The 259759-nt window shown below is 48.0% G+C and overlaps 1 protein-coding gene and 2 long non-coding RNA genes across 4 annotated transcripts; 2 read left to right on the top strand and 1 right to left on the bottom strand.

Annotated features, from left to right (window-relative positions):
* Positions 1–110779: 110779 nt before the first annotated feature.
* On the top strand, positions 110780–134736 carry LOC139254228 (uncharacterized). The gene is made up of 3 exons (XR_011592002.1): positions 110780–110858; positions 123662–123736; positions 134626–134736. It is a non-coding gene; the product is annotated as an uncharacterized lncRNA (long non-coding RNA).
* Positions 124525–150255, bottom strand: LOC139254229 (uncharacterized). Of its 2 annotated transcripts, XR_011592003.1 has the most exons (4): positions 150190–150255; positions 147431–147476; positions 126245–126403; positions 124525–124645 (listed from the first exon to the last, which is right to left on the bottom strand). It is a non-coding gene; the product is annotated as an uncharacterized lncRNA (long non-coding RNA). The 2 variants fall into 2 exon arrangements; XR_011592004.1 differs by lacking the exons at positions 147431–147476; positions 150190–150255 and adding an exon at positions 134416–134707.
* Positions 150256–165809: 15554 nt separating this feature from the next.
* Positions 165810–241295, top strand: LOC139254226 (uncharacterized). Its single transcript, XM_070873655.1, has 6 exons — positions 165810–165981; positions 194262–194615; positions 222617–222961; positions 229962–230309; positions 232110–232254; positions 241079–241295. Exons 1-6 carry the CDS (start codon positions 165930–165932, stop codon positions 241293–241295), a joined length of 1461 nt encoding a protein of 486 aa, XP_070729756.1. The 5' UTR covers positions 165810–165929.
* Positions 241296–259759: the final 18464 nt, after the last annotated feature.

The following is a 259759-nucleotide window of genomic DNA, read 5'->3' on the forward strand; positions in this document are numbered from 1 at the left end:
AAATGACCACCAATGCATCCACTATTTCTAGGGTCACTTCTTAAGTACTCTCGCATGCAGACTATCAGGCCCTAGGGATTTATCAGCCTTCAATCCCATCAATTTCCGTAACACAATTTCCTGACTAATAAAGATTTCCTTCAGTTCCTCCATCTCGCAAGACCCTCGGTCCCCCAGTATTTCCGGAAGGTTATTTGTATCTTCCTTAGTGAAGACAGAACCAAAGTATTTGTTCAATTGGTCTGCCATTTCTTTGTTCCCCATTATAAATTCACCTGATTCTGACTGCAAGGGATCTACATTTGTCTTCACTAATCTTTTTTTCTTCACCTATCTATAGAAGCGTTTGCTGTTATGTCTTGAATTAAGAGTCAGACTAGATACTGCAAACTCAAAGTAAGGTGTGACCATAGTCCTTTATTACAGATCTCAGAGTGCCTCTCCAGCCTGGGAGGTCTCCTTATATTGTGGGTTCCCTTGGAACTCCAGGGGATAAGCCCTCTGGTGGTTAGACATGGTATTTACAGTTTACATACATAGCAACACTCCCCCCCCCCCCCCGCCAAAGTCAATAGTGTAACTATTTACAATGTGAGTTGATCTGGGGCCCTCCTTTCCCTGGTTGATTGTTTTGGTGCAAATGCTGGTGTTGGTAGGTCATTTGCTGGGCCATCGCTGGGCTGTTGCACAGCTGGTCTTGCTGGGCCACTGGGGATGGTGAGTCCTGCTGGGCTACTGCGGGTGATGGGTTCTGGTTCGTGGTCAACCGCTGGGTTGGTTGCCACTTGTGTGTTGGAGAGGCGAAAAAAGTAGAGTCTATTGTGTGTTGTTCCGAATAGTCCGTAAATCTGAGTTTGGTTTGGTCCAAGTGTTTTCTGCAGGTGATTGCATTTGCGAGTTTGACCACAAACACCCTACTCCCCTCTTTAGCCAAAACAATGCCAGCAAGCCACTTGCGACCTTGTCCATAGTTCAACTCAAATACAGGATCATTTATTTCAATTTTGCGTGACACATTTGCGCGATCATGATATGTATTCTGTTGAAGCCGCCTGCTCTCTACCTGTTTCTGCAGATCAGGGTGGACTAATGAGAGTCTTGTCTTAAGTGCCCTTTTCATGAGCAGTTCAGCGGGAGGAACCCCAGTGAGCAAATTGGGTCTTGTGCGGTAACTAAGCAGGACTCGGTCTGCAGTGAGCCTTCAGTTACCCTTTTCAAGCTCTGCTTGATTGTTTAAACTGCTCGTTCTGCCTGACCGTAGGACGCTGGTTTAAAGGGGAAGATGTGACATGTTTGATCCCATTGTGGGTCATGAACTCCTTGAATTCGGCACTGGTAAAGCATGGCCCATTGTCACACACAAGGACGTCAGGCAGGCCGGGCGTGGCAAACATGGCCCGTAGACTTTCAATGCTGGCAGCGGACGTGCTTGCCGACATTATCACACATTCAATCCATTTGGAGTATGCATCTGCAACCACTAAAAACATTCTCCCAAGGATGGGTCTCCCTAGCCGACATGGACCCTAGATCCTTGGAGGGCCAGGATCATAAACTTAGTGACGCCTCCCTGGATGCATTGCTTAACTGGGAACATGTATTACATTTGTGCACACAGGACTTTAAGTCTGCATCGATCCTGGGCCACCACACGTGGGATCTGGCTATCGCTTTCATCATTACGATGCCTGGGTGGGTGCTGTGGAGATCACTAATGAAAGTGTCCCTGCCCTTTTTTGGCACCATTACCCGATTACCCCATCGGAGGCAGTCTGCCTGTATATACATTTCATCTTTACACCGCTGGTACGGCTTTATTTCTTCCTGCATCTCTAACGGGACACTAGACCAACTCCCGTGGAGCACACAGTTTTTTACTAAGGACAGTAAGGGGTCCTGGCTCATCCAGGTTCTAATCTGTTGGGCGGTAACAGGTGATTGCTCACTCTCGAATGCTTCCATTACCATAACTAAATCTGCGGGCTGTGCCATCTCCATCCCTGTGGTGGGCAAAGGCAGCCTACTGAGAGCATCGGCACAGTTTTCTGTGCTTGGCCTGTGGTGGATGGCGTAGTTGTATGCGGACAACCTGTGAGTGCCCATCTCTGGATGCGGGCCGATGCATTCGTATTCATCCCTTTACTTTCAGAAAAGAGGGATATAAGCAGCTTATGCTCGTTTTCCATTTCGAATTTCAGCCCGAACAGATATTGATGCATTTTCTTTACCCCGTAAACACATGCTAACGCTTCTTTTTCGATCATACTGTAGGTCTCTCAGCCTTAGACAGACTTCAGGATGCATAAGCAACTGGTTGCAATTTCCCAAATTCATTAGCTTGTTGCAATACACACCCTACCCCGTACGACAACGCATCACATGCTAGTACAAACATGGATCGTACAACACAAGCAATTTGTTTGAACATAACAGCTTCCGAGCTTTCTCAAAGGCATTTTCTTGACTGTTACCCCATATCCATTCATCTCCTTTACGCAGTAACGAGTGCAGGGGTTCTAACAATGTGCTAAGGCCCGGTAAGAAGCTGCCAAATTAGTTCAGGAGTCCCGAAAACAACTGCAGCTCCGTCACGTTCTGTGGTCTTGTTGCGTTCTTGATTGCCTCCGTCTTCGAATCGGTGGGCCTGATGCCATCCGCCGCGATTCTTCTCTCCAGGAACTTCACTTCAGGCGCCAGGAAAACTCACTTTGAGCGTTTTAGCCTGAGTCCCACACAATTAAGCCAATTAACAACCTCCTCCAGGTTCTGCAGGTGCTCGACGGTGTCCCGACCTGTAACCAAGATGTCATCCTGGAAGACCACGGTGCATGGGACCGACTTCAGCAAGCTTTCCATGTTCCTCTGCAATATCGCTGCAGCTGATCGAATCCCAAACGGGCAACTGTTGTAAATAAGGAGACCTTTGTGGGTGTTGATACAGGTGAGGCCTTTCGATGATTCCTCCAGCTCCTGCATCATGTAGGCCGAGGTCAAGTCCAGCTTCATGAACGTTTTCCCACCCGCCAGCGTCGCAAATAGGTCGTCTGCCTTTGGTAGCGGGTATTGATCCTGCAGGGAGAAACAATTGATCGTTACTTTGTAATCACCACAGATTCTGACGGTGCTGTCTCCCTTGAGGACTGGAACAATCGGACTGGCCCACTCATTGAATTCGATCGGCGAAATGATGCCCTCTTGTTGCAGCCTGTCCAACTCGATCTCCACCTGCTCTCTCATCATGTAAGGTATCGCTCTCACCTTGTGATGGATGGGTCACGCCCCTGGAATCAAATGGATCTGCACTTTTGCTCCTTGGAACTTCCCGATGCCCGGTTCGAGCAGCGAGGGGAACTTGTTTAGGACCTGGGCACATGCGATGTCGTCGACGGACGAAAGTGCTTGGACGTCATCCCAGCGTATCTTACCCAGCCAGCTCCTGCCAAACAGCGTGGGGCCATCGCCCGGTACCACCCAGAGTGGTAACTCATGCACCGCTCCTTCATAGGAAACCTTTACGGTAGCACTGCCAATTACGGGAATCAGTTCCTTTGTGTACGTTCTCAGTTTAGTACGAATCAGGACTGGCCTTGAGGCCTTGCTGCACCACAATATATTGAAAGTCTTTTTGCTCATTATGGACTGGCTCGCGCCCGTGTCCAGCTCCATGGACACCGGGAGTCCATTTAATTCAACCTTCAGCATTATCGGGGGACACTTTGTGGTAAATGTGTGCACCCCATATACCTCTGCCTCCTCGGTCTGAGGCTCTGATTCGTCGTGATCCACCGTGGATCCGTCCTCCTCTGCTACATGGAGGTTTGCAGGATTAGCAGGGTTTGCAGCTCGCCTGCACATGCGTTGGAGGTGTCCCATTGTTCCACAGTCCTTGCAAACGTACCCTTTCAAGCGGCATGAATGGAAACGATGATCACTCCCGCAGCGCCAACAAGGTGTTAATAGCCTTGTATTCACCACCCTTGATGGTGGACTCTGAGTCATCTGTGGACGTGCAGTTGCAGGCGTGTAAGTCCTGCCCTGTACATTTCAATTGGAAAACAACGCTACTTTGTTCACATTACTTGCAGCAGCACTCGTGTGCTGAGAAATTTGTTTAGTATTGTCACTGGTGGCAATAAATGCCTGGGCTATCGCTATGGCTTTCTTCAAGCATGGCGTCTCTACAGTCAAAAATTTGCGAAGTATTACCTCATGGCCAATGCCAAATACAAAGAAGTCCCTGAGCATGTGCTCCCAGTGTCCTTCAAATTCGCAATGTCCTGCAAGACGTCTTAGCTCGACAACATAGCTCGCCACTTCCTGGCCTTCAGACCTCTTGTACGTGTAGAACCGATACCTGGGTTTAGATGCTCCCGGACCAGTGTGCACAACTCATCGTACGACTTGTCTGTGGGTTTCGCTGTAGCGAGCAGGTTTTTCATGAGGCCATACATTGATGCTCCCCAAACGGTGAGGAGGATCGTCCTTCTGTTTGGCAGCGTTCGCTTCTCCATCCAGCTCATTGCCACAAATTATTGGTCGAGTCGCTCCACGAAGGTTTCCCAATCATCTCCCTCCGAAAATTTCTCCAGGATGCCCACAGTTCTCTGCATTGTTGCAGTGGGGTTCGTCATCTGTATCTCGTCGCCAGTTGTTATGTGTTGAATAAAGAATCAGACTAGATACTGCAAGCTCAATGTAAGGTATGACCATAGTCCTTTATTACAGATCTCAAAGTGCCTCTCCAGACTGGGAGGCCTCCTTATATACAGCTGCTCCCAAGGGATTGTGGGATCCCTTGGAACTCCAGGGGATAACCCCTCTGGTGGTTAGACATGGTATTTACATTCATAACATTTGCAGTCAGTTTTTATGTTCCCTGCAAGTTTACTCTCATACTCTATTTTCCCCCTCCGAATTAAGCCCTTTGTCCTCCTCTGCTGAATTCTAAGTTTCTCCCAGTCCTCAGGTTTGCTGCTTTTTCTGGCCAATTTATATGCCTCTTCATTGGATTTAACACTATCCCTAATTTCCCTTGTTAGCCACGGTTGAGCTACCTTCCCCGTTTTATTTTTACCCCAGACAGAGATGTACAGTTGCTGAAGTTCATCAATGTGATCTTTAAATGTCTGCCATTGCCTATCCACCATCAACCCTTTAAGTATTATTTACCAGTCTGTCCTCGCTAATTTACGTCTCACACCATCAAAGTTACCTTTCTTTCATTTCAGGACCCTAGTCTCTGAATTAACTGTGTCACTCTCCACCTTAATGAAAAAATTGACCATATTATGGTCACTCTTCCCCAAGGGGCCTTGCACATCCCCAAGATGCCTTGCATCTAACAGTCACAGTTGCATGTAATGGACCCACACTTGCACTCATTGCTGAGGCCTCTGGAAACTTACCGACCCTTCGTTGCTTTACAGGCCAAGGTGGTGCACAACCGTGCCGCCCAACAAGCCACTGGTGGGGGCGACTCGTAAAATGTGCAGCTCACAGATCCTGAGCAGAGGGTGCAGGGGCTAGTGGGTGCCTGGGTTTAAAGCAAAAGCTGCTGTACGGTATTGGACACCACCTTCCCGGTCCGTCTTCATACCGTTGGGCACTTGTGGTGACACAATATGTCCCACCGCCTACATATGCTGCCTGTGGAGGCATGTGGTTAGGGGCCATTACCTCCATTGTGCAATTGATGGGCTCTGCCCCAGCAGTGCTGAACCCACATTGTGGCCTTGCAAAAGCGTTCAAGTGCTGGGGGCACAGGATTACCTGTGTTCCCCTGCTCCGACAACCCGAGAGGTCTGTACCTGTCACAGTGTGCTCCCACATTGTGACATAAGGTGGGACCTCTTGGAATCGAACATGCACCCCTCCACGAATGACTCCCACATTCTCCACTCGGTACAGGGGTGCTGGTCGTGGGGACGCCCCCATCACGGGCATCCTGACCACCACACCCATGGTGGTATGGTTTGACTTTCCACAGTCCACCGGTACCGGGTAGGCTTCCGACGCTACACGAAGTTGGCAGGGACTCAAAACATTATCATAAGGGTGCAGTGCTGCTAAGTGCTGGTTGCTGATCCAGGAGGGGACCTGTCCCTGCCTCAGATCCTCGAGGTTACTCCGTCCCTCTCCCAGCAACCAGGCCCCATAGAGCACGCACACCTCATTTTGGGCGGCTTGATCGGAGGCGTTTCTATCCTCCCGAATCAAGGCGTTTACAGCCCTGGCCTGTGCCTCCAATTGAGAGATAATCTCCTTTAAGTGAACTGTCATTGCCACCTCTTCGTGGAGCGCGGATCCCACTACGGTATTCTCGTCCCCCAGGACTTTGCGTAGCTGATTCTTTAACCCATTTGTCTGGAGGGCCAGCTGCATGTTATCCAAACTGTTTATGGCGGACGCCCCGGTGTTAAACCCCGTGAAAATGTCATTTAAAGTGCTACACCTCTGTCTGCCCGGTTCGGCCCTATCCCACTGTTTATACAAGTCTGTCACTTTGACATCCCCGAAGTCCAGTTCATAGAACTTCCGGAACATCTCCCGCAGCAGAGCCTGGTATAACAGCTCGGTTTCCCGGGGGCACCACATAGGTAGACGGACTTCTGTCAGATTTAGCACCACTGATGCCACCGCGTAGTGTACCCCCTGATAAAGTAGTTTCTCGGTAGGGACCAACACTAAACCATTCCCCGGCCCCCTGGTTGTTGTCGGGCACCCGTATTATCATTATCCAGACGTTCCCAGTCCGAGTGTCGGTCTCCCACGTCCCTCTTGAGCTTTCTGAGCCACCACCACCGTCCCAGAGGTATGTCCCCTTGGCAAGTTAGGCATACCTTCCTGCCTTCTGTCACACTCACTCTGGAAGTGGCCACAGTGATCTCCGGGCAGGGGACGGAGGCCTCTCCGTAGGTAAAGTCCTTATGGTTGGAGTACTTGGTGGAGTTCGATCCCAACCACCCAGGCCATTTCCCCTCGTGGGAGTAGGTGACCCGGCCATCCGCCACCTGAGTCCCTTCTCCTGTGGTCACTGTCGGCGCTCTGCCCCCGGAGCATCCGAAAACCAGGGAGTCCTCGGTGTCCCCTCGGTGCCCGGTGCAGATCCTTAGCGATACCAGCATCACTAACGTCCAGTAGGGAGGTGTTGACATCTGAAAGGCAAGAAGAACATGGCCTTGCCTTGAGAGACCTCTCCAGGCTCGGCCCACTTAACATGTTCCAAACACAAAAATGCTGTACCCAACCGTCACTGCCTTACCTAAACACATATACTCACAACACAAAGTAACAAAACAGGAAGGGAAAATATACACACCGCCACCCGTCCCCGGGTGGCCAGGCTACATCCTGTCACTGTACAGGCGTCGTCGACCACTCGGCTGACCGTACCCTGGGGACCAGGATGTTCTCCGCTGAGGGGCTCGTATACTCCCCCTTAATGAGTCTTGTGCTGCCCTCCAAGGCCCTCCCGAGCCCCGGATAATCGGTGGGAGACCCTTGCAACAGAGCACCCTCCCTGTTGTCTTTCACCTTCTCGGTCTGGGGCGGGGAGCTAAGTAAACAGGGGACCATGGTGCCCTGGGCTGTGGCACTCTGTCACTCCTCCTTACTGTCGGTGCAGAGTCCCATGTTATGGGCTGCAATGCCATCTCCTCCACCTCTTGGGCTAGCCCCAGCTGATCCACCATGGGAGGTTCAGCTTCCCCTCTGACCTTGCTAATCGTAGAGCCTTTCTCCCTACTTCTGTTAGTGGGCTGGGAACCTCTACCCAGTGGTGGGATAGCCTTACAGGAGCAGTGAACCAGCCCCGGCTGTAGAGCTTCGGGGCCCGCTGCCTCCTCCGGAGCCTCCAAATCCACCGGGGCCTGTTCTTCCCCCAGTGCCTGATTCCCTTCCCTTGCTCGTCCCCTCTGTTTTTTACCTCTTTTGGGGTCAAACAATTGACACTGATTAATGTGATACCACTTCACCCGGCGAGGCAGTCGAACCACATAGACCACAGGGCTGGCCTTGTCGACGATGCTGTATGGTCCCATATACAGTGGTTCAAATACCCCGACCCGGGCGAAGCTGCTCACCATCACCTGGTCGCCCACCTCCCAATCATGGTGACTGCGGGGTTCCAGCAGCAGCCGATTGGCACGGTGCTGTTTACCCATGTTGTTGGCCGCCTGCCAGTGAATCTGGTGAAGCTGTTCGAACAGATTCCTGACGAAGCGGTCCCGGTTCACCTCTCGGAGCTGCCCTTCGGTGAGAACCGGCGCCAACACATGCACTGGGGTTCTCATGATCCGGCCCATCATCAGCTCATGGGGTGAGGACCCTGTGCTCTTTGACTGACTGGCCCGGATTCCCATGAGGACCAACGGTAAGACCTCCCCCCACTTGTTCGGTGAGTCTCCCGTCTCCTTGCACAGCCTTTCCTTTAGGGTCCGGTTCAGGCGTTCTACGGGGCCTGAGGACTGAGGGATGTAGGCGACATGCCATTTGGCTCTTATCCCCAGCACCTTTAGGGTGGCCTGCATCACCTGGCCGGTGAAGTGGCTTCCTCGGTCGGACTCCACGATTTGAGGTAGACCCCACCGAGAGAACACCTCCCTCACCAGGATTTTCGCAGTCCCCACCGCGGTAGCTGTTCGGCAAGGGAAGGCTTCCACCCACTTGGAAAACACATCCACCAGGATGAGGCAGTATTTATAACCTCCCTGGGCGGCCGGTAGGGGTCCGATATAGTCGATCTGGATCGACTGCCATGGTCCCTCTACCTGCCTGACGTGTCCCATAGACACCTTCCTTTTCTGGGGGTCCGGGTTGTTTGCAGCACAAACCAGACAGCCCGCACAGAAGTCACGGACGTCTTCCCGGAGGTCTGGCCACCACCCTGCCTTTTCTACCCGTTGCCAGGTAGATTCCGGCCCAGGGTATCCCGCACCTGGACCCTCATGGGCCAGCTGAAGGAATTCCCTCCGGTGTTGTGGCGGCACTACCCATTTGTCCCCTTTAAACAACAATCCTTCCCGCACAGCAATAACTACAGCACTGTATGGGCCCTCAGCCTTTTCCCCCTTTCTGATAGCAGCCAAGGCAGCCTTCAGGACCGGATCCTGCATCTGGACTACTTTAAGGTCCGGGGCCGCAGCCGCCCCTACGCCCCCTTGTGTCCCTGGCTTGCTTCTTGCTGCTGCTATCCTGCCTGCCTCGTATGGGTCCCATGGGCGACCTGTGCGAGTACCTTCCCTTGCCAGCAGGTCTGCCTGCTGGTTACCTTCCCCCCGTGGCTCAGTTTTGGAGTGGGCCTTTACCTTATGGATATATACATCCCCGGTTTCTCCCACTGCAGCCACGATCTTTTCCAGCAGGGGTTTGGTCACAAGGGGCTTCCCAGCCACAGAGGTGTATCCCCGGCGTGACCAAATCGCCAGATACTCTGTACACGAATTGCAAGTGAACATGCTGTCCGAGCAAATCATGTATGGGGTAGGGAATTCCTCGGGGTGTGTGACCACATACATCACCGCCGAGAGTTCCGCCTGCTGGGCGCTCAGGGTGCATGGGAGTTTAAGAGCCAAGGCAATCCCTGCCTTGGGATCCCAAACTCCGCAGCCCGTGAGTCTTGTACCCGCGGACACTGAACTGGAGCCATAAACGTAGATCTCGCGGCCTGTGGGGTGTATCCCTGCCCGAAATCCAAAGTTAATGTCCCATACTCCCTCCACAGAGCATCTATGCGGCTGCCCTGGATAGATTAAATTTGCTGCGAGCCTGGGCTCGCAGAGGCCCTTGACCTTTGAAGTCATTTGGGAGAGGAGGAGGGTCCAGCGAGTGATTCTAGCACTGCTCACTGTCCCGTCCTTAATCCTCCCGTCCAACAGCATCTGCGTCGGGGTATGATGGGTGAGGAGTGTAATGGGGGATACTCCGGTAAAGATCTGAGCTCTCTTTACTGCCCAGTGGGTGGCAAGCAAGTGCCTCTCACAATTGGAGTATCCCTTTTCTACCTCCGTGAGGACCCTGGAGGAGTACACCACTGGTCTCAGCTGACCGTTTCACTCCTGGAGCAACACTGCACTTAAGCTGTCGCCACTGACTGCCACCTCCAGGAAGAATTCCTCCCCCCCATCAATTGCCCCGAGGGCTGGTGCTACCTGCAGGTCTCTCTTAAGACGGACAAATGCTGCCTCACAGCCTTTGTCCCATTCCCACTCGACCCCCTTGTGTAGGAGTCTGAGCAGAGGGGCGGCAGTGGCTGCATAGTCCTCGATGAAGTCCCGACAGTAGCCAGTGATTCCCAGGAAAGACCTTACCCCCGACACATCCCTAGGGACAGGGAGTTCCTGCACTGCCTTTCTTCTAGCCTCATCAATGGCCCTTTCTCCTGCCCTTATCGTCAGGCCCAGGAATTTTACTTCTCCTAGACCTATCTGGGCTTTCTTGGGGTTAACTTTAAAACCCCCTTCCTTCAGTAAGACCAGCAGTTCGGCCAGCAGTGGACCGTGTTCCTCACTGCTGTCTGTGAACAACAACAGGTCGTCCACATACTGGACCAGCTGGTGTGGTTGGCTGAAGCCTTTTAAGCAGTTCGCCATGCATTGGTGAAAGATGCTGGGACTATTATGAAAGCCCTGTAGGAGGCAGCTCCATGTATACTGCTGTTCCCGGAAGGTGAAGGCAAACTTGTACTGGTCTTCCCTCCGTACAGGGATAGACCAGAACCCGTTGGATATGTCCAACACTGTGAACATGGTTGTGGATGCAGGGATTTCCCCGATCAGATCCCTTTTCCCACCTGCTCCCAGTTCATCAGGACGCACTTCCATTGTGTTTGGAGTGCTCCTAAATGAACTGCGAGCGGGTTTGAGAAAAACCCAGCCTTCTCATTACCTGTGAACCCAACTTGTTGATACCGCACCCCGTTTGATAGAGGTGAGGTTGCGGGGTCCTCCGAATGGACTATCGTGCTGGAAGTACCAGTGTCCAAAAGGTAAGTACCTAATACACCCTCAACCTCCATCTTGACCCAGGGTCGTCCCCAGGGGTCGTATTCTAGTGGGCACAGGTATACAGGCTGGGTCTGGGCTAGTCACGGCCTCTGTACTGGCAGAGTTGCTGGTGCTTCCCTGCCTGTTGCCGTGGCTACCTTCCCAGTCCCCTCCAGCGCTGTCCTCACTGCCGCTACTATCTGGTCAAGGGATGGTGAGGAGCTCGCTCCACTTCCCCCACTCTGGGCGGCTCCTGAAGGACTTCTCCCCCCATATCTCTTTACTGGGCTCCTGCAATCCCTTTTAAAATGCCCAGCTTTCCCGCACCCGTAGCACACTCCCTCCGTATCAGACGAGCGGCCACCCTCCTGGTCCCATTCCCTTTTGGGAATCGAGTTGGGTTTTACTTCATTTACCCGACCTTTGGAGGTTTTCTCCTCCTCCCCTCCTCCATTCCGTTGGACCAGTGCCAGTTGCCTGACCACTGCTTCCTCGGTGAGGTTGGGGTCCCGGGAATCGAACCACAGTTCTGCCCTGGCCTTGAGCCGGGGCAAGCAGTTTGCCACCAACATCCTCAGCCAGCGGCCAGTCTGTACCGCGGAAAGATTCGCCCGGTCAAGGAGCTCCCCACAGGCTGCGTGGTATACCACCCACAGCCTGTCCGCAAACGCCTGCGGGGTTTCCCCTGCGAGCTGCCTTGTCCTTTCGACCCGTTCGAAAGGACTGCCGTCATCGAAGCCCATAGCCTCAAGGACGGCCCTCTGGACCTCAGTAAATGTACGCTGTCCCCTCCGGCATTCTGCCGGTAGGGCCTGGTACAATTTGCTGTCCAGAGAGAAGAGCAGCAGCTTGGCTGTCTCTTCCTCGTCACACCCATTAATTTCCCCTGCCTGCATCACCTCCATGAAGTGGATAGACGGGTCCCCGCTGCGAGTGAGTTTGGCCAAATGGGCCACCATGGCCCTGAGTGATTGAACTCCATGGGGAATAATAAAGTCGCTCTCCAGCGCTCCCTGACCTTGGCCACCTGCCTGTGGAGGACCGTATTTGCGCTGCCTGACCGGGCACATCTGCCCTGGTTCATGATCTTTCTGCGCTGGTCCCTCTACCTCCGGCTGTCCCACCAAACCCGGTGCAGCAGACAGTGCCTGGTCACCTGATCCAGCCCTTAACTGACCCTCGGCTGGAGCCTCACATCCCCGCTGCCGAGCGGGACTCATTGGTCCTGCCCCCAGCCCTGGGTATGCTACTACCTGCGTGCCCTGCCCCTCCTGGTACCCCACCGGACAAACCACCGGTGCCTCAGGAGGTGGTCGGGCGTCTCTTGCCTTTGGATTCTCCCCTACCCCCCAATACTCTCCTTTGTCCCCTGTGGACCCTCCGGGTCCGATCAGGGCGACCATCCCCTTTGCCTGGGATAGAGCGTGAGTGAGAGTTTTAATCCTCTCCTGGCAGGGACCGTGATCTGCCTTTTGAAACTCACTGCTACTGGCCACTTTATAAGCTGCCTGTACATCTTTTAATTTATTCTCTAGTTCCCAAATTTTCTGGGCGTACCGAGAGTTCTGTTCCCGGAGGGACCCCTCACTACCCTTGGCCTCAGTGACCTGACACTGAAGATAGTCCCGTTATTTCGGAAGGTCTCCTCCAACTGCCTCTTCCTTTACTGCTCCTCAGCTAATTCGGCCAGCAGGTTGTCCCCAACCACAGCCCGGATAGCAGATAGCTCCTCTGATTTCTGAAGACTCTGTTCCAAGTCCTTCACCCGCTGGTCGAGCTTTCGGACTTGGCGGGTGAAGCAGATAAGCCAGATGGCCTTTTCCACCCTGTGGTTGTGGTCCTTCCCTGCTGTCCACTGGGCAGCAGCATCCACTGGACGCTCTGCCCGAGTGAGGGCTTGTACCCAAGGTTTGGTGAGGTTCACCTTGCCAAAAATGTATGAGGAAATTCTCTCCTCCATTTTAGTTTCCTCTCTTATCACCTCATCTGTTATATTAACATCTCCTGTTTGCTTATGTCCTGCCACGGTCACCATGTTCTGTAAGGGGTTCTCGGGGAGTGTTGTTGTGCCTTGGGTGTCTCTCTCTGGGCTTCTGTCCTCACAGCTTATGCCTGGCCTGTGAGGTACCCTGGGTGCTGCAAGAGCACCCCTGGAGAGACTGTGTCCACAGCTTATGAAGGGGGTTTTGAGACTCGAGCGTCCCCACAGCTTATGACTAGCCTGTGAGGCACCTGTGAGTGTCAAACACTCCTAACCCCTTTCTTCCCTAGCCTGTGGCACAGAGTTGAGTGTTTTCGAGGCGCTCCTGTCTACCCTTACACTGTTCTGACACAAGACTCACGATCAGGAGATGTAATACAACAGAACTGAGACGAGGCGATTCCAAGAGGAACTTTAAGTTTCCAATTTATTTGACAAGGTGTATCTCAACAAACAGCAATACACCAACAAAACAATCCCCCTAATTCCCACTAAACAGACACAACGGAAATTTTTACACGAGTTTAACAGCAGTGCAATGCCCAACCTCCCACCTTCCTGACCTAACTGAGTTGGGAGTTCTGGGGACCAGAGATTATACTCACCACAGCCTTTACAGTCTTTCCAGGTCAAAACGCGGTTTCGGGGTTCTCTTTTTGCTATCTTCAGGAGCTTGAAGTTACTTTTTCGGTTGTGATTTTCTTGGAAACTTGGTTGTTGTTGCGTCTTGTTGTTGCTGTGGATCTACCTGAGACCAGCTCTCAGGGGAAAATCCTTGTGGAAAAGAAAAGGTTCGGTCTCCAGTCGTGAAAGGAGGCTGAACTGATGCCGTCTCGGGATGGTGGTTTGCTTCTTCTGTCTTCAGTGTCTTCAGACACTGGTCTTCCTTCTGTGTCGAAAGGCTGACTGCTTGCTGGAACACGAGAACGGAACAACTTGTCAGGGCAGAAACCCCTTCTTATGTCCAGACTTTCGTGCTGAAATAAATCCTTCCCATTGGTGGGCTTGTGATTTTTGAAAAATGCAGCAGTGTTGGATTTCTCGGGGGTTTTCCACTGGCCATCCCTGATGTTAACCTAATCAAGGGTTGAATAGGTGTTAATTGGGTTGGCAGGGTGTGGGCCTCCTGTAGCCATTGTGTCGGCCCTCGGTTTGTTTTGGGTTCCCTAGTGTTCTTAAGGCCTGCATAATATCCCTCCATAGTGTAAACGTGGGGGAGACAATAGCCCGGTATCGGTGATGAGTCAGTCCCGAGTTTTTGAGCAAGGGCACTCCCATTGGCTTGGAGTCCCTTGCTTCGGGCTGACTCTGTCCCACCATTGGCCCTCCAGTGTCCTCCCCCGTCCAATCACTGCCCTGTCAAGGCCAAACCGTATCGGTTTCAATCCACATCTGGTTCTGGGTTCCCTGTTCCTTCCAGGACACTGGCCTGCTGCAGCACAGACAGATCCCACAGCCCTTTTCCTTCTGGGTAAAATGAGGGGTTTTCATCCTCCCCTACAGTGTTAGGTATTGGGAGGTGGGAGGTGTATTATTCACTGTAACCCCTTTGAATGTGTGATGTACTGTTCTTTATTAGAGTAATTATAAGTTTGACATTGTATTTTCTTGTCTTTAATAAAATCAAAGTTATTTTGCACCAAGCCAGTTGTCTCTTGCACTTTATCACATTCCCCAAATAAATCCAGAATCGAGAATCCAAGGGAGTGGGAGCGATTCGAAGCGCTCAGAAGGTCAGAGGTGAACCTGGCCCCCGAGACCAGCCCTTACAGTAATGAGTAGGGTGGATAAGGGGGAATCAGTGGATGTGGTGTATTTGGATTTCCAGAAGGCATTCGGTAAAGTGCCACATAAAAGGTTACTGCACAAGATAAAAGTTCACGGGGTTGGGGGTAATATATTAGCATGGATAGATGAATGGCTAACTAACAGAAAACAAAGAGTCGCGATAAATGGGTCATTCTCTGGTTGGCAAACAGTGACTAGTGGGGTGCCACAGGGATCGGTGCTGGGTCCTCAACTATTTACAATCTATATTAACGACTTGGATGAAGGGACCGAGTGTAATGTAGACAAGTTTGCTGATGATACAAAGATGAGTGGGAAAGCAAAGTGTGAGGAGGACACAAAAAATCTGCAAAGGAATATAGACAGGCTAAGTGAGTGGACAAACATTTGGTAGATGGAGTATAATGTGAGAAACTGTGAGGTTATCCACTTTGGCAAAAAAAATAGAAAAGCAAATTATAATTTAAATGGAGAAGCATTGCAAAGTGCTGTAGTACAGAGGGACCTGGGGGTCCTTGTGCATGAAACACAAAAAGTTAGTATGTAGGTACAGCAAGTAATCAGGAAGGCAAATGGAATGTTGGCCTTTATTGCAAGAGGGATAGAGTATAAAAGCAGAGAAGTCCTGCTACAACTGTACAGGGTATTAGAGAGGCCACACCTGGAGTACTGCGTGCAGTTTTGGTCTCCGTATTTAAGGAAGGATATACTTGCATTGGAGGCTGTTCAGAGAAGTTTCACGAGGTTGATTCCGGAGATGAAGGGGATTGACTTATGAGGCTAGGTTGAGTAGGTTGAGCCTATACACATTGGAGTTCAGAAGAATGAGAGGTGATCTTATTGAAACTTATAAGATAATGAGGGGGTTTGACAAGGTGGATGCAGAGAGGATATTTACACTGATGGGGGAAACTAAAACTAGGCGACATAATCTCAGAATTAGGGGCCGCCCATTTAAAACTGAAATGAGGAGTAATTTCTTCTCTCAGAGGGTTGTAAATCTGTGGAAATCTCTGCCACAGATTTTTGAGCGAATAAAGGTTTATGTGGAGGGGGCAGGGAAGTGGAACTGATTCCATGATCATATCAGCATGATCTTATTAAATGGCGGAGCAGGCTCGAGGGTCCAGGTGGCCTACTCCTGCTCCGATTTATTATGTTCTTACATCACTGACAAGGTGTGCCAGTGCAGCCTCCTTTAGTTACCTGAGGAAGAGAGTGTTTGAAGACCATGACCTCAAACCCGGCACCAAGCGTATGGTCTACAGGGCAGTGGTGATACCCGCCCTCCTGTAGGGCTCAGAGACATGGACTATGTGCAGTAGGCACCTCAAAACACTGGAGAAGTACCACCAACGCTGCCTCCGCAAGATTCTGCAAATCCATTGGCAGGATAGACGCACCAATGTCAGTGTTCTCGCTCAGGCCAACATCCCAAGCATCGAAGCACTGACCACGCTCGATCAGCCTCATTGGGCAGGCCACATGGTCCGCATGCCCGACACGAGACTCCCAAATCAAGCGCTCTATGCGGAGCTTCGACACGGCAAGCGAGCCCCAGGTGGGCAAAGGAAATACTTCAAGGACACCCTCAAAGCCTCCTTGATAAAGTGTAACATCCCCACCAACACCTGGGAATCCTTGGCCCAAGACTGCCCAAAGTGGAGGAAGAGCATCCGGGAAGGCACTCAGCACTTCGAATCTCTTCGCCGATATTATGTATGGATGTAAACCTTGTCAAAATGTAAGACTTGCCACTAGGGGGCACACCTGTGGGAGACCTAAGGATCACCTGTGCACCTGGGGCAAGCGGGTATAAAAGGTGACTCACCATGCTGCTTCCTCACTCTGGAGTCTGAATAAAGAGACCAAGGTCACAACAGTTTGTGCTTGCGATATAGTCCTGTGAATTTATTCTGAACATAACAAATTGGCGACGACTAACGGATCACGAACTTTCACGCGGTAATGACAGAAGTTAGGTGTCCCACCACCACACCAGGCCCAGGGAATGGTTTAATTTTAGTCCTGACCAGAAAGGTTTTATTCCAGGGGCTGCATTACACAGTGGCATCGGTCATGTTAAACCTAACCGCGGTACATCTGCCTGAGTGGTGTCTAAAAGAAACTGAGCAGCTGTATGAGGCGCTCATTGGAGAAATGTTCCGCCAGTTCTTTGAACTCAGTTACGGGGATGTGAGTCGGGATAGATTGTACGCTATGGGAGTGAGGGATAACGTTAGTCCGGGGAGGCAGAGGCGAGGGGTGCTCAATGAGGTCACTGCAGCGTTTAGCGCGGGTACATCTCTGGTCAACAGCATGGACACCGTGCAGCTGCAGATCAGTGGTTTCAAGGACCAGCTGTGGAAAATCCTGGGGAAGGGAACGCGGTGGGAGGGTCAGAGTTAGAGGAGGACCAGGCAATGACTGTCCATTTAAAGGTTATCGCAGAGCTGGAGACACATGCAAAGACTGTAAATGTATTAATACTGGAGGACAGGAATACCTCGGTGCAGGCAGCACGAAACGAAGTGTGCATGTTGTACGGTGCCTGGTTGCTGAGCGAGGGGTGCAGTAATTTAGAGGACCTCCAGCAAGGTCACGTCCCGCCATGGATCAGCAACCAGCACCTCGCAGCACTCAGCCCGTACAGTAATTCGATGAGCCCGTGTCAGCTGTGTCTAGCCTCTGAAGCCTATCAGTCCCAGTGGATTGTGGTCAGTCTAACCACTCAATCATGGGGATAGTGTTGTGTACGCCGGTAATGGGTGGGACATCACAACCAGCGCCGGTATACAGGGTGGAGAACATTGGGGGCGTACGGGATGGGGTGCACATGCGGTATCATGCGGTCCCACCATTTGTTATAAAGTGGGAGCACGCCATGACCGGCACTGACCACAAGGGGTGCCAGAGCAGGGGTGCACACGTCATATTGTGTCCCCAGCATTTGAACGCATTCGATCGGCCAGAGTGTGGGTTTGAATCCAAGAGGCACGAGCTCATCAATTGCCCCATGGAGGTGAGGCCCTAGAGCCACGTCCCACCTCAGGTAGCACATGTGGGCGACGGGACATACTGTGTAACCACGAGTGTGGACCGGTATCGAATGCACCGGGACACTTGGTGTCCGGCAATGACAGCACTTTCTGCTTCAAACCCCACGCCGAAGTTCAAGTGGCACAGGAAGGTATTATTCCGATCCCAGAACCATCCACGGTACACATTACGGTAAACAACACGATCCCGAACCTGCAACAGTACATTACCCAGTTCAGGTATCAGATTCCTTTTGAGCCGGGACACCTAACAACGTTATTAAAGGTCATCGAGCTAACCCCAAAAACATTATTTCACGCTGGAACAGACGAACCGGGACACAGGGGAAAGAATTAAAGGGATAAATTCCCCGTCCTGGTGGGACCTTGGTATAAGTGTGGAGGTTCCTCCGTGGATCCAGATATGCTCACATGCTCGCGTCATTGTACAGTGTTTGATTGTGATATACATGTTGTGTATTTCTTGTAAAAAGACAAGTCAGATGCTCCGGAGTCGATGGGAGGCTGCAGTTAACAAACCTTGAATGTAACGTTCTGTATCTCCATGGTAACAGTGCGATGCACGGTTGTATTTCAGGGATGTATATTCGGGGTGTTTTAAAAGTAAAAAGGGATAGGATTGGTTGGGAACCACGAGGCTTGCTCACCAGCGGACGTTGATATGTTCTCGAAGACTCTTGAAATATCATAGGGGAGACTGTAAGGACTGTAAGCAACGAATCCCCAAGGATCTGGACATTGCGTTTTAATCCCCAAGGATTTGCGTTTTAATGTTTTTCTCACCGCAGAAAAAGCTGGAAGGGGCCCAGGTGCGGCTATGATGGACTTAGAATGATGGGCAGGGGTTCTGGGAAGACAATGGCCACGCTAAGGCAATTTATTGCAGATGATGAGCAAATGGACTGTGTTTTCTTAAGCAATGTGAACTGGTGAAGTGAACTGATCAGTGATGGAGACATTACCTGGATGAGATACCAGAACAATAGAAAGCCATTAAGCCCCACACTGCTCAGAAGCAAAACCCATCACTGGAAAAACAGGAAACCTCGAAACAAAGGGAGAAACTTTATTGAGCTAAAAGCAGAAGACACACCCACAGGAAGTCTTGCCTCGAAACAAACTTTATTCAGCCTGAAAGGACAGACAGTACTGGGATATAAAAGAGGCCGTGTGGCCACTTTCTCTCTCTCTTGCATCGCTGTTTCGCCTCGACAAGAATCCAACCCTCCATGTGGGATGGAGAGAAGAAACCAGAAGAGACACCTTTTCATCGGAAGAAGCAGTGAGTAAGCCAGCGAATCGGTGAGCATCATTTCTGCACACACATCTTTTAAGATCACAGTCACGGTGTGAGGGGGTATCGTGCGTTCTCCCAACCAATATCTTAGGGATTTTCAGGGGAGGTGTTTTAGACGTGGGTACTTCGCAGTAGGTTTAGACAGGCCAGACTGTGTGTTGTACTGCGTTTGTTTTTATTACACTACCAGGGTGTGTTTGTACTGGGTGCAAGTGTGTGTTTTAACTTTAATAAAAGCATTGCCAGTACTCGGACCAAGGTACCCATCCCTGACTCATCCATCTGTTCGGTACAGTAATAATTCCCAGCGTTAGAACTATTGTAAAGTGGGGATGCTTCGAAAACACCGAAGGGAAACCACTTCCAGCTGAGAGGGCAGGGGGTGTGGGAGCCACTTACAGGGCTGTGGGAAGGGAACAAGGAGAGAATTAGATGTGTGCTGGGAGGGCAGCGGGTGGTTAGGAGCCATTTGTGGGACTGTGGGGAGGGAGCAGGGGAATGGGACTTTTGTGTGGCTCGTGCAAAGGTCCAGCATAGACATAATGGGCTGAATGGCCTCCTTCCGTGCTGTATGAGTCCATGGCTTGTCACAGAGTCATCACCCTCTGGAGCAAACGTGTGCAACATGTGGTGAGTAACAGAGGGCGAGTGTTGGGGCACTACACTCATTTATTTTGCAGGGGAAGTTGAAAAGTTTCTGAGCGGACATTGGCAGTTACGGGGAGTGAGAGGCCACTTTAGATTGTGATGTTCCTGGAGCAGCAATGCTCTCCCTGGAGCCTCAGGGAGTTGTAGAGCAATTTCCCAGAGGTTTCTTTCCTGAATTGGCCACATTCCTTTGTTTGTTCCAAGAGATAGCGTTACTGGAGGTGGGACAGGAGCAGGCGAGGTTATGCTGTCTGAGAGTCTTTATCTACTGATGGTCCTTTTGTAGGTTTGTATGTGCAGACTGAGGATTGTCTCTGGGCCCTGCCTGGTGTGTGGCTCAGAGAGTTCACCCAGTCAGTAGCTCAGCCCAAGGACAATCCACAGTCTGCAAAAACTCCCCATCGAAGAACTCAACCCTCCCCCTTTGTTCCTTGCTATGATCTGTGCACAAAGGTGTAAAGAAAGGAAAGATAGATTACGAAAGTAAACTTGCGCAAAACATAAAAACAGATAGTAAAAGCTTTTACCGATATATAAAACGGAAAAGAGTGACTAAAGTAAATGTTGGTGCCTTAGAAGATGAGAAGGGGGATTTAATAATGGGAAATGTGGAAATGGCTGAGACCTTAAACAATTATTTTGCTTCGGTCTTCACAGTGGAAGACACAAAAACCATGCCAAAAATTGCTGGTCATGGGAATGTGGGAAGGGAGCACCTCGAGACAATCACTAACACTAGGGGTTAGTGCTGGACAGGCTAATGGGACTCAAGGTAGACAAGTCCCCATGTCCTGATGAAATGCATCTCAGTGTATTAAAAGAGATGGCGGAAGTTATAGCAGATGCATTCGTTATAATCTCCCAAAATTCTCTGGACTCTGGGGAGGTACCAGCGGATTGGAAAGCAGCTAATGTAACGCCTCTTATTAAAAAAGGGGGCAGACAAAAGGCAGGTAACTATAGGCCAGTTAGTTTAACATCTGTAGTGGGGAAAATGCTTGTAGCTATCATTAAGAAAGAAATAGCGGGAAATCTAGATAGGAATAGTGCAATCAAGCAGACGCAGCATGGATTCATGAAGGGGAAATCATGTTTAACTAATTTACTGGAATTCTTTGAGGATATAACGAGCATGGTGGATAAAGGTGTACCGATGGATGTGGTGTATTTAGATTTCCAAAAGGCATTTGATAAGTTGCCACACAAAAGCTTACTGCAGAAGATAAAGGTACGCGGAGTCAGAGGAAATGTATTAGCATGGAGAGAGAATTGGCTGGTTAACAGAAAGCAGAGAATCGGGATAATGGGTCCTTTTTGGGTTGGAAATCGGTGGTTAGTGGTGTGCCACAGGGATCGGTGCTGGGACCACAACTGTTTACAATATACATAGATGACCTGGAAGAGGGGACAGAGTGCAGTGTAACAAAATTTGCAGATGACACAAAGATTAGTGGGAAAGCGAGTTGTGTAGAGGACACAGAGAGGCTGCATCGAGATTTAGATAGGTTAAGCGAATGGGCTAAGGTTTGGCAGATGGAATACAATGTAGGAAAGTGTGAGGTCATCCACCTTGGAAAAAATTATTTGAATGGGGAGAAATTGCAACATGCTGCAGTGCAGAGGGACCTGGGGGTCCTTGTGCATGAATCACAAAAAGTTAGTTTGCAGGTGCAGCAGGTAATCAGGAAGGCGAATGGAATGTTGGCCTTCATTGCAAGAGGGATGGAGTACAAAAGCAGGGAGGTCCTGCTGCAACTGTACAGGGTATTGGTGAGGCCGCACCTGGAGTAATGTGTGCAGTTTTGGTCATCTTACTTAAGGAAGGATATACTAGCTTTGGAGCGGGGTACAGAGACGATTCACTAGGCTGATTCCGGAGATGAGGGGGTTACCTTATGAAGATAGATTGAGTAGACTGGGTCTTTACTCATTGGAGTTCAGAAGGACGAGGGGTGATCTTATGGAAACATTTAAAATAATGAAAGGGATAGATAAGATAGAGGCAGAGAGGTTGTTTCCACTGGTCGGGGAGACTAGAACTAGGGGGCACAGCCTCAAAATATGGGGGAGCCAATTTAAAACCGATTTGAGAGGGAATTTCTTCTCCCAGAGGGTTGTGAATCTTGGAATTCTCTGCCCAAGGAAGCAGTTGAGGCTAGCTCATTGAATGTATTCAAATCACAGAGAGATAGATTTTTAACCAATAAGGGAATTAAGGGTTACGGGGAGCGGGCGGGTAAGTGGAGCTGAGTCCACGGCCAGATCAGCCATGATCTTGTTGAATGGCGGAGCAGGCTCGAGGGGCTAGATGGCCTACTCCTGTTCCTAATTCTTATGTTCTTATGTTCTTATGTAAATCAGGAAACACAGAGTAAGTTCGTTAATCTTCATTGCACCTTTATTTCCAGATGTTAAACTTCTCACATTTTAGTTGTTGAAATAACGTGACTTGAAACATAAATGAGGACAGGAAACGACCCGCTGCTCCATCCAGCCTGTCCCACACAACTGAGATGCTCTGTACCAGCAGACAACATTCGATGATGACTTGAAACCCGTCAGCGGCTTGTCCCGAGTTTTCACTTTGATGTCATTCCGGCTTGCACAAACACTGTCGCCAATCTGTTTTTGAAAGCGCTAACTGTGACACCTTTCATTTGCCATTCCTTTGGGCCCTGCGATGCTCAGTGGATTGGAATTGAGTTACAGAGCCAGCAGCAATGAATGGATGAAACATCAGCTCCTAAACATTAATGGGCCAAATGGGAGGGTTCAAGGGGGGTGAGGCGGTTGGGGATGGGGACCTAATTATCGGGGTGCATCGGCACAATTTACGCGGCTCCCATGCTGTGTTAACTTTTAGCACACTCCAGAACTCAGTTTGTTGACACCCAAAGACAACCCAGAATGAGGAGAATCCATTCACTTCCCTCCCCAAAAGACACAAGAGACAACCAGGTAGCTTGAAAATGCCGTCACTTGAAGAATGAAGAGGAGCTTACAAGGGAACAGCTTACAAAGGAGCTGATCTTCATTTGGGCATTCTCCACGCACTGCTGGCAACCATCCAAGTAGACGAGGAGGATGAGAAAGGAGGCTTAAGTGACCAGACAGACGTGATAAAGTGATTATTACCCATGGGTACACCCTACTCTGATGGGCATGCCATCTCAACAGCCAGGCTACCAATCAGAAGCTGGCAAGATCCAAATCCAGATCCTGCTGATGCAGTTTGCTGTTTCGATCTGGCACTGGTGTCCGTGAATAACACTGACTTTGATCAATTTGTCCTGGGAGTTGGAGAGTCTGTTCCCTTACAGGGCCCACCCTTCTCACCCTGATTACCAGTTGGTCAGTGTCCAACAGTATGTGGAGCATGTTGGAATGAAAAATAACGATTCCCTAAAAAAAAGTAGGCTTGTCTTTAATCTGGAAATGACTCCTGTGAGCTTCTGAAGTCAGGCCGGCAATATTCAACACGCGGGTGTATGAGAAACACGGTTTGTGAGGCAAGGAAAGGGTTAACCAGAATCACCATCTGCTGCAATTTTCTGTAGCATCCTGGAGATCAGGCAACCCATGAGCAACAGAATCTAGAAACTAAAGAACGAAAGACTGTCCAGCCTCCGCCTGACTGCCTGAGGTCCTCGAGCAGATTGGCGATTGTCCGGTGATACGAGCAAGTCCATCGATCTGGTAAGCCTCAAAGTGCTGAAGATATTCTGGACTATCTCAGTGTGGATCATCCACTTGTCAGGGTGAACCACAGAGCGGCTGACTGTGCTGACTGTAGTATTGTCCACCCCGACAGAAGGGACTCCAGGGCCGGAACTACCCAAAACTACTGCTCAATACAGCTTGCACTCGGGTCCCCAGTGGCATCCAGGCCTCTCCCCGGTGACGTCTGGGCCTCTCCCGGCGGAGTCCGGGCATTCGGGCCCCCTTTGGGGACGACTGGGCCGCTACTTCCCCGCAGTACTCCGGGTGTGGTCTGCCCAGGGCTTTGTGCAGCTGCAGAGGGCTGGCAGTGCCCATGGAGCAGTGCCAAGGGAGTAACCTACTACTGACTTACATCTTAAACTTTTAAGAAGCTTTTAATAAACTTTTAAACTTTTAATCAACTTGAGAAACTTTTAAAACAATTTGGGAAAACTTTTAAACTTTTAAACAACTTGGAGAAATTAGTTTAAAACCTCTGGAGAAAGTTTTACATAATTTTGGAAAACTTATTTTTTAAACTTTGGAAGAAACTTTTTAAAACATCCCTCGGAACTCCAGCGGACAACTGACCTTCCTAATGCCTGCCCCCAACCAAGCCTCGGGACACCTACAATCAAGGGCGCTACTCAGTGCCGAGCTTGCCGCCAACATCTCGCTGTAGGCAATTCGGCTCATACAGCAGTGCCTGGTCTCCAGTCGTCTTGGACCCCTTTGCCACTGGACCAAGACCTTGCTCAGCTAAGTCCGTGTGCAACGACCACCCCACATTAAAAGAACTCACACACAGGCATCTTTCACTTTGTTAACATGAAGTTCGGGACCTGAAACGTCAGGACCCTCATGGAGAACTCCAACAGCGACAGGCCAGAACGCCTCACCGCCATAGTCGCCCGGGAACTTAGGCGCTTTGACATCGACATAGCCATCCTAAGCGAGACCTGGCGGGCAGGGGAAGCCCAGCTCAAGGAACAAGGTGGAGGTTACACCTTTTTCTGGAATGGAAAACCAGAGGAAGAACGCTGCCTTCACAGAGTCGGTTTCGCCATCAAAAGTGAGCTGGTCGGCCACCTCAAAGACTCCCCCTGTGGGGTTAATGAACGCCTCATGACTCTTCGACTCACCCTATCCTGGAACCGATGCACCATGGTCATCATTGCGTAGGCCCCTACACTCGATGCAACGGATGAGACCAAAGAGGGTTTTTATTCCAACCTCGAAATATTCCTGTCCCGTGTCCCCATGGGCGACAAACTGATCCTCCGAGGTGACTTCACGTCAGGGTCAGCAAAGACACAGCCCTCTGGGATTGGCAGCGAGGGGATAGAGAAAGCCAGCGGTACCCTACTCCTGACAAAATGTCCAGAACATGAACTTCTCATCACCAACATCCTGTTCCGCCAGAGGGACAAATACAAGGTATCGTGGCAACACCCTCGCTCCAAACACTGGCACCTGCTCGACTGTCATCATCCGAGCCAGGGATTGCAAGTATGTGCACATCACCCGCGCCATGACAGGAGCTGACGACTGCTGGATGGACCAGCGCCTAATCCGATCCATCATCGACATTTAAAAGCCCCAAAGCGAAGGGGACAGCAGAAGCAGTGCCACAAAAAAGTCAATGCAGGGGCACTTAAAGACCCAGCAAAGATGGACCTATACAGCCAGCACCTCACAGCTAACCTGGCATGCCTTGATAACCCTGAGATACTGAATGCCCACAGCACTTGGTCTGCCCTCCAGGCCTCCATAACCAGTGCCTGTGAAGAGACACTTGGTCACTCAACTAGAAAACACCAGGACTGGTTTGATGAGAATGATCAGGTGATCCAAGAACTAATAGATCACAAGAGCAGAGCATTTCTGAGCCTCAAACAACAACCCAACATGGGAGCAGCAAAGTAACATTACAGACGGCTCAAGGCTGAGGTCCAACAAAAAATCCGGGACCTAATAAAAAGGTGGTGGATGGAGAAAGCACAGGAGATACAGCAGCTGGCCGATAGTCACGATATGCGAGGATTCTTCATCGCAGTCAAGACCAACTACGGTCCAAACTTCCAAGGCCCCATAATCATCATCACAGGTAGTCCCTCGGAATCGAGGAAGACTTGCTTCCACTACTAAAGTGAGTTCTTTAGTGGCTGAACAGTCCAACACGAGAACCACAGACCCTGTCACAGGTGGGACAGACATTCGTTGAGGGAAGGGGGGTGGCACTGATTTACCACACGTTCCTTCCGCTGCCTGCACCTGACCTCTTCACACTCGCAGCGTTGAAATTCGAAGAACTCAACACCCTCCCGAATGCACTTTCTCCACCTAAGGTGGCCTTCAACCAGGATCTCCCAGGTGTCAGTGGTGATGTCACACTTCACCAGGGAGGCTTTGAGGGTGTCTTTGTAACGTTTCCACTGCCCACCTTTGGCTCATTTACCATGAAGGAGCGCCGCATAGAGCGCTTGCTTTGGGAGTCTCGTGTCTGCCATGCAAACTAAGTGGCCTGCCCAGCGAAGCTGATCGAGTGTGGTCAGTGCTTCAATGCTGGGGATGTTGGCCTGGGCAAGGACACTGATGTTGGTGCGTCTGTCCTCCCACGGGATATGAAGGATCTTGCGGAGACATTGTTGGTGATATATCTCCAGCGACTTGAGGTGTCTTCTGTACATCGTCCATGCCCCTGACCCATACAGGAGGGCGGGTATTACTACAGCCATGTAGACCATGAGCTTAGTGGTAGATTTCAGGGCCTGGACTTCGAACACTCTTTTCCTCAGGTGGCCGAAGGCTGCACTGGCGCACTGGAGGCGGTGTTGAATCTCCGCATCAACATCTGCTTTTGTTGATAAGAGGCTCCTGAGGTAAGGGAAATGGTCCAGGTTGTCGGGGGCCACGCCATGGAACTTGATGACTGGGGGACAGTGCTTTGCGGCAAGGACAGGCTGGTGGAGGACCTTTATCTACCACCAAGCTCATGCTCTATAGGGCTGTAGTAATACCCTCCTGTATGGCTCAGGGGCATGGACGATGTACAGAAGGCACTTCAATTCGCTGGAAATGTAGCACCAACGATGTCTTCGCAAGATCCTACTAATCCCCTCGGAGGACAGGCGCACCAACATTAGCGACCACGCCCAGGCTATCATTCCCAGCACTGAAGCACTGACCACACTCGGTCAGCTTCGCTGGGCAGGCCACATAGTTCGTATGTCAGACACGAGATTCCTTCAGCAAGTGAACTATGCGGAGCTCCTTCACGGCAAATGAGCCAAAGGTGAGCAGCGGAAACGGTGCAATGACACCCTCAAAGCCTCCCTGATAGAGTGCGACACCATCACTGACACCGAGAGTCCCTGGCCAAAGACCACCCTAAGTGAAGAAAGTGCATCGGGAGAGTGATGAGCACCTCGAGTCTCAACGCCAAGAGCGTGCGGAAATCAAGCGCAGACAGCGGAAAGAGCATGTGGCAAACCAGTCCCACCCAGCCTTCCCCTCAACGACTATCTGTCCCACCTGTGCCAGAGTCAGTGGCTCTCTTATTGGACTACTCAGCCACAAAAGTACTCATTTCAGGAGTGGAAGCAAGTCTTCCTCTATTCCGAGGGACTGCCTATGATGATGATGTCAACCCTGGCCAAATGTGGCAGCAAGAGTGTCACCCCGTTGTTCAAGCACCAATGGGAAGTAACACGTCAACTTGACAGAGGGACCCAGGAGGGGGTCCCAGACTGTAGAAATACCGGACCACAATCATACAGTCTGTCTGTAGACATGCTGACTTGCCCGGCACTGAGACTGAAAGTGTACACTGTCCTATTGGACCATTCACATCCTGAGGCTGCTGATCACTGTTTGGGGACGTGGAGCTGGAACGGGTTTCGAAGATTACTGCCCTGCATTCCAGGTCCTAATCGGGAATGATGGACTAGATGGTACAAAGGACATTACGGTCTGGATAAAGCATTGTAAAGTCTTATGGAGGTGAATGATTACATCGATTACAGCACAGAAACAGGCCATTCGGCTCAACCAGTCCATGCTAGCGTTTATGGTCCACTCGAGCCTCCCCCCTGTCTCCCCTCATTTAACTATCAGGATAACTCTCTGTTCACTTCTCCCTGAAATGCTTATCTCAATCAATCATCAGAGGCAGTCTCTCGGAATCGAGGAAGACTTGCTTCCACTACTAAAGTGAGTTCTTTAGTGGCTGAACAGTCCAACATGAGAACCACAGACCCTGTCACAGGTGGGACAGACATTCATCGTGGAAAGGGTGGGGTGGCACTGATTTACCACACGCCCCTTCCGCTGCCTGCACTTGACCTCTTCACACTCGCAGCGTTGAGATTCGAAGAACTCAACACCCTCCCGAATGCACTTTCTCCACCTAAGGCGGTCTTCGGCCAGGGTCTCCCAGGTGTCGGTGGTGATGTCACACTTCACCAGGGAGGCTTTGAGGGTGTCCTTGTAACGTCTCCACTGCCCACCTTTGGCTCGTTTGCCATGAAGGTGTGCTGCATAGAGCGCTTGCTTTGGGAGCATCGTGTCTGGCATGCGAACTAAGTGACCTGCCCAAGCTGGGGATGTTAGCCTAGGCAAGGACACTGATGTTGGTGCATCTATCCTTCCACGGGATGTGAAGAATCTTGCGGAGACATCATTGATGATATATCTCCAGTGACTTGAGGTCTCTTCTGTACATCGTCCATGCCCCTGACCCATACAGGAGGGCGGGTATTACTACAGCCCTGTAGACCATGAGCTTAGTGGTAGATTTCAGGGCCTGGACTTCGAACACTCTTTTCCTCAGGTGGCCGAAGGCTGCACTGGCGCACTGGAGGCGGTGTTGAATCTCCGCATCAACATCTGCTTTTGTTGATAAGAGGCTCCTGAGGTAAGGGAAATGGTCCAGGTTGTCGGGGGCCACGCCATGGAACTTGATGACTGGGGGACAGTGCTTTGCGGCAAGGACAGGCTGGTGGAGGACCTTTATCTACCACCAAGCTCATGCTCTATAGGGCTGTAGTAATACCCTCCTGTATGGCTCAGGGGCATGGACGATGTACAGAAGACACCTCAATTCGCTGGAGATATAGCACCAACGATGTCTTCGCAAGATCCTACTCATCCCCTCGGAGGACAGGCGCACCAACATTAGCGACCACGTCCAGGCTATCATTTCCAGCACTGAAGCACTGACCACACTCGGTCAGCTTCGCTGGGCAGGCCACATAGTTCGCATGTCAGACACGAGATTCCTTCAGCAAGTGAACTATGCAGAGCTCCTTCACGACAAATGAGCCAAAGGTGAGCAGCGGAAACAGTGCAATGACACCCTCAAAGCCTCCTTGATAGAGTGCGACATCATCACTGACACCGAGAGTCCCTGGCCAAAGACCGCCCTAAGTGAAGAAAGTGCATCGGGAGGGTGATGAGAACCTCGAGTCTCAACGCCAAGAGCGTGCGGAAATCAAGCGCAGACAGCGGAAAGAGCATGTGGCAAACCAGTCCCACCCAGCCTTCCCCTCAACGACTATCTGTCCCACCTGTGACAGAGGCAGTGGCTCTCTTATTGGACGACTCAGCCACAAAAGTACTCATTTCAGGAGTGGAAGCAAGTCTTCCTCTATTCCGAGGGACTGCCTATGATGATGATGTCCACCCCGGCCAAATATGGCAGCAAGAGTGTCACCCCGTCGTTCAAGCACCAATGGGAAATAACACGTCAACTTGACAGAGGGACCCAGGAGGAGGTCCCAGACTGTAGAAATACCAGACCACTGTCATACAGTCTGTCTGCAGACATGCTGACTTGCCCGGCACTGAGACTGAAAGTCTACACTGTCCTATTGGACCATTCACATCCCGAGGCTGCTGATCACTGTTTGGGGACGTGGAGCTGGAACGGGTTTCGAAGGTTACTGCCCTGCATTCCAGGTCCTAATCGGGAATGATGGACTAGATGGTACAAAGGACATTACTGTCTGGATAAAGCATTGTAAAGTCTTATGGAGGTGAATGATTACATCGATTACAGCACAGAAACAGGCCATTCGGCTCAACCAGTCCATGCTAGCGTTTATGCTCCACTCGAGCCTCCCCACTCTCTCCCCTCATCTAACTATCAGGATAACCCTCTATTTACTTCTCCCTGAAATGCTTATCTCAATCAATCATCAGAGGCAGTCTCTCGGAATCGAGGAAGACTTGCTTCCACTACTAAAGTGAGTTCTTTAGTGGCTGAACAGTCCAACACGAGAACCACAGACCCTGTCACAGGTGGGACAGACATTCATCGTGGAAAGGGTGGGGTGGCACTGATTTACCACACGCCCCTTCCGCTGCCTGCACCTGACCTCTTCACACTCGCAGCGTTGAGATTCGAAGAACTCAACACCCTCCTGAATGCACTTTCGCCACCTAAGGCGGTCTTCGGCCAGGGTCTCCCAGGTGTCGGTGGTGATGTCACACTTCACCAGGGAGGCTTTGAGGGTGTCCTTGTAACGTCTCCACTGCCCACCTTTGGCTCGTTTGCCATGAAGGTGCGCCGCATAGAGCGCTTGCTTTGGGAGCATCGTGTCTGGCATGCGAACTAAGTGACCTGCCCAAGCTGGGGATGTTAGCCTAGGCAAGGACACTGATGTTGGTGCGTCTGTCCTCCCACGGGATATGAAGGATCTTGCGGAGACATCATTGATGATATATCTCCAGCGACTTGAGGTGTCTTCTGTACATCGTCCATGCCCCTGACCCATACAGGAGGGCGGGTATTACTACAGCCATGTAGACCATGAGCTTAGTGGTAGATTTCAGGGCCTGGACTTCGAACACTCTTTTCCTCAGGTGGCCGAAGGCTGCACTGGCGCACTGGAGGCGGTGTTGAATCTCCGCATCAACATCTGCTTTTGTTGATAAGAGGCTCCTGAGGTAAGGGAAATGGTCCAGGTTGTCGGGGGCCACGCCATGGAACTTGATGACTGGGGGACAGTGCTTTGCGGCAAGGACAGGCTGGTGGAGGACCTTTATCTACCACCAAGCTCATGCTCTATAGGGCTGTAGTAATACCCTCCTGTATGGCTCAGGGGCATGGACGATGTACAGAAGGCACTTCAATTCGCTGGAAATATAGCACCAACGATGTCTTCGCAAGATCCTACTAATCCCCTCGGAGGACAGGCGCACCAACATTAGCGACCACGTCCAGGCTATCATTCCCAGCACTGAAGCACTGACCACACTCGGTCAGCTTCGCTGGGCAGGCTACATAGTTCGCATGTCAGACACGAGATTCCTTCAGCAAGTGAACTATGCGGAGCTCCTTCACGGCAAATGAGCCAAAGGTGAGCAGCGGAAACGGTGCAATGACACCCTCAAAGCCTCCCTGATAGAGTGCGACACCATCACTGACACCGAGAGTCCCTGGCCAAAGACCGCCCTAAGTGAAGAAAGTGCATCGGGAGGGTGATGAGCACCTCGAGTCTCAACGCCAAGAGCGTGCGGAAATCAAGCGCAGACAGCGGAAAGAGCATGTGGCAAACCAGTCCCACCCAGCCTTCCCCTCAACGACTATCTGTCCCACCTGTGCCAGAGTCAGTGGCTCTCTTATTGGACTACTCAGCCAGCAAAGTACTCACTTCAGGAGTGGACGAACGTCTTCCTCTATTCCGAGGGACTGCCTATGATGATGATGTCCACCCTGGCCAAATGTGGCAGCAAGAGTGTCACCCCGTTGTTCAAGCACCAATGGGAAGTAAGACGTCAACTTGACAGAGGGACCCAGAAGGGAGTCCCAGACTGTAGAAATACCAGACTATTGTCATACAGTCTGTCTGCAGACATGCTGACTTGCCCGGCACTGAGACTGAAAGTCTACACTGTCCTATTGGACCATTCACATCCCGAGGCTGCTGATCACTGTTTGGGGACGTGGAGCTGGAACGGGTTTCGAAGGTTACTGCCCTGCATTCCAGGTCCTAATCGGGAATGATGGACTAGATGGTACAAAGGACATTACGGTCTGGATAAAGCATTGTAAAGTCTTATGGAGGTGAATGATTACATCGATTACAGCACAGAAACAGGCCATTCGGCTCAACCAGTCCATGCTAGCGTTTATGCTCCACTCGAGCCTCCCCGCTGTCTCCCCTCATTTAACTATCAGGATAACTCTCTGAGATAAGCATTTCAGGGAAAAGTGACCAATCAATCATCAGAGGCAGTCTCTCGGAATTGAGGAAGACTTGCTTCCACTACTAAAGTGAGTTCTTTAGTGGCTGAACAGTCCAACACGAGAACCACAGACCCTGTCACAGGTGGGACAGACATTCGTCGTGGAAAGGGTGGGGTGGCACTGATTTACCACATGTTCCTTCCGCTGCCTGCACCTGACCTCTTCACACTCGCAGCGTTGAGATTCGAAGAACTCAACACCCTCCCGAATGCACTTTCACCACCTAAGGCGGTCTTCGGCCAGGGTCTCCCAGGTGTCGGTGGTGATGTCACACTTCACCAGGGAGGCTTTGAGGGTGTCCTTGTAACGTCTCCACTGCCCACCTTTGGCTCGTTTGCCATGAAGGTGTGCTGCATAGAGCGCTTGCTTTGGGAGCATCGTGTCTGGCATGCGAACTAAGTGACCTGCCCAAGCTGGGGATGTTAGCATAGGCAAGGACACTGATGTTGGTGCATCTGTCCTTCCACGGGATGTGAAGAATCTTGCGGAGACATCATTGATGATATATCTCCAGTGACTTGAGGTATTTTCTGTACATCGTCCATGCCCCGGAGCCATACAGGAGGGCGGGTATTACGACAGCCCTGTAGACCATGAGCTTAGTGGTAGATTTCAGGGCCTGGACTTCGAACACTCTTTTCCTCAAGTGGCCGAAGGCTGCACTGGCGCACTGGAGGCGGTGTTGAATCTCCGCATCAACATCTGCTTTTGTTGATAAGAGGCTCCTGAGGTAAAGGAAATGATCCAGGTTGTCAGGGGCCACGCCATGGAACTTGATGACTGGCGGACGGTGCTTTGCGACAAGGACAGGCTGGTGGAGGACCTTTTTCTACCACCAAGCTCATGCTCTATAGGGCTGTAGTAATACCCTCCTGTATGGCTCAGGCGCATGGACGATGTACAGAAGACACCTCAATTCGCTGGAGATATAGCACCAACGATGTCTTTGTAAGATCCTACTAATCCCCTCGGAGGACAGACGCACCAACATTAGCGTCCACGTCCAGGCTATCATTTCCAGCACTGAAGCACTGACCACACTCGGTCAGCTTCGCTGGGCAGGCCACATAGTTCGCATGTCAGACACGAGATTCCTACAGCAAGTGAACTATGCAGAGCTCCTTCACGACAAATGAGCCAAAGGTGAGCAGCGGAAACGGTGCAATGACACCCTCAAAGCCTCCCTGATAGAGTGCGACACCATCACTGACACCGAGAGTCCCTGGCCAAAGACCGCCCTAAGTGAAGAAAGTGCATCGTGAGAGTTATGAGCACCTCGAGTCTCAACGCCAAGAGCGTGCGGAAATCAAGCGCAGACAGCGGAAAGAGCATGTGGCAAACCAGTCCCACACAGCCTTCCCCTCAACGACTATCTGTCCCACCTGTGACAGAGGCAGTGGCTCTCTTATTGGACTACTCAGCCACCAAAGTACTCATTTCAGGAGTGGACGAACGTCTTCCTCTACTCCGAGGGACTGCCTATGATGATGATGTCCACCCTGGCCAAATATGGCAGCAAGAATGTCACCCCGTCGTTCAAGCAGCAAGGGGAAATAACACGTCAACTTGACAGAGGGACCCAGGAGGGGGTCCCAGACTGTAGAAATATCGGACCACTGTCATACAGTCTGTCTGTAGACATGCTGACTTGCCCGGCACTGAGACTGAAAGTCTACACTGTCCTATTGGACCATTCACATCCCGAGGCTGCTGATCACTGTTTGGGGACGTGGAGCTGGAACGGGTTTCGAAGGTTACTGCCCTGCATTCCAGGTCCTAATCGGGAATGATGGACTAGATGGTACAAAGGACATTATGGTCTGGATAAAGCATTGTAAAGTCTTATGGAGGTGAATGATTACATCGATTACAGCACAGAAACAGGCCATTCGGCTCAACCAGTCCATGCTAGCGTTTATGGTCCACTCGAGCCTCCCCAATGTCTCCCCTCATTTAACGATCAGGATAACTCTCTGTTCACTTCTCCCTGAAATGCTTATCTCAATCAGTCATCAGAGGCAGTCTCTCGGAATCGAGGAAGACTTGCTTCCACTACTAAAGTGAGTTCTTTAGTGGCTGAACAGTCCAACACGAGAACCACAGACCCTGTCACAGGTGGGACAGACATTCGTCGTGGAAAGGGTGGGGTGGCACTGATTTACCACACGCCCCTTCCGCTGCCTGCACCTGACCTCTTCACACTCGCAGCATTGAGATTCGAAGAACTCAACACCCTCCCGAATGCACTTTCGCCACCTAGGACGGTCTTCGGACAGGGTCTCCCAGGTGTCAGTGGTGATGTCTCACTTCACCAGGGAGGCTTTGAGGGTGTCCTTGTAACCTCTGCACTGCCCACCTTTGGCTCGTTGCCATGAAGGTGCGCCACATAGAGCGCTTGCTTTGGGAGCATCGTGTCTGGTATGCGAACTAAGTGACCTGCCCAAGCTGGGGATGTTAACCTAGGCAAGGACACTGATGTTGGTGCGTGTGTCCTCCCACGGGATATGAAGGATCTTGCGGAGACATTGTTGATGATATATCTCCAGCGACTTGAGGTGTCTTCTGTACATCGTCCATGCCCCTGAGCCATACAGGAGGGCGGGTATTACTACAGCCCTGTAGACCATGAGCTTACTGATAGATTTGAGGGCCTGGTCTTCAAACACTCTTTTCCTCAGGTGGCCGAAGGCTGCACTGGCGCACTGGAGGCGGTGTTGAATCTCCGCATCACTGTCTGCTTTTGTTGATAAGAGGTTCCTGAGGTAAGGGAAATGGTCCACGTTGTTGAGGGCCGCGCCGTGGATCTTGATGACTCGGGGCAGTGCTTTGTGGCAAGGACAGGCTGGTGGAGGACCTTTGTCTTATGGATATTTAGCGTAGGGCCCATGCTTTCGTATGCCTCAGTAAATACGTCGACTGTAACCTGAAGTTCAGCCTCAGAATGTGTGCAGATGCAGGCGGCATCCGCGTACTGTAGCTCAACGACAGAGGTTGGGGTGATCTTGGTCCTGGCCTGGAGGCAGCGTGGGTTAAACAGCTTCCCACTGGTCTGTAGTTTAGTTCCACTCCAGCGGGGAGCTTGTTGACTGTGAGGTGGAGCCTGGCCTCCTGTGTCTGCGCACATTCTGAGGCTGAACTCCAGAATAGAGTCGACGTATTTACTGAGGCATACGAAAGCATGGGCCTTACGCTAAACATCCGTAAGATAAAGTTCCTCCATCAGCCTGTCCTCACCGCACAGCACTGCCCCCCAGTCATCAAGATCCACGGCCCTCAACAACGTGCATCATTTCCCATACCTCGAGAGCCTCTTGTCAACAAAAGCAGACAGTGATGCAGAGATACAACACTCCCTCCAGTGAGCCAGTGCAACCCTCGGCTGCCTGAGAAAAAAACTGTTCAAAGACCAGGCCCTCAAATCTAGCACCAAGCTCAAGGTCTACAGGGCTGTAGTAATACCCAACCTCCTGTATGGCTTAGGGGCATGGACGATGTACAGACGACACCTCAATTCGCTGGAGATATATCACCAACGATGTCTCCGCAAGATCCTACAAATCCCCTCGGAGGACAGGCACACCAACTTTAGCGTCCTCATCCAGGCTAACATCCCCAGCATTGAAGCACTGACCAAACTCGGTCAGCTTGGCTGGGCAGGCCACAAAGTTCGCATGTCAGACACAAGACTCCCAAGGCAAGTGATCGATGCTGAGCTCCTTCACGGCAAATGAGCCAAAGGTGGGCAGCGGAACCATTGCAAGGACACCCTCATAGCCTCACTGATAAAGTGCGACATCATCACTGACACCTCGGAGTCCCTGGCCAAAGTCCGTCCTAAGTGGAGAAAGTGCATCGGGAGGGTGTTGAACACTTCGAGTCTCAACGCCGAGAGCGTGCGGAAATCAAGCACAGACGGCGGAAAGAGCATGCGGCAAACCAGTCCCACCCTCCCTTACCCTCAACGACTATCTGTCCCACCTGTGACAGAGTCTGTGGCTCTCGTATTGGACTATTCAGCCACCAAATAACTCACTTGAGGAGTGGAAGCAAGTCTTCCTCTATTCCGAGGGACTGCCTATGATGATGACCTCCACCTAGGACAAATGTGGCAGCAAGAGTGTCACCCCGTCATTCAAGCACCAATGGGAAGCAACACGTCAACTTGACAGAGGGACCCAGGAGTGGGTCCGAGACTGTAGAAATACCGGACTACTGTCATACAGTCTGAGTGTAGACATGCTGACTTGCCCGGCACTGAGACTGAAAGTCTACAATGTCCTATTGTACCATTCACACCCGAGGCTGCTGATCACTGCTTGGGGAGGTGGAGCTGGAACGGGTATCGAAGGTTACCTCCCTGCATTCCAGGTCCGAATCTGGAATGATAGGCGATCATGGTGCAAAGGACATTGCGGTCCGGATAAAGCCTTGTAAAGGCTAATGGAGGTGAATGATTACATAGGAATACAGCACAGAAACAGGCCATTCGGCTAAACCAGTCCATGCTGGCGTTTATACTCCACTCGAGCCTCCCCCTGTCTCCACTCATCTAACTATCAGGATAACCCTCGATTCACTTCTCCCTTCTATACTTCTCAATCAATCATCATAGGCAGTCCCTCGAAATGAGGATGACTTGCTTCCACGCCAAAAAAGGATGAGTTCACAGGTGTTTCAATGAAGACCCCGAACTACATCCTCAAGGTTGGAAGATGCCTGTGCTTGGATGTTTTTAAAATCTGGTGGCCGTTGCACACCAGCCACCACATGGGCTTGACAGAGCGAGGTCTTGGTCCAATGGCAAGGGTTGACCAAGACGATTAGAAACCAGCTCTGCTGCACGGACCTAGTGTGTACACATATCTCATCTAGCCTCCCCTTAAATACATCGATACTATTTGCCTCAACTACTCCACATCTCACCATTCTCTGGGTAAAGAAGTTTCTTCTGAATTCCTAATTGATTTGTGGGTGACTATCTTATATTGATGTCCTCGAGTGAAAACATTCTCTCTGTAACTACTCGATCAAAACCTTTCCTCATTTTAAAGATCTCTATTGGTTACCCCTCAGCCTTCTTTTATCAAGCAAAAAGAGACCCAGCCTGTTCATCACTTTCTGATAGGTTTACCCTCGCATTTCAATATCATCCTTGTAAGTCTTCTCTGCACCCGCTCCAGTGCCTCTATATCCTATCTGTAATATGGTGACCAGAATTGTACGCAGTGCTCCAAGTGTGGTCTAACCAAGGTTTGATACAAGTTTAGCATAGCTTCGCTACTTTTCAATTCTGTCCCTCTAGAAATAAACCCCAGTGCCTGGTTTGCTTATTTTATGGCCTTGTTAGTCTGTGTCACAACTTTCATCAATTGGTGTATTTGTACTCCGAGATCCCTTTGTTCCTCGACCCCACCCAGACTCGCACGATCCAAACAATAAGTGACCTCCTTATTCTTCCCACCAAAATGTAATACCTCACATTTTTCTGTTTGAAATTAATTTGCCAAGTAGATGCCCATTCTGCAAGTTTATTAATGTCCTCCTTTATAATTTGTTGCGGTCCTCCTCAGTATTGACTACCCTCCAATTTAGTGTCATCGGCAAATTTAGAAATTGTGTCTTTGATTCCAAAGTCTAAATCATGAATATAAATTGTGAACAACATTGGTCCCAGCACTGATCCTTGTAGAACACCACTCCCCACATTCTGCCACTGTCAATAGCTACCCTTTACCCCTCCTCTCTGCTTTCTGTCATGAGGCCAGCTAGCTATCCATTCTGTTACTTGTCTCCTGACTCCACCTTCTCTGACCTTATATTTTAGTCTATTTTGTGGTACCTTATTGAAGGCTTTTTGAAAATCTAGATAAATGACATCTACTGCATTGCCCTTATCTACTCTCTCTGTTACCTTTTCAATGAGGCTGGTCAAGCAAGACATTTCCTTTTGAAATCCAGGCTGCTATCCATTATTATATTTTTGGTTTCTAGATGTGCTTTTATTTTCTCCTTTAGTAGGGATTGCATTATTTTTCCTACGACTAATGTTAAGCTGACTGATCTATAGTTCACTGGACATGTTTCATCTCCCTCCTTAAATATAAGAAAGGATTGGTGATGGTGAGTGGAAGGGGCCTATAGATGGGGTGGGCTACAACATCGAGAGGAGGAAGGTTTAGAAACAAGTATCTTTACATTTCCCGGGCTTACGTCACCCACATTCTGGCGGCTTCCATACAGCTGGAGCCATGCTCGGAGCACCACCTGGTGTGGGCAGAGCTCGCTCCGCTCCGTGAATGGGTGTGGGGTCTGCGCATTGGCATTTTTAAAACCTGCTGCTTGAGGGTGAGCGGTTTTGGGATTCGTTCCATCAATTCTGCGATTCATGCCATCAATTCTGGGAACGATGAAGGTTCTGCTACAGCAGTCCACCCGAAGTGCCCTGGAAATTGGTCGGATGAATACAGCAACAGCCTGAGTAAACCCCAAGTAAAGACACAAACCCCCAAGTGAAGGGACTTCTGGAACCCACAGTTTCAGATTCGTCACCCTTGTGTTAAATACATGAAAAAGCCCAAAAGACTGGAGGTGCTGGTCCGACTCAGGCTCCCAGCTTGGCATCCGAAGGTGGGATGGCTCTGGGAAGCTGCCTCGGGCTGAAGAGACAGGGAAGGTTGATAGTGAGGCTCTGGGAACAGAGATGAGGGCCTCACGATCAGCCTTCCTGCCGGTTCAGCCCGAGGAAGCTACCTGGAGGCTTCCTGCCTTCGGAAGCAATTAGTTACAGGCTCATGAATACAAAGGCCGATTGAGTTAGACCCTGCAGACATGAGCCCCCGCCTCGTGGGGGAGGTACCACTGAGGCACACATATCCTCCCTTGGAGTGAGAGCCCTTGGAACCTCGATGCCCCATAGGAATTGGGAGAGATCCTGGTACCAGCAGTCACGGACTCCTCCGAGCCAGCTGGTGCCAGGGGAGGGCTCCCTCTGAATTCTGGGAAGTCTCGGGGCAACAACCAGAGCGTCCATGCTTGAGACTTTCCTGTTAAGTCCCGAGGTGGAACCCTGGATGGCACTGGTTGGAGATGATGGCACAGACTGGGCTTTACCCAGTGCCAGTGCAGTTCACCCCAAGCATTGCCGAACTGAGCCTGGAGTTGGAGCAGGGTTGGTGCTTGTTGCCGGTGCAGGGACATGAGGACTAGATGGGTCTCTGGGGAAGGGGGGATACTGGCCGTTAAATGAAACACAAATTGAAAGGTGTGGAGTTGGTACTGAGAAATGGATGGGACACAGAGGGAGGGCATCGGGATAATTTCAGTTACACCGCCCGCTCCTGTGGTTTCTCTGCTGGCATTGATTTGATTTCTGTCACGATGTGCTCTCTCTTGTGTGTCTGATCCACTTGTCTTTGTGGTTTTGTTACTCACAACTTTAGTCTGGAGGTACTTTGATGAAACCGCCCATTTTCTCTCTCTCATCCTGACGCCAACCGTGTACCTCTAGCAGAAGAACAAATGACAGATTTGTTTTTAAATCACTGGATCACAACAAGACAACGACAGGTACTTTAGAATGAGCATTGTACAGTAAACCATTGAAGCTGTAAATGTTTAATGCAGATTCTGGGGGCAAAACTATCAACGTGTTTCTTTCCATGTAATGTCACTGGCCACAGATTCTGCTGCCACCTGAGTATTAAAGGTTGTGGAGTTGGGGAATTTACACCTTCTTCAGAATCCGAGAGATGGTCCAGAATGGCGGCAATGCCATCAGGTGAACCAGGATCATTGGGACAAGGAACTTCTCTGACAATCGGAGGGCTATTGGTGGCAGTACCTGAGCCAGCTGACCTGGGAGCAGGTCCTTGACAAGGACCCAGGGATTGACAAGGTCAGAGGGCACCAGTAACAGCTGGGACAAGAGTTTCCCATCGACTCCTTGTCACACAGATTATCCCAGTTGATCAGAACAACGAGCGAGTACTGATCTGGTTTCAGTTCCCAGGGTTTGAACATTGATGTCTGCATGGTCACTGCAGTGGGTTATACTGTTACACACTCTGACTTTCACAGGGAATTATACAAGCTGGATTAAACAAACCTTCTACAGCAACACCCTTCTGACTGTCAGCTGGTTAGTGATGATTCCATTGTTCACGCTCCCTTCACCAGGTCTTCTAGCCGGCCACATTCACTCCTAGAGAGATCAGCCAGTTAGTCACAGTCAGTACAGCTCCCTTTCCTTCACTGAAACTGCTTGTGCAGCCTCTCTGCCTCATGTTGCCCCTGTTTACAAATCTATCGTGATGTCAGTGATCACGTGATGCACAAGGTAGGGTCAGGCTTGCCCTGTGATGTCACAGTTTGACCCGTCCAGTGAAAGGTCTTCACCTTGATGTAACTGCGTTTGGCCAAAAAACCCTGGGCTTTAGATTACAAGGTCTAGATGCACTAGAATGCGAAAATAGCTTTACACTTGGTTATGACCCAGAGATGTGGGTGCTCGGGCGATGGACAATGATAAACTTGTTTGCCTTCTCCATGCCCACATCTCTGGGTGGAGGATGACTCTAGCACTCCAATGTCCTTCTGAAACAGCGTTTGTGTTTCTTGGGTTTGGAGTGCTGGACGCTCAGATCAATGGTGGTGCAGCAGTCATAAGAACATAAGAACATAAGAAATAGGAGCAGGAGCAGGCCATTCGGCCCCTCGAGCCTGCTCCACCATTTAATACGATCATGGACTCAGGTCCATTTCCCTGCCCGCTCCCCATAACCCCTTAACCCCTTATCAGTTAAGAAACAGTCGATCTCTGTCTTAAATCCATTCAATGGCCCAGCATCCAAAGCACTCTGAGTCTGTGAATTCTACAGGTTTACAACCCTCTGAGAGAAGTAATTCCTCCTCATCTCAGTTTTAAATGGGCGGCCCCTTATTCTAAGATTATGCCTCCTAGTTCGAGCTGGAATAAACAAACCTTCCATAGCAACACCCTTCCGACTGTCAGCTGGTTAGTGATGATTCCATTGTTCACATTCCCTTCACCAGATCTTCTAGCCGGCCACATTCACTCCTAGAGAGATCAGCCAGTTAGTCACAGCCAGTACAGCTCCCTTTCCTTCACTGAAACTGCTTGTGCAACCTCTTCTGCCTCATGTTGCCCCTGTTTACAAACCTATCGTGATGTCAGTGATCACGTGATGCACAGGGTAGGGTCAGGCTTGCCCTGTGATGTCACAGTTTGACCCGTCCAGTGAAAGGGCCTCACTTTGATACAACGGTGTTTGGCCAAAAAGCCTTGGGCCTTAGGTTGGATGTGCTGGAATACAATAACCGCTTTGCACTTGGTTATGACCCAGAGAGTCGGGTGTGCGGGCAATGGGCAGTGATGGGATTGTTTGCCTTCTCCGTGCCCCCTTCTCTCAGTGGGGCCCAGTTACATGTGTGACTGTTGCTCACCCTGCAGACTGTCCCGAGCAATGCCCCGGGAGGTCTACCAATGATAAGTAGTTGTCTACATTTACAGAACATGGAGTGAGCACCAAACGCAAGGGCTGGGAGAGTCTGGTTAGTGAGGGAGCTGAGAGTGGGACTCAGTAACCATCTGTGAGCAGGCAACAGGCTCCAGACTAACTATTAACAACCCCAAAGAAGATCAAATAACAACAAAATGTACTGTTCTAACAAGCTATTGTGCACCAGTATTACTGTATCTATTAAACTCGTTATGTTGCTCATTCTGACTTTCACAAATGATGATACAAGATCAATAGGTTAATCCCAACCTTTCAAAGCTCACAACCTTCTCTCTAATCTGCTGGTTGATGATGTTTTCATAGTGTTCTCTTCAAAAAGCAAAAATGGTGAGATATTGTATCCGGCCACATTCACTGCTAGAGAGATCAGCCAGTTAGTCTCAGTCAGTGCTTTCCTTCACTGAAACTGCTTGTGTCTCAGGTAGCCCCAGGTTACAAACCTATTGTGATGCCTGATCTCACTGTGATGCACAGGGTAGGGTCAGGCTTGCCCTGTGATGTCACGGTTTGACCCGTCCAGTTACCTTGATGTAACTGTGTTGGTCAAAAACCCCTGGGCTTGAGATTAAAATGACTAGATGCACTAGAATACAATAACAGCTTTACACTTGGTTATAACCCAGCATCCAAATGTATTGTATGGAATTGCTGACCGCATCCAAATGTACTGCTCGGGCGATGGACAATGATAAACTTGTTTGCCTTCTCCATGCCCACATTTCTGGGTGGAGGATGACTCTAGCACTCCAATGTCCTTCTGAGACAGCTTTTGTGTTTCTTGGGTTTGGAGTGCTGGACGCTCAGAGCAACGGTGGTGCAGCAGTCATAAGAACATAAGAACATAAGAAATAGGAGCAGGAGTAGGCCATAAGGCCCCTCGAGTTGCTCCGCTATTTAATACGATCATGGCTGATCGGATCATGGACTCAGATCCACTTCCCTGCCCACTCCCCATAACCCCTTAACCCCTTATCAGTTAAAAACTGTCTCTTTCTGTCAAATCCATTAAATGATCCAGCATCCAAAAGCAGACTGAGGCAGTGAATTCCAAAGATTTACAACCCTCTGAGAGAAGAAATTCCTCCTCATCTCATTTTTAAATGGGCGGCCCCTTATTCTAAGATCATGCCCCCTAGTTCTAGTCTCCCCCATCAGCAGAAACATCCTCTCTGCATCCACCTTGTCAAGCCCCCTCATAATCTTAAACGCTTCGATAAGATCCCCTCTCATTCTTCTGAATTCCAATGAATAGAGGCCTAACCTCCTCAGCCTTTCCTCATAAGTCAGCCCCCTCATCTCCGGAATCAACCTAGTGATCCTTCTCTGAACTGCCTCCAAAGCAAGTACATCCTTTCGTAAATATGGAAAGCAAAACTGCACGCAGTATTCCAGGTGTGGCCTCACCAATACCCTGTATAACTGTAGCAAGACTTCCCTGCTTTTATACTCTATCCCCTTTGCAATAAAGGCCAAGATTCCATTGACCTTCCTGATCACTTGCTGTACCTGCATACTATCCTTTTGTATTTCATGCACCAGGACCCCCAGGTCTCACTGTACTGCGGCACTTTGCAATCTTTCTCCATTTAAATAATAACTTGCTCTTTGATTTTTTTTCTGCCAAAGTGCATGACCTCACACTTTCCAACATTATACTCCATCTGCCAAATGTTTGCCCACTCACTTAGCCTGTCTATGTCCTTTTGCAGATTTTTTTTTTCCTCCTCACTCATTGCTTTTCCTCCAATCTTTGTTTCGCCCGCAAACTTGGCTCCGTTACACTCGGTCCCTTCTTCCAAGTCATTAATATAGATTGTAAATAGGTGGGGTCCCAGCACTGATCCCTGCAGCACCCCACTAGTTACTGATTGCCAACCAGAGAATGAACCATTTATTCCGACTCTCTGTTTTCTGTTCGTTAGCCAATCCTCTATCCATGCTAATATATCACCCCCAACCCCGTTAACTTTTATCTTGTGCAGTAACCTTTTATGTGGCACCTTGTCAAATGTCTTCTGGAAATCCAAATACACCACATCCACAGGTTCCCCTTTATCCACCCTGTTCATTAGATCCTCAAAGAATTCCAGCAAATTTGTCAAACATGACCTCTCCTTCATAAATCCATGCTGACTCTGCCTGACTGCATTATGTTTTTCCAAATGTCCTGCTACTGATTCTTTAACAACATTTTCCCAACCCTTTAAACAATCCTCAATCCATGCTAGTATATTACCCCTAATCCCATCAACCCTCCTTTGTTTAATAATCTCTGGTGTGGCACCTTATCGAATGCCTTCTGAATATCCAAACTAGACCACATTCACTGATTCCCCCGATCTATTCTGCTAGTTACCACCTCAAAAAACTCAAAACAGATTTGTCAAACACGTTTTCCCTTTCATAAATCGATGTTGACTCTGCCCAATCCTATTATTATTTTCTCAGTGCCCTTAATAATAGATTCGAGCATTTTCCCTACTACTGATGTCAGGCTAACTGGTCTGTAGTTCCCCGTTTTCTCTCTCCTTCCTTTCGTAAATAGTGGCGTAACATTAGCAACATTCCAGTCCATGGGAACCGTTCTAGAATCGATGGGACTAGACTTTCGGCACATCATCGCCCAATTTATCCCCCATTTATCGCCCACTTATAGCCCATTGATCGCCCATTGATCGCCCATTTAATGCTGAGATACAGGCTATTGCCCATTTTTGCCAGAAAGTAGAAACAAGCACCCGATTATCGCCCATTTATCGCTGGCCAAACTTTTGGCACACATGAATGTGCTGCATTGCCCGGCTTAAGTTTAAAAAATATATGACGTCATCTGCGTGCCAGGCCGAGAATAGTGCTGAAACTGGAAACTTGTGCCCGATTATCGCCCATTTATCGCCACCGCAACTTCCGGCATTTCGCCCACACTTCGCCGAAATGGTCGCTGGTCGAAAAGTCGCTGAAAAAAAGCTGCACTCACCTGACCTTAAGTCGGTGCTACTCGGCAGTACTCGGCAATACTCGGCAATACTCGGCAGCACTTGGAAATACTCGGCAGTACTCGGAAATACTCGGCAGTACTCGACAGTACTCGGCAGTACTCGGCAGTACTCGGAAATACTCGGCAGTATTCGGCAGTACTCGGCAGTACTCGGCAATACTCGGCAATACTCGGCAGTACTTGGAAATACTCGGCAGTACTCGGAAATACTCGGCAGTACTCGGCAATACTCGGCAGTATTCGGCAGTACTCGGCAGTACTTGGAAATACTCGGCAGTACTCGGCAATACACGGCAGTACTCGGCAATACTCGGCAGTACTCGGAAATACTCGGCAGTATTCGGCAGTACTCGGCAGTACTCGGCAATACTCGGCAATACTCGGCAGTACTCAGAAATACTCGGCAGTACTCGGCAGTACTCGGCAATACTCGGCAGTAGTCGGCAGTACTCGGCAATACTCGGCAGTACTCGGCAATACTCGGCAGTACTCGGCATTACTCGGCAATACTCGGCAGTACTTGGCAATACTCGGCAGTACTCGGCAATACTCGGCAATACTCGGAAATACTCGGCAGTATTCGGCAGTATTCGGCAGTACTCGGCAATACTCGGCAATACTCGGCAGTACTCAGAAATACTCGGCAGTACTCGGCAGTACTCGGCAATACTCGGCAGTACTCGGCAGTACTCGGAAATACTCGGCAATACTCGGCAATACTCGGCAGTAGTCGGCAGTACTCGGCAATAATCGGCAGTACTCGGCAGTACTCGGCAATACTCGGCAGTATTTGGCAGTACACGGCAATACTCGGCAGTACTCGGCAGTACTCGGCAGTACTTGGCAATACTCGGCAGTACTCGGCAGGACTCGGCAGTACTTGGCAGTACTCTGCAATACTCAGGAGTACTCGGCAATACTCGGCAGTACTCGGCAGTACTCGGCAATACTCGGCAGTACTCGGCAATACTCGGCAGTACTCTGCAATACTCGGCAGTACTCGGCAATACTCGGCAATACTCGGCAGTACTCGGCAGTACTCGGCAATACTCGGCAGTACTCGGCAGTACTCGGCAATACTTGGCAATAGTCGGCAGTACTCGGCAGTACTCGGCAATACTTGGCAATACTCGGCAGTACTCTGCAATACTCGGCAGTACTCTGCAGTACTCGGCAATACACTGCAGTACTCTGCAATACTCGGCAGTACTCTGAAATACTCGGCAGTACTCGGCAATACTCGGCAGTACTCGGCAATACTCGGCAGTACTCTGCAGTACTCGGCAGTACTCTGCAATATTCAGCAGTACTCTGCAGTACTCGGCAGTACTCGGCAATATCGGCAGTATTCGGCAGTACACGACAATACTCGGCAGTACTCGGCAGTACTCGGCAGTACTTGGCAATACTCGGCAGTACTCGGCAGGACTCAGCAGTACTCGGCAGTACTCTGCAATACTCGGCAGTACTCGGCAATACTCGGCAGTACTCGGCAGTACTCGGCAATACTCGGCAGTATTCGGCAGTACTCGGCAGTACTCGGCAATACTCGGCAATACTCGGCAGTACTTGGAAATACTCGGCAGTACTTGGAAATACTCGGCAGTACTCGGCAATACTCGGCAGTATTCGGCAGTACTCGGCAGTACTTGGAAATACTCGGCAGTACTCGGCAATACTCGGCAGTACTCGGCAATACTCGGCAGTACTCGGAAATACTCGGCAGTATTCGGCAGTACTCGGCAGTACTCGGCAATACTCGGCAATACTCGGCAGTACTCAGAAATACTCGGCAGTACTCGGCAGTACTCGGCAATACTCGGCAGTAGTCGGCAGTACTCGGCAATACTCGGCAGTACTCGGCAATACTCGGCAGTACTCGGCAATACTCGGCAGTACTCGGCATTACTCGGCAATACTCGGCAGTATTCGGCAGTATTCGGCAGTACTCGGCAATACTCGGCAATACTCGGCAGTACTCAGAAATACTCGGCAGTACTCGGCAGTACTCGGCAATACTCGGCAGTACTCGGCAGTACTCGGAAATACTCGGCAATACTCGGCAATACTCGGCAGTAGTCGGCAGTACTCGGCAATAATCGGCAGTACTCGGCAGTACTCGGCAATACTCGGCAGTATTCGGCAGTACACGGCAATACTCGGCAGTACTCGGCAGTACTCGGCAGTACTTGGCAATACTCGGCAGTACTCGGCAGGACTCGGCAGTACTCGGCAGTACTCTGCAATACTCAGGAGTACTCGGCAATACTCGGCAGTACTCGGCAGTACTCGGCAATACTCGGCAGTACTCGGCAATACTCGGCAGTACTCTGCAATACTCGGCAGTACTCGGCAGTACTCGGCAATACTCGGCAGTACTCGGCAGTACTCGGCAATACTCGGCAGTACTCGGCAGTACTCGGCAGTACTCGGCAATACTTGGCAATAGTCGGCAGTACTCGGCAGTACTCGGCAATACTTGGCAATACTCGGCAGTACTCTGCAATACTCGGCAGTACTCTGCAGTACTCGGCAATACACTGCAGTACTCTGCAATACTCGGCAGTACTCTGAAATACTCGGCAGTACTCGGCAATACTCGGCAGTACTCGGCAATACTCGGCAGTACTCTGCAGTACTCGGCAGTACTCTGCAATATTCAGCAGTACTCTGCAGTACTCGGCAGTACTCGGCAATATCGGCAGTATTCGGCAGTACACGACAATACTCGGCAGTACTCGGCAGTACTCGGCAGTACTTGGCAATACTCGGCAGTACTCGGCAGGACTCAGCAGTACTCGGCAGTACTCTGCAATACTCGGCAGTACTCGGCAATACTCGGCAGTACTCGGCAGTACTCGGCAATACTCGGCAGTACTCGGCAATACTCGCCAGTACTCTGCAATACTCGGCAGTACTCTGCAATACTCGGCAGTACTCGGCAGTACTCAGCAGTACTCGGCAGTACTCGGCAATACTCGGTAGTACTCGGCAATACTCGGCAATACTCGGCAGTACTCGGCAGTACTCGGCAGTACTCGGCAATACTCGGCAGTACTCGGCAATACTCGGCAGTACTCGGCAGTACTCGGCAATACTCGGCAATACTCGGCAGTACTCGGCAGTACTCGGCAATACTTGGCAGTACTCGGCAGTACTCGGCAATACTTGGCAATACTCGGCAGTACTCTGCAATACTCGGCAGTACTCTGCAATACACGGCAGTACTCTGAAATACTCGGCAGTACTTGGCAATACTCGGTAGTACTCGGCAATACTCGGCAATACTCGGCAGTACTCGGCAATACTTGGCAATACTCGGCAGTACTCTGCAATACTCGGCAGTACTCTGCAGTAGTCGGCAATACTCTGCAGTACTCTGCAATACTCGGCAGTACTCTGAAATACTCGGCAGTACTTGGCAATACTCGGCAGTACTCGGCAATACTCAGCAATACTCGGCAGTACTCGGCAATACTTGGCAATACTCGGCAGTACTCGGCAATACTCGGCAGTACTCGGCAATACTTGGCAATACTCGGCAGTACTCGGCAATACTCGGCAATACTCGGCAGTACTCTGCAATTCTCGGCAGTACTCTGCAGTACTCGGCAATACTCGGCAGTACTCGGCAATACTCAGCAATACTCGGCAGTACTCGGAAATACTCGGCAGTACTCGGCAATACTCGGCAGTACTCGGCAGTACTCTGCACTACTCGGCAATACTCGGCAGTACTCGGCAATACTCGGCAGTACTCGGCAATACTCGGCAGTACTCGGCAATACTCGGCAGTACTCGGAAATACTCGGCAGTACTCGGCAATACTCTGCAGTACTCTGCAATACTCGGCAGTACTCTGCAGTACTCGGCAATACTCGACAATACTCTGCAATACTCTGCAATACTCGGCAATACTCGGCAGTACTCGGCAATACTCGGCAGTACCCGGCAATACTCTGCAATACTTGGCAATACTCGGCAGTACTCGGCAATACTCGGCAGTACTCTGCAGTACTCGGCAATACTCGGCAATACTCGGCAGTACTCTGCAGTACTCGGCAATACTCGGCAGTACTCGGCAATACTCGGCAGTACTCGGCAATACTCGGCAGTACTCGGCAATACTCGGCAGTACTCGGCAATACTCGGCAGTACCCGGCAATACTCTGCAATACTTGGCAATACTCGGCAGTACTCGGCAATACTCGGCAGTACTCTGCAGTACTCGGCAATACTCGGCAATACTCGGCAGTACTCTGCAGTACTCGGCAATACTCGGCAGTACTCGGCAATACTCTGCAGTACTCGGCAATACTCGGCAGTACTCGGCAATACTCGGCAATATGTGTCCAATCAAAGAGTTGGCAGACTGGGGCCGAGGAGGAGACCTTACACCCAACGCATTTACAGGGAAAAGTGATCATAGCTGAACTTGTCCGATTACATGTGCGTTAGGAGGCTGCGATTCCGAAAGGAGGACATCAGTGAGATATGCCAGCTCATCAAGGGAGATCTGCAGTCTACCAGCACCATCAGGACTGCACTGCCTGTTGAGGTTAAGGTTACTGCGGCACTTTCCTTCTACGCATCGGGCTCCTTTCAAACCTCAGCTGGCGACATTTGCGGAAGCTATCAGCACGCCCGACACACACTGCTCCATTCGACAGGTGACTGAAGCCCTTTACGCACTCAGGATGGACTTTATAAACTTCCCTATGGCCAGGAAGGCACAGATTGAGAGGGCTTTGGGTTTCTCGCAAATAGCAAACTTCCTCAAGGTGCAGGGAGCAATAGACTGTACACACATCGCCCTGCGAGCACCTTTTCAGGATGTAGAGGTACTTTGGAAGCGAAAAGGATTCCACTCCCTGAACGTGCAGCTCGTTGTCAACCACAAGCAAATAATCCTGGCAATAAATGTAATTATCCCGGCAGCATCCATGATGCACACATCTTGCATGGGAGCACTGTCTCTGACCTGTTTAAGAGTCAGCCACAAGGTCACGGTTGGATGCTGGGGGATAAAGGATATGACCTTGCCAGCTGGCTCATGACCCCCCTGCGTAAGGCCCAGACGGAAGCCAAGAAGTGCTACAATGAAAGCCATATAGCGACATGCAATGTCGTTAGAAAGTCAATTGGAGTGCTTAAACAGCGCTTCAGATTCCTGGACCACTCAGGAGGTAACCTACAATACCATCCTGAGCAGGTCGCGGAGCTTAATGTGGTGTGCTGCATGTTGTAGAACCTAGCTATCAGGAGAGGACAACAATTGCAGATGGGACCACCAAAACTATCCGCTCCATGCCCTCCGATATTCATGTGGACATTGCGGCAGTGTTTCTGGTCAACCCACCAATCGCCTGGAGGAGCTGTCGACCGATATCGACACTGTCCCAGGACAGTGTCACCAGGTCCTCAGTAGGATCTGCCTGTCGCAGTGCATGCCTATCTCGCCGAATCAACCTCCGTGGGGTCAGCGTGGGCACTGTACACCTTGGAGTGGCCTGCTGCAAGCCGCTTGGCCCCGCTACTTCATCCACCCATGAAGATGTGGCCGCAGGTACAACAGATGACAATTGGTCATCTTCCTCCTCCTCAGTAGTCTCCTCTGGACCCGTGGTGATGACCACCTGCAATGGCACAGGCGTCCATGGAGGGGCCTCCCTTCGCACCTCGGGAGTCTCGGGACCTGCAAATCATCATTGAGGTTATTAGAACAGAAGGGTAGACAGGAGAATGCTTGCGCTGTACTGGCATATGTACAAGGAGCAACATTACTGCAATAAATGTGAACGAGAGACGTTACATATGATTACATCATTATGGTTGTACATCTATGCCCCAGAGAGCTGTGGAGGCTGGGTCATTGAATATATTTAAGGCAGAGATAGACAGACTTTTGAGCGATAAGGGAGTAAAGGGTTATGGGGAGCGAGAAGGGAAGTGGAGCTGAGTCCATGATCAGATCAGCCATGATCGTATTGAATGGCAGAGCAGGCTCGAGGGGCCGTATGGCCCACTCCTGCTCCTATTTCTTATGTTCTTATGTTCTTTAACTAAGAGTACTACAGAAGCTGCATGCATAACATGGCATTATTATTATATTATAATGAAATGCCATTAAATGACTTTAAATGACTCTGGTTTACCACTGCTTTACACATTAGTCACGCTGTACAACAACGGGACCTGCACCACCGCGGGTGGCAGAGCGACTGTGACTGCCCACTAGTGCTGCAGCACATTCTGCCAAGTCAGTCAGGGTCTGTATATCAGCAGGACCTCCTCCGGTGTTCCTCTGGTCCGCCTGATTCGTGGATATCTTCCTCTGCATGGCATAAACCAATAGACTAGGTACTATTACGGAAAGACAACAAATTCTAAAGTTACATGCTAATACGGTTTGTATCCACAATGGATGCATGGTTATAACATCTACGTTCAGAGAAAATATTTGGACTTGCAAAAGGCTTTTGACAAGGTCCCACACAAGAGATTGGTGTACAAAATTAAAGCACGTGGTATTGGGGGTAATGTATTGACGTGGATAGAGAACTGGTTGGCAGACAGGAAGCAGAGAGTCGGGATAAACGGGTCCTTTTTAGAATGGCAGGCAGTGACCAGTGGGGTGAAAGGTCAAAATTCACTGGAAACCGCCCCCCCCCTCCCCCGCCCCACCACCCCCCCCTCCCCCGCCCCCCACTCCCCCCAATGCCCCCCCACCCCCCGACCAGTGTTTGGGCTCATTGGAAAGGAAATTTAATTTGGGACTATCTACTGGAAAGTTGAAATCCTAAAGTGCTTATGGAAGAAACCACGAACTTTAATCGAATTTTGGACTTTTACAAGACAAATTCAAGTCTGTGGGCAGGCCTCAAAGAACTGAAGGAGCCAACTTGATTATTGGAACTGTCTGGGTGTTGGGGCTAACGTAAAGTGTCTGGAGAAATAGATATTCGAAAACCCTTCTCCAGAAGAGAGATTAATATTACAACACTAACTCAGAGATGGCCAGCAATCCAACCGAATTGAGAAAAGCCATCTTCGGCACGCATAAAAACAAAAGGGCCCACTACAGCCTGTATGCAAAAACCAAGCACAAAAGGACATTTCGATTACCAAGCCAATATTTTCCATCAGGAAACAGATTTCGAAGAGCAACCCACCCAAGACATGCAAACTTTTAATGAGCCCGCCAAAATATTACAAAGTAATGTCAAGCCTGCCAAATTTAAACACAGAATTCTGGACTTATTTGGCATGAAGATTAGGACAGCTCAAACCATATAACTGGCCCCTGTTTTAACAGAGGCTAGGTTGCTACTACCTCAGGAGACACTGAGTATGCTATGCGTGTATACCATACTACGACTGTGCCATCAAGAAGGGAGAGAGAGCAACGCAACAGTTGAAAACGAACTTCTCCAGCCTCGAAGTCCTGAAGTCCAAAAGGGAAGGAAGAAGATCACCATCGTGGCAGCAACTGACCGCAGCCAACGTGGTACCAATAAAAGCCACCGAGATCGACCAAACTCGAAACAAAACTCCAACGGAAAGAAACCGAAGAATCGAAAGTTTCCACTCTACAAGCTGTTCCTGTGCTACCAATGGATAAAACATTACCTAAAGTACTGTAAAAACCTACTTCTAATGATAGAAAATGGGTACTTACCCCACAAATCCAAAACGTGCCTTTCCACATCAGCGGACTCAGCCCAACTGAAGATTGTGCAGTCAGAAGTCCTCTCCGATGTTCGGGGTACGGCAAGCAGAACCTACAGAACTCAACGAACACAAAATCGCGAACTACCGCTAACTGACCAGAAAGGATTGGTAAGCATAGTCCCTGCCTGCCCTGGAGTCTAACCTAGCTAGGCTTAGGTACTGGGAGGTGGGAGGTGTAATTTTTACTGTAACCACCTTTGAATGGACATTCTGAAATGGGAGGGAGAACAGCCAGTTGTCGTGGTGCACATTGGTACCAACGACATAGGTAAAAAAAAGGGATGAGGTCCTACGAAATGAATTTAAGGAGCTAGGAGCTAAATTAAAAAGTAGGACCTCAAAAGTAGTAATCTCGGGATTGCTACCAGTGCCACGTGCCAGTCAGAGTAGGAATCGCAGGATAGCGCAGATGAATATGTGGCTTGAGCAGTGGTGCAGAAGGGAGGGATTCAAATTCCTGGGGCATTGGAACCGGTTCTGGGGGAGGTGGGAACAGTACAAACCGGACGGTCTGCACCTGGGCAGGACCGGAACCAATGTCCTAGGGGGAGTGTTTGCTAGTGCTGTTGGGGAGGAGTTAAACTAATATGGCAGGGGGATGGGAACCAATGCAGGGAGACAGAGGGAGACAAAAGGAGGCAAAAGCAAAAGACAGAAAGATGAGGAAAAGTGGAGGGCAGAGAAACCTAAGGCAAAGAACAAAAAGGGCCACTGTACAGCAAAATTCTAAAAGGACAAAGGATGTTAAAAAAAACAAGCCTGAAGGCTTTGTGTCTTAATGCAAGGAGTATCCGCAATAAGTTGGATGAATTAATTGTGCAAATAGATGTTAACAAATATGATGTGATTGGGATTACGGAGACGTGGCTCCAGGATGATCAGGGCTGGGAACTCAACATCCAGGGGTATTCAACATTCAGGAAGGATAGAATAAAAGGAAAAGGAGGTGGGGTAGCATTGCTGGTTAAAGAGGAGATTAATGCAATAGTTAGGAAAGACATTAGCTTGGATGATGTGGAATCTATATGGGTAGAGCTGCAGAACACCAAAGGGCAAAAAACGTTAGTGGGAGTTGTGTACAGACCTCCAAACAGTAGTAGTGATGTTGGGGAGGGCATCAAACAGGAAATTAGGGGTGCATGCAATAAAGGTGTAGCAGTTATAATGGGTGACTTTAATATGCACATAGATTGGGCTAGCCAAACTGGAAGCAATACGGTGGAGGAGGATTTCCTGGAGTGCATAAGGGATGGTTTTCTAGACCAATATGTCGAGGAACCAACTAGGGGGGAGGCCATCTTAGACTGGGTGTTGTGTAATGAGAGAGGATTAATTAGCAATCTCATTGTGCGAGGCCCCTTGGGGAAGAGTGACCATAATATGGTGGAATTCTGCATTAGGCTGGAGAATGAAACAGTTAATTCAGAGACCATGGTCCAGAACTTAAAGAAGGGTAACTTTGAAGGTATGAGGCGTGAATTGGCTAGGATAGATTGGCGAATGATACTTAAGGGGTTGACTGTGGATGGGCAATGGCAGACATTTAGAGACCGCATGGATGAATTAAACAATTGTACATTCCTGTCTGGCGTAAAAATAAAAAAGGGAAGGTGGCTCAACCGTGGCTATCTAGGGAAATCAGGGATAGTATTAAAGCCAAGGAAGTGGCATACAAATTGGCCAGAAATAGTAGCGAACCCGAGGACTGGGAGAAATTTAGAACTCAGCAGAGGAGGACAAAGGGTTTGATTAGGGCAGGGAAAATGGAGTACGAGAAGAAGCTTGCAGGGAACATTAAGGCGGATTGCAAAAGTTTCTATCGGTATGTAAAGAGAAAAAGGTTAGTAAAGACAAACGTAGGTCCCCTGCAGTCAGAATCAAGGGAAGTCATAACGGGGAACAAAGAAATGGCGGACCAATTGAACAAGTACTTTGGTTCGGTATTCACTAAGGAGGACACAAACAACCTTCCGGATATAAAAGGGGTCAGAGGGTCTAGTAAGGAGGAGGAACTGAGGGAAATCTTTATTAGTCGGGAAATTGTGTTGGGGAAATTGATGGGATTGAAGGCCGATAAATCCCCAGGGCCTGATGGACTGCATCCCAGAGTACTTAAGGAGGTGGCCTTGGAAATAGCGGATGCATTGACAGTCATTTTCCAACATTCCATTGACTCTGGATCAGTTCCTATCGAGTGGAGGGTAGCCAATGTAACCCCACTTTTTAAAAAAGGAGGGAGAGAGAAAACAGGGAATTATAGACCGGTCAGCCTGACCTCAGTAGTGGGTAAAATGGTGGAATCAATTATTAAGGATGTCATAGCAGCGCATTTGGAAAATGGTGACATGATAGGTCCAAGTCAGCATGGATTTGTGAAAGGGAAATCATGCTTGATAAATCTTCTGGAATTTTTTGAGGATGTTTCCAGTAAAGTGGACAAAGGAGAACCAGTTGATGTGGTATATTTGGACTTTCAGAAGGCTTTCGACAAGGTCCCACACAAGAGATTAATGTGCAAAGTTAAAGCACATGGGATTGGGGGTAGTGTGCTGACGTGGATTGAGAACTGGTTGTCAGACAGGAAGCAAAGAGTAGGAGTAAATGGGTACTTTTCAGAATGGCAGGCAGTGACTAGTGGAGTACCGCAAGGTTCTGTGCTGGGGCCCCAGCTGTTTACATTGTACATTAATGATTCAGACGAGGGGATTAAATGTAGTATCTCCAAATTTGTGGATGACACTAAGTTGGGTGGCAGTGTGAGCTGCGAGGAGGATGCTATGAGGCTGCAGAGTGACTTGGATAGGTTAGGTGAGTGGGCAAATGAATGGCAGATGAAGTATAATGTGGATAAATGTGAGGTTATCCACTTTGGTGGTAAAAACAGAGAGACAGACTATTATCTGAATGGTGACAGATTTGGAAAAGGGAAGGTGCAACGAGACCTGGGTGTCATGGTACATCAGTCATTGAAGGTTGGCATGCAGGTACAGCAGGTGGTTAAGAAAGCAAATGGCATGTTGGCCTTCATAGCGAGGGGATTTGAGTACAGGGGCAGGGAGGTGTTGCTGCAGTTGTACAGGGCCTTGGTGAGGCCACACCTGGAGTATTGTGTACAGTTTTGGTCTCCTAACTTGAGGAAGGACATTCTTGCTATTGAGGGAGTGCAGCGAAGATTCACCAGACTGATTCCCGGGATGGTGGGACTGACCTATCAAGAAAGACTGGATCAACTGGGCTTGTATTCACTGGAGTTCAGAAGAATGAGCGGGGACCTCATAGAAACGTTTAAAATTCTGACGGGTTTAGACAGGTTAGATGCAGGAAGAATGTTTCCAATGTTGGGGAAGTCCAGAACCAGGGGTCACAGTCTGAGGATAAGGGGTAAGCCATTTAGGATCGAGATGAGGAGAAACTTCTTCACCCAGAGAGTGGTGAACCTGTGGAATTCTCTACCACAGAAAGTAGTTGAGGCCAATTCACTAAATATATTCAAAAACGGAGTTAGATGAATATCTCGGGGGATCTCGGGGTATGGCGAGAAAGCAGGAAGTGGGTACTGAAGTTTCATGTTCAGCCATGAACTCATTGAATGGCGGTGCAGGCTAGAAGGGCTGAATGGCCGGCTCCTGCACCTATTTTCTATGTTTCTATGTTTCTATGAATGTGTAATGTATTGTTCTTTATTACAGTGATTATAAGGCTGACCTTGTACTTTCTTGTCTGTAATAAAGTCAAAGTTCTTTGCACCAAACCAGTTGTACTTTGCATTTTGTCACATTCCCCAAATAATCCCAGAGTGTAGAACCCAAGGGAGTGGGAGCCATTCGAACCGCTCAAGTAGGTCAGAGGTGAACCTGAAGCCCGGGACCACTCCTTACAAAATGGCGACCGCGGCAGGACTCTGGTACAAGGGCTGTGATGCGGAGCGTGCTGGTTTGGGGGAAAGAACCAAGATGGAAGAGAGGATTTCCTCCTATGTGTACAAGAAAGTGAATGTCACTAAGGAATGGGTGCTTGGTCTGTTGTGCGCTGAGCGTCCAGCCGACGCTGCAGCTCAGTGGACAGCAAGCAAGAATCACAAAGAATCAGTAGAGAAGGCAATCTGATTGGTCTGTCTGCAGCGACAGGTCCAACTCCTGGATAAAACCAATGAGACACTACAGGCAGAGTTATGGGAATGTGCAGAGAACTATCAGGAAAGGGCTATGGCAGAAGAAAGGTTATGGGGAGAACTCCGTAAGCTAAAACAGGAAAAGACCCAGCTAATGGAAAGGTTTAAGAACAGTCAGGACTATTTTCAATTTCAGGTTACCGAGGCCAAAAGTAATGAAAAGTCACTGAGGGAGGAAAGCACTCGCCTCACCCTACAAGTAAAAGAGCTCCAGGAAAATTTAAAAGATGTGCAAGCAGCGTATAAAGTAGCTAGCACTAATGGGTTTGAATCGGGAGACCACGGTCCCTGCCAGCAGCAAATCAAGAGTTTAACCCTTGCTCTGTCCAAGGCAAAAGGCATGGTATGTTTAATAAGCCCGGGTACGCCCCAGGTAAACCTGGAAGAGAAGGAAGAAACGACCTGGCCACTACCTGTAGCACCGGTGACTACACCGGTGAAGCAGCAGGAGGGGCGAACGAGTTGCAGGGTGAACAGGGATAGTGAACCACCAGCACCTGTGGCACCGAGTTTCAGCTCGGTCTGGCAGCAGGGAGGAGAGGGAGGCGAGCCAGAACAGGGAGAGCCAGAACCAGGGCCAATGTGCCTGGTCCGGCAACAGAGGTTTGGCCCGCCCACCCTTGCCGGGGGTCCAGGACCGTGGAAAGTCAGTTTGTGGTCCCCCACACTCCCCACCAGCTTAGGGCTATGATAAGCCACCTGGGAAAGCTCACTCCAAAGGGAGACCCCTCAGTTCACTTTGTGGAGGTGGAACAGGCAGAGGATATTAATGGGTGTGATGAGGCCGAGATGGCAAAGATGCTTCTCCTATCCCTCGACAGCAAACTGTACCAGTCCCTCTCTACTGAGAGCAAAAGAGGACAGAAAACACTTGCTGCCATCCAGAAAGACATTTTAGAAGCTCTGGGCTGCATGAAGTGAGTCCCTTCTCCAGAGTAAACGGTGCAGCTCACAGGGGAAACCCCACAGGCTTTCGCAGACCGACTGTGGGCTGTGGAGGGGACCTCAACTGAAATCACTTAAACCCGGACGAGTTAGCCCACTGGCTCCGAAGTCTAGTATCTAACAGTTTACCCAGAATAAGAACCAAGGCTGAGGCCTGGTTCGACCCCAGAGACCCCCAAGCCACAGAATAGAGAGTGCTTAGGCAGCTGACCCTAGCTTACAGAAACGGCAGAGGGACAGAAGAGCCCCCACAAAAGGGAAGGGTTCACGAAATCTGACCTAACCAAGACAAGAGGGAATGGCACCACAAGGGGGCAACCCCTCCGATACAAAACGTACCTGCTTTGGGTGTGGAAAGAGTGGGCACTGGAGAAAGGATTGAAGAAATCCTTGGCAGAATAGCGCAGGAAAGAATTCTCCAGCCCCTGCCCAAAAGACCGGGACAGATAAGCCAGTCCCTCCCCATTTGTTTGAGACCTTTTTAACTGCGCTCCGAGCCATGTTAGATGGCCCTGGATAGGTAGCCACCGCCATTGGTACGGAAATCCCATCTGCCCCCTCCCAACCAAAACCGTGACTAGGACAGGCACAGCCTGTCCACCTGTGTGCCCTCGAGTATGATACGTGTGTTGATTTCTGGATTCTTTTCCCTCAATCTGGTTCAGTGAAATCACTGAGTCGAATACCGATTGTGCTTTAAACAGAGCAAGCTTTTATTTAAAAAGCAAATCCCGATCGGGGACCTTATCAGACAGAAGGAATGCAACTCTGATAGAACGCACTCACTTCCTACGGACAAAGTGACGTGACATTGTAAAGGGACAACGGTTATACATTTTCGGCAAAAGATAACAAGATAGGGCTAGAGTGACATCCTAGTTCAGCCTATCCCTTTTGATCCCTCTTTCCCTTTGTCCACTCATAAGCTGACCTAAGTATGGTCTGATTTTAAACAAAGACCTTCTGTTAATGTTTCAGGTTAATAACATGATTTAATAAGACCTTGAGGTTTTTCTGCAAGCTGTGGGTTTTGTTTCAATATGTGTTAGTGTTGTAACATTTTGCAGTCTCGAGTTTGAGATGTCATGGCTATTCTTCCATGAATTCTTTGTTAGCTTATACTGTCCATATATAATTCCCACGTTCTCAACTTCTCGACTTTATACATTTTTAAACATTCACATTCCCCCCTTTTATCATTCACTGATAACACTTAGGATCATTCTAGGAGTATTGCATTCATCCGTTCACACTCTATTTCCTGAATCATATTGTTGTTCGTGTCGATTAGTTCTTTAGTTCGTTGGATCATAACTTGGGAGCCCTTGACCACAAGCGGGTTTGCTAACCTTGCCATCATTGCTTTACAACAAAAGTTAAGGCAATCAACAATCAAACAACAGGTAATTATTACTACGATGAGAATAATTGCCCCATGCATTAGATAGGATCTCCAAGATCCATCTGATCGCCCATCAACCCAGCTAGATCCTTCTGCTGGTGTGGATAACTTCGTTACCTCCCTTCTTATGTGATCAGCGAGATTGGTTATGTTTTCTGAACTATCGGGAATGTAAGTGCAACATTCAGATCCTATCAGGGCACAAGTTCCCCCTTTCTCAGCTAACAGGTAATCGAGGGCCATTCGGTTTTGTAATGCTACGGTCCTTATTGCTACCATTTCAGCTGTGATGCCCTCCAGAGCTTCAGCAGTATTGTTAGCTATCTGTTCCAATATCATCTCTAGGTTCTGTACTTCATCCATGAGACGTCCTATCCTGATTGGGAACATCATGACCCCAAAGAACTTGTCGACGGGGGTGATGGCTCGCTTGTATCGGCTGGAGGCATGTGCTTCCGCCAGGGTACGTACTTGCCGCACAAATGGCACCACATATCCCAGATAACAGGACCCTGTCCATCGCCTAGGCAACCAAGGATATGCCTTATGACCGCACACGAAATACGTGCCGTTAAAAGCTGCTTTCTGATATATTGCTTCCGGGTCCCAGGACTGGGCCCACAAACCTCCACCTGTTTTATTCGGAAGGTGAGAGAGGATGGTGACTCGTGCACCTGTGGTGATGTTGAGATTGTGTGGGCATTTGCTGTACCCTATGATATGTCCCTTGTTACTGGTGTCATTTCGGGTTAGACATATGTCCCCGGTTGGCCTCCCAATCCCCGAGGTATTGGTCAGAGCTAAGAATGGGGGTTCCTTTCCACAGTCGTAGGTTGGTTGGTACCATCCCTGGGACATCTGACTAATGGGGTCTCCAGCACTCTCCCACTTGGTGACCTCCCCGTGGTCATTCATGTGGTAACGGTATAATACGCCTCCTGATCTCTGTGATCCCTCTTTTGACCCGCCTTTCCTCTCTCGTATTTGCATGGCCCCCCTCCGCTCATGCTAGTCTGGCTCAGAAGCCACTTGACGGTCTCAGTTAGGGTCAGTGGAACGGGGCGTAAAGGAATACCCCCTTTGGAATGTATAGGGATATGTGAGCACACCCAGCATCAAGAAAAGTTCCCATTTTGCGCATAAACATAAGACATGTACAAAAAGGTGTTTACATGGAGCTCTCTTCTCTGTCTCCCCTCCCATGCGCTGAAACTGTCATATTATACAGACTGTGGCATACAGACACAGTTTCATCTTATGGCTCAGGATTCAGATAAATAGTCCAATTATTTTGCTGATTAAAAGAGTTCGGTTCTCCCGTCTCTCTTCTTAGGTCACCATCGGTGTAGCTGGCTGTCTATCACTACGGGTAAAAGTTCAAACTGGTCCACGTTACAATTAGGATGTCAACGGCCTTGTTCAGCTATGGAGAAGAGGAAGTCTGGAACAGAAACAGGAGTTAGAATAACCAGTAAAATAGGTTTGTTAGGGGGTGGTGAGCTTGCAGTGATGCAGGTAAACCCAGGCACTTCTCCCCTCAACCTTGGCTGCAGTGGGGGTAGTGAATAACACCTGAAAAGGCCCCTCCCATTGTGGCTCCAATCCCTTCCGAATCCACCTCTTAATCAGGACATACTTCCCAGGTCCCACGAGGGACGATTTGGGTAAAACTGGGAGGTCGAGGTGAGCCTCTCGAACCTGGTTGTGAGCTAGTCGCAGAGCCTGAGTCAGAGAAAGAACATAGGTGGTCATCAGTCGAGCTGAGATACCATATCTAGGAACAATTTCCCTCATTAACACCTTAACAACAGTTTGAGCCTTATTGTCCAGGGTAGGGTAGGCTTCAATCCACCTGCTAAACACATCTACTATTACTAACAGATATTTGTAACACTGAACTTTTTGCAACTCAATGTAGTCCAACTGAAATGTCTCAAAGGGACCTTCGGGTAGGGGCATTTTACCCCAATCACAGGGGACTCCCTTCCCTGGATTATGTTGCTGGCAAACCAGGCAACGACTACTGATGTTCTGGGCGAGCGCCTGGAGTCTAGGGTGCCATCAAGTAGCCAAAAGTGTGTCACTCGTGGTCCTTGCTCCACAATGAGTAGCAAAAATGCATACATTCAATAACCCATAGAGCCAACTCATCAGACATGCAAGTCTGTTCCGCGGGAGTGGTCCAGAGTTTAGAAACATTGTCATAAGTACATCCATAATTTTTCCACAACAGTTTTTCTTTTTCAGGAGCGTCCTCCTGTGCTTTAATAACATCTTGGATGGTTGGCATTGGTTTTTCCGAGGCTAACTTATCCTTCGCAGGATTTTTTAGTCTGACTCATCATTTTGGGCACTACCATCTGTTGGTCACGAGAGGCCTGTTTAGCTTCTTTGTCAGCACAGTGGTTCCCGATATCAACCGGGGATTTTCCAGTGGTGTGGGCGGTACATTTAACAATGGCAATGTGCTTGGGGAGCATGAGGGCTTGCAACAAATCAGATACTAGTTGCTTATGGGATATCTCATTCCCCTGTGAGGTTAGGAATCCCCTATTTTTCCATAATTGTCCGAAATCATGGGCCACCCCAAAGGCATACCGAGAGTCGGTATAGATATTGACTTTGAGGTCTTTGGCCAAGATACAGGCTCGGGTGAGGGTGAATAGTTCAGCTTGTTGGGCAGAATTGGCGGTTTCAAAGGCGGCAGATTCCAAGACCTGATTCTCCTGGTTTACTATGGCGTATCCTGAGATTCGTGTACCTTCTGGATTAATAGAAGAACTTCCGTCAACATACATAATACAGCCTGGATCTTCCATTGGTACATCAACTAAATCTTCCCTGACTGATGTGGCCTCTTGAATTAAAGATAAACAGTCATGACTGGGTTCTTCCTCATCTTGGGGCGGCTCAGTAAGAAAACAGGCCGGATTAATTGCAGTACAGTGCCGAAAGGTCAGCTTGGGTTGTTTAGTAGGTAGATCTCATATCTGCTTTGCCTGGCCATGTTAAGGTGTTGAGTCTGCAGCTGGCCCAGGAGGGCAGCTACGGAGTGAGAGGTGTTAAGACAACGGTAGCACAGTCTTTCAGGCTTGTACAATACAGTTGAAAGGTCATAGAGGGGCCGGACCAAAGCCGGAGCTTGCAGCAGGGCTGTCTTTAGTTCCTTAAAGGCTTGGACGTCTGCGGTTTCTATTTCAAAGCTGCCTTCCTTATTTGTATACAGGGTGAGGTGCTTAGTCATCAGGGCAACATTAGGGATCCAGGATCTGCAGTAATTGATCATCCCCAACCACTGGCGCATTTGTTTAGCCGTGCTAGGGACTGGAAACTGGCAAATTGGTTCGACTCGGCTAGCCTCCAGAGCTCGGTGGATACTCGGTATTGCCTGTGATTTCAGTGGGTACTGTCGGATAGAGGGCCAGTCCACATTGCCCTGCACTGGGATCTCAATCGGATCAATGGGAGTATAACCCACTTGGGAGGGGTCCACTTCCCACACATGAGAATCCACATAGTCAGGTATGTCAGAACCAGTATGATGCTGCAGAGTCGTTAAGACCTTCTCGGGGTCCCCGTGGAATTGGCCTGTTCGGCCATGTTTTACAATTTGCACATCCCAGCTGGTAGGGTCAGCCTCGTCTATAGCCTGGCGCACCATAACTCCCAAATCTTTAGCGTGGTGGGGAGGTAATACTTCACGAGTAATATGTGGTGCCACCGTTGGGGGCTGTCCATTTCCACAAAATCTGCCTTCCCTTCCGGTCCAGTCACTCTAGCCCTTAATAGAATTTCCTTCACTTCCCCTTCGTGATCCTGATAAAAGTTCTGCAGGTCCTGATTCTTTCCACTGGGATCGTATGCTAGGGTCACGTGATAGGGTGCCTGCGGCAGGTCCAGAGACCACCACTGAGGGGTTCTAGTGGTATAATTCTGCCGCTTAAGGGTTCCTTGTTTTACAATAATCCCATCATCTCCACACTCCAAATGCAACTGGAATTTGCAGAGGAGGTCTCTAGCCATCAAGTTACAGTCCAGATTGGTTGTGATAACAAATCGATGTTCCACCGATTCTTCCTGGTAACCCATTTTAACCGGTTCTGACATCGGGAATGTAGAGACTTGTCCCAGGAATCCTGACAGTCCCTGTGTTTCAGTGAAGGCGGGGAGTTTCAGCTTTGATTGTACAGAAGAAATGAAGGCTCCCGTATCTATCAAGAAGGGTTGCCACTCATTCCGAATTTTTAACAATATCATCGGTTCGTCATCCGGGGAGGGTCCCTGCACAATCAAGCTACGTAGTCAATACGAATAATCGGGGGATGGTTGGCCAAAGGGGTTGTTCTGGGAGAAGTTAGTGTAAGATCCCCGTCCTCTTCCCCCCTTGCCCCACTCCTCTTCCTCCTCTTCCTTTTTCGTGCTGACGGGAGGGACAATTTCTATTTCAATGTCCTTCTTGCCCACAAATAAAGCATCCATCTCGTCTTTCCCAGCCCCGACCTCTTCCCATACCAGGCCGGGGACAGTAGGGCGGTCCGTAATTAGCAGGGCCCGGGCCATTTGGGTGTTTGATATAACCGTATCCCTGTTTATCCACCAACCCTGCACGCAACACTGCGGTTCCATCTGGTATCCCCTTGGGTCGGGTTTTGGTCCTTCCACCCGAGGCGGCTCTTCCTTTCTAGTCACGTATTCAGTCTTGACCCGGGTTGGGGGCGCACCTCCCCCCTCTCCTTTCTTTTCCTGCCAATAATATTTAACCGCCCTTTCCATCTGGTCTTTACTGTTATCTGCCCAATTCATATTATTTGTCCGGATAGCGTGAGCAACCGAATAGGGCAGGCACTGAAGTAGGATAGCGCAGAATTGAGGAGAATCCTCTCCTGCCCTGAAGGCATTATCTCCTGATTGACTTCCGTATATTTCAATAAATCTTTCCATGAATTCATCGGCAGTTTCTTCTCGTTTGGGTTTAGTTTCTAATACTGCGGCCATACTGATGGGCTTCTGAAGGGTCGCGGTGAGAGCATTAGTGTTTAGGCGATCCTGGACATCGTTAGGGTGAGCAACCAACAATGCATCATGAGTAGCACGTCCTAGGTGAGTTAGAAATCGGGCTTGCTCAGTTGGGCTCAGGGTTTGCTTTACCAGGGCCTACAGGTCCCTTGATTCTGCATTATATCCATGCATGTCAGGTCACTCCGTGAAATCGGAGGTCAGGGTTAAGTTGGGTTTGTGGATCCCTTTCAGCTTATTTATCTTAGCCTTTTAACTCTTCAATTTGTTTTGTTTGAGTATCTATTTCTTTATTGTATCAGGCAAGTATTATTACATAAGCTAGTTCTGTTTTTATTTTTATTCTGACTATCGCACCATTCCTCTGTTAGGTGAGTCTTTTTTCTATTAAGAAATCCAAATTGATAATGTTCAGTGTGAAACGGCTGTCAATGGAAAGGGTTAACTCCTTTACAGGTTTGTAAGAAGACCTGATGTCATTACGTGACTTCGCGTAACCATCTGAAAAAAAAATCTTTTCATCAGGAAAGGCAGCATTTGATTAAACGCCAATATTTTTTAACTTCTTATTCAAGTACTCGCCAAAGATATTTTTTTAATTGATTTAAAACGAGACCACACATTTTTAATAGCTATTTGTTTACTGAAATTCAATTTCGTCATCAGCCTCAGTGAATGCAAAGCCAACCATTTTAACTACGTAGTCTATCGATACCTTTCTCAGAGGTCCCAGTGGAACTCTGAGTACATTTCTCGTGTGTGCACTCTTTCTTTAAGACATCTACAGTTTTTAATATGTCCTCCTTCTGTCAATGAAAGCCTTAATTTAATGGAGTTTTTCTGCCAACTCGACAGGAGTGATGCATTTTTTTTTAGACTGCAATGGAACGTTTCTCATAATTTAAAATCTCAGAACATTTTTTTTTCAGCACCTATTTAGTACGTTACGTCTTTTTTTTCATCTTTTCCACAACTAGAGGGAAGTCTGGCACGTAGGCTGTGGACTGCTTTTCGTTATCTCAATTGTTCCAGCCTCAAGGTCGTGTTATACTATTTCTTCTAAACTGCAGATTTAATATCATATATTTTTTTTTAATCCTTTTGAATCCATCTCAGTTGTTTTGCTGTGCCTTCTCTGAATATCTCAAAATCCCGATTCAAACTTTGTAATGTAATCAATCATTGCATGTTTTCTTTCGACAAGTAAGTGAGCATGTCAAATCCTTTTTTAACCACCGGGACCATGTTTTTTTTCTTTTTTTACTCAACAAACCTATCCTTTGTGCATTTCCTGGCTCCGTAACTTATCATCCGAATATACGTAATTCAATAAGGCTCACACTCTTAAACTTCCCACATACAGGACAACACTACGAAGGGTTAAAAAAACTTTCATTCTGTTTGAAAAAGTGGGTGGAGCTAAAACAAACCACAACTCCCCGGCTTTCTTTTCCACAGTAAAAATCACACAAGCATTTCTCATTTAAAACAGACGTTCACAAGAGTCTCTCTTCTTTCCTATTAATTGTTTTGGCCGGCTCTATTTTTGGATCCATGACCTTTCAGGGAATTCGTAGTTTTATCTAAATTACCCATCCTGTGTCGCCGCACGTTGGATCAGGGTCCTAATTAGTCCTGATTGTCTCCACGTCGCCCCGTGGTGGTTTCAGTTATCTTACCCAGAGTCTAGGTGGACCAAGTGATATACAAGATTGACGCCGTACCTAGCGTAAGTACAATTTAAAATTTACACAGTCCCGCGGCTTAATTTTACGTAATTCCCTAACCTCCGCGTTTCCCTACGCGGTTCGCGCGATTCTCTCTCTCTCTCCGCGTTGCCGCGCGGTTTTACTTGGGCCTCGAACCCACACAGACACTGGGCCTCGAACCCAGGCAGGCTCTGGGCCTTGAACCCAGGCAGACTTACCTATTCTAACCTATCTTTCCGAGTCGCCGCTTGGTTTGCGTCACCGCGCAATTTCCCTATCTCTATCCCTATTCTAAGTTTGAAAGGTATTCACCAGATTGTCCTGGATCTCGTTCAGACACTACCTGAGAACCAGCGAGTGGCTAAACTTTCCTCAGACTTTTGAAACCGGGGGAAACTGGAGCAGTATTGAAAGTATACTTACTACAGTGGCCACTTTCCCCTCGTCTCGTCCAAGGCTAGTCTGGCTCTTAATTCGCAAGTTTTCGGCAGTCATCCATTGAGATCCCACTTCTGACACCAAATGTTGATTTCTGGATTCTTTTCCCTCAATCTGGTTCAGTGAAATCACTGAGTCGAATACCGATTGTGCTTTAAACAAAGCAAGCTTTTATTTAAAAAGCAAATCCCGATTGGGGACCTTATCAGACAGAAGGAATGCAACTCTGATAGATCACACTCACTTCCTACGGACAAAGTGACGTTACATTGTAAAGGGACGAAGGTTATACATTTTCGGTAAAAGATAACAAGATAGGGCTAGAGTGACATCCTAGTTCAGCCTATCCCTTTTGATCCCTCTTTCCCTTTGTCCACTCATAAGCCGACCTAAGTATGGTCTGATTTTAAACAAAGACCTTCTGTTAATGTTTCAGGTTAATAACATGATTTAATAAAACCTTGAGGTTTTTCTGCAAGCTGTGGGTTTTGTTTCAATATGTGTTAGTGTTGTAACATTTTGCAGTCTCGAGTCTGAGATGTCATGGCTATTCCTCCATGAATTCTTTGTTAGCTTATACTGTCCATATATAATTCCCACGTTCTCAACTTCTCGACTTAAATGTCTGTATACATTTAATATCCATGTTCAGTATGCATTCTCACCACCACTCTGCTCATGTTGATTTGTGCAGTGAGAATCACCGAGGTGCTGGTATCTGCACTGGTGCCTGCAATGCATGTATCCTGTGATGGTACATCCTCCGCAGGTATAAAGTCCTCGAGGAATCTTCATCCTCCCTGGGCAGTGGCTTGGGTTCTTCATGTGATGGCACTGGGGCGAGAAGGAAGAGATAATATTTGGAGATGGTACTTTGTAATTGTTGATATGCCCATGAAGCACTTGATCAGGTGATGATGTTGTGAAGCCCACTGTGGGTGATGTTGCTTTGTGGGAGGTGCAGGTATGAAAGATTAAAGCAGTCGCCCTGCTCCGCCAACCTCTCCATCTCCAATGCTCACAGTGCTTGAGATGCCACGGATCACCAGTGCCTCCTCTTAACAATTTCCTGCAGCCCTCCTCTGGTCCTGGCCCTTTCCCTGGCATTCTGCGCTCTCTTCATCCTGCAGCCCTGTGAGTGGCATCCGATGGATGCACTGCATATGGTGAAGGTGAGAATCACGCAGATGCATAAGGAGTGGGAATGGCATGCCTTTGAGGAACGTGGCCACGGTGCCACCTCAGGATGTGTAATGAGAGTGGGTGGAGGTGATTTAGGTCAGATGAGATGAGAATTGCGGTTACTGACAGTGGTGGAGTGAGGAAGATGGTGATGAACTTGTGAAGGGAGTGAGGATGAGAGGAGGTGTGCGAGGGTGCATTGGAGGATTCGTGTGCAGATAGCCATCGACTGACCTTCCCTGATCGAGTCAAGTCATTGAACCGTTAACAGCACTGAATCCACAACCTCCTGGTCACACTCCTGCTGCTGACTTCTGCCGCCTCTACTCACACCTTGAGCTGTGACAGCAGCTTTCCTTTTCCTGCTGGTGGGAACTAGCCCATCCCTCCTGGCTCTGACAGCCCCCAGCAGAACATCAGGGGAAGCTTCTGTGAAACGGGGGCATAGCGGCAACCTTCCCTCTTTCCGCAGCCACTCACAGTTCCTCTTCTTCAGTCCTCTGTGTAGAAAGCGCGAACCTCTTCCTCCATTTCCGTGCTGAGCTGAACCTTGGAATTGGCGCCGGGAAATTGCATCACGCGGGTCTGCGTCACTTCCACCGATGCACAGAGAAGATGATGAACCCGGGAGCTATATTCAAATGAGGCCCGGCAGTTAAAATCAGCCAGATTTCCTGGTCTGGCGATGCTCCGGGACCGTCGCCCGTTATATCCCAGATACAAGCGTACTATGCTTCAACAAAGGGGACTACAGTGGGATGAGGGCAGAGTTGGCTAAAGTAGACTGGAAACACAGACTAAACGGTGGCACAATTGAGGAACAGTGGAGGACTTTTAAGGAGCTCTTTCATAGTGCGCAACAAAAATATATTCCAGTGAAAAAGAAGGGCGGTAAGAGAAGGGATAACAAGCCATGGATAACCGAAGAAATAAAGGAGAGTATCAAATCAAAGACCAATGCGTATAAGGTGGCCAAGGTTAGTGGGAAACTAGAAGATTGGGAAAATTTTTAACAACAGCAAAGCATGACTAAAAAACAATAAAGAAAGGAAAGATAGATTACGAAGGTAAACTTGTGCAAAACATAAAAACAGACAGTAAAAGCTTTTACAGATATATAAAACGGAAAAGAGTGACTAATGTAAATGTTGGTCCCTTAGAAGATGAGAAGGGGGATTTAATAATGGGAAATGTGGAAATGGCTGAGACCTTAAACAATTATTTTGCTTCGGTCTTCACAGTGGAAGACACAAAAACCATGCCAAAAATTGCTGGTCACAGGAATGTGGGAAGGGAGGACCTTGAGACAATCACGATCACTAGGGGGGTAGTGCTGGACAGGCTAATGGGACTCAAGGTAGACAAGTCCCCTGGTCCTGATGAAATGCATCCCAGGGTATTAAAAGAGATGGCGGAATTATAGCAGATGCATTCGTTATAATCTACCAAAATTCTCTGGACTCTGGGGAGGTACCAGCGGATTGGAAAGCAGCTAATGTAACGCCTCTGTTTAAAAAAGGGGGCAGACAAAAGGCAGGTAACTATAGGCCGGTTAGTTTAACATCTGTAGTGGGGAAAATGCTTGAAACTATCATTAAGGAAGAAATAGCGGGACATCTAGATAGGAATAGTGCAATCAAGCAGACACAACATGGATTCATGAAGGGGAAATCATGTTTAACTAATTTACTGGAATTCTTTGAGGATATAACGAGCATGTTGGATAGAGGTGTACCGATGGATGTGGTGTATTTAGATTTCCAAAAGGCATTCGATAAGGTGCCACACAAAAGGTTACTGCAGAAGATAGAGGAATGCGGAGTCAGAGGAAATGTATTAGCATGGATATAGAATTGGCTGGCTAACACATAGCAGAGAGTCGGGATAAATGGGTCCTTTTGGGGTTGGAAATCGGTGGTTCGTGGTGTGCCACAGGGATCGGTGCTGGGACCACAACTGTTTACAATATACATAGATGACCTGGAAGAGGGGACAGAGTGTAGTGTAACAAAATTTGCAGATGACACAAAGATTAGTGGGAAAGTGGGTTGGGTGGAGGTCACAGAGAGGCTGCAAAGAGATTTAGATAGGTTAAGCGAATGGGCTAAGGTTTGGCAGATGGAATACAATGTCGGAAAGTGTGAGGTCATCCACCTTGGGAAAAAAAAACAGTAAAAGGGAATATTATTTGAATGGGGAGAAATTACAACATGCTGAGGTGCAGAGGGACCTGGGGGTCCTTGTGCATGAATCCCAAAAAGTTAGTTTGCAGGTACAGCAGGTAATCAGGAAGGTGAATGGAATGTTGGCCTTCATTGCGAGAGGGATGGAGTACAAAATCAGGGAGGTCCTGCTGCAACTGTATAGGGTATTGGTAAGGCCACACCTGGAGTACTGCGTGCAGTTTTGGTCACTGGCTTTGGAGGGGGTACAGAGATGATTCACTTGGCTGATTCCGGAGATGAGGGAGTTACCTTATGATGATAGATTGAGTAGACTGGGTCTTTACTCCTTGGAGTTCAGAAGGATGATAGGTGATCTTATCGAAACATTTAAAATAATGAAAGGGATAGACAAGATAGAGGCAGAGAGGTTGTTTCCACTGGTGGGGGAGACTAGAACTAGGGGGCACAGCCTCAAAATACGGGGGAGCCAATTTAAAACCGAGTTGAGAAGGAATTTCTTCTCCCAGAGGGTTGTGAATCTGTGGAATTCTCTGCCCAAGGAAGCAGTTGAGGCTAGCTCACTGAATGTATTCAAGTCACAGATAGATAGATTTTTAACCAATAAGGGAATTAAGGGTTACGGGGAGCGGGCGGGTAAGTGGAGCTGAGTCCACGGCCAGATCAGCCATGATCTTATTGAATGGCGGAGCAGGCTCGAGGGGCTAGATGGCCTACTGCTATTCTTAATTCTTATGTTCTTATGTTCTTATGTTCCCGCCCCACGCGCTCTGTTCCCGTCTCTGCGTTAATATCGGGGTCGGTGATTCAGGACATGACACAATCTGAAGCAATCAAATCACACCTCTTTTTAAAAATCCTTTCAGATACAACCAATCAGAACTTCATAACTACAGCACACAGGACACTAGATCCAGCAACAGAAAAGAACGGTAGGTGAACCAATCAAACCACTCAAAATACTTTTGCAAAACATGTTCCCCTGAGCCCTCTGGTTACACACAGGTAAACAACACAAGTTGAAACGTAACTGATAGAAAAATGCAGGAATATTTTAACCTCCCAATAAAATGGCCCACCCCCTGACTAAACTGCTCTGTGATGATTTTCTGCCTGGGGCTTTGTGGTCGGCCTCTAACTGGAGGAAGCTGCACTGCTCCTGGCCGAGCTCGCCCTGTCGCTCACGTGGAGCCCTGTTGATACCCACCCAACACCAGCACACCTTTTGCCCTTCAGGCCTGTCTCCAACCCAATGTTCCACCCCCTCGACCCCTCCCTGCTGTGTGTCAGCCATGGCACAGGTCAAGTCCCTCTCCAGAGACTTGAGCACAAGAAGCTAGGCTGACACTGTTGGCAAGTACAGTGTGATGTTAAAGAGCTAAGCTCAGGATATGTTTAAAACAACTAGCTGAAATTCAGGGTCCGTGTAAGGCCGGTTACCGCCGTTTTGCGACGGCCACGTGGCGAAATCGAGTGGCCGCCATGTTGCAGTCCATTGGCCACTGTCGAAATCTCGACCTCCGAAAAGAATGACTCCGACACTTACAGCTCCGGTAGAAGTTTCTTATCTTTACTTGCTCGCAAGGGGTAGGTCACACTCAGTCAAGGGCTAAGTGAACACCTCCGAAATGGTTCAGTTTAACAAGATATTTATACAGTAAAACCAAAGTTCTGGCCTCTCCCTGTGTATTGCTCTGTCTCACAGTCAGTGAATACAGATAAAGAGTTAATTACTATATCCTGGTCCTGACATGGTATCCAGATATTTCCTTTTGTCAGGGTTATCAGAAAGCCAAACGGCCATTACTCCATGAGTCATAGGTAATGGGCTATCACCTGTCTTGTATTGTGTCAGGATTGTTTCAATTTCCTGGTCAGTTTATCTGTTTGCATCAAATGGATGAGGTCTCGGAAAGAGATAATGGCTAGAAGATAAGGGTGGGGTGACATGGAACTCCTGTAGTGTAGACAATAGGAGAGCACCATGGGGGGGGGGGTTACTTGTCTCAGCATGACTTGTCTCCTAGCTGTCTGATGGCCATCAGCCATCTAACAGCAGGTTTAGCTGTTTATGCAAGCTGACTGCTAAAATGCAGAAAGTTCTGGAAGGGCCAGGACTACATTTTAATCAAAAGGCACACAAATACCGTATGGTATCAGCTTAGATAAAAATACTTTCCACATTCCCCCATTTTGTCCTTCACAAGGACAACTTAATCCATTCTGATCTTGTACAGTCTCTCCATTTCCATTTCCACACAAGAGCCTTCAGCAGTTGTTGCTACCATAACTCTAGCCGTGGTCTCGGTAGGTAACATAGTTTCTCCCACCCTGGCACAGCAACACTTAACGATGACAAATAATAGATACAGGGCGAAGACTATCAGCAGGAATATGATCAAACCCTGTACCACAGATTTCCCCAGGGCTCCCAACCATCCCGATGTTTTCAGCTAGACTGCTGATATCTTTTGATTTATCTGGGATATACGTACAGCATTCTTCACCTATTAATGCGCATGTTCCTCCCTCCTTGGCTAGGAGATAATCTAAGGCCATACGATTTTGGAGAGCCACTGTTCGAATAGCTACCATTTCGTCATTTATCCCTTCAAAGGCTTGGGAAGTTGCGTTGGCTACTGATTCTACTAAGTTAGCCAGTTCCCGTAACTGCCATTCGGTCGATGCTATTCCATAGGGTGGCACCATTACCTTGAATATTCCGTTTAGCCACGTCAAATCCCGTTCAAATCTGTGGCTTCCATAGGCCTCCCTTAGAGTCCTTACTGATCTGATAAGGGGTACCACATATCCTAAGTAACAGGACCCTGTCCAGTTGGCTGGTAACCATGGGTAGGCGTTATGGCCACAAATAAAGTAGGTGCAATTATAGGGTGTCAGCTCCTGGTCCTTTCGCACTATCCCTACTCGAGTGGTCTCACCTTCCCACCTTTCACCTGGGGCTTTGTTATGGACCGTTGTCCAGCCAACGGTTGCTATCTTTCTCTCAGTGGGATTAGTTGTGGCTTGCCATTTAGTCATTTGGGAACACTTGCTGCGTCCCATTTCTGGTCCTTTAGTTTCATTACTCACTAGGCATATTATACCTTCAGGATTTCCTATTCTGGGAGTAATGCTTAGGAAGGGAGGCTGATGGTTATTATCATAATTGGGCTGGTACCATCCCTGGAAGGCTGTAAGTTTATACCCTGCCGACCTCCATTCTGTTTGCTCCTTCGTTTCTGGCCCCTTAGTTAGTTTTGTCCTGTTTTGCACTGTCAACCATTCTACCATTTCTGATTCGTTGAAGGGGACAGATCTCAGGGGAATACCCCCCCTGGAGTGAACAGGTACATGGGAACATATCCAACAACTCGACAAGTTTCTTTCTTGAGCATACCTATGACTCAGTGCCATAAATACGTTTACGTGCCATTCCCTTCGGTGGTGGGTCTGTACCCCTGGTGTAATCAATAATGTGAAGTAAAACCCTGTCAAGCCCAGCACCATCAGTCCCCATAGTCCATACAGTTCCTTATTCAGTCTTCCTTTTTCTGTTCCTCTGATTCCTTCGTCCCTTCCTCCTGGTCGGGTGCCCGTTTGCAATGGGATGCGTGGATCCATGTTGGTCTTTCCTTTACCTTGATTGCAGTATTGGTCGCCAGCAAGACCTGGTATGGTCCTTCGAATCTTGGCTGTAGACTGCTTTTCCTTTTAAAAATCTTGATGTAAACGAATTCCCCTGGCTCCAGGTTATGACACTTCCCTTCCGCTGGCTTGACTTGGGCTTCCTTTACCTGTGAATGAAAGCTGGAAATACATTTGGTTAGTGCAATACAATAATTCAACATATTTTCCTCCATTTTGTGGATGTCCATTTGTTTTGCAGTAAATGGTGCTGTAAAAGGTAGTCGTTGGGGACGTCCCATAACTATCTCATGCGGTGACAGGCCTGTTGTTCTGTTGGTTGCAGATCGCATTACCATCAAAGCTAAGGGCAACAGTTCTGTGCATTTCAGTCCAGTGTCATTGCATAGTTTTGCCAGCTTATTTTTAAGCATTCCATTATATCTTTCAACAAGTCCAGCTGATTGTGGATGATAACTGCAATGAAAACGTTGATTAATCTGTAAAGCTTTACACATTTCTCTTATAACAGTTCCCGTGAAATGTGACCCGTTATCACTGGAAAGCTTAGCAGGGATTCCGAAGCGCGGTACAATTTCTTTTAACAAACATTTAGCAACAGTAGTGGCATCGGCCTTTTTACATGGAAAGGCTTCAATCCATCTAGAGAACACATCTACAATAACTAATACATACTTGAATCCCATACACATAGGTAATTCAATAAAATCCATTTGTAAATGTCCAAAAGGCCCGACTGGATTTGGGTGGGAGGCAGATTCTACTTTTTCCATCTTACCCAGATTCATTGTCTGACAGGTAACACAATTTTCACAGATTTGTTTTGCAATTGCCGAAATACCTGGTGCATACCAAGTTGCCAAAATATAATCTGCCAATCCCCCTTTGCCTGCATGTGTGAATGTATGAACACATCGGGCAATCCATGGAAGTAAGGATCTAGGGGCCACCACGCGGCCGTCCTGGTGAACCCATATTCCTTCTGGATTTTTATAACATTGATCCTTCGTCCAGGTCACCACCTCCTCCGTACTGGCCTGTGTCTGAAAGGCCAGCACGTCATTAATAGTGGGTGGCGGGTCTGAGCAATTATTTTTCCTTAGTGGGAACAATGACACCTGCATCCCCCCTTTCGACAGAGCTGCTGACTTAGCTGCATTATCAGCTCTGGCGTTCCCAAGTGCCACCTCATTCGACTGGCCTGTATGTGCTTGGCATTTGATAATGGCAAGTTTCAAAGGGCATTGAATGGCTCGCAGGAGATTTTCCACTTGTTCTGCATTTTTGATAGGGGTTCCTGAAGAAGTCAGGTACCTGCGAATCTTCCAAATTTGTCCATAGTCATGTGATACCCCAAAAGCATACCTGGAGTCAGTGTAGATATTAACTGTGTGTCCTTCAGCCAGAATACAGGCTCGAGTTAACGCAAACAATTCGGCTTGTTGGGCTGAAAAGGAGTCTGGAAGAGAGGCTGTTTCGACAACATTAAACTGAGTTACAATTGCATAAGCTGCTCTCAGTTGGCCCCTATCATTTCGTAAGTCTGATCCGTCAACATAGTACATTAGATCAGGGTTACACATTGGTACATCTGTTAGATTGATACGTGGTTTAGTCACTAATTCGGTTACCATTTCACATGAATGGGGTTCGCCGTCGTCATCCGTGGGGAGTAGAGTGGCTGGATTTAAGGTAGTGCATCTTTTGATGATTAGGTTCGGATTTGATAACAGTTCGACCTCGTATTTAGTGGTTCTTGCGGAGGTTGGGTGTTGGGTGGCACATTTAGTAAGTAAAATCTCGACAGAGTGTGGGATATATAAAATGGTCTGATGATTTAGAGTTATTGTCTGAGCCTGTTGCATAGCATAATAAGCTGCTGCCAACAAAGGAAGACATCCTGGTAGTCCGCGTGTTACTGGGTCTAGTTGGGTACTGAAATATGCTACCGGTCGCTGCTTGTCCCCATGTAACTGAGTCAAAACAGATTGTGCAAAACCCGACTTGTGATGCACAAATAAGTTGAATAGCTTAGTGTAATCTGGTAATCCCAAGGCTGGTGCTGAAGTGAGGGACTGCTTAAGACTCTGGAAAGCATTCCGGGATACTTCATTCCACATCCTTTAAGCATTGTGAGAATATAGTAGATTCATTCACAGCTCATAGGTCATGGACACACCTCCATTTGTGTGGGCTTCTGAACTGGACGAATCTGTGTGTTACACGGACTTCTCATTTATGCTTATAGTGATTCACAGATCACAGAATGTAAAGTACTTGTTTTCTAATTTTATTAAAAGGCTTCCAAACCCAAGATTTTTCCAATACACCCAAAATGTTGATCAAGGAGATCACCTGAAATATCTCAAAATCCCAATTCAACTATTGTACTGTCACTCTTTATCAAAAAAATCCTCTTTCTGAGCTAGAAGCTTTTGTACCAAGATTTTACACCAAGGACAATGAGAGTGTACTCCCCCAGCCTGCACCTCGAGAGACCCACAAAGGCTTTTTTTCAAAAAAAAGGCATTACAACTTTTAACCACCGGGACCATGTCTCAACAAACCTATCCTTTGTGCATTTCCTAGCTCCGTAACCTCTCATCCGAATAAATCCACACCTGCGCTTCTAACTTAAAATGTCTTAAACTTCCCACATACAGGACAACACTATGAAGGGTTAAAAAAACTTCACTTTGTTTGAAAAAGTGGGTGGAGCTAAAACAAACAGGCAGTTCCACAACCTTTCCAAACAGGTTTCCAGACACAAGGAAAAAAAACAGAAGCACTCTCATTCAAAGACAAGACATTCACGCACTCTCATTCAAAGACAAGACATTCACAAGTCTCTCTCCATTCAATAAAGCTTTTTCTTTTGCTAGCTTCATTTTTTTTTTGAATCCATAAGTCACTATCAGGTTCTCTTTTTTTTTACATTTGATTTACTTCCTCTGTTAATTTTACATGGGCTTGAAGAATCGGAACCCAGGCCTTTTCTATTACTTTCCTTTTTTTTTCTACCTGGATCTCTGTTTATAAGACACTCCTCTAGACATGTTGTTCTCTCTAAATTAAATGAACCATCGGGTGGAAATGGCCTGTTTTCACCCTTAGTCCACTTTACCGGTTTTTGTTTCTTTGGTCAATTGAAGACTGACCACAATTCTGGAGCATGACATAGGCTGGTGTGCCTTTTGGTGGTGGTTTACTTGCTCCAGCCCCCATTCTGGATGATTTAAGATTTTTCCACAGTTTCTGATCTCACAATCCTTTCGGCCAACCGAGTTCTCTACGCCCACTTCTCCTGGCCGTTACGTGGCCTGAAAAGGCTCTTAATTCGGGCTCAGTCTGGGTGTATGAGATATGTTGGCACGAACCAACCGTAGTTGATCAATCAAGTTACTGTTTCTTTTCTTAATCAATCCTTGTGTTTTTTTTTCGAATCACAATTTTCCCTAGTGACTCTTCCCGTTTCTCTAATGGCAATGACTCTCAAAGGTATTGCACGCGACAGTAATACAAGGACAACAAACAATATTCCCGCGAGTACACAAATCATAACCTCTAAACAAATTCTCAGTCTGCGTTGTACGCCACTACAGACCGAGTCCTTAACTTATCCTAATAAAAACTGATAAAACTTAAGGTTCCGTACCCAAACTCTTTGATCGATTGCGCTTTCTTTTTTTTTATAGTCTTATCACATAAGAACCCCTTCCGAATTAAAAACAATAAAAATCATATCACATAAGAACCTTCGATCGATTAGCGCTTTCTTTTTTCTCTTTTTTTTTTAATAGTCTTATCACATAAGAACCCCTTCCGAATTAAAAACAATAAAAATCTTATCACATAAGAACCTGGAACCCTTTTCGATCGACTAGCGCTCCCTTACCTACTGAAACCTTCCCCGGGCTGTCTCGAGATTTTTTCCAGAACCTGTTCTCTTCTGCTGGCGAGCTGAGAGAGAAATGGTTATAAAAAATACCTTTAACTTTTAAATGCCGAGTCTTGTAGATGCAGTACCTCCGCTGTGGACAACAGATTACATCTGCGATTCAACAGTGAAGAAACCTCTTGTGAGCAAAGGCTCACCTTGTTTGGCCACCGAAGCCTTTCACTGGAGAGGCACTATGCCTGTATCCGTTTTAATCACAGGACAGAGAGTATGCCTCTTGGTGGAACCTCCAATAACTGTCGAAATCTCGACCTCCGAAAAGAATGACTCCGACACTTACAGCTCCGGTAGAAGTTTCTTATCTTTAATTGCTCGCAAGGGGTAGGTCACACTCAGTCAAGGGCTAAGTGAACACCTCCGAAATGGTTCAGTTTAACAAGATATTTATACAGTAAAACCAAAGTTCTGGCCTCTCCCTGTGTATTGCTCTGTCTCACAGTCAGTGAATACAGATAAAGAGTTAATTACTATATCATGGTCCTGACATGGTATCCAGATATTTCCTTTTGTCAGGGTTATCAGAAAGCCAAACGGCCATTACTCCATGAGTCATAGGTAATGGGCTATCACCTGTCTTGTATTGTGTCAGGATTGTTTCAATTTCCTGGTCAGTTTATCTGTTTGCATCAAATGGATGAGGTCTCGGAAAGAGATAATGGCTAGAAGATAAGGGTGGGGTGACATGGAACTCCTGTAGTGTAGACAATAGGAGAGCACCATGGGGGGGGGGGTTACTTGTCTCAGCATGACTTGTCTCCTAGCTGTCTGATGGCCATCAGCCATCTAACAGCAGGTTTAGCTGTTTATGCAAGCTGACTGCTAAAATGCAGAAAGTTCTGGAAGGGCCAGGACTACATTTTAATCAAAAGGCACACAAATACCGTATGGTATCAGCTTAGATAAAAATACTTTCCACATTCCCCCATTTTGTCCTTCACAAGGACAACTTAATCCATTCTGATCTTGTACAGTCTCTCCATTTCCATTTCCACACAAGAGCCTTCAGCAGTTGTTGCTACCATAACTCTAGCCGTGGTCTCGGTAGGTAACATAGTTTCTCCCACCCTGGCACAGCAACACTTAACGATGACAAATAATAGATACAGGGCGAAGACTATCAGCAGGAATATGATCAAACCCTGTACCACAGATTTCCCCAGGGCTCCCAACCATCCCGATGTTTTCAGCTAGACTGCTGATATCTTCTGATTTATCTGGGATATACGTACAGCATTCTTCACCTATTAATGCGCATGTTCCTCCCTCCTTGGCTAGGAGATAATCTAAGGCCATACGATTTTGGAGAGCCACTGTTCGAATAGCTACCATTTCGTCATTTATCCCTTCAAAGGCTTGGGAAGTTGCGTTGGCTACTGATTCTACTAAGTTAGCCAGTTCCCGTAACTGCCATTCGGTTGATGCTATTCCATAGGGTGGCACCATTACCTTGAATATTCCGTTTAGCCACGTCAAATCCCGTTCAAATCTGTGGCTTCCATAGGCCTCCCTTAGAGTCCTTACTGATCTGATAAGGGGTACCACATATCCTAAGTAACAGGACCCTGTCCAGTTGGCTGGTAACCATGGGTAGGCTTTATGGCCACAAATAAAGTAGGTGCAATTATAGGGTGTCAGCTCCTGGTCCTTTCGCACTATCCCTACTCGAGTGGTCTCACCTTCCCACCTTTCACCTGGGGCTTTGTTATGGACCGTTGTCCAGCCAACGGTTGCTATCTTTCTCTCAGTGGGATTAGTTGTGGCTTGCCATTTAGTCATTTGGGAACACTTGCTGCGTCCCATTTCTGGTCCTTTAGTTTCATTACTCACTAGGCATATTATACCTTCAGGATTTCCTATTCTGGGAGTAATGCTTAGGAAGGGAGGCTGATGGTTATTATCATAATTGGGCTGGTACCATCCCTGGAAGGCTGTAAGCTTATACCCTGCCGACCTCCATTCTGTTTGCTCCTTCGTTTCTGGCCCCTTAGTTAGTTTTGTCCTGTTTTGCACTGTCAACCATTCTACCATTTCTGATTCGTTGAAGGGGACAGATCTCAGGGGAATACCCCCCCTGGAGTGAACAGGTACATGGGAACATATCCAACAACTCGACAAGTTTCTTTCTTGAGCATACCTATGACTCAGTGCCATAAATACGTTTACGTGCCATTCCCTTCGGTGGTGGGTCTGTACCCCTGGTGTAATCAATAATGCGAAGTAAAACCCTGTCAAGCCCAGCACCATCAGTCCCCATAGTCCATACAGTTCCTTATTCAGTCTTCCTTTTTCTGTTCCTCTGATTCCTTCGTCCCTTCCTCCTGGTCGGGTGCCCGTTTGCAATGGGATGCGTGGATCCATGTTGGTCTTTCCTTTACCTTGATTGCAGTATTGGTCGCCAGCAAGACCTGGTATGGTCCTTCGAATCTTGGCTGTAGACTGCTTTTCCTTTTAAAAATCTTGATGTAAACGAATTCCCCTGGCTCCAGGTTATGACACTTCCCTTCCGCTGGCTTGACTTGGGCTTCCTTTACCTGTGAATGAAAGCTGGAAATACATTTGGTTAGTGCAATACAATAATTCAACATATTTTCCTCCATTTTGTGGATGTCCATTTGTTTTGCAGTAAATGGTGCTGTAAAAGGTAGTCGTTGGGGACGTCCCATAACTATCTCATGCGGTGACAGGCCTGTTGTTCTGTTGGTTGCAGATCGCATTACCATCAAAGCTAAGGGCAGCAGTTCTGTGCATTTCAGTCCAGTGTCATTGCATAGTTTTGCCAGCTTATTTTTAAGCATTCCATTATATCTTTCAACAAGTCCAGCTGATTGTGGATGATAACTGCAATGAAAACGTTGATTAATCTGTAAAGCTTTACACATTTCTCTTATAACAGTTCCCGTGAAATGTGACCCGTTATCACTGGAAAGCTTAGCAGGGATTCCGAAGCGCGGTACAATTTCTTTTAACAAACATTTAGCAACAGTAGTGGCATCGGCCTTTTTACATGGAAAGGCTTCAATCCATCTAGAGAACACATCTACAATAACTAATACATACTTGAATCCCATACACATAGGTAATTCAATAAAATCCATTTGTAAATGTCCAAAAGGCCCGACTGGATTTGGGTGGGAGGCAGATTCTACTTTTTCCATCTTACCCAGATTCATTGTCTGACAGGTAACACAATTTTCACAGATTTGTTTTGCAATTGCCGAAATACCTGGTGCATACCAAGTTGCCAAAATATAATCTGCCAATCCCCCTTTGCCTGCATGTGTGAATGTATGAACACATCGGGCAATCCATGGAAGTAAGGATCTAGGGGCCACCACGCGGCCGTCCTGGTGAACCCATATTCCTTCTGGATTTTTATAACATTGATCCTTCGTCCAGGTCACCACCTCCTCCATACTGGCCTGTGTCTGAAAGGCCAGCACGTCATTAATAGTGGGTGGCGGGTCTGAGCAATTATTTTTCCTTAGTGGGAACAATGACACCTGCATCCCCCCTTTCGACAGAGCTGCTGACTTAGCTGCATTATCAGCTCTGGCATTCCCAAGTGCCACCTCATTCGACTGGCCTGTATGTGCTTGGCATTTGATAATGGCAAGTTTCAAAGGGCATTGAATGGCTCGCAGGAGATTTTCCACTTGTTCTGCATTTTTGATAGGGGTTCCTGAAGAAGTCAGGTACCCGCGAATCTTCCAAATTTGTCCATAGTCATGTGATACCCCAAAAGCATACCTGGAGTCAGTGTAGATATTAACTGTGTGTCCTTCAGCCAGAATACAGGCTCGAGTTAACGCAAACAATTCGGCTTGTTGGGCTGAAAAGGAGTCTGGAAGAGAGGCTGTTTCGACAACATTAAACTGAGTTACAATTGCATAAGCTGCTCTCAGTTGGCCCCTATCATTTCGTAAGTCTGATCCGTCAACATAGTACATTAGATCAGGGTTACACATTGGTACATCTGTTAGATTGATACGTGGTTTAGTCACTAATTCGGTTACCATTTCACATGAATGGGGTTCGCCGTCGTCATCCGTGGGGAGTAGAGTGGCTGGATTTAAGGTAGTGCATCTTTTGATGATTAGGTTCGGATTTGATAACAGTTCGACCTCGTATTTAGTGGTTCTTGCGGAGGTTAGGTGTTGGGTGGCACATTTAGTAAGTAAAATCTCGACAGAGTGTGGGATATACAAAATGGTCTGATGATTTAGAGTTATTGTCTGAGCCTGTTGCATAGCATAATAAGCTGCTGCCAACAAAGGAAGACATCCTGGTAGTCCGCGTGTTACTGGGTCTAGTTGGGTACTGAAATATGCTACCGGTCGCTGCTTGTCCCCATGTAACTGAGTCAAAACAGATTGTGCAAAACCCGACTTGTGATGCACAAATAAGTTGAATAGCTTAGTGTAATCTGGTAATCCCAAGGCTGGTGCTGAAGTGAGGGACTGCTTAAGACTCTGGAAAGCATTCCGGGATACTTCATTCCACATCCTTTAAGCATTGTGAGAATATAGTAGATTCATTCACAGCTCATAGGTCATGGACACACCTCCATTTGTGTGGGCTTCTGAACTGGACGAATCTGTGTGTTACACGGACTTCTCATTTATGCTTATAGTGATTCACAGATCACAGAATGTAAAGTACTTGTTTTCTAATTTTATTAAAAGGCTTCCAAACCCAAGATTTTTCCAATACACCCAAAATGTTGATCAAGGAGATCACCTGAAATATCTCAAAATCCCAATTCAACTATTGTACTGTCACTCTTTATCAAAAAAATCCTCTTTCTGAGCTAGAAGCTTTTGTACCAAGATTTTACACCAAGGACAATGAGAGTGTACTCCCCCAGCCTGCACCTCGAGAGACCCACAAAGGCTTTTTTAAAAAAAAAGGCATTACAACTTTTAACCACCGGGACCATGTCTCAACAAACCTATCCTTTGTGCATTTCCTAGCTCCGTAACCTCTCATCCGAATAAATCCACACCTGCGCTTCTAACTTAAAATGTCTTAAACTTCCCACATACAGGACAACACTATGAAGGGTTAAAAAAACTTCACTTTGTTTGAAAAAGTGGGTGGAGCTAAAACAAACAGGCAGTTCCACAACCTTTCCAAACAGGTTTCCAGACACAAGGAAAAAAAACAGAAGCACTCTCATTCAAAGACAAGACATTCACGCACTCTCATTCAAAGACAAGACATTCACAAGTCTCTCTCCATTCAATAAAGCTTTTTCTTTTGCTAGCTTCATTTTTTTTTTGAATCCATAAGTCACTATCAGGTTCTCTTTTTTTTTTTACATTTGATTTACTTCCTCTGTTAATTTTACATGGGCTTGAAGAATCGGAACCCAGGTCTTTTCTATTACTTTCCTTTTTTTTTCTACCTGGATCTCTGTTTATAAGACACTCCTCTAGACATGTTGTTCTCTCTAAATTAAATGAACCATCGGGTGGAAATGGCCTGTTTTCACCCTTAGTCCACTTTACCGGTTTTTGTTTCTTTGGTCAATTGAAGACTGACCACAATTCTGGAGCATGACATAGGCTGGTGTGCCTTTTGGTGGTGGTTTACTTGCTCCAGCCCCCATTCTGGATGATTTAAGATTTTTCCACAGTTTCTGATCTCACAATCCTTTCGGCCAACCGAGTTCTCTACGCCCACTTCTCCTGGCCGTTACGTGGCCTGAAAAGGCTCTTAATTCGGGCTCAGTCTGGGTGTGTGAGATATGTTGGCACGAACCAACCGTAGTTCATCAATCAGTTACTGTTTCTTTTCCTAATCAATCCTTGTGTTTTTTTTTCGAATCACAATTTTCCCTAGTGACTCTTCCCGTTTCTCTAATGGCAATGACTCTCAAAGGTATTGCACACGACAGTAATACAAGGACAACAAACAATATTCCCGCGAGTACACAAATCATAACCTCTAAACAAATTCTCAGTCTGCGTTGTACGCCACTACAGACCGAGTCCTTAACTTATCCTAATAAAAACTGATAAAACTTAAGGTTCCGTACCCAAACTCTTTGATCGATTGCGCTTTCTTTTTTTTTTTTATAGTCTTATCACATAAGAACCCCTTCCGAATTAAAAACAATAAAAATCATATCACATAAGAACCTTCGATCGATTAGCGCTTTCTTTTTTCTCTTTTTTTTTTAATAGTCTTATCACATAAGAACCCCTTCCGAATTAAAAACAATAAAAATCTTATCACATAAGAACCTGGAACCCTTTTCGATCGACTAGCGCTCCCTTACCTACTGAAACCTTCCCCGGGCTGTCTCGAGATTTTTTCCAGAACCTGTTCTCTTCTGCTGGCGAGCTGAGAAAGAAATGGTTATAAAAAATACCTTTAGCTTTTAAATGCCGAGTCTTGTAGATGCAGTACCTCCGCTGTGGACAACAGATTACATATGCGATTCAACAGTGAAGAAACCTCTTGTGAGCAAAGGCTCACCTTGTTTGGCCACCGAAGCCTTTCACTGGAGAGGCACTATGCCTGTATCCGTTTTACTCACAGGACAGAGAGTATGCCTCTCGGTGGAACCTCCAATAACTGTCGAAATCTCGACCTCCGAAAAGAATGACTCCGACACTTACAGCTCCGGTAGAAGTTTCTTATCTTTAATTGCTCGCAAGGGGTAGGTCACACTCAGTCAAGGGCTAAGTGAACACCTCCGAAATGGTTCAGTTTAACAAGATATTTATACAGTAAAACCAAAGTTCTGGCCTCTCCCTGTGTATTGCTCTGTCTCACAGTCAGTGAATACAGATAAAGAGTTAATTACTATATCCTGGTCCTGACATGGTATCCAGATATTTCCTTTTGTCAGGGTTATCAGAAAGCCAAACGGCCATTACTCCATGAGTCATAGGTAATGGGCTATCACCTGTCTAATATTGTGTCAGGATTGTTTCAATTTCCTGGTCAGTTTATCTGTTTGCATCAAATGGATGAGGTCTCGGAAAGAGATAATGGCTAGAAGATAAGGGTGGGGTGACATGGAACTCCTGTAGTGTAGACAATAGGAGAGCACCATGGGGGGGGGTTACTTATCTCAGCATGACTTGTCTCCTAGTTGTCTGATGGCCATCAGCCATCTAACAGCAGGTTTAGCTGTTTATGCAAGCTGACTGCTAAAATGCGGAAAGTTCTGGAAGGGCCAGGACTCCATTTTAATCAAAAGGCACACAAATACCGTATGGTATCAGCTTAGATAAAAATACTTTCCACACCACCCCGACCCAAATTCAGCCACAAGCGCGTCATCAAAGCACGCACCGCCGCTATCCCGCACCTCCATTGCAATCTGCCCCAAAGTTACTTTAAAAAAACCACGAGCCGCTGCATGGTGCCCCCGACAGCTTTTTCTGTTGATGCACCTTGTTCTGCTTGTGTGCAGCACGACAGCGTGGCGGCCCTTCAAGGGGAGGGCCCACTGCCGCGGCCACCATGTTTTTATTTTTGCCGGCCGACTTCCCGATCGGCCGGCCAATTATTGCCCCGGGTTCAGCCGGGCCGGCAACAGGGTCAGTGGCCTGGCCCCTCCCTGGTGGCCCAGTGGACCGATGTTTCTGAATGCTGAATGCTCTCACCTTAAGTGAAGGGTAGAGCGGGGTTACACACACGCGTCGTGACCTCATCGCCACTTCCATTTCAAGTTATTACTTTTTGTTGTTCCTCATCAGTTCTGATCATCAGTTATTTACTATTCACAGGTCTAAAGACAAGTCCGGTTCTTATCCAGTCCCCAGAAGATGTGACGGTGCCCGAGGGTGGGATGGTGAAGTTTTGGTGTACCCTGGAGAGCAGCAATGTGAATGTGGATAAATATACTGTACACTGGTACCTCTCACAGGATAGGAAACACAAAATATTTACTCATTACGTACATGGCAGGGTTGACCGATCACACAGTTTCTCTGAGCGGTTTCAGCTCTCCAGAGATGATGCCAGTAACAGCTACATTCTGACCATCAGAGGTATGCAGCGCAGAGACAGCGCGGTCTATATCTGTGGTATTTTGGGGAACAATCTATGGAAATGGAACCCGGCTGAAAGTAACCAGTAAGTACCTTCTATGTTATATTGGTTTTATACCTAATAATGTTATGTACAAGCATCTTGTTTAAATGTTATACAAGCTGTTCCTTTTACAGTAACACTGAGTTTTAACTACAGAATGGAGGGTGAAATCTGGGCCAAACTCAATTTGTTTTTAACAGAACAAATAATTGTGAGCACATGGTGGGACAAAATCTCACACACAGGATTCAACGGTAAAATACATGTTGAGGGAAAAGTGCAGTAATAGGAATAATTTAGAGAGCTCTAAACCATGAAATCGACCCTGATATTAACCCCCTGCCACCCTCTGCCCCCCCATGCTGTGCGGGAGAGCATCGGAGGGGTGGGTGTTAGTGTTAATTATGGGAAAATTGTCCCCAACATGCCCAAGTCCTCCAGATAGCGCACTCTCTCCTTTCCCTTCCGCCTCCCCCAATCATGCCCTCTCTCTCCCTCCCCTCCCGCACCTCCCCCCACACGATCGTGGTCTCTCTCTCTCTCTCTCCCCCCTCCCCCTTGCCCAATCATGGCCTCTTTCTCTCCCTGCCCGATCGTAGCCTCTCTCTCTCCCCCACCCGATCGTGGCCTCTCTCTCTCCCTGCCCGATTGTAGCCTCTCTCTCTCCCTGCCCGATCGTGGCCTCTCTCTCTCCCCTGCCCAATCGTGGCCTCTCTCTCTCTCCCCCTCGCCCGATCATGGCCTCTCTCTCTCTCTCCCCACCCAATCGAGCCCTCTCTCTCTCCCCACCTGTTCATGGTCTCTATCTCTCTCCCGCCCAATCATGGCCTTTCTCTCTCTCCCCCCCACCCGATCGTGGTCTCTCTCTCTCTTCCACCCAATCATGGCCTCTCTCTCTCCCTGCCCGATCATGGCCTTTCTCTCTCACCTGCCCAATCGTGGCCTCTCTCTTTCTCCCCGCCTGTTCACTGTCTCTCTCTCTCTCTCTCTCCCCCTGCCCATTATATTGTTGTTTAAAAAATGAGAAAGGGATAGACCGAGAATTGCAGGCCTATCAGCCTAACGTCGGTGGTGGGAGAATTATGGGAAAACATTCTGAGGGACAGGATAAATCTTCATTTCGAAATACACAGATTAATCAAGGACAGTCAACATGGATTTTTTAAGGGAAGATAGTGTCTGACTAATTTGACTGAATTTATGAGGAGGTAACAAGGAGGTTTGATGAGGGTAGTGTGTACGATGTAGCATATATGGGTTTTACCAAGGCTTTTGATAAGGTGCCACATGGTAGACTGGTCATGAAGGGTAAGCCCATGAGATACAGGGCAAAGTGACAAGTTGGATCCAAAATTGGCTTGGAGGAAGGAAGCAAAGGGTAATGGTCGATGGGTGCTTTGGTGTCTGCAAGGCTATTTCCAGTGGGGTTCCACAGGGCTCAGTACAAGTTCCCTTGCTTTTTGTGGTATATATCAATGATTTAGACTTGAATATATGGGGTATGATTAAGAAGTTTGTAGATGATACTACCATTTTTTGTATGGTTGATAATGAAGAAGAAAGCTGTAGACTGTAGGAAAGATATCAATGTACTGGTCACGTGGGCAGAACAGTGGCAAATGGAATTCAATCCGGAGAAGTGTGAGGTAATGCATTTGGGAAGGGCTAACAAGGCAAGGGAATATACAATAAATGGTAGGACAATGAGAAGTGTAGAGGAACAGAGGGACCTTGGAGTGCAGGACAGATTATAAATTAAGAAATAATGGGGCTTTTAAGAGAGGTACTGCAATAATCGTGGGCAATTTTAATCTTCATATAGATTCAACAAATCAAATTGGCAAAGGTAGCTGTGACAACTAGTTCATAGGGTGTATTCGTGACAGTTTCTTAGAACCATACATTGTAGAACCAACCAGGGAACAAGCTATTTTAGATCTGGTAAGGTGCAATGAGACAGGATTAATTGATTGCCTCATAGTAAAGGATCCTCTCGGGAAGAGTGAGCATAACATGATAAAATTTCACGTTCAGTTTGAGGGTGAGAAACCTGGATCTGAAACTATATCTTAAGCCTAAATAAAGGCAATTACAAAGGTATGAAGTCAGAATTGGTTAATGTGGAGTGAGAAATTAGATTAAAAGGTAAGACAATAGATAAGCAGTGGCACACATTTAAGGAGATATTTCATAATTCTCAACAAAGATATATTCCATTGAGAAAGACTCAAATTGAAAGAAAAGGCAGATATGTTGCAAAGATTAGTGGTAGGCTAGAAGATTGGCAAAATGTTAGAAACCACCAAAGGATAACTAAAAAATGAATAAAGAAGGATAAAATAGATTATGAGAGTAAACTAGCAAATAATATAAAAACAGACGGTAAGAGCTTCTACAAGTATATCTCTCTTAGGCGGTCCCTCGTATCGAGGATGACCCACTTCCACACTAAAAAAGGATGAGTTCACAGGTGTTTCAATGAAAGACCTGATATTCCTGGTCCCGAACTACATGTTAAACGTAGAAACATAGAAACATAGAAATTAGGTGCAGGAGCAGGCCATTCGGCCCTTCGAGCCTGCACCGACATTCAACAAGATCATGGCTGATCATTCAACCTCAGTACCCCTTTCCTGCTTTCTCTCCATACCCCTTATTGACCTATGAGGAGAGACTGGATCAACTGCGCTTGTATCCATCGGAGTTTAGAAGAATGAGAGGGGATCTCATAGAAACATATAAAATTCTGACGGGATTGGACAGGTTAGAGGCAGAAAGAATGTTCCCATTGCTGGGGAGTTCCAGAACCAGTCACTCTCTAAGAATAAGGGGAAAGCCATTTCGGCCGTAAGGGCCATATCTAACTCCCTTTTGAATATATCTAATGAACTGGCCTCAACAGCTTTCTGCGGTCGAGGATTCCACAGGTTAACAATTCTCTGAGTGAAGAAGTTGCTGCTCCAGGGCCCTCGCCTCTGCTGGGCCCCGAACTCACGCCTCTCCTGGGCCTCGATCACATCGCTCCACGATAACTCACCGCTCCTGCGTCCCAAACTCTCCGCTGCTGCTGTACCTGCCCACGTTCCAATCACCGACCTGGACCTTGGTGATGTCCAATCCAGTTGCCCGCTGCACTGCTGTTGCCCTCTTGCACCAGCTCGCACTGCTCCCTGAAGTGACATGTCACCACGCTGCTCCCAGGGTCGCTCGCTGCTCGCCTTTTATGGCCCCGACCTGCTGCTGGTATTTCCTCCCTGGTCGGGGTCACCACGCCACGTATATAAAAAGGAAGGGAGTAGCTGAAGTAAATATTGGTCCCTTAGAGGGTGAGACTGGTGAAATAATAATGGGAAACAAGGAAATGGCAGAGACTTTGAACAAATATTTGTATCTGTCTTTACGGTAGAAGACATGAAAAGCATCCTACTAATAGAAAATCAAGGGCAAAGGGTCGGGAGTAAATAAAAGCAATTATCATCACTACAGAAAAAGTAATCGGCAAACTAATGGGACTAAAGACTGACAAGTCCCCTGGACCTGATGGCCTGCATCCTTGGGTCTTAAAAGAAGTGGCTGCAGAGATAGTGGATGCATTGGTTGTAATGTTTCAAAATTCCCTAGATTCTGGAAAGGTCCCAAGGATTGGAAAACTGCAAATGGAACACCCCTCTTTAAGAAAGGAGGGAGACAGATAGCAGGAAATTATAGGTCAGTGAGCCTAACATCTGTCATTGAGAAAATGCTGGAATCTATTATTAAGGAAGTAGTAGCAGGACATTTAGAAAATTGTAATGACTCAAGTCTGTTTACTGTAAACTCACTCAGGTGCAACCTGATCCTTCTTTATTCCAGCCCAAGAGTGCCAGCGTGACAAAGATACCCAGCTTATATACAGGTGACCAAGCACACATGCCACATGTGTACAGCCCAATGACCTCTGACCGCGGCGCCCTCTGGTGTCTGGTGACCCTCAAGTATTAATACATAACAACATTCCCCTTTTAAAATCTTAACGAGTTTTTTTTTTTACAAATTAAGATGGTCTGGGGCTTTCCTCTCACGAGTTGATCGTCTCAGTTCAACTTTGGCTCTGGGCGAGCGTTCTGAGTCCGTTGAGACTGAGGGCTGAGTAGCTGAGCTGATGGGAGTGGTCATGACCACATCAGAGACTGAAAGTCCAGAGTCAGTAATGTCAGCAGAGTCCTCTGATGAGTCAACAATGGCTGGTTGGTCACTGACTGCATCTTCCTCACTTGGTTCCAGTTCATCCGTGTGCTGCAGTTTAACCTGGTCAAGGTGTTTCCTGCATGTTTGCCCATTCTTGAGCATGACAATAAACACTGTGTTACCCTCCTTGGCTGTAACAGTGCCGGCGATCCACTTTGGATCTTGACCATAGTTCAGTACATAAACCGGATCGTTGACCGAGATGTCACGTGACATGGCAACACGATCATGACACCATTGCTGACTTTGACGTCTGTTTTCAACATGATCATTCAAATCGGGATGAAGTGAAAGCCTGGTCTTGAGATTTCTCTTCATCAGTAGTTCAGCAGGAGGAACCCCAGTAAGTGTATGAAGTCTTGACCTGTAACTGAGCAATATACATGACAACCGTCTCTGCAGTGAGCCCTGAGTTACATGTTTCATACTTTGCTTGATCGTTTGAATGGCACGCTCTGCTTGACCATTAGAAGTAGGCTTGAAGGAGCTGATCTCACATGTCTGATGTCATTGAGTTTCATGAACTCCTGAAACTCAAGACTTGAGAAGCAAGATCCATTATCGCTCACAACAATGTCAGGCAAACCATGAGTAGCAAACATGATACGAAGGCTCTCAATGTTAGCTGTAGACGTGCTGGATGACGAAATAACCACTTAGAATATGCATCTACTACGACAAGAAACATCTTTCCTAGGAACGGACTTCAGTAAACTCTCCACAGTCCTCTTAAATATGGCTGCAACTGAACAAATCCCAAAAGGACACCTGTTGTAGACGAACAGTCCTTTATGGGTGTTGATGCAGGTGAGTTTCTTCGAAGTGGTGACAAGTTCCTGGGTCATATAGGCCGACGTCAGATCCAGTTTCGTGAATGACTTTCCACCAGCTAGCATGGCGACAGGTCATCGGCCCTAGGTAATGGATACTGATCCTGTTTTGAAAATCGGTTAATCGTAACCTTGTTGTCTCCACAAATCCTGACAATGCCATCACTCTTCAACACAGGAACAATGGGACTGGCCCACTCGTTAAACTTGACCGGTGATATGATCCCTTCATGCTGGAGTCTGTCAAGCTCGATTTCAACCTTCTCCCTCATCATGTACGGAACAGACCGAGCTTTGTGATAGGCAGGCCTTGCATTCGAGTCCAGGTGAATCTGTAAAATTACCAATGCCCGGTTCAAACAAAGAAGGAAACTTTTTCAATACTTGAGCACACTAAGTATCATCTACCCAGGACAACATCTTGACATCATTCCAATTCAGCTTGATTTTCTCGAGTGAATTCCTGCCGAACAGCGTTGGATAATGACCTGGGATGATCCATAATGGTAGCTCGTGAACCACACCATCATATGACACCTCGATTGCTGCATTGCCGAGCACAGGTATGAGTTCCTTCGTGCAAGTACGCAACCTGGCATTGACTGGACTCAGCTTTGGTTTCGCAGCCTTAGTGTCCCACAGCTTGTCGAATGTCCTTTGGCTCATTATCGACTGGCTCACACCCGTGTCCAGCTCCATTGATACACGCACGCCATGCAGCTTCACATTAACCACTATTCGGCTGGCTCTTGCTCAGGAACGAATACAGTCCATTCACTTCCTCCTCGGGTTGTGTATCCGGGCCATCACTGAACTGATCCTCATTCACCACGTGGTGAGCCGCACCATGCTTGCTCCGTTGTGGACACATCCTGTGAAGGTGCCCCACTTTTAAACATCCATTTCATAAACCGACACTGATGAGGCCGATAATTGCCCCCACATCACCAACAGGGTGAAATCTGGATCGAACCAGTTGGCGGACTGTGAGCAGCGGCAGGTTTCGGGGAAGCAACTCTGCCCGAAGACAACGCCATCTTGTGTACAGTACTTGCCATGGAACTCCAACTCGTCGATGATATCTGCCTCAAATTCTCATCTGTTGTCATGCATACCTGGGCAGTCGCGATGGCCTTTTTCAAATCCAGCGTATCTGCAGCCAACAGCTTCCTGAGCATCGCATCATGGCTGATGTCTATCACTGAGACATCACGCCGCATGTCTTAGAAACATAGAAAGTAGGTGCAGGAGTAGGCCATTCGGCCCTTCGAGCCTGCACCCCCATTCAATATGATCATGGCTGATCATGCAACTTCAGTACCCCATTCCTGCTTTCTCTCCATACTCCTTGATTCCTTTAGTCGTAAGGGCCACATTTAACTCCCATTTGAATATATCTGACGAACTGGCCTCAACTACTACGGTAGAGAATTCCACAGGTTCACAATTCTCTGAGTGAAGAAGTTTCCTTCATGTCTGTCCTAAATGGCTTACTCATTATCCTTAGACTGTGACCCTGGTTCTGGACTTCCCCAACATCGGGAACATTCTTCCAGCATCTAACCTGTCCAATCCCATCAGAGTTTTATTTGCTTCTATGAGATCTCCTCTCATTCTTCTAAATTCCAGTGAATATAAGCCTAGTCGATCCAGTCTTTCTTCATATGTCAGTCCTGCCATCCCCGGAATCAGTCTAGTGAACCTTCGCCGCATTCCCTCAGTGGCAAGGATGTCCTTCCTCAGATTAGGAGACCAAAACTGCACACAATACTCAAGGTGTGGTCTGCAGTAAGACCTCCCTGCTCCTATACTCAAATCCCCTTGCTATGAAGGCCAGCATGCCATTTGATTTCTTTACTGCCTGCTGTACCTGCATGCCTACCTTCAATGACTGATGTACCACGACACCCAGGTCTCGATGCACCTCCCCTTTTACTAATCTTTCACCACTCAGATAATAATCTACCTTCCTGTTTTTGCCACCAGAATGGATAACTTCACACATATCCACATTATACTGCATCTGCCATGCATTTTCCCATTCACCCAACCTGTCCAAGTCCCCCTGCAGCCTCTTAGCATCCTCCTCGCAGCTCGCACTGCCACCCAGCTTACTGTCATCTGCAAACTTGGAGATATTACATTCAATTCCTTCGTCTAGATCATTAACGTATATTGAAAATAGCTGGGGATATAGCACTGAACCCTGCAACACCCACTAGTCACTACCTACCATTCTGAAAAGGACCCATTTATTCCCACTCTTTGCTTCCTGTCTGCAAACCAGTTTTCTATCCACGTCAATACATTACCCCCGATTCCATGTGCCTTAATTTTGCACACTAATTTCGTGTCAAAACATTTTGAAAATCCAAATACATCACATCCACTGGTTCTCCCTTATCCACTCTACTAGTTACATCCTCAAAAAACTCTCAAAGATTTGTCAAGCATGATTTCCCTTTCATAAATCCATGCGGACTTGGACCGATCCTGTCACTGCTTTCCAAATGCGCTGCTATTTCATCTTTAATAATTGATTCCAGCATATTCCCCACCACCGATGTCAGGCTAACCGGTCGATAATTCCCTGTTTTCTCTCTCCCTCCTTTTTTAAAAAGTGGTGTTGCATTAGCTATCCTCTAATCCATAGGAACTGAACCAGAGTCCATGGAATGTTGGATAATGACCACCAATGCATCTACTATTTCTAGGGCCACTTCCTTAAGTACTCTGGAGTGCAAACTATCAGGCCCTGGGCATTTATCGGCCTTCAGTCCCTTCAATTTCCCGAACACCATTTCCTGACTATTAAGGATTTCCCTCAGTTCTCCCTTTTCGCTCGACCCTCGGTGTACTAGTATTTTCATGAGGTTATTTGTGTCTTTTTTAGTGAAGACAGAACCAATGTATTTGTTCAATTGGTCTGCCATTTCCTTGTTCTCCATTATGAATTCCCCTGATTCTGACTGCATTAGTCTTCATTAATATTTTTCTCTTCACATATCTGTAGAAGTTTTTGCAGGTTTTATGTTCCCAGCAAGCTTACTCTCATACTCTAGTTTTCCCCTTCTAATTAAACCCTTTGTCCTTCTTTGCTAAATTCTAAATTTCTCCCAGTCCTCAGGTTTGCTGCTTTTTCTGGACAATTTATATAGCTCTTCCTTGGACTTAACACTTTCCCTAATTTCCCTTGTTAGCCACGGTGGAGCCATCTTCCCTTTTTTTATTCTTACGCCACACAGGGATGTACAATTGTTGTAGTTCATCCATGTGATCTTTAAATGTATGCCATTGCCTATCCACCATCAACCCTTTAAGTATCAGTCGCCAGTCTATCCCAGCCAATTCACATCTCATACCGTCGAAGTTTCCTTTCTTTAAGTTCAGGACCCTAGTCTCTGAATTAACTGTGTCACTCTCCATCTTAATGAAGAATTCTATCATATTATGGTCACTCTTCCCCAAGGGCACGACCAGATTGCTAATTAATCCTCTCTCGTTACACAGTCTAGGATGGCCTGCTCTCTCGTTGGTTCCTCGACATATTGGTCTAGAAAACCATCCCTTATACACTCCAGGAAATCCTCCTCCACAGTATTGCTACCAGTTTAGTTAGCCCAATCAATATGCAGATTAAAGTCACCCATGATAACTGCTGTACCCTTATTGCACGTGTCTCTAATTTTCTATTTGATGCCATCCCCAACCTTGTTACTACTGTTTGTTCCCGAACTTACACGGCTCAGCAAGACGTCGCAGGTCAGCGACAAATCCCAACACGTCCTGGCTCTCAGCATGAACATGTGTGTAGAAACGGTAGTGTGATATGATGATCCCCTCGTTTGGTTTCAGATGGTTACCCACCAATGTACACAATTCCGCGTACCTTTTCCACCGGATGTACAGACGAGAGAAGATTCTTCATGAAGCCGTAAATTTTCAGACCACAAACGGTGAGGAGAACTGCCCTGCACTTAACTGCGTAGGCCTCTGCCTCCATGCCATTGGCCACAAAATATTGATCCAGGCGGTCGACAAAATCCACCCAATCCTCGCCCTCCACGAATCTCTCCAGGATTCCAACAGTGCTCATTGTGCATGCGAAGGTTCTTAAATTACCTCGTCGCCAATTGTAATGACGCAAGAGTCTGGTTACTGGAAACTCACTCAGGTGCAACTTGATCCATCTTTATTCCAGCCCAAGAGTGCCACCGTGACAAAGACACCCAGCTTATATACAGGTGACCAAGCACACATGCCACATGCATACAGCCTGATGACCTCCGACGACGGTGCCCTCTGGTGTCTAGTGACCCCCAAGAATTAATACAAAAATCATAATACAATCAAGTAGATTCAACATGGTTTTATGAAAGGGAAATCATTTTTGACAAATTTATTATTGTTCTTTGAGGATGTAACAAGCAGGGTGGGTAAAGGAGAACCAGTGGATGTTGTGTACTTGGATTTCGTGAAGGCATTCGATAAGATGCCACATAAAAGGTTATTACACAAGATAAGAGCTCATGGTGTTGGGGGGTAATATATAAGCATGTAGAGGATTAACTAACTAACAGAAAACAGAGAGTCGAGATAAATGGGCCATTTTCAAGTTGGCAAACTGTAACTAGTGGGGTGCCACAGCGATCAGTGCTGGAGCCTCAACTATTTACAATCTATTTTAATCTATATTAATGACTTGGGTGAAGGGACAGAGTATTACAGCCAAATTTGCCGACAATACAATGATAGGTGGGAAATCAAGTTGTGAGGAGGACTCAGAGTCTGCAAAGGGATATAGATAGGTTAACTGAGTGGGAAAACATTTGGCAGATGGAGTATAATGTGGGAAAATGTGAGGTTATCCAATTTGATAGGAAGAACAGAAAAGCAAAATATTATTTGAATGGAGAGAGACTACAGAATTCTGTGTTGCAGGGGGTACATGTAACACAAAAAGTTAACATTCAAGTAGCAAGTAATTAGGAGGGCAAATGGAATGTTGGCCTTTATGGCAAGGGGGATGGAGTATAAATGTAGGGAAGTCTTGCAGCAACTGTACAGGGCATTGGTGAGACCAAACTTGGAGTACTGCGTGCTATTTTGGTCTCCTTATTTAAGGAGGGATATAGTTGCATTGGAGGCAGTTCAGAGAAGGTTCACTAGGTTGATTACTGGGATGAAGGCATGTTATGAGGAAAGGTTGAGCAGGTTGGGCCTGTACTCTTTGGACTTTAGAAGAATGAGAGGTGATCTTATTGAAACATATAAGATTCTGAGGGGGCTTGACAGGGCAGATGCTGAGAGGATGTTTCTCCTCATGGGGGAATCTAGAACTAGGGCACATAGTTTCAGAATAAGGGATCGTCCATTTAAGACGGAGGTGATGAGTAATTTCTTCACTGAGGGTCATGAATCTTTGGAATTCTCTACCCCAGAGAGATGTGGAGGCTGTCAGTGAAGATATTCAAGGCTGAGATAGACAGATTCTTGAACTATAGGGGAGTCAAGGGTTATGGGGAACAGGAAGGAAAGTGGAGTGGAGGCCAAGATCAGATCAGCCACGATCTTATTGAATGGCGGAGCAGGCTCGAGGTGCCATATGGCCTAGAACGGCTCAAATGTCTTATGTTCTTGTATCCACAGCTCCCTGAAGGTAGCAGGACAGGTATATAAGGTGGATAAGAAGGCATATGGGATACTTGCCTTTATTAGCCAAGACATAGAATATAAGAGCCGGGAGGTTATGCTTAAATGGTATAAAACACTAGCTAAGCCACAGATAGAGTACTGTTTGCAGTTCTGGTCACCACATTACAGGAAAAGATGTAATTGCACTAGAGAGGGTATAGAGGAGATTTACGAGGATTTTGCCTGGACTGGAGAATTTTAGCCTTAATGAATGATTGGATAGGCTGGGGTTGTTTTCTTTGGAACATAGGAGGCTGAGGAGAGACCTAATTGAGGTGTATAAAATTATGTGGGGCCTAGATAGAGTGGATAGGAATGACCTATTTCCATCGGCAGAGGGGTCATCAACCAGGGGGCATAGATTTAAAGTAATTGGTAAGAGGTTTAGAGGGGATTTGAGGAGAATTTTTTTCACCCAGAGGGTGGTGGGGGTCTATAAGAACATAAGAAATAGGAACAGGTGTAGGCCATACGGCCCCTCGAGCCTGCTCCGCCATTCAATAAGATCATGGCTGATCTGATTATGGACTCAGCTCCACTTCCCCACCCGCTCCCCATAACCCCTTATCCCCTCACTGCCTGACAGGGTGGTAGAGACAGAAACCTTCACCACATTTAAAAAGTACTTGGATATGCACTTGAAATGCCGTAACATACAAGGCTATGGACCAAGAGCTGGAAAGTGGGATTAGGCTGGATAGCTTTGTCGTCCGGCATGGACACGATGGGCCGAATAGGTCGCTTGTGTGCTGTAAACTTTCCAAGTCCTATAAACCCATCTCCCCTGTGATCGCTGACCTACATTGGCTCCCGGTTAAGCAACGCCTCGATTTTAAAAATGCTCATCCTGGTTTTCAAATCCCTCCATGGCCTCGATCTTTACACTCTCTGTAATCTCCTCCAGCCCCATGACCCCCAGCCAAAGAGATGTCTGCGCTCCACTAATTCTGGCCTGTTCAGCACCCCCGACTATAATTACTCAACCACTGGCGGCCGTGCCTCCAGCTCCCTATGCTCTGGAATTCCTTGCTAATCCTCTCGACTCTCTTTTCTCCGATAAGACGCCCCTTAAAACCTACTTCTTTGACCATTTGTGTCATGTGTCTTGGTATCAAATTTTTTGTCTTATCTTCTCTTCGGCGGTCCCTTGTATCGAGTATGACTTGCTTCCACCAAAAAGGGATGAGTTCACATGTGTTTCAATGAAGGACTGGCTATTCCAAGTCCCGAACTGCAGATTGAAGGATGGATGATGCCAGAGTGTGGATTTTTTTAACGTGTGGTGACCGTTGCACACCAACCACCACACGGGCTTGACAGAGCTAGGTCTTGGTCCAGTGGCAAGGATTAACCTTGACGACTGGAAACCAGCTCTGCTGCACGGATCTACTGCACACATATTGCAGTGTGGGCTGGCCCGTGTGCCCCTGGGCCCTCGCCTCTTCTGGTCCCCGAACTCATGCCTCTCCTGGGCCCCGATCACGTTGGTCTGCAATCCCTCGCCACTACTTCGCACCGACCTCATCGCTCCTGCTGTACCTGCCCACGCTCCAATCACCGACCTGCATTATGAGGATGTCCATTCCAGTCGCCCTCTTCACAGTCGTTGCCCTCCCTGACTGGCTCGCGCTGTACCTTGCAGTGGTATGCCGCCATGCTGCTCCTCCTTTTAAAGCCCCGACCTTCCGCTGATGGTTCCTCGCAGCTTGAAGGAACCATCTTTTGTCTAATAACACTCCTGTGAAGCACCTTGGGACCTTTTACTGCATTAAAGGCGCTATATCAATACCAGGTCCCTCCCCAGGTCTCCCTTTACCAGTTTCCATGATAGAATCAGACAGCACCAAAGGACACTGATTCGGCCCATTGTACCCGTGCCCACGCCAGCCGGTGAATGAAAAGAAAAAGAACCTTCTCTTCTATTGGTGAACTTGTTCAAATAAAAGGCAGGGTTCACAACACAGGTTTTCCACATTTTGGATCGGAATCAGTAACTGACAAATCGCACTGCACCAGGATTGCAATCTTTGATCTCCGTCTAACTTGTACTGCCTGGACTGGCCCTTTAAATACCGGGGACACTTTGTAACCTTCAGACCGGTTTTTAAGTGATTGATATTTTCCCATTAAAGGTGCAGTTGTCCCTGTCCTGACCCAGTCTCCGAGCCTGGAACGTGTCACAGAGGGTCACACGGCGCGGTTACAGTGCACCATGTGGAACGCCAGAGTGAGCGACACCGATGTCCACTGGTACCGGCAACTACCGGGGCCAGATACGGAGTGGGTTTTAACACGAGGCAAGTGGCAGCACACGAGGGAGCCCAGGTTCCACTGACCATCTCCAGCCTTCCAGACTCACCTCCAATAACAGCTTCATTCTGACAGTCACAGACGTGCAGCCCAGTGACACTGCCGCCTATTACTGTAAAATGTGGGGCGATATCAGCGGGAGCGGAACCCAGCTCAATGTAACCAGTAAATACAGTTTGCATTATATTAACCTGAATAGAAGGAATAACCTCTTACACATGGATTTATTGATCAGTATCTGATTAATATCACAAAAACCGCTGGTAAACTTAATGCAATAAGGTGGACGAATTAACTGCGCAGATAGATATTAATGGATATGATGTAATTGAGATTACGGAGACATACTCCAGGCTGACCAAGGCTGGGAACTCAATATCCAGGGGTATTCAATATTCAGGAAGGATAGACAGGAAGGAAAAGGAGGTGGGGTAGCGTTACTGGTTAAAGAGGAGATTAACGCAATCGTAAGGAAGGACATTAACGTGGATGATGTGGAATCTATATGGTAGAGCTGCGAAGAACCAAAGGGCAGAAAACGTTCGTGGGAGTTGTGTACAGGCCATCAAACAGTAGTATGGGGGTTGGGGATGGCATCAAACAGGAAATTAGGGACGCGTGCAATAAGGTTACAGCAGTTATCATGGGTGAATTTAATCTACATATTGATTGGGCTAACCAAACTGGTAGCAATACTGTGGAGGAGGATTTCCTGGAGTGTATAAGGGACGGTTTTCGAGAACAATATGTTGAGGAACCAATGAGAGAGCAGGCCATCCTAGACTGGATTTTGTGTAATGAGAGAGGATTAATTAGCAATCTGGTCGTGTGAGGCCCCTTGGGGAAGAGTGACCATAATATGGTAGAATTCTTCATTAAGATGGAGAGTGACACAGTTAATTCAGAGACTAGGGTTCTGAACTTAAAGAAAGGAAACTTCGACGGTATGAGACATGAATTGACTAGGATGGACTGGCAACTGATACTTAAAGGGTTGACGTTGGATAGGCAATGGCAGACATTTAAAGATCACATGGATGAACTACAACAATTGTACATCCCAGTGTGGCGTAAAAATAAAGGGAAGGTGGCTCAGCCGTGGCTAACAAGGGAAATTAGGGAAAGTGTTAAATCCAAGGAAGAGGCATATAAATTGGCCAGAAAAAGCAGCAAACCTGAGGACTGGGAGAAATTTAATATTCAGCAGAGGAGGACTAAGGGTTTAATTAGGAGGGGGAAAATAGGGTATGAGAGTAAGCTTGCAGGGAACATAAAAACTGACTGCAAAAGCATCTACAGATATGTGAAGAGAAAAATATTAGTGAAGACTAATGTAGGTCTCTTGCAGTCAGAATCAGGGGAATCCATAATGGGGGACAAGGAAATGGCAGACCAATTGAAAAAATACTTTGTTTCTGTCTTCACTAAGGAAGACACAAATAACCTCCCGAAAATACTATGGGACCGAGGGTCTAGCGAGAAGGGGGAACTGAGGAAAATCCTTATTAGTCAGGAAATGGTGTTAGGGAAATTGAAGGGATTGAAGGCCAATAAATCCCCAGGTCCTGATTGTCTGCACTCCAGAGTACTTAAGGAAGTGGCTTTAGAAATAGAAGATGCATTGGTGGTCATTTTCCAACATTCCATGGACTCTGATTCAGTTGCTATGGATTGGAGGGTAGCTAATGTAACACCACTTTTTAAAGAAGGAGGGAGAGAAAACAGGGAATTTTCGACTAGTTAGCCTGACATCGGTGGTGGGGAAAATGTTGGAATCAATTATTAAAGATGAAATAGCAGCACATTTGGAAAGCAGTGACAGGATCGGTCTAAGTCAGCATGGATTTATGAACGGGAAATCAAGTTTGACAAATCTTCTAGAGCTTCTTGAGGATGTAACTAGTAGAGTGGATAAGGGAGAATAAGTGGATGTGATGTATTTGGACTTTCAAAAGGCTTTTGACAATGTCCCACACAATAGATTAGTGTGCAAAATTAAGGCACATGGTATTGGGGGTAATGTATTGACGTGGATAGAGAAATAGTTGGCAGACAGGATGCAAAGAGTGGGAATAAACGGGTCCTTTTCAGAATGGCAGGCAGTGACTAGTGGGGTGCTGCAGGGTTCAATGCTGGGACCCCAGCTATTTACAATATACATTAATGATTTAGACGAAGGAATTGAATGTAATATCTCCAAGTTTGCAGATGACACTAAGATGGGTGGCAGAGCGAGCTGCGAAGAGGATGCTAAGAGGCTGCAGGGGACTTGGACAGGTTAGGTGAATGGGCAAATGTAGTATAATGTGGATAAATGTGAGGTTATCCACTTTGGTGGCAAAAACAGGAAGGTAGATTATTATCTGAATGGTGACAGATTAGTAAAAGAGGAGGTACAACGAGACCTGGGTCTCATGGTACATCAGTCTTTGAAGTTAGGCAAGCAGGTACAGCAGACAGCAAAGAAAGCAAATGGCATGCTGGTCTTCATAGCAAGGGGATTTGAGTATAGGAGCAGGGAGGTCTTGCTGCAGTTGTACAGGACCTTGGTGAGACCACACCTTGAGTATTGTGTGCAGTTTTGGTCTCCTAATTTGAGGAAGGACGTGCTTGCTATTGAGGAAGTGCAGCGAAGGGTCACCAGACTGATTCCCGGGATCCAGAAGAATGAAGGGAGAATCTCATAGAGACATATAAAATTCTGACGGGACTAGTCAGGTTAGATGCAGGAAGAATGTTCCCAATGTTGGGGAAGTCCAGAACCAGGGGTCACAGTCTAAGGATAAGGGGTAAGCCATTTAGGACCGAGATGAGGAGAAACTTCTTCACTCAGAGAGTTGTTAACCTGTGGAATTCTCTGCCACAGAGAGTTGTTGATGCCAGTTCGTTATATATATTCAAGAGGGAGTTAGATATGGCCCTAACTGCTAAAGGGGTCAAGGGATATGGAGAGAAAGCAGGAAAGGGGCACTGAGGTGAATGATCAGCCAAGATCTTATTGAATGGTGGTGCAGGCTCGAAGGGCCGAATGGCCTACTCCTGCACCTGTTTTCTATGTTACTATCATTGCTCTGTTCCCTGTCAGGCAATGAAGGAATCGGATCAGTCCATATACAGTGAGCTTAAAGGTATGTTTCTCTCACACTGACAAGGGTAGAGGCAAAGCGTGTGATATCTGTCACTTTTTGTATAAATGGTGAAACTGTGGGAAACCTTCACCTAAAATGGATCCATAGCAGCAACACTGCCTGGAATAGACCGAGAGCAATGAGCCCAGTGTGGTAACGGGCCATCAGTAGCCCAGTACGGTGATGGATTGAATGTTGTGTGGTGATGAACAGCTTTTACTAAATCATTAACACCCACAGCCGCACACACATAAATCCTCTCCTTTGTTCACACTGAGTATTGTAGCCAGCACATTTCATTTTCTGATTCAACATTTTCCATTGGTTTCAAGGGTTAAGTAAATTATTGGCTCTGATGTTTTCCAACAAGAGCTATGTCACATTAATTCTGGGAAAACAGACCATAATAATCAAGGGAAAGCTACGTATAGAATCATAGAAATTTACAGCATGGAAGGAGGTTATTTTGGCCCATCGTGTCCGCACCGGCCGACCAAGAGCTATCCAGCCTAACCCCACTTTCCAGCTCTTGGAACGTAGCCCTGTAGGTTACGGCACTTTAAGTGCACATCCAAGTATTTTTAAATGTGGTGAGGGTTCCTGCCTCTACCACCCTTTCAGGCAGAGAGTTTCAGATTCCCACTACCCTCTGGGTAAAGACATTTCCCCTAATATCTCCTCTAAACCTCCTCCCAATTACTTTAAATCTATGTCCCCTGGTTGTTAACCCCTCTGCAAAGGGAAACAGGTCCTTCCTATCTATTCTATCTAGGTCCTTCATAATTTTATACACCTCAATCAGGTCTCCCCTCAGCCTCCTCTGTTCCAAAGAAAACAGACCCAGCATCTCCAATTTTTCCTCAAAGCCAAAATTCTCCAGCCCAGGCAACATTCTTGTAAATCTCCTCTGCACCCTTTCCAGTGCAATCACATCTTTCATAGAAACATAGAAAATAGGTGCAGGAGTAGGCCACTTGGCCCTTCCAGCCTGCATCACCATTCAAAAAGATCATGGCTGATCATTCACCTCAGTACCCCTTTCCTGCTTTCTCTCCATATCCCTTGATCCCTTTAGCCGTAAGGGCCAACTCCCTCTTGAATATATCTAACGAACTGGCATCAACAATTCTGTGTGGTAGAGAATTCCACAGGTTAACAACTCTCTGAGTGAACAGATTTCTCCTCATCTCGGTCCTAAATGGCTTACCCCTTATCCTTACTGTGACCCCTGGTTCTGGACTCTCCCAGCATCGGGAACATTCTTCCTGCATCTAACCTGTCCAGTCCCGTCAGAATTTTATATGTTTCTATGAGATCTCCTCTCATCCTTCTAAACTCCAGTGAATAGAGGCCCAGTCGATCCAGTCTCTCCTCATGTCAGTCCTGCCATCCCAGGAATCAGTCTGGTGAACCTTCGCTCCACTCCCTCAATAGCAAGAACATCCTTCCTCAGATTAGGAGACCAAAACTGAACACAATATTCTAGGTGAGGCCTCACCAAGGCCCTGTACAACTGCAGTAAGACCTCCCTGCTCCTATACTCAAATCCCCTCGCTATGAAAGCCAACATGTCATTTGCCTTCTTCACCACCTGCTGTACCTGCATGCCAACTTTCAATGACTGATGTACCATGACACCCAAGTCTCGTTGCACCTTTTCCTAATCTGCCGCCATTCAGATAATATTCTGCCTTCATGTTTTTGCCACCAAAGTGGCTAACCTCACATTTATCCACATTATACTGCATCTGCCATGCATTTTCCCACTCACCTAACCTGTCCAAGTCACCCTGCAGCCTCTTAGCATGCTCCTCACAGCTCACACCGCCACCCAGCTTAGTGTCATCTGCAAACTTGAAGATATTACTCTCAATTCCTTCATGTAAATCATTTATATATATTGTAAATAGCTGGGGTCCCAGCACTGAGCCCTGCGGCATCCCACTAGTCACTGCCTGCCATTCAGAAAAGGATCCGTTTAACCCGACTCTCTGCTTTATGTCTGCCAACCAGTTCTCTATCCACGTTAATACATTATCCCAATACCATTTGCTCTAATTTTGCACACCAATCTCTTGTATGGGACCTTGTCAAAAGCCTTTTGAAAGTCCAAATACACCACATCCACTGGTTCTCCCTTCTCCACTCTACTAGTTACATCCTCAAAAAATTCCAGAAGATTTGTCAAGTATGATTTCCCTTTCATAAATCAATGCTGACTTGGCCCGATCCTGTCACTACTTTCCAAATGCGCTGCTATTTCATCTTTAATAATTGATTCAAAATTTTCCCCACTACTGATGTCAGGCTAACTGGTCTATAATTACCCGTTTTCTCTCTCTCTCTCCTTTTGTAAAAAGTGGTGTAACATTAGCTACCCTCCTTTCCTGTAATGGGGTGACAGAACTGCACACAGTACTCCAGCTGCGGCCTAACCTGTGCTTTTACAGTTCAAGCATAACCTCCTAGCTCTTGTATTCCATGCCTCGACTAACAAGGGCAAATATTCTCTCTGTCTTCTTAACCACCTTATCTACCTGGCCTACTACCTTTAGGGATCTGTGGACCTGCATTCCAAGGTCCCTTTGTTCCTCTACACTTTTCAGTGTCGTACCAGTTACTGTGTATTCCCTTGCCTTGTTAGACCTCCCCAAATGCATTACCTCACACTTATCCGGATTGAATCCATTTTCCACTGTTCCAACCGCCTGACCAGTACATTGATATCGCCTTGCAATCCGCAGCTTGCTTCTTCATTATCAACCACACAGCCTATTTTAGTGTCATCTACAAACCTCTTAATCATACCCCCAACATTCAAGACCAAGTCATTGATATATACCACAAAAAGCAAGGGACCCAGCACTGAGCCCTGCGGACCCCTACTGGATACAGCCTTCCAGGCACAAAAACACCCATCAACCATTACCCATTGCTTCCTGCCTATGAGCCAATTTTGGATCCAACTTGCCACTTTGCCCTGGATCCCATGGGCTTTTACTTTCGTGACCAGTCTGTCATGTGGGATCTTATCAAAAACTTTGCTAAAATCCATATACACTACATCATACACTCTGTCCTCTTTGACCCTCCTCGTTACCTCCTCAAAAAATTCAATCAAGTAAGTCAGACATGACCTTCCCTTAACCAATCCGTGCTGACTATCCTTGATTAATCCCTGTCTTTCCAAATGAAGATTTATCATGTCCCTCAGGATTTTTCCCAACACTGAGTTAAGACTGACTGGCCTGTAATTACTTGGTCTATCCATTTCTCCCTTTTTAAACAAAGGTACAACATCAGCAATCCTCCAGTCCTCTGGTACCACACCTGTAGCCAGAGAGGATTGGAAAATGATGGTCAGAGCCTCTGCTATTTCTTCTTTTGCTTCTCTTAACAGGGATACATTTCATCCGGGCCTGGGGATTTATCCCCTTTCAAAGTTGTTAAGCCCCTTAATACTTCCTTTCTCACAATGTCTATCTCATCTAATATTTCACACTCCTCCTCCTTCATTGCAAAGTCTTCATCGCTCCTCTCTTTTGTGAAAACAGATGCAAAATATTAATTAAGAATCATACCCACATCTTCTGCCTCCACACACAGATTTACTTTATGGTATCTAATAGGCCCCACTCCTTTTCTAGTTATCCTCATGCTCTTAATGTATTTATAAAACATCTTTGGGTTGTCCCTGATTCTACTTGCCACGAATGGCAGCAAAACATTCCTGGTTACAGGATTTTCAGACGAGATAGAGAGGGGGATAAAAAATGGAAGGGGTACTCGCAATATTGGAAACAATTACAGCTGTGAGGAGGGATAATACGTTAGAAAGATCATCAAATGAGGCCTTATGGGTTGAACTGAAGAACAAAAAAGGGGCAATCACACTGCTGGGAGTGTACTATAGACCCCCAAATCGTCAGAGGAAGATACAAGAGCAAATATAAGCACATTTTTGAGAAGTGCAAAAACAATAGGGGATTTCAACTACCCTAACATGAACTGGGATAGAATCAGTGTAAAACGTACAGAGGGTGCAGAATTCATAAAATGCATTCAGCAGAACGTTTTTAGTCAGTCGTAGCAAGCCCAACAAGAGAGGGGCGGTTCTGGTCTTAGTTTTATGGAATGATGCTGGACAGATGGTAGGGGTATCAGTGGGAGAGCATTTTGGTGTTAGTGATCATAATTCAGTTAGATTTAGTGTAGTTATGGCTGTATGGCTCAGATATGCCCGGGATAAACTCAATGTCTGAATTGTCACATTTTACACTAGATTACTGCAGATAACTGTTTTTAATTTTGTTCAAAACAGGCAATATCATCATCATAGGCAGTCCCTCAAAATCGAGGAAGACTTGCTTCCACTCTAGAAGTGAGTTCTCAGGTGACTGAACAGTCCAATAGGGGAATTACAGTCTCTGTCACAGGTGGGACAGACAGACATTGAAGGAAAGGGTGGGTGGGACTGGTTTGCCGCACGCTCCTTCCGCTGCCTGCGCTTGTTTTCTGCACACTCTCGGTGACGAGACTCGAGGTGCTCAACGCCCTTCCGGATGCTCTTCCTCCACTTAAGGCAATCTTTGCCCAGGGATTCCCAGGTGTCAGTGGGGATGTTGCACTTTATCAAGGAGGCTTTGAGGGTGCCCTTGAAATGTTTCCTCTGCCCACCTGGGGCTCGCTTGCTGTGTCGGAGTTCAGAGTACAACGCTTGCTTTGGGAGTCTTGTGTCGGACATGCGGACAATGTGGCCTGCCCAATGGAGCTGGTCGAATGTGGTCAGTGTTTCGATGCTGGCCTGATTGACAACACTGATGTTGGTGCGTCTGTCCTCCCAGGGGATTTGCAGGATCTTGCGGAGACATCGTTGGTGGTATTTCTCCAGCGATTTGAGGTCTGTACTGTATATGGTCCATGTCTCCTGAGCATATAGGAGGGCGGGTATCACTACAGCCCTGTACCATTTGCCTTCCCAGAAGAAGGTGTAACCTCCACCTTGTTCTTTGATCTGGCCTTCCCCTACTCACCGGATCTGCTTCGGGCGGCACTGTCGATATCGAAGCCTCTAAGTTCCCGGGCATCGATGGCGGTGCGGCATTCCAGTCTGTCGCTGTTGGGGTTGTCCATGAGGGGCCGGACGTTCCAAGTCCCAAACTTCATTTGAAGGGTGGAAGATACATGTGCGTGAGTTTTTTTACGGTGGGGTGGCCACCGAACACCGGCTACCACACGGGCTTAGCAGAGCAAGGTCTTGGTCCAGTGGCAAGGTGGTCTGAGACGATTGGAGACCAGGCACTACTGTATGGGCCTAATTGCCTATAGTGGGGTGTGAGCTGTAAGCTCGGCACTGAGCAGTGCCTTCAGGAGAGGTGGTGGGAGATCTGAGGTGTGATGAGGGAATGGGATGAAACATGCTGGGGCCCTGCTCCATTTTAGCTTCTCGAAGGATTGTGGGAGAAGTCAGAGTGGCCGCCACCATTACCCACGCCACATGCCGAACAGGTGCACCAGGCTCGCGCTGCCTCCGTTGTCCCGGAGACGCTGATGTTTAACTCTCCCTCAGCTGCTCCAGGCTCATGCTGCTGTCTTACGAAGCATCTTACTGCTGTAGACTCTGGTGACATCGAGACTGTATCTGCTCTCATGCAGTCTCAGCTGGATGCCAAGCGAGATCTGACTGTTGCCATCGCGGCTGGGTCCACCACGGTCCACGGGGAACTTCCGGTGTCGTGCCACACCACTGACCTGTGCTCCAGCTGATTGGTGGGGGTGGTGAGGTGCTGCCCCGGGGGAGTGGAGCAGGCTCCTCGGACCAGGATTCTGATGTGCTCTCTCAGTAGTCCTGAGCTGAGACCTCTCAGTCCGCCATTGCCATCAAGCATGGAATCGCCCCAGCCAATCCCGACTGAATGCACCGAGGAGGATGCGGTGCAGTCTGCAGCTGGCACTTCCAGGGAAAGAGCTGGTCGAGGGCGTCCTAGAAGAACATCTGCAGCTTCTACACCTGAAACACAGCAGCCTTCCCAGACGCATGATGCAGCCACAGGCGAGACACTGGGGCATAGTTCAAGAATAGGTTTGTGTAAGAATAAGCAAATGCACAAGGATGATAATTGATGGTGTATGTTTTTTTGCACCATTCTTTCTTGTGTAATAAATCTTTATTTTGTGTTTCAATATCTGTGCAGGTGTCTCATTTCCCTGTGGGCAATGATGTGTGAGAGGGCTCATTGGGTTGGCCATGGAGATGCACAGGTGAAGGGTGAAGTGCGCATGAACTCATCAGAAACGAGCAACAATGAGACGGTTTTGCACTTCCCTTGCAGGGTTTGGATGACGACGCTGCCTCCAGCTTGGCCAGCGACCCGCATCCTGGTCCTCCTCCTGCACCTCCTCCTCCTTCTGTGCATCGTGCTCCTGTGCCTCCTCCTCCTCCTGGTACTGGTACTGGTCCTCCTCCTCCTGGTCCTCCTCCTCAGCTGATACTGGTGCCTCGTCCTCCAATGGTTGTGCCCTCATGATTGCCAGGTTATGAAGCATGCATCAGACGACCACGAATAGGGAGACCCGCTCAGGCGAGTACTGGAAGAGTGATCCAGGCAACGGAACCTCTGTTTAAGGATTCTGATGCACTGCTCAATAAAGCAACTAATAACTAAATGAGAGTCATTGCCGGCTTGCTGCACAGCAGTCCTGGGGTTGTGAAGGGGAGTCAGCAGCCAAGTGCACAGTGGGTAGCCCTTGTCTCCAAGGACCCAGCCGCAACCTTGGCTTGGTCCAACAAACACGTCAGGCGCACCGCTCTGGCGCTGGATGAAAGCAACGAGGCTGCTGCCAGGATACCGGGCATCAGCTGCCATGATTTTGTGGTGGGATGTCACACACCAGCTGCACATTGAGGGAGTGGAATCCCTTGCAGTTTCTGAAGATCTCGGGATTGTTCTGTGGTGCCCTCATTGCGACGTGGGTGCAGTCAATGGCACCCTGAACCCTGGGGAAGCCCGCACACCTCACGAATCTGGTCTCCACACCAACTGTTTGTCCCTGCTCATCGGGAAGGATAACTAGTCCCTCCTTCTCTTATAGAGAGCATCTGTCACTTAATGATGGAGCTACGCGCGGTGAAATGTGAAATGTTCGAGATGTCTACTGTAGCAGCTTGGAATGATCAAGTCGCATAGAAATGGAGTGCTATGGTCACCTTGGATGCAACGGTCAGCACTGTCCTCAACTTTGTTCGAGGCTGGAGGTCTGGCTGCAGGAGATTGCACAGGAATCGAAGTCTCCGGAGACACTGGTCATCCGTCAGGTCCATGTATGAGAACTGCTGTCTGTACACCCTTGGACGATAGGGCCTTCTCCCCGCCATGTCTATGTTCACGTCTTCCGATGGCAGCTGCCTCATTGCCTTCTCCTTCATGCTCTTGCTGCTCCTCACCCTCTGCAGCCTGCTGCTGGCAAGCATCTGCCTCCTGTGCACCCTGCCTTCTCTCCATTTCACCCAATATCTGGAGTGGGAGGGTCAGTGCAGAATGCTGCTACATGCAACACGCTTTTAAAGGCTGCTGGTGGTCTTGAGCTAGCACTGTGTACCGACCCAAAAAACTGTCGTTGGCATCGACAGGCGGCTGGAAGACTTTTTGAATGAATTTACCTTCCGGGGCGGGTCCGATGCGGTGCGCGCTCGGATGACATCGTTAACGACGCATCTGCTGGAGCGGGGCGGATCTTCACAATGCAGCAAAAACCTTTGAGGGCAATGCCACGAACATCGGCCAGTCCGCCGTGAGTCCCCGGCCATTCCGCGCCGCCCCATAGCCGCTGCTTTCAGGCAGCAAGAGGCTTTATCGGAAGGGGCAATTTTGGCCCCACCCAACGTTAATAAGTGACCTGTTTTAAAATGCCCATGTTCTGTCTCTTTCTACAATGAAGTAAGCTTCCTGTTGGTTACTGTGGCACCTCCCTGTACAATCTCTCAATGCTCAGCTCATGGATACTATTTAAAACTAGACTGAAATAAATGACCAGTAACCAGGGCATTTGCCATCTACATGGTCACCAGCTTGAAACTACCGTCAGTCGTAGGGAGAAAAGCCACTTTAAAATGAATCGCTATTTGAAGTTAACGAAAGGTTCATGTATATTGCTCCATAAAACAGAGCATTCTCTGACTTATTGTGAGTAACACAGGACATCCACTGGCAACCTATTAAAAATGGTGCACAGGATGCATTTCCTGTTTGCCTGTCACATTTCCTGTGTCACACTTTGGCTGTCACACCTTCTCATATGCAAAGTTCTCCCAGCCGATAGGATTAAATTTCATATTCATCAACCACCAACAGATCACAACTGCACAGGTGGAGAACGTGAGAATCAGCAAGTAACAAGCAGGAATGAAAAACACCAAAACACGAAGCTCCAAAAACTACAAATTAAGATGTGCAATCAGCAGTCGCTATGATAGGCCCAGGCAAACCAATTCACATCTGGTTTCTTCATCTAACATCAACAGGTTAAAATATACATTGAATCAAATACGTAAGATTTTCAACTTGTGTAAAACTGCTGTTGTGAGCTGACACCCAGTGTACAATCCGCCCAATCCTCATTGCACAAGACAAGGTTCTTTTTAAAAATTAGCCAATCTCCTGTGACGTTGTACATTGCAACCGTAATGTCTTTATGTTGTTCTTCTTGACTTGTCTGCAGACTTTGACATGATTTACCAATCCATCCTCCAAACCCTCTCCACCGTTGACCAGCTGGGTGGGACTGCATTCACCTGGTTTCAATCTTATCTATCTAACCGTTGCCAGAGAATAGTTTCTCTTCCTACTCCTGCACCGTTAACTCTGGTTCCCCCCCCAAGAATCTATCCTTGGCCCCCTCCTATTTATCATCTATATTGGCAACGTAAACTTGAGGTCAACCAAAACTCAGCAGCCCGTGTCCTAACTCGCACCAAGTCCCACTCACCCATCACCCCTGTGCTCGCTGACCTACATTAGCTCCCAGTTGAGCAATGCCTCAATTTCAAACTTCTCATCCTTGTTTTCAAATCTCTCCATGGCCTCGCCCCTCCCTATCTCTGTAATCTCCTCCAGCCCCACAACCCCTCGAGATGTCTGCGCTCCTCTAATTCTGCCCTCCTGAGCATCCCGGATTATAATCGCTCCACCATTGGTGGCCGTGCCTTCTGTTGCCTGGCCCCAAGCTCTGGAACTCCCTGCCTAAACCTCTCCGCCTCTCTACCTCGTTCCTCCTTAACAACAACAACTTGTATTTATATAGTGCCTTTAATGTAAAACGTCCCAAGGCGCTCCACAAGCTCGGTCAAAGAGGTAGGTTTTAGGGAGAGCCTAAAAGGTGTAAAGAGTAGAGAGGTCCCCCGTAACTTTCCTTGTATCTCGGTTCTTTTCTGCTGTTGTCTTTTTTTTGTCTGAACTTATTTTTTGTGCACATCAGCTCCCTGCAGAATCTATTCCCTCCTTCACCCTGTCTTGCACTCTTGCTCCTGTTCTGCCCCTCCTGAAAACATTGCAATCTGATGTTTATGTTGCACTCCTGCACAATTCCCAGCCAGGTTTGTCAGTGCTGTTAAATCCGTGCCACCATTGTTTCTCATTCCCTCAGTAAGCCCCACACTCCCAGCATTGACAGACTTTATCTTTTGGCCGTATTTAAAGCTGCTCCTTGCCCTTGTTTATCTGTCCAAGCTCACACTTCCTTTCAGGATTGTTGCTGCACACAACTCATTGATTTGATTTCCCGCTTCTATTCCTTCTCATGCTGTGATTGACCACAAATGGTTTGTTTGTATATTTGGGTCATCCGGTTCAAACTTCCCGCGCGCCCAACCGTCCCCGCCCCGCGCGGGGGCCCCGCCCACCGGCCCCGCCCCGCGCGGCGCTGGGGACCAATCAGAATGGCGAGTGGATGAGGCGGGAACAGCGGAGCGGCGCCGCGGTTGGAGGCGATGGCGGCCGGTGAGCGGAGGCTGAGCCCGGGCCCGGGCGGGCGGGGAGAGGCTGGGGGCCGGGGGAGAGGCTGGGGGCCGGGGCCGGGGCCGGGGCCGGCCTGCAGTGAGCGGGGGGCGGACCCGGGCGGGGGATGGATGGATGGGGTTAGGGGGGAGTGGGCTCCAGGGGCCGAGGTGGTGCGGGGTGTGGCGGCAGTGGGCTGGAGGAGGCAGTGAGCGGGGCGGGGCGGGGATAAACTCCCTCCAACGCTCCCCAGTCAGGGCAGTAACTGCGGCCAATGCCAATAGTTCCCGGGACAACTCCATCTTCCCTCCTGCAGCACACAGGCTCACAGTCCTGGCTGAGAACGTGGGGCCAATCCTTTCAACCCACATCCCAATATGATCGCTTGTATTCGAGCTGTGACAACAATGTGGGGAAGTGAAGTGACATTGAGCCACCTGTGGACCATGGACGGTAACAGGAGACAGCGCGTGTATACAACACATCATCACCATCACAGGCAGTCCCTCGGGATCGGGGGACACTTGCTTCCACTCTAACACTGAGTTGTCAGGTGACGGAACCGTCCAATTGGGGAATGACAGTCTGTGCCACAGGTGGGACACACAGTGGTTGGAGGAAAGGGTGGCTGGGACTGGTTTGCCGCACGCTCCTTCCGCTGCTTGCGCTTGGTTTCTGCACGCTCTCGGCGACGGGACTCGAGGTGCTCAGCGCCCTCCCGGATGCTCTTCCTCCACTTCGGCTGGTCTTTGGCCAGGGACTCCCAGGTGTCAGTGGGGATGTCGCACTTTATCAGGGAGGCTTTGAGGGTGTCCTGGAAACATTTCCTCTGCCCACCTGGGGCTCGTTTCCCGTGTACGACTTCCGAGTAGAGCACTTGATTTGGGAATCCTGTGTCTGGCGTGCGGACAATGTGGCCCGCTCAGCGGAGTTGGTCGAGTGTGGTCAGTGCTTCGATGTTGGCCTGATCGAGAACACTGACGGTGCCTCTGTCCTCCCAGGGGATTTGCAGGATCTTGCGGAGATATCGTTGGTGGTATTTCTCCAGCGCTTTGCAGTGTTTACTGTACATAGCCCACGTCTCTGAGCCATACAGGAAGGCGGGTATCGCTACCTCACTGTAGACTATAAGCTTGGTGCCAGATTTGAGGTCCTGGTCTTCAAACAATTTCTTCTTCAGATGACTGAAGGCTGCACTAGAGACGGTGTTGGACCTCGTCATCGATGTCTGCCCTTGCTGATAATAGGCTCCCGAGGTATGGAAAATGGTCCACGTTGTCCAGGGCCGTGCCGTGGACTTTGATGACCGGGACACAGTGCTATGTGGCGGGGTCAGGTTGGTGGAGGACCTTTGTCTTACGGATGTTTAGTGCAAGGCTATGCTTTCGTAGCCTCAATGATGGTGTTGACCATGGCTTGTAGTTCGGCCTCTGAGTGTGCGCAGAAGCAAGCGCAGTACAGTATACTTCATGGTAGAAGACAAAAACATCCCAATAATGGATAATCAAGGGGCTATCAGGAGGAACTGAAAACAATCACTGTCACTAAAGAAGAAGTACTCAGTAAAATAATGGGACTAAAGGTGGATAAGTTCCCTGGATCTGATGGCTTGCATCCTAGGGTCTTAAAAAAAGTGACTGCAGAGATAGTGGATGCATTGGTTGTAATTTAACCAAAATTCCCTGGATTGTGGGGAGGTCCCAGAGGCTGGAAAACTGCAAATGTAATGCCCCTATCTAAAAAAGGAGGCAGACAGAAAGCAGGAAATTATAGACCAGTTAGCCTTACATCTGTCGTTGGCCAAATGCTGGAGTCCATTATTAAGTAAGCAGTAGCAGGACATTTGGAAAAGCATAATTCAATCAAGCAGAGTTAGCATGGTTTCATGAAAGGAAAAACATGTTTGACAAATTTGCTGGAATTCTTTGAGGATGTAACGTGCAGGGTGGTTAAGGGGGAACCAGTGGATGTGTATTTGGATTTCCAGAAGGCATTCGATAAGATTACTGCACAAGATAAAAGTTCATGGGGTTGGGGATAATATATTAGCACGGATAGAGAATTAGCTAACTAACAGAAAACAGAGAGATGGGATAAATGGGTCATTTTCCGTTTGGTAAACAATAACTAGTGGGGTGCTGCAGAGATCGGTGCTGGGGCCTCAACTATTTACAATCTATAATAATGATTTGGATGAAGGGATTGAGTGCAATGAAGCCGAGTTTGCTGATGATACAAAGATGGGTGGGAAAGCAAGTTGTGAGGAGGGCACAAAACATCTGCAAAGGGATATAGACAGGCTGAGTGGGCAAAAATTTGGCAGGTGGAGTATAATGTGGGAAAGTGTGAGGTTATCCACTGGCAGAATTTTTTTTTAAAAGCAAATTATAATTTAAATGGAGAAAAATTGCAAAGTGCTGCAGGGATAAAGATGGAGAAGGTAGAATATGAGAATAAATTAGCAAGAAATATAACAACATACAGTAAGAGCTTCTACAGGTATGTCAAAAGGAAACGAGTAGCTAAAGTAAACGTTGGTCCCTTAGAGGATGAGACTCGGGAATTAATAATGGAAAAACAGGGAAATGGCAGAGACTTTGAACAAATATTTTGTATCGGACTTTACAGTAGAGGACACTAAAAACATCCCAATAATTGATAATTGAGCTATTGTGGGGTGGGAGGCGGGGGTAGACTTGAAACAATCACTATCACTAGACCATAAGTTTGGTGCCAGATTTGAGGGCCTAATCTTCGAACACTCTCTTCCTCAGGCGGCCGACGGTTGCACTGGAGGCGGTGTTGAACCTCGTCGTCGATGTCTGCCCTTGCTGATAATAGGCTCCCGAGGTATGGAAAGTGATCCACGTTGTCCAGGGCCGGGCCGTGGATCTTGATAACTGGGGGGCAGTGCTGTGTTGCGGGGTCAGGTTGGTGTAAGGCCAATGCTTTTCGGTGAAGATGTCGACGATGACTTGGAGTTCAGCCTCTGAATGTGCGCAGACACAAGCGTCGTCCACGTACTGTAGTTTGATGAGAGGGTGCGAGACCCGCCCTCCTGTATGGTTCATATACAGTACACACCTCACATCGCTGGAGAAGTAACTCCAGCGATGCCTCCGCAAGATCCTGCAAATCCACTGAGAGGACAGACGCACCAATGTCAGTGTTCTCGATCAGGCCAACATCCCCAGCATCAAAACACTGACCACACTCGACCAGCTCCGTTGGCCGGGCCACATTGTTCGCATACCCAACACAAGACTCCCAAATCAAACGCTCTACTTGGAACTCCTACACGGCAAGCGAGCCCTAGGTGGGCAGAGCTTTCTCCTAGAGCTTTACTGGACACTGATGCATTTCTAAACAGCCAAACAAACCTGTTGACAAGCCATTGCTCTTTTACATAGAAACATAGAAACCTACAGCACGGAAGGAGGCCATTCCGACCCATCGTGTCCGTGCCGGCCGACAAAGATCCACACGGCCCTCGGTCAGCAGCCCTGAAGGTTACAGATAAACCTATGAACAATGTGGAAAATCTAAAAAGCCTAACCAGTCCACCCCCACACAACCGCGACACCCCTTTCACCGAAGCATTCTATATCCCACCCCAACCGGAGACAGGTGATCTCCTGAGCGAGGCAAAAACCAGATTTTAAAATCCAGGCCAATTGTGGAAAAACAAATCTGGGAAAATTCTTCTCCGACCCATCCAGGCGATCGAAACTTGTCCCGGAGATCACCCTGGCCATATTCGATTCCCTGCAGTATTTGCCATCTTATCTGCGCCATCCAACAAGAGGTTATCCAGTCTAATCCCACTTAGCAGCTGTAGTTCCGTAACCCTGCAGATTACGGCACTTTTAAGTGCCCATCCAAGCACCTTTTAAATGTGGTGAAGGTTTCTGTATCTGTTACGCTCATAAGAAAGTGATACAATTGAGTACTGTATGCAATGAGTAAGTGTGACCCTAGCTCCTTTAATTAAACTCCAGAGTGTCGGTACAGCATGGGAGGCCTGCTTATATACAGTGCTCCCAAGGGATGCTGGGATTCCTTGGGACTCCAAACAGGTAGGCCCTCTGCTGGTGGTATGATACAGGTTGCCAAGAGTTACATACATAACAGTATCCACCACCCTTCGGGCATTGAGTTCCAGACCCCCATAACCCTCTGAGTGAATAAGCCTCCCCTCAAATCCCCTCAGAACCTTCCACCAACCACCTTAAAACTAAGCCCGCTCGTAATTGACTCCTCAACCAAGGGAAATAGTTCCTTGGTCTCCACTATATCCAGGCCCCTCAAAATGTTATACACCTCAATGAGGTCTCCTCTCGACCTCCTCTGTTCCAAATGAGAACAAACCTAGCCTATCCAATCATTTCTCATAGCTAAAATTCTCCAGTCCAGGCAACATCCTCATAAATCTCCTCTGAAGCCTCTAGTGCAATCATATCTTTCCTGTAATGGGGTGACCAGAACTGCACGCAGTACTCCAGCTGTGGCCTAACTAGTGTTTTATACAGTTCAAGCATAGCCTTCCTGCTCTTGTATTCTATGCCTCGGTTAACAAAGGCAAGTATTCCGTGTGCCTTCTTAACCACCTGGCCTGCTATCTTCAGTGATCTGTGGACATGCACTCCTAGGTCCCTCTGTTCCTCTACACCCTTGTGTCCTACCATTTATTGTGTATTCCCTTGCCTTGTTGGCCATCCTCAAATGCATTACTTCACACTTCTCCGGAATGAATTCCATTTGCCACTTTTCTGCCCACCTGACCAGTTTATTGATATCTTCCTGAAGTCTACAACTTCCTTCTTCATTATCAACTATGTTATATATGTAAACTTGTATTTACTCTACAGCCACCAGAGGGCTTATCCCCTGGAGTCCCAAGGGATCCCTTAATCCCTTCGGAACACAGGTATTTAAGGAGGCCTCACAGGTTGGAGAGGCACTCGGGAGACTTGCAATAAAAGACTAAGGTCACATTTTACTTTGAGCTCACAGTGTTCAATCTGACTCTTTCTCCATACATAACTACTGGCGACGAGATACAGATAGCGAACCCAAAGATGCAGAGAACTGGGCATCCTGGAGAAATTCTCGGAGGGAGATGATTGGGAAACTTTTGTGGAGTGACTCGACCAATACTTCGTGGCCAACGAGCTAGATGGGGAAGAGAACGCTGCCAAATGAAGGGCAATCCTCCTCACCGTCTGGGGCACCAACGTATGACCTCGTGAAGAATCTGCTCACCCCAGCGAAACCCACGGAGAAATCGTACGATGATTTGTGCACACTGGTCCGAGAGCATTTGAACCCGAAGGAAGATGTTCCAATGGCGAGGTACCGGTTCTACAGCGACAAAAGGTCTGAAGGCCAGGAAGTGGCGAAATATGTCTCCGAGCTAAGACGCCTTGCAGGACATTGCGAATTTGAAGGACATTTGGAGCACATGCTCTGAGACTTTTTCATATTTGGCATTGGCCACGAAAACCATACTTCGCAAACTTTTGACTGTAGAGACCCCAACCTTGAGTAAGGCCATAGCGATAGCCCAGGAGTTCATTGCCACCAGTGACAATACGAAGCAAATCTCTCAGCACACAAGTGCTGCTACAAGTACAAGCAAATCTCTCAGCACACAAGTGCTGCTACAAGTACTGTAAACAAAGCAATGTTGTTTTTGAATCGTAATGTACAGGGCAGGTCACACACACCTGCAGCTGCACGTCCACAGATGTCTGAATCCACCATCGAGGGTGATGAATGCAAGGCCATTAACACCTTGTTGGCACTGCGGGGGTAATCATCTTTTCCATTCATGCCAATTCAAAAAGTACGTTTGCAAGGGCTGTGGAACAATGGGACACCTCCAACGAGTGTGCAGGTGAGCTGCAAATCCTGTCAAACTTGCAAACTACCATGTTGCAGAGGAGGACGGATCAACGGAGGATCACGACGAACCAGAGTCTCAGACCGAAGACTCAGGTATATGGGGTGCACACATTTACCATGAAGTGTCCCCCGATAATGCTGAATGTTGAACTAAATGAACTCCCGGTGTCAATGGAGCTGGACACGGGCGTGAGCCAGTCCATCATGGGCAAAAAGACTTTCGAAAGATTGTGGTGCAACAAGGCCTCATGGCCAGTTTTAACTCAAGTTTGCATGAAACTAAGAACTTAAACAAAATAACTTATTCCTGTAATCGGCAGTGCTACCGTATAGGTCTCCTATGATGGAGCAGTGCGCAAGCTACCACTCTGGGTGGTACCAGGCAATGGTCCCACCCTGCTTAGCAGAAGCTGGCTGGGAACGACATGCTGGAACTTGGACAACGTCCGAGCGCTATCGCCTGCTGACGACACTTCGTGTGCCCAGGTATTAAACAAGTTTCCTTTGCTGTTTGAACCAGGCATCGGGAAATTCCAAGGAGCAAAAGTGCAGATCCACCTAATTCCGGGGGCTCAACCCATCCATCGCAAGGCGAGAGCAGTACCGTACATGATGAGAGAAAGGATAGAGATCGAGCTAGACCAGCTGCAAAGAGAGGGCATCATTTCACCGATCGACTTCAACGAGAGGGCCACTTCTATCGTCCCAGTCCTCAAAGGAGACAGCACGGTCAGAATCTGGCGATTACAAAGTAACTATCAATCGTTGATCCCTGCAGGACCAATACCCACTACCAACGGCCGACGACCTCTTTGCAATGCTGGCGAGAGGAAAGACGTTCATGAAGCTGGATCTGATTTCAGCCTACATGACGTCTGATCTGGAGGAATCATCGAAGGCCCTCACCTGCATCAACACGCACATAGGTCTTTTTGTTTATAACACATGCCCATTTGGAATCCGATCAGCGGTGCCGATATTCCAGAGAAACATGGAAAGCTTACTGAAGTCGGTCCCACACACTGTGGTCTTCCAAGATGACATCTTGGTCACAGGTCGGAACACAGACGAGCATCTGTAGAACCTGGAGGAGGTTCTTAGTCGACTCAACCGCGTGGGGCTCAGGTTAAAATGCTTGAAGTGCATTTTCCTGGTGCCTGAAGTGGAGTTCTTGGGAAGGAGAATCACGGCAGGCGGCATCAGGCCCACCAACGCGAAGACGGAGGCAATCGAGAACGCACCGAAGCTACAGAACGTGACGGAGCTGCGGTCGTTTCTGGGACTCCTGAACTACATTGGTAACTTCTTACCGGGTCTCAGCACACTGTTAGAACCATTGCATGTCTTACTACGAAAAGGGGACGAATGTGTTTGGGGCAAAAGCCAAGAAAATGCTTTTGTATAAGCGAGAAAATTGTTATGCTCAAACAAATTGCTTGTGTTGTATGATCCATGTAAGCGTTTGGTACTGGCATGTGATTTCGGGAAACTGCAACCGGTTGCTTATGCATCCAGGAGTCTGTCTAAGGCTGAGAGAGCCGACAGCATGATTGAAAAAGAAGCGTTGCGTGTGTCTATGGGGTAAAGAAAATGCATCAATACCTGTTTGGGCTAAAATTCTAATTGGAAACTGACCATAAGCCACTTACATCCCTGTATTCCGAGAGTAAAGGGATAAATACCAACGCATCGGCCCGCATCCAGAGATGGACTATCACGTTGTCCGCATACAACTACGCCATCCGCCACAAGCCAGGCACAGAAACTGCGCCGATGCTCTCAGTAGGCTGTCATTGCCCACCACGGGGGTGGAAATGGCGCAGCCCACAGATCTAGCCGTGGTTATGGAAGCATTTGAGAGTGAGCAATCACCTGTCACTGCCCGGCAGATCAAAACCTGGACAAGCCAGGACTCCTTATTATCTCGAGTCAAAAGCTGTGTGCTTCATGGGAGCTGGTCCAGTGTCCCAGTGGAAATGCAGGAAATGATTAAGCCATGGCAGAAAGGATGAAATGTCTATACAGGCAGACTGCTTTCTGTGGGGCAATCGAGTAGTGGTCCCCAAGAAGGGCAGAGACCTCCACTGACCTCCACAGTACCCACCCAGGCATCGTAATGATGAAAGCGATAGCCAGATCCCACGTGTGGTGGCCCGGTATTGATGCGGACTTAGAGTTCTGCATTCACAGATTCAATATATGCTCGTAGTTAAGCAATGTACCCAGGGAGGCGCCGCTAAGTTTATGATCTTGACCCTCCAAACTGTGGTCTAGGGTACACGTCAACTATGCAGGTCCATTCTTGGGTAAAATGTTCCTTCTGGTTGTAGACGCGGATTCCAAGTGGATTGAATGTGAGATAATATCGGCGAGCATGTCTGCTGCCACCACTGAAAGTCTGCGGGCCATGTTTGCCACTCACGGCTTACCCGATGTCCTGGTGAGCAACAATGGTACCCATGTTTTACCAGTGCTGAGTTCAAAGAATTCATGACCCGTAACGGGATCAAACATGTCGCATCTGCCCCGTTTAAACCAGCATCCAATGGTCAGGCAGAGAGAGCAGTGCAAACCATCAAGCAAGGCTTGAAGAGGGTAACTGCAGACTTGCCTACCCTGCGTCCTGCTTAGCTACCGCACGAGATCCCACTCGCTCACTGGGATCCTACCTGCTGAACTGCTCATGAAAAGAGCACTTAAGACAAGGCTCTCATTAGTTCACCCTGATCTACATGAACAGGTAGAGAGCAGGCGGCTTCAACAAAGTGCCTACCATGATAGGGCAAATGTGTCATGCGAGATTGAAATCAATGATCCTGTTTTTGTATTGAATTATGGACAAGGTCCCAAGTGGCTTCCCGGAACTGTCGTGGCCAAAGAGGGGAGTAGGGTGTTTCGGGTCAAACTTTCAAATGAATTCATTCACCGGAAACGCTTGGACCAAATCAAACTCAGATTCACGGACTATCCAGAGCAACCCACCTTGGACCCTACCTTTTTTGACCCCCCAGCATACACACCAGCGGCAACCGGCACCACGGTTGAGCACGATGCAGAACCCAACACATCAGGCAGCTCAGCAAGGCCAGCTGCACAGCAGCCCTGCGAGGGCCCAACAAATGATTTAACAATATCAGCTTTTACACCGAGACGATCAACCAGGGCAAGAAGGGCCCCAGATCGACTCACGTCGTGAATAGTTACACGATTGACTTTGGGAAGGAGTGTTATTTTTGTAAACTTGTAATTACTCTGTACAGCCACCAGCGGGCTCATCCCCTGGAGTCCCAAGGGATCCCATAAACCCTTGGGAGCACAGGTATTTAAGGAGGCCTCACGGGTTGGAGAGGTACTCTGGAGACCTGCAATAAAAGACTACGGGTCACACTTTACTTTGAGCTCACAGTGATCAGCCTGACTCTTTCTCCATACATAACAAACCACACTGCCAATTTTTGTATCATCTGCAACCTTCTTAATCATATCCCCTACATTAAAGTCCAAATCATTGACATATACCACAAAAAGCAAGGGACTGAGTACTGAGCCTTGCGGTGCTCCACTGGAAACAGCCTTCCAGTCACAAAAACACCCATTGGCCATTAATACACTTTGCTTCCTACATCTGAGATTTTTTGGATCCTTTATTTCTTCCTTTTTCCTCAACCATGGATGCCCCTCTATCATGGTTAACATGGCCCTCAACTGTGTCCATTCTATTTCCCTCATTATTCCCCAACCTGCTCGACCTTTCTTCATGTGACAATCCCTTCATCTCAGGAATCAACCTCGTGAACCTTCTTTGAACTGCCTCCAATGCAAGTATGTCCTTTCTTAAATAAGGAGAGCAAATCTGTACGCACTACTCCAGGCGTGGTCTTACCAACACCCTGTACAGTTGTAGCAGGACTTCCTTACTGTTATAGTCCATCCATTTTGCAATAAAGGCCAACATTCCATTTGCCTTCCTAATTATTTGCTGTACCTGCATGCTATAACCTTTTGTGTTTCATGTACAAGGACCCACAGATCCCTCTGTACCGCAGCATTTTATAATCTCTCCCCATTTAAATAATTTAATATCCTTCAGGACTGGGGCAGCTTGGTCAGTAGTGGTGCTACCGAGCCACTCTTGGTGATGGACATTGGAGTTCCCCACCCAGAGTACATTCTGTGCCCTTGCTGCTCTCAGTGCTTATTCCAAATGCCGTTCAATATTCAAGAGTACTGATTCATCAGCTGAGGGAGGGCAGTCGGTGGTAATCAGCAGGAGGTTTCCTTGCCCATGCTTGACCTGAAACCATGAGACTTCATGAGGTCCTTAGTCAATGTTGAGGACTCCCAGGGCCACTCCCTCCCAACTGTATACCACTATGCCATCACCACAAGTGGTTCTATCCTGCCGGTGGGACAAGACATACCCAGAGGTGGTGATGGAGGAGCCTGGGACATTGGCTGATAGATTTGATTCCGTGAGTATAACTGTCAGGTTGTTGCTTGACTAGTATGTGGGACAGCTCTCCCAATTTTGGCACAAGTTCCCAGATGTTAGTGAGAAGGACTTTGCAGGGTTGGCTGGGCTGGGTATTCCTTTGTCGTGTCTGAAGCTGGTGCTGAGGTAGATGCTGGGTGGTCTGTCCGGTTTTATTATTATTACTGTTTTTAGAGCCTAGTTAAGAGTTAACCATATTGCTGTGGGACTGGAGTCACATATAGGCTAGACCGGGTAAGGGCGGCAGATTTCCTTCCCGAAAGGACATTAGTTTAGGTTTTTACGACAATCATGGAGTTTCATGGTGACCATTACTGACATTAGCTTTTTATTCCAGATTTTATTTATTTATGTAATTACTGACCGAATGCGATCAAGCTTGACTCCTAAATAGGAGGGTTTTGGGCATGGTTTACCTCAGTGCTGCAAAAGGAGACTTGATGGGTGTTGAGGTGGAATGTCGAGATGTCAGTCTCTTGATTTGTCCGAAGTTGCCATCGGTGGAAGTAAGCCTCCATTCTCTGTAAACAACTGGTAAGGGTCACTTCGGTGATGGACAGCCTCTCCAGCACTTTATAACTAGTACAGAGGAAGGAGATTGCGCAGTAGCTGGAGGCTTCACAAGTGTTCTTCCCCTGCTTCAGGAGGGCAATTAATTTAGTCTCCCTCCAAACCGGTGGAATTTTACCGGTTGCCAGTACCTCAGAGAAGAAGGAGATCAACCATCTCTTCGCTTTGGGTCCCAGTGCTTTTAAGAATTCGGGATAAACACCATCTGGACCAACAGCTTTTCCAGGTTTGATTGTCGACGGGGTTATTTTTGTACTGACTTAAGACTGGATCAAAATTCTGAAACAAAAGGTAGATGCAATCCATTAACATTTTATTCTGAAGGGTTGGTTTGATTTGGCTTAACTCATTATATTGACATGAATTGCTATATTGGCATCAATCACTAACTTAGTTTGAATTACTATATTTGATATAGTTACTATGTATATCGAGTTGGAATCCGCTTGAAGATCACTTGATTTCTGTAATTTAAAACAAATGTTTGGAATCAGACTGAATCCATTAACTGAGTCCATGTAGCTTGTCTGTCTCATCGGAGAACTCTGCAATGGGTGGTGTGATCTAATCTGTGAGACAGGCTTCTGAAATGAAGAGAGTAACTCTCTCTGATATTTGCCGTGCTACTTCTCCACATGGCTACAGATTGGTACAGGCAGCTTTCTCCGAGGGCCATAGGTGGGATGGCAATATCTGCTCCATCACTCCTCTGAAGCCTGAGGTGGCTCACATGCACCTGATCCTTGGACCTGAACGTCACTGCGAATATAGCAGATGCTGTAGAGCTTGGTGCCCGATGCAGGGTGTAATAAGCCTGCAGCTGAGCCCCAGTCTGTCAGGTGAGTGAGAGAGGCTTTTAAAATGGATTCTGCTTTTTCACCTACAAAGCACATATATTCTGCTTGTTTCACTTAAAACAGCATGTGTTCTACCTGTTCAAAATAAACCCTGTCCAAGGGCAGTTGTGATAGCTGCTGATGTTGCCCCCATAAAGACATGACATAGGATTACATCGGATATATGGCACAGAACAGGCCATTTGGCCCAACCAGTCCATGCCAGCGTTTATGCTCCACTCGAGCTTCCTCCCATCCTTCCTCATCTAAATTTATCAATATTACCCTCTATTCCCTTCTCCCTCATATGATTGTCTGGCCTCCCCTTAAATGCATCTATACTATTCGTTTCAACCACTCCCTGTGGTAGCGAGTTCCACATTCTCACCATTCTCTCGGTAAATAAATTTCTTTTGAATTCCCTATTGGATTTCTTGATGGCTATCTTATAATGATGGCCTCTAGTTATGCTCTTACCCACAAGTGGAAACATTCTCGATCCACTCTATCAAAACCGTTCATAAATTTAAAGCCCTCTGAGACTACCCCTCAGCCGAAGTTTTTCAAGAGAAAAGAGACCTAATCTGTTCATTCATTCTTGATAGGTATACCTTGCATTTCTGGTATCATCCTTGTAAATCTTCTCTGCACCCTCTCCAGTGCCTCTTTATTTCCTTGTTATGATATGACGACCAGAACTGTACGCAATACTCTAAGGGTTAGAAATTCAATTTTGTTTTAATACCGCTATGACTCTGCTACTGCTACGAGGCCTAACATTCAGGATAAAATGCGCCCAGGGGTAAAAATCGGCGTTGCACAAGGATTCGTGGCGCAAATCGCAAATTTGCTGCAACTTTTCTCCGAGGCCGATACCGCTACGAGTTGGGCCTAGGGAGGGTGGAAAACACCCCCAAAAATTGCAAAAGAATAAAAAAAATCACACGACACTTAGCTATCGAAAATAATTTAAAAATAAAAACTGTAACTTACCTTTTTTGCAGGTCTTCATACCTACCGCTGTTCCAAGGGCTGCAACGCAGACGGGAGCGCTGAGAATCAGAGGACACAGATTTAAGGTGATTGGCAAAAGAACCAAAGGCAACATGAGGGAAAGCTTTTTTACGCAGCGAGTGGTTGGGATATGGAATGCGCTGCCTGAAAGGGGGGTGGAGGCAGATTCAGTTATGGTTTTCAAAAGGGAATTGGATAAGTACCTGAAGGAAAAAAAAATTGCAGGGCTACAGGGAACGGGCGGCTGTGTGGGACGAGCTTAAGTGCTCTTCCAGAGAGCCAGCACAGGCTCAATGGGCCGAATGGCCTCCTGCGCTTTAACTATTCTATGACTCGAATTGGAAAAACTCAGTGTTTCAACTAGTGTACTGTATAAGGGCTTCATTGGGCTTCCTTTTAAGGTAAGATGTTGACACTATGGTCTAAAGGGATGTGGGCATGAAAAACCTCAAGCCAGCAGAAGTGTTGTATGCAGGATGCAGAGTAAGGGCTCTACTCTGGTCAGGATCTGCAGAGCTTGTATATTGAGACCACGTTCCCAACAAATAGTTCTGTGTATTTGGACCAATGCAGTGGTGGGAATTGGGAGTTCTCTGTATGAAGGGAGTCCTATGTTACCGGCCTGATAGTTACCTCCTTGGAGAGATGAGGTTTAATCTGTCTTTGGTTTGCATAGAGTTCAGAACCAGTCGGTGCCAATAAAGTCTTGTTGCTGGTTGGTGGTGCTAAATTCTTAAAGGGTAAAAAGCGCCTCAGTGATGATTGGTGCTGGTGACCTCTTGGTGCCGACTGATGCTGGTGAGTCCATTGTGTTGGTTGAAGTTGCTGATCCTTCAGTTCTCGGCAATGCTGGTGTATTTCTCAAGCACTTGTTCAGTCTTGCTTTGCCCTGAAATGAAGCGTCTAGTTTGGTATTTTCTGGAGGTACATGCTTCTCTGTTGGCAGATCTCAACTCCTTGGGCTTCTGGGAAAACTGAAAAAAGGAAAGCAAGAAATCCAGATAGGTCACTTTAGGCAACAGCATATTTGGTTCTTTAGTGTCTCTCAACAATCTAAGGTGTCTGTCTTGGCTCAGTTGGTAGCACTCTCATCTCTGAATCAGAAGGTCGTGTGTTCAACATAAGAACATAAGAATTAGGTACAGGAGTTGGCCATTTGACCCCTCGAGCCTGCTCCGCCATTCAGTAAGATCATTGCTGATCTTCGACCTCGACTCCACTTTCCCGCACTATCCCCATATCCCTCGATTGCCTTAATATCCAAAAATCTATCGATCTCTGTCTTGAACATACTCAACAACTGAGCCTCCACATTCAAGTCTAGAGAACGATCTCTGTGCTGGAACGGACAGGCCCAAAGCTCACCCAATATCGGGCTTCTCATTTACACCAAACCGATGAGCTGCAGACACCTGCTCGGATCTCCCCAGGCAGCACGGCGTTGAAGAGTATTTGAATTTGTGGTTGCTGCATCAGGTATCGGTCTCGGGAGAAGGGGATGTGCCCGGGAGAGGGGGGAATCTGGACAGGTGGGTGGGGGGGCACTCCTGCACCTGTCGGCTCCACATTCATGAAAGCATTTATTTTAAACTTGCCCTTTTGCTGGTGGCCTCCAGCGGCTCCATTGAGGGGCGCTGGTTAGGCCGCAGAAAGACCTGGTTTTCTTGAATGCAGCCGGCCTGGTGCCAGCTGTGTTCAGGCAAACCAGTTTGGTAAAGGAAGCATCAACCAGGCACTCGGCCCCTGATTTGCAAATGCAAAGGACTAATGGCTGTTTCAGACGTGGGCCTTGGATGCCTCTTTTGATGCCTATACCAATATGGTGGGCGGCGCACACCCAACGTGGAATGTACACGTGCTGCTTGACCACTACACTGGACATTTTGGCGCCCGTTTTATGCCTGTAAAATGGATTCAAAGTCATCGAATTTCTAGGCCCAAATGCTTTAAATACTCCAGAACATTAACAAAAGGCTGGCACTGGGCCAACCAACTCGACTCACTTGTGAGCGTCCGGGAAGAGAGGTATTTTTATAATCGCGTGCTGGCAATGTAGTAGCAGTGTGGACAGACGGGGCTGTAAAGGAAATCACAGAATGTCACCAACACCGAGTGTAGATAGGAACACGCAAACATGGAGGTTGGGGAAAGGCCATTGCAGTCCATTGGGTGGTCCCAAAGTTCACAAAAACCCAAACTGTACTGTCGTCAATAGCCCAAAACACTTCTTTCACCAAAAGAATCTACTCAGCTCCCTCTTGAATTCACTAATACTCTCACCTTTCAATGACTCAAACAATAGAAAAATACTAAGCATGCTGGAAATCTGAAATAAAAACAGAAAACGCTGGAAATACTCACAGCACCTATGAATGCCCATCTTTCCCTGGCTGTGTACTTGCTTAAAAACTGTCCATCTCTAACCCCTTCCAGTTCTGACAAAAGGTCATCATCCTGAAACGTTAACTCTGTTTCTCGCTGCACAGTTGCTGCTGATCTGCAGAGTATTTCCAGTATTTTCTGTTCTTATCCCTTCAATGACTATGGGCAGCTGATCCAGATGTGGTAGTTACCGTGAAATATTTATTTAAACGTACAGGATTGCAGTTTCCCGAACCATGCCTGTCTGATACAGAAGACAAGAGCAACTCCAGCAATGAGAGTAAGTGCCAGCACAGCCCCCACACTGATCCAGACAATCCTCAGGTCTTCATCCATTTGCACGTTAGGATCTGTGAAAGTGAGAGGGACATGTAAGGGACTAGACTAACAGAATAAGGTATTTGCCATCAAATATTGGACCTTTACCAGCCCTGATCCACAAGGTGATGTCAGACGCAGATATAACATTATTACAATGTGAACTGTACTTATTGGTTACATTGAGCTGCTCCCACTGATATCTCCCCACACTTTACAGTAATAGGCGGCAGTGTCACTGGGCTGCACATTTGTGACTGTCAGAATGAAGCTGTTATTGGAGGTGTCTCTGGAAGGCTGGAGACGGTCAGTGGAACCTCGGCTTCCTCGTGTGCTGCCACTTGCCTTCTGTGTTAAAACCCACTCCATATCTTGCCCCGGTAGTTGCCGGTACCAGTGCACATCGGTGTCACTCACTCTGGAGTGCCGCATGGTGCACTGTAACCGCGCCGTGTGACCCTCTGTGACACGTTCCAGGCCCGGAGACTGGATAACTACTCCTTTAAGGGGAAAGGAAAGATAGAAATAGCTTGAAGACCATCGACAGATGGGGAGGTGTCCTACGTGCTTAAATGCAAAGCACAATATTGCATTGTTCAGCAAAATCAATTCCAATAATTAACTAGTAGAGTTAGTTAATTACTAATTCATGAGAAGAGAAACCTTTTAATGCAGAGCTTGTATTGAACTGTTGGCACCATTGGGAGATTTGAACTCATGACGGGTTGCTAGTCTAGTCCCATAACCATTAGCCTAGCGGTTACTGTACTGGACAGTCTCCTTCCAATCAGTAGTGATAGAAGGATTCATCTGTAGTGCCATCAAGCGACACCTACTCATTAATAGCCACCTCTCTTTCCGTTGAGTTTCCACTTCAGCCATTCAGCTCCAGATGTCATAACAGCCTTGATGCAAACATGGACACAAGGCAGCTTTCCAATCTGTATGGCACCAAAGAGCCTCAACAAAATTAGGTAAATGGCCTGTAGCTGAGGCCATACCTAACACACAGGAAGATGTTTTGGTTGTCAGAGGACAATCATTTCAGCCCTGGGACATTATGCTTCGTTCCTTTGTCCCAACCATCTGCAGCTGCTTCATCAATGAATTTCCCTCCATCATAATGTCAGAAGTGGGGCTGTTCACTTGTGATTTCCACAGCAGACCCTGGACTACATCTAGGCTTGGGTTGACATTTGGCAGGTAACATTTGTGGCCTATCAATTGGCGCATTGAATTTACAATCCTCTTCCTCGCTGGAAGAGGAACCAGTGCTGTGGTGTAGGATTTAAATTCACATCATGTGGGGGGGCGGGCAATGAAAGAACAAGATAAGGAAACAGAAAGGAAAGAAAAATGGACAAGGAATGTAGGAATAAGGAGTGGCCGTAGGTTCTATTAAGTCGGCCTGAGATGGCAGGCGGGGCCTCAGTTTAATGTTCATCTGAAAGACGGCACCTCCGACAGTGCAGCACTCCTTCAGTACTGCCCCTCCAACAGTGCCATACTCCCTCAGTACTGCCCCTCCGACATTGCAGCACTCGCTCAGTACTGCCCCTCTGACAGTGCCATATTCCCTCAGTATTGCCCCTCCGACAGTGCAGCGCTCCCTCAGTACTGCACCTCCGACCATGCAGCACTCTCTCAGTACTGCCCATCCGACAGTGTAGCACTCCCTCAGTGCTGCCCTTCCAACAGTACAGTGCTCCCTCAGTACTGCACCTCCGACAGTGCCATACTCCCTCAGTAGCTCCCCTCTGAGAGTGCAGCGTTCCCTCAGTATTGCCCCTCTGACAGTGCCATACTCCCTCAGTACTGCCCTCCCAACAGTGCAGCGCTCCCTCACTACTGCCCCTCCGACAGTGTAGCGCTCCCACAGTACTGCCCTTCCAACAATGCAGCGTCCCTCAGTACTGACCCTCGGACAGTGCCTTTCTCCCTCAGCTGCTCCCCCGACAGTGCCGTACTCCCTCAGAACTGCCCCTCCGACAGTGCAGCGCTCCCTCGGTATTGCCCCTCTGACAGTGCGGTGCTCCCTCGGTACTGCCCTTCTGACAGTGCGGCGCTCCCTCAGTACTGCCCCTCCGACAGTGCAGCATTCCCTCAATACTGCCCCTCCGATAATGCGGTGCTCTCTCAGTGCTGCCCCTCCGACAGTGCGGCGCTCACACAGTGCTGCCCCTCCGACAGTGCAGCGCTCCCTCAGTACTGTCCCTCCGACAGTGCAGCACTCCCTCAGTACTGCCCCTCCGATAGTATAGCGCTCCCTCAGTACTGCCCCTCTGATAGTGCAGCACTCCCTCAGGAAGGAAGGATGTAATCGGAGATTGATAGTGGGGGAGAGAGGGAGGGAAGCCACGATTGTGTGGCTGGGGGAGAGAGAGAGGCCACGATTGTGTGGGTGGGGAGAAAGAGGTCATGATTGGGCAGGTGGGGGAGAGAGGGAGGCCATGAATGGGCGGGTGGGGGAGAGAGAGGCCATGATTGGGCGGGTGGGGGAGAGAGAGGGAGGCCATGATTGGGCAGCTGCGGGAGAGAGAGGGAGGCCACGATTGGGCGGCTGGGGGAGAGAGAGGGAGGCCATGATTGGGCGGGTGGGGGGGAGAGAGAGAGAGAGAGACCAAGATTGGGTGGGTGGACGGGGAGAGAGGGCACGATTGGTCGGGCAGGAGAGAGTGAGAGAGAGAGGCTACGATTGGGCGGGTGGGGGAGAGAGAGGCTCCGATTGGGCGGGTGGGGGAGAGAGAGGCCATGATTGGGCGGGTGTGGGGTGTTATATTTGTAACCTTGTATATATCTTGTACCGCCACCAGAGGGCTCATCCCCTGGAGTCCCAAGGGATCCCACAATCCCTTGGGAGTACAGGTACTTAAGGAGGCCTCCCAGGCTGGAGAGGCACTCTGGAGACCTGCAATAAAAGACAAAAGTCACACTTTACTTTTAGCTCACAGTTTCCAGTCAGACTCTTTATTCATACATAACAACTGGCGACGAGATACAGATGACAAACCCAACGATGCAGACAACAGTGGCAATCCTGGAGACATTTTTGGAGGGAAATGATTGGGAAGTCTTCCAGGAGCGACTCGACCAATACTTCGTGGCCAACGAGCTGGAAGGATAAGCGAACACTGCCAAACGAAGGGCAATTCTCCTCACCGTCTGCGGGGCACCAACATATGGCCTCATGAAAAATCTGCTTGCTCCAGCGAAACCCAGAGAGAAATCGTACAATGATTTATGCACACTTGGCTGGGAGCATCTGAACCCAAAGGAAAGCGTTTTGATGGCGAGGTACCGGTTCTACACCTACAAAAGTTCTGAAGGCCAGGAAGTGGTGAGTTATATCGCTGAGCTAAGACGCCCTTGCAGGACATTGCGAATTTGAAGGACATTTGGAGCACATGCTCAGAGACTTTTTCATACTTGGCATTGGCCATGAAATGATACTTCACAAACTTTTGACTGTGTAGACCCCAACCTTGAGTAAGGCCATAGCAATAGCCCCGGCGTTCATTGCCACCAGTGACAATACTGAGCAAATCTCTCCGCACGCAAGTGCTGCTACAAGTACTGTGAACAAAGTGATGTTGTTTTCACATCGCAACATACAGGGCAGGCTCCACATGCCTGCAGCTGCACGTCCGCAGATGTCTCAGAGTCCATCATCAAGGGTGAGACACTGGGACACTGGGACACTGGGACACAGAGACACAGAGACACAGAGACACAGAGACACAGAGACACAGAGACACAGAGACACAGAGACACAGAGACACAGAGACACAGGGACACAGGGACACAGAGACACAGAGACACAGAGACACTGGGACACTGGGACACTGAGACACTTGTTGGCGCTGCATCATTTCCATTCATGCTGCTTCAAAGGGTACGTTTGCAAGGGCTGTGGAACAATGGGACACCTCCAATGTATGTACAGGCGAGTTGCAAATCCTGTTAATCCTGCAAACCACCATGTAGCAGAGGATGAACAGATCCACGGCAGATCATCACGAACCAGAGCCTCAGACTGAGGAGGCAGAGGTATATGGGATGAACACATTTAGCACAAAGTGTCCCCCGATAATGCTGAAGGTTGAACTAAATGAACTCCCGGTGTCAATGGAGCTGGACACGGGTGTGAGCCAGCCCATTATGAGCAAAAACACTTTTGATAAATTATGGTGCAGCAAGGCCTCAAGGCCAGTCTTGACTCCAATCCGCACAAAACTGAGACCTTACACAAAGGAAATGATTCCCATAGTCGGCAGTGTTACTGTAAAGGTCTGCTACGATGGAGCGGTGCACAAGCTACTACTCTGGGTGGTACCGGGCGATGGTCCCACGCTGCTTGGCAGGAGCTGGCTGGGAAAGATACGCTGGAACTGGGACGTCCGCGTGCTCTTGCCCGCTGACGACACTTCGTGTGTCCAGGTCTTAAACAAGTTCCCTTCACTGTTCAAACCAAGCATCGGGAAGTTCCAAGGAGCAGAAATGCAGATCCATCTAATTCCAGGGGTGTGACCCATCCATTACAAGAGAAGAGCAGTACCGTACATGATGAGAAAAAGGGTAGAGATCGAGCTAGGCCAGCAGCATCATATCGCTGATCGAATTCAATGAGTGGGCCAGTCCGATCGTTCCAATCCTCAAGTGAGATGGCACAGTCAGAATCTGTGGTGATTACAAAGTAACTATCAATCGTTTCTCCCTGCAGAATCAATACCCACTACCAAAGTCCGACGGCTTTTTGCCACGCAGGTGGGAGGAAAGATGTTCACGAATCTGGACTTGACCTTGGCCTACATGACGCAGGAGCTGGAGGAATCATCGAAGGGCCTCACCTGCATTAACACACACAAAGGTCTCTTCATTTATAACAGATGTCATCCGCCACAGACCAGGCACAGAAAACTCTGCCCATGCTCTCAGTAGGCTGCCATTGCCCACCACGGGGGTGGAAATGGCACAACCCGCAGATTTAGTCATGGTAATGGAAGCATTTGAGAGTGAGCAATCACCTGTCACAGCCCAACAGATTAGAACTTGGACAAGCCAGGAACCCTTACTTGCCCTAGTTAAAAACTGTGTGCTGCACGGGAGCTGGTCCAGTATCCCAGTGGAAATGCAGGAACAGATAAAGCTGTACCAGTAGCACAAATATGAAATGTCTATACAGGCAGGCTGCCTTCTGTGGGGCAATCGAGTAGTGGTCCCCAAGAAGGGCAGAGATACCTTCATTAGTGACCTCCACAGCATCCACCCAGGCATCGCAATGATGAAAGTGATATCCAGATCCCATGTGTGGTGGCCCGGTATCGATGCGGACTTAGAGTCCTGCATGCACAGATGTAACACATGCTTGCAGTTGAACAATGCACCCAGGGAGGCGTCACTAAGTTTATGGTCTTAGCCCTCCAAACCGTGGTCTAGGATCTATGTCAACTATGCAGGCCCGTTCTTGGGTAAAATGTTTCTTGTGGTTGTAGATGCGTTCTCCAAATGGATTGAATGTGAGATAATGTTGGCAAGCACGTCCGCTGCCACCACTGAAAGCCTGCGGGCCATGTTTGCCACGCACGGACTACCCAATGTCCGTGTGAGCGACAATGGGCCATGTTTTACCAGTGCCGAATTCAAAGAATTCATGACCCGCAACGGGATCAAACATGTCACATCTGCCCCGTTCAAATCAGCATCCAATGGTCAGGCAGAAAGAGCAGTGCAAACTATCAATCAGGGCTTGAAGAGAGTAACTGAAGGCTCACTGCAGACTCGCCTATCCTGAGTCCTGCTTAGCTACCGCCCGAGACCCCACTCGCTCACTGGGATTCCACCTGCTGAACTGCTCATGAAAAGGGCACTTAAGACAAGGCTCTTGTTAGTTCACCCTGATTTACATGAAGCCGCCTGCTCTCTTCCTGTTCAACAAAGCACATATTATGATAGCTCAAATGTGTCACGCGAAATTGAAATCAATGATCCTACATTTGTATTAAATTATGGACAAGGTCCCAAGTAGATTCCTGGCACTGTTGTGGCCAAAGAGAGCAGGGTGTTTCGGGTCAAACTTTCAAATGGACTCATTCACTGGAAACACTTGGACCAAATCAAACTCAGATTCACTGAGCAACCCACTTTGTACCCTACTTTCTTTGACCCCCCCCCAACATACACACCAGTGCCAACCGACACCGCGGTTGGCCACGAAGCAGAACCCATCATCCGCAGCAGCCCAGCAGGACTCACCATACTAGGCAGCTCAGCAAGGCCAGCTGCACAGTAGCCCAGTGACGGCCCAACAGATAATTCACCAATACCAGCGTCATTTGTACCGAGACGATCAATCACGGCAAGAAGGCCCCCAGATCGACTCACCTTGTAAATAGTTACACTGTTGACTTTGTGGGGAGTGTTGTTATATATGTAACCTTGTATATACCTTGTACAGCCACCATATGGCTCATCCTCTGGAGTCTCAAGGGATCCCACAATCCCTTGGGAGCACAGGTACTTAAGGAGGCCTCCCAGGCTGGAGAGGCACTCTGGACACCTGCAATAAAAGTCTAAGGTCACACTTTACTTTGAGTTCACAGTATCCAGTCAGACTCTTTATTCATTCATAACAGGGGGAGAGAGAGTGAGAGAGAGACCACGATTGGACGGGTGGGGGAGAGAGAGGCCATGATTGGGCGGGCGTGTGAGAGAGAGAGAGAGAGAGAGAGAGAGAGAGGCCACGATTGGGCGGGTGGGGAGAGAGAGAGAGAGAGAGAGAGGGGCCATGATTGGGCGGTGTGAGAGAGAGAGAGAGGCCACGAGTGGGGGAGAGAGAGAGGCCATGATCGGGCAGTGGTGGGGAAGTGAGAGAAGCCACGATTGGGTGGGGGAGAGAGAGAGAGGCCGCGATCGATGGGGGGATAAGAGAGAGAGGCCACGATTGGGTGGGGGGGGAGAGTGAAAGAGAGAGAGGGAGGCCACGATCGGGCGGGGGGCAGAAAGAGAGAGGCCACCATTGGGCGGGGGAGGGGGGGGAGAGAGGACACGATTGGGCGGGGGGGAGAGACTACAATCGATGTAGCTGATGGCGGGGGGTGCAGTCCTGCCCCTCTTGCCCCAGAAGCAGTGCTGGAACATGCACTTACCTTGTGGATTGGGCCGCTCCCGCCTCCCTTTCACTGCCGGATTACCCGACTCCCGGGAAACCTGCGCAGGAGCTGCCTTGCTTCATTTTCAGTTCTGATCCCGAGCGCCGCACTTTCCAGAACCTCTCCCCATTATTCACCTAATCCCAGACACTGGGTGTTGTCAGGCTCTTGACTCTATAGGCCTTGTCGCCAAGCCTGATCCTGGTCCTCTGCCAGTGTCCACACACACACACACTTTCCGGCAGGGACCATGGGTTAGTCATTTAGTGTGGGAACCATGGCTGCCTTGTCCTTCCCCACTGCAGAGTTGCTAAAGTCAACGTTAACGTGCCAACTGCTGGCCTCATTAGCAGATCCTCAGGACAGCCCAACCCTGGCATTTCCCCTTGTGATGAACACATGATTCACATTTGGAGCCACTGCTGGCTCCTATTTAAATGCCACATTAACACACACACCCTTTCAGTTGGGTCGCTTTTGAATTCAGGCAGGAGCTGACTTTGGCTGTCTTTGGAATTTTAATTTCTTATGTTATATATGTAAACCTGTAAATACCTTGTTTAATTATTAGAGGGTCCATCTCCTGGAGTCCCAAGGGATCCCACAAGCCCTTGGGAGCAGCTGTACTTAAGGAGGCCTCACAGGCTGGGGAGGTACTCTGGAGGCCTGTAATAAAAGACTACGGTCACACTTTACTTTGAGCTCTCAGTATCTGGTCAGACTCTTTATTCATACACAACATTATTGTTCTATTAAACCAACAACTTCTTTGTGAAAATAAAACCCTTCCCATCTTGGACAATCCATCCTTTCCCCCTGCCCTGCTGTGGGTCGGATACAGGTCCCAGTGCGGTCTGTTCCTGTGAACCTGCGAGTGATAGCTAACATTTACATACCGATGACATTCAGCTGGGTTCCTGCTCCATCGATACGGCTCCACACACTGCAGATATAGGCAGCGGTGTTTCTGTGCTGCACGCCTGTGATGGTCAGAATGAAGCTAATACTGGTGACATCCCTGGAAGACTGAAAATGGTCAGCAAAACCCCGCTACTTTTTTAATGTATTATTTGTGTAATGAAGTATCATCTCCTTGTGTGTACCAGGGAGCTGTTGGGACCAGTGAACATCCACTTGCCTGACGTTGTCTTTCTTCATGGTGCAGCGTAAGCTCACAGTCTGACGCTCTCTCACGCTATAGACTGTCGGAGACTAAACCAGTACTGGTTCCGCCACTGCACCTGGGAATGTGATTGGTAAGTAAATAAATATAACTTAACGTAAGAATGACTTGCATTTCTATAGTGCCTTTCACAACCTCAAGACGTCCCAAAACGCTTTACAGCCTGGTGTGTAGTCACTGTTGTAATGTAGGAAAGGCGGCAGCCAATTGCAAGCTCCCACAAACAGCTTTGTGATAAAGACCAGATAATCTGTTTTACAACAACAACTTGTATCTATATAGCGCCTTGAATGTAGTAAAATGTCCCAAGGCACTTCACAGGAGTGTTATAAGACAAAAATGTGACACCGAGCCACGTAAGATGGGGCAGATGACCAAAAACTTGGCCAAAGAGGTAGGTTTTAAGGAGCATCTCAAAGGAGGAAAGAGAAGCAGAGAGATTTAGGGAGAAATTCCAGAGTTTAGGGTCGAGGCAGCTGAAGGCATAGCCACTGATGGTTGAATGATTATAATCAGGGATGCTCAAGAGGGCAGAATATGAGGAGCACAGACATTCTCGAGGGGGGGGCGGCGGTTGTGGCATTGGAGGAGATTACAGAGATAGGGAGAGGCGAGGCTATGGAGGAATTTGTAAACAAGGATGAGAATTTTGAAATCGAGGCAAATGTTGATTGAGGAATAAATATCGGCCCAGGACACGGGCGATAACCCTTCTTCTTCGAACTCTTCTACGAAATAGTGCCAAGGGATCTTTTACATCCATCTGCGAGAGCAGACGGGACCTCGGATTAATGTCTCCCCCGAAAGACGGCACTTCCGACACTGCAGCACTCCCTCAACACTGCAGTGGAGTGCCAGCCTAGATTTATGAGCTCAAGTCTCTGGAGTGGGACTTGAACCCACAGCCCAACAGTGCAATATATCCCAACAGTGGATAGTCAAGGGGCTATAATGGAGGAGGAACACAATCACAATCACTAATGAGGCGGTACTCATTAAATAATGGGACAAAAGGTGTAGAAATCCCCTGGACCTGATGGCTTGCATCCTAGGGTCTGATTAGTGGATTAGTGGATGCATTGGTTGTAATTTACCAAAATTCCTTGGATTCTAGGGAGGTCCCAGCAGATTGAAAAACTGCAATTGTAACACCCCTATTTAAAAAAGGAGGCAGAAAAAAAGCAGGAAACTATAGACTAGTTAGCCTGACATCTGTGGTTGGGAAAATGTTGGATTCCATTATTAAAGAAGCAGTAGCAGAACATTTAAAAAAGCAGAATTCAGTCAGGCAGAGTCAGCATGGATTTATGAAAGGGAAGTTGTTATATATGTGGACTTGTATTTACTCTCTACAGACACCAGAGGGCTCATCCCCGGGAGTCCCAAGGGATCGCATAATCCCTTGGGAGGACAGGTATTTAAGGAGGTTTCACAGGTTGGAGAGGCACTCTGGAGACCTGCAATAAAAGACTAAGGTTACACTTTACTTTGAGCTCACAGTGTTCAGTCTGACTCTTTCTCCATACACAATAACTGGCAACGAGATACAGATAACAAATCCAAAGATGCAGAGAACAGTGGGCATCCTGAAGACATTTTCGGAGGGAGATGATTGGGAAACTTTTGTGGAGCGACTCGACCAATACTTCGTGGCTAACGAGCTGGATGGGAAAGAGAGCGCTGCCAAATGAAGGGCAATCCTCCTCACCGTCTGTGGGGCACCAACGTATAGCCTCATGAAGAATCTGCTCACTCCAGCGAAACCCACGGAGAAATTGTACGACGATTTGTGCACACTGGTCCGAGAGCATTTTAACCTGATGGAAGGCGTTCTGATGGCGAGGTACCAGTTCTACACCTACAAAAGGTCTGAAGGCCAGGAAATGGCAAGTTATGTCGCCGAGCTAAGTGCATTGCAAATTTGAAGGACATTTGGAGCACATACTCCGAGACTTTTTCGTACTTGGCATTGTCCACAAAACCATACTTCTCAAATATTTGACTGTAGAGACACCAACCTTGACCAAGGCCATAGCGATAACCCAGGCATTCATTGCCACAAGTGACAATACGATGCAAATCTCTCAGCACACAAGTGCTGCTACAATTACTGTGAACAAAGTGATTGGCTAACTAACAGAGAACACAGAGTCGGGATAAATGGTTCATTCTCGAGTTGGCAATCAATAACTAGTGGGGTGCTGTGGGGATTAGTGCTGGAACCTAACTATTTACAATCTACATTAACGACTTGGATGAAGGGACCGAGTGTAACGCAGCCAAGTTTGCTGATGATACAAAGATGGGAGGAAAAGCAACGTGTGAGGAGGGACAAAAAACTTGCAAAAGGACATAGACAGGCTAAGTGAGTGGGCAAAGATTTGGCAGATGGAGTATAAAGTGTAAGGTTATGCACGTTGGCAGAAAAAATCGAAGAGCAAGTTATTATTTAAATGGAGAAAAATTACAAAGTGCTGCAGTACAGCGAGACCTGGGGGTCTTGGTGCATGAAACACAAAAGGTTAGTATGCAGATACAGCAAGTGATCAGGAAGGCCAATGGAATTTTAGCCTTTATTGCAAAGGGGATGGAGTATAAAAGCAGGGAAGTCTTGCTACAGTTATGCAGGGTATTGGTGAGGCCACATCTAGAATATTGCGTAAAATTTTGGTTTCCATATTTAAGAAAGGATATACTTGCTTTGGAGGTAGTTCAGAGAAGGTTCACTAGGTTGATTCCAGAGATGAGGGAGTTAACTTATGACGAAAGGTTGGGTAGTTTGGGTCTCTACTCATTGGAATTCAGAAGAATGAGAGGTGATCTTATCGAAACGTATAAGATTATGAGGGGGCTTGACAATGTGGATACAGAGAGGATGTTTCCACTAATAGGTGAGACTAGAACTAGGGGGCATAATCTTAGAATAAGGGGCCGTCAATTTAAAACTGAGATGAGGAGGAATTTATTTTCTCAGAGGGTTGTAAATTTGTGGAAATCGCTGCCTCAGAGAGCTGTGGAAGCTGGGACATTGAATAAATTTAAAACAGAGACAGTTTCTCAACTGATAAGGGAATAAAGGGTTATGGAGAGCGGGCAGGTAAGTGGACCTGAGTCCATGATTGGATCAGCCATGATCATATTAAATGGCGGAGCAGGCTCGAGGGGCCGTATGGCATGCTCCTGCTCCTATTTCTTGTTATGTTCTAGCCTTCCGACTCAGATGGGAGTGCTGCCCACTTCTCCGAGAGAACTCACTCTTGCTGAACTTACAACCAGGGTCCTGAACTTAAGGAAAGGTAACTTCGATGGTTTGAAGCATGAATTGGCTAGAGTAGACTTGCAAATGATATTTAAAGGGTTGACAGTGGATATGCAATGGCAAACATTTAAAGATCACATGGATGAACTTCAGCAATTGTACATCCCTGTCTGGAGTAAGAATAAAATGGGGAAGGTGGCTCAACCCTGGCTAACAAGGGAAATTAAGGATAGTGTTAAATCCAAGGAAGAGGCATATAAATTGGCCAGAAAAAGCAGCAAACCTGAGGACTGGGAGAAATTTAGAATTTAGCAGAGGAGGACAAAGGGTTTAATTAAGAGGGAGAAAATAGAGTATGAGAAGAAGCTTGCCGGGAACATAAAAACTGACTGCAAAAGCTTCTATAAATATGTGAAGTGAAAAAGATTAGTGAAGACAAACGTAGCTCCCTTGCAGTCGGATTCAGGTGAATTTATAATGGGGAACAAACAAATGGCAGACCAATTGAACAAATACTTTGGTTCAGTCTTCACGAAGGAAGATACAAATAACCTTCCAAAAGTACTAGGGGACCGAGGGTCAAGTGAGAGGAGGAACTGAAGGATATCCTTATTAGGTGGGAAATTGTGTTCGGGAAATTGATGGGATTGAAGGCCGATAAATCCCCGGGGCCAGATAGTCTGCATCCCAGAGTACTTAAGGAAGTGGCCCTAGAAATAGTGGATGCATTGGTAATCATTTTCCAACAGTCTATCAACTCTGGATAAGTTCCTGTGGACTGGAGGGTAGCTAATGTAACACCACTTTTTAAAAATGGAGGGCGAGAGAAAATGGGTAATTATAGACCGGTTAGCCTGACATCAGTCGTGGGGAAAATGTTGGAATCAATTATTAAGGATGAAATAGCAGTGCATTTGGAAAGCAGTGACAGGATCGGTCCAAGTCAGCTTGGATTTATGAAGGGGAAATCATGCTTGACAAATCTTCTGGAATTTTTTGAGGATGTAGTTAGTAGAGTGGACAAGGGAGAATCAGTGGATGTGGTGTATTTGGATTTTCAAAAGGCTTTTGACAAGGTCCCACACAAGAGATTGGTATGTAAAATCAAAGCACATGGTATTGGGGGTAATATACTGATGTGGATCGAGAACTGGTTGGCAGACAGGAAGCAGAGAGTTGGGATAAATGGGTCCTTTTCAGAATGGCAGGCAGTGACTCGTGGAGTGCCGCAGGGCTCAGTGCTGGGACCCCAGCTTGTTACAATATACAACAATGATTTGGATGAAGGAATTGAGTGTAATATCTCCAAATTTGCAGATGACACTAAACTGGGTGGCGGTGTGAGCTGTGAGGGGGACGCTAAGAGGCTGCAGGGTGACTTGGACAGGTTAGGTGAGTGAGCAAATGCATGGCAGATGCAGTATAATGTGGATAACTGTGAGGTTATCCACTTTGGGGGCAAAAACGCAAAGACAGAATATTATCTGAATGGTGGCAGATTAGGAAAAGAGGAGGTGCAACGAGACCTGGGTGTCATGGTTCATCAGTCATTGAAAGCTGGCCAGGTGCAGCAGGTGGTAAAGAAGGCAAATGGCATGTTGGCCTTCATAGCAATGGAATTTGAGTATAGGAACAGGGAGGTCTTACTGCAGTTGTACAGCGCCTTGGTGAGGCCTCACTTGGAATATTGTGTTCAATTTTGGTCTCTTAATCTGAGGAAGGACGTTCTTGCTATTGAGGAAGTGCAGCAAAGGTTCACCAGACTGATTCCCGGGATGGTCGGACTGACATATGAGGAGAGACTGGATCAGCTGGGCCTTTATACATTAGAGTTTAGAAGGATGAGAGGGGATCTCATAGAAACATACAAAGTTCTGACGGGACGGGACAGGTTAGATGCGGGTAGATTGTTCCCAATATTGGGGAAGTCCAGAACCAGGGAACACAGTCTTAGGATAAGGGGTAGGCCTATTAGGACTGAGATGAGGACAAACTTCTTCACTCAGAGTTGTTAACCTGTGGAATTCCCTGCCGCAGAGAGTTGTTGATGCCAGTTCATTGGATATATTCAAGAGGGAGTTAGATATGGCCTTTACGGCTAAAGGGATTAAGGGGTATGGAGAGAAAGCAGGAAAGGGGTACTGAGGGATTGATCAGCCATGACCTTATTGAATGGTGGTGCAGGCTCGAAGGGCCGAATGGCCTACTCCTGCACCTATTTTCTATGTTTCTGTGTCTCTACTGCCTGATGTGAATTACTGACCAGCTTGCTTTTTGCCCACCAGATGCCAGGTTGCTCTGTATTTAATGACGTACACTAACAGTGTTAAACAGGAAGGGAGGAATTGTATGTGGGAGTGTTATAGCTAGAATATTCTGGCCGGTGATCTTGTACATTATTGCACGCTGCACATGCTGAGAATGCCATTGCCAGAATGTGGTTTGAAACTGTAGACCTGTTGGAGAGAAGCCCCAACTCTTGAGACAAGGCGAGGCTTTCAAGTATAGGCTTTAGGGAAGACAGTAAAAGACAATTCAATAGATACATTTAATCATGTTATTGTGAGAGGGTCTTCATATTTAGAATTTTATATTATGTTTAAACTTTATTTCTGACATTAGAAAATTAATTTATGGCGAATAAATTGCAATTATTATTGGTCAGTCAGTGGTCAGCGGAGAATGAACGGCGCTCACCGTTCATTACACTTAAGGTTAAACATTTGTTTGCTTAGCACCACCCGTTAGTGCCCAAGAGGCGGGGGGTGGGGGGGCACTAGAACATAAGAATATAGAAATAGAAGCAGGAGTCGGCCATTTGTCCCCGCAAGCCTGCTCCGCCATTTAATCAGATCATGGCTGATTTGATCTTGGGCTCAGCTACACTTCTCCGCCCACTCCCCATAATCCTTATCATTGAAACATATACTTGCATTGGAGGTAGTTCAGAGAAGATTCACTCATTGGATTCCTGAGGTGAAGGGATTGACTTATGAAGAAAGGTTGAGCAGGTTGGGCCTATACACGTTGAAGTTCAGAAGAATGAGAGATGATCTTATTAAGACATATAAAATAATGAGGGGGCTGGACAAGGTAAATGCAGAGAGGATGTTTCCACTCATGGAGTTATCTAGAACTAGGGTGCATAGTTTTCGAATAAGGGGTCGCCCATTTAAAACTGAGATGAGGAGGAATTTCTTCTCTCGGTTGTACATCTGTGGAATTCTCTGTGCCAGAGAGCTGAGGAGGCTGGGTCATTGAATATATTTAAAGCGGAGATAGCAGAATTTTGAGCGATAAGGGAGTAAATGCATATGGGGAGCGGGCTGGAAAGTTGAGCTGAGCCAATAATCAGATCAGCCATGATCTTATTGAATGGCGGACCAGGTTCGAGAGGCCCTTTGGCCTACTCCTGTTCCTATTTCCTATGTCTCTTATATTTACACAGTACCAGATCTAAGATACCCTGCTCCCTGGTTGTTTCCACAATGTACTGTCCAAGGAAACCATCCCAGATACACTCTATGAATTCTTCCTCAAGGCTATCGTGCCCAATTTGATTTGTCCAATCAATATATAGAGTAAAATCACCCATGATTATTGCCGGAACTTTCTTACAAGATTCCAATACTGCTTTATTTATGCTCTGCCCAACAGTGTAGTTTCTGTTAGGGGGCCTATAGACTATGCCCACCAATAACTTCTTCCCCTTATTGTTTCTTATCTCCACCCAAATTGATTCTACATCTTGATCTTCTGAGCCAATATCATTTCTCATTACTGCACTGATCTCATCCTTTATTAACAGAGCTACCCCACCTCCTTTTCCACTCTGTCCATCCTTCCGAATTGCCAAAAATCCCTGAATTTTCAGTTCCCAGCCTTGGTCACCTTGCAACCATGGCTCTGTAATGGTTATCAGATCGTACCCATTTCTATCTATTTGTGCCGTCAATTCATCTGTCTTGTTACAAATGCTGCGTGCATTCATATAAAGTGCTTTTGATTTTGTCTTTTACCATTTTCCCTGCTTTGACCTCACTTTCTGATACACTTATGTTTATAAATTCTGTCCCTTCCTGTCACACTCTGGTTATCATTTCCCCCATCGCTCCCCTGCTCTACTGCCTTCTAGCCGCTAAGCACTTGCTGCCCGAGTGCCGCGCTGTCGGTGCCTGCCGTGAACCTCAGTGGTGGTTTAGCAGCGGCGCTATCAGTTAACGCCGTGCACTCTAGCACCACCCACTTGGTGACGTCATGGGTGTACAACGCCACGTTAGTGCCGCGATCCTGAACTTCACTCCTTTCGCCTGCCGTAGCGCCTGGCACTGTCACCGACAGGGAGAGCGGGTGCTCCATGGAAGCTCCTGGGGCGATGTTATAGAGCAGGAGCCTGTGGCTGGTCAGTTGTAAAATCTTTTAACATTGCCGTGATTCTGTGAGGTCGCACATACTGCTGCCGGTGTTTCCAACGCTCCCTTCACCTTTCTGTCATTTTTCAGGTTTCCGAGCACCAGACCTTCATTATCCATGCAGTGCTACCACCCCTAGAGCCCTAAAAGTAGCGTAGAACGCTTCCCTAAGTGCTCCGCTCCCCTGGGGCGCTACTAGTGAATATCCCGTTTGGACACGGTAAACATCGCCCGGCGCTAATATTAGAACAGATTTTTAGGCCTAAGACTCTCTATGGGCTTTTGCACTGTAACTTGCGATAATCAGAGAGTAAAAACAGCGCGGTGCCCTCGACAGGGGATCTAGGACCTGTTTGAACACACCGTGATTTCTCCCGCAAAATCTGCACCATTGTAAAAAAAAAAACTATTATGAGCAATTGGATTGGTTAACAAGCCATGACAGTGAAATGTTGGGTTTTTTCGACATAAAATGTTGACATGGGCCTTGAATTTTCTCGCAATCCTCAGCACTTGCACCATTATTGTGCTAAAAAAGAGCGAGGAAATTGGTTTTTTGACACATTTATGTACTGTGGGAAAACTCTCCATCCTCTCCAGAGGTTTTCGGGCCCGAGGACCATGGGAAGTGGATGGTGCCAATAAGTGTTCACCCATGTCCCTGATTACAGAAACAGGAAAGGGTTTATTTAAACTCAATATTGCAGATTTGTGACCAGTCTTGAGTTTCATCGAACAATAAAAGTGTGCCGGAGCTGAGCTACCTTCGGTGGACTGGATTGAATCGGTTTGGAGAATATAAAGGAGCAAAGCAAGTGCTGGTCATCCTGAGACAAGGGGCACTCCATCACACATGGTGCAGTGAGAGTTTCAGCCCCTATCGGCCACTGGAGAACCAGTTAAAATGGAAGAATAAAATGTTGTCCTGAAGTTGTGAACTGGCTGTCAGAGTTACAGCAGCAGCAGTTATTTCTCCAGATGTTTGAACACTCAAAGGACTGACACCATCGACCACAACAGACCCAGAAGGTTTGGCAGGCTGCTCTAACACTATCCAGCAAGATGCCCATTGAACACCACCTTCCTACAGTGCCTATACTTTATAAGCCGATTATAAAGTCCAGTCGTAGCCCGAGAATCACCTGCAACTGCTTCTCTTCCCTAACCACCGACTCCATCCCTCTCCTGGCAACTGTCTGAGGCTGGACCAGACCGCTCGCAACCTTGGTGTCGCACTTGACCCCGAGATGAGCTTCTGACCACATATCCGCACCATCACCAAGATCGTCAACTTCAACCTCTGTAACATGGTCAGACTCTGCCCCTGCCTCAGCTTATCTGTTGTTGAAACCTCCCATCCATGCCTTTGTTACCTCTAGACTTTACCCTTGTGCTCGTGACCTAAATTGGCTCCTGGTCTGTTAATGCCTCAAAAAATCTCATCCTTGTTTTCAAATCCCTCATCCCTCCCTGAATTCCACCAGCCCTACAACCCTCCGAGATCTCAGCGCTCCTCCAATTCTGGCCTCTTGTGCAACCTCGATTTCAATCGCTCCAACATTGGCGGCCATGCCTTCAGCTGCCTCGCCCCTAAGCACTAGAATTCCCTCCCTAAACCTCTCCGCCGCTCGACCTCTCTCTCCTCATTAAAACCTACTACTTTGACCAAGCGCAGTATCACATTTTGTTTGATAATGCTCCTGTGAAGTGTCTTGGGACGTTTTACTATGTTACAGGTGCAAGTTGTTATTATGCATGTGATTCCTCTGAGGGCTACTGCCAGGAATAAAATCAGAAAATGCTGGAAACATTCAGCAGGTCAGAGCATCTACGGAGAGAGAAACAGAGTTAACGTTTCAGGTTGATGGTCCTTCGTCAGTTCTGACCTGCTGAGTATTTCCAGCATTTTCTGTTTTGATTTCAGATTTCCAGCATCCGCATTATTGTGCTTTTGAGTCGCTGACAGGGTTTTCTGTACATGTTGAACCTCCCTTATCCAGAACCCTGGAAACCTGGCCTGTTCTGCATAAGGGATTTTTCCGGATGAGGAGTGGTCATCTTAAATTGGATGGTACAGGTACTGAGCAAGGGGATATCAGGGCTGGCTGGCTTGGGGCTGGGAGTGCGGCAGAGAGATCATGGGGCGGGGGGGGGTGGATCGCGGGGTCAGGCCAACGATTGCTGGAGTCGGCAGCGAGGAAGGACTTCAATTTGTTCATGTAGGACTTCTGAGCATGTGCCACCGGTGGCCGGGAATGGTTCTGGACGAGGGGTGGCTCTGGATACGGGAGTTCTGGATAAGAACATAATAACATCATAAATAGGAGCAGGAGTAGGCCATACGGCACCTCAAGCCTGCTCTGCCATTTAATACGATCTTGGCTGATCCGATCATGGTCTCAGATCCACTTCCCTGCCCGTTCCCCATAACCCCTTATTCCCTTATCGGTTCAAAAACTATCTATCTCTATCGTAAATTTATTCAGTGTCCCAGCTTCAATAGCTCTCTGAGGCAGTGAATTCCACAGTTTTACAACCCTCTGAGAAAAGACATTTTTCCTCATCTCAGTTTTAAAACGGCCCCTTATTATCAGAGTATGCCCCCTAGTTCTAGTCTCCCCTATCAGTGGAAACATTCTCTCTGTATCCACCTTGTCAAGCCCCCTCATCATCTTATACATTTCGATAAGATCATCTCTCAATTCCAATGCTTAGAGACCCAACCTACTCAACCTTTCCACATAGGTTAACCCCCTCATCTCCGGAATCAACCTTGTGAACCTTCTCTGAACTGCCGCCAAAGCAAGTATATCCTTTCATAAATATTCGAGGTGTGGCCTCACCAATATCCTGTATAACTGTAGCAAGACTTCCCTACTTTTATACTCCATCCCCTTTGCAATAAAAACCAAGATTACATTGGCCTTCCTGATCACTTGCTGTACTGTAGCACTTTGCAATCTTTCTCCATTTAAATAATAACTTGCTCTTTGATTTTTTTCTGCCAAAGTACGTGACCTCACACTTTCCAACATTATACTCCATCTGCCAAATTTTTACCCACTCACTTAGCCTGTCTACGTTCTTTTGCAGATTTTTTGTGTCCTCCTCACCCATTGCTTTTCCTCCCATCTTTGTATCGTCAGCAAACTTGGCAATGTGACACTCAGTCCCTTCTTCCAAGTCGTTAATATAGATTGTAAATATTTGGGGTCCCGGCACTGATCCCTGTGGCACCCCACTAGTTACTGATTGCCAACCCGAGAATGAACCATTTATCCTGACTCTCTGTTTTCTGTTTGTTAGCCAATCCTCTACCCATGCTAATATATTACCCCCAAACCCGTAACTTTTATCTTGTGCAGTAACCTTTTATGTGGCACCTTGCCTTCTGGAAGTCCAAATACACCACATCCACTGGTTCCCCTTCATCCATCCTGTTCGCTGCATCCTCAAAGAATTCCAGCAAATTTGTCAAACATGACTTCCCCTTCATAAATCCATGCTGACTGCCTGACCGAATTATGCTTTTCCAAATGTCCGACTACTACTTCTTTAATAATGGACTCCAACATTTTCCCAACCACAGATGTTAGGCTAACTGGTCTCTCGTTTCCCGCTTTTTGTCTGCCTTTTTTTTTAAATAGGGGCGTTACATTTGCAGTTTTCCAATCTGCTGGGACCTCCCCAGAATCCAGGGAATGTTGCTATATTACAACCAGTGCATCTACTATCCCTGCCGCTACTTCTCTTAAGAGCTTAGGATGCAAGCCATCATGTCATGGGGATTTATCTGCCTTTAGACCCATTATCTTACTGAGTACCACCTCCATTGTGATTGTGTTAAGTTCTTCGCCCCCCCTCCATTGCCCCTTGACTATCCACTGTTGGGATATTGTTAGTGTCCTCTACTGTAAAGACTGATACAAAATATTTGTTCAGAGTTTCTGCCGTCTCCATGTTCCCCATTACTAATTCCCCGGTCGCGTCCTCTAAGGGACCAACATTTACTTTAGCCACTCTTCCTGTTTATATACCTATAGAAACTGTTGCTTTCTGTTTTTAAGGGAGGTTCAACCTGTACTTGAAATGAAGGCACAGGTTTCACCCACTCAGTGTTGAAGGGGAGAATGTGGGGCAGTAATAATGTCCAATGAAGCCTTTTTTCCACAGCCTCAGAGATGTGATCACACAGTCACGGCAATGTTTGCACCGCAAGTTTAACGTTGGTGCATAACTAAAGTTCCATTGCAAATCCAGTGTCAGGATTTAACTCCACTCTGGAGTGAGGTGCAGTGAGAGTCAAAGTCCGACATTAATCCAGAGCGCCATTTGGATATCCTGTTAAAGGTGCTATATAAATGCAAGTTATTTTTATGCAGACAGGTACAGTGCTCTTTCCTAAACAGGCAGCCAGGAGCCAAGTCATACTTAAAGCCAAACTCCAGCTCCCGTCTCACACCAGAAGTTGGTGTAAATGCACGCTGAATGGAATCTGCCAATATAATAATGCTGCTTCCTCTTCTGAGGCACACATGTTGAAATTGGATATTAATAAATTCAGCACATTGCTAGATCACTGCAGAATATGTATGTCTAACAGGACACGGTTTCGCAATCAGTAACAGAACCCATCAAAAGTCGAACATACTGAAGCAAACATTCACTACTTCCGAACCAAACTGGAACAAGTACCTACCCACAGAGTGAAAACCAGGAACATTTTACAGATCATTCCAACTGGAAAGCGTGCCCCTACAGCCACTAATCTATCAGACACTATAATCTATCAGATAAGCAGATGTTACTTGGTGACACCAGTTACTTGTGACAAATCATCAGGTGGTACGTAGAGGGAGGAGGGACAGATATCAAAGCAAACAGGCTGACAAGACTTCAGTGATACTAAATGAAAAGGATAATACAATAATTGGGTTGTGCGTAAGGCAGCTTGGAAGCAAATTCCGAATTCTGGTCTAACTCCTTAATTGCAGTTATTTTCCCAGCTCCTGCTCCCACCAGAGGAACTGAGTGTTTCTACCCATTGTCAACAGTACCTTTTACATCTTCCAATCTTCAAAATGTGGTTCCAGGGAAGCCAAGCTGATGAAAGAAAGTGATGCAAGGTTTACGAACCAATATAATGAATACAGGACAGCGACAAAAGGATAAATAAGAGAGTAACAGAGTTAACTAGCAATAAAAACATAAAGGAAATAAAAAGGCTTCTCCAAGCATATTGGGTAGTGAGCAGGTAGTCAGGGCTACTGAGAGATGGGGGAGACAAAGGTAGTCGTGGGAGGGTGGGAATGAAAGAGATATGACATAAGGCTTTTGTCTCAGCTTTCATAGAGGAGGTGGTTATTGAGATGTAGAACCAGCAGAGGTGGGGGTTATTATTCACACAGAGATTGGACACAACACACAACTTAAAATTAAGGTAGGTGGATGGTTTCCATCTCAGGATCTTGAGGGAAATGAGTGAAGAAATATTTCAAATGGGCACCCAGCACAAAGGGGCAGAAGGGGAAGCTCACATTAACGGTAACGATGGCACCTCTGCTTGGGCCCACATGCCACCTTTGCCCCTATGTCCAGCTGCTTCCATGTTGCATCCTCACTAATTCCATCCTGGCATCTTACCTGTCCGAGCATCAGCACTGAGACGCCCATTAGTGAGGCACTGGACAGTGAGAAGGGTTATCACCAGGCGAACCACTAGTGAGAATAAAGACCGAAGAGTGGAAGAGAGGATCAGTACCGTTCCACCATGGCAGGAGGAGAAACAACAGTCCTCCCAGGCCAATGATTTGGGAGCATCAGTCTCGTGAGCAGCTGGTGGAGACAGTTTCCACGCATGTGGTTGAGAGGATGGACAAGTGGGAGGAGTCCAGCACCAACATCTGCAACAATATTTATTCTTCCTGCACCTCCCAAAAGACTCCAAAAAGACTGATCAACCTACTCCTCCCCCTTAATACTTTTCTGCTAACTTGACTCCCCAGATTTCGAACCCCTCCCTCCCAAAATGGCGAGCTACCATATGATTAATTATAACGTGCCTTCAGCTTGGTGGTTCCATGCAAATGAGGCCTGACCCTGAAAATGAATCCGGCTTCTTACAGCCTACCTCAACAACAACAACAACTGGTATTTATATAGCACCTTTAACACAGTGAAACATCCCAAGGTGCTTCACAGGAGTATTATGAGACAATAAAAATTGACACCAAGCCACATAAGGAGAAATTAGCGCAGGTGATCAAAAGCTTGTTCAAAGAGGTAGGTTTTAAGGATTGTCTTGAAGGAGGAAAGAGAGGCAGAGAGGTTTAGACAGGGAGTTCTAGAGCTTAGGGCCCAGGCAACAGAAGGCATGGCCACCAATGGTTGAGTGATTATAATCGGGGATGCTCAAGAGGGCAGAATTAGAGGGACGCAGAGATCTCGAACAATGACCGACAGGAAAAGACCTACTGCTCCATCCAGCCTGTCCCACACAATTGTGATACCTTGTGTACCACAATATATACACTCCACCCCACTCAAAACCATGTGATTTCCTGGGAGAGATGAAAAAACAGAAAGAAACCCAGGCCAAATGAGGGAAAAATGCGGGAAATTCCTCTCCGCCCCCTGCCCCCAGGTGATCGGAACTAATCCGGGAGATCACGCTGGCCCTGATAATTTCTTGCAGTACCTACCTATTGTATGAGGTGATCTCCACCCCAACCAGAAACAGGTTCAGCGCTCGCTTGAAGAAATTCACTGAATCCGTGTCCATCGCATGAGCCAGCAGTCTGTTCCAGGGTAGAAACATAGAAAATAGGCGCAGGAGTAGGCCATTCGGCCCTTCGAGCCTGCATCACCATTCAATGGCTGATCATTCCCTCAGTACCCCTTTCCTGCTTTCTCTCCATATCCCTTGATCTTCTTAGCCATAAGGGCCATATCTAACTCCCTCTTGAATATATCCAATGAACGGGCATCAGTAACTCTCTACGGCAGGGAATTCCACAGGTTAACAATTCTGAGTGAAGAAGTTTCTCCTCATCTCAGTCCTAATTGGCCTACCCCTTATCCTAAAACTGTGTCCCCTGGTTCTGGACTTCTCCTACATCGGGAACATTCTACCTGCATCTAACCTGTCCCGTCCCGTCAGAATCTTGTCTGTTTCTATGAGATTCCCTCTCATCCTTCTAAACCCCAATGTATAAAGGCCCAGTTGATCCAGTCTTTTCTCATACGTCAGTCCTGCCATCCCATGAATTAGTCTGATGAACCTTCGCTAGACTCCCTAAATAGCAAGAACGCCCTTCCTCAGATTCGGAGACCAAAACTGAACACAATATTCCAGGTGAGGCCTCACCAAGGTCCTGTACAACTGCAGTAAGACCTCCCTGCTCAAATACTCAAATCCCCTAGCTATGAAGGCCAGGGTCCGCTGTTCCCTGGGCAAAGAACCACCTCCTAACATCTAACCTCGATCTGGCCTTACACAATTTCACATCGTGACCCCTGGTCCTCCCTAACCTTTGTAATTGGAACAAACTGTCAACTCGAACATAATCGCTTCCCTTCATTATCTTATAAACCTTGATTAGATCAGCCCTAAGTCTTCTCCAATGTGTAGAGTCCCAGCTCGTTTAGCCTACCTTGATAACTAGGAAACTTTAAACTGGGAACTAGTCAAGTGGCCCTCCTCTGCACCCTTTTCAAAGCCTCAAAATCACCCACCATGTGAGGAGACCAAAACTGGACACAGTGTTCCACGTGCAGCCTGAGGAAGGTCTCTTACAAGGGGAGAAAGTATACTCACTATTTTAGGATCTCTCCGCCCATCACCTGCCCGATGAATGCTCCACTTCAAGATTATCCCTGGGTCTCTAAGTGTAGTAGATCATTTACTATGAAGATAATTCTTCATGTGGGGAGAGGGGGTGAAAATGGGTATCTTTGAACTAGGCTGTGAGTGACAGTTTCATTCAATGGTCAGCGGCACCTTTATAATATTTGCTTAATATCAGTCTGGGCTTCAAAGCGAAGGATGGGTATAACTGTTCCTGAATTTGAAACTTTTGTTCATTGAAACTGATTATTTTTGTCAATTGCACCTCGCTCCTATTTTACTATCAGAATAACATGCCCATGGGAGACGTGCCAATCGCTGTCTCAGCCTTCACATTTTAACCTAATATGGTTTGCAGAATCAAACGTGGGCCTGAGTTGAGGAAATAGGCTGAGAAATGAGCAGGAGCCAAAGGAAACACTGTAAAGTCTGTGGTTTATGTGCTTAGCTCTCGAACTTGATCTTTATATCGTTGTGAACAAGTTTCTCACACATTATTCAGCAGAAGCTTTTTATTTTTCATTTCACTGATGCAAGTAAATGTCAGAAAAAATTTAACTTTACAGAAACCTCAATATTTGATGCAGCAAAACCACTTAATGTAAGTTAACAACAAGAACAACTGGTATCTATATAGCACCTTCAACAGGGTACAACGTTCCAAGATGTTTCACAGGAGCATTATAAAGCACAATTTCAACTGAACCACAGAAAAGCTTAGAAACAGAAATTTACAGCGCAGAAGGAGGACATTCCGTCCCATCGTGTCTGCAGCAGACGACAAAGAGCCGCACGGCCCTTCGTCAGCAGCCTAAAGGTTACATACAAACCCATGAACAATAACGGAAAGACAAAGAGCAACCAGTCCACCACACAGTACTGCAACACCCCTTATACTAAAAACATCGACACTCCACCCCAACTGGAGCCATGTGATCTCCTGGGAGAGGCAAAATCCAGATAAAAACCCAGGCCAATTAAGGGAGAAAAAATCTGGGAAAATTTCTCTCCGACCCATCCAGGCGATCGAAACTAGTCCAGGAGATCATCCTGGCCGTATTCTATTCCCTGTAGTACTGACCATTATATCTGCGCCGACCAACAAAAGGTCATCTAGTCTAATCCCAATTACCAGCTCTTGGTCCGTAACCCTGCAGGTTACAGCAATTTAAGTGCCCATCCAACCATCTCTTAAAAGTGGTGAGGGTTTCTGCATCCACCACTCTTCCAGGCATCGAGTTCCAGATCCCCACAACCCTCTGTGTAAAGAAGAACCCTCCCACAAATCCCCTCTAAATCTTCCACCAACCACCTTAAACCTCTGCCCCCTCGTATTAGCCCCCTCCATCAATGGAAATAGACCCTTACTATCCACTATCTCCAGCCCCTCAATATTTTGTACACCTCGATGAGGTCTCCCCTCAACCTCCTCTGTTCCAATTAGAACAAACCCAGCCTATCCAATCTGTTCTCATAACTGAGATTCTCCATTCCAGGCAGCATCCTAGTAAATCTCCTCTGCACCCTCTCGTACAATCACGTTCTTCTTATAATACGGCGACCAGAACTGCATGCAGTACTCCAGCTGTGGCCTAACCAAAGCATTATACAATTCAACATAACCTCCCTGCTCTTATATTCTATGCCTTGGCCAATAAAGGCAAGCATTCTGTATGCCTTCTTAACCACCTTATCCACCTGACCTACTTTCAGGGATCTGTGGACAAGCACTCCAAGATCCCTTTGCCCATCTACACTATTAAGTGGCCTACCGCTTAATGTGTATACCCTTTGCTTATTAGCCCTCCCAAAGTGCATCACCTCACACTTCTCTGAATTAAATTCCATTTGCCTACTGCTCTGCCTACCTGACCCGTAGATTGATATCCTCCTGCAGCCCATGACTTTCCTCTTCATCATCAACCACACAGCCAATTTTAGTGTTGTCTGCAAACTTCTTAATCATACTTCCAATATTCAGATCTAAATCGTTGATTTGTACCACAAAAAGCAAGGGACCCAGTACTGAGCCCTGCGGAACCCCACTACAAATATCCTTCCAGTCACAAGAACATCCATCAATCATTACCCTTTGCTTCCTACCTCCAAGCCAATTTTGGATCCAACTTGACACTTTGCCTTGGATCCCATGGCCTTTAACCTTCATGACCAGTCTACCATGCGGGACCTTATCAAAAGCCTTGCTAATCGTACGCACTACCCTCATCGACCCTCTTGGTTACCTCCTCAAAAAATTCAATCAGGTTAGTCAAACGCGATCTTCCCTTAACAAATCCGTGCTGACTGTCCCTAATTAATCCTTGCCTATCCAAATGCAGATTTATCCTGTCTTTCAGGATTTTTTCCAATCATTTTCCCACCACTGACGTTAGGCTGACTGGCCTGTAATTACTCGGCCTATCACTTTCTCCCTTCTTAAACAAGGGTACTACATTAGCAGTCCTCCAATCTTCTGGCCCATATCCAAAGAGGACTGGAAAATGATGGTCAAGGCCTCTGCTATTTCCTCTTTTACTTCACTCAACAACCTGAGATGCATTTCATTTGGGCCTGGGGACTTATCTACTTTCAAAGCTGCTAAACCCCTAAATACTTCCTCTTTCACTATATTCATCCAGAATATCACACTCCTCCTCGATAGCAGTATCTGCATTACCGCTTTCCTTTGAGGAAACAGATGGCAAGTATTCGTTAAGAACCCTACCAACATCTTCTGCCTCCTCACAGAGATTACCCTCATGGTCTCTAATACCCTTTCCTTAGTTACCCCTTACTCTTAATATATTTATAGAACATCTTAGGGTTTTCCTTAATTTTACTGGCCAAGAATTTCTCGTGCTCTCTCTTAGCATTCCTAATATCCTTTTTAATTTTACCTCTTATCTTTCTATATTCCTCTAAAGTATTTAGCCATTGATATGTGACATAAGTGTCCCTTTTTTTCTTAATCCTCCCCTGTAAGTCTCTAGACATCCAGGGGGCTCGAGAATTATTTTTCCCAGCATTTTCTTTAAGGGCACATGTTTAGCCTGAACCTTTCGGATCTCCTCCTTGAATGCCTCCCACTATTCCGGCACCGATTTACCCACAAGTAGCTGTTTCCAGTCCACTATAGACACATCACTCCTTAACTTAGCAAAATTAGCTTTTTCCCAATTAGTAACTTTTATTTCAGGCCTATTCTTGTCCTTATCCATAACCAACTTGAATCTGACTGAATTATGGTCACTAGCACTCAAATGCTCCCCCACTAATACCCCTTCATCTTGCCCAGCTTCATTCCCCAAAACCAAATCCAAGCCTGCCCCCTCTCGTGTTGGGCTTGTTACATACTGACTAAAACATTCTCTTCAATGCATTTCAAGAATTCCGCACCCTCTATACCCTTCACACTAAATTTGTCCCAATCATTATTTCCATCGTTAAAATCCCCTACTATTACTACCCTATGGTGTTTAGACTTCACAGCCTACATATTTGCTCCTCTATCTCCCCCCCACTGTTTGGAGGTCTATAATACACTCCCAGCTGTGTGATCGCCCCTTTTTTATTTTTCAATTCGACCCATATGGCCTCAGTTAATGATCACTCTAACATATCATTCCTCCTTACCGCTGTAATAGTTACTTTAATTTGTACTGCAACCCACCCCGCTCCCCCCCCCCCTTTTTACCCCCCTCTCTATCTTGTCAAAATATCCTGTAGCCAGGATTATTAATCTTCCAAACCTGCCCCTCTTTCAGCAATGTTTCTGTAATGGCTATAATGTCATACTCCCAAGTGTCTATCTACGCTCTTATCTCATCCGCCTTATTCGCTATACTCCTTGCATTAAAGTATATACCATTCAGCACAGGAAGATCTCCTTGCTTACTACATACTAAGCCCTGTTTCCTCTGTTTTACAGATTCGCTTTGTAGGTTCTTGCTATCCAACTTCTGCTTTACTTCCTTCCCTATTGAATTTGTTCTCAGGTTCCCATCCCCCTGCCAAGCTAGTTTAAGCTCTCCCCAACTACACCAGCAAAACTCTCTGCGAGGTTATTGGTCCCGGCGCTGTTGAGGTGCAACCCGTCCGGTTTGTACAGGTCCCATCTCCCCAGAAGCAGTCCCAATGCCTCGACTTTAAAGCCCTCCCTCCTGCACCAATTTTCCAGCACGTGTTCATCCTCTCTATCCTTCTATTCTTGCACTCATTAGCACGTGGCACTGATAGTAACCCGGAGATAACTACCTTTGAGGCCCTACCCTTGACTCTGGCACCAGGGAGGCATAAAACCATTCGGGAGTCACGTGTACAGCCGCAGAAACGCCTGTCTGTTCCCCTAACTATAGAATACCCTATCACTAGGAGTTTTTTGTTCTTCGTCCCTCCCCCCTGTGCAGCTGAGCCAGCTTGGTGCCTTCGTCCTTACCGAAACTCAGAATTAAATATTGGTTTGAAAGTGAGATGGACTCACGGGGGGGACTCCTGCGCTACCTGCCTAGCACACTTACTACTTCTGGTGGTCACCCACTTCTCTGCCTGCACTCTTGGTCAAAGAGGTAGGATTTAAGGAGCGTTTTAAAGGAGGCAAGAGAGGCGGAGAGGCAGAGAGGTCGAGGGAGAGAATTCCAGAGCTTAGGGCCATGGAAGCTGAAGGCACGGCCGCCAGTGGTTCAGTAATTAAAATCAGGGAAGCTCAACAGGGCAGAATTAGAGGAGCGCAGACATCTCGGGTTGGGGGCGGGGCCGGGGGGAGGCTGCAGTGTGGGGGGGGGGCAGTTGTGAGGCTGAAGGAGATTACAGAGATAGGGAGGGACAAGGTCATGCAGGGATTTGATAAGAAGGATGAGAATTTTAAAATTGGGGTATTGCTTAAATGATAGCCAATATAGGTCAGAGAGCACAAGGGTGGTAGATTAACTAGATTGAGCGAGTTAGGACAGCAAAGTTTTGGATGACCTCAAATTCACATAGTGTTGAATATGGAAGGCCAGGCAGGAGTGCATTGGAATAGTCAAGTCTAGAGGTAACAAAGACATAGATGAGGGTTTCAGCAGCAAATGAGCTGAGTCTGGGGCAGAGACGGGCGATGTTACGATGTGGAAATAGGTGGTCTTAGTTTTGGCGCGGATATCTGGTCGGAAGCTCATTTCAGGGTCAAATACGACAGCAAGGTTGCGAACCGTCTGGTTCAACCTCAGACAGAGGTTGGGGAGAGGGATGGAGTTTGTGGCAGGGACCGAAGACAATGGCTTCGGGCTTCTCAATATTTAATTGGAGAAAATCTCTGTTCATCCAGTACAGGATCGGACAAGCAGTGTGATCATTTCGAGAGAGTGGAGGGGTCGAGATACATGTAGTGAGGTAGAGCTGGATGTTGTTAGCATACATGTGGAAACTGATGCTGTGTTTTCGCCAAAAGGCAGCATGTAGATGAAAAATAGAAGGGGGCCAAGGATAGATCATTAGGGGACACCAGAGGTAACATTGCAGGAGCAGGAAGAGAAGCCATTGCAGGTGATTCTCTGGCTACGATCAGATAGATAAGAATGGAACCAGGCGAGTGCAGTCCCACCCAGCTGGACGATGGTGGAGAGGCATTGGAGAAGGATGGAGTGGTGAACCATGTCAAAGGCTGCAGACAAGTCAAGGAGGACAAAGAGCGATAGGTTACCTTTGTCACAGTCACATAGGATTTCATTTGTGACTTTGATAGCCATTTTGGTTCTGTGGCAGGGGTGAAGACCTGATTGGAGGGATTCAGTATGGAGTTCCAGGAAAGATGGGCACTGATTTGGGAGGCGACAACATGTTCAAGGACTCTGGAGAGGAAATGGAGGTTGGAGATGGGCTGGCACTTTACAAGGACGGAGGGACAAGGATTTAATTTTTGAGAGGGGTGATGGTGACAGATTTGATGGAGAGGGTGACAGTACCCGAGGAGAGAGAACCATTAACAATGTCAGCTAACATGGGATCCAGAAAAGGAAGTTGTGTGGTCAGCAGTTTAGTGGGAATGGGTTTGATGGGGCAGCATGTGGCTTATGTGGACTAGATTGGGTCGGAGGGGGCACGAGGGAAGATCAGAGAACAATTAGAGGGCTGGGCCAGGGAGGATCCTGGTGGGCTAGGGGTAGGGAGGGAAGTGGCAGGGGCAGCTGAATGGATGGTCACAATCTTAGAGACAAAGACGTTCATGAGCTCCTCACACTTGTTGTTGAAGGTGAGGGTGGAGGAGACAGGAGAGAGGGGTTTAAGAAGACGGTTAACAGTAGAGAAAAGAAGCTGGAGGGTTTATCTTTACATTGCAAAATGATTCTGGAATAGTGAGTGATTTTGGCAGACCAGAGCAGGACCCGATAGTTCTTTATGTGGCCCAGCCAGATCTGGTGGTGAATGGTGAAACCAGTTGTCCGCTTTACCCGTTCAAGTCTGCGTACCTTGTACTTAAGGGAGTGAGGATGAGGGCTGTACCATGGGAACGGCCAGGGTGAGAGACAGTACTGGTTTTATTCGGGCCTCGGGTGCCAAAGGTTGTGGTGAGGTTGTTGTGGAGCAGATCGGTGACTGCAGGAATGTCGTGGTGAATGGAGGGCCAAAGGCTGGACTGTTGGGATTTTGGACTTGCAGTTGTGAAAGTTTTTTTTCTAAGGCAGACACAAAAGAAAGTAGGTTTGGGGGTGGGGAGGGAGCAGGATGTCGGGGGAGAGCGATGCAAAGAAGTGGTCAGAAATGGTCTTATCTGTGATTGAGACGATGGGAGTCGCAAGGCTACATGAGATGGCAAGGACACGTGTATTGCCTTGAAACTTCTTCAGCAGTCCCTCGGAGTCGAGAATGACTTGCTTCCACACTAATGAGTTCTCAAATGAATGATGAGTCCAATGCGGGTCCTACAGTCTCTGTCACAGGTGAGGCAGACGGTGGTTGGAGTGATGGCTGGGTACGGTGCTTGGATTGTCGTGCGCTCCTTCCGCTGTTTGCGCTTGGCTTCTGCGTGCTCCCGGCGAAGAGACTCGAGGTGTTCGGCACCTTCCCGGATGCTTCTCCATTTTGAGCTGTCTTGGGCCAGGGATTCCCAGGTGTCGGTGGGGATGTTGCACTTTTTCAAGGAGGCTTTGAGGGTGTCCTTGAAGAGTTTCCTCTGCCCATTTGGGACTCGCATGCCGTGTTGGAGCTCTGAGCAGAGCACTTGTTTTGAGAGTCTAGTGTCGGGCATGTGGACAATGTGGCCTGTCCATCGAAGCTGATCGAGTGTGGTCAATACTTCGATGCTGGGAATGTTGGCCTGAGCGAGAACACTGACGTTGGTGCACCTAGACTGCCAATGGATTTGCAGGATCTTGCGCAGGCAGTGTTGGTGTGGTACTTCTCCAGTGCTTTGAGGTGCCTGCTGTACATAGTCCATGTCTCTGAAGCATATAGGAGTGCGGGTAGACCACGAGCTTGGTGCCAGGTTTGAGGTCCTGGTCTTCAAACACTCTCTTCCTCAGGCGATCGAAGGCTGCACTGGCACACTGAAGGCGGTGTTGGACTTCATCATCGACGTCTGCCCTTGTTGACAGTGGCCTCCCGAGGTATGGAAAATGGTCCACGTTGTCCAAGGCCTTGTCATGGATCTTGATAATCGGGGGTTAGTACAGTGTGGCGGAGGCAGCTTGGTCGAGGACCTTTGTCTTACGGGTGTTTAGAGCAAGGCTCATACTCTCGTACACTTCGGTGAAGGTGTAGTCGATGGTTTGGATTTCGACCTCCGTGTATGCACAAATGCAAGCGTCGTCTACGTACTGTAATTCAATGACAGAGGTTGGATGAACATGGAGGTGACGGAGTTTGAACAGTTTCCCGTTTGTTCTGTAGATTAGTTTCACTCCAGCAGGGAGCTTATTGAGGGTGAGATGGAGCATTGCAGCAAGGAAGATGGAGAAGAGCGTTGGTGCAATGACACAGCCTTGCTTGACTCCGGTCCACACGTGCATTGGGTCTGTGGTGGATCCATTGGTCACGGCTTGCGTGTCATCGTGAAGCTGGCAGAGGATGGTGACAAACATTTGAGGGCTGACGAATTTGAGGAGGATACTCCATAATCTCTCACGGTTGACAGTGTTGAAGGCCTTTGTGAGGTCAAAGAAGGCCATGTACAGAGGTTGATGCTGCTCCCTGCATTTCTCTTGAACTTGACGCGTGGTGAAGATCATGTCTATTGTGCCCCTTAGTGGCCGGAATCGCATTGTGACTCTGGGAGAGGCTCTTCAGCCACTGGGAGAAAGCGATTGAAGAGGATACTTGCGATGACTTTCCCTGTGGCTCACAACAGGGAAACTCCTCTGTAATTACCACAATCGGACTTGTCACCTTTTTTGAAGATGGTCACGATTACAGCATCTGAGAGCCTCTGGCATGCTCTCCTCCTTCCAAATAAGAGAAATTAGTTCATGGATTCGTGCCAATAGTACTTTTCCACCATGCTTTAGTGCTTCAGCGGGGATTCCATCTGGTCCTGAGACCTTGTTGTTCTTCAGTTGTCGCATGGCCTTTTCAACCTCATGCCGGGCTGGGGTTGTGCTGAGGTGATGGTGGGTAGCATGCTGCAGAATGAAGTCGAGGACATTCATGTCAAAGACAGATTCTTGGTTAAGGAGATCTTCGAATTGTTCCTTCCAGCGGGCACTGACTGCCTCTCTGTCCTTAATGAATATGTCTCCGTTCTTGGCCCACAAGTGGGTTGTACCTTGGGTGCTTGGGCCATAGGTGGTCTTGACTGCGCTAAAGAATCCACGCATGTCGTGGTTGTGGGCTACTTGCTGGATCTCCTGCGCTTTTTCCACCCACCATTTGTTCATTCGGTCACGAGTTTTATTTTGGACATCAACCTTCAGACGTTGATAGAGCTGCTTTCTTGTTCTCGAGTTATGATGCTCTTTGCAGTTCAAGAATGCCTTGCGTTTGTGACTTATTAGCTCCTGGACCTCCTGGTCGTACTCATCGAACCAGTCTTGGTGTTTCCTGGTGGAGTGACCGAGTGTCTCTTCACAGGTGCTAATTATGGAGGCCTTGAGGCGGAGGGGTTTAGGGAGGATATTCCAGAGTTTAGGGCCTCGGCACACAGACTACAGTGGACACTGTGCGTCTCCGGTTCACTGGAAGCCGTCAGGTTGGTTGTGAGATGCTGGCTGAATGGAGCTTTCTTAGCAGGGTCTTTGAGTATTCCAGCATCAATTTCTGTTGCCACCATTGTTTTGGGGCTACATTGTCCATCCAGCAGTTGTCAGTCCTGTCACGGCGCGGGTGATGCACATGTCCTTGTGGTCCCTCACACAAACAATGATGTAGTCTCGCAGATACCAGTGCTTGGAGCCAGGGTGTTGCCATGAGGCCTTGTACTTTGGGTCGCTGGGTTCCCTGATGTAAGGAGAAAATCTATTAGTGGTGTTTGCAGGGCAGGCGTCCCCAGTGGCTGGCATCCTCACCTCATATTCCCTCTTTCTCCCCTGCTGTACCACCTGAAGCTTTTTTAAATCATTCTTTGCAATGTGTGTGTCGCGGCCAAGCCCTGCATTTACTGCCCATCCCCAGCTGCCCTTGAGAAGGTCGTGGTGGGCTGCCTTGTTGGACCGATGTAGTCTGTGTGCCTAGGCCCTAAACTCCGGAATATCCTCCCTAAACCCCTCCGCCTCACTATCTCTCTCTCCTCCTCTGAGACACTCATTGAAACCTACGTGTTTGACCAAGCTTTTGGTCACCTGTCCTAATATCTCCTTATATGGTTCGGTGTCAAATGTTGATAATGCTCCTGTGAAGCACCTTGGGACATTTTACTACATTAATGGTGCTATGTAAATGCAAGTTGTTGCTTTTCAAGGTACTCCCACCGTGCTTTTAGGGAGGGAGTTCCTGGATTGTGACCCAGCAACAATGAATATACATCGAAGTCAGGATGGTGTGTGACTGGAGAAATTGGAGGTGGTGGTGTTCCAATGTCCTTCTAGATGGTGGAGGTCGTGGGATTCGGAAATGCTGCCGAAGAAGCCTTGGTGAGTTGCTGCAGTCCTGCAGTAGTAAGTGTTCACTGCAGACACGGTGTGTCGGTGGTGGAGGGAGTCGTTGTTTAATCTGGGATAGTGAGTTAGTGCTCACTGCAGACACGGTGTGTCGGTGGTGGAGGGAGTCGTTGTTTAATCTGGGATAGTGAGTTAGTGCTCACTGCAGACACGGTGTGTCGGTGGTGGAGGGAGTCGTTGTTTAATCTGGGATAGTGAGTTAGTGCTCACTGCAGACACGGTGTGTCGGTGGTGGAGGGAGTCGTTGTTTAATCTGGGATAGTGAGTTAGTGCTCACTGCAGACACGGTGTGTCGGTGGTGGAGGGAGTCGTTGTTTAATCTGGGATAGTGAGTTAGTGCTCACTGCAGACACAGTGTGTCGGTGGTGGAGGGAGTCGTTGTTTAATCTGGGATAGTGAGTTAGTGCTCACTGCAGACACGGTGTGTCGGTGGTGGAGGGAGTCGTTGTTTAATCTGGGATAGTGAGTTAGTGCTCACTGCAGACACGGTGTGTCGGTGGTGGAGGGAGTCGTTGTTTAATCTGGGATAGTGAGTTAGTGCTCACTGCAGACACGGTGTGTCGGTGGTGGAGGGAGTCGTTGTTTAATCTGGGATAGTGAGTTAGTGCTCACTGCAGACACGGTGTGTCGGTGGTGGAGGGAGTCGTTGTTTAATCTGGGATAGTGAGTTAGTGCTCACTGCAGACACGGTGTGTCAGGGGTGGAGGGAGTCGTTGTTTAATCTGGGATAGTGAGTTAGTGCTCACTGCAGACACAGTGTGTCAGTGGTGGAGGGAGTCGTTGTTTAATCTGGGATAGTGAGTTAGTGCTCACTGCAGACACGGTGTGTCGGTGGTGGAGGGAGTCGTTGTTTAATCTGGGATAGTGAGTTAGTGCTCACTGCAGACACAGTGTGTCAGTGGTGGAGGGAGTCGTTGTTTAATCTGGGATAGTGAGTTAGTGCTCACTGCAGACACGGTGTGTCGGTGGTGGAGGGAGTCGTTGTTTAATCTGGGATAGTGAGTTAGTGCTCACTGCAGACACGGTGTGTCGGTGGTGGAGGGAGTCGTTGTTTAATCTGGGATAGTGAGTTAGTGCTCACTGCAGACACAGTGTGTCGGTGGTGGAGGGAGTCGTTGTTTAATCTGGGATAGTGAGTTAGTGCTCACTGCAGACACGGTGTGTCAGGGGTGGAGGGAGTCGTTGTTTAATCTGGGATAGTGAGTTAGTGCTCACTGCAGACACGGTGTGTCGGTGGTGGAGGGAGTCGTTGTTTAATCTGGGATAGTGAGTTAGTGCTCACTGCAGACACAGTGTGTCAGTGGTGGAGGGAGTCGTTGTTTAATCTGGGATAGTGAGTTAGTGCTCACTGCAGACACGGTGTGTCGGTGGTGGAGGGAGTCGTTGTTTAATCTGGGATAGTGAGTTAGTGCTCACTGCAGACACGGTGTGTCGGGGGTGGAGGGAGTCGTTGTTTAATCTGGGATAGTGAGTTAGTGCTCACTGCAGACACGGTGTGTCGGTGGTGGAGGGAGTCGTTGTTTAATCTGGGATAGTGAGTTAGTGCTCACTGCAGACACAGTGTGTCGGTGGTGGAGGGAGTCGTTGTTTAATCTGGGATAGTGAGTTAGTGCTCACTGCAGACACGGTGTGTCGGTGGTGGAGGGAGTCGTTGTTTAATCTGGGATAGTGAGTTAGTGCTCACTGCAGACACGGTGTGTCGGTGGTGGAGGGAGTCGTTGTTTAATCTGGGATAGTGAGTTAGTGCTCACTGCAGACACGGTGTGTCGGTGGTGGAGGGAGTCGTTGTTTAATCTGGGATAGTGAGTTAGTGCTCACTGCAGACACAGTGTGTCGGTGGTGGAGGGAGTCGTTGTTTAATCTGGGATAGTGAGTTAGTGCTCACTGCAGACACGGTGTGTCGGTGGTGGAGGGAGTCGTTGTTTAATCTGGGATAGTGAGTTAGGGCTCACTGCAGACACGGTGTGTCGGTGGTGGAGGGAGTCGTTGTTTAATCTGGGATAGTGAGTTAGTGCTCACTGCAGACACGGTGTGTTGGTGGTGGAGGGAGTCGTTGTTTAATCTGGGATAGTGAGTTAGTGCTCACTGCAGACACGGTGTGTCGGTGGTGGAGGGAGTCGTTGTTTAATCTGGGATAGTGAGTTAGTGCTCACTGCAGACACGGTGTGTCGGAGGTGGAGGGAGTCGTTGTTTAATCTGGGATAGTGTCGAGCTTTGAGTGTTGTTGTAGCTGCACAACAGTGGAATTTTGAGTGATATGGCCGAGGCTGGTCCAGCCCATTCTTTATCTTTGTATCTGTCTCTCTCTCCCAAAAAATTGTGATTCTCTGTCAAAAATGTATATCTGGAATTTGGAAACTGAGATAACAACAACTTGCATTTATATCGCGCCTTCATGTAGAAAAATGTTCCAATGTGCTTCACAGGAGTGTAATCAGACAAGAGTTGACATCGAGCCACTAAAGAAGGCAGGTGATCAAACACTTGGTCAAAGAGGTCGGCTTTTAGCAGCATCTTGAGGAGAGAGAGGTGGAGAAGTGAAGAGATTTGGGAAGGAAAATTAGGGCCTAGACGGCTGAACCAATGTTTGGGGGAAGAGAATGAGGATGCACAAGAGGCCAAATTTGGAGGAACGTAGAGGCCTCGGAGGGTTATAGAGTTGTAGGAGGTTACAGAGGAAGGGATGGGCGAGGCCACGGAGAGATTTAAACACAAGGATGAGAATTTTAAATTTGAGGTGTTGGTGACTGGGAGCTAATGTTGGTCAGCGATGAATGGGACTAGTGCGAGTTTGGCTAAGGGCAGCAGAGTTTTGGATGAGTTCAAGTTTATGGAGGGTGGAAGATGTGAGGCAGGCCAGGAGAGTGTTGGAATAGTTGTGTCTGTAGGGAACAAGAGCATGGGTGAGGGTTTCAGTCGCAGATCGGCAGGGGCAGAGACGGGCGATATTACAGAAGTGAAAGAAGGCGGTCTAAGTGTTCCCAGATCACAAGCTCACAATTTCCTCTCCAGTAAAATTGTGAAAACACAGTAACAAGGAGGAACTCTCAAAATCATTTGTTCTTGTCCTCTCTTATTTGTGACATTTGTAACCAGACTGATTGTACTGGCTGCCTTAAATGTCACTGTGCACAGCCCAAGTGACCATCAGCAGGGGTGGGTGTTATCCCCAGTTTAAAGTGTATGTACACACGTCATCAAACCCACAAACAAAGCCGCTCTTTCAAAAATGGTCAATCCATAAATAATCTGCAGCGGTTTTATTTACACTGCCTCCTTAATGACACTTCCGTAACAGGAATAGATTTTGGTCCTTCATACACGTGATTGGCATCCAAAACCGGGCCATGAACAACCTCTTCTGCTAAAACTGGTCGAATTATTTTTAGAAGCCGTACCACAACAGGAAAATGCCCAACCAGGGTATTTCCTGTAAATGCTGACCTGATCTCCTATAATAAGTGGTAATGTTAAGAATGTAGGAAGAATTAGGGATGAATTATACATAATCTACAACGCACACAGGCCCTGTGGCCCAATGGGTCCGCGCCGGTGTTGATACACCACACAAGCTCCTCCCACTCGAATTACCATCAGCCGTGGCTCAGTGGGTAGCACTCTCTCGGTGGGAGGGGCCAGGAGTGAGCAGGTACTGCTGGTTGTTTGATTAATGCTGGGGGTTGGAGTGAGTTTGTAAAAAGTTGCTGTTGAGTTTTGGGGATATTTTTTTCCGGTTTTGGGGCCTTTTTGGCCCATAAACAGCAGCCAGATGTGCTGGGCCCCTCAGAGAACAATGTTCCCAGGATGCATTTAATCAGGGGAGAAAATGTTGGGGGAAGGGAGAATAAAAGACCCAAAGATTTGGGCCGGAACCCCAGGAGATTTGGAAAAGAAAACACGGTGGTGGTTCAGTGCAAGGATAAGGAGATACGAGCTTGGGACATTATCCAGGCAGTACATGAGGACTGCGGTGAGAGAAGCTGCTTTGCCTGCTGACCAAAGCCCAATGTTGGGTTTGAGGTCTCGGTCAGTGGCTGAGAGGAGGTGGGAAGACTTTTACTGAGTTTGAAGGTTGGTGATAAGTTCTTGGATGTATCTCTGCTGTACTCTGAAGAGGTGATGGTCTCATTCTTAAACCTGACGTTTTATATTGCGGGCGATGTGCTAATAAAAAAGTTGGAGTCGTGGGACACTAAAATTTGCTCGGCAATAAAGAGGAGATACTCTCCAGGAACGCGGGAAGCAGGTGGAACCCGTTCTGTAAAGATGTGCTTCCCAGAGGGGATGATGTCATTACCCTGCAACATGAAATTTGAGACAATGGAAGGACTGCAGTACTTCCGGGTACTGCATGGTAACCAGGTGAAGATTTGCTATTATTGTCTCGGACACGACCAGCTTGGAAGAAGCTGTCCAGACCTGTACTGCTATAACTGCGGTGAATCTGGACACATTGCTTGGAGCTGCAAGCCAGAGAGCTGTGGGGTGTGTCACAAAGGCCCCACCCTCTGAGTGTGAGGCAGAAGGAAGCCCCTTGAGTGACGAGGAGATGGGAGAATGAGCAGGAGGTGTGAGTGGAGTGGCTGGAGGAGCAGAGCAGGCGGAGGACACTGCTGGCGAACGGAATGAGAAAAGAGCACAAGAAGAGGCAGAAAATTGCGGAGCAGAGAACAGGACGGAGATGGTGGAAAACATACCAAGTGTGGTGGAAAAGGACAAAGACAGCGAGGGGCAGCATGGGTCAAGGGCAGAGTCGAGCCATAATACGGCTCAGCTCCCCTAAGGAATCGGGTGTCCGTGGGGGGAGCGGAGGTGGGAACGGGGTAAGTGTAAGTACTCCAAAGAAAGGCGGGGAGTCAGATATCCTGGGGAGCAGGAGGGGGCAAAACAAGGAGAGGGTGCAAGAGGCAGGAGTCTTAAAGGGGCAGCAGGACAACGAGTGGGGAGACAAAGAAGCCAAAAGGGAGCAAGATAGGTGAAGACGCACCATTGTCCCAGAGAGAGAAGAAACGGGGAGCAAGGGTCAGTGGTGGAGCTGAGGCCGAAGGGAGCGGCACTGTTGGAGAAACCACGATAGCAGGAAGACTGTCGAAGGGACATTATATAAGAACACAAGAAATAGGAGCAGGAGTCGGCCATACGGCCCCTCGAGCCTGCTCCGCCATTTAATACCATCATGGCTGAGATAAACCGAGACACTGTCTGCTCTCAGGTGGACGTAAAAGCTCCTCTGGCACCATTTCAAAGAAGAGCAGGGGAGTTATCCCCTGTCCTCGCCAATATTTATCCCTCAATCAACAACAAAAACAAATTATCTGGTCATTATTGGCTGCCCCGTTTCCCACATTACAACAGTGACTACACTCCAAAAGTACTACAGTGGTTGTAAAGCGCTTTGAGACGTCTGGTGCTCGTGAAAGGCGCTATATAAATGCAGGTCTTTCTTTGTGTGAATATGTTTTTTCCAGAGGACGGCCCACTTGCTCTTGTTATTCGTTCCTCTTTATGTGGTTTGTACTTGAGCTGTGAGAACCCTGTAAGGAAGTTCAGTGACAATCAGCTATCTCTGAAACATCGACGGTAGCATATTATACAGTGTGTGAATGAACAGGAATTTCATCTTTTAAAAATAATTAATTTGAAATGTTTGGCCCGAGGCTCACAGCCGTGACTCTGACCCTCTGTGTTGCAGTGGGTAAGTAAATGTCCAGAGTGGGGTCACCCAACCTGGGTTTGGTTTCATATGATCACATTTCTGAGTTTGATTTCGCGATTGTTGCCGGGTGGTGTGAGTCAGGTATTTTGCAGTCAGATATTTATGTTTAAGAATTGAGATATGTTGGGATTTCTCATGGTTCAGTGGACAAATACCCGGTAAGATGTGACACTGAGCCACACTGCCCAGTTATCCCACTCCTGGTCTGTGTGTGTGACTGCTGGGGTGTGGAGACCAATAGGATCAACTGCTCTTCCAGGCTGAGAAGCCATCCACGATGTATTGTTCAGATTCACTTGTGAAGAACAGGCGTTGGGTGAGCTATCAGTAGGCTGGCCCCTCCTGTGAGGTAAGAGACAGTATTATACTAAAAGCAAAGGCTGACACAAATGAAAAGCAATGTGGAAATAAAGCAACAAAGGGATACAAAGAAAGTAAGAGCTGCATAAAGGAATACAGAAAAAACTGGTGAAAATTATCAAAGCAAACAGCAGAAGTTATCAACAACAACAACTGGTATTTATATAGCACCTTTAATGTAGTGAAACTTCCCAAGGGGCTTCACAGGAGTATTATGAGAGATAAAATTTGACACCAAGCTGCATAAGCAGAAATTAGTGCAGGTGATCAAAAGCTTGGTCAAAGAGGTATGTTTTAAGGATTGTCTTGAAGGAGGAAAGAGAGGCGGAGAGGTTTAGGCAGGGAGTTCCAGAGCTTGGGGCCCAGGCAACAGAAGGCACGGCCACCAATGGTGGAGCGATTATAATCAGGGATGGGCAAGAGGGCAGAATTAGAGAAGCACAAACATCTCGGGGGACTGTATGGCAGGAGGAGATTACAGAGATAGGGAGGGGCGAGGCCATGGAAGGATTTGAAAACAAGGATGAGAACTTTGAAATCGAGGCATTGCTTCACCGGAAGCTAATGTAAGTCAGCGAGCTCAGGGGTGATGGGTGAGTGGGACTTGGTGCGAGTTAGGACACGGACAGCCGAGTTTTGGATCACCTCTAGTTTACGTAGGGCCGAATGTGGAGGCCGGCTAGGAGTGCTTTGGAATAGTCAAGTCACGAGGTGACAAAGGCACTGATGGGTGTTTCAGTTTATTTAGAGAAAGGGAGTGGTTGAAGGGGAATGTGGGCCCAATAAAGACAGATACAGGCGAGACTATAATAGATTATAAGGGCATGGCAGACTTGGGCAATGGAAACTGCATCCATTTAGAAGAATTTACTGGAGTTAATGCATGTAAAAAATGTCACTGTGTAAATATTGTGACTGAAGAGAGACAGATCTCCAGGACCTGCTGGTTACCACCCCGGATATTAAAAGAAACCAGTGAGGAAATTGTAGATGTGTTTGTCATTGTTTTCCAGAATCCTCTAGAATCAGGAATTATGTCCTTGGTCTGGAAAATTGCAAATGGTGCTCCATATTTGAAGAAGGGAGGAGGCAGAAAGCAAGTAACTACTGACCTGTCAGTTTAATGTCAGTTGTGGGGAAGTTGCTGGAATAGATCACCAGGGACAGAGTGACCGAGCACGTGGACAAGTCTGAGCTGATCAAAGAGAGCCAGCACGGATTGTGAAGACTAGGTCATGTCTGGTTCATCGAGCTGAATGTGTTTCGGAGCTCACTCACATGGTGGATAGGGGAGTGTCTACGGATGTGGCCTGCATGAACTTCCAGAAAGATCAGGTTCCTGACAGATTATCAAACATGAGAAGGCATGGAATTGAAGGGGACTCAGTGACATGTGTTGGTCATTGGTTGAGAGATAGGAGACAGTGACAGGTACTCTGATTAGCAGGATGTGACAAGTGGTGTTTCCCAGGGATCGGGACTGGGGCCTCAGCTCTTCACCATATTTATTAGTGATTTGGATGGAGGGACAGAGTTGTACATCCAAGATGGCACTGAGTTGGAGACACAGTAAGTTGTGCAGATGGGAACAGGAAGTTACAAAGGTACAGAGACAGACTCAGTGAGAGGGCAAAACTGGCAGGTGGGGTTTATTAGAGGGAAATGTGAGGTCATCCATTTTGGATCCAAGAAAGACAAATCGGAATATTTTTGAATGTGTTTTACTTGTATGGGGTGTTTGTGAACATCATTGAGTGGGATACACCTATTTATGTGTCTCTATCTATACAGCAATCTATATTAAAATTCAGGCACCAGTGGACTTTAAGCAGGAATTTTTAAAAGAACATAAACTGATTATATTATACAAATATATATTAATTAAGTGCCGTAGCAAATTAAGATCCTCTTTCTTAGCTGAAACCACCTTTAGTGTTTTGAACTTGCCTTGTAGTCAGCAAATACACGAGGATGGGTCACTGCTTTGAAATGTAAATCGCTGGTGAAACTAGTGAAAGTGGGTTACATAGAAACATAGAAAATATGTGCAGGATTAAGCCATACGGCCCTTCGAGCCTGCACCACCATTCAATAAGATCATGGCTGATCATTCACCCCAGTATCCCTTTCCTGATTTCTCTCCATACCACTTGATCCCTTTCGCCATAAGGGCCATATCCAACTCCCTCTTGAATATATCTAACGAACTGGTATCAACAACTCTCTGCAGAAGAGAATTCCACAGGTTAACAACTCTCTGAGAGAAGAAGTTTCTCCTCACCTCGGTTCTAAATGGCTTACCCCTTATCCTTAGACTATGACGCCTGGTTCTGGACTTTCCCAACATCGGGAACATTCTTCCTACATCTAACCTGTCCAGTCCCATCAGAATTTTATATGTTTCTATGAGATCCCCTCTCATTCTTCTAAACTCCAGTGAATACAGGTCCAGTTGATCCAGTCTCTCCTCATATGTCAGTCCTGCCATCCCGGGAATCAGTCTAGTGAACCTTCGCTGCACTCCCTCAATAGCAAGAATGTCCTTCCTCAGATTAGGAGACCAAAACTGAACACAATATTCCAGGTGAGGTCTCACCAAGGCCCTGCACAGCTGCAACAAGAACTCCCTGCTCCTATACTCAAATCCACTAGCTATGAAGGCCAACATACCATTTGTCCTCTTCACCACCTGCTGCACCTGCCGACTAACCTTCAATGACTGATGTACATGACACCCAGGTCTCGTTGCACCTCCCCTTTTCCTAATCTGCCGCCATTCAGATAATATTCTGCCTTCGTGTTTTTGGCACTAAAATGGACAACCCCACATTTATCCACATGATACTGCATCCATCATGTATTTGCCCACTCACCTAACCTGTCCAAATCACCCTGCAGCCTCTTAGCATCCTCCTCACAGCTCACACTGCCACCCAGCTTAGTGTCATCTGCAAACTTGGAGATATTACACTCAATTCCTTCATCTAAATCATTGATATATATATTGTAAATAGCTGGGGTCCCAGCACTGAGCCCTGCGGCACCCCACTAGTTACTGCCTGCCATTCTGAAAAGGACCCATTTATCCTGACTTTCTGCTTCCTGTCTGCCAACCAGTTCTCTATCCACATCAATACATTACCCCCAATACCATGTGCTTTAATTTTGCACACCAATCTCTTGTGTGGGACCTTGTCAAAAGCCTTTTGAAAGTCCAAATACACCACATCCACTGGTTCTCCCTTGTCCACTTTACTAGTTACACTTCTCAAAAAATTCTAAAAGATTTGTCAAGCATGATTTCCCTTTCATAAATCCATGCTGACTTGGACCAATCCTGTCACTGCTTTCCAAATGCACTGCTATTTGATCTTTAATAATTGATTCCAACATTTTCCCCATGACTGATGTCAGGCTAACTGGTCTATAATTACCTGTTTTCTCTCTCCCTCCTTTTTTAAAAAGTGGTGTTACATTAGCTACCCTCCAGTCCATAGGAATTGATCCAGAGTCGATAGACTGTTGGAAAATGATCACCAATGCATCCACTATTTCTAGGGCCACTTCCTTAAGTGCTCTGGGATGCAGGCCCCGGGTATTTATCGGCCTTCAATCCCATCAATTTCTAAAACACAATTTCCTGACTAATCAGGATTTCCTTCAGTTCCTCCTTCTCCCTAGACCCTCGGTCCCCTTGTATTTCCAGAAGGTTATTTGTGTCTTCCTTCGTGAAGACAGAACCAAAGTATTTGTTCAATTGGTCTGCCATTTCTGTGTTCCCCATTATAAATTCACCTGAATCCGACTGCAAGGGACCTACGTTTGTCTTCACAAACTTTTTTCTCTTCACTTGTCTATAGAAGCTTTTGCAGTCAATTTTTATGTGCCCAGCAAGCTTCCTCTCAATCTCTATTTTCCCCCTCCTTATTAAAACCTTTGTCCTTCTCTGCTGAATTCTAAATTTCTCCTGGTCCTCAGGTTTGCTGCTTTTTCTGGCCAATTTATATGCATCTTCCTTGGATTTAACACTGTCCTTAATTTCCCTTGTTAGCCACGGTTGAGCTCCCTTCCCCGTTTTATTTTTACCCCAGACAGGGATGTACAATTGTTGAAGTTCATCCATGTGATCTTTAAATGTTTGCCATTGCCTATCCACCATCAATCCTTTTAAGTATCATTCGCCAGTCTATTCTAGCCAATTCACGTCTCATACCATCGAAGTTACCTTTCCTTAAATTCAGAACCCTAGTCTCTGAATTAACTTTGTCACTTTCCATCTTAATAAAGAATTCAACATATTATGGCCACTCTTTCCCAAGGGGCCTCGAGCAACAAGATTGTTAATTAGTCCTTTCTCGTTACACATCACCCAGTCTAGGATGGCCAGCCCTCTAGTTGTTCTTCGACATATTGGTCTGGAAAACCATCCCTAATACACTCCAGGAAATCCTCCTCCACCGTACTGTACCTGTTTGGTTAGCCCAATCTATATGTAGATTAAAGTCGCCCATGATAACTGCTGAATCTTTATTGCATGCATCCCTAATTTCTTGTTGGTGTTGTCCCCAAACTCACTACTACTGTTTGGTGGTCTGTCCACAACTCCCACTAGCGTTTTCTGCCCTTTAGTATTCCGCAGCTCTACCCATACAGATTCCAGATCATCTAAGCCAATGTCCTTCCTTACTATTGCATTCACTCCTTCTCTAACCAGCAATGTTACCCTACCTCCTTTTCCTTTCTGTCTATCCTTCCTGAATGTTGAATACCCCTGAATGTTGAGTTCCCAGCCTTGGTCACTCTGGGGCCATGTCTCCATAATCCCAATTATATCATATTCGTTAATAGCTGCCTGAGCAGTTAATTCATCCACCTTATTACGAATACTCCTCGTATTGAGGCACAGAGCCTTCAGCCTTGTCTTTTTAACACTCTTTGTCCCTTTAGACTTTTGCTGTAATGTGGCCCTTTTTGATTTTTGCCTTTGGTTTCTCTGCCCTCCACTTTTATTTTTTCTTCTTTCTATTTTTTCCTTCTCCCACCATTTTATTTCCCTGTCTCCCTGCATAGGTTCCCATCCCCCTGCCATATTAGTTTAACCACTCCCAAACAGCACTAGCAAACACTCCCCCTCGGACATTGGTTCCTGTCCTGCCCAGGTGCAGACCGTCCGGTTTGTACTGGTCCCACCTCCCCCAGAACCGGTTCCAATGTCCCAGGAATTTGAATCCCTCCCTGCTGCACCACTCCTCAAGTCACGTATTCATCTGAGCTATCCTGTGATTACTACTCTGACTAGCATGTGGCACTGGTAGCAATCCTGAGATTACTACCTTTGAGGTCCTGCTTTTAATTTAACTCCTAGCTCCCTAAATTCAGCTTGTAGGACTTCATCCCATTTTTTACCTATATCGTTGGTAGCTATATGCACCACGACAACTGGCTGTTCACCCTCCCCCTCCAAAATGTCCTGCAGCCGCTCTGAGACATCCCTGACCCTTGCAAGGAGGCAACATACCATCCTGGAGTCTCGATTGCGGCCACAGAAACGTCTATCTATTCCCCTTACAATAGAATCCCCTACCACGATAGCTCCTGCACTCTTCTTCCTGCCCTCCTGTGCAGCAGAGCCATCCATCATGCCATGAACTTGACTGCTGCTGCCTTCCCCTGATGACTCATACCCCCCCAATAGTACCCAAAACGCTGTGTCTGTTTTGCAGGGAGATGACCACAGGGGAGCCCTGCACTATCTTCCTTCCACTGCTCTGCCTGATGGTCACCCATTCCTTATCTGCCTGAGTAACCTTTGCCTGCGCTGTGACCAACTCACTAAATATACTATTCATGACATCCTCAGCATCGCAGATGCTCCAGAGTGAATCCATGCGCAGCTCCAGTGCCGCAATGCGGTCTGTCAGGTGCTGCAGCAGGATATACTTCCTGCACATGTAGTCGTCAGGGACACTGGAAGCATCCCTGGCTTCCCACATAGCACAGGGGGAGCATGACATGTGTCTGAGCTTTCCTACCATGACTTAACCCTTAGATTAACTTAATTTGGCAACAATGTCAAAGGTAACCTACTGATAAGGAAATACAAGGAAGAAAAAAAGATTAAATACTCACCAATCCACCAGCCAATCACTTACCCGCTTGGCTGTGATGTCGCCCTTTGATTTCTTTCTACTTCTTTGTTTACCTTCTGCCTCTGCACCAGATAGTCTCCCGACTCACCGGTCCTCGAACTCCTGCTGCCTATCGAAATCTCGGGCCTTTTATAGGCCTCCCGACTCACCGCTCCTCGAACTCCTGCTGCCTATCGAAATCTCGGGCCTTTTATAGACCTCCCAACTCACCGCTCCTCGAAGTCTCGCTGTCTCTCGAACTCTCGGGCCTTTTATAGGCTCCTGACTCACCGCTCCTCGAACTCCCGCTGCCTCTCGAACTCTCGGGCCTTTTATAGGCTCCTGACTCACCGCTCCTCGAACTCCCGCTGCCTCTCGAACACTCGGGCCTTTTATAGGCCTCCCGACTCACCGCTCCTCGAACTCCCGTTGCCTGTTGAACTCTCGGGCCTTTTTCTAGTGTCGGGGGCAGGAAGCAGTGGCAGCAAAGGTAAGAAGGGATATTAGTTCACCAGTGCCAGCTGCTCCCTTCCTTTATTGATTTGTTGCTAGCCCATTCTCTCTCAATTCACCAATGTTGCTGTTAATCCATTCATCTGCTGATGTGCCTGCTGCTTCAGGAATTGATTTCCGTGTGTCCATGGCTCTGGAGTTGGTTCAGTTCTCACTGTCCCACTAACTTACTGATTTGTTGGTATTGCCACTGCTCCCATTTATTCACTGATGCTCACAACTCCATTCGTTTTCTAACCAGAATTTGGGGTTTGCAGTTCTCCGTGTGTTTAATCCGGTCCGCCAATACTTGGAGAAGCCGGGCTCCCCCTCGCTGTTTGCCGAGTGTGTTTGTGGCTGCCCAAATCCAATTGTGGGCTGCAGCCCGACCCATTCAATGAGAACAACTTGTATTTATAGTGCCTTTAACGTAATAAACCCTCACAAGGCGCTTCTCAGGAACGGTATCAGACACAATTTGACACCGAGCCACATAAACAGATATTAAGCCAGGTGAAGAGATCGGGTTTAAGGAGTGACCAAAAGGAAGTAGAGACGGAGAGGTTTAGGGAGGGAATGCCACAGCTTCGGGCCCAGACAGCTGAAGGCACGGCCACCAGAATGGTGGGGCGAAGGAAGTGGGGGATGCACAAGAGGCCAGAATTGGAGTGCAGAGTTCCCGGAGGGTTGAAGGGCTGGAGGAGGTTACAGAGATAGGGAAAGGGCAAGGCCGTGGAGAGATTGTAAACTCACTACCTGACTGATTTCATTTCCTCGAGTGGTTGAGTCTGAAGTGAGCACTCGTACCTACCCACCCAACACATTTACAATCACCCAATTGATATTTTTGGCCGAACCGACCCCCCAGACTCCTCGTTAGCTGTTGTTGGGCCTTGAGCCTACTTGAGGCTGATTGGCCTATGTTGCAATCCAGATGAACTCGAAGCACACCCCAGGACTCGCTTATCAGGCACTAAACGGCCACCTACGCTTATTTAACGGAACTGGCGCCAGCACCATTAGCATACTCGAGGGTCCTAGCGCCTGCTTTAGGCGGCCGTCCCGAATGCCTGAAAATCTTCTGGGGCCATTGGATGTTTTCAGGTGCTCTTGGGGTGAAGGGCAGACCCTGGGAAATTGGTCATTCTTGCTCCTGTTTTCCGTCTGGATAATGGGCGCAACGATGACCAATTTCTCACCCAATATTTCTCCAAAGCAAACAATCTCAGGCTGTTCAAACTCTCCTCATAGCCTCAGGTGCCTGAAGACAGAAACTTTTCTTTCACAGCCATAGTTCCCCAGCCTGTTTTGAAATAACGATGTTTTCAGTGATTGCCGTCCAAGATAACTATTAAGCAATTCATTAATAAGAGGAAGTTGAGTAACAGAAGCAAGGACATCCTTGGGGCTCAGTGCAATAAACCACATTGTGGAGTCTTGCTGGGACCCAAATTCCTCTTTATTTTTAAAGCTCAGATTTTAACCAACAGGCCATCTCTTGGAGCAGGGGGAGTCAGTTAGTAACTCTGCCCTCCCCATGTCTCCCAGGAGTTAATGCCCAGTTAATGGACATGTGAGAAACTGTGCAACACCACATATCCCATCCGGCATTGCAAACCCATTTAAAGTAGTTCCAAACTTCTGTGTTTTTAAAATATTTTTCTATTTGTGACATTCAGAGTGAAGCATTTTAGAGCCACCGGTTTCTTTCTCCTTTTCTCCCCCTTCACATTACTGTGGCCGCAACCGAGACTCCAGGATGGTATGTTGCCTCCCTGGTGCAAGGGTCAAGGATGTCTCGGAGCGGGTGCAGGACATTCTGAAAAGGGAGGGCGAACAGCCAGTTGTCGTGGTGCACATTGGTACCAACGATATAGGTAAAAAAAGGGATGAGGTCCTACAAGACGAATTTAAGGAGCTAGGAGCTAAATTAAATTAATAAAACGTAGGACCTCAAAAGTAGTAATCTCGGGATTGCTACCACTGCCATGTGCTAGTCAGAGTAGGAATCGCAGGATAGCTCAGATGAATACGTGGCTTGAGCAGTGGTGCAGCAGGGAGGGATTCAAATTCCTGGGGCATTGGAACCGGTTCTGGGGGAGGTGGGACCAGTACAAACCGGATGGTCTGCACCTGGGCAGGACCGGAACCAATGTCCTAGGGGGAGTGTTTGCTAGTGCTGTTGGGGAGGAGTTAAACTAATATGGCAGGGGGGTGGGAACCAATGCAGGGAGACAGAGGGAAACAAAATGGAGACAAAAGCAAAAGACAGAAAGGAGATGAGTAAAAGTGGAGGGCAGAGAAACCCAAGGCAAAAAACAAAAAGGGCCACTGTACAGCAAAATTCTAAAGGGTCAAAGTGTAATAAAAAGGCAAGCATGAAAGCTCGGTGCCTCAATGCAAGGAGTATTCGGGACCCAGGAGAGGGCTCTGAGCTAGTTAGAATGGGTGAGAGCTCAGATGAACAGGGCCCTAAGAAAGAATTCAAAAGGCAGGAGGCAACAGAGCAGAGTAGCACTGGGGTAAGTGTAAACCACAAGGTGATAGGAAGAGACAATATGTATGAATATAAAGGGGCTGCAGGAGGGGTCAAAACTACAAATCATGGTTTAAAAACTAGTATTAAAACACTCTACCTAAACGCACGCAGCATTCAAAATAAAGTAAATGAGTTGACGGCACAAATCATTACAAATGGGTATGATTTGGTGGCCATTACAGAAATGTAGTTGCAAGTTGGCCAAGACTGGGAATTAAACATACAGGGGTATCTAACAATTCGGAAAGATAGACAAGAAGGGAAAGGAGGTGGGGTAGCTCTGTTAATAAAGGATGATATCAGGGCAGTTGTGAGAGACGATATTGGCTCTAATAAACAAAATGTTGAATCATTGTGGGTGGAGATTAGAGATAGCAAGGGGAAAAAGTCACTGGTGGGGTTAGTTTATAGGCCCCCAAATAATAATTTCACGGTGGGGCGGGCAATAATCAAGGGAATAATGGAGGCATGTGAGAAAGGAACGGCAGTAATCATGGGGGATTTTAACCTACATATCGATTGGTCAAATCAAATCGCACGGGGTAGCCTTGAGGAGGAATTCATAGAATGCATACGGGATTGTTTCTTAGAACAGTATGTTACAGAACCTACAAGGGAGCAAGCGATCTTAGATCTGGTCCTGTGTAATGAGACAGGAATAATAAACGATCTCCTAGTAAAAGATCCTCTCGGAATGAGTGATCACAGTATGGTTGAATTTGTAATACAGATTGAGGATGAGGAAGTAGTGTCTCAAACGAGCGTACTATTCTTAAACAAAGGGGACTACAGTGGGATGAGGGCAGAGTTGGCTAAAGTAGACTGGAAACACAGACTAAACGGTGGCACAATTGAGGAACATTGAATGACTTTTAAGGAGCTCTTTCATAGTGCTCAACAAAAATATGTTCCAGTGAAAAAGAAGGGCGGTAAGAGAAGGGATAACCAGCCGTGGATAACCAAGGAAATAAAGGAGAGTATCAAATTAAAAACCAATGCATAGAAGGTGGCCAAGGTTAGTGGGAAACCAGAAGATTGGGAAAATTTTAAACGACAGCATAGAATGACTAAGAAAGCAATAAAGAAAGGAAAGATAGATTACGAAAGTAAACTTGCGCAAAACATAAAAACAGATAGTAAAAGCTTTTACCGATATATAAAAAGGAAAAGAGTGACTAAAGTAAATGTTGGTCCCTTAGAAGATGAGAAGGGGGATTTAATAATGGGAAATGTGGAAATGGCTGAGACCTTAAACAATTATTTTGCTTCGGTCTTCACAGTGGAAGACACAAAAACCATGCCAAAAATTGCTGGTCACGGGAATGTGGGAAGGGAGAACCTTGAGACAATCACTATCACTAGGGGAGTAGTGTTGGACAGGCTAATGGGACTCAAGGTAGACAACTTTGAAATGCATCCCAGGGTATTAAAAGAGATGGCGGAAGTTATAGCAGATGCATTCGTTATAGTCTACCAAAATTCTCTGGACTCTGGGGAGGTACCAGCGGATTGGAAAGCAGCTAATGTAACGCCTCTGTTTAAAAAGGGGGGCAGACAAAAGGCAGGTAACTATAGGCCGGTTAGTTTAACATCTGTAGTGGGGAAAATGCTTGAAGCTATCATTAAGGAAGAAATAGCAGGACATCTAGATAGGAATAGTGCAATCAAGCAGACGCAGCATGGATTCATGAAGGGGAAATCATGTTTAACTAATTTACTGGAATTCTTTGAGGAGATAACGAACATGGTGGATAGAGGTGTACTGATGTATGTGGTGTATTTAGATTTCCAAAAGGCATTCGATAAGGTGCCACACAAAAGGTTACTGCAGAAGATAAAGGTACGCGGAGTCAGAGGAAATGTATTAGCATGGATAGAGAATTGGCTGGCTAACAGAAAGCAGAGAGTCGGGATAAATGGGTCCTTTTCGGGTTGGAAATCGGTGGTTAGTGGTGTGCCACAGGGATCTGTGCTGGGACCACAACTGTTTACAATATACATAGATGACCTGGAAGAGGGGACGGAGTGTAGTGTAACAAAATTTGCAGATGACACAAAGATTAATGAGAAAGCGGGTTGTGTAGAGGATACAGAGAGGCTGCAAAGAGATTCAGTTAGGTTAAGCGAATGGGCTAAGGTTTGGCAGATGGAATACAATGTCGGAAAATGTGAGGTCATCCACCTTGAAAAAAAACAGTAAAAGGGAATATTATTTGAATGAGGAGAAATTACAACATGCTGAGGTGCAGAGGGACCTGGGGGTCCTTGTGCATGAATCCCAAAAAGTTAGTTTGCAGGTGCAGCAGGTAATCAGGAAGGCGAATGGAATGTTGACCTTCATTGCGAGAGGGATGGAGTACAAAAGCAGGGAGGTCCTGCTGCAACTGTACAGGGTATTGGTGAGGCCGCACCTGGAGTACTGCGTGCAGTTTTGGTCACCTTACTTAAGGAAGGATATACTAGCTTTGGAGAGGGTACAGAGACGATTCACTAGACTGATTCCGGAGATGAGGGGGTTACCTTATGATGATAGATTGAGTAGACTGGGTCTTTAATCGTTGGAGTTCAGAAGGATGAGGGGTGATCTTACAGAAACATTTGAAATAATGAAAGGGATAGACAAGATAGAGGCAGAGAGGTTGGTTCCACTGGTCGGGGAGACTAGAACTAGGGGGCACAGCCTCAAAATACGGGGGAGCCAATTTAAAACCGAGTTGAGAAGGAATTTCTTCTCCCAGAGGGTTGTGAATCTGTGGAATTCTCTGCCCAAGGAAGCAGTTGAGGCTAGCTCATTGAATGTATTCAAATCACAGATAGATAGATTTTTAACCAATAAGGGAATTACGGGGAGTGGGCGGGTAAGTGGATCTGAGTCCACGGCCAGATCAGCCATGATCTTGTTGAATGGCGGAGCAGGCTCGAGGGGCTAGATGGCCGACTCCTGTTCCTAATTCTTATGATCTTATTATGATCTTATTTCCTCCCCAACCCCCTCCTTTCTAATGATGAAAGCAATGGCCAGATTGCACGTGTGGTGGCCCAGTATCGATGCGGACTTAGAGTCCTGTGTGCACAAATGTAATACATGTTCACAGTTAAGCAGTGCATCCAGGGAGGCGCCACTAAGTTTATGGTCCTGGCCCTCCAAACCGTAGTCTTGGGTCCACGTCGACTGTGCAGGACCATTCTTGGGAAAAATGTTTTTAGCGGTTGTAGATGCGTACTCCAAATGGATTGAATGTGTGATAATGTCGGCAAGCACGTCTGCAGCCAGCATTGAAAGCCTACGGGCAATGTTTGCCATGTACGGCCTGCCTGATGTCCTTGTAAGTGACAATGGGCCGTGCTTTACCAGTGCCGAATTCAAGGAATTCATGACCCGCAATGGGTTCAAACTGACAAGTCTGCCCCGTTTATGCCAGCGTCCAATGGTCAGGCAGAACGAGCAGTTCAAACAATCAAGCAGAGCTTGAAAAGGGTAACTGAAGGTTCACTGCAGACTCGTTTATCCCGAGTCCTGCTTAGTTAACACACAAGACCCCACTTGCTCACTAGGGTCCCTCCCACTGAACTGCTCACGAAAAGGGTCCTTAAGACAAGGCTCTCATTAGTCCACCCTGATCTACACGAACAGGTAGTGAGCAGGCGGCTTCAACAGAATACATATCATGATCGCGCAAATGTGTCATGCGACATTGAAGTAAATGACCCGGCATTTGTGTAACTATGGACAAGATCCCAAGTGGCTTGCTGGCACTGTTTTGGCCAAAGAGGGGAGTAGGGTGTTTGTGGTCAAACTTGCAAATGGAATCACCTGCAGAAAACACTTGGACCAAACCAAACTCAGATTTACGGTCTATCCAGAACAACCCAAAATAGACTCTACCTTTTTCGACCCTCCAACAAACACACAAGTGGCAACCGACCCAGCGGTTGACCACAAAGCAGAACCCATCACCCGCAGCAACCCAGCAAGGTTCACCACCCCCAGCAGCCCAGCAAGGCCAGCTGCGCAGCAACCCAGCGAGGGCCCAACAAACGACTCACCAAGACCAGCATTTACACCGAGACGATCAACCGGGGAAAGGAAGGCCCCAGATCGACTCACATTGTAAATAGTGACACTATTGACTTTTTGGTGTGGGGGGGGGGAAGTGTTGTTATGTATGTAAACCTGTAAATACCATGTCTAACCACCAGGGGGCTTATCCCCTGGAGTCCCAAGGGATCCCCTTGGGAGCACCTGTATATAAGGAGGTCTCACAGGCTGGAGAGGCACTCTGAGACCTGTAATAAAAGACTACAGTCACATTAACTTTGAGCTTGCAGTATCTAGTCTGACTCTTTATTCAAGACATAACAGATATAATTTCCAAACCTGCCACATTGCTGCCACAATTTCTGATCTATGAGGGGGACCCGCATGAATGTCCATTACCCCTGATTAACTTTGAGACCCATCCTGTGCAGAGAGAGCCCATACAGGGTGCGCCAGATGTCTACATCGATGGGGCCTCATATCACATTGAAGGATCCCCCACACCGGGTATGCTGTGGTATTGCCAGAAAGAACCATCCAGCGAAGATGCAACAGGCAATCCTCACAATATGCAGAAATCGCTGCACTTCTAATTGCTGTGAAGGAGACCTCAGATAGACCGGTGAATATTTGGTCTGATAATGCCTATGCATAAACACCATGTTCTCCTTGCCCCTATACCACAAAAATGACTATCGTACGATATATGGCAAGGCCCTGGTCCATGGGCCCTGGTTACGCCTGCTCTGGTCATACCTTGGATAGCGATCCCAGCCCTGCTTCATAGGAAAGGTAGCAGCCCATAGAAAAGGGGGTCCACATAGCGAGGCAAATTCCAGAGCAGACAGAGCCCCCAAGGATGCTGCAATTGATGGGGAGATAGAGGATATAGTTGTTGAGCCCTGCAATGCAGTTAGCAAGGGCTCCCCACAGATCACCTAGATTTAAAATCCCTGCAGCAGCAATACTGGTCATAAGCACCTGGCACGAGGAAGGCAGACCCCTTCCTCAACCAACAGCCTGGGCTCCCAATACCAGACTAGCCACTGACCCTGACTCAGATGAGAAGTTGCTGATGTTCCAAAGAAAGCCGAACGCCTGCCCATGGTGTGTGTTCCACCAGAGATGGGTCAGGAACTGCTCTCCCTCTTTCACTCCCACCCCACAGCAGAGCACTATTCGGCCCTGGTAACCTTCTATAAGGTAGCATCCAGAGCTTGGTGACCTTCCATGAGGGAAACAATCGACCAATATGTGGCACGATGCCTACCATGCCTGCAACACAATCTTCCCGCGTGTACTAACTGAACCTTGCTTCAAAGCGCGCCTCCACCTCAAGGGCCATGGACTCACCTCCAAGTAGACTTCATTGGGCCACTTGTACAGGTGCAAGGTAATTTCAGCATGCCCTAGTGGTGCTGGATCAATTCACTAAATGGATCGAAGCATTCCCCTGCCTCTCCAACACCACAATCACAGCAGCCAACACACGACTGAATCATGTGTTTTGTAGGTAGGGAGTACTGGTACAAGTGGACAGCGATCAAGGTTCACACTTTACCAGTAGGATTTTTACCCACCTGTTGGAAATGTTGGGGTAAAACACAAACTACATATTGCTCACCGCCCCCAGTCGCCCGGAGGGGTTAAAAGGGGGAACAGCGACAGTGCACTGGAAATACGGGAAGGGGAGGGTCTCTGCTGGAGATGTTATTGTACTGTAGTGAACCCCTGATGTGTGGCGTACACCTTACGAGGTGTACAATGTATCAGGCCCAGTATGTGTATACAAGTCATGGGGAACATTGTGTGACAACCAATGCCAAGACGACGAGGCATGGGACTTAGGAATAACCTATTAAGTCGTCCACCTTTTGTTTCACGCCAACCGCCCCAACTGTATTGGGTGACTATCGGCTGCTCCCGGTAAGCATTCATAACATCACCGACGTCAGGGTAGTGTTTCTAGAACAAGCAGAGGCCCTGAGAGTGGTGGATAACTTTGGCCGTCCACTTTCCCCTCTCTCTCTCCAAGCTTAAAATCCATTCTACAGCAGTCATCCACCTCACACAAACATTTAATACAATGAGACAGAACAATGCCATAAACAGCAGAGCTATACAAAAGCTAAGAGTCAGCCCATGGTGGAAAACAGTGTATGATGGAGGACAACACCCCTGGCTCACGACCCTCTCTCTCAATGTTTATGATATCATCATAAGGAAAATGAGGAAGAGGATGAGACAAATAAGGAGGATTTTAATTTGGAAATAAGACAATTTTTACGTGACATAATTGGTGACCATTAGGATCTGCTACGTGAGAAAACTCCTGAGAAAGCTGAACCACCATATGCGAGCCCTGTGGAGATAAACCAAATGAAGGGTCAATTAGGATATTTCTGCCTCGAGGCAGGACATTTGTAAGAATAAAGATATATATTAATGATAGAATTGATATGGAATGTATGTAATAACGGTGAATTGTGTGTGTGTGTATAACTGTCGAAAGTGCAGATTACAGACAGGTTGCAGTTCAAGAGACAAAATACATCCAGTTAAAGCCTCCTCTTCTGCGTGGAGCTTAAGGAACAAAAGGAATATGATTTTTGGGTGGGCAGGCCCATCAAAACTCACCAAACTAGAAAAGGTGTTAATGGGAAAACGATTAACCTAATCAAGGAGCAGTTCCAATTCCTGCAGACAGTCACATGGGTGAGGAGAGCCAATAAAGAACTGCCTTGGAACCAAGACCCAATTCTGGGGCTTTACCAACGAAACTCCAGTGAATACAGACCCAGTCGATCCAGTCTCTCCTCATATATCAGTCCCGCCATCCCGGGAATCAGTCTGGTGAACCTTCGCTGCACTCCCTCAATAGCAAGAACGTCCTTCCTCAGATTAGGAGACCAAAACTGAACACAATATTCCAGGTGGGGCCTCACCAAGGCCCTGTACAACTGCAGTAAGACTTCCCTGCTCCTATATTCAAATCCCCTAGCTATGAAGGCCAACATGCCATTTGCCTTCTTCACTGCCTGCTGTACCTGCATGCCAACCTTCAATGACTGATGTACCATGACACCCAAGTCTTGTTGCACCTCCCCTTTACCTAATCTGCCACAATTCAGATGATATTCTGCCTTCATATTTTTTCCACCAAAGTGGATAACTTCACATTTATCCACATTGTACTGCATCTGCCATGCATTTGCCCACTCACCTAACCTGTCCAAGTCACCCTGCAGCCTCTTAGCGTCCTCCTCACAGCTCACACCGCCACTCAGTTTAGTGTCATCTGCAAACTTGGAGTTATTACACTCAATTTCTTCATCTAAATCATTGGTGTATATTGTAAATATCTGGGGTCCCAGCACTGAGCCCTGCGCACCCCACTAGTCACTGCCTATCATTCTGAAAAGGACCCGTTTATCCCGACTCTCTGCTTCCTGTCTGCCAACTAGTTCTCTATCCATGTCAATACATTACCCCCAATACCATGTGCTTTAATTTTGCATACCAATCTCTTGTGTGGGACCTTGACAAAAGCCTTTTGAAGGTCCAAATACACCACATCCACTGGTTCTCCCTTGTCCACTCTACTAGTTACATCCCCAAAAATTTCTAGAAGATTTCTAAACTTGGTTGAAATACAGAAACTCCAACATGAAACATACCCAATCAAGGTTACCTTACAGAGAAATCTTCAACTGAAGAGGAGAGAGTAATAGAACATTGTACGAGGAACATGTGTTTGAAACACAGCTAATCTGTGTTTTCAGCATGAGTTGGCGGATCGTGTTTCGCAATGGTTGAGCGGTAAGTAGCTGAACCAGTGGTTCTGGGTCAGGTGACCACTCCCGGGGAGGTCAGGATAAACTCAGTCTGGATCGACAAGGTCCTGCAGCTGCCCTCAGTGTTCTGAGTTCGGTGAGAATGAGCAAGGCTCCCACTCCTTATCGTTATGTAGTGACCATACTAGAAATGCAAATGTGCAGCTAACGGAGAGGGCAGCTCTTTAACTCCTCCCACGGTCTAATCCTGCCAACACTCATCGTCAAGGCTCATGTGTGACTCATTTGGCCAAAACCCAACAGGCATCCGGCACTTGTGGAAGTGTATCCCACTCCTTTTATACTTCCCTCTGTGCTCTCTGGTCTCTCACTGTATCCCGCTCCTTTTGTACTTCACACTGTGCTCTGGTCTCTCACTGTATCCCGCTCCTTTTGTACTTCCCTCTGTGCTCTGGTCTCTCACTGTATCCCGCTCCTTTTGTACTTCCCTCTGTGCTCTCTGGTCTCTCACTGTATCTCGCTCCTTTTGTACTTCCCTCTGTGCTCTCTGGTCTCTCACTGCATCCCACTCCTTTTGTACTTCCCTCTGTGCTCTCTGGTCTCTCACTGTATCCCACTCCTTTTGTACTTCCCTCTGTGCTCTCTGGTCTCTCACTGTATCCCGCTCCTTTTGTACTTCCCTCTGTGCTCTCTGGTCTCTCACTGCATCCCACTCCTTTTGTACTTCTCTCTCTAATGTTGATATGTCCTTACTATTCAGTATAAATGCACACAAGGCCCATACTTGAGAGAAGGTCACTCTGTGACCAGTAATCTTTATTAGCCAGCACTCATGACGAAGGTGGGTGGAGCTTCCCTTTTTATTCCTGGAAGTCCAGGTTAGGAGTGTCTCCCACAAGTTCACCACCTAGTGGTCAGTGTTCACATGGTGTAGAACTTAGGTCAGTTTATACATGGGTTACAATGACAGTTGAATACATGACATCACCTCTCCCCCAAAGTCTTATTGGGATCACAGGTTAAGTCTCTCTGGTGGTTTATGCTCCCTTATAGAGCGCCTGAGTTGGGGCTCCGGTTGTTGGGCGCTGGCCTGAGTGTCTGCTGTTTGCGGTGCCTCAGGCCTGTCCGGACTGCCCACAGTGACTGGGCTCTCCTCCACTTGGTTCCGATGTTCAGTCACCTGTGGTGGAGTGAACTCTACATCGTGTTCTTCCTCTGCTTCTTCTATGGGGTTGCTGAATCTCCTTTTTGTTTGATCCATGTGTTTGCAGCAGATTTGTCAATTGGTAAGTTTAACGAATAGAATCCTATTCCCCTCCTTGGCAACCACAGTGCCTGTTAGCCATTTAGGCCCTTCAGCGCAGTTGAGGACAAAGATAGTGTCATTGACATCAATACATCGTGCCCTCGCATTTCTGCCATGGTAGTCACATTGTGACTGGCGCCTGCTCTCACCAATTTCTTTCATGGTGGGGTGTATAAGGGATAACCTGGTTTTGAGCGTCCTTTTCATTAGCAGCTCTGTGGGTGGGACCCGTGTTAGTGAGTGTGTCGGGATCTATTGGCCAACAGGAGGCGTGATAAGCGGCTTTGTAGGGAACCCCCTTGCATTCTGAGCATCCCCTGTTTGATTATCTGCACTGCTCGTTCCGCCTGGCCATTTGAGGCCGGCTTGAACGGTGCCGTTCTGACATGGTTGATACCATTTCCTGCCATGAAGTCCTGGAATTCAATGCTTATAAAGCACGGGCCATTGTCGCTGACCAAGACGTCTGGTAGACCATGGGCGGCGAACATTGCCCGTAGACTTTCTACCGTGGCAGAGGATGTGCTTGAATTGAAAATGTCACACTCGATCCATTTGGAGTAGGCATCTACTACAACCAAAAACATTTTTCCCATGAAAGGACTTGCGTAGTCCACATGGATGCGTGACCTTGGCTTGGCGGGCCAGGGCCAGGAGCTAAGGGGGGCTTCCCTGGGTGCATTGCCCAGCTGGGCACACGTGTTGCACCTGCGAACACAAAGTTCCAGATCTGCATCTATCCCTGGCCACCAAACGTATGACCTGGCAATTGCCTTCATCATGACAATGCCCGGGTGCTCATTGTGGAGTTCTCTGATGAACATCTCTCTGCCCATCTGGGGCATGACTACTCGGTTACCCCATAGTAGGCAATCGGCCTGAATCGAGAGTTCATCCTTGCGCCTGTGAAATGGTTTGAATTCCTCAGGGCATGCCCCGTACATGGCTGCCCTGTCCCCATTCAGGACACATTTCTTAACTAAAGAAATGTAGCGGGTCTCTGTTTGTCCAGACTTTGATCTGACAGGCTGTCACGGGTGAGCCTTCGCTTTCGAAAGCTTCAACAGCCATGACCATCTCAGCAGCATGCTCGGTTTCCCCCTCAGTGGTGGCTAGTGGGAGCCTGCTGAGTGCACCGACGCAGTTTTCAGTGCCCGGTCTGTGCCGAATTGTGTAGTCATAGGCGGCTAACATGAGTGCCCACCTTCGTATGCAGGCCGACGCATTTGCATTTATGGCCTTGTTGTCAGCCAAAAGGGACATTGGGGTTTTGTGATCTGTTTCCAGCTCAAATTTCCTGCCAAACAAGTACTGGTGCATTTTTTTTACTGCATATACACATGCAAGGGCTTCCTTTTCTACCATCCCGTAGCCCCGTTCTGCCTGGGACAGACTTCTGGAGGTATAAGCTACCGGCTGTAACTGACCCTTGGCATTGACATGCTGCAACACACACCCGACCCCATAGGACGACGCATCACACGTTAAAACAAGTTTCTTACTTGGGTCATATAGCATGAGCACATTGTTGGAGCATAACAAATTGCGTGCTCTATCAAAAGCCCTTTCCTGGCTGTCCCCCCAGACCCATTCGCAACCTTTGCGTAGGAGCACATGTAGCGGCTCTAACAGCGTGCTCAATTTGTGAAGAAAGTTACCAAAATAGTTCAGGATCCCCAGGAACGAACGCAGCTCCATCGTGTTGCGCTGTCTAGGTGCTCTCTGGATCGCTTCCATTTTGGACGCAGTAGGTCTGATCCCGTCTGCTGCTACCCTCATCCCCAGGAATTCTACCTCTGGAGCTAGGAAGATGCACTTTGCCTTTTTCAGTCGCAGCCCTACCTGGTCCAGTCTGCATAGCATCTCCTCCAGGTTGTGGAGGTGCTCTTCAGTATCGTGACCCGTGATGAGGATGTCGTCTTGAAAAACCACCGTCCTTGGAATCGACTTGAGGAGGCTTTCCATATTCGGCGGCCGAGTGAATCCCGAACGGACATCTGTTGTACTCAAGCAATCCCTTGTGTGTCGTGATGGTGGTCAACTTCTTTGACTCACTTGCCAGCTCCTGGGTCATGTAAGATGAGGTCAGGTCCAATTTTGAAAAAAGTTTGCCACCTGATAGCGTCGCAAAGAGGTTCTCCGCTCTCGGTAGCGGGTACTGGTCTTGGAGTGACACCCGATTGATGGTGGCCTTGTAATCGCCACATATCCTGACCGACCCATCCGCCTTGAGCACTGGCATGATCGGGCTCGCCCAGTCACTGAATTCGACTGGCGAGATGATGCCTTCCCTCAGCAGGCGGTTCAATTCTCATTCTATCTTTTCCTGCATCACGTACGGCACCGCTTTGGACTTGTGGTGTACTGGCCTGGCGTCCGGATTTATGTGAATCACTACCTTGGCCCCCATGAAAGTGCCAATGCCGGGTTGAAATAATGAGTCAAATTTGTCCAGGACTTGTGAGCATGATACTCGCTCCACAGAAGAAATTGCATTGACATCGCCCCATTTCCAGTTCATGACAGCAAGCCAACTCCTCCCCAGTAGTGCTGGACCATCCCCCGGGACAATCCAGAGTGGCAATCTGTTCTCCGAATCTTTGTGGGTCACGACGACCGTGGCGCTGCCTAGCACCGGAATGATCTCCTTTGTATATGTCCGTAGCTGTGTGTCAATCGGCAATAATTTTGGCCTCCTGGCCTTCGACGCCCACAACTTGTTGAACTGTTTGATTCTCATCAGGGGCTGGCTGGCCCCCGTGCTTAGCTCCATTGATACTGGGATGTCATTGAGGAGCACTTTCATAATTATCGGTGGCGTCCTGGTGTATGAACTGTATATGTGCTCCACATGAACTCGCTGAACTTCAGCTTCCAGCGATTTCCCCCAGTGTTCATTTGGCCTCGTAGAGCTGACATCGGGCCCGTCCTTCTCGTACATCAACCTGGCTGCAGGCTTCCTGCACATACGTGCCAAGTGACCGCTCACGTTGCAATTTCTGCAGGTATATTGCTGATACCTGCAAGCTCTGGCTGGGTGTTTGCCTCCACACCTCCAACATGAGCTGTTGTTGGAAACAAAAGGTCCATTACCAGTCGATTGTCTCTGACTGTCTCTGTAACTGCTCTTAAGCGCACTATTGACAGGTGTTGATGGCCCCATTACTGGCCGCATTGTCCCTTGCGATGGCATGAATCGCCGTTCAGCTAGCCATTGTCTCTGTTGAATTCCCCCTTTGGGTTCGACTACCTGCTCGGGCATGTCCGATTGCCCCTGACTGCCTGGAGAACTGTGTGCCACGTTAACAATGTTGACTTCCTATCCATTTGCTGCATTTCAGCCAAGATTTTTCTAAATATCATTCTGATCTCTTCCTCTCCTGAGAGAAACGTCTGGGCCATCAAAGCCGCCTTTTCCAGGGTCAAGTCTTTGGTCTCAATCAGTTTCCTGAAAACCCCTGTGTGCCCAATGCCCTCAATAAAAAAGTCTCGCAGCATCTTTTGATGAAGAAGTAGTGTGAGGAAGTAGTGTCTCAAACGAGCGTACTATGCTTAAACAAAGGGGACGACAGTGGGATGAGGACAGAGTTGGCTAAAGTAGACTGGAAACACAGACTAAACGGTGGCACAATTGAGGAACAGTGGAGGACTTTTAAGGAGCTCTTTCATAGTGCTCAACAAAAATATATTCCAGTGAAAAAGAAGGATGATAAGAGAAGGGATAACCAGCCGTGGATAACCAAGGAAATAAAGGAGAGTATCAAATTAAAAACCAATGCGTATAAGGTGGCCAAGGTTAATGGGAAACTAGAAGATTGGGAACATTTTAAACGACAGCAAAGAATGACTAAGAAAGCAATAAAGAAAGGAAAGATAGATTACGAAAGTAAACTTGTGCAAAACATAAAAACAGATCGTAAAAGCTTTTACAGATATATAAAACGGAAAAGAGTGACTAAAGTAAATGTTGGTCCCTTAGAAGATGAGAAGGGGATTTAATAATGGGAAATGTGGAAATGGCTGAGACCTTAAACAATTATTTTGCTTCAGTCTTCACAGTGGAAGACACAAAAACCATGCCAAAAATTGCTGGTCATGGGAATGTGGGAAGGGAGGACCTTGAGACAATAACTGTCACTTGGGGGGTAGTGCTGAACAGGCTAATGGGACTCAAGGTAGACAAGTCCCCTGGTCCTGATGAAATGCATCCCAGGGTATTAAAAGAGATGGTGGAATTATAGCAGATGCATTCGTTATAATCTACCAAAATTCTCTGGACTCTGGGGAGGTACCAGCGGATTGGAAAGCAGCTAATGTAACGCCTCTGTTTAAAAAAGGGGGCAGACAAAAGGCAGGTAACTATAGGCCAGTTAGTTTAACATCTGTAGTGGAGAAAATGCTTGAAGCTATCATTAAAGAAGAAATAGCAGGACATCTAGATAGGAATAGTGCAATCAAGCAGACACAACATGGATTCATGAAGGGGAAATCATGTGTAACTAATTTACTAGAATTCTTTGAGGATGTAATGAGCATGGTGGATAGAGGTGTACCGATGGATGTGGTGTATTTAGATTTCCAAAAGGCATTCGATAAGGTGCCACACAAAAGGTTACTGCAGAAGATAAAGGTACGCGGAGTCAGAGGAAATGTATTAGCATGGATAGAGAATTGGCTGGCAAACAGAAAGCAGTGAGTTGGGATAAATGGGTCCTTTTTGGGTTGGAAATCGGTGGTTAGTGGTGTGCCACAGGGATCGGTGCTGGGACCACAACTGTTTATAATATACATAGATGACCTGGAAGAGGGGACAGAGTGTAGTGTAACAAAATTTGCAGATGACACAAAGATTAATGGGAAAGTGGGTTGTGTCGAGGATACAGAGAGGCTGCCAAGAGATTTAGATAAGTTAAGCGAATGGGCTAAAGTATGGCAGATGGAATACAATATCGGAAAATGTGAGGTCATCCACCTTGGGAAAAAAAACAGTAAAAGGGAATATTATTTGAATGGTGAGAAATTACAACATGCTGTGGTGCAGAGGGATCTGGGGGTCCTTGTGCAGGAATCCCAAAAAGTTAGTTTGCAGGTGCAGCAGGTAATCAGGAAGGCGAATGGAATGTTGGCCTTCATTGCGAGAGGGATGGAGTACAAAAGCAGGGAGGTCCTGCTGCAACTGTACAGGGTATTGGTAAGGCCGCACCTGGAGTACTGCGTGCAGTTTTGGTCACCTTACTTAAGGAAGGATATACTAGCTTTGGAAGGGGTACAGAGACGATTCACTAGACTGATTCCGGAGATGAGGGGGTTACCTTATGATAATAGATTGAGTAGACTGGGTCTTTACTCGTTGGAGCTCAGAAGGATGAGGGGTGATCTTTTCGAAACATTTAAAATAATGAAGCGGATAGACAGGATAGAGGCAGAGAGGTTGTTTCCACTGGTCGGGGAGACTAGAACTAGGAGGCACAGCCTCAAAATACGGGGTAGCCAATTTAAAACCGAGTTGAGAAGGAATTTCTTCTCCCAAGGGTTGTGAATCTGTGGAATTCTCTGCCCAAGGAAGCAGTTGAGGCTAGCTCATTGAATGTATTCAAGTCACAGATAGATAGATTTTTAACCAATAAGGGAATTAAGGGTTATGGGGAGCGGGTGGATAAGTGGAGCTGAGTCCACAGCCAGATCAGCCATGATCTTGTTGGATGGTGGAGCAGGCTCGAGGGGCTAGATGGCCTACTCCTGTTCCTAATTCTTATGTTCTTATTAATATTGGGGAGGTTTGGAACCAGGGGTCACAGTCTGGGGATAAGGGGTGGGCCATTTAGGACCGAGATGAGGAGAACCTTGTTCACCCGGAGAGTGGTGAACCTGTAGAATTCTCTACCACAGAGAGTTGTTGGGGCCAATTCACTGGATATATTCAAAAAGGAGTTAGATGTAGTCATTACTACTGGGGGGATCGGTGGGTATGGGGAGAAAACAGGAATGGGGTACTGAAGTTGCATGTTCAGCCATGAAGTCATTGAATGGCGGTGCAGGCTCGAAGGGTCGAATGGCCTACTCCTGCACCTATTTTCTATGTTTCTATGTTTCTATCTCCGCTCTGCATGCATTTGGGAACTTACTTCGGCTCGCCAGTCACCGGAGGTCTGCCACGAAGTCTGGAACACTATGCCCTTCTCGTTGCCGGTGCGTGTAAAACCGGTGTCTCGCCATGTGCATGCTGCTTGCCGACTTAAAGTGTTCCCTGATCAACTTACTGAGCTCTTGAAAAGTCTTGTCTGCCGGCTTCTCTGGCGCTAGGATGTACTTCATCAGGGAATACGTCCTGGATCCACAAACCGTCAGGAGATGAGCCCTGCGTTTGTCGGCCGACTCCTGTCCCAACCATTCCTTAGTGACGAAACTTTGCTGTAGTCTCTCAATAATGTCGTCCCAATCATCACCAACACAGTACCTCTCTTCTGTGCTGCTCGTGACCATGCTCGCGTGGTTTAAATCCCAGTTTCTCGTCGCCAATGATATGCCCTTATTATACAGTATAAATACACACGAGGCCCATACTTGAGAGAGGGTCACTCTGTGACCAGTAACCTTTATTAGCCAGCACTCAAGTGATGAAGGTGGGTGGAGTTTCCCCTTTTATACCTGGAAGTCCAGATTCGGAGTGTCTCCCACAAGTTCACCACCTAGTGGTCAATGTTCTCACGGTGTATACATGGGTTACAATGACAGTTGAACACATGACAAATGTAACGTGAAATTCTGTCGTATTATGATCACTCTGCCCCACAGGATCCTTTACGATGAGATTGCTAATTAACCCTGTCTCATTGCACAATACAAGATCTAAAGTAACCTGTTCCCTGGTTGGTTCCATGACGTATTGTTCTAGGAAAGTGTCCCGAATGCATTCCATGAACTCATCCTCCAGACTACCTTCACCAATTTGATTTATCCAGTCTATATGAAGATTAAAGTCCTCCACGATTATTGCATTACCTTTGTTACAAGTTCATACTATTCTTGATTAATATTCTGTCCAACAGTATAGCTAGTGTTAGGGGGCCTATATACTACTCCCACCAGTGTTTTCTGCCCCTTGTTATTCCTTACCTTCACCCAGACTGATTCTACTTCCTGATCGTCTGACCCAAAATCCTGTGGCATCGAAACTTCCCCTTCCCTTAAGGCCTGTTACCGCTGGAAATCAGCGGCCACACTGCGGTATCCCGGCGGTGACCCGCTCCCCACCCAGCGTTCTGCTGCTGCCGACCCGTCCTAAGCCCGATCTTCCCACCTCCCCGTGGGTGAAATTCAGCCGGAAATATCTTGCTCCCGCTGCGCGGTGCCAAAAGCTGCTTTTTTCTGCTGGTGCAGTGAGGCTGTAGTCCTTGTAAAATGGTGGTGTGTCTCCCATTAAAGGGGAGGACCCACTGCCGCTGCCACCATGCTTTTTTTCTGTCAGCCGACTGCCATGTCAGGCCGACAATTATGTCCCGGGTTCGGCCGGGCCACCAACAGGCAGCCTGGCACGCACTCCTTCTTGGGTGCCAGGCCGCTGGCCCGGCCGAAACCCTCCTGGTGGCCCAGTGGACTGAACTTAAAGAATCGCAGCGGCCCTCCCCTTTACCTGAAGGTGGGAGCCGAGGTGATGTGGCACCGTGATGACGTTATCTGCGTCACGCTGATGACTGACAGCGCCGGTTACTCTGCCCGCCCCCAACTTCCACTCCTCAAGTCCGAACTTCCGCTCATTGCCGCATAACCCTCATTATTACCGACTTCTTGTCCGCCGGAAAAACACAAAAACATTGAATTTTGCTCGAGGCCACCGCATTCACTTCGCCGGTAAATACAAGAGAAGCAGGGCAGGTGTGCCCCGTTTCCAGCAGTGGGTATTTTAGTCCCTTTCTCTCTTGTGTCCTTATATCATCCTTTATTATCAGGGTTACCCCCACTCCTTTACCATTCAGCCTGTCTTTTCAAAACGTCAAGTACCCTGGGTCATTTAGTTCCCAACCTCGGTCACCTTGCAACCATGTCTCTGTAATGGCTATTAGATCAAACCCATTTATCTCTATTTGTGCCACTCCTTCATTTATCTTATTATGAATGCTCCATGCATTCAGATAAAGAGCCTTTAATGTAATTTTTTACCGTTGTTCCCTGCTTTGACCTTATTCTCTGCTGCACTGCTACCATTCAACTCTGTCCTTTCCTGTCACACTCTGCTTATTTTTACCCAAATCGTTACACTGCTCTATTGCATCTTTCTCTTTAGATCTCTAAATTTCCCCTCACATGACTCCTGCCCCCACTCCCCGCCATTTTTTAGTTTAGTTTGAAGCCCTATTTACAGCCACTTGTGGAGGAAGTTAAAGCAAACCCAGAACAATACTTTCAGATATAACCAGGGCAGGAGGGCACAGTCAGGATTGTAAAGGCCAAGTTCAGGACTCAGTTATTTGAAGACGGTGATCAAAAGCTGGAACAGGTTCCCAGGCGAGGCCAGAACACGGGACAGGTTTACAAACCGCTGGACGCTGCAATGGGACGATGGTAGTATTGGAATTCTGGAAGGATGAGATGAAGTGGACTGAGATGCTTCTGTATCTGAACCCACATCAGAATCTTGTGTTGGGTATCGCACAATATTACTAAAACTGGCAGCTTTTTACCTGATTTTCTGATCCTTGTTGTACCAACCTCCGTGGTAAAGGCAGCAAAGAACATATCCACAGCAGGAGTTCTGAGTTCAGTTGCAGTGTGTGTGTTTTTGGGCTGCCTGTTCACAGTGGGATTGTTGGTCAGTACAGGGCAATGTGGGACAGCTAAGCTCAGGATATGTTTGAACAACTCGGCTACAAATTACTGATGATACACATTGGGGCAGATATCCCGGCCTCCCTGAGTCTGTACGGAGTGTGTACGGACCGGGGAAGGCATCACAAAAGCAGGTTTTCGGTGTGCAATGCGCATGTGCAGAAAACCAGCTTTGAAACATACAAAAACATGTAACAATAACATTTCAAAAGCACATTTTAATGTTAAAAACACTGTCCACTAAGGGAAGTTTATTTTAAACCATAATGAAAAATCTTTTAAAAAAAAGTTTGAAAAATAATATTTTTTTCGAAGACATTTATTAACTTTAATTTAAATTAATCTTAAATATGTGATGTGTTTTTTCTATTTTTTACTTGTGTTTGGATGTTGGGGGGGAGTGTTTCTCAATCATAATGAGAACTCCTACTGACCGAGTTCCCATTATTATGAATGAGAAAATACTTGACCTGGATTGGCTGCCCAGTGTCATGTCACTCCAGCTCCAACATACATCCGTCCTGACAGACACACGCTCCGATGTGCAGGGAGAGTAGGCCTCAGGACCGGGATCTCTGGTGGGCGCAGCAGGAAAAGGTCGGTGCACATCTTTTTTACCATTTTCTGTCGAGCGCCCGCAGGAAACAGAGGAGTGGGATTTCAGACCAATATCCATTCGCAAACACACAGGAGATTTTATAATCACTTCGGTTTCAACTTATTACTTCATGTTGTTCCTCATCTGTTCTGATCCTCAGTTATTTACTATTCACAGGTCGAAAGACAAGTCCGGTTCTTATCCAGTCCCCAGAAGTTGTGACGGTGCCCGAGGGTGGGACGGTGCAGTTTGGGTGTACCCTGGAGAGCAGCAATGTGAATGACCGTGTGGATAAATATGACGTACACTGGTACCTCTCACAGGATAGGAAACACAAAATATTTTCTCATTATGTAGGTGGCAGGATTTACCGATCACACGGTGTCTCTGAGCGGTTTCAGCTTTCCAGAGATGATGCCAGTAACAGCTACATTCTGACCATCAGAGGCGTGGAGCGCAGAGACAGCGCGGTCTATATCTGTGGTATTTGGGGAAAAATCTATGGAAATGGAACCCGGCTGACTGTAACCAGTAAGTATATTCTACATTATATTGGTTTGATATCTAATAATGTTACAATACCAACATCTCATGTGTAAGTAAATGTTGTACAACGTTGTCACTTTTACAGTAACAACACTGAGTGGAAATTCTAAGTACAGAATGGAGGGTGAAATCTGGGACAAACTCCATTTGTTTTTAATTTGTTTAAGTGAGCACATGGTGGGACAAAACCTCACACACAGGATTCAACGGGAAAATACATGTTGAGGGAAAAGTGCAGTAATAGGAATAATGGTGACATACCTGGTTAAATCAGGATATTGACAGGGTATATATATAAAACAATGCATCTCTGAGTGACTAAATCTGCACTCATCAATGCAAACAAATGAGCCCTCGACCCTTTCCAAGCTGCAATAAACCATCCTTCAGCCTGTTAATGTAATTCAGGAATGTGCAATCCGCTTTCAGAATGGCTGGGCGGCAAAGTAATGCATCTCGTTTTGGAGTTGAAAGCCAGAAAATATTTAATAATAGAGTCCCATAGAAACATAGAAACATAGAAAATAGGTGCAGGAGCAGGCCATTCAGCCCTTCTAGCCTGCACCGCCATTCAATGAGTTCATGGCTGAACATGAAACTTCAGTACCCCCTTCCTGCTTTCTCGCCATAACCCTTGATCCCCCGAGTAGTAAGGACTTCATCTAACTCCCTTTTGAATATATTTAGTGAATTGGCCTCAACTACTTTCTGTGGTAGAGAATTCCACAGGTTCACCACTCTCTGGGTGAAGAAGTTTCTCCTCATCTCGGTCCTAAATGGCTTACCCCTTATCCTCAGACTGTGACCTCTGGTTCTGGACTTCCCCAACATTGGGAACATTCTTTCTGCATCTAACCTGTCTAAACCCGTCAGAATTTTAAACGTTTCTATGAGGTCCCCTCTCATTCTTCTGAACTCCAGTGAATACAATCCCAATTGATCCAATCTTTCTTGATAGGTCAGTCCCGCCATCCCGGGAATCAGTCTGGTGAACCTTCGCTGCACTCCCTCAATAGCAAGAATGTCCTTCCTCAAGTTAGGAGACCAAAACTGTACACAATACTCCAGGTGTGGCCTCACCAAGGCCCTGTACAACTGTAGCAACACCTCCCTGCCCCTGTATTCAAATCCCCTCGCTATGAAGGCCAACATGCCATTTGCTTTCTTAACCGCCTGCTGTACCTGCATGCCAACCTTCAATGACTGATGTACCATGACACCCAGGTCTCGTTGCACCTTCCCTTTTCCTAATCTGTCACCATTCAGATAATAGTCTGTCTCTCTGTTTTTACCACCAAAGTGGATAACCTCACATTTATCCACATTATACTTCATCTGCCATGCATTTGCCCACTCACCTAACCTATCCAAGTCACTCTGCAGCCTAATAGCATCCTCCTCGCAGCTCACACTGCCACCCAACTTAGTATCATCCGCAAATTTGGAGATACTGCATTTAACCCCCTCGTCTAAATCATTAATGTACAATGTAAACAGCTGGGGCCCCAGCACAGAACCTTGCGGCACTCCACTAGTCACTGCCTGCCATTCTGAAAAGTACCCGTTTACTCCTACTCTTTGCTTCCTGTCTGACAACCAGTTCTCAATCCACGTCAGCACACTACCCCCAATCCCATGTGCTTTAACTTTGCACATTAATCTCTTGTGTGGGACCTTGTCGAAAGCCTTCTGAAAGTCCAAATATACCACATCAACTGGTTCTCCCTTGTCCACTTTACTGGAAACATCCTCAAAAAATTCCAGAAGATTTGTCAAGCATGATTTCCCTTTCACAAATCCATGCTGACTTGGACCTATCATGTCACCATTTTCCAGATGCACTGCTATGACATCCTTAATAATTGATTCCATCACTTTACCCACTACTGAGGTCAGGCTGACCGGTCTATAATTCCCTGTTTTCTCTCTCCCTCCTTTTTTAAAAAGTGGGGTTACATTGGCTACCCTCCACTCCATAGGAACTGATCCAGAGTCAATGGAATGTTGGAAAATGACTGTCAATGCATCCGCTATTTCCAAGGCCACCTCCTTAAGTACTCTAGGATGCAGTCCATCAGGCCCTGGGGATTTATCGGCCTTCAATCCCATCAATTTCCCCAACACAATTTCCCGACTAATAAAGATTTCCCTCAGTTCCTCTTCCTTACTAGACCCTCTGACCCCTTTTATATCCGGAAGGTTGTTTGTATCCTCCTTAGTGAATACCGAACCAAAGTACTTGTTCAATTGATCCGCCATTTCTTTGCTCCCCGTTATGACTTCCCCTGATTCTGACTGCAGGGGACCTACGTTTGTCTTCACCAACCTTTTTCTCTTTACATACCTATAGAAACTTTTGCAATCCGCCTTAATGTTCCCTGCAAGCTTCTTCTCGTACTCCATTTTCCCTGTCCTAATCAAACCCTTTGTCCTCCTCTGCTGAGTTCTAAATTTCTCCCAGTCCCCAGGTTCGCTGCTATTTCTGGCCAATTTGTATGCCACTTCCTTGGCTTTAATACTATCCCTGATTTCCCTAGATAGCCACGGTTGAGCCACCTTCCCCTTTTTATTTTTACGCCAGACAGGAATGTACAATTGTTGTACTTCATCCATGCGGTCTCTAAATGTCTGCCATTGCCCATCCACAGTCAACCCCCTAAGTATCATTCGCCAATCTATCCTAGCCAATTCACGCCTCATACCTTCAAAGTTACCCTTCTTTAAGTTCTGGACCATGGTCTCTGAAATTACTGTTTCATTCTCCATCCTAATGCAGAATTCCACCATATTATGGTCACTCTTCCCCAAGGGGCCTCGCACAATGAGATTGCTAATTAATCCTCTCTCATTACACAACACCCAGTCTAAGATGGCCTCCCCCCTAGTTGGTTCCTCAACATATTGGTCTAGAAAACCATCCCTTATGCACTCCAGGAAATCCTCCTCCACCGTATTGCTTCCAGTTTGGCTAGCCCAATCTATGTGCATATTAAAGTCACCCATTATAACTGCTGCACCTTTATTGCATGCACCCCTAATTTCCTGTTTGATGCCCTCCCCAACATCCCTATTACTGTTTGGAGGTCTGTACACAACTCCTACTAACGTTTTTTGCCCTTTGGTGTTCTGCAGCTCTACCCATATAGATTCCACATCATCCAAGCTAATGTCTTTCCTAACTATTGCATTAATCTCCTCTTTAACCAGCAATGCTACCCCACCTCCTTTTCCTTTTATTCTATCCTTCCTGAATGTTGAATACCCCTGAATGTTGAGTTCCCAGCCCTGATCATCCTGGAGCCACGTCTCCGTAATCCCAATCACATCATATTTGTTAACATCTATTTGCACAATTAATTCATCCACCTTATTGCGGATACTCCTTGCATTAAGACACAAAGCCTTCAGGCTTGTTTTATTAACACCCTTTGTCCTTTTAGAATTTTGCTGTACAGTGGCCCTTTTTGTTCTTTGCCTTGGGTTTCTCTGCCCTCCACTTTTCCTCATCTCCTTTCTGTCTTTTGCTTTTGGCTCCTTTTTGTTTCCCTCTGTCTCCCTGCATTGGTTCCCATCCCCCTGCCATATTAGTTTAAATCCTCCCCAACAGCACTAGCAAACACTCCCCCTAGGACATTGGTTCCAGTCCTGCCCAGGTGCAGACCGTCCGGTTTGTACTGGTCCCACCTCCCCCAGAACCGGTCCCAATGCCCCAGGAATTTGAATCCCTCCCTGCTGCACCACTGCTCAAGCCACGTATTCATCTGCGCTATCCTGCGATTCCTACTCTGACTATCACGTGGCACTGGTAGCAATCCCGAGATTACTACTTTTGAGGTCCTACTTTTTAATTTAGCTCCTAGCTCCTTAAATTCGTTTCGTAGGACCTCATCCCTTTTTTTGCCTATGTCGTTGGTACCAATGTGCACCACGACAACTGGCTGTTCTCCCTCCCATTTCAGAATGTCCTGCACCCGCTCCGAGACATCCTTGACCCTTGCACCAGGGAGGCAACATACCATCCTGGAGTCTCGGTTGCGGCTGCAGAAACGCCTATCTATTCCCCTCACAATTGAATCCCCTATCACTATCGCTCTCCCACTCTTTTTCTTGCCCTCCTGTGCAGCAGAGCCAGCCACGGTGCCATGAACTTGGCTGCTGCTGCCCTCCCCTGATGAGTCATTCCCCTCAACAGTACCCAAAGCGGTGTATCTGTTTTGCAGGGGGATGACCGCAGGGGACCCCTGCACTACCTTCCTTGCTCTACTCTTCCTGCTGGTCTTCCATTCCCTATCTGGCTGTGGACCCTTTCCCTGCGGTAAGACCAACTCACTACACGTGATACTCACGTCATTCTCAGCATCGTGGATGCTCCAGAGTAAATCCACCCTCAGCTCCAATTCCGTAACGCGGACCGTCAGGAGCTGGAGGCGGATACACTTCCCGCACACGTAGTCGTCAGGGACACCGGAAGTGTCCCTGAGTTCCCACATGGTACAGGAGGAGCATAACACCCGACCGAGCTCTCCTGCCATGTCTTAACCCTTAGATACACTTAAACTGGTAATAACAATGTTAAAAGTTACTGACCAATATAAGAAGAAAAAGAAAAACTACTCACCAATCACCAGCCAATCACTTACCCCCTCGGCTGTGACGTCACCTTTGTTTTTTTTGCCTTCTCCCTGCAGCTGCCGTGAGAAACTCGTCCGTGGGCCCGGAATGTACCCAATACACACAGACTGTAGTGGGTCTGGAATGTGTCCAATACACACAGACTGTAGTGGGTCTGGAATGTACCCAATACACACAGACTGTAGTGGGTCTGGAATGTACCTAATACACACAGACTGTAGTGGGTCTGGAATGTACCCAATACACACAGACTGTAGTGGGTCTGGAATGTACAATATACACACAGACTGTAGTGGGTCTGGAATGTACCCAATACACACAGACTGTAGTGGGTCTGGAATGTACCCAATACACACAGACTGTAGTGGGTCTGGAATGTGTCCAATACACACAGACTGTAGTGGGTCTGGAATGTACCCAGTACACACCGACTGTAGTGGGTCTGGAATGTGTCCAACACACACAGACTGTAGTGGGTCTGCAATGAACCCAATACGCACAGACTGCAGTGGGTCTGGAATGTACCCAATACACACAGACTGTAGTGTGTCTGGAATGTACCCAATACACGCAGACTGTAGTGGGTCTGCAATGAACCCAATACGCACAGACTGCAGTGGGTCTGGAATGTACCCAATACACACAGACTGTAGTGTGTCTGGAATGTACCCAATAGACACAGACTGTAGTGGGTCTGGAATGTACCCAGTGCACACAGACTGTAGTGGGTCTGGAATGTACCCAATACACACAGACTGTTGTGGATCTGGAATGTACCCAATACACACAGACTGCAGTGGGTCTGGAATGTACCCAATACACACAGACTGTAGTGTGTCTGGAATGTGTCCAACACACACAGACTGTAGTGGGTCTGGAATGTACCCAATACACACAGACTGTTTTGGGTCTGGAATGTACCCAATACACACAGACTGCAGTGGGTCTGGAATGTACCCAATACAAACAGACTGTTGACGGTTTGGGAGGGTGTGACCCAGAGAGAGAACATGGCCAACCTGGTAGGAAGCCTGAGGTCTGTGAACTAACAATTTATGATTTAAACAAACACATCGATGTACGACTATAGTGTGACTGTAAAGGAGTAATGTTGGAAGCCTCGCCCACTGGGACAATATATGGAAGGTTCAGCAGATGCCGCCCACGATTTTCCGACTATCTGGCAGCGAGATTCCTGGCAGAGCTCTGGTCTCCTGAAATTATCTTTTTTGCCTTCTCAAAAAAGTCGATGCAAATAAATTGTTTCCTCGTGTCCAATGCCAGGTACCACTTCGAAAGGCAAGTGCACACTTTGTATAAGCACCACTTGGAGAAAGGACTGAGGGTAGCAAGGGCACAGAATGTACTCTGGCTAGGCAGCTTCAATGTCCATCACCAAGACTCGGGAGTACCAGCACTGACCGAGCTGGCCGAGTCCTGAGGGACATTGCTGCCAGACTGGGCTTGTGGCAACTGGTGAGAGGACCAACATGAGGGAATTACTGATCTGGCTCTGTCCTCCCCAAGCTACAACAACTTGTATTTATACAGCGCCTTTAACATAGTAAAATGTCTCAAGGAGCTTCACAGGAGCGTTATCAGACAACATTTGACACCGAGCCACATGAGGAGATATTAGGGCAGGTGACACATGTTGTAACTTCTATGTATATCAGAGCCATTGAAGATGTTGCTGGGGCCGAGGGGATTCGCCTATGAATCTAAAACTTTAGAAGCTGAAGGATCCAGAGCAAGAGACCCAAGAATATAACAGGTCCAACTGTGTCACAGACTTTCATGTGTGGCAGAAGGGGCAAATGCAGGTCTCCACGGACTTGGCCAACTAGGTGTGCCAGGGCCAATTCCAAGTGGCTGCCAGGCACCTGAGGTACAAGTCCATCACTCATTCTGCCCCCTCCCTGAACTCCTCTTCCACCTCCAAATCCACAGGAGCCACTGGCAAGGCCCAGTGAGCCTCCGTGCAGAGCAGTATGGTTAGAGAAGAGATTCACAGCTTGACAGCAACAATACAGTGGCAAAAAGGAAACATCAGAAAAGAACTATTGCACGGACAACGATGCAGAAACAGCGGTACAGGAGATGGAGGGGAAAAAAACAACTTTCCAAAATCGGTCCCTCTGTCCCAGCTTCGAGTGGACATTCTGCGGTGAGCAGTTGGGAAGACCACAAGTGTCCATTATAAACGGGCAAGCAAAAGGCACCAAGTGAGGACACGTGGGGATTCACCATGGGACTGAGTGACATCTATTTACATATTTCTCAGGGTATAATGAATCCACGCAGGCTTTCAACACAACCTGAAAATATTTCAGATGTCTTCTCCGGCTGCATCTGTTGCACCCAGACCGCCTGCCCCATCCCGCGCTGCTTGTGCACTTGCTGCGGAGCACCGCCCCTCCAGTCTGACATTGAGTCAGTGTGACAGTGATTTCAGTGGGAATTAGATCGACATAAAGGCAGCGCAGGTGGAAGACAACAAACACTTGCATTTACAAAGCTCCTTTCACATAATTGTCTCAAAGTGCTTCACAACAATGGAACTAGGGCGACAGGCACCAAGCCGTCAAGGAAGAAATTGGTACAAGTGTCGGAAATGCTGGTCAAAATGATGGGTTTTTGTAACGGTTTCTAAAGTTGGAGAGAGAAGTAGAGAGTTGGAGGGTTCATTGAGCAGTCTGCAATAGAAACATAGAAAATAGGTGCAGGAGTAGGCCATTCAGCCCTTCGAGCATGCACCGCCATTCAATGAGTTCATGGCTGAACATGCAACTTCAGTACCCCATTCCTGCTTTCTCGCCATACCCCTTGATCCCCCTAGTAGTAAGGACTACATCTAACTCCTTTTTGAATATATTCAGTGAATTGGCCTCAACAACTTCCTGTGGTAGAGAATTCCACAGGTTCACCACTCCCTGGGTGAAGAAGTTTCTCCTCATCTCGGTCCTAAATGGCTTACCCCTTATGCTTAGACTGTGACCCCTGGTTCTGGACTTCCCCAACATTCTTGGGAACATTCTTCCTGCATCTAACCTGTCTTAAACCCGTCAGAATTTTCAATATTTCTACGAGATCCTCTCTCATTATTCTGACCTCCAGTGAATACAAGCCCAGTTGATCCAGTCTTTCTTGATATGTCAGTCCCGCCATCCCAGGAATCAGTCTGGTGAATCTTCGCTGCACTCCCTCAATAGCAAGAATGTCCTTCCTCAAGTTAGGAGACCAAAACTGTGCACAATACTCCAGGTGTGGCCTCACCAAGGCCCTGTATAACTGTAGCAATACCTCCCTGCCCCTGTACTCAAATCCCCTCGCTATGAAGGCCAACATGCCATTTGCTTTCTTAACCACCTGCTGTACCTGCATGCCAGCCTTTAATGACTGATGTACCATGACACCCAGGTCTCGTTGCACCTCCCCTTTTCCTAATCTGTCACCATTCAAATAATAGTCTGTCTCTCTGTTTTTACCACCAAAGTGGATAACCTCACATTTATCCACTTTATACTTCATCTGCCATGCATTTGCCCGCTTACCGAACCTATCCAAGTCACTCTGCAGTCTCATAGCATCCTCCTCGCAGCTCACACTGCCACCCAACTTAGTATCATCCGCAAATTTGGAGATACTACATTTAATCCCCTTGTCTAAATCATTAATGTACAATGTAAACAGCTGGGGCCCCAGCACAGAACCTTGCGGTACCCCACTAGTCACTGCCTGCCATTCTGAAAAGTACCCATTTACTCCTACTCTTTGCTTCCTGTCTGACAACCAGTTCTCAATCCATGTCAGCACACTACCCCCAATCCCATGTGCTTTAACTTTGCACACTAATCTCTTGTGTGGGACTTTCTCGAAAGCCTTCTGAAAGTCCAAATACACCACATTAACTAGTTGTCCACTCTACTGGAAACATCCTCAAAAAATTCCAGAAGATTTGTCAAGCATGATTTCCCTTTCACAAATCCATGCTGACTTGGACCTATCATGTCACCTCTTTCCAAATGCGCTGCTATGACATCCTTAATAATTGATTCCAACAAATTCCCCACTACCGATGTCAGGCTGACCAGTCTATAATTCCCTGTTTTCTCTCTTCCCTCCTTTTTTAAAAAGTGGGGTTACATTGGCTACCCTCCACTCCATAGGAACTGATCCAGAGTCTATAGAATGTTGGAAAATGACTGTCAATGCATTCACTATTTCCAAGGCCACCTCCTTAAGTATTCTGGGATGCAGATCATCAGGCCCTGGGGATTTATCGGCCTTCAATCCCATCAGTTTCCCTAACACAATTTCCTGACTAATTAGGATTTCCCTCAGTTCCTCCTTCTTATGAGACTCTCTGACCTCTTTTATATCCGGAAGGTTGTTTGTGTCCTCCTTAGTGAATACCGAACCCAAGTACTTGTTCAATTGGTCCGCCATTTCTTTGTTCCCAGTTATGACTTCCCCTGATTCTGACTGCAGAGGACCTGCGTTTGTCTTTCCTAACCTTTTTCTCTTTACATATCTATAGAAGCTTTTGCAGTCCATTTTAATGTTCCCTGCAAGCTTCTTCTCGTACTCCATTTTCCCTGCCCTAATCAAACCCTTTGTCCTCCTCTGCTGAGTTCTAAATTTCTCCCAGTCCCCGGGGTCGCTGCTATTTCTGGTCAATTTGTATGCCACTTCCTTGGCTTTAATACTATCCCTGATTTCCCTTGATAGCCACGGTTGAGCCACCTTCCCTTTTTTATTTTTTCACCAGACAGGGATGTACAATTGTTGTAGTTCGTCCATGCGGTCTCTAAATGTCTGCCATTGCCCATCCACTGTCAACCCCTTCAGTATCATTCGCCAATCTATCCTAGCCAATTCACGCCTCATACCTTCAAAGTTACCCTTCTTTAAGTTCTGGACCATGGTCTCTGAATTAACTGTTTCATTCTCCATCCTAATGTAGAATTCCACCATGTTATGGTCACTCTTCCCCAAAGGGCCTCGCACAACGAGATTGCTAATTAATCCTCTCTAATTACACAACACCCAGTCTAAGATGGCCTCCCCCCTAGTTGGTTCCTCGACATATTGGTCTAGAAAACCATTCCTTCTGCACTCCAGGAAATTCTCCTTCACTGTATTGTTTCCAGTTTGCTTAGCCCAATCTATATGCATATTGAAGTCACGCATGATAACTGCTGCACCTTTATTGCATGCACCCCTAATTTCCTGTTTGATGCCCTCCCCAACATCACTACTACTGTTTGGAGGTCTGTACACAACTCCCACTAGCGTTTTCTGCCCCTTGGTATTCCGTAGCTCCGCCCATACCGATTCCACATCATCCAAGCTAATGTCTTTCCTTACAATTGCAGTAATTTCCTCTTTAACCAGCAACGTTACCCCGCCTCCTTTTCCTTTCTGTCTATCCTTCCTAAATGTTGAATACCCTTGGATGTTGAGTTCCCAGCCTTGGTCATCCTGGAGCCAACCACATCGTATCCGTTAACTGCTATCTGCACAGTTAATTCGTCCACCTAATTCCGAATACTCCTCACATTGAGGCACAGATCCTTCAGGCTTGCCTTTTTAACCCACTTAGACTCTTTAGAATTTTGCTGTAAAGTGGTCCTTTTTGTTTTTTGCCTTGGGTTTCTCTGCCCTCCACTTTTACTCATCTCCTTTCTGTCTTTTGCTTCTGTCTCCATTTTGTTTCCCTTTGTCTCCCTGCATTGTTTCCCATCCCCCTGCCATATTAGTTTAACTCCTCCCCAACAGCACTCGCAAACACTCTTCCTGGGACATTGATTCCAGTCCTGCCTAGCTGCAGACCGTCCGGTTTGTACTGGTCCCACCTCCCCCAGAACCGGTTCCAATGCCCCAGGAATTTGAATCCCTCCCTGCTGCACCACTGCTCAAGCCACGTATTCATCTGAGCTATCCTGCGATTCCTACTCTGACTAGCACGTGGCACTGGTAGCAATCCCGCGATTACTACTTTTGAGGTCCTACTTTTTAATTTAGCTCCTAGCTCCTTAAATTCGTCTCGTCGGACCTCATCCCTATTTTTACCTATATCGTTGGTCCCAATGTGCACCACGACAACTGGCTGTTCGCCCTCCCTTTTCAGAATGTCCTGCACCCGCTCCGAGACATCCTTGACCCTTGCACCAGTGAGGCAACATATCATCCTGGAGTCTCGCTTGCAGCCGCAGAAACGCCTATCTATTCCCCTTACAATTGAATCCCCTATCACTATCGCTCTCCCAATCTTTTTCCTGCTCTTCTATGCAGCAGAGCCAGCCACGGTGCCATGAACTTGGCTGCTGCTGCCCTCCCCTGATAAGTCTTCCCCGTCAACAGTACTCAAAGCGATGTATCTGTTTTGCAGGGGGATGACCGCAGGGGATCCCTGCACTACCTTCCTTGCACTGCTCTTCCTGCTGGTCTTCCATTCCCTATATGTCTGTGGACCCTTTACCTGCGGTAAGACCAACTCACTAAATGTGCTATTCACGTCATTCTCAGCATCGTGGATGCTCCAGAGTGAATCCACCCTCAGCTCCAATTCTGCAACGCGGTCCGTCAGGAACTGGAGGCGGATACACTTCCCGCACACGTAGTCGTCAGGGACACGGGAAGTGTTCCTGAGTTTCCACATAGTACAAGAGGAGCATATCACGTGTCCGAGCTCTCCTACCATGACTAAACCCTTAGATTAACTTAAATTGGCAACAACAATGCTAAAAGTTACTCACTGATCTCGAAGAGAAAAAAGAAAAACTACTTACCAGTCACCAGCCAATCACTTACCCCCTTGGCGGTGACGTCACCTTTCTATTTCTTACTTCTTTTTTGCTCTCTCCCTGTAGCTGCACAAGCCTCTCGCAGACACTGCCCGACTCCTTGTCTCATGGCCTTTTGTAGGTCTCTCCACATACCCCGGACTGTCTCCTCTCGCAGACACTGCCCGACTCCTTGTCTCGCGGCCTTTTGTAGGTCTCTCCACACACCCCGGACTGTCTCCTCTCGCAGACACTGTCTGACTCCTTGTCTCATGGCCTTTTGTAGGTCTCCACACACCCCGGACTGTCTCCTCTCGCAGACACTGCCCGACTCCTTGTCTCACAGCCTTTTGTAGGCCTCCACACACCTCGGACTGTCGCCTCTCGCAGACACTGTCCGACTCCTTGTCTCGCGGCCTTTTGTAGGTCTCTCCACACACCCCGGACTGTCTCCTCTCGCAGACACTGCCCGACTCCTTGTCTCATGGCCTTTTGTAGGCCTCCACACACCCCGGACTGTCTCCTCTCGCAGACACTGCCCGACTCCTTGTCTCATGGCCTTTTGTAGGTCTCTCCACACACCCCGGACTGTCTCCTCTCGCAGACACTGCCCGACTCCTTGTCTCATGGCCTTTTGTAGGCCTCCACACACCCCGGACTGTCTCCTCTCGCAGACACTGTCCGACTCCTTGTCTCATGGCCTTTTGTAGGTCTCTCCACACACCCCGGACTGTCTCCTCTCGCAGACTCAGTCCAACTCCTTGTCTCGCGGCCTTTTGTAGGCCTCCACACACCGCGGACTGTCTCCTCTCGCAGACACTGTCTGACTCCTTGTCTTGCGGCCTTTTGTAGGCCCCCACGCACCGCGGACTGTCTCCTCTCGCAGACACTGCCCGACTCCTTGTCTCATGGCCTTTTGTAGGCCTCCACGCACCCCGGACTGTCTCCTCTCGCAGACACTGTCTGACTCCTTGTCTTGCGGCCTTTTGTAGGTCTCTCCACACACCCCGGACTGTCGCCTCTCGCCGATGGAACCAATCAGGAGGCAGGCGATCTTAGATCTGGTCCTGTGTAATGAGACAGGATTAATAAACAATCTCCTAGTAAAGGATCCCCTTGGAATGAGTGATCATAACATGGTTGAATTTCAAATTCAGATGGAGGGTGAGAAAGTTGGATCTTAAACCAGCGTACTAAGCTTAATTAAAGGAGACGACAAAGGTATGAGGGCAGAGTTGGCTAAAGTGAATTGGGAAAATAGATTAAAGTGTAGAACGGTTGATGAACAGTGACGTACATTTAAGGAGATATTTCACAGCTCTCAAGAAAAATATATTCCAGTGAGGAGGAAAGGGTGTAAAAGAAAGGAAAAGCGTTTGATTAGGGCAGGGAAAATAGAGTACGAGAGGAAGCTTGCAGGGAACATTAAAATGGACTGCAAAAGCTTCTATAGATATGTAAAGAGAAAAAGGGTAGTAAAGACAAACTTAGGTCCCCTGCAGTCAGAATCAGGGGAAGTCATAACTGGGAACAAAGAAATGGCAGACCAATTGAACAAGTACTTTGGTTCGGTATTCACGAAGGAGGACACAAACAACCTTCCGGATATAAAAGGGGTCAGAGGGTCTAGTAAGAAGGAGGAACTGAGGAAAATCCTTATTAGTCGGGAAATTGTGTTAGGGAAATTGATGGGATTGAAGGCCAATAAATCCCCAGGGCCTGATGGTCTGCATTCCAGAGTACTTAAGGAGGTGGCCTTGGAAATAGCGGATGCATTGACAGTCATTTTCCAACATTCCATAGACTCTGGATCACTTCCTATGGAGTGGAGGGTAGCCAATGTAACCCCACTTTTTAAAAAAGGAGGGAGAGGGAAAACAGGGAATTATAGACCGGTCAGCCTGACATCGGTAGTGGGGAATTTGTTGGAATCAATTATTAAGGATGTCATAGCAGCGCATTTGGAAAGAGGTGACATGATAGGTCCAAGTCAGCATGGATTTGTGAAAGGGAAATCATGCTTGACAAATCTTCTGGAATTTTTTGAGGATGTTTCCAGTAGAGTGGACAAGGGAGAACCAGTTGATGTGGTGTGTTTGGACTTTCAGAAGGCTTTGGACAAGGTCCCACACAAGAGATTAATGTGCAAAGTTAAAGCACATGGAATTGGGGGTAGTGTGCTGACATGGATTGAGAACTGGTTGTCAGACAGGAAGCAAAGAGTAGGAGTAAATGGGTACTTTTCAGAATGGCAGGCAGTGACTAGTGGAGTACCGCAAGGTTCTGTGCTGGGGCCCCAGCTGTTTACACTGTACATTAATGATTTAGACGAGGTGATTAAATGTAGTATCTCCAAATTTGCGGATGACACTAAGTTGGGTGGCAGTGCGAGCTGCGAGGAGGATGCTGTGAGGCTGCAGAGCGACTTGGATAGGTTAGGTGAGTGGGCAAATGCATGGCAGATGAAGTATAATGTGGATAAATGTGAGGTTATCCACTTTGGTGGTAAAAACAGAGAGACAGACTATTATCTGAATGGTGACAGATTAGGAAAAGGGGAGGTGCAACGAGACCTGGGTGTCATGGTACATCAGTCATTGAAGGTTGGCATGCAGATACAGCAGGCGGTTAAGAAGGCAAATGGCATGTTGGCCTTCATAGCGAGGGGATTTGAGTACAGGGGCAGGGAGGTGTTGCTACAGTTGTACGGGGCCTTGGTGAGGCCACACCTGGAGTATTGTGTACAGTTTTGATCTCCTAACTTGAGGAAGGACATTCTTGCTATTGAGGGAGTGCAGCGAAGATTCACCAGACTGATTCCCGGGATGGTGGGTCTGACCTATCAAGAAAGACTGGATCAACTGGTCTTGTATTCACTGGAGTTCAGAATAATGAGAGGGGATCTCCTAGAAACGTTTAAAATTCTGACGGGTTTAGACAGGTTCGATGCAGGAAGAATGTTCCCAATGTTGGGGAAGTCCAGAACCAGGGGTCACAGTCTAAGGATAAGGGGTAAGCCATTTCGGACCGAGATGAGGAGAAACTTCTTCACCCAGAGAGTGGTGAACCTGTGGAATTCTCTACCACAGAAAGTTGTTGAGAGCAATTCATTAAATATATTCAAAAAGGAGTTAGATGAAGTCCTTACTACTTGGGGAATCAAGGGGTATGGCGAGAAAGCAGGAATGGGGTACTGAAGTTGCATGTTCAGCCATGAAATCATTGAATGGCGGTGCAGGCTCGAAGGGCCGAATGGCCTACTCCTGCACCTATTTTCTATGTTTCTATGTTTCTGCAGCCATCCGTGGCAAACTAAAAAAATAAAGGACGGTATCCAATTAAAAACAAGGGCATACAAAGTGGCCAAAACTAGTGTGAGGACAGATGATTGGGAAGCTTTTAAAAGCCAGCAAAGAATGACTAAAAAATGATTAAGAAAGGGAAGATAGACTATGAAAGTAAACAAGCACGAAATATAAAAACAGAAAACAAGAGTTTCTATAGGAATATAAAAAGGAAAAGAGTGGCTAAAGTAAATGTTGGTCCCTTAGAGGACGAGACCGGGGAATTAATAATGGGGAACATGGAGATGGCGAAAACTCTGAACAAATATTTTTAGTTAGTCTTTACGGTATTTTTATAGAACAAATATTTTTAGTCAGACTAACAATATCCCAATAGTGGATCGACAAGGGGCTATATGGGGAGAGAAACTTAACACAATCACAATCACGAAGGAGGTGGTACTCAGTAAGGTAATGGGACTAAAGGCAGATAAATCCCCTGGAACTGATGGCTTGCATCCTGGGGTCTTAAGAGAGGTAGCGCCAGGGATAGTGGATGCATTGGTTATAATTTACCAAAATTCCCTGGATTCTGGGGAGCTCCCAGCAGATTCGAAAACTGCAAATGTAATGCCCCCATTTAAAAAAGGAGGCAGACAAAAAGCAGGAAACTATAGACCAGTTATCCTAACATCTGTGGTTGGGAAAATGTTGGTGTCCATTATTAAAGAAGCAGTAGCAGGACATTTAGAAAAGCATAATTTGGTCAGGCAGAGTCAGCATGGATTTATGAAGGGCAAGTCATGTTTGACAAATTTGCTGGAATTCTTTGAGGATGCAACGAACAGGGTGGATAAAGGGGAACCAGTGGATGTGGTGTATTTGGACTTCCAGAAGGCATTTGACAAGGTGCCACGTAAAAGGATACTGTACAAGATCAAAGTTCACTGGGTTGGGGGTAATATATTAGCATGGATCGAGGATTGGCGAACTAACAGAAAACAGAGAGTCGGGATAAATGATTCATTCTCAGGTTGGCAATCAGTAACTAGTGGGGTTCCGCAGGGATCAGTGCTGGGACCCCAACTATTTATAATCTATATTAATGACTTGGAAGAAAGGACCGAGTGTAACGGAGCCAAGTTTGCTGATGATACAAAGATGGGAGGAAAAGCAATGTGTGAGGAGGACACAAAAATCTGCAAAAGGATGTCGACAGGCTAAGTGAGTGGGTAAAAATTTGGCAGATGGAGTATAATGTTAGAAAGCGTGAGGTCATGCACTTTGGCAGAAAGAAATCAAAGAGCAAGTTATTATTTAAATGGAGAAAAATTGCAAAGTGCTGCAGTACAGCGGGACCTGGGGGTACTTGTGCATGAAACACAAAAGGTAGAATGCAGGTACAGCAAGTGATCAGGAAGGCCAATGGAATCTTGGTCTTTATAGCAAAGGGGATGGAGTATAGAAGCAGGGACGTCTTGCTACAGTTATACAGGGTATTGCTGAAGCCACACCTGGAATACTGCGCACAGTTTTGGTTTCCATATTTACGAAAGGATATACTTGCTTTGGAGGCAGTTCAGAGAAGTTTCACTAGGTTGATTCCAGAGATGAGTAGGTTGACTTATGAGGAAAGGATGAGAAGGTTGGGTCGCTACTCATTGGAATTCAGAAGAATGAGAGGTGATCTTATCAAAACGTATAAGACTGTGAGAGGGCTTGACAAAGTGGATGCGGAGAGGATGTTTCCACTGATAAGTGAGAGTAGAACAAGGGGGCATAATCTTAGAATAAGGGGCCGCCATTTAAAACTGAGATGAGGAGGAATTTCTTTTCTCAGAGAGTTGTAAATCTGTGGAATTTGCTGCCTCAGAGAGCTGTGGAAGCCGGGACATTGAATAAATTTACGACAGAGATAGACAGTTTCTTTACCGATAAGGGAATAAGGGGTTATGGGGAGTGGACAGGGAAGTGGATCTGAGTCCATGATCGGATCAGTCATGATCGTATTAAATGGCGGAGCAGGCGCGAGGGGCCGTATGGCCTACTCCTGTTCCTATTTCTTATGTTGTTATGTAATGTATGAACCTGTGAGCAGGTTTGTATAGCTGTTGTCGATGGGTGCCGGAGGGACTGGAATGCATCATCACCCCCGGCAGCAAATTTTAATTTGATCTTAATGTCCAAAGTTTAATTTGTTTAAGTTTGTCGGTTTTAGTGCCCCCTCCCTTTTAGCCAGGGGGCAATTGTATAATTTGTGTTTTGGTGCCCTCAGGAAAAAAACCCACAGGGGGCACCATAAATGTTTTGGAGTGTTCCCCCCCCCCCTTTAATCAGGGGGCACTTGATTGTTTTCTATAAAATAGTTGCTAATATATTTAGCTGTTGTGGGAGTGTTTCAGCCACTTGTGAGTTGGGAGCCTGTGGAGAAGGAGCTGCTACAACTATCTGTCTGCCTGCCACCAGAGTCTCTCGGAGAGGAGGAAGAGGCCTGCTGGATTAACACCTTGAGAGGGAGGAGGACCAAGAGCTGCTAGCTTCAACACCCCTGCGACAGAGTTGGAGAGAGGGGAAGAGAACAAACTACAAACTGTCACACCATCATCTGTGTGAAAGGAGGCAGAGCCATTTACAACACCGACAGGTGGCTGCACTCTCCAAAAAATACTTTAGTTTGTAGGTGGGGGGAGGAGAGACCATTTAGGCCGGAACATTGTGGGGGTTTGTGTGTGTGTAAGGGTGTGGGGTTCTTGTGAATAACTAGGCCCCACACACCACTAAAACACCCCTCTCCCCATTGCCTGGCCCAGGACAGCTCGAGCTGCCTGGGTAATTAACTCCCTTAATTAACATCATTAAGACCTGGTGGAGGATGGTACCTGGGTAGTTCCAGCTATCCTGGGTGAAGACATCTTCCCCCACCTGAAGACCATCGATAAAGACTTTGTTTACCATCGAAGAGTGCACCCCTGCCAGCACCCACCCAACACTGAGGGGTGACCCTGCCCTCACAGCTTCCCTCTTTCCCACCCCTCTCACTCTCACTCTCTCTCTCTCTCTCTCTCTCTCTCTCTCTCTCTCTCTCTCTCTCTCTCTCTCTCTCAGGCCCCTCTTTCCTACTCTCAATTGCAATTACTATTATTAATTAAAACTACCCAGCAGAGAGAAAGAGGCCCCTCCCCAATTGTTAAACACGCAGGGGAGAGGTGTGCCTAATTAAGAGCTCCCGCTGCTCAATTAAAGAGGCCCTGAAGGCCTGTGACATTGGGGTGGGTGTGGCCTTTAAAGGGACCCTGATATGGCGAGTCCACCTTCGCCGGGGGCGGGGCCAGCAAAAACATGCGCACGTGGTGGTCACTGCTGCCCTGCTGCCCTGCCACCTTTTACATTATTGACCAAAAAGAATGGGGTCAAGAGCTACACCCACCCCAACATGACGATTGTGGAGTGCGTGAGGGCAATGGCTGGGGTAGTCAGCCCCTTGGCCATTCTCGCCACCTCAAAAATGCACATGAAGGCTATGTTCTTCCTGGGGTCAGAGCAGGGAGTGTCCCTGGCCCTGAATAAGGGGCTCACGGTGGGTGGGACTCGAGACCACCGCACAGAGAATTGTCATCTCCAACGTTCCGCCCTATGTTCCCGGTGTGTTCCTCCTCCCCCACCTACGTCAACTGGTGGAGGTGAGGGCGGGGATAATGCCGATCCCGCTCGGATTCAGGGAGGCCAGCCTCCCTTGTGTTCTCCGTCCGGCGCCAGCTTTTTGTTCAGCTGGTCCGGGAGGAGGTAACAGAAGGTGCATTCAATGTGGTCCACGAGGGGACAGCCTACCGCTTCTTCTGGACAGCATGTGGTGCCATGCCTGTAGAGAGGTGGGGCATGTCCGCAGTGAACTGCCCCGCCTCCAAGGCCGCCAAAACACCTAAAGTGGCCTCGGCTGGTGCCGCCGCCAGTCCTCCCCCCGTTACCGTCCGCGTGTGAGGAACCAAAGATGCGCGGGCATCGTCGGGGGCCAATGCCATCTCGGCCTCTGGCAGGTTGGAGGGAGAGCGTCCGCGCGGAAGGAAGGCGCGGAAGAAAGACAAACACCTTCAGCCGAGTCCCCTCAGTGGGCTAAACAGCCCTATCACTGCGCTTAGCCCCAACTTACCACCGGCGAGCGTGGGGCATTCTGTGCCCAAGCCCTTGACCATACCCGCATCTGCGGAGAGTTTGCCACCTGCGGTCGGGCGCGGGCAAGAAACCCGGAAGGAAGGAGTGGGGGCAGAGGCCTCGGCAGATATGGAGGTCTCCCAGCTTCCGCGTCCCTCCAGACAGAAAAGGAGGCACCGCTCCACGGAAAGGGAGGAGGACCAAGATCCCTCCGTGGAGAAGTTGGTGCCTGGCGACGGTCCCGCGTCCCCCACCAGCGCTCCCAACATGTGCCGAAGGCGGGGGGAGTCTGTCCCTCAGGGGGGTGAGACAGCCAAGGCTGTCTAGCCTGAGCCTCCTGGGGATGGGGAAGAAGAACTGTCTGTTGCGGAGGCCACGGGGCAGCAAAAAGAAAGTATCGCCGCAGGATCGAGTGTCCTGGGGACTGAGGCGGGCAAGGCCGAAGAGTCCGAGCTCGCCCAGTCAAACATCAGCATCCCCCGGGATCTGCTCGACCCGGCAGAAGAGTATCACAAGAACCCCCGCCCGCTGGGTCAGAGGGTGGTGGTGGGGAGGGTGAGGAACACCAATCTCTGTCCCTGATGTTGGAGCCGGGGTACTTGGAGAACCTGGAGCAGTTCTTCAGCCCGGTCTCTCCGTGCTCCCCGGTGCCTGGGGCGGAGGGGGACCCCCGTCCGCTGCCACTTCCCGACCCGGTATTCCAGGAAGAGCCCAGGGGGGACTGCTCTGCCAATGATCCTGGGGGTGGGATTGTGACAGAGGTAGGGCCGGATGGTGCGGCCGGGCCGTTCACCGTACCCTGTGCGGTCGACGGACTGGCCGCTGGTGGCAACCTCCCGGAGGAGGACGGGGACTCGGTGGTGGACGCGGGAGAGGATTTGGAGTCCATCGGCAGTGAGGCAATGGATCTCCTTGTGCCCGCCGCTGAGTCCACCCTCATTCCTGCCAAGGAACTCCGGGATTTTTTGGTGCAATGCCAGGGTCACCGCAATAGAGCCCACCTGTCCCTGGACCAATGGTCCAAGTCGGTGCTGCTCATCAGGTCCGTCCGCCGTCAGAACCATGGGCGCGGACAGGACCTGACCAAAAAAAGTCATCTTCAGCTGCACCGGCTCAGAACGTTCCTCACTGGGTTGCTGAGGGAGTGGAGGTCATCTCATGACTCCGCTCCCTCCCCACAGTACGTTATTTAGAGGTTGCACTATGCTCTTGGCTCTTGTCATGAAGATAACCGTAGCCAGCCTCAACATCAATGGCGGCAGAGAGGCACGCTGAGAATTTAATAATTTTCCGCTCCTTCGGGAGGGGAAATATCTGGTGTGCTTCCTGCAAGAAACCCACACCGTGCCGGGAGATGAGGCCATGTGACTCCTGGAATGGCAAGGAGAGGTTCGCATGAGCCACCTCACTGCCACTTCTTGTGGGGTGGCTATCTTGCTGGCCCCACATTTTCAGCCGGAGATCTTGTGGGTCGAGAAGCCTGTGCCAGGCCACTTGCTCCATGTCACGGTTCGCCTGGGGGACGTGCCGCTCCATTTAGTAAGCAAGTGCGTTTCCGAGAAGAAGTGTCCACTCTTCTAGGCTCCGTCAACGTCGGCGACTGCATTGTCCTCGGGGCAGGATTTTAATTGCACCCTCGAGGCGAGGGACCACTCCGGTGCCTTGCAGAGCTTGTTGGTGATAGAAACGTTGAGGGATCTGGTCGGGTCCTTCGACTTGGTGGACGTCTGGCGAAATCTCCATCCCGACTCCAGCACCTTCACTTGGGTGAGGCCTGGAAGAGGAAGGTCCGGAATCGACTGCCTGTACATTTCCCGGGCGTACGTCTCCTGAGTTCCCCAGCTTCCATGCGGCCGGTGCCGTGCTCGGACCACCACCTGATGTGGGCGGAGCTTGCTTCGCTCCGTGCGCGGGTGGGGTCCGCGTACTGGCATTTTAACAACCTGCTGCTGGGGGACAAGCGGTTCCAGGATTTGTTCCGTCGGTTCTGGTCCGACTGGAGAAGGAAGCAGGGGGGCTTCTCCTCCTTGAGGTTATGGTGGGACGTGGGCAAGGCTCACTTCCGTCTCTTCTGTCAAGAGTACGCGAAGGGGTCGACCAAGAGGCGGGAGGCCAGGGTGGGGCGCCTGGAGAAGGAGGTGCTCAACCTGGAGTCCCATCTCGGTCAAGTCGTGGAGGACCCGGCCCTGTAGACCGTGTACAAAGCGAAGAAGGCCGCGCTGAAGGACCTGCAGCTCATCGGGTCCCGAGGCACATTCGTGAGGTCACGTATCTGGTTCCTCCAGAACCTGGACCACGGCTCCCCCTTCTACTCGCTGGAAAAAAGACGAGGTCCGTAAGCAGCTCTTCACGCTGCTGGCCGACGACGGATCTCTGGTCTCAGATCCGGAGGGCATCAGCAACAGGGCCTGAGACTATTACGGGGCTCTGTTCTCCCCGGATCCGTCCAGCGAAGAAGCGTGTAGAGTTTTGTGGGAAGACCTGCCGAAGGTCGGGCTGGATGGTGCCGAGAATCTGGACAATCCGCTAGGCCTGGCGGAGCTGACCGGTGCCCTCGACCAGCTCTCGAGGGGAAAGTCCCTGGGGCTGGATGGGCTGACCGTGGAGTTCCACAGGGCATCCTTGGGGCCGACTACGTGCGGGTCCTGGGGGAAAGTCCGGTGACCGGGGAGATGCCCCTCTCTTGGTGCAGGGCAGTCATCGTCCTGCTGCCTATGAAGGGCGATCTCCGCCAACTTAAGAACTGGTGCCCGGTCTCCCTCCTCAGGACGGATTACAAAATTTTTGCCAGGGCTGTGTCTGCTCGCCTTGGGGCCGTGCTAGACCACATGATCCACCCGACCAGTCCTGCACTGTCCCGGGCCGGGCAATCCACGATAACATCTATCTGGTCCAGGACCTGGTCCACCATTCCCAGGAGGCTGGTCTGTCGATTGCCTTCCTTTCCCTCGACAGGAGAAGGCGTTCGACAGGATGGATCACGAGTATCTGTTCGGAACTATGCACACTGTCAGGTTCGGGACGCATTTCGTTGCCTGGATCTGACTTTTGTATGTGGCCGCGGAGTGTCTGATTAAGGTTAATGGATCTTTGACGGCACCCCTTCGCTTTGGGAGAGGTGTGCGCCAGGGATGCCCCATGTCCAGCCAGTTATATGCCATATGAGTGGAGCCTTTCCTGCGCCTCTTGCGGAAGAGGTTGACGGGACTGGCTCTACAAGGGCCGGACGTGGAGGTCGTCCTCTCGGCTTACGCCGATGATCTGCTCCTCATGGTCGAGGATCCTATTGAACTACGGAGGATGCGTGAGTGCCAGGAGATTTACTCAGCCGCATCCTCCGCCAGGATCAACTGAGAGAAATGTTCCGGACTCCTGGTGGGTGAGTGGCAGGTGGACTCCCTGCCGGAGGAGCTCAGGACTTTTGCCTGGAGCACGACCCATCTCCTCTATCTGGGAGTCTACCTTAGCCTTGCCGAGGAAGCCTGGCCGGTGAACTGGCAAGAGCTGGAGGCCAAATTGCCACTTGCCGAGGGCGCTGGACAGGACTGCTCCGAGTGCTGTCCTACAGGGGTCGAGCGCTAGTCATAAACCAGCTGGTGGCCGCTATGCTGTGGTACTGGCTGGTCACTTTGACCCCTCCCCCTGCATTTGTCACTAAGATGCAGAAAAAGCTGGTGGACTTCTTCTGGAACAACAGGAAGCACTGGTTCTCTGCTGCGGTTCTGAGTCTCCTGCTGAAGGAGGGCAGGCATTGGTGTGCATCAGCACCCAGCACGCGACTTTCCATCTTCAGACCCTGCAGAGATAGCTGTATGTTGAGCCCCCTCCGAGGTGGTGTGTGCTGGCGATGTATTTCTTCCGCCAGCAGTACAGCCTCAATTATGATACGCAGTTCCTGTTTGTGAGCCTGGGGGGTGTCAGGACCACCATGTGGGGGCTGCCCACCTTTTACCAGGAACTCATCAGGGTCTGGAACAGAGTCACCACCAAGCGCAGCTCTCCCCCGTCTGGAGTGGCGGCTGTCCTTTGGGAGCCGCTGCTCAGGAATCTGTACCTCCACCACCGCGGTTTTCGGTGGCAGGCGGACGAGAGGGCTGTGTCTGGCGAGGTGACCAGGGTCAGGGACCTGCTCGATGGCGAGGAGCGTGCTGGATGGTGCCTGAAGAGCTGGCACGGCACCTACCCTGGTCCAGCGTGTGGCCAATGCCATCGAGTCGCTAAAAACGGCACTGGGCCCTGACTCCGTTAGGTGTGTCGAGGATGCTCAAGCACGAGGGGCGATCCCGTCCAAACTGACCCCCGTCCGGACGGAATTCCTCATCGGCACCAAGCCTCGAAACCTCCTTCAGGAGCCGGCGCCTCACAATTTGAGCCTCTTCCGGGAAATCCCCTCTGTGCCTTTCGGTTCTGCGCGGAGGGATTTCCTGTATGGGCTGCTCCTGCACACTCTCTACCTTGCCATTCTCGTCTGCCGTCTGGACATGCAATGGTGCACCATCTTCCCGTCCGGATGAGGCGGGGGTCCCCAATGGAGTGCACTCTATGCAGGAGTCCTCCCTTTATTTATTGGGGACTTGGCCTGGAGGGTGTTGCACAGAGCAGTCCCGTGCAATCGATTTTTAAGTCAGTTCACGGACTCCCAGGCCGCCTGTAATTTCTGCGGTCTGGAGGAGTCCGTGTTCCATATTTATATTGAGTGTGTGAGGTTGCAGGCCCTGTTCCAATATTTGAAGGGGCTGCTCCTCAAATTCTGGTTGCACTTCAGTCCTACAGTCCTGATCTTTGGGCACCTTGTGCAGAGGGGAGCGGGCAGGTCGGAGGGCCTCCTCATAGGACTGCTCCTGGGCATGGCCAAGGAGACCATCAGCATGTCCAGGCAGCGGGCGGTCGACGGGGTCGTTCAGCCCGACTGCCTGCCTCTCTTCCGCGGTTACATCCGAGCCAGGGTGTCCCTGGAGATGGAGCACGCAGTGTCCACCGGTACGCTCACGGCCTTCCACAAGAGGTGGACCCCAGAGGAACTGGAGTGTATCATCACCCCGAGCAACCAAATTTTAATTTGATCGTTAAAGTTTAAAAGTTAATTTGTTTAATTTGCCGCTTTTAGTATCCCCCGTTAACAAGGGTCACTTGATTTATAGGTTCACAAAAATAATTGTGGAGCTGTTCCAGGAACTTGATTTAAAGTTTCTACTCAAAATAGTGTAGAGCTGTTGCATTGTGAGTGGCTTAGCCAGTCATGTGATGTTGACAAGACTCAATAAAACCCCAATCAGTTGGGCCCAGGTCATCCACGATGAGGTATGCAGTTGTGAGCCTCGTGGATGAACTGGTAATGTGTAGTGGGATTGTTAAACCTTTGTTAATAAACCAACTAGTTCTTGATAGCAATGTGTTGCTATGAATTCTTAAAGCAAAGAACCCAAGAAGTAAATGCATTACAGAGGGGTTTAGCGAGGGAGCTCGAGGGAGTCGGGCTGAGGCAATGAAAGGCTTTTCCACCAATGGAGGGAGGGGAAGGGGGAGTGAATGCACAGTTAAAGAAGCAAAGAGTGCCGGGGTTATCGGCCTGGAGGAGGTTACAGAAGGTTGGAGGTGGGACAAGGCCAGTCAGAGATTTGAAGCTGAGGACAAGAGTTTATATTTAGTGCATTGAGGGACAGGGAGCCTCTGTACGATGACAGTGAGGAGGATTTCCTGTGGGACAGGATATGAGCGACTGTATTTTGGACAAATCAGTCGAGTTCACTGAGGATGTGAGGCCAGCAATGAGAGCATTGGAGCCATCAAGACCAGAGGTGACAGGAGCATGGATAAGGATGTCAGTGTTGTAGGGTATCAGGTGTGACCTTGGGCAGGACCACTTCAATGCTGTGAGCTGGAATTGGACTGGACAGATTGGAACAGGCAGCATTGAGAGGGTTGGGCTTGGAGTTTAGGTGAAGATGGGTCAGCAGGCAGAGAGGACAGGCGGGTGGGTGGCTTGTTTGAGGAGGGGATTGATGACTGGTTTTGAATGTTTGAGGAAAGTCACTAGTAGTGTGAGCTACACAGTAAATGTTATGTCTTTTTCGATGCTCTGATAATGACTCCACGAGGCAGTGTGTTGTACTTGAACTGTAGTGACCTTAGTCCTTTATTGATAACTCCAGCGTGAGGATTACACCTGGTGGCCTGCCTTTTATACTGGGCCAGGCACACCTGTACAGGTAACCTACAAGTCTCCCACTGCAGTGCCCTCTGGTGGCACACCTTGTAATAGTGCAAGCAGTAACCATGTAGGGTACATGACATCGCTCTCCCCCAAGCCTTTAGTGCAAATCGCCTCTGCATTGACTGTGCTCTGGGCTTAGCTCTATCTGGTTGACCCTTGGCGGGTCGTTTCTATTTTGGGTGAGTGGTTGGTGTTTCGTTGGCAGTAGAGTGCTGGTGGTTACTGTTTGTGTGTGTGTCCATGACCATTTCATTCTCCCCCCCCCACATATAGATTATGCCGGAGGTTCATTGCATTCATATACATTCAAGTCCAGAAAAACAAGTTTGCATTACATTTGAGGTGACACGCCATGGTGCACAACTCTGGCCCCAGGGACGCAGGCTACTACATTGGGTAGCTCACTGGACCTGTGTGCTCCCGATTGGTGTCTGCCCACTGCATTGGTTGAGTGCAGTTGAAATCCTACATCGCACAACGTTTCATTACTCATTATAAATAACTTGTAGCTCCGATCGTGATCACGCACCTTTTCTTTGTTTATTGCATGTACACAACGCTGATCATCAATTTCACATCTTGCATCTGGCTCACCGTTGACTTTACATTGTTTGAAAATGTGGAACAGTCCCTTTAAGTGTGGTGGGTTGCAGGCCTCCTTTAAGAGAGCTTTGCCATCTTTACCCCAATCCTCTTCTCTGGTGCCACGTGTTGCTCCATCAGCGCAGCACCTCGTGGTCTGGCCGTCGCCATCTTTTTCTTCGGTGCATCACCTCGTGGTTTGGGCGCCATCTTCCCTCCATCCACGATGTCGACTGCGGTGATCCTCTTCTTCCCGGGATCTGCCACCGAAGCTGGGAAGTCGCCTTCGGATCCAATTTTCTTCCTCCGGAGTCCTGCCACTGGAGCCTGGAAGGTGTGTTCGGGTTGTCTCAGCTGGATCATCTCCACATGCTGAGCGGTCTGTGCCTCGGGTGCTGTGCTGGTCTGCTTGCTGATGCCGGGTCCACCCTCAAGTGAGGGCTTGCTGTGCCTCCGAGCGCGGAGGATGTCGATTGCTGGAGGGATGAAGTCCTCCCACTTGCAATGGATCTTCTCCATCCACCTTCTTCCGAGTAGCATTGGTGCATCACCTGCAACAATCCACAGAGGTAACTTGTGCACCACGCCATCATGGAGTACCTTTACATTCGCAGTACCAACAACTGGGATAAGTTCATCGGTGCAGGTGCGCAGCTTTGCCTGAACCAGGACCAACTTGGTTCATTCAGCCTGATTGTCCCATAACCTCTCAAAGGTTTCTTGATTCATTACTGACTGGCTCGCCCCTGTGTCCACTTCCATGAAGACTGGAACACCATCTATCTCAACTTCCATCCTCAATGGGGAACCTTCGGTGATGTAGGTAAACGTGCTATACAGCTCATCATGGGGCTAAGCTGCCTCTCTGCCTATCGTTTCATAATCTACGCTGGATTCATGGCCATCTGCAGACTCTTCATCGACACAGTGAGTCATATTTCTCTTACACATTCGCTTGAGGTGGCCCTTTGTGCTGCAGCCTTTACACACAGTCTTTAAAACGGCACTGGTGAGCCCTGTGATTCCCTCCACAACGCCAGAATGGAGCTACTCGGTTAGTGCCCCTCGGCGAACTCTGAGTTAAGGGCCTCAGGGGTCTGTTCTCTCTTCCCTGAGAAGGTTCACGTTCTACAGTCCAGCCTCTAAAAGACGCCACTCTGTGCATAGTACTTGCAGGGTTTGAGTCCTGAGGATGGGCCATCTGCCTAGAAACGCAGGTCGAGGTCATGAATGTCTGGCTCACAGAGATGGCCTTCTGCAGTGTGACTGTGGTATCCGCAGACAGTAGCTAATGAAGAAGGCTCTCATGGCCGATTCCAATGACAAAAATGTCTCGCAGCGCTTCAGTGATGTGGTCGCCAAAATCACACGGTGCCACCAGCCTCCTGAGGTCTGCAGCATATTTTGCAATTTCTTGGCCGTCGGTGGGTGCTGAACCAGTGTCTGGCTGTGAGGATGCTCTCCTTGGGCTTCAGTTGCTCTTGGATCAGCGTTACAAGCTCCTTGTACGTCTTGGTCGTTGTCTTCGCTGGTGCCAGCAAGTCCCTGACGAGGTCATAGATGATGGGCCCACAACTGGTTAGCAGGATAGCTCTGCACTTATCAGCCAGTGTGGCCGGGTTTCTCCTGCCAGGTCTTTGCTGTGAAGAAATGATCGAGCCTCTCCACAAAGACATCCCAATCATCAGCATCGGCAAACTGCTGCAATGTACCAAGGGTAGCCATTTTCACGTGAAGGTTCCTAATCTCGTCGCCAATTGTTGTCTTTAGATACGCTGACAATGATTGCATGAGGCAATGTGTTGTACTTGAACTGTAGTGACCTTAGTCCTTTATTGGTAACTCCAGAGTGAGGATCACACCTGGTGATCTGCCTTTTATACTAGGTCAGGCACACCTGTACAGGGAACCTGCAAGTCTCCCATTGCGGTGACCTCTGGTGGCACACCTTGTAATAGTGTAAGCAGTAACATGTCAGACACATGACAGTAAGGGATAAAGAGGAGTCAGGAGGTGTATGGAGAAGAAATCACTTGGCCAGGGTGTGAGCATCATTTGGGAAATAAGTGAAGAGAAGGCATGGGAGGGAGATTGGGGAAAATCTGCAGTGATGGGGATCAGGGAGGAAGACTCGGGGAGGTTGTGGAGGAAGTGGCAGAGGCAGCTGTATGCATGAAGCAAAGAAATCCTGGAGCTTTTCATATCAGGCCATATAATGATCAGTTGTTTAGAATTTACTGAAGCTCAGGTGAGCTGCCTGCAGTTTTCATTGAAACATTTCAGACATTTATCAACCTTCAGACCGGTTTTTAAGTGATTGATATTTTCCCATTAAAGGTGCAGTTGTCCCTGTCCTGACCCAGTCTCCGAGCCTGGAACGTGTCACAGAGGGTCACACGGCGAGGTTACAGTGCACCATGCGGAACGCCAGAGTGAGTGACACCGATGTCCACTGGTACCGGCAACTACCGGGGCAAGATATGGAGTGGGTTTTAACACATGAGGCAAGTGGCAGCACACGAGGGAGCCCAGGTTCCACTGACCGTCTCCAGCCTTCCAGAGACACCTCCAATAACAGCTTCATTCTGACAGTCACAGACGTGCAGCCCAGTGACACTGCCGCCTATTACTGTAAAGTGTGGGGCGATATCAGCGGGAACGGAACCCAGCTCAATGTAACCAGTAAGTATAAGTTACATTTGGTTTTATTCATAATAGCATTACTACAGAGAGGGTAATTTTACAACAATACACTCCCAGTCGAGAGGCACACACACACTGGGAGCATGGACTGGAGAATTGGGGCTGTGATGTTGTGGCCCTATATCTGACCCACATTCCATGGGACTGTAGCTTCTCACTGGGAGCACGGCATTGTGGGATCCCTCTTATACACACTTCACTTCTCAATAGAACACAGGAGCTTCCCAAACTTGATGGAAATATATTGTTTCGCCTAAAGTGTGATTTCACTTATACTGACAGGGATTAGGAATTCTAAGGCGATTTGATTCTTTTAAAATTCAACATTACTAAACGTTAAAGTGCCAGTAATCCGTCACAGTGCAACTCAGCAGCAGATAGTTTTGCAATAATTTCTCACATTTATCTGCACCTATTTTCTCCTCGTGATGGTCCAGTCCACAGGCCCTGACTCCTTGCCCAAGTTACCATTCACACCCACACATATCCCCATCAGTGTTACCCTGCATTTGCTTTTTGATGCGTGGTCCCTTTAACGGGCGGCGCGGCCCATTCAAAGTTTCACATCGGGAAAGCTGAACCCGGGCTGTGCTGATCTCCCCCTCCCCCACGTCCCCCACCCCCCCACATCCCCCCACCACATCACCCCTCCCCCTCCCCCACGTCCCCCCCACCCACATCACCCCTCCCCCTCCCCCACGTCCCCTCCCCCATCCAATCACCCCTCCCCCTCCCCCACGTCCCCTCCCCCACACACATCACCCCTCCCCCTCCCCCACGTCCTCTCCCCCACCCACATCACCCCTCCCCCACGTCGTCCCCCACCCACATCACCCCTCCCCCACGTCCCCCCCCAACCACATCACCCCTCCCCCTCCCCACGTCCCTTCTCCCTCCCCCACGTCCCCTCCCCCACGTCCCCTCCCCCTCCCCCACGTCCCCTCCCCCTCCCTCACGTCCCCTCCCCCACCAACGCCCCCTCTCCCCCACCCACATCCTGCTCCCCCACGTCCCCTCCCCAACCCACTTCCCCCCTCCCCCACCCACATCCCCCCTCCCCCACGTCTCCTCCCCCACCCACATCCCCCCTCCCCCACCCACATCCCCATGTCTCCGCACATCCCCTCCCCTCCCCCACCCACATATCCCTCCCTTACCCTCGATTTAATTCCTAAGTTGATTTTTATGCTGCTCCTTTCCGCTCCCGACAGGATTTGTTCATTCTTTGTAAATTCACCTGAAATAATGATTTGTGGTTAATTCTATAAAAATTGTTTGGCTGGATTTGCGATGTTCTGGGCAGAGGATGTGTTCCCCCTCGCACCAAGTGCAGTTATTGAAGTAGGGCAGGGATGACCATCACTGGTATAACATTGAGACAAACACCATGCGCTGTATATTTTAGGTACTTGCTGTCTCACAATACAAGCTGTTCTCGCTCCACAGTCCCATTGACCAGTTTTATGCTCCGACTTCCTTCTGTTTGAATCAAACTTTGATAAAGTTTACACTTGTATTATCCAAGCTTTTATATAAATCTTACAGCACAGAAAGAGGCCATTCGGCCCATCGTGCCCATGCTGGCTCTTTGAAAGAACGATCCAATTGTTCCCACTGCCCCTGCTCTTTCCCCACAGCCCTGCAATTTTATTCCTTTTCAAATATTTATCCAATTCCATTTTGAAAGTTACTATTGAATCTTCCACCGCCCTTTCAGGCAGCGCATTCCAGATCACAGCAACTCGCTGCGTAAAAAGGAATTCTCATCTCTTTCCCCCCTCCCCCCTGGTACTTTTGTTAATTATCGTCAATCTGTGTGCTCTGGTTACTGATCCTCCCCACACTGGAAACATTTCATCCTCATTTACTCCAGCAAAACCCCTCAGAATTTTGAACGCCTCGATTAAATCCCCCTGTGACTTCACTGCTCTAAGGAGAACAATCCTAACTTCTTCAGTCTCTCCACATAACTGAAGTCCCTCATCTCTGGTCTCATTCTAGTAAATTTCCTCTGCACCCTCACCAAGGCCTTGACATTGTTCCTAAAGTGTGGTGCCCAGAATTGGACACAATAGTCCAGCTGAGGTCTAACCAGTGATGTATGGAGGTTTAGCATCACTTCCTTGCTTTTGTACTCTACACCTCGATTTATAAACCCAGGGTTTTTTAGCTCTTTTAAAGCCTCATCAACTTGTCCTGCCACTATGAAGATTTGTATGTGAACCTCCAGGGCTCCCTGTTCCTGCACCCACTTTATAATTGCACCATTTAGTTCATATTACCGTTCCTCATTTTTCCTTCCAAAATGCATCACTTCACACTTCTCTGCATTAAATTGCATCTGCCATGTATCTGCTCATTTCACCAGTCCTCCTGGAGGCTGCTGCTTTCCTCCTCATCTGCAAACTTTGAAATTATGCCCTCTATACCCCAGTCTATTTTCAGCATTTAAAAAACCTGCTTCATGTCCTCTCTCAATGAAATATCCCTGCTCCAGTGAGAACTAATCTAATTCTATCATCACACTTCTACACAGGGTATGGTGAGGCCACACCTGGAGTACTGCGTGCAGTTTTAGTCTCCGTATTTACGGAAGGATAGACTTGCATTGGAGGCTGTTCTGAGAAGGTTCACCAGGTTGATTCCGGAGATGGGCAGGAAAGTGGAGCTGAGTCCATGATCGGATTAGCCATGATCTTATTGAATGGCGGAGCAGGCTCGAGGAGCCAAATGGCCTACTCCTCCTCCTACATAAGAACAGAAGAACATAAGAATTAGGAACAGGAGTAGGCCATCTAGCCCCTCGAGCCTGCTCCGCCATTCAACAAGATCATGGCTGATCTGGCCGTGGACTCAGCTCCACTTACCTGCCCGCTCCCCATAACCCTTAATTCCCTTATTGGTTAAAAATCTATCCATCTGTGACTTGAATACATTCAATGAGCTAGCCTCAACTGCTTCCTTGGGCAGAGAATTCCACAGATTCACAACCCTTGGGAGAAGAAATTCCTTCTCAACTCGGTTTTAAATTTGCTCCCCCGTATTTTGAGGCTGTGCCCCCTAGTTCTAGTCTCCCCGAACCTCTCTGCCTCTATCTTGTCTATCCCTTTCATTATTTTAAATGTTTCTAATAAGATCACCCCTCATCCTTCTGAACTCCAACGAGTAAAGACCCAGTCTACTCAATCTATCATCATAAGGTAACTCCCTCATCTCCGGAATCAGCCGAGTGAATCGTCTCTGCACCCGCTTCAAGCTAGTAAATCCTTCCTTTAGTAAGGTGACCAAAACTGCACGCAGTACTCCAGGTGCGGCCTCACCAATACCCTATACAGTTGCAGAAGGACCTCCCTGCTTTTGTACTCCATCCCTCTCGCAATGAAGGCCAACATTCCATTCGCCTTCCTGATTACCTGCTGCACCTGCAAACTAACTTTTTGGGATCCATGCACAGGACCCCCAGGTCCCTCTGCCTAACAGCATGTTGTAATTTCTCCCCATTCAAATAATATTCCCTTTTACTGTTTTTGTTCCCAAGGTGGATGACCTCACACTTTCCGACATTGTATTCCATCTGCCAAAGCTTAGCCCATTCGCTTAACCTATCTAAATCTCTTTGCAGCCTCTCTGTGTCCTCTACACAACCGCTTTCCCACTAATCTTTGTGTCATCTGCAAATTTTGTTGCACTACACTCTGTCCTCTCTTCCAGGTCATCTATGTATATTGTAAACAGTTGTGGTCCCAGCACCGATCCCTGTGGCACACCACTAACATCGATTTCCAACCTGAAAAGGACCCATTTATCTCGACTCTCTGCTTTCTGTTAGCCAGCCAATTCTCGATCCATGCTCATACATTTCATCTCACTCCGCGTACCTTTATCTTCTACAGTAACCTTTTGTGTTGCACCTTATCGAATGCCTTTTGAAAATCTAAATACACCACATCCATCGGTACACCTCTATCCACCATGCTCGTTATATCCTCAAAGAATTCCAGTAAATTAGTTAAACATGATTTCCCCTTCATGAATCCATGTTGTGTCTGCTTGATTGCACTACTCCTATGTAGATGTCCTGCTATTTCTTCCTTAAAGATAGTTTCAAGCATTTTCCCCACTACAGATGTTAAACTAACCGGCCTATAGTTACCTGCCTTTTGTCTGCCCCCTTTTTTAAACAGAGGCGTTACATTAGCTGCTTTCCAATCCGCTGGTACCTCCCCAGAGTCCAGAGAATTTTGGTAGATTATAACGAATGCATCTGCTATAACTTCCGCCATCTCTTTTAATACCCTGGGATGCATTTCATCAGGACCAGGGGACTTGTCTACCTTGAGTCCCATTAGCCTGTCCAGCACTACCCCCCTCGTGATAGTGATTGTCTCAAGGCCTCCCTTCCCACATTCCCGTGACCAGCAATTTTTGGCATGGTTTTTGTGTCTTCCACTGTGAAGACCGAAGCAAAATAATTATTTAAAGTCTCAGCCATTTCCACATTTCCCATTATTAAATCCCCCTTCTCATCTTCTAAGGGACCAGCATTTACTTTTGTCACTCTTTTCCGTTTTATATATCTGTAAAAGCTTTTACTATCCGTTTTTATGTTTTGCGCAAGTTTACCTTCGTAATCTATCTTTCCTTTCTTTATTGCTTTCTTAGTCATTCTTTGCTGTCGTTTAAAATTTTCCCAATCTTCTAGTTTCCCACTAACCTTGGCCACCTTATACGCATTGGTTTTTAATTTGATACTCTCCTTTATTTCCTTGGTTATCCACGGCTGGTTATCCCTTCTCTTACTGCCCTTCTTTTTCACTGGAACATATTTTTGTTGAGCACTATGAAAGAGCTCCTTAAAAGTCCTCCACTGTTCCTCAATTGTGCCACCATTTAGTCTGTGTTTCCAGTCTACTTTAGCCAACTCTGCCCTCATCCCACTGTAGTCCCCTTTGTTTAAGCATAGTACGCTCGTTTGAGACACTACTTCCTCACCCTCAATCTGTATTACAAATTCAATCATACTGTGATCACTCGTTCCGCGAGGATCTTTTACGAGGAGATCATTTATTATTCCTGTCTCATTACACAGGACCAGATCTAAGATAGCTTGCTCCCTTGTAGGTTCTGTATCATACTGTTCTCAGAAACAATCCCATATGCATTCTATGAATTCCTCCTCCAGGCTACCCCGTGCGATTTGATTTAACCAATCGATCAGTAGGTTAAAATCCCCCATGATTACTGCCATTCCTTTTTCACATGCCTCCATTATTCCCTTGATTATTGCCTGCCCCACCGTGAAGTTATTATTTGGGGGCCTATAAGTGACTTTTTCCCCTTACTATCTCTAATCTCCACCCACAATGATTCAACATTTTGTTCATCAGAGCCAATATCGTCTCTCACAACTGCCCTGATATCATCCTTTATTAACAGAGCTACCCCACCTCCTTTCCCTTCTTGTCTATCTTTCCGAATCGTCAGATACCCCTGTATGTTTAATTCCCAGTCTTGGTCTTGCAACCACATTTCTGTATTGGCCACCAAATCATACCCATTTGTAATGATTTGTGCCGTCAACTCATTTACTTTATTTCGAATGCTGCGTGCTTTTAGGTAGACTGTTTTAAGACTAGTTTTTAAAACATGATTTTTAGTTTTGACCCTTCCTCCAGCCCCTTTATATTCAGTGGCCCTTTTTGTTTTTTGCCTTGAATTTCTCTGCCCTCCACTTTTACTCATCTCCTTTCTGTCTTTTGCTTTTGTCTCCTTTTTGTTTCCCTCTGTCTCCCTGCATTGGTTCCCATCCCCCGCCATATTAGTTTAACTCCTCCCCAACAGCACGAGCAAACACTCCCCCTCGGACATTGGTTCCGGTCCTGCCTATGTGCAGACCGTCTGGTTTGTACTGGTCCCACCTCCCCCAGAACCTGTTCCAATGTCCGTAACTTCTTATGTTCTTATCCACAGCTCTCGGCCACTCTGCTGCTATAACTCTGCCTGGAGTGCATGGGAGGGCTGCAAATTATTCCTGGACCCGGATATGCCTGGTCCCAGCCTTCCATTGGCCTTTTGGAGGCATCAGGGATAGACACTAAGAGAAAGAACCTGCACTTCTATAGTGCCTTTCAGTCTCGGGATGTCCCAAAGCACTTTACATAAGCCAATGAAGTACATGTGAAGTGTAGTCTCTGTTGTAATTTAGGAAACACACAAGGTCCCACAAACAGCGATTAAATAAATAGCCAGATCATGTGTTTTAGGTATAAATGTTGGCCTGGACACTGGGAGAACTCCCCTGCTAATCTTCGAATAATGCCGTGAGATCTTTTACATCCAACTGAGATGCCAATCTTGGTTTGACATCTCATTTCAATAACAGCACCTCCAACAGTGCAGCACACCCTCCATACTGCACTGGAGTGTCTAGATATGTGCTGGGATCTCTGGAGTGGGACTTGAACCCACGACATTGTGACTCTGAGAAAGAAAGATTTGAATTTCTACAGTGCTTTTCATGACCTCATGATGTCCCAAAGCACTTTACAGCCAATGAAGTACTTGTTGAAATGTAGACACTGTTGTAATGTAGGAAACATGGCAGCCACTTTGCACACAGCAAGCTCCCATAAACAGCAATGTGATAATGGCCAGGGCACTGGGGATAACTTCCCTGCTCTTCTTCAAAATAGTGCCGTGGGATCTTTTACATCCACTTGAGAGAGCAGACGGGGCCTCGGTTTAACAACTCATTCAAAAGCTGGCTCCTCGGACAGTGCAGCGCTCCCTCAGCACTGCACTGGGAGTGTCAGCCTACTGCACTCCATACTGCACTGGAATGTCTAGATATGTGCTGAAGTCTCTGGAGTGGGACATGAACCCATAACCTTCTAACTCCAAATGTTATAAATTGTTAAACTTTGAAAGCTTGGAGAAATATATTTCTTTGTGTTAAGCTCCATATATTTCCCATGTACAGATCCATTGGCTGATCCGGTCCTTGTTCAGCATCCAACAGTCAGCAAGGTCCCAGAGGGTGAAACCGTGCAGTTACAATGTGCCATGTACAATGCCAGTGTGAGTGACGCTGATGTCCACTGGCACTGCCAGCGACCCGGGAACAACAGCGAGTGGGTGATGAGCCAGTTTGTGAATGGCACCATTACCAAGTCCTGGGGTTTCCACGACCGTTTTCTGCCTTCCAGGAACATCACCAGTAACAGTTACATTCTGACCATCATGAATGTGTCCCTTAGTGATACTGCTGCCTACAGCTGCAGTGTGTGGAGCTACATCTATGGAGCAGGGACCCAGCTCAATGTAACCGGTAAGTCAATGTTAGCTCACACTGGCAGGGTCACAGTAACAGCTCCTTACTGGGAACATGTGTAACCTTCACACAGTGGGGTGGACCAGTGGAAATATACCGTCAGACACAGTGGTTACTGTCTTGCTGTGGAACAGAGAGTGGGAATGTTGTTAGTGATGTGCGAAATGCCAGAGTTGAATAGTGGCGATGTAAGAATGGATCAAAACTCTGGAACAACAACAGAACATACGGAATGTCTCGGCCAGTCTGTTTTTTGTGGAGAAAACGGAGGAGTTGACATTTTGGGTGTGGGCCACTCAGAACAAAAGAGAAGGGAGAGTGGAAAACAGACATGGGAAAAGAAATGGGCACACTTATTTGTACTGCAAAAATGGCCGCCATGCTCCACTCTTTGTCAATGATTGGTCCTTGTGGAGGATAAGCCACACCCTGAAGTTTCACTGGAATGTGTAACTGGAACCGCCCATCCCAAGGTCTCACTGACTTTGCAAATTGTAATTCGATCCACTTTGACTTCCTGAAGCGACAGAGGACAGAGCTCCCCAGAAGACAGCAAGGGCCTGACCCCAGTCCAGGTATATCCCTCCCCCAGCCAAAGTACCTTACCCCAGTCCAAGTATATCCCTCCCCCAGTCAAAGTACCTTACCCCAGACCAAGTATATCCCTCCCCCAGCCAAAGTACCTTACCCCAGTCCAGGTATATCCCTCCCCCAGCCAAAGTACCTTACCCCAGTCCAAGTATATACCTCCCCCAGTCAAAGTACCTTACCCCAGTCCAGGTATATCCCTCCCCCAGCCAAAGTACCTTACCCCAGTCCAGGTATATCCCTCCCCCAGTCAAAGTACCTTACCCCAGACCAAGTACATCCCTCCCCCAGCCAAAGTACCTTACCCCAGTCCAAGTGCATAGCTAGAGGATTTGAGTATAGGAGCAGGGAGGTCTTACTGCAGTTGTACAGGGCCTTGGTGAGGCATCACCTGGAATATTGTGTTCAGTTTTGGTCTCCTAATCTGAGGAAGGACATTCTTGCTATTGAGGGAGTGCAGCGAAGGTTCACCAGCCTGATTCCAGGGATGGCTGGACTGACATATGAGGAGAAACTGGATCAACTGGGCCTTAATTCACTGGAGTTTAGAAGGATGAGAGGGGATCTCATAGAGACGTATAAGATTCTGACGGGACTGGACAGGTTAGATGTGGGAAGAATGTTCTCGATGTTGGGGAAGTCCAGAACCAGGGGACATAATCTTAGGATAAGGGGTAGGCCATTTAGGACTGAGATGAAGAGAAACTTCTTCACTCAGAGAGTAGTTAACCTGTGGAATTCCGTGCCAAAGAGAGTTGTTGATGCCAGTTCATTGGATATATTCAAGAGGGAGTTAGATATGGCCTTTACGGCTAAAGAGATCAAGGGGTATGGAGAGAAAGCAGGAAAAGGTTACTGAGGGAACTTAACGGTTGTGCTTATTATTAAACCTGGTTTTAATGTTATACCGAGGGAGAGCTGCCTGTCTCGGTTGTGCTTATATTAAACCTGGTTTTAATGTTATACCGAGGGAGAGCTGCCTGTCTCGGTTGTGCTTATATTAAACCTGGTTTTAATGTTATACCGAGGGGGAGTTGCCTGTCTCGGTTGTGCTTATATTAAACCTGGTTTTAATGTTATACCGAGGGAGAGTTGCCTGTTTCGGTTGTGCTTATATTAAACCTGGTTTTCTGAAGGACAGGAATCCGAGTCTTTACTCGATTCACCTTACTGCTATTGAACTATACGTCACCTTTTGATATTTTACAGAGTTATCTGAAAAGTGGTCTCTGAATATCATCATCAGCATTGCAGTCTGTGCCCTGGTATTAGCCGCCTTACTCTGCATCTTCATAGCCGCAGTATTCTACGTGAAAAAATGGGCATGTTTTCAAAGCAGATTAAAAGCGGAAGGGTAAATACAATTTCATTTCCTGTCTCATTTCAGTCTGATATTGATTGGTGCAGGGGATGGAATCAGCCCAAGAATGGGGGCAGACTAGCTGGGGACTGAGGGTTTTCTCTTGCTGTACGGATAAATAAATGCAAACATAAACAGCATTAAATCACCCAGTTATAAAATACACTGCAATTTCTCAGGTGATTATAAAGGAGTTTTGTGTTTTACACCCTCTCTTTCAGTGTTTCTCTCCTTCTCCTTCTGCCTCTCTCTGTCCATCTGTATCGCCCGCTCTCTCTCTCTCTCTCTCTCTCTCTCGCTGCCACACACTCTCATTGTCCCACCTGTTTTCTCCATGTGACTGTATCTCAACCTTTGCCTCCCTTTCTCTTATTGTCCTTCTGTATCTCTGTCCCGTGCTCTTGTTGTTGTGTTTTCTCTCTCTGCCCTTCCCTCCTTCTGCACCTTTGAAATTTTACGGCTGGAATTTTCCAGGGTGTAGCGCTGCTTCAGGCTGTGCGCTCAGCCGGGGGTCCATGTGCTCACAGCCTTGTGTCTTCCATATAACTGCCAATGTAAAGCGTCTATCTGTCTGTAACTCATCTACTCCTTTTATCACTTTGAACATCTCGATCAAATCCTCCCTCAATCTTCCTGTTTGAAGAAAATTCCATCCCAGTCGCTCTAGCCTATCCTTGTAACACAGACCCCCTCACAGAAACATAGAAACATAGAAAATAGGTGCAGGAGTAGGCCATTCGGCCCTTCTAGCCTGCACCGCCATTCAATGAGTTCATGGCTGAACATTCAACTTCAGTACCCCATTCCTGCTTTCTCGCCATACCCCTTGATCCCCCTAGTAGTAAGGACCTCATCTAACTCCTTTTTGAATATATTTAGTGAATTGGCCTCAACAACTTTCTGTGGTAGAGAATTCCACAGGTTCACCACTCTCTGGGTGAAGAAGTTCCTCCGCATCTCGGTCCTAAATGGCTTACCCCTTATCCTTAGACTGTGACCTCTGGTTCTGGACTTCCCCAACATTGGGAACATTCTTCCTGCATCTAACCTGTCTAACCCCGTCAGAATTTTATATGTTTCTATGAGGTCCTCTCTCATTCTTCTGAACTCCAGTGAATACAAGCCCAGTTGATCCAGTCTTTCTTGATAGGTCAGTCCCGCCATCCCGGGAATCAGTCTGGTGAACCTTCACTGCACTCCCTCAATAGTATTAAAGCCAAGGAAGTGGCATACAAATTGGCCAGAAATAGCAGTGAACCTGGGGACTGGGAGAAATTTAGAACTCAGCAGAGGAGGACAAAGGGTTTGATTAGGGCAGGGAAAATGGAGTATGAGAAGAAGCTTGCAGGGAACATTAAGACGGATTGCAAAAGTTTCTATAGATATGTAAAGAGAAAAAGGTTAGTAAAGACAAACGTAGGTCTTCTGCAGTCAGAATCAGGGGAAGTCATAACGGGGAACAAAGAATTTTATATGTTTCTATGAGGTCCCCTCCTCAGGTTAGGAGACCAAAACTGTACACAATACTCCAGGTGTGGCCTCACCAATGCCCTGTACAACTGTAGCAACACCTCCCTGCCCCTGTACTCAAATCCCCTTGCTATGAAGGCCAACATGCCATTTGCTTTCTTAACCGCCTGCTGCACCTGCATGCCAACCTTCAATGACTGATGTACCATGACACCCAGGTCTCGTTGCACCTCCCCTTTTCCTAATCTGTCACCATTCAGATAATAGTCTGTCTCTCTGTTTTTACCACCAAAGTGGATAACCTCACATTTATCCACATTATACTTCATCTGCCATGCATTTGCCCACTCACCTAACCTATCCAAGTCGCTCTGCAGCCTCACAGCATCCTCCTCACAGCTCACACTGCCACCCAACTTAGTGTCATCCGCAAATTTGGAGATACTACATTTAATCCCCTCATCTAAATCATTAATGTACAGTGTAAACAGCTGGGGCCCCAGCACAGAACCTTGCGGTACCCCACTAGTCACTACCTGCCATTCTGAAAAGTACCCATTTACTCCTACTCTTTGCTTCCTGTCTGACAACCAGTTCTCAATCCATGTCAGTACACTACCCCCAATCCCATGTGCTCTAACTTTGCACATCAATCTCTTGTGTGGGACCTTGTCGAACGCCTTCTGAAAGTCCAAATATACCACATCAACTGGTTCTCCCTTATCCACTCTACTGGAAACATCCTCAAAAAATTCCAGAAGATTTGTCAAGCATGATTTCTCTTTCACAAATCCATGCTGACTTGGACCTATCATGTCACCTCTTTCCAAATGCACTGCTATGACATCCTTAATAATTGATTCCATCATTTTACCCACTACCGATGTCAGGCTGACCGGTGTATAATTCCCTGTTTTCTCTCTCCCTCCTTTTTTAAAAAGTGGGGTTACATTGGCTACCCTCCACTCCATAGGAACTGATCCAGAGTCAATGGAATGTTGGAAAATGACTGTCAACGCATCCACTATTTCCAAGGCCACCTCCTTAAGTACTCTGGGATGCAGTCCATCAGGCCCTGGGGATTTATCGGCCTTCAATCCCATCAATTTCCCCAACACAATTTCCCGGCTAATAAGGATTTCCCTCAGTTCCTCCTCCTTACTAGACCCCCCGACCCCTTTTATAACCGGAAGGTTGTTCGTGTCCTCCTTCGTGAATACCGAAGCAAAGTACTTGTTCAATTGGTCCGCCATTTCTTTGTTTCCCGTTATGACTTCCCCTGATTCTGACTGCAGAGGACCTACGTTTGTCTTTACTAACCTTTTTCTCTTTACATATCTATAGAAACTTTTGCAATCCGTCTTAATGTTCCCTGCAAGCTTCTTCTCATACTCCATTTTCCCTGCCCTAATCAAACCCTTTGTCCTCCTCTGCTGAGTTCTAAATTTCTCCCAGTCCCCAGGTTCACTGCTATTTCTGGCCAATTTGTATGCCACTTCCTTGGCTTTAATACTATCCCTGATTTCCCTTGATAGCCACGGTTGAGCCACCTTCCCTTTTTTATTTTTATGCCAGACAGGAATGTACAATTGTTGTAGTTCATCCAAAAGTCTCTAAATGTCTGCCATTGCCCATCCACAGTCAACCCCTTAAGTATCATTCGCCAATCCATCCCAGCCAATTCACGCCTCATACCTTCAAAGTTAGCCTTCTTTAAGTTCTGGACCATGGTCTCTGAATCAACTGTTTCATTCTCCATCCCAATGCAGAATTCCACCATATTATGGTCACTCTTCCCCTGGTAACTCTGGGAATATCTGGTGCCATAGTTCCCAGTCAGTGGGTCATAACGGAATGGCACCTGGGCCAGGAAATAGTGCGGGGAATCCTGTTAGACCGCTCTAACGCACGTGTAGAAAATGTGCAGGAGCCCATTTTACATCTTGTAATCTGTGGAAATGAATGCTAATGGTGGCTAGCAGCATTCCCCAGTTTTCCCAGGAGCAATGTCCATTGTGCTCTGCTCACCCACATAAAGTGAGCCAGTGCTTTCAGCAGGTCGGTACGCAAAGGGCTTCTGGCTTTTCCACAGCAGCGTTTTTGATGATGGACGTGGGATTTGAGAGCTGCGGCTGGTGATTGTATTTTTTAAAGTGCAGTTTTGTTTTATTTGTTGTGATGCACTGCATTGGAATTATTCCACATCACAGGATTCGCCAAAGTCCAAGACATTGTTGTTGGTATCCGTGCCCACCTTGGACCCTACACATTACACCACGGTCTTCCTGAACTCCGGGGGTTTCTAACCCCCTCAATGTGCAGTTCAGTGACCAGCTCATCATACGGTGAATGTTCTGATCCCTCCATTTTAAGACCATCCACTGTGCCTAAACTCTTTCAAGGAGAAGGCAGACTGGGATCATGGCTCCTGAAAGACAAAGGCTATCCTCTGAGCTCTGGTTCCTGACATCATTGTGACAAGCGGGATCAAAGACACAACATGATGCACGCAGTCACCGGGATCATTCATCTCCAAGATGCACCAATGCTTTTCTAGTCCTGACCCCATCTACAAAATACACTGGCCCAATACACCCTTACCAACATAGACCTCTGCACTAACTCAACTACCACAGCGGCCCAGCCTATTGCCTGCTAATACCTAATTCTGCACTGTCAGATGGAAACTGTCTGCATCACAGGTTGGGCCTCTACTCATTGGCATTCAGAAGAATGAGAGGTGATCGTTTCAATACGTATAAGATTCTGAGATCCGTGACCGTCTCATCAGAGTTCCATCCCACTTCCCGGTTCCTTTGGACGTCCCCATGACCACATCCATTTTCCCTTCCATTCCAAAGCCCCAAAACTGAAATGAGAGACAACAGCAAAGATTAAAAATTCCAATCCAAATTTATATCAGAACAACATAATATATTTACTAATCACCCTTGTGCATTTCCTTCTATCCCCTTTTTGCTTTAACTAGTCTAGCGTTCCTCCGCTGAGGCACGGCTGGTGGAAGACTGCTGCGTGTCAGGGCCAGATACTACAGAAGGCCTTGCAGGACACCCTCGACCAGCTCTGGGCCTGGAAGGCTCGGCTGTAGACTCCACCACCTCAGGCTGGGCAGCAGCAGTCTGGGCTGGCTGGATGACGGCCAGCGACAAGTGCAATGGCGGAGTGGCAGTGGTGGGATCAGGATAGCTGTCATTCTGAGAAAGGACAGCAGGTTCCTGCTCCACTGACCCAGTGCCACTCCCCCGGGGCAGCACCTCAACATCCCCAACAATTTGCTGGAGCACAGTTTGGTGGGCTGCTGCGAACTTGGATAGGTTAGGTAAGTGGGCAAATGCATGGCAGATGAAGTATAATGTGGATAAATGTGAGGTTATCCACTTTGGTGGTAAAAACAGAGAGACAGACTATTATCTGAATGGTGACAGATTAGGAAAAGGGGAGGTGCAACGAGACCTGGGTGTCGTGGGACATCGGTCACTGGGGGTTGGCATGCAGATACGGCAGGCGGTTGGGAGGGCGGGTGGCGTGTTGGCCTTCATGGCGGGGGGATTTGAGTGCAGGGGTGGGGAGGTGTTGCTGCGGTTGTGCAGGGCCCTGGTGAGGCTGTGCCTGGAGTGTTGTGTGCAGTTTTGGTCTCCTGACTTGAGGGGGGACACTCTTGCTGTTGAGAGGGTACAGCGAGGGTTCACCGGATTGATTCCCGGGATGGTGGGACTGACGTGTCTGGGTGAGCGGGGGGAGCTGGATCGACTGGGCTTGTATTCGCTGGAGTTCGGAGGAGTGAGAGGGGATCTCATGGAAATGTTTCGGGTTCTGGCGGGTTTGGACAGGTTGGATGCGGGAGGGATGTTCCTGGTGTTAGGGGGGTCCGGGACCGGGGGTCACGGTCTAGGGATGGGGGTGGGCCATTTGGGGCCGAGATGGGGGGGAAACTTCTTCGCCCGGGGGGTGGTGGACCTGTGGAATTCTCTACCACGGAAAGTTGTTGAGGCCAATTCACTAAATGTGTTCGGGAAGGAGTTAGATGTGGTCCTCGCTATTGGGGGGTATGGCGGGGGAGCGGGAGTGGGGTGCTGGAGTTGCATGTTCGGCCATGAACTCGTTGAATGGCAGTACGGGCTCGAGGGGCCGAATGGCCTACTCCTGCACCTATTTTCTATGTTTCTATGTTTCAATGGTAGCTGTGGATGTACTGGATGACATGATTATACACTATATCCACTTGGAATATGCATCCACCACAACTAAAAACATCTTTCCCAGGAAGAGACCTGCAAAGTCAATGTGGATCCTGGACCGTGGTTTAGATGGCCACAACCACAGACTCAGCGGCGATTTCGCTGATGCTTTAATTAGCTGCATGCAAGTGTTGCACTGATGCACACATGATTCCAGATCAGAGTCAATTCCAGGTCATCATACATGAGATCTGGCAATGGCTTTCATCATGACAATACCGGGATGAGTGCTATGTAGATCATGTACAAATTTCTCTCTGCCTTTCTTAGGCATAGTCTAAGGATAAGGGGTAAGCCACAGTCTAAGGATAAGGGGTAAGCCATTTAGGACCGAGATGAGGAGAAACTTCTTCACCCAGAGAGTGGTGAACCTGTGGAATTCTCTACCACAGAAAGTTGTTGAGGCCAATTCACTAAATATATTCAAAAAGGAGTTAGATGTAGTCCTTACTACTAGGGGGATCAAGGGGTATGGCGAGAAAGCAGGAATGGGGTGCTGGAGTTGCATGTTCAGCCATGAACTCATTGAATGGTGGTGCAGGCTCGAAGGGCCGAATGGCCTACTCTTGCACCTATTTTCTATGTTTCTATGTTTTTCTATGACAAGGTGGATGCAGAGAGGATGTTTCCACTGATACAGGAGACGAGAACTAGGAGGCATAATCTTAGTATAAGGGACCGCCCATTTAAAACTGAGATGAGGAGGAATTTCTTCCCTCAGAGGGTTTTAAATCTGTGGAATTCGCTGCCTCAGAGAGCTGTGGAAGCTGGGGCATTGAATATATTTAAGACAGAGATAGACAGTTTCTTAACTGATAAGGGCATAAGGGGTTATGGGGAACGGACAGGGAAGTGGACCTGAGTCCATGATCGGATCAGCCATGATCATATTAAATGGCGGAGCAGGCTCGAGGGGTTGTATGGCCTACTCCTGCTCCTATTTCTTATGTTTTTATGTTCATTGTTTTCGGTCCCTGCCACAAACTCCGTTCCCTAGCCACTGACTCCATCCCTCTCTCCAACTTCTGCCTGAGGTTGAACCAGACTGTTCACAATCTTGGTGTCATATTTGACCCTGAAATGAGCTTTCGACCACATAGCCACAGCATAACTACAACCGCCTATTTCCACCTCCGTAACATCACCCATCTCCGCCCTTGCCTCAGCTCATCCGCTGCTGAAACCCTCATCCATGCCTTTGTTACCTCTAGACTTGACGATTCCAAAGCACTCCTGGCTGATCTCCCATATTATACCCTACGTAAACTAGAGGTGATCCAAAACTCGGCAGCCCGTGTCCGAACTCGCACCAAGTCCTGCTCACTCATCACCCCTGTGCTCGCTGACCTTCTGTTGCCTGGGCCCCAAGCTCTGGAACTCCCTGCCTAGACCTCTCCGCCTCTCTACCTCTCCTTCCTCCTTCAAGACGCTCCTTAAAACCTAACTCTTTGAACAAGCTTTTGGTCACCTGCATCAATTTCTACTTATGTGGCTCAGTGTCAAATTCTTTATCTCAAATAATACTCCTGTGAAGCACCTTGGGACATTCACTACGTTAAAGGCACTATATAAATACAAGTTGTTGTTGTTATGTATAGGAGACAAACATAACCCACTTCAATCAGGAGTCGATCGAACATCAACCAAACGGTCATGACTTGTGCAGAATTTCATTTTAAGAGAGAGACGTTCTTTGAAGCTTCTGTGCTCTTTCCTGCTCACAGCAGTCCCAGTGTGAAGTTGTACAGAAACATTCACTGATATTTATGCTCACAGCAGTGCCAGTGTGAAGTTGTACAGAAACATTCACTGATATTTATGCTCACAGCAGTGCCAGTGTGAAGTTGTACAGAAACATTCACTGATATTTATGCTCACAGCAGTGCCAGTGTGAAGTTGTTGTACAGAAACATTCACTGATATTTATGCTCACAGCAGTGCCAGTGTGAAGTTATACAGAAACATTCACTGATATTTATGCTCACAGCAGTGCCAGTGTGAAGTTGTTGTACAGAAACATTCACTGATATTTATGCTCACAGCAGTGCCAGTGTGAAGTTGTTGTACAGAAACATTCACTGATATTTATGCTCACAGCAGTGCCAGTGTGAAGTTGTACAGAGACATTCACTGATATTTATGCTCACAGCAGTCCCAGTGTGAAGTTGTACAGAGACATTCACTGATATTTATGCTCACAGCAGTGCCAGTGTGAAGTTGTTGTACAGAGACATTCACTGATATTTATGCTCATAGCAGTGCCAGTGTGAAGTTGTACAGAGACATTCACTGATATTTATGCTCACAGTAGTGCCAGTGTGAAGTTGTACAGAGACATTCACTGATATTTATGCTCACAGCAGTGCCAGTGTGAAGTTGTTGTACAGAGACATTCACTGATATTTATGCTCACAGCAGTGCCAGTGTGAAGTTGTACAGAAACATTCACTGATATTTATGCTCACAGCAGTGCCAGTGTGAAGTTGTTGTACAGAGACATTCACTGATATTTATGCTCACAGCAGTACCAGTGTGAAGTTGTACAGAGACATTCACTGATATTTATGCTCACAGCAGTGCTAGTGTGAAGTTGTACAGAGACATTCACTGATATTTATGCTCACAGCAGTACCAGTGTGAAGTTGTACAGAGACATTCACTGATATTTATGCTCACAGCAGTGCCAGTGTGAAGTTGTACAGAGACATTCACTGATATTTATGCTCACAGCAGTGCCAGTGTGAAGTTGTACAGAAACATTCACTGATATTTATGCTCACAGCAGTGCCAGTGTGAAGTTGTTGTACAGAAACATTCACTGATATTTATGCTCACAGCAGTGCCAGTGTGAAGTTGTACAGAAACATTCACTGATATTTATGCTCACAGCAGTGCCAGTGTGAAGTTGTACAGAGACATTCACTGATATTTATGCTCACAGCAGTGCCAGTGTGAAGTTGTTGTACAGAAACATTCACTGATATTTATGCTCACAGCAGTGCCAGTGTGAAGTTGTTGGACAGAAACATTCACTGATATTTATGCTGTAAATGAATCATTGACTTTCTGTTTCTGCACCATCTCCCTAGGCCCCCCGCTGGAGAGTTTAACACGGTGTATGCAACAGTCAGTGGTAAGAAACCCAATTCATTACTCATTCCGCTGATTAGTCCGAATAATGTTTATTGTTTTGTGATGTTTCTAAAAATCAATCGGATGAATCTTCTACTTATTGTTATCTCTGAAAAATGGAATACTTTCCCATTTCAAGCACTCAATAGCTGCATCAAGCTGGTGAAGATATAGGAGAGTCAGCTGTGGAGTAAAGCTCCCTCTGTCGGGCATCACTAATGTGCCTCACCCTCAGACTTGGAACAGAGCTCACCACTGGAACAATTTCGACTTCAATTCTTGCCACCTCTCTCAGCAATGTTGATGTTTAGTGCCCAGTGAGGGATGTGTTGTACTGAGATCTGTAAGAGCCACGTGGAGACGGACACACAGACACAATCTCCATCCCTCCAGCCACGGCCGATTTCAAACCCACTCCCACTGGTGAGCAGACAGAGTTCAGTTACCCCCATTGGAACGTTAACCTTGGAGTTGGTGCTGTGTAGATGTGTTGCAGCTCACTGCTCCCAGGTGAAGCAATGGACACAGGGTCAAGCTACTTCATATGTAAACATTTAATGCTGCATTTATACCACACAAACCGGACTCATGATGTAGTACACTTGGGGAGCGACGCAGTGTGTGTGGGGAGCGACACTGTGTGTGTGGGTGTGTGTGTGTGTGTCGGGGGGGGAGTGTATGTTTGGGGAGTGTGCACGCGTGTGGGGAGTGTGTGTGTGTGTATGGTGTGAGTGTGTGTGTGTGCGGGGAGTGTGTGTGTGTGCGGTGAGTGTGTATGTGTGTGCGGGGAGTGTGAGTGTGTGCGTGGGGGGGAATGTATGTTTGGGGAGTGTGCACGCGCGTGGGGAGTGTGTGTGTGTGGGGAGTGTGTGTATGTGTATGGGGTGTATGTGTGTGGGGAGTGTGTGTGTGTGGGAAGTGCTGCAGTGTAGGATAGGCAAGCAGAGTTATGGATGAGCTAAAGTTTATGTTCGGCGGAGGATGTGAGGCCAACCAGGAGAGCACTGCAATAGTCGAGTCTTAAAGTGATAAAGTCAGGGTGAGAGTGTCTGCAGCAGGTGGCCAGAGATGGCCGATGATTTTTTAATCGTTCACAAAGAGCATTTATTGCCCTTGGGAAGGTGCAGCCCGTGAGGTGATGCTACTCCCACAGTGAGTATATTTCTTGGTCGCAGTTTGTTACAACTGTGTGTCTTGCTCGGTCATGTCAGAGGGCAGTTAGAACTCAACCACATTGCTGTGGTCTGGAGTCACATATAGGCCAGATTTCATTCCCCAAAGGACATTGGGGAACCAGAATCTGGTAGTTTCATGGTCACCATAACTGATACTAGATTTTTATTCCAGATTTATTTAATTAGAACCATAGAATAGAATCCTGGAATGGTTACAGCACAGAGGGAGGCCATTCGGCCCGTCGAGCCCGTGCTGGCTCTCTGTAAGAGCACTTCAGTGAGTCCCTCTCTCCCGCCCTCTCCCCGTAGCTCTGTAAACCTGTTCCCTTCGGGTACTGACCTATTCCCTTCTGAAAGCTACGATTGAATCTGCCTCCACCAAGCTTTCAGGCACTGCATTCCAGATCATAACCACTCGCTGCGTCAAAAGGTTTTACCTCATTGGTTCTTCTGACAATCACCTTAAATCTGTGACCTCTGGTTCCCGACCCTTCCACCAATGGGAACAGTTTCTCTCTATCTACTCTGTCTGGACCCCTCATGATTTTGATCACCTCTCTCAGATCTCCTCTCAATCTTCTCTGCTCCAAGGAGAACAACCCCAGTTTCTCCAGTCTGTCCATGTAACTGAAGTCCCTCATCCCTGGAACCATTCTTGTAAATATTTTCTGCACCCTCTCTAAGGCCTTCACATCCTTCCTAAAGTGCGGTGCCCAGAATTGGACACAATACTCCAGTTGAGGCCGAACCAGTGTTTTATAAAGGTTCATAATAACTTCCCTGCTTTTGTACTCTATGCCTCTATTTATGAAGCCCAGGATGCCAAATACTTTTTTAACCACTTTCTCATCCTGCCACCTTCAACGATTTGTGCTCATGTACCCCCAGGTCTCTCTGTTCATGCACCCACTTCAGGATTGTACCCTTTAGTTTATATTTCCTCTCCTCATTCTTCCGATCAAAATGTATCACTTCACACTTTTCTGTGTTAAATTTAATCAGCGACCTGTCCGCCCATTTCACCAGCCTGTGTATGTCTTCCTGGTCTGTCACTATCCTCCTCACTGTTCACTGTACTTCCAGATATTGTGTCATCTGTACATTTTGAAATTGTGCCCTGTGCACCCACGTCCAAGTCATTCTGTTTGTAGCCACCAGATGGCGTCATTGTTGGAGACCACTGAGCAGCACGCTCATGGTATAAAAGGCCAGCCATTTTGAGAGTCAGGCACTTTGAGCCTAAATAAGACAGAGCCAAGGTTGTACCTTGCTTAGTTAAACAGTACTCAGCTTGAACCTTTATTCCATACATTACATTTGGCGACGAGAATACAAGAACCTTTGTTTGCAAAATGAACACGATTGGATTTTTAGAGCGAGTCGTGGAGGGAGAAGATTGGGCAGACTTTGTGAGCCATTTGAACCAGTACTTCATGGCCAACAAAATGAAGTGGGTCAACGATGCAGATCGGCGCCTAGCTGTGTTCCTCACTGTGTACGGTTCAAAGATCTGTGGTCTGATAAAGAATCTACTCATGCCTAGTGATCCAACAGAGAAAACGTACGAGGAGTTGCGTACATTGGTACGGGAGCACCTCAAGCCAGACGACAGCATCATCATCTCGAGATACAGGTTTTATACACACGTTCGATCGGAGGGCCAGAGCACGGCGGAATTCGTTGCTGACCTGAGACCCCTAGCAGGACTGTGTAAGTTCAGGAAGGTGTTGGCAGACATGCTGCGGGACTTCTTTGTTCTCAGTATCAACCACGAGGTGATCCTGCACAAACTTCTGGCGGTGGAGGAGTTGGATTTAAAAAGGGCCATCCAGATCGCTCAATCATGTATGATAGAAACATAGAAAATAGGTGCAGGAGTAGGCCATTCGGCCCTTCTAGCCTGCACCGCCATTCAATGAGTTCATGGCTGAACATGCAACTTCAGTACCCCATTCCTGCTTTCTCACCATACCCCTTGATTCCCCTAGTAGTAAGGATTTCATCTAACTCCTTTTTGAATATATTTAGTGAATTGGCCTCAACAACTTTCTGTGGTAGAGAATTCCACAGGTTCACCACTCTCTGGGTGAAGAAATTCCTCCTCATCTCGGTCCTAAATGGCTTCCCCCTTATCCTTAGACTGTGTCCCCTGGTTCTGGACTTCCCCAACATTGGGAACATTCTTCCTGCATCTAACCTGTCTAACCCCGTCAGAATTTTAAACGTTTCTATGAGGTCCCCTCTCATTCTTCTGAACTCCAGTGAATACAAGCCCAGTTGATCCAGTCTTTCTTGATAGGTCAGTCCCGCCATCCCGGGAATCAGTCTGGTGAACCTTCGCTGCACTCCCTCAATAGCAAGAATGTCCTTCCTCAGGTTAGGAGACCAAAACTGTACACAATACTCCAGGTGTGGCCTCACCAAGGCCCTGTACAATTGTAGCAACACCTCCCTGCCCTTGTACTCAAATCCCCTCGCTATGAAGGCCAACATGCCATTTGCTTTCTTAACCGCCTGCTGTACCTGCATGCCAACCTTCAATGACTGATGTACCATGACACCCAGGTGTCTTTGCACTTTTCCTAATTAGTCACCATTCAGATAATAGTCTGTCTCTCTGTTTTTACCACCAAAGTGGATAACCTCACATTTATCCACATTATACTTCATCTGCCATGCATTTGCCCACTCACCTAACCTATCCAAGTCGCTCTGCAGCCTCATAGAATCCTCCTTGCAGCTCACACTGCCACCCAACTTAGTGTCATCCGCAAATTTGGAGATACTACATTTAATCCCCTCGTCTAAATCATTAATGTACAGTGTAAACAGCTGGGGCCCCAGCACAGAACCTTGCGGTACCCCACTAGTCACTGCCTGCCATTCTGAAAAGTCCCCATTTACTCCTACTCTTTGCTTCCTGTCTGACAACCAGTTCTCAATCCATGTCAGCACACTACCCCCAATCCCATGTGCTTTAACTTTGCACATTAATCTCTTGTGTGGGACCTTGTCGAAAGCCTTCTGAAAGTCCAAATATACCACATCAACTGGTTCTCCCTTGTCCACTCGACTGGAAACATCCTCAAAAAATTCCAGAAGATTTGTCAAGCATGATTTCCCTTTCACAAATCCATGCTGACTTGGACCTATCATATTACCTCTTTCCAAATGCACTTCTATGACATCCTTAATAATTGATTCCATCATTTTACCCACTACCGATGTCAGGCTGACCGGTCTGTAATTCCGTTTTCTCTCTCCCTCCTTTTTTAAAAAGTGGGGTTACATTGGCTACCCTCCACTCCATAGGAACTGATCCAGAGTCAATGGAATGTTGGAAAATGACTGTCAATGCATCCACTATTTGCAAGGCCACCTCCTTAAGTACTCTGGGATGCAGTCCATCAGGCCCTGGGGATTTATCGGCCTTCAATCCCATCAATTTCCCCAACACAATTTCCCGACTAATAAGGATTTCCCTCAGTTACTCCTCCTTACTAGACCCTCCGACCCCTTTTATATCCGGAAGGTTGTTTGTGTCCTCCTCAGTGAATACCGAACCAAAGTACTTGTTCAATTGGTCCGCCATTTCTTTGTTCCCCGTTATGACTTCCCCTGATTCTGACTGCAGGGGACCTACATTTGTCTTTACTAACCTTTTTCTCTTTACATATCTATAGAAACTTTTGCAATCCGTCTTAATGTTCCCTGCAAGCTTCTTCTCGTACTCCATTTTCCCTGCCCTAATCAAACCCTTTGTCCTCCTCTGCTGAGTTCTAAATTTCTCCCAGTCCCCGGGTTCGCTGCTATTTTTGGCCAATTTGTATGCCACTTCCTTGGCTTTAATGCTATCCCTGATTTCCCTTCATAGCCACGGTTGAGCCACCTTCCTTTTTTTATTTTTACGACAGACAGGAATGTACAATTGTTGTAGTTCATCCATGCGGTCTCTAAATGTCTGCCAGTGCCCATCCACAGTCAACCCCTTAAGTATCATTCGCCAATCTATCCTAGCCAATTCACGCCTCATACCTTCAAAGTTACCCTTCTTTAAGTTCTGGACCATGGTCTCTGAATTAACTGTTTCATTCTCCATCCCAATGCAGAATTCCACCATATTATGGTCACTCTTCCCCAAGGGGCCTCGCACAACGAGATTGCTAATTAATCCTCTCTTATTACACAACACCCAGTCTAAGATGGCCTCCCCCCTAGTTGGTTCCTTGACATATTGGTCTAAGAAACCATCCCTTATGCACTCCAGGAAATCCTCCTCTACCGTATTGCTTCCAGTTTGGTTAACCCAATCTATGTGCATATTTATGTCACCCATTATAACTGCTGCACCTTTATTGCACGCACCCCTAATTTCATGTTTAATGCCCTCCCGAACATTACTACTACTGTTTGGAGGTCTGTACACAACTCCCACTAACGTTTTTTGTCCTTTGGTATTCTGCAGCTCTACCCATATAGATTCCACATCATCCAAGCTAATGTCCTTCCGAACTATTGCCTTAATTTGCTCCTTAACCAGCAATGCTACCCCACCTCCTTTTCCTTTTATTCTATCTTTCCTGAATGTTGAATACCCCTGGATGTTGAGTTCCCAGCCCTGATCATCCTGGAGCCACGTCTCCGTAATCCCAATCACATCATATTTGTTAACATCTATTTGCACAGTTAATTCATCCACTTTATTGCGGATACTCCTTGCATTAAGACACAAAGCCTTCAGGCTTGTTCTTTTAACACCCTTTGTCCTTTTAGAATTTTGCTGTACAGTGGCCCTTTTTGTTCTTTGCCTTGGGTTTCTCTGCCCTCCACTTTTCCTCATCTCCTTTCTGTCTTTTGCTTTTGCCTCCTTTTTGTTTCCCTCTGTCTCCCTGCATTGGTTCCCATCCCCCTGCCATATCAGTTTAAATCCTCCCCAACAGCACGAGCAAACACTCCCCCTAGGACATTGGTTCCGGTCCTGCCCAGGTGCAGACCGTCCGGTTTGTACTGGTCCCACCTCCCCCAGAACCGGTTCCAATGCCCCAGGAATTTGAATCCCTCCCTGTTGCACCACTGCTCAGGCCACGTATTCATCTGCGCTATCCTGCGATTCCTACTCTGACTATCACGTGGCACTGGTAGCAATCCCGAGATTACTACTTTTGAGGTCCTACTTTTTAATTTAGCTCCTAGCTCCTTAAATTCGTTTCGTAGGACCTCATCCCTTTTTTTACCTATGTCGTTGGTACCAATGTGCACCACGACAACTGGCTGTTCTCCCTCCCTTTTTAGAATGTCCTGCACCCGCTCCGAGACATCCTTGACCCTTGCACCAGGGAGGCAACATACCATCCTGGAGTCTCGGTTGCGGCTGCAGAAACGCCTATCTATTCCCCTCACCATTGAATCCCCTATCACTATCGCTCTCCCACTCTTTTTCCTGCCCTCCTGTGCAGCAGAGCCAGCCATGGTGCCATGAACTTGGCTGCTGCTGCCCTCCCCTGATGAGTCATCCCCCTCAACAGTACCCAAAGCAGTGTATCTGTTTTGCAGGGGGATGACCACAGGGGACTCCTGCACTACCTTCCTTGCACTGCTCTTCCTGTTGGTCTTCCATTCCCTATCTGGCTGTGGACCCTTTCCCTGCGGTAAGACCAACTCGCTACACGTGATACTCATGTCATTCTCAGCATCGTGGATGCTCCAGAGTGAATCCACCCTCAGCTCCAACTCCGCAACGCGGACCGTCAGGAGCTTGAGGTGGACACACTTCCTGCAAATATAGTCGTCAGGGACACTGGTGTCGTCCCTGAGTTCCCACATGGTACAGGAGGAGCATAACACCCGACCGAGCTCTCCTGCCATGACTTAACCCTTAGATACACTTAAATTGGCAACAACAATGTTAAAAGTTACTCACTGATATAGAAGAGAAAAAAGAAAAACTACTCACCAATCACCAGCCATTCACTTACCCTCTTGGCTGTGACGTCACCTTTTGATTTCTTTCTACTTCTTTTTTGCCTTCTCCCTGTAGCTGCACAAGTCCCGCCTTTTATAGGCCTCTCCACGCACCTCCTCGACGCTGGGCCCCGGACTCCCTGCTGTGCCTTTTATAGGCCTCTCCACGCACCTCCTCGACGCTGGGCCCCGGACTCCCTGCTGTGCCTTTTATAGGCCTCTCCACGCACCTCCTCGACGCTGGGCCCCGGACCCCCTGCTGTGCCTTTTATAGGCCTCTCCACGCACCTCCTCGACGCTGGGCCCCGGACTCCCTGCTGTGCCTTTTATAGGCCTCACCACACACCTCCTCGACGCTGGGCCCCGGACTCCCTGCTGTGCCTTTTATAGGCCTCTCCACGCACCTCCTCGACGCTGGGCCCCGGACTCCCTGCTGTGCCTTTTATAGGCCTCTCCACGCACCTCCTCGACTCTGGGCCCCGGACTCCCTGCTGTGCCTTTTATAGGCCTCTCCACGCACCTCCGACGCTGGGCCCCGGACTCCCTGCTGTGCCTTTTATAGGCCTCTCCACGCACCTCCGACGCTGCTCCCGAGTGCCGCCGACGCAGTCGATGATGGACAGGAGTCTAAAGCAAATAGCGGTGAAGAATGAAACCTCCTCAAGTACTGTAAATACGATTGATTCGGTGTTCGGCAGAGCGGCACATGGCAGGGCCTATCTGGCTGCGTTCACGAAACCTGTGGCTGCCCTAAGTCCGCCAGCGGGAATTTATCCGACTTCTCCGTGTTAGCGTTGTGGGGGAAATCATCGGCACCAGCAGTGCCGATTTAAGCAATATAGTTGCAAAGGCTGTCTGAGAGTGGGGCATCTCCAGCGCAAGTGTCCACAGATGAGCAAGTGAGCTGCGACACACCATGTGGAGGATGAGAGTCAGACTAGCGCTGATCCGGATACACAACCCGAGATGCCAGAGGAGGAAGTGTATGGACTGTACTCTTTCATAACCAAGAGTAAACCAATGTTGATTAATGTGAAGTTTAATGGGATACCGGTATCGATGGAACTGGACACGGGGGCGAGTCAATCGATCATGAACGAGAGGGCATGTAATAAGCTGTGAGATACTAAGACTGTGAGGCCCAAGCTGAGCCCTGTTAACACCAAGCTGCACACGTACAAAGAACTGATAAAGGTGATTGGCAGTGCACAAATTAATGTGTCATATAATGGTGCGCTTCACGAGATACCGCTGTGGATTGTTCCAGGCAATGGCCCAACGCTGCTCGGCAGGAGCTGGTTGGAGAAAATCAGATGCGACTGGAACGACATAAAGGCGTTGTCATCGGAGGAAGATACATGTGATCAAGTATTGAGCTAGTTCCCCTCACTGTTTGAACCGGGTATCGGCAACTTCACAGGAGCCAAGGTGCAGATCCACCTGGACTCAGATGCAATACCTGTCCATCATAAAGCTCGGGCAGTGCCGTATCTGATGAGGGAGAAGGTCGAAATTGAACTGGACAGACTCCGGCGTGAAGGGATCATATCACCGGTCAAATTTAATGAATGGGCCAGCCCCATTGTTCCTGTGCTGAAAAGTGATGTCACAGTCAGAATCTGTGGAGACTACAAGGCTGCGATCAACAGGGTTTTGAAACAAGATCAGTACCCGTTACCAAAGGCTGATGACTTGTTTGCGATGCTAGCTGGAGGGAAGTTGTTCACAAAACTGGACTTGACGTCGGCCGGTATGATGCAGGAGTTGGTTGAGACACCGAAGAGACTTAGGTGCATTAACACGCACAAAGGACTGTTTATTTACCACAGGTGCCCGTTTGGAATTCACTCGGCTGCAGCAACATTCTAGAGGAATATGGAAAGTCTACTGAAGTCCGTTCCCAGAACCGTCGTGTTCCAAGATGACATCCTGATCACCAGTCGTGACTCCAAGGAACATCTGAACAACCTGGAAGAGGTTCTATTGCATTTGGATAGAGTGGTACTCAGACTGAAATGCTCGAAGTGCGTCTTCATGACACTGGAGGTCGAATTCCTCGGGAGGAAAATCGCTGTTGATGGCATCAGACCTACTGACGTGAAAACCAAGGCCATCAAGAATGTACCCAAGTCGCAGAATGTGATGGAGCTGCATTTGTTCCTGGGCCTACTCAACTACTTTGGTAACTTCCCACCTAAATTGAGCACAGTACTAGAACCACTGCACATGCTATTGAGAAAAGGCAATAACTGGGTGTGGGGCACATCGCAAGACAGAGCTTGTGAGAAAGCCACCAATCTGCTTTGCTCGAACAAGCTGCTGGTACATTATGACCCATGTAAGCATTTAGTTTTGGCCTGTGACGCATCGTCATATGGAATTGGTTGCGTACTCCAACAAGCCAATGAGTCGGGGATACTTCAACCTGTCGCATATGCATCCAAAAGTTTGTCCAAAGCAAAAAGAGCCTACGGCATGGTGGAAAAAGAAGCTTTAGCGTGTTGTACAGTGTTAAAAAGATGCATCAATACCTGTTTGGTCTGAGGTTCGAATTAGAGATCGATCACAAGCCGCCCATTTCGTTGTTTTCCGAGAGCAAAGATATCAATACCAATGCTTCATCCTGCATCCAAAGGTGGGCGCTGACATTATCTGCCTATGATTATATCATTCACCCCAGACCTGGCACAGAGAATTGTGCCGATGCTTTGAGCCGGTTGCCGTTGCCCACACCGGAGGTGGAAACGCCACAACCGGCGGATCTAATGTTAATCATGGATGCTTTTGAGAGTGAAGGAACCCCTGTCACGGCTCAACAAGTTAAGACCTGGAACAGCCATTTCCCAATTTTATTGGTGGTAAAGGGTTGCATCCTCAAAGGGGATTGGTCTGCCATACCTAAGCAAATGTGCGAGGAGGCCAAACCATACATTCATCGCAAGGACGAACTGTCTATTCAAGCAGATTACATATTGTGAGGCAATCGTGTTGTAATGCCCAAAAAAGGGAGAGAGAAGTTCGTGCGTGAGTTACACAGCACACATCCTGGTATAGTGATGATGAAGGCCATCGCCAGGTCCCACGTATAGTGGCCAGGAATTGATTCTGAGCTGGAAGCATGCATGCATCAGTGCAACATCTGCATGCTGCTCAGCAAAGCACCAGCGGAATCGCCGCTGAGTCTGTGGTCATGGCCATCCAAACCTTGGTCCAGGATCCATGTAGATCTTGTAGGTCCCTTTGGGCAAGATGTTTTTAGTGGTGTTGGACACTTATTCGAAGTGGATAGAATGCATAATCATGTCATCCAGCACGTCCACGGAAACCATAGAGGATCTCAATGTCATGTTCGCGACACGTGGTCTGCCTGACATAGTGGTGAGCAACAATGGGTCGTGTTTCACCAGTCAGGAGTTTCAGGAGTTTGTGAAACTTAACAGCATAAAACATGTAAGGTCAGCACCGTTCAAGCTTGTGTCCAACGGGCAAGCTGAACATGGAGTACAAATTATCAAGCAAAGCATGAGGAGAGTAACCTAAGGGTCACTGCAGACCCGCTTGTCCTGCATACTGCTGGTTACAGGACAAGACCCCACACACTCACAGGGGTCTCGCCTGCTGAACTCATGATGAAAAGAGGTCTTAAGACCAAGCTATCTCTGGTACACCTGGATTTAAATAATCATGTTGAATACAGAAGACAAAGTCAACAAGGTTACCACGATCGCGCAACTCTGTCACGCGAGATTTCTACTAATGATCCTGTACATGTGTTGAACTATGGTCAGGGTCCCAAATGGATCGCTGGCACGCTCATGGCCAAGGAGGGCAACAGAGTATTTGTTATTAAGCTCAAGAATGGGCAAACTTGCAGGAACCACATGGATCAGACAAAGCTGAGGCACACAGACGAGCCAGAGCAGTCGGACGAAGAAACCATCGACGACCAACCAACCTACCAGCAGTCTTCAGTGGGTTCAAGGGTCATCAGTGAACCTGGAATTTCCATCACAGACATGTTCAATAAAAATGGACTTGCAATTCCTGACATGGCCACTGCCACCCCCAACAAGTCAGTCATCCAGCCATCAGCCACAACAGACCCCGCACACTCACCCAAGGCTGGAATTGAACTGAGACGGTCAACCTGGAAGCACAAAGCATCGGACCGTCTCAACCTGTGAAAGTCTGTGATAAGATCTCAGAGGTGGGTATTGTCATGTATGTACATTCTATTGTCACTATTGGAGGACACTGAGCAGCACGCTCATGGTGCTGCTCAGGTATAAAAGGCCAGCCATTTTGCGAGTCAGGCACTTTGGGCCTAAATAAAGCAGAGCCAAGGTTGGACCTTGCTTAGTAAAACAATACTCAGCTTGAACCTTTATTGCATACATAACAGGTCTGGAACTCACGGCCTGAAAGGGCGGGCGATGCAGAAACCCTCACCACATTTAAAAAGTACTTGGATGTACACTTGAAGTGCTGTAACCTACAGGGCTACGGACCTAGAGCTGGAAAGTGGGATTAGGCCGATAGCTCTTTGTCGGCCATCGCCAACACGATGGGCCGAATGGCCTCCTTCTGTGCTGTAAATTTTGATGATTCTATGGGGCTGAAATTCGCCCCTCTCCTGAAGGCCTGTTACCACCGTAAATCAGCGGCCCCACTGCGGAGTGGAGTGGCCGGGGACTTTTGCTGGAATGGCTGCTGCTAGCCCAATTGCTCTCCCGAGTTTTCCCGGCGGTGCCCCGATCCCACCCTTACCACCCCTCTGCTGCCGATCGGTGTTAAACACATCATCACCGTGCACACTGCCGATCCAACCCCCCGATAGCGACATTCCCCTGGGAAAATCTTCGGCCCACTCGGCGGTGCCAAAACAACCTTTTCCCGGTGGCCCGGTGAGGCTGTGGCCTTTTGCAGCGGCCGTGCAGCTTCCCTTAAAGGGGAGGACCCACTGCCGCTGCCGCCATGTTTTTCTTGTCGGCCGACTGCCAGGTCAGCCCGACAATTATACCGCGGGTTCGGCCGGGCCACCAACAGGCAGCATGGGGGCCGCTGGCCCGGTCGAGACCCTCCCTGGTGCCCCTGTGGACTGAAGTTGAAGGGGACAGTTGTGGTGACACGTGACATACCGATGGTAAAAAACGGGGTGCGTGCGGGGGGCATTGTGTACCCCTATGACTCTCTGATGCGCTCTTTTTCCTGTCACTTAACCAATTTCATATCCATGCAACCACGGGACGTTTGACAGATAGAGGGAGAGATGAGGCTATGGAGGGATTTGAAAATAAGGATTAGAATTTTGAAATCGGGGCCATGATTAACCGGAAGCCAATGTAGGTCAGTGAGCACAGGGGTGAGGGGGAGAGTGTGTGTGTGTGTGTGTGTGTGTGTGTGTGTGTGTGTGAGGGGGAGAGTGTGTGTGTGTGTGTGTGTGTGTGTGTGTGTGTGTGTGAGGGGGAGAGTGTGTGTGTGTGAGGGAGAGAGTGAGGGGGAGAGTGTGTGTGTGTGTGTGTGTGTGTGTGTGTGTGTGTGTGAGGGGGAGAGTGTGTGTGTGTGAGGGAGAGAGTGAGGGGGAGAGTGTGTGTGTGTGTGTGTGTGTGTGTGTGAGGGGGAGAGTGTGTGTGTGTGTGTGTGTGTGTGTGTTTGTGTGTGAGGGGGAGAGTGAGTGTGTGAGGGGGAGAGTGTGTGTGTGTGTGTGTGTGTGTGTGTGTGTGTGTGTGTGTGAGGGGGAGAGTGTGTGTGTGTGTGTGTGTGTGTGTGTTTGTGTGTGAGGGGGAGAGTGAGTGTGTGAGGGGGAGAGTGTGTGTGTGTGTGTGTGAGTGTGTGTGTGTGTGTGTGTGAGAGGGGGAGAGTGTGTGTGTGTGTGTGTGTGTGTGAGGGGGAGAGTGAGTGTGTGTGTGTGTGTGTGTGTGTGTGTGTGTGTGAGAGGGGGAGAGTGTGTGTGTGTGAGGGGGAGAGTGTGTGTGTGAGGGGGAGAGTGTGTGTGTGTGTGTGTGTGTGAGAGGGGGAGAGTGTGTATGTGTGAGGGGGAGTGTGTGTGTGTGAGGGGGAGAGTGTGTGTGTGTGTGTGTGTGTGTGTGAGAGGGGGAGAGTGTGTGTGTGTGAGGGGGAGAGTGAGTGTGTATGTGTGAGGGGGAGAGTGAGTGTGTATGTGTGAGGGGGAGAGTGTGAGGGGGAGTGTGTGTGTGTGAGGGGGAGAGTGTGTGTGTGTGAGGGGGAGAGTGAGTGTGTATGTGTGAGGGGGAGAGTGTGAGGGAGAGTGTGTGTGTGTGTGTGAGGGGGAGAGTGTGTGTGTGTGTGTGTGTGTGTGAGGGGGAGAGTGTGTGTGTGTGAGGGGGAGAGTGAGTGTGTATGTGTGAGGGGGAGAGTGTGAGGGGGAGTGTGTGTGTGTGTGTGAGGGGGAGAGTGTGTGTGTGTGTGTGAGGGGGAGAGTGTGTGTGTGAGGGGGAGAGTGTGTGTGTGAGGGGGAGAGTGTGTGTGTGTGTGTGAGGGGGAGAGTGTGTGTGTGTGTGTGAGGGGGAGAGTGTGTGTGTGTGTGTGAGGGGGAGAGTGTGTGTGTGTGTGAGGGGGAGAGTGTGTGTGTGTGAGGGGGAGAGTGTGTGTGTGTGTGTGTGAGGGGAGAGTGTGTGTGTGAGAGGGAGAGTGTGTGTGTGTGTGTGTGTGTGTGTGTGTGTGAGGGGGAGAGTGTGTGAGGGACTTGGTGCAAGTTAGGACACGGGCAGTCGAGTTTTGGATCACCTCTCGTTTACGTATGGTAGAATGTGGGAGGCCAGCCAGGAGTGCGTTGGAATAGTCAAGCCTAGAGGTAACAAAGGCATGGATGAGGGCTTCAGCAGCAGATAAGCTGAGGCAAGAGTGGAGACGGGTGATGTTACGGAGATGGAAATAGGCGGTGTTAGTTATGCTGTGGATATGTGGTCGAAAGCTCATTTCAGGGCCAAATATGACACCAAGGTTGCGAACAGTCTGTGATATGTCCTTACTATACAGTATAACTGCACACGAGGCCCATACTTGAGAGAAGGTCACTCTGTGACCAGTTACCTTTATTACCAAACCTCAAGTGATGAAGGTGGGCGGAGCTTCCCCTTTTATACCTGAAAGTCCAGGTTAGGAGCGTCTCCCGTAAGTTCACCCCCTTGTGGTCAATGTTCTCCAGGTGTGCAACTTAGGTCAGCTTATACATGGGTTACAATGATAGTTGAATACATGACATCACCACCCCCTCACAGTCTTGTTGGGATCACAGATTAAGTCTCTCTGGTGGTTTACGCTCCCTTGTAGAGCGCCTGAGTTGGGGCTCCGGTTGTTGGGCGCTGGCCTGAGTGTCTGCTGTTTGCGGTGCCTCAGGCCTGTCCGGACTGCCCACAGTGACTGGGCTCTCCTCCACTTGGTTCCGGTGTTCGGTCACCTGTGGTGGAGTAAACTCTACGTCATGTTCTTCCTCTGCTTCTTCTATGAGGTTGCTGAACCTCCTTTTAGTTTGATGCACGTGTTTGCGGCAGATTTGTCCATTGGTAAGTTTAACTACCAAAACCCTAATCCCCTTTTGGGCAATCACAGTGCCTGCGAGCCATTTGGGACCTGCACCGTAATCAAGGACAAAAACAGGGTCATTGACATCAATACATCGCGCCCTCACATTCCTGTCATGGTAGTCACATTGTAACTGACGCCTGCTCTCAACAATTTCTTTCATGGTGGGGTGTATAAGGGATAACCTGGTTTTGAGCGTCCTTTTCATTAGCAGCTCTGCGGGTGGAATCCCTGTGAGCGAGTGTGGTCGGGATCTATTGGCCAACAGGAGGCATGACAAGCGGCTTTGTAGGGAACCCCCTTGGATTCTGAGCATCCCCTGTTTGATTATCTGCACTGCTCGTTCCGCCTGGCTGTTTGAGGCCGGCTTGAACAGTGCCGTTCTGACATGGTTAATTCCATTGCCTGCCATGAAGTCCTGGAATTCAGTGCTTGTGAAGCACGGGCCATTGTTGCTGACCAAGACATCCGGTAGACCATGGGCGGCGAACATTGCCCGTAGACTTTCTACCGTGGCAGAGGATGTGCTTGAATTTAAAATGGCACACTCAATCCATTTGGAGTAGGCGTCAACGACAACCAAAAACATTTTTCCCATGAAAGGACCTGCGTAGTCCACATGGATGCATGACCATGGCTTGGCGGGCCAGGACCAGGGGCTAAGGGGGGCTTCCCTGGGTGCATTGCCCAGCTGAGCACACCTGTTGCACTTGCGAACACAAAGTTCCAGGTCTGCATCGATTCCTGGCCACCAAACGTGTGACCTGGCAATTGCCTTCATCATGACAATGCCCGGGTGCTCATTGTGAAGTTCTCTGATAAACACCTCTCTGCCCTTCTGGGGCATGACGACTTGGTTTCCCCACAGTAGGCAATCAGCCTGAATCGAGAGTTCATCCTTGCGCCTATCAAACGGTTTAAATTCCTCAGGGCATGTCCCGTACGTGGCTGCCCAGTCCCCATTCAGGACACATTTCTTAACTAAGGACAGTAGCGGGTCTTTATTTGTCCAGACTTTGATCTGACGGGCTGTCACAGGTGAGCCTTCGCTTTCGAAAGCTTCAACAGCCATGACCATCTCAGCATCATGCTCAGTTGTCCCCTCAGTGGTGGCTAGTGAGAGCCTGCTCAGTGCATCGGCGCAGTTTTCAGTGCCCGGTCTGTGCCGAATTGTGTAGTCATAGGCGGCTAACGTGAGTGCCCACCTCTGTATGCGGGCCGATGCATTCGCATTTTTGGCCTTGTTGTCGACCAAAAGGGACATTGGTGGTTTGTGATCTGTCTTCAGCTCAAATTTGCTGCCAAACAGGTACTGGTGCATTTTTTTTACTGCATATACACATGCTAGCGCTTCCTTTTCTACCATCCCGTAGCCTCTTTCTGCCTGGGACAGACTTCTGGAGGCATAAGCTACTGGCTGTAACTGCCCATTGGCATTCACATGCTGCAACACACACCCGACACCATAGGACGACGCATCGCACGTTAAAACAAGTTTCTTACACGGGTCATATAACGTTAACAGTTTGTTAGAGCACGCAATTTGTTATGCTCCATCAAAAGCCCTTTCCTGGCTGTCCCCCCAGACCCAATCGCGACCTTTGCGTAGGAGCACATGTAGCGGCTCTAGCAGCGTGCTCAATTTGAGAAGAAAGTTACCAAAATAGTTCAGGAGCCCCAGGAACGAAAGCAGCTCCGTCGTGTTACGGGGTCTGGGTGCTCTCTGGATTGCTTCTGTTTTGGACGCAGTAGGTCTGATCCCCGTCTGCTGCTACCCTCCTCCCCAGGAATTCTACCTCTGGAGCTAAGAAGGCGCACTTCGCCTTTTTCAGTCACAGCGCTACCCGGTCCAGTCTGCGTAGCACCTCCTCCAGGTTGTGGAGGTGTTCTTCAGTATTGCGACCCGTGATGAGGATGTCGTCGTGAAAAACCACCATCCTTGGAATCGACTTGAGGAGGCTTTCCATATTTCGCTGAAAGATCGCGGCGGCCGAATGAATCCCGAACGGACATCTGTTATACTCAAACAACCCCTTGTGTGTCGTGATGGTGGTCAGCTTCTTCAACTCACTCGCCAGCTCCTGGGTCATGTAAGCTGAGGTCAGATCCAATTTTGAAAAAAGTTTGCCACCGGATAGCGTCGCAAAGAGGTCCTCCGCTCTCGGTAGCGGGTATTGGTCTTGGAGTGACACCCGATTGATGGTGGCCTTGTAATCGCCACATATCCTGACCGACCCATCCGTCTTGAGCACCGGCACGATCGGGCTCGCCCAGTCACTGAATTCAACTGGTGAGATGATGCCTTCCCTCAGCAGGCGGTCCAATTCGCATTCTATCTTTTCCCGCATCATGTACGGCACCGCTCTAATCTTGTGTTGTACTGGCCTGGCGTCCGGGTTTATGTGAATCACGACATTGGCCCCCATGAAAGTGTCGATTCCGGGTTGAAATAATGAGTCAAATTTGTCCAGGACCTGTGAGCATGATACTCGCTCCACAGAAGATATTGCATTGACATCGCCCCATTTCAAGTTCATGACAGCAAGCCAACTCCTCCCCAGTAGTGCGGGACCGTCCCCCGGGACAATCCAGAGTGGCAACCTGTTCTCCAAATCTTTGTGGGTCACGACTACCGTGGCGCTGCCTAGCACCAGAATGATCTCCTTTGTATATGTCCGTAGCTGTGCGTCAATCGGCAATAATTTTGGCCTCCTGCCCTTGGACACCCACAACCTTTCGAACTGTTTGATACTCATCAGGGATTGGCTGGCCCCCGTGTCTAGCTCCATTAATACTGGGATGCCATTGAGGAGCACTTTCATCATTATCGGTGGCGTCCTGGTATATGAACTGTATATGTGCTCCACATGAACTCGCTGAACTTCAGCTTCCAGCGATTTACCCCAGTATTCATTTGGCCTCGTAGGGCTTACATTGGGCCCGTCCTCCTCGTACATCAACCTGGCTGCAGGCTTCCTGCACATATGCGCCAAGTGACCGCTGACGTTGCAGTTTCTGCAGGTATATTGCTGATACCTGCGAGCTCTGGCTGGGTGTTTGCCTCCACACCTCCAACATGAGCTGGAGGCCCCGTTGTTGAAAACAAAAGGTCCATTACCAGTCGATCGTCTCTGACTGTCTCTGCAACTGTCCTTAAGCGTACCATTAACAGATGTTGATGGCCCCATTACTGGCCGCATTGTCCATTGCGATGGAATCGCCATTCAGCTAGCCATTGTCTCTGTTGAATGCCCCCTTTGGGTTCGACTACATGCTCGGGCATGTCCGATTGCTCCTGTCTGCCTGGAGAACTGTGTGCCGCGTTAACAATGTTGATTCCCTGGTCGTTTGCCGCATTTGAGCCAAGATTTTTGTCATACATCATTCCTGTCTCTTCCTCCCCTGAGATAAATGTCTGGGCTATCAGAGCCGCCGCTTCCAAGCTCAGGTCTTTGGTCTCAATCAGTTTCCTGAAAACCCCAGTGTGACCGATGCCCTCAATAAAAAAGTCTCGCAGCATCTCCGCTCTGCATGTATCTGGGAACTTACATAGGCTCGCCAGTCGCCGGAGATCTGCCACGAAGTCTGGAACGTTTTGCCATTCTCGCCGCCGGTGCATGTAAAACCGGTGTCTCGCCATGTGCATGCTGCTCGCCGGTTTAAGGTGTTCCCCGATCAACTTACTGAGCTCTTCGAACGTCTTGTCCGCCGGCTTCTCTGGCGCTAGAAGGTCCTTCATCAGGGAGTACGTTCTGGATCCACAAACTGTCAGGAGATGAGCCCTGCGTTTGTCGACCGAATCCTGTCCCAGCCATTCCTTAGTGACAAAACTTTGCTGTAGTCTCTCAATAAAGTCGTCCCAATCATCACCAACACAGTACCTCTCATCTGTGCTGCTCGTGGCCATGCTCGCGTGGTTTAAATCCCAGTTTCTCATCGCCAATGATATATCTTTAC

Source organism: Pristiophorus japonicus, unplaced genomic scaffold, assembly GCF_044704955.1.
Source record: "Pristiophorus japonicus isolate sPriJap1 unplaced genomic scaffold, sPriJap1.hap1 HAP1_SCAFFOLD_538, whole genome shotgun sequence".
In the NCBI taxonomy this organism is placed as follows: Eukaryota; Metazoa; Chordata; class Chondrichthyes; family Pristiophoridae; genus Pristiophorus; species Pristiophorus japonicus.

Excerpts from the sequence above, each read along its gene's own strand:
- LOC139254226 (XM_070873655.1), top strand. The coding sequence starts at position 165,930 with ATGTTTGGCCCGAGGCTCACAGCCGTGACTCTGACCCTCTGTGTTGCA. Across the intron at positions 230,310-232,109 it reads GACCCAGCTCAATGTAACCG|AGTTATCTGAAAAGTGGTCT; the intron begins GTAAGTCAATGT and ends GATATTTTACAG. Across the intron at positions 232,255-241,078 it reads AGCAGATTAAAAGCGGAAGG|GCCCCCCGCTGGAGAGTTTA; the intron begins GTAAATACAATT and ends CCATCTCCCTAG.